Source organism: Oncorhynchus kisutch, linkage group LG3 (assembly GCF_002021735.2).
Source record: "Oncorhynchus kisutch isolate 150728-3 linkage group LG3, Okis_V2, whole genome shotgun sequence".
Taxonomy (NCBI): domain Eukaryota; kingdom Metazoa; phylum Chordata; class Actinopteri; order Salmoniformes; family Salmonidae; genus Oncorhynchus; species Oncorhynchus kisutch.
In genome coordinates, this window is record NC_034176.2 from 46655442 (window position 1) to 46862595 (window position 207154).

The 207154-nt window shown below is 41.9% G+C and overlaps 3 protein-coding genes across 3 annotated transcripts; all 3 read left to right on the forward strand.

The window, feature by feature from the left end:
* Positions 1 to 28973: 28973 nt before the first annotated feature.
* On the forward strand, positions 28974 to 37844 carry fam169aa (family with sequence similarity 169 member Aa). Its single transcript, XM_031815674.1, has 8 exons — positions 28974 to 29108; positions 30971 to 31070; positions 32353 to 32438; positions 32728 to 32899; positions 35880 to 36059; positions 37135 to 37257; positions 37426 to 37553; positions 37830 to 37844. Exons 1-8 carry the CDS (start codon positions 28974 to 28976, stop codon positions 37842 to 37844), a joined length of 939 nt encoding a protein of 312 aa, XP_031671534.1.
* A 14-nt stretch (positions 37845 to 37858) lies between these two features.
* On the forward strand, positions 37859 to 45154 carry LOC116360709 (trichohyalin-like). The gene is made up of 3 exons (XM_031815685.1): positions 37859 to 37977; positions 38096 to 38213; positions 38322 to 45154. Exons 1-3 carry the CDS (start codon positions 37859 to 37861, stop codon positions 43719 to 43721), a joined length of 5637 nt encoding a protein of 1878 aa, XP_031671545.1. The 3' UTR covers positions 43722 to 45154.
* Positions 45155 to 59854: 14700 nt separating this feature from the next.
* msh3 (mutS homolog 3 (E. coli)) lies at positions 59855 to 197831 on the forward strand. The gene is made up of 24 exons (XM_020475974.2): positions 59855 to 60154; positions 60406 to 60523; positions 61359 to 61690; positions 62161 to 62403; positions 62548 to 62664; positions 62884 to 63001; positions 63167 to 63306; positions 67144 to 67310; positions 79802 to 79911; positions 80216 to 80330; positions 80439 to 80523; positions 87760 to 87869; positions 89075 to 89207; positions 110454 to 110641; positions 117635 to 117803; positions 120004 to 120068; positions 120330 to 120446; positions 124877 to 124984; positions 125243 to 125357; positions 147269 to 147426; positions 165909 to 166095; positions 180634 to 180760; positions 184823 to 184991; positions 196327 to 197831. The coding sequence occupies exons 1-24, from the start codon at positions 59963 to 59965 to the stop codon at positions 196406 to 196408; spliced, it is 3465 nt and encodes a 1154-aa protein (XP_020331563.1). The 5' UTR covers positions 59855 to 59962; the 3' UTR covers positions 196409 to 197831.
* The last annotated feature ends 9323 nt before the right edge of the window (positions 197832 to 207154 follow it).

Below are 207154 nucleotides of genomic sequence, written 5' to 3' on the forward strand. Positions count from 1 at the left end.
CATTCAAATAATGTTGAACCAGGGACAGATATTGCCCTTGGTTCACTCCAGACCTGACTGCCCTTGACCAGAACGAAAACATCCTGTGGCGTACTGCATTAGCATCGAATAGCCCCCACGATATGCAACTTTCAGGGAAGTTAAGAACCAATATACACAGGCAGTTAGGAAAGCTAAGGCTAGCTTTTCAAACAGAAATTTGCAACCTGTAGCACTAACTCCAAAAAGTTCTGGGACACTGTAGTCCATGGAGTCCATGGAGGATAACAGCACCTCTCTTTCGTATCGTCTGAGATCCCCAAAGATTGAAAATCTGCCACGGTCATCCCCCTCTTCAAAGGGGGAGACACTCTAGACCCAAACTGCTACAGACCTATATCTATCCTACCCTGCCTTTCTAAGGTCTTCGATCCCACCGTACCTTCTCCGCTATGCAATCCGGTTTCCGAGCTGGTCATGGGTGCACCTAAGCCACGGTCAAGGTACTAAACGACATCATAACCGCCATCGATACTAGACAATACTGTGCTGCTGTATTCATCGACCTGGCCAAGGCTTTCGACTCTGTCAATCACCACATTCTTGTCGGCAGACTCAACAGCTTTGTTTTCTCAAATGACTGCCTCGCTTGGTTCACCAACTGGTTCTCAGACAGAGTTCAGTGTGTCAAATCGGAGGGCCTGTTGTCCGGACCTCTGGCAGTCTCTATGGGGGTGCCACAAGTCTCAATCCTCGGGCCGACTCTTTTCTCTGTATACATCAATAATGTCACTCTTGCTGCTGGTGATTCTCTGATCCACCTCTACGCAGACGACACCATTCTGTATACTTCTGGCCCTTCTTTGGACACTGTGTTAACTAACATCCAGACAAGCTTCAATGCCATACAACTCTCCTTCCGTAGCCTCCAACTGCTCTTAAATGCAAGCAAAACTAAATGCATGCTCTTCAACTGATCGCTGCCCGGCCGTCCAGCATCACTACTCTGGACGGTTCTGACTTAGAATATGTGGACAACTATAAATACCTAGGTGTCTGGTTAGACTGTAAACTCTCCTTCCAGACTCACATTAAGCATCTTCAATCCAAAATTAAATCTACAATCGGCTTCCTATTTCGTAACAAAGCATCCTTCAATCATGCTGCTAAACATACCCTTGTAAAACTGGCTATCCTACCGATCTTTGACTTCGGCGATTTCATTTACAAAATAGCCTCCAACACTCTACTCAGCAAATTGGATGCAGTCTATCACAGTGCCATCCATTTTGTCACCAATGCCCCATATACTACCCACCACTGCGACTTGTATGCTCTCATTGGCTGGCCCTCGCTTCATACTCGTCGCCAAACCCACTGGCTCCAGGTCATCTATAAGTCATTGCTAGGTAAAGCCCCGACTTATCTCAGCTCACTGGTCACCATAGCAGCACCCATCTGCAGCACGCGCTCCAGAAGGTATATTTCACTGGTCACCCCCAAAGCCAATTCCTCCTTCGGCCGCCTTTCCTTCCAGTTCTCTGCTGCCAATGACTGGAACGACCTGCTAAAATCACTGAAGCTGGAGACTCATATCTCCCTCACTAGTTTTAAGCACCAGCTGTCAGAGCAGATCACAGATCACTGCACCTGTACATAGCCAATCTGTAAATAGCCCATCCAACTTCCAATCACCATATTTTATTTATTTTATTTATTTTGCTCCTTTGAACCCCAGTACCACTACTTGCACACTCATCTTCTGCACATCTACCACCCCTGTGTCTAATTTGCCATACTGTAATAATTTCGCCACGATGACCTATTTATTGCCTCACCCCCCTTATCCTACCTCATTTGCACACACTGTATATAGACTTTCTCTATTGTATTATTGACTGAATGTTTGTTTATTCCATGTGTAACTCTGTGTTGTTGTTTTTGTCACACTGCTTTGCTTGATCTTGGCCAGGTCGCAGTTGTAACTGAAAACTTGTTCTCAACTAGCCTACCTGGTTAAATTTTTCAAATTTCAAATTTATTTATATAGCCCTTCGTACATCAGCTGATATCTCAAAGTGCTGTACAGAAACCCAGCCTAAAACGCCAAACAGCAAGCAATGCAGGTGTAGAAGCACGGTGGCTAGGAAAAACTAAATAAAGGTGAAATCTAAATAAATAAATCAAATTAGTAGTATTTTAGTATTTTGATAAAACAGGGAGAGAAAACAAGCGTTGCAGGCTGTGAATTCTGCAAACAACATTTCTAGGATGGGCTATTGGCAGGACAATCAACTTTTTCCTTTATTCAGATTACAACCGCTGACTTTAGGTTATTTGAAAACTAAATCTCCAAAATAGCGTTATTTTTTAAACAAGGACTTGAAAATGGGATAGTGAGCTCTGCGAACAACATTTCCCGTCCGAGAATGGTAAATGACTAATTAATACATTCATTCAATACATTGGAATACAACATTAACCATTCATCCACCCATTATTGAGCAGGAGCTGAGAGGATCACCAAAACTAAAGGTATTTTGGTTTCAGTGCATTTTCTTTAAAAAAGGTTTTATATAGCCTATCAATGTGCAGGCATACTGTGTAATAGAATTGCTAATTGTGTACTAAAAACGTGAATGTGTTTTTGCAGAGCATACAACCATGCCGACAACCATCCGTGGAGATCAGTGGACAACAACAGGCTGCAGAGAAAAAATGCATGGTTCCGTAGAGTACCAACTGGGATGGATCCCGAGTTAAATGTGGTTTCTTCATCAACATCTTTATGCTTTCTTTAATAAAATAAAGATACAAATACTCTCCAGCTTTGATCCATGCCTGGGCCTGCAGGACGCAAATGTCTTTGTTTGTCAGACGAATCATTGGGTCGAAACTGCAGTACAGTTAGCAGGACAATATACAGTATATTGTGGCGAGGCGGTCTAATGTACCGCATCTCAGTGTAAGAGACTATAGTCCCTGGTTCGAATCCAGGCTGTATCACATCCGACTGTGATTGGGAGTCCTATATGGCGGTGCACAATTGGCCCAGCATCATCTGGGTTTTGCCAGGGTAGGCCGTCATTGTAAATAAGAATTTCTTCTTAACTGACTTGCCTATTTAAATAAAAACAAAACAATTTTGTAATGTGTTTTGTTTGGTAAATTGTTTTGTAAATATGAATTCACATTTGTGGTGCCACTAAATAAACAATGGAAACATTTTTTTTAATTTTTTCTACTTGATCAGAACAAGCTGTAACTGGACTGTAGCATATTACTTACTAAAACTGTTGTTATACTAAGGTTGTTATTCTGAGAGAAACAAAAATGACCTGGACGCCATGTACAGTATTATAGACTCTAAAAGGAAACATTACCACTGTCTCTTGCGCATGTAATTTTCCTTTCATAATGCATCCTTATTTACAAAGTGATTATTATTATTAGATATTCTCACAGCGCACATTTGTAAATCCCAAATTCTAAAAGTAATTGGAACGGTAGATACAAATGATTTGTGACATTGTGGTTACAATAAAGAATGTAAACATGCTGTGTTTTTATTTACAGAAGTGATGGACAGCTGGAGGCATTTTGAAAACAGGTTTTCATAGGGGAGTGTAGCAGGTGTTGCCCATCATGCAAACAATGTTTCCTATTATCAGGACAATAGACTGTTCATAGCCAGGTGTGAAAATCCCCCAATTTGCAATTTATTCGATGCTTAAGTACTCTAAAGTGTTCCATTTCTAACTCAAGACCTCATACAACAAACATTGTGGTTAAACTCAAATATACAATTGATAGAAAAAACTTTAACAAGTGGAAGGGTGAAAAGTATTATTATTATTAACCCTGCATTATAATTATATAAAAGCCCCTTAGACATTCTGTGTTTTTATTTACAGTAGTGATGTACAGCTGGAGGCATTTTGTTAAATAAAGTTTATATTTACATTTTAAAAACCTCACCTAGCGAGGGTATCGTTTTCTTAGCATGGGAGGAGGATTCTCTACCTGGGCGTACTGTGAGAGGATCATGTACAACACAATGATATCTTTGGGCATGCTGTAGTCTTCAAACCTGGTGGGTAAGTTGTCCCTCAGCTGCTTGATGAAATCTTCCATCACCTCTGTGACAATGCCTGGTCCCTCTTTCTTCAGTGTGCTGAAGTACAGTAGCCTTTCAGATGACAAGTCCAAATTGAACAACTCAAGCTTCCTAGTAAAGGCCTCAAATTTCTCCACCTTGTCCGCGACTGTTTCCCTCCTTGTAACTGCAGATTTAACCCGTTTAAGTTAGAATATGTCTGCAAAAAAAGCTGTGTGTGCAGCTTGCAGTTAACGATGTAATGTTTCTGCGTCAGGCCTGTATATGGGGCAGGAAGGCCACTAAAAGTTCTACGCTAGATTCATAATTAGTCTGAGATTGAATTATTTGCTAACAGCAAATAATTGCAAATAATTGCAAATAAGACACTCTGGCTTGGCATTGGGAAAAGATGGAGAGATGAAAGCATATCTCTGTACATTCTTCTCTGAAATTTCGATTTTCATTATCCACCTTTCTTCTTGATACTTTTTGAGAGTGACATTTTATCTTGCTATCAAGTAAATTGTTATGAACAAATGTTGACGTTACAGAAAGTAGAGTAGCCTACATTAGGCTACATAGACCAACACACGCAAAGTGTGCTGCAGTATGATGCAACTTTTACAGGAAGAACCTGTACAGTTATGGAAGGACCCCTTATCTGCCAGTAGATGTGCTCTTCAGAAAAATCCTGAACGACCCAGCTGTGACCAGTTACCTGTGGAGGAGAGAGTGAATTCCATTCCTGAAAGAGGGAGAGATAATTCCTTACCTGATCCGGAGCCTGATGGAAGAACTTGAGAATAGATAACACAGCTACCAAGTGGAAGAGATGATTGGGAAGAACTCAGTGGGGCTTCAGCACCTCTGGTCTCTCAAGACTCAAAAGATACTCCGAAGAGATCCAGTGAACAGTTACAAAGGCTTGTCTGTTCACTGGATCTCTGACACTCACACTGAGCATTGTAGTGCAGTTACACAAGTCAGGACCCATATGTTGGTTGCATTGTCAGACCTGTTAACAGATTGATACACAGTATGTCTAGACAAGACATTCTCAGTGACACTAAGCTTAACGTTCAAGCAGTTTGCAAGTCAGAGTTCAAAGATTAGGCAAAGCAACAGTTTGTAGTTACAATCTTTCAGTAAAGATCCCAGTTTTCTTTTTACTTTTGCATTTTATTTTATTGATCAGGGTCAGTAGTACACAGTATGAATAGGTTGTGTGGGGTGTAGAAAGGCATCCTTCAACCAGTAGTTGGTTGGAGAGTTAGGCCAGCTATCTTTCCACTTCATCCTTCATCATGGATACGTCAGATGTTGTCAATTCAGTCTATGGAGACCTACGAGTTAACAAGTGATGTACCCTTTACCCTATGGTTGTAAACTGTTGCTGAAATTCAGTGTGGATGGGTGTAACAGGGTTAGAAATGTCCCTGTTGACTGACTTTCTCCATAATTATTTGTTTTTCATGCTATTCGTGTGTTAAGTGACATCTACTGGCGTAATGTGGTACTGCAGTTATGTGGTTACATCCTTTAGTTTAATTGACAATTTCTTGAGGTATGTAATTGTGCGCCAGGCTGTCCCTTGTATTTTGATATATTTTGGGAAAATAACTTGTTCTAAGCTGTAAAACCATGTTAACATGTATTGTGGGGGTTTATTTGGACTTCTGTCCAGTAAATGTAACTGTACGGACATTTTGGCAATTCGCCTCAACTATACTAGCTAGCTCCGTCCACTGTGTATTAATCAAATCAAATTTTATTGGTCACATACACCTGATTAGCAGATATTATTGTGGGTGTAGGGAAATGCCTGTGCTTCTAGCTCCGACAGTGCAGTAATATCTAACAAATTACAACGTATACCCAATACACACAAATCTAAATAGGAAATTGTATTTATTTATAAAACTAGGCAAGTCAGTTAAGAACAAATTCTTATTTACAAGGATGGCCTACCGGGGAACAGTGGGTTAACTGACTTGTTCATGGGCAGAACGACAGATTTTTACCTTGTCAGCTCTGGGATTCAATCTAGCAACCTTTCAATTACTGGCCCAACGCATAAACCACTAGGCTACCTGCCACCCCAGAAGGTGAGGTGAATTAAGACTATATACACATATAGATGAGCGATGTCAGAGCGGAATGGACTAAGATACAGTAGAATAGTATATAAAACAGTATATGCATATGAGATGAGTAATGCAAGATATGTAAGCATTATAGGTGAATGAGATACCATAGAATATTATAGAAAACAATATAAACACATGACCTCGCCTTCTGGATGATAACGGGGTGAACAGGCAGTGGCTCAGGTGGTTGATGTCCTTGATGATCTTTTTGGCCTTCCTGTGACATTTGGTACTGTAGGTGTCCTGGAGGCGGGTAGTTTGCCCCTGGTAATGCGTTGGGCAGACCGCACCACACTCTGGAGAGCCTAGCGGTCGTGGGCACCTATCGCTTTAAGGGTTGATTCGTGTGTTCTATACTAGCCAGCTATATCCAGACATCTTAAGAGAGAGAGAACAGCTCACTGAACAGAGCTGGGTAGGCTGTTATGTTATCCAGAGCGTTGGTGACTGCAACTGTGCTGTCAGATTGTCTGTAAATTCAGAGCGTTCTGCGTTCAGAACGCACACTGGACCCTCTGGCCAATAAGTAGGGTTGTTCCAAAAGCTCTGACCTCACAATGACAGTCAAGCACCGAAGCTAACATTGGCTAGCTACTTCCAGACACATAATGAGAGAACACCCGACTGACCATTTTACTCTCCCTGGCAGAGCTGGTTAAGCCGTTTTCATGTTATCCAGAGTGTTGATGACTTACAGTGGGGCAAAAAAGTGTTTAGTCAGCCACCAACTGTGCAAGTTCTCCCACTTAAAAATATGAGAGAGGCCTGTCATTTTCATCATAGGTACACTTCAACTATGACAGACAAAATGAGAAGAAAAAAATCCAGAAAATCACATTGTAGGACTTTTAATGAATTTATTATGGTGGAAAATAATTATTTGGTCACCTACAAACAAGCAAGATTTCTGGCTCTCACAGACCTGTAACTTCTTCTTTAAGAGGCTCCTCTGTCCTCCACTCGTTACCTGTATTAATGGCACCTGTATTAATGTTTGAACTTGTTATCAGTATAAAAGACACCTGTCCACAACCTCAAACAGTCACACTCCAAACTCCACTATGGCCAAGACCAAAGAGCTGTCAAAGGACACCAGAAACAAAATTGTAGACCTGCACCAGGCTGGGAAGACTGAATCTGCAATAGGTAAGCAGCTTGGTTTGAAGAAATCAACTGTGGGAGCAATTATTAGGAAATGGAAGACATACAAGACCACTGATAATCTCCCTCAATCTGGGGCTCCACGCAAGATCTCACCTCGTGGGGTCAAAATGATCACAAGAACGGTGAGCAAAAATCCCAGAACCACACGGGGGGACCTAGTGAATGACCTGCAGAGAGCTGGGACCAAAGTAACAAAGCCTACCATCAGTAACACACTACGCCGCCAGGGACTCAAATCCTGCTGAAGCCAGTACATGTCCAGGCCCGTCTGAAGTTTGCTAGAGAGCATTTGGATGATCCAGAAGAAGATTGGGAGAATGTCATATGGTCAGATGAAACCAAAATATAACTTTTTGGTAAAAACTCAACTCGTCGTGTTTGGAGGACAAAGAATGCTGAGTTGCATCCAAAGAACACCATACCTACTGTGAAGCTTGGGGGTGGAAACATCATGCTTTGGGGCTGTTTTTCTGCAAAGGTACCAGGACGACTGATCCGTGTAAAGGAAAGAATGAATGGGGCCAAGTATCGTGAGATTTTGAGTGAAAACCTCCTTCCATCAGCAAGGGCATTGAAGATGAAACGTGGCTGGGTCTTTCAGCATGACGATGATCCCAAACACACCACCCGGGCAACGAAGGAGTGGCTTCGTAAGAAGCATATCAAGGTCCCGGAGTGGCCTAGCCAGTCTCCAGATCTCAACCCAATAGAAAATCTTTTGAGGGAGTTGAAAGTCCGTGTTGCCCAGCAACAGCCCCAAAACATCACTGCTCTATAGGATATCTGCATGGAGGAATGGGCCAAAATACCAGCAACAGTGTGTGAAAACCTTGTGATAACTTACAGAAAACATTTGACCTCTGTCATTGCCAACAAAGGCTATATAACAAAGTATTGAGATAAACTTTTGTTATTGACCAAATACTTATTTTCCACCATCATTTGCAAATAAATTCATTAAAAATCCTACAATGTGATTTTCTGGATTTTTTAAATTTATTTTGTCTGTCATAGTTGAAGTGTACCTATAATGAAAATTACAGGCCTCTCTCATCTTTTTAAGTGGGAGAACTTGCACAATTGGTGGCTGACTAAATACTTGTTTGCCCCACTGTATGTGCATAGTGTTATTAGTATTGGATAGAAAACACTATAAAGTTTCTAAAACTGTTTGAATGATGTCTGAGAGTATAACAGAACTCATATGGCAGGCAAAATCTTGAGGAGAAATCAAAACAGGAAGTGAGAAATCTATGCTAGGCTATCGATAAACTTACACAAATGCTTGTCTAGCTTTGGCTGTAAAGCATATTTTGATAATCTGAGATGACAGGGTGATTAACAAAAGGCTAAGCTGTGTCTCAATATATTTCACCTGTGATTTTCATGAACTGGAATATTTTCTAGGAATATTTATGTCCGTTGCGTTATGCTAATTAGTGTCAGTCGATGATTACGCTCCCTCATGCGGGATGGGGAGTCACTTATCTAAGATGGTGAGGAAAGAACTTTTAAAGAATGACCGGGCATCCTCAACTGACGGGATGAGGTCAATATCTTTCCAGGATACCCGTCCAGGTCGATTAGAAAGGCCTGCTCGCAGAAGTGTTTTAGGGAGCGTGAGGGGTGGTCAGGATGATGTCTATGAGGGTGCCCATTTATGGTTGTTCCTTGATTTGTGTGAGATTGAGGGCATCTAGCTTAGATTGTAGGACTGCCGGGGTGTTAAGCATATCCCAGTATAGGTCACCTAACAGAACGAACTCTGAAGCTAGATGGGGGGCGATCAATTCACAAATGGTGTCCACGGCACAGCTGAGAGTGGAGGGGGGTCGATAGCAGGCGGCAACAGTGAGAGACTTGTTTCTGGAGAGATTTTTTTTTTAATTAGAAGTTTGAACTGTTTGTGTACAGACCTGGAAAGTATGACAGAACTTTGCAGGCTCTCTGCTGTAGATTGCAACTCCTCCCCCTTTGGCAGTTCTATCTTGACGGAAAATGTTGTAGTTGGGTATGGAAATCTCCGAATTTTTGGTGGCCTTCCAAAGCCAGGATTCAGACACGGCAAGGACATCAGGGTTTGCGGAGTGTGCTAACGCAGTGAGTAAACAAACTTAGGGAGGAGGCTTCTGATGTTAACATGCATGAAACAAAGGCTTTTTCGATCACAGAAGTCAACAAATGAGGGTGCCTGGGGACACGCAGGGCCTGTGTTTACCTCCACATCACCCGAGGAACAGAGGAGGAGTAGGATGAGGGTACGGCTAAAGGCTATCAAAACTGGTCGCCTAGAGCGTTGGGGACAAAGATTAAAAGGACCAGATTTCTGGCCGTGGTAGAATAGGTTGAGGGCTTAATGTGCAGACAGGGGTATGGTGGGGTGCGGGTACAGTGGAGGTAAGCCCAGGCACTGAGTAAGAGAGGTTGTATCTCTGGACATGCTGTTTATAATGGGTGAGGTCACTGCATGTGTGGGAGGTGGGACAAAGGAGGTATCAGAGGTATGATGAGTGGAACTAGGGGCTCCATTGTAAACTAAACCAATGATAACTAACCTAAACAACAGTATACAAGGCATATTGACATTTGAGAGAGACATACAGCGAGGCATAAAGTAATCACAGGTGTTGATTGGGAGAGCTAGCTAAGACAACAACGGGTAAGACAACAACAGCTAATCAGCTAAAACAACAACAGGTAAAATGGCGATGAATGGGTAGAGGGGGGTTCGTGGCTGGGGCAAAAAATAAACAGAATGGAGTACCGTGATTAATGGACAGTCCAGCAGGCATCAGCTATGTAGCCAAGTGATCATAGGGTCCAGGGGGCAGCAATAGATGGAGCAGGGAAGCCGCAGAGTAGCACGCGGGCGACACAGCGTTTAAAGTTAGTAGCTAGTAGAAGCGTCTGCTCCGACGTCTGACGGAGGCCGGTTGAAGGCACAGCTGATGGAGTATTCGTCGGCAGACCTGTCGTGGTGGTGCGGCGGGGCGCCGTGTCGACAAAGGATCCAAGCCAGGTGGCGAAAGAGGTATTGTAGTTGAAGTAATTTAGTTTGCTAGTCGGGAGATGCGCCTGGCTCACGGCTAACTGGTGCTAGCTTCTGGGCAGGGGTGTTAGCCACTATAGCCACTCGGTAGCAGCGGTGATCTGGTGCCAAGGTCCAGAGCTTACGGCAAGGATCCGGTGGAGTAGTGTGTTCTAGCCATGTTTGGGTGGAGTCCGGGTGATCAAAAACATACAAAAAGTACACGAGAGGACGAACAAAACATGTCTGCACTGCTACGCCATCTTGGAAATAGACTCCAATTAAGCCCTCTTGTTGTTTGTAAAGTCAAATTCAAAATTCAAAAGGCACTCACACATCTGAGCTATCTTTTTTTGCAGGTGCATGGCAACAGGAGGATAAGATGAGGAAAAAAGAGGAAGGAACCCGCACACTGCTCTTGATCGTATCACTGATCTTAAATAAGCTTTACTTATTGGCCTCACAGCCTTCGTCAGAGCTTTTGTGAGGTTTTTAAATTAGCACGCTTATGTAGACCTAGCCACACCCACATCCGTTCCACGTGAAGGAAAAACAAATGGGTGCTACCAAATATAACAATATGCATTTCATAAATATTCAAATAAACTGTGTCCATAATACGTAGCGGGTAGCGGCCCCCATTACCTCACTACTGAAGGGGGGGGAGGTTTGCCGAGGCTGACAGAGCCTTCAATAGGTTGAAGGTAATGTTCACAGACGCCCCCGTGTTGGCGCACCCGGACCCCTCTTTAGCATTCATAGTGGAGGTGGACCTGTCCGAGGCTGGGGTGGGTGCCGTGCTATCACAGCGCTCGGGTACGCCATCGAAACTCCGCCCCTGCGCTTTCTTTTCAAGGAAACTCAGTCCGGTGGAGCGTAACTATGATGTGGGGGAGGTGTTGTTAGTGGTGGTAAAGGCCCTGAGGGTGTGGAGACACTGGCTTGAGGGGGCTAGGCACCCTTTTCTCATCTGGACCGACCACCAGAATCTGGAGTATATCCGGGCAGCTAGGAGACTGAATCCGCGTCAGGCAAGGTGGGCCATGTTCTTCACCCGATTCAGGTTCACCCTGTCTTTATAGACCAGGCTCCCTGAACACGAAGGCTGACGCACTGTCTCGTCTCCATGACACGGAGGATCGGCCCACAGATCCTAATCCCATCCTTCCAGCCTCTAGGCTGATGGCACCAGTGGTATGGGAGGTGGACTCAGACATCGGGTGGGCGTTATGGGTGGAACCTGCGCCTCCTCAGTGTCCGACTGGTCGCAAGTACGTGCTGCTTGGTGTTCGTGATCAACTGATTCGGTGGGCTCACACCCTACCCTCTTCAGGTCATCCTGGTGTGGCGAGGACAGTGCGGGGTCTCAGGGGGAAGTATTGGTGGCCCACCTTGGCTAGGGACGTTAGGTTCTAAGTCTCTTCCTGTTCGGTGTGCGCCCAGAGTAAGGTTCCTAGGCACTTGGCTACCCCTACCTCGGTCAACTGCCCGGCACCCTCCACAGCAACCCTCCAAAGCCCCCACCATTTCTTCTTTACCCAAATTCAGATAGCTGATGTTCTGAAAGAGCTGCAAAATCTGGATCCCTACAAATCAGCCGGGCTAGACAATCTGGACCCTCTCTTTCTAAAATGATCTGCCAAAATTGTTGCAACCCCTATTACTAGCCTGTTCAACCTCTTTTTCATATCGTCTGAGATTCCCAAAGATTGGAAAGCTGCCGCGGTCATCCCCCTCTTCAAAGGGGGTGACACTCTAGACCCAAACTGCTAGAGACCTATATCTATCCTACCCTGTCTTTCTAAGGTCTTCGAAAGCCAAGTTAACAAACAGATTACTGACCATTTAGAATCCCACCATACCTTCTCCGCTATGCAATCTGGTTTCAGAGCTGGTCATGGGTGCACCTCAGCCACGCTCAAGGTTCTAAATGACATCATAACCGCCATCGATAAGAGACAATACTGTGCGGCCGTCTTCATCGACCTGGCCAAGGCTTTCGACTCTGTCAATCACAACATTCTTATTGGCAGACTCGACAGCCTTGGTTTCTCAAATGATTGCCTCGCCTGGTTTACCAACTACTTCTCTGATAGAGTTCAGTGTGTCAAATCGGAGGGACTGTTTCCGGACCTCTGACAGTCTCTATGGGTGTGCCACAGGGTTCAATTCTCAGGCCGACTCTCTTTTCTGTATACATCAATGATGTTGCTCTTGCTGCTGGTGATTCTCTGATCCACCTCTACGCAGACGACACCATTCTGTATACTTCTGGCCCCTCCTTGGACACTGTGTTATTAACTAACCTCCAGACGAGCTTCAATGCCATACAACTCTCTTTCCGTGGCCTCCAACTGCTCTTAAACACAAGTAAAACTAAATGCATGCTATTCAATCAATCACTGCCCGCACCTGCTCGCCCATCCAGCATCACTACTCTGGACGGCTCTGGACGACTCTGTCCAGAATACGTGGACAACTACAAATACCTGGGTGTCTGGTTAGACTGTAAACTCTCCTTCCAGACTCACATTAAGCATCTCCAATCCAAAATTAAATCTAGAATTGGCTTTCTATTTTGCAACAAAGCATCCTTCACTCATGCTGCCAAACATACCCTCGTAAAACTGACCATCCTACCGATCCTCGACTTCGGTGATGTCATCTATAAAATAGCCTCCAACACTCTACTCAACAAACTGGATGCAGTCTATCACAGTGCCATCCGTTTTGTCACCAAAGCCCCATACACTACCCACCATTGCGACCTGTACGCTCTCGTTGGTTGGCCCTCGCTTCATACTCGTCGCCAAATCCACTGGCTACAGGTTATCTACAAGTCTCTGCTAGGTAAAGCCCCGCCTTATCTCAGCTCACTGGTCACCATAGCAGCACCCACTCGTAGCACGCACTCCAGCAGGTATATCTCACTGGTCACCCCCAATTCCTCCTTTGGTCGTATTTCCTTCCAGTTCTCTGCTGCCCATGACTGGAACGAATTGCAAAAATCTCTGAAGCTGGAGACTCACATCTCCCTCACTAACTTTAAGCACCAGCTGTCAGAGCAGCTTACAGATCACTGCACCTGTACATAGCCCATCTGTAAACAGCCCATCTATCTACCTACCTCATCCCCATACTGGTATTTATTTATTTCTTTATTTTGCTCCTTTGCACCCCAGTATCTCTACCTGCACATTCATCTTCTGCCGATCGACCATTCCAGTGTTTAATTGCTATATTGTAATTACTTCGCCACCATTGACTATTTATTTCCTTAACTTACCTCATTTGCACTCACTGTATATAGACTTTTTGTTTTCTTTTGTTCTACTGTATTATTGACTGTATGTTTTGTTTATTCCATGTGTAACTCTGTGTTGTTGTATGTATCGAATTGCTATGCTTTATCTTGGTCATTTTCTTTTGCAAATGAGAACTTGTTCTCAACTAGCCTACCTGGTTAAATAAAGGTGAAATAGAAAACCTTCCTAGAGGGAAGTTACAGCCCCTCCCTGGGTCTAGCTCTCGACCCGAAACCTACCCCACCGCTTGCCCTGCTGGAAGCTGGGGCCGCAGTGTGTGGGGCCCTTCAAAGTCCTGAGGAGGATAAACGAGGTGTGTTATCGATTACAACTCCCTTCCTATTATCGTATTAACCCCTCGTTTCATGTGTCTCTCCTCAGGCTGGTGGTAGCTGGTCCCCTGCAGGAAGGTGAGGTGCCGGAGGTCCCTCCGCCTCCTCTGGACATCGAGGGGTCCCCGGCATACACGATACGTGCCATTCTGGACTCGATATGCCGGGTGAGGGGCCTGTAGTACCTCGTGGACTGGGAGGGGTACGGCCTGGAGGAGAGGTGCTGGGTCCCGGTGGGGGACATCTTGGACCCGTCACTGTTGAGGGATTTCCATCGCCTCCACCCGGATCGTCCTGCGCCTCGCCCTCCGGGTCACCCTCGAGGCCGGTGTCGGCGCGCTGAGAGAGCTGCGCGTCAGGGGGGGGGGGGGGGGGGGGTACTGTCACGGCTCCTACTGAAGGTGGCTCCCCTTCCTGTTCGGGTGGCGCTCAGCGGTTGTCGTCACTGGCCTACTAGCTGCCACTGATCCTTTTCCCCCTTCCTGTTGATTGGTTTCACCTGTGTTGTGTTTAGGCTGATTAGTCGGCTATAATTACCAGGAGTCCCACCTGCCCGATTGTTTTGTGTGACTTGTGTGCACGAATGAGGTTTACGTGTTTCCCATTTCGTGGGGTTTTGCTGGACTGTTTAACTTAAGTCCCCGTGTTTGGGGCATTTGGTTTGTGTGCGTCCTGCCCTGTGTTTCGTGGGGTGGCTTATGTTCGCCGTTAGTGCATTAAATAGCACTCCCCTGAACTCTCTGCTTCCTGCACCTGACTTCGCACCCACTACACCCAGATCGTTACAGACAGGTGCAGGAATACGTAATATATGGTTTTATTACTCCACCCAAAATACAACATGTCATGAAAAAAGGCAGGGAGACAAAGCCCAAAACAAACACATATATAAAATACACTGGGATGTAACCCAAACAAAAGAGTGAGGTTTAAACCTCTAAACATCAGCATCCTGGTGTCGCCTCTTCACTGTTGATGTTGAGACTGGTGTTTTGCGGGTGCTATTTCATGAAGCTGCCAGTTGAGGACTTGTGAGGCGTCTGTTTTTAAACTAGACACTCTAATGTATTTGTCCTCTTGCTCAGGTGTTCTCTGGGGCCTCCCACTCCTCTTTCTATTCTGGTTAGGGCCAGTTTGCTCTGTTCTGTGAAGGGAGTAGTACACAGCGTTGTACGAGATCTTCAGTTTCTTGACAATTTCTCGCATGGAATAGCCTTCATTTCTCAGAACAAGAATAGACTGACGAGTTTCAAAATAAAGTTATATGTTTCTGGCCATTTGGAGCCTGTAATCAAACCCACAAATGCTGATGCTCCAGATACTCAACTGGTCTAAAGAAGGCCAGTTTTATTGCCTCTTTAATCAGGACAACCATTTTCAGCTGCGCTAACATAATTGCAAAAGGGTTTTCTAATGATCAATTAGCCTTTTAAAATGATAAACTTGGATTAGTTTACACAACGTGCCATTGGAACACAGGAGTGATGGTTGCTGATAATGGGTCTCTGAACGCCTATGTAGATATTCCATTAATAAATCTGCCGTTTCCAGCTACAATAGTCATTTACAACATTAACAATGTCTACACTGTATTTCTGATCAATTTGATGCTATTTTAATGGACAAAAAAATAGATTTTCTTTAAAAAACAAGGACATTTCCAAGTGACCCCAAAGTTTTGAACGGTAGGGGATGTGTATTTGTACGTATCTATTTGTATGTGTATATGTATGCATATTTAAATATGTGGGTATGTGTATGTACAGTTGAAGTCAGAAGTTTACATACACCCTAGCCAAATACATTTAAACTCAGTTTTTCACAATTCCTGACATTTAATCCAAGTAAAAATGCTGTGTCTTAGGTCAGTTAGGATCACCACGATATTTTAAGAATGTGAAATGTCAGAATAATAGCAGAGAGAATACATTATTTCAGCTTTTATTTATTTCATCACATTCCCATTGGATCAGAGGTTTATATACATTCAATTAGTATTTGGTATCATTGCCTTTAAATTGTTTAACTTGGGTCAAACGTTTCGGGTAGCCTTCCACAAGCTTCCCACAATAAGTTGGGGGAATTTTGGCCCATTCCTCCTGACAGGGCTGGTGTAACTGAGTAAGGTTTGTAGGCCTCATAGCTCGCTCACGCTTTTTCAGTTCTGCCGACAAATGTTCTATAGGATTGAGGTCAGGGCTTTGTGATAGCCACTCTAATACCTTGACTTTGTTGTCCTTGAGCCATTTTGCCACAAATTTGGAAGTATGGTTGCGGTAATTGTCCATTTAGAAGACCCATTTTCGACCAAGCTTTAACTTTCTGACAGATGTCTTGAGATGTTGCTTCAATATATCGACATAATTTTCCTTCCTCGTGATGCTATCTATTTTGTGAAGTGCACCAGTCCCTCCTGCACAAAGCACCCCCACAACATGATGCTGCCACCCCTGTGCTTCACGGTTAGGATGGTGTTCTTTGGCTTGCAAGCCTCCACCTTTTTCCTCCAAACACAACGATGGTCATTATGGCCAAACAGTTCTATTTTTGTTTCATCAGACCAGAGGACATTTCTCCAAAAAGTACGATCTTTGTTCCCATGTGCAGTTGCAAACAGTAGTCTGTCTTTTTTATGGCGTTTTTTGAGCAGTGGCTTCTTCCTTGCTGAGCACCTTTCAGGTTATGTTGATATATGGCTCGTTTTACTGTGGATATAGATACATCTATAGCATAGCATAGCATCTTCACAAGGTCCTTTGCTGTTGTTCTGGGATTGATTTGCACTTTTCGCACCAAAGTACGTTGATCTCTAGGAGACAGAATGCGTCTCCTTCCTGACTGGTATGACTGCTGCGTGGTCCCATTGTAACGGTTCTCTTGTGGTGAAGGAGAGTCGGACCAAAATGCAGCGTTGTGATGATTCATGTTATTTTAATAAAGGAAAACCTATCCATGAAAAAACTACCAAAATAATGAAAATGTGAAAACCGAAACAGTCCTATCTGGTGCAAACACAGAGACAGGAACAATCACCCACAAACACACAGTGAAACCCAGGCTACCTAAATATGGTTCCCAATCAGAGACAATGACTAACACCTGCCACTGATTGAGAACCATATCAGGCCAGACATAGAAGTAGACAAACTAGACATGAAACATAGAATGCCCACTCAGCTCACACCCTGACCAACCAAAACATAGAAACATACAAAGCAAACTATGGTCAGGGTGTGACACCCATGGTGTTTATACTTGCATACTATTGTTTGTACAGATAAACGTGGTATCTTCAGGCATTTGGAAATTGCTCCCAAGAATGAACCAGTCTTGCGGAGGTCTACAATTTTTTTTCTGAGGTATTGGCTGATTTATTTTGATTTCCCCATGATGTCAAGCAAAAAGGCACTTAGTTTGAAGGTAGGCCTCTCCAATTGACTCTAATTATGTCAATTAACCTATCAGAAGCTTCTAAAGCCATGACATCATTTTCTGGAATTTTCCAAAACAGTAATTATAAGTGAAATAATCTGTCTGTAAAACAATTGTTGGAAAAATTACTAGTAGATGTTCCACCAAGTAGATGTCCTAACCGACTTGCCAAAACTGTAGTTTGCTAAAACGATATTTGTGGAGTGGTTGAAAAACTAGTTTTAATGACTCTCACCTAAGTGTATGCACACTTCTGACTTCAACTGTATATATAAATAAATATATATATATATATTTACCCCCCAAAATATAGGGGATTAGAAATGATGTTGCCAACTTCCATTGATGGAAGCGACAATCTATCTGCAACATTAAATCTGCAACATTAAAGGTGATCCACCCCCTACATGTTTTTTTCAAAAATGTAAATTCCATTATTTAAAAAGAATGTATAATAACATGAAAAAAAAGAAGTGTTATTTTCTTTCTATTTTCTTCCCATTATTTTTTGCTGTCATCTCATCCTTTTCTAAATATCTTTATTGAAGAGATTATTGTTTTCACTCAACTTTTTAATTGCGTTGTAATTACATAATCATAAATCATTATTTTGACACATCACCCCCACCTCAGACATTCTCCCTTCAGACATTCTCCCACAAACCCCCGATTTGCCTTATTGCTAATATAAACTGATTATCAAAGTAATTAGAGCAGTAAAAATACATGTTTTGTCATACCCATTTTATACCGTCTGATATACCACGGCTGTCAACTAATCAGCGTTCAGGGATCGAACCACCCAGTTTATAATACAAAACATTTCATGGAATAATAGTTTATCATCGATACATCTACTGTGAATTCAAATATTTTCTTATTCAATAATAATTATATTTGGCTATGTGATAATTTAGAAAAGACAGAAGAGATACAGTCTTTTGAGGTAATTTAAATGTTCAAACATGTATTTTGGCTGCAGGGTAAATCGATTATGTAACGAGATTGTATTCGCTTATCTTCAGTTGGCCGCTTGGGCACGGGGCATGTGGCGAGCATGCCCTCAAGCAAGCACAGCACATACGCACGGAATTTAAGTAAATAAAGATACTACTTATTCGTGGAGAAAATATTATTCAATAGAACGAAGGTGAGTTATATTGTAATCTTGGGCTTTATTACGCGCCGCGTTCGTTCTGTACCTTTTGGGTGAAGAATTCGGTATTTTTATTGCAAGTACTGAGCGAGTTGGAGCAGAGAATTAGGGCACAATGAGCGGCCTGAGCATCTCGGACGCACTGGTTGGATTAGGTATAGTTTGAACCCAATGACTCCTGAAAGCTTTATAGAACAAACAGCACACTACGTTGTATAACAAGCTGCATGTATCTCATAAAATCTTTTCACTTTCCCAGCGTAGTGATGCCCACAATATGTCGAGAACAAAATGTTCCAAAAACAGGACATAGACTTTGTTAAATGTCCAACAGACCGTGATTACATCCCCGAATCAAACCAGCGCCATGCACAATGATGAATATAAGGTATTTTCTAGAGTGGATTTTCTATGGATAGGGAAAATGATAATTACTCTCTCCTCCAATGGGGTTCCATAGGCTAAATGCAAGTTGCAGATTCTTATGTTTAAATGTATGCCTCTACAGTCTTAGAAAAATGGTTTCAAATAGTTATTCGGCTGGCCCCATAGGATAATCCATTTTGGTTCCAGGTAGAACCGTTTTTGGTTCCAGATAGAACACTTTTGGATTCCATGTAGAACCTTAATGGAACAAAAAAATTGTTCTCCTTTGGGGTTCTCCTATGGGGACAGCCAAATAACCCCTTTAGGTTGTACATAGCAGTGTGTTCTTCTAATATATTTGTTTAATAATGGAGCAATACGTTTCCATGTGAATTATTGAATAGATTGTCGTGCGAAATACAATAAAAATGCCTACAGTTCTCTCAATGTATACAAATGAGTTATGATTTCTGTGTATCCAGATCTCATGGGGAAATGTGCGGACTAAGTGGCTACTAGCTTCACAATGATCTTTACTTGACATTGTTTTGATAATTATTTCACAACTTATTTTCGAGTGATATCCATATCCAGTCTTGCAGCGTGGCTACTAGACAGTGTAGAGTAGGCTACACTCCCATTCCTCGTGTGCGCGACGATACACCTGCCTCTTTCTTTTTACTCACTCTCGGTTTCCCTATACTGTGTTGTCGAACTCTTCCTTCCAAACGTGGGGGATAGCCTAGCAATTCTTAGCTTTTGAGAACATTGTGAATAATCACCGCCTTGTTATGCCTTCCTGTTTTGAAATAAAATATTTTTGCGGCGCTTGTGCATTATAACTGCTCACTCGGTATTTTCTGCAGTTCTGAGTTTTGGCTTTGGATACATTCTGTTACATTGATTGTACTCTTTCTTCTGTTTACTTTTGCATGATGGATCATGGTTACTTTCCTGATTTAGTTCGATAGTATTTCAAACGTGTAGCCTATTTTGGGGAGGGGAGGGGGGGACTTTGTTATTTAGGGAAAGACAGGGACTTCAATGTTATTTGTATGTCACCTGAGGCGGATTTACCATTAGGCAGAATAGGCAATTGCCTCACATCATAAGGGCCTCTTGAATTGGGCATAATTACAAATAATATAAATAATAAAATAATAAAAGCTTGATGGTGCATAGATTATATACGTCTTTACTATAGCCTATATATTAGTCAAGAGAATTTAAAGTATTTATAAACAAAGTAAAGTATTTATAAACAAAAACATTTATCTCTAAAACTTTTCATTCATTTTGTTCTATTTATCTATACAATAGGCCATAATTGATTTTGGCCCAATAGGCCTGCCATATTCCCACATTGAAGGAGCTTTCGTTATTTTTTGCTTAATAACCTTTAGGCCTACCTATACAAACATTTTAAAAAACAACTCTGCATCTCTCCCCAGCCCCAGTGGCTCTGCAAGTGTGGAGAGGATATTATCCGCTGCTGGCTGGCTCTCCAGTCACCATCGCATGAACCTGATGCCACAGACTGGCCAAAGTCGTGTTTCTAAAAATGAATTCTAAAAATGAATTCAAAAGGCACCAATTTTTTGTTGAATTTGATTTCATTCTTAGTAAGCCACAGCCTACGTATATGAACAATTGATAGACTATAATGATTTGATACAACAAAATGTTGTTTAAATGCTGAGCGCTTTATGTACCGTCTCAGGGAAGCTCCTCTGCATTGCTCGTCATCCTCACCAGGGTTTTGACCTGCCTGCAGTTCGATGTCGTGACCGACTTCAGTGGGCAAATGCTTACCTTCGACGGCCACTGGAGAAGTATTCTCTTCACGGATGAATCCTGGTTTCAACTGTACCGAGCAGATGGCAGAGAGTATGTATGGTGTTGTGTGGGCAAGCAGTTTGCTGATGTCAATGTTGTGAGTCCCCAATGGTAGCGGGGAGGTTATGGTATGGGCAGGCATAAGCTACGGACACCAAACACAATTGCATTTTATCGATAGCAATTTGAATGCACACAGATACCGTGACGAGATCCTGAGGCCCATTGTCATGCCATTCATCCGCCGACATAACCTCATGTTTCACCATGATAATGCATGGCCCCAAGTTGCAAGGATCTGCACACAATTCCTGAAAGCTGACAATGTCCCAGTTCTTCCATGGCCTGCATACTCACCAGCCATGTCACCCTTTGAGTATGTTTGGGATGCTCTACATCGACGTGTATGACAGCATGTTCCACCAATATCCAGCAACTTCGCACAGCCATTGAAGAGGAGTGGGACAACATTCCACCGGCCACTATCAACAGCCTGATCAATGTATTGCTGCATGAGGCAAATGGTGGTCACACCAGAAACTGACTGGTTTTCTGATCCAGGCCCCTACCTTTTTATAAGGTATCTATATTCACAGTCATGTGAAATCCATAGATTAGGCCCCAATTCATTTATTTCAATTGACTGATTTCGTTATATGAACTGTAACTCAGTAAAATCTTTTAAATCTTTCAATGTTGTCTTTATATTTTTGTTCAGTGTAAGCATTGTCTTGGTGCGTTCACACTCTTAGGGTCGGCCCATGGGTCCCAAGCTCCTCGTCCACTAGGAAAAGGCATTGTCAGATTCGAAGAGTTTCTCCAGGGTCTTGCCTGTCTCATCTGCCCCCTCTCCTTTCTCATCTGCACCATTTATTTCCATTGTGCCTGAGGGTGCTTGTCAGAGGAGCCACCCCAATTCCATAGTTGTGTGTTGTTGTGAAAGTAATTGTGCTTGTAGTCGCTGGACCTGGGCCTCATCTGTGGGTGAGGGGGTCCTTTGTAGGCTGTGTCTGTCTTTGGGCCCATCCTAAGAAACAGAAAAGAAGCATTGAATGTAGCTAGGCCTACATATCCCCTCTCATATCAAAACAGCAGGATGTGATCTTCAAGTTAGATTGGATTGCTACATTTTATGTATATTTACCTGCTTATAATTAGTGTACTGATTTCTCAGAGAAGTCCATCTCGTAGTGACATCTGACACAAAGGGGAAAGGAGAAATATTAAACTATGTTTCTAGCAGCAGGGTAGTAGTGCAGGATCATCTGCAAATATTCAGGCTTTAGCTTTGTGAATTCGCCATCTCAAATTGTAGAGCAGACATTGTTTTCACCCAAAGAAAACAATCAACACGTTGGATGAGTCAGTTTGTTATCTGGCTAGCATCCACCACTCTTCATGGCCAACTAGTTAGCTAGAAAACAAACAAAGTAACAAAACAGACATAGCCAGCGTGCTTCATAACATAGTGTGGCATACAAAACAAACAAAGTCCAAACAAAGCTACCTAGCTACACATGGAATTCATAACAGGAAGCAATCAAGCTACAGTTGGTAGTGGTCATTTAGCTAGCAACCCAGTTATCCAACTAACATTAACTGTGGGACAGGCAAAGGTTTCTGACTCAGTCATAAGCCAACTTTTTTTATAGCAAGTTCAACAAGGACTAAATTATCTTACCCGAACTGAGGACACAGGATAGGTGTAGTATTCCAATGAGATACTTCATTTCAACCAGTGGAGAATGTGAAACACTTTAAAAAAATGTTATTATCCAGGTGTTATAAATACAAAATACATGATTATAAATATTATAATTGTAATATATTATAAATACAAGTTCAATATGTACTTCAATTCAAATAAGAGGAGGTGGGGAGAGAGGTGTAGAAGACAGAAAAGGAAATAGATAAAACATAGGAGGTAGGAAGACAGCATATGATAAAGATGTACAGTGCTACCCTAATATTCTCTCAGTTCATCACAATTACATAGTGTCTCTAGCGGTATCTCCTAACCAGTTTTGGGATCCCAGTCGACCAGGAGGTTATCTTAAGAGCGGGTGAGGTGGCGATGACGGGACTGGCTTCTTCTCTCACATCAAAACATACCTGCAGACGAGAGACAGATGGATAGAGAGAGAGCATGATTAAGCTTTGTTTTTTTTTCATTCTAACACGGTCAGTCATCATATCAGGAGGTGAAATGGAAAGCTGACCATGAATCATTAACTCTACTACTACATCTCTATCTGTATTTCAATGTAAAGCATCTCTTTAATAATACTTCCTGTATAATATAAGCATACTTTCCCTTATAACAAATCAGAAAAACACTGGATAGATAGATCCATGTGCATGTGTAGCATGTGACAATTGCAGGATCATATCAAGGATAGCATCACAAATTAATACATACAGTTGAAGTTGGAAGTTTACATACACCTTAACCAAATACATTTAAACTCAGTTTTTCACAATTCCTGACATTTAATCCTAATACAAATTCCCTGTCTTAGGTCAGTTAGGATCACCACTTTATTTTAAGAATGTGAAATGTCAGAATAATAGTAGAGAGAATGATTTATTTCAGCTTTTATTTCTTTCATCACATTTCCAGTGGGTCAGAAGTTTACATACATTTGGTAGCATTGCCTTTAAATTGTTTAACTTGGGTCAAACGTTTCATGTAGCCATCCACAAGCTTCCCACAATAAGTTAGGTGAATTTTGGCCCATTCCTCCTGACAAAGCAGGTGTAAAGGTTTGTAGGCACCCTTGCTCACACACGCTTTTTCATTTCTGCACACAAATGTTCTATAGGACTGAGGTCATCTTGAGATGTTGCTTCAATATATCAACATAATTTTCCAAACATAACGATGGTCATTATGGCCAAATAGTTATATTTTTGTTTCATCAGACCAGAGGACATTTCTCCCAAAATTACGATTTTTGTCCCCATGTGCAGTTGCAAACCGTAGTCTGGCTTTTTTGGTGGTTTTGTAGCAGTGGCTTCTTTCTTGCTGAGCGGCCTTTCAGGTTATGTCGATATAGGACTCGTTTTACTCCTTACGAACCACATAGCATATCATTACAGCAGTATGTATGTTAGCTGTCTACCCAACATTAGTACCTATACATCAAACTTACCAGTATATTAACTATAGGCTATTTAACTACCCAACATTTATTGCCTTGATTATTCCTGTCATTCTTAGGTTCCCTAAATGTTATAGTCGTCGTGCGTTCTCAATGGACATTCGGTGTGCTTTCGTAAATCCGCTCTTATCTACTCCGATTTCAGAGCACTCTCATCTGAGTGTACCAGACCGCAGAATAATGAATTGACGAGCGCTAAAAACCCGTTGAATTTGCCGGTGTCAGTAAACATCGGCAAAAGAACAGACTTAATTTGTTTCCAGCAGCACAGTTACAGTCACTAACGCTCTGGTTAACACGAAAACTGCCTAACCAGCTCTGCTAGGGCAAGTAAAATGGTCCGAGGGGTCTCACTTGTGTCTGGAAGTAGCTAGCAAGCTAGCCAATGTTAGCTTGCTAGTTACTTCCAGACACAAGTGAGACCTCTCGGACCATTTTACTGCTCAAATCAACCCTACTCCTCAGCCCAAACGTCCAGTGTGCGCTCCGATAGCGAAACGGTGGGAATATACCCAGAGGGTTTTTCATTTTCATTGAATAGAAACACTATAATATTAATCAAATGAATTAAGCAAGTACCAGTCAAAATGTTGCACACACCTACTCATTCCAGGATTTTTCTATATTTTTACTATTTTGTACATTGTAGAATAATAGTGAAGACATCACAACTATGAAATAACAGGTATGGAATCAGTTAAGAACAAATTCTTACTTACAAGGACAGCCTACTCCTTCCTCCCCGTCGGGGAATTGAACCCCAGTCTCCCACTTGCCTGCAATATGGAAGACTATCAAATGCTTCTCAAACTACCAATAACTTGCATTAACAGAATAAATGGCTGACAATTAGATAACGTGCCACAGAATGCTGCAGCAGCCCACAAGGTGTGCCACAGTATGACATAACTTTTAAAGGAGGAACCACTGTATCTATAGAGTACATTATGTACTCTATTGCTTTGGATGTGAAAGTGTCACAGACATATAGCTTGAACTTGATATTGATAACCCATTCACAAGTTGCATTGTAATGAGACAAGTACTAGTAAAGTGGGTGCTAGACATTGGTGGTGAATGAGGTCAGTTTTCCACTTACTATTTAAGCTCTTTGAGCATCTGGAAAAGCAATATATAAATGCAATCAAGTATTAGTATTATTATAAAATATGGTGGAGATTGAGGTAACCCGTCCTGCAAGTACAGGGAACTTTATGGTCTGCCCGCTGATCTTATTTTCTGAAGGGTTAGGAAGGGAAGAGGGAGGGGTATACTATGTGGGGTATGCACTGGAACAGACCACATGGAAAGTGTTTGTGTATACAGAATGTGTGTGCTTTCATATATCCATACCACATAGACTGTGGTCTATACATACTGTATGTGTTGATATTTATTCAGGTGTCCATACATGTGTGTGTGTGTGGGTTGTTTATGTTTCCATTCATAGTATGTGTGCGCGTTCATGCAGTGAGTGTTTTTTATATGGGTGTGTGTGCATATGTTTATTTAAGTATGTTTAATGGTGCATATAGCTACACGTGCTCTCATTTCAAGTACAATACCCTGATCTATCCACTGTCTATTGTTCCCTCGTCTTCTTGGGATGGGAAGGGGGTGGGAGGTGTCTGGGTAGGTGGGTAGGACTCTGGCACATAGACTACTACTTCTCAAGCTGCACTGAGATGGTGGTTGTTCAGAGAGTAAGGACTGAAGTGAAGTTAGGTTCAGATATTGTGTTCAGATATTTTGGTTATCTGACTTACACCCCTCCCCCCCACACCAAGTTTAGCCACAAAATGGTTCCCCATGGTAGGCACTGTGTACTTATAGTTACACTTCCAGCACTATGGGTACAGCCTTATGGATGGAACCAACCCCCCAATGGCAACAGGGCATGCTAGCTAAATGCCTGATTTGTTGACAAACTCAGTAAGTTGTTTAGTTGATTGTACTGAAGGTCACAAACAGAGATCCTACCTAACAGGTAATATCTATTGTTACTTCAAGTAGTGCCACACTTTGTGTCATATTTTAGTTGACTGTCTAAAACAGCTTACAGGTAGCTTTAGGCTGATCAAACGTCATTTACCAACTAACCTAACGTAGCAGGTGTAAAAGAAATGCCTGAAACTACATGCCCCACATTTGTATTTGTATTGATTATGGATCCCCACTAGCTGCTGCCAAAGCAGAAGATCATCAAAGGTAAGGCATTAATTATATCGCTATTTCTGACTTTCGTGGCGCACATGCCTGGTTGAAATATATTTTTCATGCTTTGTATGCGGGCGCTGTCCTCAGATAATCAGATAATGTGCATGGTGTGCTTTTGGCGTAAAGCCTTTTTGAAATCTGACACAGCGGCTGGATTAACAAGAAGTTAAGCTTTATTTTGATGTATTACACTTGTGATTTTATGAAAGTTAAATGTATTAATTCTGTAGTTTGAATTTCGCACCCTGCAATTACACCGGATGTTGGCCAGGTGGGACGCTACCATCCCACCTGCCCATAAGAAGTTAACAAGATTCAACAACTGAGACATAAACTGAACAAGTTCCACAGACATGTGACTAACATAAATGGAATAATGTGTCCCTGAACAAAGGGGGGTGGGGGGTCAAAATCAAAAGTAACAATCAGTATCTGGTGTGTCCACCAGCTGCATTAAGTACTACAGTGCATCTCCTCCTTGTGGACTGCACCAGATTTGCCAGTTCTTGCTGTGAGATGTGACCCGACTCTTCCACCAAGGCACCTGCAAGTTCCCAGACATTTCTGGGGGGAATGGCCCTAGCCCTCACCCTCCGATCCAACATATCCCAGACGTGCTCAATGGGATTGAGATCTGGGCTCTTCGCTGGCCATGGCAGAACTATGACATTCCTGTCTTGCAGGAAATCACGCACAGAACGAGCAGTATGGCTGGTGGCATTGTCATGCTGGAGGGTCATGTCACCCTGACCATCACCCTTGGTGAGACAAAACCAGTGAATCAGCGAAGAGCCCTTTTTGCCAGTCCTGTCGTGTCCAGCGACTGTGCCCATAGGCAATGTTGTTGCCGGTGATGTCTGGTGAGGACCTGCCTTACAACAGGCCTACAAGCCCTCAGTCCAGCCTCTCTCAGCCTATTTCGGACAGTCTGAGCACTGATGGAGGGATTGTGCGTTCCTGGTGTAACTCTGGCAGCTGTTGTTGCCATCCTTTACCTGTCCCGCAGGTGTGATGTTTGGATGTACCGATCCTGTGCAGGTGTTGTTACACATGGTCTGCCACTGCGTCACTGCATCTCTCTGTAGTGCTGTCTTAGGCATCTCACAGTACGGACATTGCAATTTATTGCCCTGCCACATCTGCTTTCCTCATGCCACCTTGCAGCATGCCCAAGGCACATTCACGCAGATGAGCAGGGACCCTGGGCATCTTTCTTTTGGTGTCAGTAGAAAGGCCTCTTTAGTGTCCTAAGTTTTCATAACTGTGACTTTAATTGCCTACAGTCTGTAAGCTTGTTAGTGTGTTAACGACCATTCTGCAGGTGCATTTTCATTAATTGTTTATGGGTCATTGAACAAGCATGGGAAACTGTGTTTAAACCCTTTACAATGAAGATCTGTGAAGTTATTTGGATTTTCACTAATTATCTTTGAAAGACAGGGTCCTGAATGCAGGACTTTTCTTTTTTTGCTGAGTTTAGAACTAAGTTCTATTTTAGCACCTGGCTATGCAGACGCTTGCAAGCAGTTTGGATGAAATGATTGAATAACATGTAGGGGTAAATTTATTTTGCAACATTCAGGCAGGCAAAGTGCGCAGTATGGTCAGCATGTCAGAACAGCCCTTGTTGGGAGTTACCACAGGATAATTCCAGGGTTCTCAGGCATTATTGCTTAATTAAGTACAAACATTTTAAAGACCATAGGGATTTTATAGAATTCGATTCTATAAAAAGTGACATCTTTCACATGCATCTGTTTCCAATTACATCTCATTGAATGTTGACTATTAAATAGAAAATAGCATCCACCATCTATTTCCTTTCTCTTCTGTTGTCCGAGTGAAGATAAAACAAGTTAGTTAGACACACAAGTGAGCATGAAAGATCGAAGCAGGATTATTGTTATTTGTTGTGACACGTGGATTAGATTAGATGACAATGACATCTCAGCAGATGTGTAATCTCCTCTTCTTCCCTGCACAGACGAGCCATGGTAGTCTAGACTATTGTTTGTTTTGTTGATCATGTTATGCACTCTGAATGATAGGGCTGAGAGATGTTTTCTTTGTTAGATGATATGACAAATGCATTAGATTAATATAATGAATTACGATAAACTACAACAGACTATAGTAATCAAATAAATAGATAACAAGACATCATTTAATTACAAAAGATAATGTTACAATACTAATGTTAGAAGACACACAGATCACTCTCTCACATAGGTTCTGTAGATCTGCAAAGTGCACAATCTGGTCTGCTGCTGGCTTTCCAACAAGTACTCATCCACCACTGATCTGTAGTCCTCCAGTGCAGTTTATGGCAGTAGGGATGGAGGCAAGTCACGTCAATGCTTTCCCTGTACTGTCTGGTACCATTACAGCCACATGTCAATATGCAATATGCAAAGGTCTTAGGGCTCAGTTCCAACCAACAGTTGAACTAGTGTTCTCCCAAAATAAGCGTCATGTCTATGTCATGCAACTGACTTTTTCAAAAGCTCCAGAAATGACAATGAGACATGCCTAGTTAAATAAATAATAAAATAAATGTAGAAATATAACCACTTCTTTTCTGACTGAGTGATCCGAGTGATTCCCTTCTAACACTGCTCCATTGCAAGATTAAAATATTTAAATGAGACTTCCCTAGTGAAATAACGATTTATTTAAATAAATAAATACAATGTGTCTTCACAGAGCTTATCTGTGATCTCTGGTGACTGACTGCTCTGTGTTCCTGTAGGAATGGAGTTCCCTGTGGACGGCCTGGCCAGCGTGACCCAAGAGGTCCTGGAGAGATCAGCCCAGGACTACATGAACAGCATCCTCCACAGCAATCCAGACTCACCTGCACATCTCACCCTCGCCAACAACACACAGGTAAACACCTCACCCTCAGCAATACACACAGGTAAAGGAGCTTTGACTGCATTTGTGACCGACTAGCTCGATTCAGTCTTATGTAGCAAATTTTGAAATTGTGTTTTTTACATTGGATCAAAGTACAGACTCAGAGCTAGAGAATTGTATATCATACCATACAGTTGAGGAACATCGGAAAATTGATGAATTTATAACCTCACTTATGAGAAAATGTCCCTTGAATGTTTTGGTACACCTACTGGAGAGCTCTTCTTTGTCTACACCTATTCAGCATCGTTCACACCCTCTTAAGCTTTAGCCCCACCCAGCTCTTTAAGAATTCATGTGAGGCCATGTACTAAACAACCAAAGATTTCAAGACTAACTGGTGTGTTCATAAATTCAATCTGGTGTACCAGAGTGTGTTTAGAGTGCGCTCTGGGCGTACCGTAAACGCAGAGTGTTGTCAGATTGTCCGTTGGTAAATTCAGAGCGTTTCACTCTCATAGCGTTCAAAGCGCACCTTAGACGATTTGGCCGAGGAGTCGGGTTGATCCAAGCGTTCTGACCTAACAACAGCAGTCAAGCACCCAAGCTTACTGGCTAAGGTTGGCTAGCTTGCTAAATACTTCCAGACAGAACAGCTCACTCTGACCATTTTACTCACCCTAGCAGAGCTGGTTAGGCAGTTTTTATGTTATGTTGGTGTCTGCAACTATGCTGCATTTTGAAAATGAAAATTTTTTTGCAAACGTTTTTATGTGTAAATGTGTCAGTTATTCTGACGAATTTACCAGCTACGTCCCAACTCATAATGTTACTACCCTGCATGAATCTGCAGGGAGCTAACCAACCAGGTTCAATGATAGCTAGCTAGCTAACATTAGGCTATAACTAGCAATGCAAATGGCTCTGAGATACGAATAATATTATTACACAGATCATGCATGTAACATTAGCTAGCAAGCCAGCCAGCTAACATTAACTAGCTAGCTAACAGTACGCTTTAACTTGAAATTAACCCAACTTTTTGACAAAATTAGAAACGTGTAATATCTGAAAATGTAGCTAGCTAGACAATCTCACCCGTATAAATGGATGGACGCTTCTCCCTCTCTGTCACGGATATCATGGTTGCCTTAGTTTGAAGATGTAATCCACAGACAGCTAACTGTCTGTTTTATACAACAGCCTTCTGTGTGTTCTCTTTTCGACTCCGTCTGCATATTTGCAATCAAACGCCAGAATTTTCTTCATCTCCTTAGCTATCATACTCCAATTCCACAGTGTTGATACCGATTTCAAAAAACTTGATCCTCCGGAAAGTGGAGAGCGACCCCTTTGCAGTTCTACTACGTGATATCTTTAAAAACATTTTTTTTTAAAGCTGCGTTAGAAAGGATTACAAACACATCAGCTCAGGTTTAGCCACAGAAAAAGAAAAGATCTTCCCTTTAGCCATGATTGGCTAACAATTGTATTTGTATTTACAGATGGCATACAAGTTTGTTATTAAGGCACATGGCAGTTGGCAAGTTCCAGAAGGCATTTCTACGTTCAAATGGCTCTCCTGTGAAGTAGTGACGCGTGTCATACTCCTACTTTGCTGAAATTAGTCAGATTTGACTGCCAAAAATCTGTCATTGAATCTGCCTTGGCTAGATTTACATACTTCCAGTGCTACAGTTATTCCAGGTCTGCTTCGCCACTTTAAAACGACAAAACAGTTATATTATGAAATCTGCCCCTTTTCATAGGAAGTAGCCTATTTGATGGAATTCAAATGTACAGCTTCCCTAGCATTGTTCTACTATATGCAAAATTATACCCCAATAGATTACATGGTTGAATTTTGATCTTGTGCTCCTGTCCTCACCCAGGTGCCCATTGGGCTTTCCAATGTGGGTTTCGTCCCTCTGTATGGAGCCGACCTGAGACAGAAAGTCCTCGCCCTGTTCTCCCCACAGGACCAGTTTACAGGTAAATGAGGTCTTATGAGGAAATTGTTGATGATGTTGACACAAAATGGAGACTGCTAATGGAGACCCCCCCCCCCCCCCCACCTAAGGCTAATGTAATGCCACTGTGTCTTTTGTGCCTTCAGGAACTGTAAAATGAATCATGAAAATGTTTACCAATTGTAACAGTTAACAATGTAATAATATGTATTTAAAAGCGGTACATATAGTATTTCTAAAAGTTTCTTGTATTCTTAGTCTATATATTGTGCATTCAGAAATTATTCAGACCCCTTCACTTTTTCCACATTTTGTTACATTACAGCCTTATTCAAAAATGTATTAAATGAAAAAAATATCTTATCAATCTACACACAATACCCCACAACTTCAAAGCTGATTTTTTTTATTCTATTGAAGATAGAAAACAGAAATACTTTAAGTATTCAGATCATTTGCTATGAGACACACGTAATTGAGCTCAGGTGGATCCTGTTTCCATTGATCAACCTTGAGATGTTTCTACAACTTGATTGGAGTCCACATGTGGTAAATTCAATTTATTGGACATGATTTGGAAAGGCACACACCTGTCTATATAAGGTCCTGCAGCTGACAGTTCATGTCAGAGCAAAATCCAAGCCATGAGGTTGAACGAATTGTCCATAGAGCTCCGAGACAGGATTGTGTCGAGGCACAGATCTTGGGATGGGTACCAAAAAATGTCTGCAGCATTGAAGGTCCCCAAGAACACAGTGGTCACCATCATTATTAAATGGAAGAAGTTTGCAACCACCAAGACCCTTCCTAGAGCTGGCTGCCCGGCCAAACCGAGCAATCGAGGGAGAAGGGCCTTGGTCAGGAAGGTGACCAAGAACATGATGGTCACTCTGACAGAGCTCCAGAGTTCCTCTGTGAAGATGGGAGAACCTTCCAGAAGACAACCATCTCTGCAGCACTTCACCAATCAGGCCTTTATGGTAGAGTGGCCAGATGGAAGCCACTCGTCCGTAAAAGGCACGACAGCCCGCTTGCAGTTTTCCTAGTCAGGATCAAGGAAAAGATGAACGGAGCAAAGTACAGAGAGATCCTTGATGAAAACCTGCTCCAGAGTGCTTAGGACCTCCCCAAATACCCAAGAAGAATCAAGGCTGTAATCACTGCCAAAGGTGTTTCAACAAAGTACTGAGTAAAGGGTCTGAATACTTATGTAAATGTGATATTTTCATTTTGTGAAGGGGTCTGAATACTTTTCAAATGTTTCAAATATTGTATGTAATTGTTGTGTGCGTTATCTCTATCAGCGGTGGGGCTGTACTTGTTGGATCGATGGTGGTCACTGGAGGACATCCTAAAAACAGCAGACCCTGCCAGAGATGGATGTGTGGAGGTACTATCTTTGAAAACTATTTTAGCTGTATGTGTACTAATACACCACCTGGTTGTTGAGAAATAGCATGTGTAAGAGTTCTCACTATTGTTGCAGAAATTATTATACAGCTGCAAAAGTAAATGTAAAATAAGACGCATCCAAGAGACAATAGGTATATATTTGTGGGTTTATTTTTTAAACGTTTTTTTAAAACAAGAATTAGATAGTATTGGGTCAGTGAATTGAATGAGACACACAGGGGTGCTGACTGATGTGGTTGTGTGTTTTGCTATGTGTTCCTCTATAGGTGGAGACTCTAGGGGAGAGGATAGTCCTGTACATTTTGAATCGTGTGGTGTACAGAGCCATGGAAATGAGTTCAGACGAACTACCTTTCCTCTGCCACGGGGAGAGCGACAACGCCAAGATCCTCTGGAAAGACGGACAGGCAGTCGGCTTCTACTCAGTCAAACCTTCAGGTAAGGAACCTGGCATTGACATTGAAGATAAAAGCATTGATGCTCAATTCTTGTCACACATCAGGTATTATGGAGTAGAGCTGAGTTCAAGTGTCTATGTGCTGTTTAGTAAACTATGGGTGACCTTTAATACTGACATTTTTAAATACAGAACAGCATATGTGTGCAAAACAAAGATAGTTCCTAACTCACAAAGCCAATGCGCATTTTCGCATAGACGTTTATACGTATTGTATTCTTTCCAATGTGTGTATATACAGTGGCTTGAGAAAGTATTCACCCCCTTGACATGTTTTCTATTTCGTTGCCTTACAACCTGGAAATAAAATAGATTTTAGGGGTGTTTGTATAATTTGATGTACACAACATGCCTACGACTTTGAAGATGCAAAATATGTTTTATTGTGAAATAAACCAGAAATAAGACAAAAAAACTGAACTTGAGCGTGCATAACTATTCACCCCCCCCCCCAAAAGTCAATACATTGTACAGCCACCTTTAGCATCAATTACAGCTGCAAGTTTCTTGGGTATGTCTCTATAAGCTTTGCACATCTAGCCACTGGGATTTTTGCCCATTCTTCAAGAAAAAACTCCAGCTCTTTCAAGTTGGATGGGTTCTGCTGGTGTACAGCAATCTTTAAGTCATACCACATATTCTCAATTGGATTGAGGTCAGGGCTTTGACTAGGCCATTCCAAGACATTACAGATGTTTCCTCTTAAACCACTTGACTGTTGCTTTAGCAGAATGCTTAGGGTCATTGTTGTGCTGGAAGGTGAACCTCCGTCCCAGTCTCAAATCTCTGGAAGACTGAAACAGGTTTCCCTCAAGAATTTCTCTCTAATTAGCACCATACAACATTCCTTCAATTCTGACTAGACTCCCAGTCCCTGCCGATGAAAAACATCCCCACAGCATCATGCTATACCCACCATGCTTCACTGTAGGGATGGAGTTCTCCGGGTGATGAGAGGTGGTGGGTTTGCGCCAGACATAGCATTTTCCTTGATGGCCAAAAAGTCTCATCTGAGCAGAGCACCTTTTTTCATATGTTTGGGGAGTCTCCCACACCCCTTTTGGCGAACACCAAATGTGTTTGCTTATTTTTTACTTTAAGCAATGGCTTTTTATCTGGCCACTTTTCCGTAAAGCCCAGCTCTGTGGAGTGTAAGGCTTAAAATAGTCCTATGGACAGATACTCCAATCTCCCCTGTGGAGCTTTGCAGCTCCTTCAGGGTTGTCTTTGGTCTCTTTGTTACTGCTCGGATTAATGCCCTCCTTGCCTGGTCCGTGAATTTTGGTGGGCGGCCCTCTCTTGGCACGTTTGTTGTGGTGCCATATTCTTTCCAATTTATAATAACGGATTTAATGGTACTCCGTGGGATGTTTCTGATTTTTTTTATTACCCAACCGTGATCTGTACTTCTCCAAAACGTTGTCCCTGACCTGTTTGGAGAGCTCCTTGGTCTTCATGGTGCCACTTGCTTGATGGTGCCTCTTGCTTAGTGGTGTTGCAGACTCTCAGGTCTTTCAGAACAGGTGTGTGTATACTGAGATCATGTGACAGATCATGTGACACTTAGATTGCACAAAGGTGGACTTCATTTAACTAATTATGTGACTTATGAAGGTGATTGGTTGCACCAGATCTTATTTAGGGGCTTCATTGCAAAGGGGGTAAATACATATGCAGGCACCACTTTTCGGGTTTTTATTATTTTAGAATTTTTTGAAACAACTTGTTTTTTTTATTTCACTTCACCAATTTGGACTATTTCTTGTATGTCCATAACATGAAATCCAAATAAAAATCCATTTAAATTACAGGTTGTAATGCAACAAAATAGAAAAATGCCAAGGGGGTGGATACTTTTGCAAGGCACTGTATACTGAATGAAAATTTAAATGCAAAATGCTACAATTTCAAAGAATTTACTGAGTTATAGTTCATATGAGGAAATCAGTCAATTGAAATAAATGTTATTAGGCCCTTATTTATGGATTTCACGTGACTGGGAATACAGATATGCATCTGTTGGTCACAGATACCTTTAAAACAATGGGTCTCAGGATTTCATCACTGTATTTCTGTGCATTCAAAAAGCCATCAATAAAATTCAATTGTGTTCGTTGTCTGTAGCTTATGCCTGACCATACCATAACCACACGGCCACAGTGGGGAGCTCAGTTCAAAACATTGACATCAGCAAACCACTTGCCCACACAACGCCATACACCCAGTCTGTGGTTGTGAGGCCAGTTGGATGTACTGCCAAATTCTCTAAAATGACATTGGAGGTGGCTTATGGTAGAGAAATAAACATTAAATTATCTGGAATCAGCTCTGGTGGACATTCCTGCAGTCAGCATGCCAATTGCACACTCCCTCAAAACTTGAAATATCTGTGGCATTGTGTTGTGTAACAAAACTGCACAGTTTAGAGTGGCCTTTTATTGTCCCCAGCACAAAGTACACCTGTGTACATTTTTTAAAACCTTTATTTAACTAGGCAAGTCAGTTAAGAACAAATTCTTATTTTCAATGACGGCCTAGGAACAGTGGGTTACCTGCCTGTTCAGGGGCAGAACGACAGATTTGTACTTTGTCAGCTCGGGGGTTTGAACTTGCAACCTTCCGGTTACTAGTCCAACGCTGTAACCACTAGGCTACCCTCCTACCCTAATCATGCTGTTTAATCATCTTATTGATATGCAACACTGTCAGGTGGATGGATTATCTTGGCAAAGGAGAAATGCTCAGTAACAGGGATGTAAACAAATTTGTGCACAGAATTTGAGAGAAATAAGATTTTTGTGCGTATGGAACATCTCTGGGGTATTTTATTTCAGCTCATGAAACATGGGACCAACACTTTACATGTTGCGATTATATATTTGTTCAGTGTACATCCTATATATGTTTCTGACTATCTACTGTAGTCATGAGTCTCCATATGTTTTCCTGTTTTCCATATAGGCAGCTTGTGCAGTACCTTCTTAACCCAGTGCTATCAGCTTCCTATCATGGACTCCATATTCGTCAGGAAGTGTCACCGTGACAACGGCCTGGGCCTTCAAATGCTGGAGAACTTTGTTGAATGTTTCAAAGAGGACTGCCTTGGGTTGAGATACCCCCTTTCAAAAGTTATGTACAAAGGTAATCATCAACCTTTTTTACTAGTTGTGAAATACAGGAAAAGGACCGAGCACGCCCCCATTCTCATCAACGGGGCTGCAGTGGAGCAGGTTTAGAACTTCAAGTTCCTTGGTGTCCACATCACCAACAAACTATCATGACAGCCGTGAAGAGGGCACGTCAAAGCCTATTCCCCCTCAGGAGACTGAAAAGATTTGGCCTGGGTCCTCAGATTCTCAAAAGTTTCTACAGCTGCACCATCGAGAGCATGGTTGCATCACTGCCTGGTATGGCAACTGTACGGCCTCCAACTGCAAGGCACTACAGAGGGTAGTGCGTTCGGCCCAGTACATCACTGGGGCCAAGCTTCCCGCCATCCAGGACCTCCATACCAGGAAGTGTCAGAGGAAGGCCATGAAAATGGTCAGACTCCAGCCACCCTAGTCATAGACTGTTCTCTCTGCTACCGCACGGCAAGCGGTACCGGTGCACAGTGGCAGTTCTAGCTTGTATGGCTCCCTGGATGAACCCCCCCCCCCTTCAACAACAAAAAGCACCATTCTGCACTAACTGTCATTTTTATTCAGACATTTGGAACAACACAAATAAATAATCATAACATTTAAGACTATATAAATATATACAAAAATAAGACTCATAAATCTCAGAAAGAAGTAACAACGACAAATAGAAACATATTGTAGTATATAAATACAAATAAAAAAAGAGAATTGAATTATTACACTATTACACTTCAAACAATAAACACACTAACTAAATTGCACAACTAATGGCATTACTAATTGCATTAGTACTGTACAAAGTTAGAGGTGCGCTATTTGATAGATTCCCCTGCTCCCCCTACCTTATTATTATTCATTTTTATTCTTAACTTCTTAAAGCATTGTCGGTTAAGTTCTTGTTGTATTCGACGCATGTGACAAATAACATTTGATTAGTTGTTGAAATACTTACAATGTTCACACAGAGAAATACAAGAATGGTTGAAAGATTTCAAAACATTCCCTATCCTCTCCTAACCTGCAGCCATCAGCCTACCAGTTCACTTCCTTAACAACTTCTTATCGTTTTCCAGTGTGTGGGAAGTACCTGAGCCTGTACCCGGCCGACAGAGACCTGCTGTGGGAGGTGGAGAGTGTTGGAAGACCCAGCCAGAGGACTAACATAGCCAACAAGATCCAGGCTATGGGTCTGAGCTGTATGTTTATCACAGGTTTAAAATGGCAGACGTGCACATCCCAGACGTGCACAATATAGCCTAGGTGTCTATATTGCTGTACTTAGGATGCTAGAATGACACGTCACTGTATGTCTTGAACAGAGACATTTCTCACTAAAATTATGGAATTGTAACTTCTTCCCTCAGCCTTATCCAAGTACCTCCCCTTTACGGAGCACTCTGTGGCGAACCGTGTGGGGGCTGAAAATGAGGGGGTAATGGAGAAAGTGACATCACGCATACAGGAAGCCATGGAGTACACTGTTGAAATTGTGGTACGTTTTTAAATATAACAATAGATTTAATGTAAAGAATATAAAACATGTTATGTGACAAATAATCTCTATTTTTCAATATTTATTTTAGTTTTGTGTTACTTTGACTTATAGCATTTGCAATGGAATGTTTATTGTTTTGCTTACATAATAACATACATTTACTTTGTTTATAGGAGGACGTTACACTGGTCAAAGTGACAAAAGGCAAGTATTGGTTGTTTCATGTACTGGATCTTTGTAATAAGTTCTAACATATGTTCTCTAAAACGACAGCGTTTCACCTCCTAACATCATTTTTTATGATGTTTCCAGAGAAGGAAGAAACGCCGGTTACAATCAGAGGCAGGAGCAGTGGCCAGAAATTCAAGAATATCTCGGAGGAAAGCAAATCAGAGGAAAGCAAATCAGAGAAAGTCATCAGGTAACAGAATGTGAATACTGCTTTGTTTCAAATGTTAATGTCCAGTAAAACACACAAACAGTTAAATAACTATTGCCTAAATGAAGGTCATTCACTTTGGAATATATGTGTGGTGTAGGATTGAGGATATTGAAGCAGAGGTGGATACCCCAAAAGAGAATCCAGTTTCAGAGCATCTGCAAGAGAATGAAAAAGTTGTTGCTGTAGCTGAATGCGACGAAGAGGAGATAGCTGAGGTATATATAAATGTAATATGATTCGTAAACAATTCATCTGTTTTTCAAGTGTCCAGGAGTAAGGAGGCTTAAGTGACACAGGCTCTTTAAAAAGTTTATATTTTACAGGATGTCGTTGACATAGCCACAGAGGACACAGCAATTGAGCTTGATAATGTGTCCTCGGAGATTGAGGAGGAGGAGGAGGAGGAGGAGGAGACGGAGGAGGTTCCAAAGGAGGTGGCAGGAACCAATGAAGACAAAGAAGAGAACAAAGAAGAAACAGCCGAAGAATCCTCGAAGGAGGGGAAAAAAAGAAGAGGCAGACCAAGATCCACTCGTCTCACGAAACCTGTTGAGGCTGAGGAGGAGAGAGTGGAAGAGGAGCAGCCAGTAGTTGAGGAACCTGCTGAGGAAGAGGAGAATATCTCACCAGCTGAGGAGGAAGAGGCAGCTCCAGTGGTAGAAACAAGAGTCTTGAGGAGAGGAAGAAAAAGCGTTCCACCTACCCTAACACCAAAATGCAAGTCCACAAGAAGAGGCAAACTGCCTGAGGAAGAGAAGGCGGAAGAGCCAGAGGAGAAAGAGGCAGCTGAGGAAGAAGAGGCACCAGTAGTGGAAGCAATAACTGAGGAAGAGGAAAATGTGGAGGAAAAGAAGAAAGAGGTGGAAGCAGAAGAAGAAACGGTAGAAAAACTAGCAGAGGTAGTTGAAGAGGCAGAAAAAGTGGAGGGGGAGGCAACAGCGGTGGATAATGTAGCAGATGAACCAGTAGAAAAACCAGTTGAGGAAGAAGAGAAGACCACACCACCTGAGGAGGAAGAGGAGGCTCCAGTTGTAGAAACAAGAGTCCTGAGAAGAGGAAGAAAAAGTGTTCTAGTTACTACACCAAAATGCAAGGCCACACGAAAAGGCAAACAACCTGCGAAAGTGGAGGCGCCAGATGAAGAGTCAGCTGAGGAAGAAGAGGCACCAGTAGTAGATGCCAGAGTTTTGAAGAAAGGAAGAAAATCTACCCCTGCCAAACCCAGATGCAAATCCAAACAACGCCACAAACAACCCGAGGAAGAGGTAGAGGAGGTGGCTGAACCTGTGTTGGATTCTGTGGATAAAATGGTAGAGAGAGAAAAAGAAGTGGAGGAAACAGCAGCAATAGAGAAGGGAGAAAAAGTGGAGCAAGATAAACCAGTGGAGAAGGAAATGGCAGAGGAGGAGGTAGCTGTAATAGTGGAAGAAGAAATGGTGGAGGAAGAAGAGGAAACTGAAACTGCACCAGTGGGAGAGGAGAGTGTTGCAGAAGAAAAGGTGGAGGAGGAAGCAACAACTGGGGAAGAGGAAAATGTGGAGGAAGAGAAGGAGAAAACCGAAGCTGAACCTGAATCAACGGAAGAGGAGAGTGCTGCAGAAGAAAAGGTGAAGGAGGTAGCAACAACTGAGGAAGAGGAAAATATGGAGGAAGAGAGGGAAGCGGAGATAGTGGAGGAAGAACAAATAGAGGAAGCTGAAACTGCAGTTTCAGCTGAAACTCTTACTGTGGAAGAAAAGGTGGAGGAGGAAGCAAAAACCATAGAGGAGGAAAAGGTGGAGGAAGCAACAACTGAGGAAGAGGTAAAAGTGGACGAAGATAAGAAAGAGGAAACAGTTATAGAAAAACTAGCAGAGGAAGTTGCTATGGTAGAAGAGGCAGAAAACGTGAAGGAGAAAGAAGAGGCTAGAGAAGTGGAATTTGTTGCAAATGAAGTGGTAGAAAATCCAGTTGAAGAAAAGAACACCTCACCATCTGAGGAAGAGGAGACCTCACCACCTGAAGAAGATGCTCCAGTTGTAGAAACAAGAGTCCTTGGGAGAGGAATAAAAAGGGTTCCTGCTGTTCTGACTCTGAAACGTAGGTCCACAAGAAAAGATAAACAGCCTGAGGAAGAGAAGGTGGAGGAGCCAGAAGTGGAAGAGGAAGCTGAGGAGGAGAAGACCCCATTAGAGGAAGCCAGAATCCTGAGGGTAGGAGGAAAATCAGCCCCTGCTACTGCCACACCCAGACGCAAATCCACACGAGCCCGCAAAGAACCTGAGGAAGAGGTGGTGGAGGCGGCTGATCCTGTGGCAGAAGCGGTGCAAGAAGAAAAAGCTGTGGAGGAGGAAAAAGGAGAGGAAGAAAAGGAAGAGGAAGCTGAAACTGCGCCAGTGGAAGAGGAGAGTGCTGCAGAAGAAAAGGTGGAAGCAGAAAAAGCAGAGGAAGAGGAAGGAACAGATCAGGAAGAGGAAAATGTGGAGGAAGAGAAGAAAGCACAAATAGTGGAGGAAAAGGAGAAAGAGGAAGCTGCTGCTGAAGCTACAACTGTGGAAGAAGAGAGTGTTGCAGAGGAAAGGGTGGAGTATGAAGCAGGTATAATAGAGGAAGAAGATATTGTGGAGGAAGAAAAGGAGTCAGCAGATGAAGAAAATATTGAGGAAGCTACAGCTGTCGAAGAAAGAGTGGAGGAGGAAGCAAAACACGCAGAGAAAGAAAATGTGGAAGAAGCAATAACTGAGGAAGAGGAAAAAGTGGAGGAAGAGAAGAAAGAGGCAGAAAAAGAAATGGGAGAAAAACTAGCAGAGGTAATTGAAGAGGCAGAAAAAATGGAGAGGGAGGCAACAGCAGTGGAGAATGTAGCAGGTGAAGCAGTAAAAAAGCTAGTTGAGGAAGAAGAGAGAACCACAGCACCTCAGGAGGAAGAGGAGACCCCAGTTGTAGAAACAAGAGTCCTGAGAAGAGGAAGAAAAAGTGTTCCAGTTACTCCACCAAAACGCCAGTCCACACGAAAAGGCAAACAACCTGAGGAAAATGAGAAAGTGGAGGCACCAGATGAGGAAGAGGCAGCTGAGGAAGAAGAGGCAACAGTAGTGGAAGCCAGAGTTTTGAGGAAAGGAAGAAAATCGGCCCCTGCCAATCCCAGATGCATATCCAAACAAGGCAGCAAACAACCTGAGGAAGAGGTGGAGGAGGAAAAGGTAGAGGAGGTTGCTGAACCTATGCTGGATTATGTAAAGAAAAGGGAGGAGAGAGAAAAAGCTGTGGAGGAAACAGCAACAATAGAGGAGGAAGAAAAAATGGAGCAAGAAAAACTAGTGGAGAAGGAAATGGCAGAGGAAGCAACAGAAATAATGGAAGACGAAATGGTGGATGAAGAGGAAGAGGAAACTGAATTTGCAGCTGAACCTGAATCAGTGAAAGAGGATAGTGTTGCAGAAGAAAGGGGGGAGGAGGTAGCAACAACCGAGGAAGAGGAAAAGATGAAGGAAGAGAAAGAAACGGAGATAGTGGAAGAGGAAAAAATTGAGGAAACTGAAGATGCAGTTGCAGCTGAAACTATTACTGTGGAAGAAAAGGTGGAAGAGGAAGCAAAAAACATAGAGGAAGAAAAGGTGGATGAAGCAACAACTGAAGAGGAAAAAGTGGATGAAGAGAAGAAAGAGGAAACAGTTTTTGAAATAGCTATAGAAAAACTAGCAGAGGAAGTTGCTATGATAGGAGAGGCAGAAAAAGCGGAGAAAGAAGAGGCACGAGTAGTGGAATGTGTTGCAGATGAAGTGGTAGAAAAGCCATTTGAGGAAGAGAAGAAGACGTCACCACCAGAGGAGAAGGAGGAAGCGGAGCCTCCAGTTGTAGAAACAAGAGTCCTGAGGAGAGGAAGAAAAAGTGTTCATGCTACTCCGACTCCAAAACGCAAGTCCACACGAAGAGGCAAACAACCCGATGAAGTAGAAAAGGAGGATGAGCCAGAAGAGGAAAATGGATATAAAAAAGAGCCACCAGTAGTGGAAGCCAGAGTTCAGAGTAGAGAAAGAAAATCTGCCCCGACACCCAGACACAAATCCAAACGAGCCCGCAAAGAACCTGGGGAGGAAGAAAAGGTAGAAGAGACAGCTGAACCTGTGCCTGAAGCTGTAGAGGAAAAGGTGGAGGAGGAAAAGGTAAATGAAGCTGCAGCTGAAACTGCTACTGTGGAAGAAAAGGTTGAGGAGGCAGAAGCGATAGAGGAAGAACATGTGGAGGAAGCAACAACTGAGGAAGAGGAAAAGGTAGAGGAGGAGAAGGAAGCAGAAGCTGCACCTGAAACTTCACCAGTGGAAGACGAGACAGTGGCAAAAGAAAAGATTGAGGAGGAAATTAAATCTGTAGAGGAAGAAAAGGTTGAAGCAACAGTTGAGGAAGAAGAAACAGTGGAAGAAGCAACAACTGAGGTGACTGTGGTAGAAGAGGCAGAAAAAGTGGAGGAGGCAACAGAGGTGGAAAGTGTAGCAGAGGAAGTAGTGGAAAAGCCGGTTGAGGATGAGGAGAAAGCCTTACCACCCGAGGAAGAAGAGGGTAAAGTTGTAGAAACAAGATTCCCGAGGAGAGGAAGAAAAAGCGTTTCTGTTACTCCTCCAAAACGCAAGTCCACGCGAAGAGGCAAAGAAGCAGAGGAAGAGGAGAAGGAGAAGACAGGAAAGGTTGAGGAGATGGATAAATTTGTGCAGGAAGCTGTGGAGGAAAACGTGGAGGAGGAGGAAGAAGAGGCACTGGTAGTAGGAGCCAACATTCTGAGGAGAGGAAGAAAATCTGCTCCTGCCACACCCAGATGCAACTCCAAACAAGCTTGCAAAGAACCTGAGGAAGAGGAAGTAAAGGGGGTTGAAAAGATGGAGGAGGCAGCTGAACCTGTGCCAGAAGCTGTGGAGGAAGGAAAAGCAGTGGAGGAGGAAATGGTGGAACAGAATAAGATGGAGGCAGATGTTGCGATGGTAGAGGACGAAGGAAACACTGAAGTACAAGTAGACAGTGGTGCTCCTGAGGCAAAAGAAGAAGCAATCACACATCAGCCAGAGGAGGTTATGGCAGAGCAAACCAAGGAGAAGGAAGAAGAGGAGAACACAGAGGAGAAAACTACAGAAACATCAAAAGAGGCAGCTGAAGTAGAAACAGCTGAAGCGGTAGATGAGGTGGAAGAAGAGGTTGATAAGGTAATGGCAGAAGAGGCAAGCGTAGTAGAAGAGGAGGAAGTGGCCTCAGTGGCTGAGGGTGGTGTCAAGCCTGAGGAAAATGGAACAGAGAAGGAGAAGAAGGAAGAAGAAACTATTGAGGAGAATGGTATGCAAAATGTAGAGAGCGGTGAGACAGAGGCAGAGGATGGAGTCGGGGTCAAGGTGGACAACCTTAATTTACAGTTGGCAGAAGACGATGAGGAGGAGGAGAAAGAGGAGGGGGAGAAGATGGAGGTAGCTCCAACTCAGAAGGAAGAGCTGAAGAGCTCTGCGGAAGAGGAGGCTCCAGTGGTTTTAACGAGAGTTCTGAGAGTGAGGTTAACTGCCACACCCACAACCACACCCAACTCCAAGGCCACGCCCCAGCGTAAATCCACAAGACACAGCAAAATAGTAACACCTGAGAAGTTCGATCCTGAGGTGGTCCTGCTTTCATCAGATCAAGAGCAGGAAGAAAGCCGTGTGGAAAAGAGACATCTACGTAAGAGAAAAAGCACAGGGCCAACACCTGTTCACAGCAGAACTTAGGCTGTGAAGACAGGTGTTTTTGTTCTCCTCTTTAAATATACAGCTATAGAGGAAAGATTTCACATGGGACCAGATCATTTCCTTTTATCTATTTGTCAGAAGAAGAAAAAAATTGAAAAAATGCTTCCTGTTTTTGTGTAATTTTATGTAATTTTCCGAGGCGATATGCTGCATATTTAATACCTTTTTATATTGTACGTAACATTTAGCATTTTAAGTACAAATCTGTTTACTATTTTTTCAAATTGCAGCTGTCATTTTGACCTTAGTGGCGGGTAACGCAATGTGTTTCAGTAGGCTGGAAGGCTTTGGTTTTCTGATAAATGTATAGTATTTTTAGGTCGAACAGTTTTTAACTGTTTCTGTTGCAGTTTCTAACCGCACAAATTTTTTTGTAATCACAATTTAAACATGATCTTCTAAGATAGCATTTATTCTCTCAAAATACTACAGGGTGTATTTCAGCATACCATAATTCCAAACGGTGTCCCCTCAAGTATAACTCAACAACTCTATAAATAAATACATATATTTTTTACGTATGAATTTAGTTACACTTATTGTCATTAAGAGACATCTGATTTTGTTAGTCAGTCTCACTCAGATATAATATTAAAACCTGCACACATTTCTCTCCACCCTATGGAAAAATGTGTATAATTGCAGGAAATTAGTTATAAAAATGCTCAATCTTTTATCTGTCGAATTGCAAAATCTGTAGAATTGCAGCAAACCTGTTTTAAAACTGCAATATTTTCTCTACACCCATGGCAAAATGTGTAGAATTGCTCTAAATTAACTGAATTACGCAGGCACAAATGGGTACGCAGACCCATGAGCAACTGCGGCACCTTATTAGTTCAGATTTTTTTGTGGCCCCCACCCTCATCAAAGTTACCCATCTCTGATATAAATGCTATTACATTAAATGTGTAATATGTTCTTAAATGTGTAATATGACACAAATATGATCATTTGTGTGTTACAAAAGTGTAAAATATGTCCTATTTTATTAAGGGAATAATGCATTAAGCAAAGTTTTATTTTTATTTTACTGCACATTTGAGTGACATTTCTCTTTGACATTTTTTAAGGTTTCATTTTTACCCAATTACAATTGTTTTCAGCGGAACTGTCACGCTCTGACCAAAGTAAACTGTTTTTCTCAGTGTTGGTTGGGGCGTGATAGTGACTAGGGTGGGTCATCTAGGTGTTTGTATGTCTATTTTGGCCTGATATGGTACCCAATAAGAGACAGCTGTTTATCGTTGTCTCTGATTGGGGATCATATTTAGGTAGCCATTTCCCCATTGTTAGTTGTGGGATCTTGACTATGTGTAGTTGCCTGTCAGCACTATTGTATAGCGTCACCTTTCGCTTGTTATTTTGTTTGTTTGTTCGTTCGGTGTTCATTCTTTTAATAAAGAGAATTCACGCTGCGCCTTGGTCTCCTTCATACGACGAATGTGACAGGAACTCAGGATCTAAAATCACATTTGATGTTGATTTTGTCTATTGTTAATTTCAACATAATTCTTGATTTGAATTGTCAACACTGTCATGGTGTTACACTTTGTGTGTATTGAAATATTTGGTACACCTTGAACATAATGATATTTAGTATTAAAAGATATAAAAATGAATACACACAAATATTTCCTCACTGAGCTGACGAGGCATAATATTTTAGTTCATTTGAAAAGGATGTTGTTCGCAATATTGATTTATATACCAATAAATGTATGTATATCCTCACATTTTGTTTATTGTTAATTAACATGTGTCATGAAGGTTTGATGTACAGGAAGTTTAAATTTAGTAACAGTATAGTTCAATCCACAGTAATACCATGGCCATACAGAACAGTTTGTAAAATAACATTTAACTGTTTAAAATAACACTTATAAAAGCTGTGATGTTAAACTGTAAATGTTTTATCTTGAGAGGTGAAAATATAGCTAGCTTAACTCTGAGTTTTCGTTTATGTGTTATCGTGTTTCAAACATTGAATGCTTTCTTATACATCTCAGTGTTCCACAAAAGCACAAGCCATGTAGCCTGTCTTGATCACAAACATTTCCATATGTTGTATTTTATGACACACCCCTCGTTTCATAATTTGTTTTAATTAGGCAAGTCAGTTAAGAACAAATACTTCTTTACAATGATGGCCTAGGAACAGCAGGTTAACTAACTGCCTTGTTCAGGGGCAGAATGACAGATTTTTTGACCTTGTCAGCTCAGGGATTCGATCCACCAATTTTTTGGTTACTAGCCCAACGCTTTAACCACTAAGCTACCTGCCGCCCCAAAAACAAAAGGGCAATAGGATTGCAGAATTGATGCTGGCTAGAGAAAGGGACCTTTCTGGTGTCTTTTTGGGGTTATTTTCTTATTAGGGGTTCGCAGCAAAGCTGTGAAACCTATTATTATTGTCTGAATTATAATATTTAAGTAACAACTTTAAGAATGATTACCGGCTGCATTCAACCTACAGCACTAGACTAAATTTCACTTGTGTCATCCTTGTGGTGCTTTCACTGATTTCACATAAAGGAAGAGTTCCTACATGATCAGTGGTGTAAAGTACTTAAGTAAAAATACTTTAAAGTACTACTTAAGTCATTTTTGGGGGGATTTATACCATACTTTACTATTTATATTTTTGACAACTTTTACTTCACTACATTCCTAAAGAAAAGAATGTACTTTTTACTCCATACATTGTCCCTGACAGCCAAAAGTACTCTTTACATTTTGACAGGAAAATATTCAAATTTACACTCTTATCAAGAGAACATCCCTGGTCATCCCTACTGCCTCTGACATGGCGGACTAACTAAACACAAATGCTTCATTTGTAAATTAACGTCTGAGTGTTGGCTAACCGTTAAAAAAAAAGTATAAAAATTGTGTTGTCTAATTTGCATAATATAAGGAATTTGAAATTATTAATACTTTTACTTTTGATACTTAAGTATATTTTAGCAATTCCATTTACTTTTTATACTTAAGTATATAAACTCAGCAAAAAAAGAAAGATCCCTTTTTCAGGACCCTGTCTTTCTAAGATAATTCGTAAAAATCCAAATAACTTCACAGATCTTCATTGTAAAGAGTTTAAACACTATTTCCCATGGTTGCTCAATGACCCATTAACAATTAATGAAAATGCATCTGTGGAACGGTCGTTAAGACACTAACAGCTTAGTAGGCAACTAAGGTCACAGTTATGAAATCTTAGGACACTAAAGAGGCCTTTCTACTGACTCCGAAAAAGACCAAAAGAAAGATGCCATGTTGTAAAGGCAGGTCCTCACCAGACATCACCGGCAACAACGTCGCCTATGGGAACAAACCCACCATCGCTGGATCAGACAGGACTGGCAAAAAGTGCTCTGCACTGAAAACTTACGGTTTTGTTTCACCAGAGGTGATGGTTGGATTTGCGTTTATCATCGAAGGAATGAGCATTACACGAGGCCTGTACTCTGGAGCGGGATCGATTTGGAGGTGGAGGGTCTGTCATGGTCTGGGGCGGTGTGTCACAGCATCATCGGACTGAGCTTTTTGTCATTGCAAGCAATCACAACGCTGTGCATTAGGGAAGACATCCTCATCCCTCATGTGGTACCCTTCCTGCAGGCTCATCCTGACATGACCCTCCAGCATGGCAATGCCACCAGCCATACTGCTTGTTCTGTGCATGATTTCCTGCAAGACGGGAATGTCAGTGTTCTGCCATGGCCAGCAAAGAGCCCGGATCTCAATCCCATTAAGCAGGTCTGGGACCTGTTGGATGGGAGGGTGAGGGCTAGGGCAATTCCCCTCAGAAATGTCTGGGAACTTGGTGGAAGATTGGGGGAACATCTCACAGCAAGAACTGGCATATCTGGTGCAGTCCATGAGGAGGCGACTCGCTGCAGTACTTAATGCAGCTGGTGGCCACACCAGATACTGACTGTTAATTTGGATTTTGACCCCACCTTTGTTCAGGGACACATTATTCCATTTATGTTAGTCACATGTCTGTGGAACTTGTTCAGTTTATGTCTCAGTTGTTGAATCTTGTTGTGTTCATACAAATATTTACACGTTAAGTTTGCTGAAAATAAACACAGTTGACAGTGAGAGGACATTTCTTTTTTTTGCTGTGTTTACTTTTAGACATTTACTCAAGTAGTATTTTACTGAGTGACTTTCACTTTTACTTGCATCATTTTCTATTAAGGTATCTTTACTTTTACTCAAGTATGGCAATTGGGTACTTTTCCCACCACTGTACATAATAGAGTGCTAGCTTAGTTATCCAACTGATCTTGCATCTTTTCTGTCATCCTGTGAACCCATTCATTGCTGCTCACAGCTATATTTGGAAATCTTCTTGTTCAAATCCTGCAGTGATCACATATACAAACTCTGTTACCACATCCAAAGGGAAGGGGGAGATACCTAGTCACTTGTTTAACTAAATGCATTCAACTGAAATGTGTCTTCCACATTGAACCCAACCCCTCTGAATCAGAGAGGTGCGGGGGGCTGCCATAAGCAAACAATGGGTTAACTGCCTTGCTCAGGGGCAGAACAACCAATTTTTACCTTGTCAGCTCTGGGATTTGAACCAGAAACTTTTTGGTTAATGGCCCAACACTCTAACCACCAGGCTACCTGCCGTACATGATGCAATGGTGGTAACCCTTTTCTGCAAATGACCAAATCACTCTTTAGTGGCTTCAGGGGTGAAATGTTAATTATATTTTTCATAATTACTCAACTTTTCTTTTTTTTATGTCGAAAGTCTGGTGTTTCCATGTCAAGCGGTTTTGTTATATTTCTGTCCTCTGTGATACATATAAAATGTTATATTGGGATGCAAACTCAAAATGTAATACATTTAATCTCTATATCGGACATGGTGCAGGTGTCTTATTTTTTTAAGCCCATAACCATTTGTGTGAAGTGTATACTTTAGTTTCAAAGTAGATTTGTTTAAGTTAAGACTACCAGGAAACACTTTGATTTAGCCCATTGCAGTAAAAGGTTGATGTATAACTACTAACGTTAGGTAGATAGCTAACATACTGGTACATATTGCTGTAATTATATGCTATGTGGTTCATAAGGACAGCGTCGCTAACAATTTGTCAGCCAACATGTGAGGTGTAAGGTAACTTATTTCAAAAGTCATTACTTTATTACATTGATTTAGCAAGCTACCGTGAGGGCGCGCTCTATCGACTCTGCGCTTTGAGCATGCTTTTGGCGCACAGTCGATAGTGCGCTGGACTTCTGGCAAGAAGGTTGAGGGTTCGAAACCTGCTCCCTGCTTGTTTAATTTGAAGTCATGCACAATTATCAGTTTATTATTTGGTTTTTATTGCCGATTCAGTTAGAGACACAGTAGTGCATTGGGACCCAAAAGCATAATCAGTACTCTAACTCCCCCTTGGTCGTTCGGGCAAATCTGGTCTGTGATAGGAATTGTTTTTCTTCACACCTAGCCTGGCTATTGGACTATTCTTTAGTAAAGGTTTTATAGTCTAATGTTCAGCTATTAGCCCCCCTCCCCAACTTGCAACAAATTGTTGTTACCATCTCATTCCATGCGTCCATGCTCGCTTATGGCGTGCTGGCAGGATATGGCAGCATTTCGGCTGTGCATCAAGAATTCTGCATAGCAAGTTTGTATGAAGGTCTGTTTATTCACAGGCAAATTGTTACATGCAATGGTACATTTGTGTATTTTTCTCGAGAGCAAAACTTTTTAAACATTTTCAATTAAAAATAATAGTTCTGAAAGCAAAAACGAGGCTTCAAAGTAAAACATTTTTTTGCAATCAAATATTTTGTAATGGAGTCCAAAACTTTATGCATTTCATTCCCCCAAAATATTTTGAGAACAAAAAATGTATTTGAAAACAAAACTACAATTTAATTTCGCTATCAACCCTCCACTTTGGCCATTTTTTGAGTGTTTGGCTACAACCAATACTGTTCAGCCTTTCTTTTCGATAAAAAGGAAGTCATAGCGGACACCTACGAAGGACTGTGTGGTGATGGCATCTCAGGTAAGCAGCACTGGGCGTTCTGCCGTCCAACTTTTACATAGCTAGTAGTTAGATCCTACGATTCAGTGTCGGTTCATTAATTCTACTATATTACATAGATACATACTGTACATACCGCTGAATGATAAATCATGCAATTATTATTCTCAAGATAACCAAAAACATTTAGCTACGAACGCCTGTTCTTGCCATTTTCAGTTTAATTCATCTAACTTTCTTTCATGGCAACTCTTAAGCAGGCCATGTCCTATTTGTTTCAAAGTCGATATATAATCATATTTCATGACAGTGTAACGGTTAGCTTTTTTTACAGAAGGATGAAAGAAAACTATTTGTCTGTCAGGGAATGCTATTCTGATACGTTAGATGAAGAGTTAGACCAGAAAGTCAGGGCCATTAAGGCAAGGATGCCCCACGCGGGCTTTAGAATGGTCAAAGGAAGTCTTCAAGAAATGAGCCATCGTGTTCAAAGAGTTAGGGAGTCTTTGCGGCGTGTAGATGGTGCAGATATCATTGCCAGAATGATCTAGTTTCGGTGCATCGCTCTGCAAAAATACTCTGTTCCTGCTCCCCTGGTTAATAGGTTAAACATTTAACTTTTAATTCCAATGCTTTTTTTCCAAGATACAACATTGTCATCTTTGGCGGTATAGATTTTTTATTTTATTTATTTTACCTTTATTTAACCAGGTAGGCAAGTTGAGAACAAGTTCTCATTTACAATTGCGACCTGGCCAAGATAAAGCAAAGCAGTTCGACAGATAAAACGACACAGAGTTACACATGGAGTAAAAACAAACATACAGTCAATAATGCAGTATAAACAAGTCTATATACAATGTGAGCAAATGAGGTGAGAAGGGAGGTAAAGGCAAAAAAGGCCATGATGGCAAAGTAAATACAATATAGCAAGTAAAATACTGGAATGGTAGTTTAGCAATGGAAGAATGAGCAAAGTAGAAATAAAAAATAATGGGGGTGCAAAGGAGCAAAATAAATAAATAAATAAAAATTAAATACAGTTGGGAAAGAGGTAGTTGTTTGGGCTAAATTATAGGTGGGCTATGTACAGGTGCAGTAATCTGTGAGCTGCTCTGACAGTTGGTGCTTAAAGCTAGTGAGGGAGATAAGTGTTTCCAGTTTCAGAGATTTTTGTAGTTCGTTCCAGTCATTGGCAGCAGAGAACTGGAAGGAGAGGCGGCCAAAGAAAGAATTGGTTTTGGGGGTGACTAGAGAGATATACCTGCTGGAGCGTGTGCTACAGGTGGGAGATGCTATGGTGACCAGCGAGCTGAGATAAGGGGGGACTTTACCTAGCAGGGTCTTGTAGATGACATGGAGCCAGTGGGTTTGGCGACGAGTATGAAGCGAGGGCCAGCCAACGAGAGCGTACAGGTCGCAATGGTGGGTAGTATATGGGGCTTTGGTGATAAAACGGATTGCACTGTGATAGACTGCATCCAATTTGTTGAGTAGGGTATTGGAGGCTATTTTGTAAATGACATCGCCAAAGTCGAGGATTGGTAGGATGGTCAGTTTTACAAGGGTATGTTTGGCAGCATGAGTGAAGGATGCTTTGTTGCGAAATAGGAAGCCAATTCTAGATTTAACTTTGGATTGGAGATGTTTGATATGGGTCTGGAAGGAGAGTTTACAATCTAACCAGACACCTAAGTATTTGTAGTTGTCCACGTATTCTAAGTCAGAGCCGTCCAGAGTAGTGATGTTGGACAGGCGGGTAGGTGCAGGTAGCGATCGGTTGAAGAGCATGCATTTAGTTTTACTTGTATTTAAGAGCAATTGGAGGCCACGGAAGGAGAGTTGTATGGCATTGAAGCTTGCCTGGAGGGTTGTTAACACAGTGTCCAAAGAAGGGCCGGAAGTATACAGAATGGTGTCGTCTGCGTAGAGGTGGATCAGGGACTCACCAGCAGCAAGAGCGACCTCATTGATGTATACAGAGAAGAGAGTCGGTCCAAGAATTGAACCCTGTGGCACCCCCATAGAGACTGCCAGAGGTCCGGACAGCAGACCCTCCGATTTGACACACTGAACTCTATCAGAGAAGTAGTTGGTGAACCAGGCGAGGCAATCATTTGAGAAACCAAGGCTGTCGAGTCTGCCGATGAGGATATGGTGATTGACAGAGTCGAAAGCCTTGGCCAGATCAATGAATACGGCTGCACAGTAATGTTTCTATGGATGGATTTTCAAGGAAGGTAAGTATATTATTTTGTATACATATTGCATATTTCCCATCAAATAATGAACAACCACAATACCAGCCTGGTGTTAAGCTTTCTTTATTGACATATCCGCGACATCTGCCGCTTTAGATTGAATGGACATATCTCAGTTATTGTTTTCATATCTACAAAAAAGAGTGCGAGCTGATCAAGGGGTCGAAAATGTAGATTTTGCCAGATGTTCACTGTCCGAGGAACAGGCCTTTATTGCTGGCAAAAGTGTCCATAACCAGAGGTAATTAAACTGTTCTGTGTTCTTTTTCTCCATCTCTGTCTGTCTTGTTGTATATGGAACCTGTCTCACAGGCATTAATAAAAAAAAACTTAAGATGTCAGCTGCTAATTTTCAGATTTACACCACATAAACACTCAGCCATTTTCACTGGACTATCAAGCCCCTGTTGCTGCCATGTCTTGAGTTCACTGGGGGTTAGCCTTGCAATAACCAAGTGGTGAGACACATAGCCCTCTATATTTAGATGTTTCAGGCACACTCTGATAGGTGTCTGCGTCAGTCAGTAACCACTCACAGAGGCACACACAACTTGCATTTCTATAACCTCGGACCCACCTCAGTGTTCACTATTCATGAAGGAAGACCACAGGACCAGAGATTAGGTTCCTCCCCCCACAAAACCTTTTATTTCTCTGTTATTGAGTGGAACGCTTATGGGGAGATTTTTGGAGTGCTGTGACATGTCAGTACTACAACTTGCTGCACAGTTTGGAGGAAGAAGGCTACCTTGACCTGTCGAATTCTATCCACCTCTTCTGTGTGGGATATGTGTTCCTACCTCATCTGCGGGCAGATCTGCAGCATTTCACAGAGTTCGTATAATCTCCCTTTAAGTACAGAGGCGAACCTGACACCTCACCAGCTGTTGCTGGTGTATTCAAATGATCAAGTCATCAAGGCAAGCTAACACAATTGTACATTCAATTTGCAGTAAATGCTTTAGCTAGCTACATTCTTTACATCCACTGTTTCACAAGACGACAGCCCGGTTTTCTGGTTCTCAGGAGGCTCTAAAACATTAAACAACACAAATGACAATTTCATACTCATAACACTAGCTAGCTAGTTGGCTAATGCTAGCTAGTCAGCTAACTTGCTAAATAGCGATTTTCGTAAATTAACTTTATGACAAAAGAATATGCACAATCGTTTGTCTCTACATTAACTAACATATTCCTCTCAATTGTACATTTTTTGCTTGACTCATTATGACATTATAATTACTTACATTTGCTTCACCCGTAATGTTTTGTCAGCCTCCTTTTGCTGAAGAAAGTCACCAGCGACGGATGGCTCGTGTCAAATTCGTCATTGGAACCACTCGGTTATATGAAAACCTTGGGACCCAAATGCAAAATGAGTGCTCTAACTCCCCCTTGTGGTGGTCTGGAGCAATGAAGCCGTGACGCTGGATGCCTCTAAGTCCCGCAACTTTTAAAGGAGGAACCACTGTACAAGACAATGGGTGCTCTTGCTCCCGCGCCACGCGATACAGTTCTACCGTGACAGAGCTAAGGCGAGCATACCATGTTGTTTCACTATTTAAGCAGATATTCAACTGATTAACAGGCCAGACACAGTAGGTTATAAACACACAATAATGCAAGTGACCCATGACTGTATCAATATTCTAAAGATATTATAGTCCACATATAATATTATTTAATAATATATAATACACACCATTAAGCTGACACTTTTAAGCGACTTAGTCACACGACTTAGTCATGTGTAGCTTAACCTCTTTCTAAATATGTTGGAAAACAAATTGCTTTATGTAATGAAACAAATCACTTTATAATTATTCTCCAAATAAATATTACGGAATAACCCACATTTTATTGGTGTGACATGCGTCAGCTAACTGTGATTGCGCCAAGGTGCATCTCATTATTGGTGGGTGGGGTTTTCCCTATACATTTCCAGTGTTTCCCGGTGGTCAGAAGTTTCCCATTATTTGTAAAGGTTGGCCTGCCTTGAGAGGACAAGAGAAGTGAAGGTGACTTACACCAAACTTCCAGTAATGGTAGTTGAATCATAAGTATGGCAAAAGTATGACCTCCAGCCGGGATCAGCTCTACTTCTCCCTGGGCATGCCTTCCTAAACCTTTGTGTGTATTGCTGTTTCTAATTTAAAGTAAAAGCTAGTAACTATATATTGGTGATTGGATCATTGTATGGGCTTTAGCGCTGAAGATTGTGATATTATTGCGGAGTGCTCCAATGGTGATTATAGAGATGTGACTCTGATGCTGAAAGATATTGGTGCTTCAGAAATCTCCAGGCTCCACCCCTCACTGTCACACTCCAGCGCCGAAACCCTCATCCATGCCTTGGTTACTTCCTGACTAGACTAGTGTAACACTCTCCTCACCAGATCCCCAACCTCATCAACAGACTTCCAACTGGTTCCGCAGCCAGAATCCACACCAGCACCAGATCAACTGAACAAATCAAACCAATCCTGGCTCCATGTGCAACACTGTATTAACTTTAAAATACTCCTTCTCACCTACAAAGCCCTCCACAACCTGGCACCCACCTACCTCTCTGATCTTCTCCCGATCTATGCTCCCTCCCGATCCTCCTCTGCTGGTCTCCTTGTCTCCCTCCATTCCACAATGTGTGCCGGGGTCCTCAGCTCTTATTCCCAACCCTACCACCTTAAACCAAACCCTTACCTGGGTTTGTATCCTCTTCCCAGATTTGTAATACATTTATTTGCAAATTATGGTGGAAAATAAGTATTTGGTCAATAACAAACAAGCAAGATTTCTGGATCTCACAGACCTGTAACTTCTTCTTTAAGAGGCTCCTCTGTCCTCCACTCGTTACCTGTATTAATGGCACCTGTTTGAACTTGTTATCAGTATAAAAGACACCTGTCCACAACCTCAAACAGTCACACTCCAAACTCCACTATGGCCAAGACCAAAGAGCTGTCAAAGGACACCAGAAACAAAATTGTAGACCTGCACGAGGCTGGGAAGACTGAATCTGCAACAGGTAAGCAGCTTGGTTTGAAGAAATCAACTGTGGGAGCAATTATTAGGAAATGGAAGACATACAAGACCACTGATAATCTCCCTCGATCTGGGGCTCCACGCACGATCTCACCCCGTGGGGTCAAAATGATGAGCAAAAATCCCAGAACCACCACCTAGTGAATGCCCTGCAGAGAGCTGGGACCAAAGTAACAAAGCCTACCATCAGTAACACACTCCGCCGCTAGGGACTCAAATCCTGCAGTACCAGACGTGTCCCCCTGCTTAAGCCAGTACATGTCCAGGCCCGTCTGAAGTTTGCTAGAGAGCATTTAGATGATCCAGAAGAAGATTGGGAGAATGTCATATGGTCAGATGAAACCAAAATATAACTTTTTGGTAAAAACTCAACTCGTCGTGTTTGGAGGACAAAGAATGCTGAGTTGCATCCAAAGAACACTATACCTACTGTGAAGCATGGGGGTGGAAACATCATGCTTTGGGGCTGTTTTTCTGCAAAGGGACCAGGACGACTGATCCGTGTAAAGGAAAGAATGAATGGGGCCATGTATCGTAAGATTTTGAGTGAAAACCTCCTTCCATCAGCAAGGGCATTGAAGATGAAACGTGGCTGGGTCTTTCAGCATGACAATGATCCCAAACACACCGCCCGGGCAACGAAGGAGTGGCTTCGTAAGAAGCATTTCAAGGTCCTAGAGTGGCCTAGCCAGTCTCCAGATCTCAACCCCATAGAAATTCTTTGGAGGGAGTTGAAAGTCCGTGTTGCCCAGCAACAGCTTTTTGTCCGTCATAGTTGAAGTGTACCTATGATGAAAATTACAGGCCTCTCTCATCTTTTTAAGTGGGAGAACTTGCACAATTGGTGGCTGACTAAATACTTTTTTGCCCCACTGTATATTCATGTATAATTTTATGTAGGCCTACTTTTAATATAAGATGTCCTTGAGTGTCCTAAAAGTCATCTGCCAAATTAAAATGAATTATTATTTTTAGTAGTAGTGAATCTGGATAAAAACACCAAAAAAGACGTAATTGGCCAGTTATCAAATAAAATGTTATTAGTCACATGCGCCGAATACAACAGGTATTACAGTGAAATGCTTACTTATGAGCCCCTAACCGACAGTGCAGTTTCAAACAATGTGGATAAGAATAAGAGATAAAAGTAACAAGTAAATAAAGAGCAGCAGTAAAAAAAATAACAATATATACAGGGCCAGTACAGAGTCAATATGCGGGGGGCACCGGTTAGTTGTGGTAGTATATACATGTAGGTAGAGTTAATTAAAGTTACTATGCATAGATGACAACAGAGAGAGGCAGTAGTGTGGAGAGGGGAGGGGGTTGTGGGCAATGCGAATAGTCTGGGTAGCCATTTGACTAGATGTTCAGGAGTCTTACGGCATGGGGGTAGAAGCTGTTTAGAAGCCTCTTGGACCTAGACTTGGCGCTCCGGTATCAAATCAAATCAAATGTATTTATATAGCCATTCGTACATCAGCTGATATCTCAAAGTGCTGTACAGAAACCCAGCCTAAAACCCCAAACAGCAAGCAATGCAGGTGTAGAAGCACGGTGGCTAGGAAAAACTCCCTAGAAAGGCCAAAACCTAGGAAGAAACCTAGAGAGGAACCAGGCTATGTGGGGTGGCCAGTCCTCTTCTGTCTGTGCCGGGTGGAGATTATAACAGAACATGGCCAAGATGTTCAAATGTTCATAAATGACCAGCATGGTCGAATAATAATAAGGCAGAACAGTTGAAACTGGAGCAGCAGCACAGTCAGGTGGAAGTTGAAACTGGAGCAGCAGCATGGCCAGGTGGACTGGGGACAGCAAGGAGTCATCATGTCAGGTAGTCCTGGGGCATGGTCCTAGGGCTCAGGTCAGTTGAAACTGGAACAGCAGCATGGCCAGGTGGACTGGGGACAGCAAGGAGTCATCATGTCAGGTAGTCCTGGGGCATGGTCCTAGGGCTCAGGTCCTCCGAGAGAGAGAAAGAAAGAGAGAAGGGGAGAATTAGAGAACGCACACTTAGATTCACACAGGACACCGAATAGGACAGGAGAAGTACTCCAGATATAACAAACTGACCCCAGCCCCCCGACACATAAACTACTGCAGCATAAATACTGGAGGCTGAGACAGGAGGGGTCAGGAGACACTGTGGCCCCATCCGAGGACACCCCCGGACAGGGCCAAACAGGAAGGATATAACCCCACCCACTTTGCCAAAGCACAGCCCCCACACCACTAGAGGGATATCTTCAACCACCAACTTACCATCCTGAGACAAGGCTGAGTATAGCCCACAAAGATCTCCGCCACGGCACAACCCAGACAGGATGACCACAACAGTGAGTCAACCCACTCAGGTGACGCACCCCCTCCAGGGACGGCATGAGAGAGCCCCAGCAAGCCAGTGACTCAGCCCCTGTAATAGGGTTAGAGGCAGAGAATCCCAGTGGAAAGAGGGGAACCGGCCAGGCAGAGACAGCTTGCCATGTGGTAGCAGGGAGAACAGTTTATGACTAGGGTTTATGGAGTCTATGACAATTTTTAGGGCCTTCCTCTGACACCGCTTGGTATAGAGGTCCTGAATGGCAGGTCGCTTGCCATGTGGTAGCAGGGAGAACAGTTTATGACTAGAGTTTCTGGAGTCTATGACAATTTTTAGGGCCTTCCTCTGACACCGCTTGGTATAGAGGTCCTGAATGGCAGGAAGCTTGGCTCCAGTGATGTACTGGGCCGTTTGCACTACCCTCTATAGTGCCTTGCGGTCGGAGGCCGAGCAGTTGACATACTAGGCAGTGATGCAACCAGTTAGGATGCTCTCGATGGTGCAGCTGTAGAACCTTTTGAGGATCTGAGGACCGATGCCAAATCTTTTCAGTCTCCTGAGGGTGGAATAGGTTTTGTTGTGCCCGCCTCCCTATAGGCTGTCTCGTTGTTGTCGGTGATCAGGCCCATCACTGTTGTGTATTTGGCAAATTGAATGATGGTGTTGGAGTTGTGCCTGGCCGTGCAGTTATGAGTGAACAGGGAGTACAGGAGGGGGCTGAGCACGCATCCCTGAAGGGCCCCTGTGTTGATGATCAGAGTGGCGGATTTGCTGTTATCTACCCTTACCACTTGGGGGCGGCCCGTCAGGAAGTCCAGGAACCAGTTTCTGGACTTGATGTGAGCTATGACCAGCCTTTCAAAGCACTTCATGGCTACAGACGTGAGTGTTAAGGGTTGGTAGTCATTTAGGCAGGTTACCTTAGTGTTCTTGGGCACAGGCACTATGGTGTTCTGCTTAAAACATGTTGGTATTATCAGTTAATATCATTATTTAAATAATACTCTTACTTTAAAAATAATCCAGTGGGAAACAGTCTTATTTGAAATTAGGAATATATCATATTCTTCTGACTATCTAATGATTCCTGTGGAAAGACGCATTATTGAATCGAGAGGTGAAAATGATAGAGCAATTATCAACATTTCACATCCGAATGTAGGACTACATTTTTTATGTTGGAATAAACATTAATCTGAGAATACATGTCTTTCCCCTCCACCATCTCTGCACAAAACAAGTTATAGGCAGACACGCTGCGCTTATAACCAGCAGCTTTGCGTCGCCTGGTGTTGCAGGAGGTATTAAGTGAACACTCATAGTTACCCACAGTTCTGTAATTTGAAAGGAACGCATTATCGTTAGATGTAACTCAACTAAAAACATTCAAGTATAACATTGTATAACTGTGTTGATAAAATGCAGTTTATAGTACTGTAATTAAACATGATTTTACACTGTTGCCTGATCCTGCCTAATAAGCAGTGTTTTAGGTGGTGGATTGTTTATTCTTTATTTCACAATATTCTAATAATACAGGGGGTTAGGAAAGAAAAAAACTTGGCCTGGGGTCGTTCAGTTGTCTTGTGCTGTGGTGGAATGTCTCCCCATTATGCTTGCACCAATCCAATGCTTTTAAAATGCATGAGTTGAAATGAAAGTGTGAACACTTATGGATGCAGGGTATCAGAACACCGGCTATTTATTTCCCCAAAAACAATTTGTTCCCCCAATCCCCCTTTCCACTAACCCCTCAAAATCCAACAACCCTATAGTCACATGCCCCTAATTCCATCTCCCTCTCGCCCCTTCCCTCCATTTCATACCTTAACTACAGACACAGGTAGTCCTGTAGCCGCAGCAGCCTCCGTCACCAGGGCTGAGGACCTCCTTTTCATACCCCGTTCATGATAAGACACAAGGGTACCCCTGATGTTAGCCGTTATGAGATTTCTTCCTACAACAACAAAGATATATGAAATATTAAATTGCAACATTTAAGTGTTTCCTTATCTTTGAACAAGAGCCTTCAGGCCTTTTGGTCTAACTGAAAGGTAGTTAGCCTTTGCCAGCAAGACCAAAAGCCCTTGGTCATTATTCTGTATACTTCTGGCCCTTCTTTGGACACTGTGTTAACAACCCTCCAGGCAAGCTTCAATGCCATACAACTCTCCTTCCGTGGCCTCCAATTGCTCTTAAATACAAGTAAAACTAAATGCATGCTTTTCAACTGATCGCTACCTGCACCTACCCGCCTGTCCAACATCACTACTCTGGATACCATATGAATTGTGTGATTGGTAAGATTTGTCCACCTTTTAAAGGGGTGATTGGTGGCTTATCAGGTGCACCCAGCAGCCTCTTGGGGCATTTTTTCTTCCCTTTTTCGTCTCACAAAGTGTACTGAATTCGCACTTCTTAACCATGGGCGATAGGTGGCGCTGTATACACTTTTCAGTTGGTTGCCATCCGCAATTACAAATTTAAAGAAGAAGAAGCGAGGAAGAGACCCGCGTATTCGCAAATATCAAAGCTGAAACCAAGCATGCAATTAATTGTTCGTTATGCATGAGACTTTATATTCGCAAATTATCTGTGAAAATGCCTAAATCAATCAAGAAGTCCTGCACTACCCAGACATCTATAAGTAGCTACTTCGGCGGGTTGAGCAGCAGTGCCCCTGACAGAAACGTTCAATCCGGTATTATCGGTAACTCTGTTGAGCTATGCGCTGGGCTGAAACCAGGACCTAAAGGAAAGGTAAGGACACAGACAGTGCGAATGTTATTGTGTAACTGTATACAAATAAAGCATTTAACTCCGACATAGCTCAACCAAAGTGCATGACAGAGTTGTGAGAAAGCAATGGCTTTATCTTTGCATGTAACTATTGTTGTTAGCTAACGTTACTTGTTCGCTCTCACACACATCTATATCAATGGTCTTGTGTTGCACACTATGAATTCAGTTGTATTTTATTTCCCTCTTCTGTGTTCTCTGTATTTGTGCAGCATAAGCATTCTCCGAATAATAATAATGGTGGGTCATTATTGAAACGAGCCAAATTGGCCCATAATGGACAGGAAAAGGAGGACATGAACTGTGAGGTCATATCCTGGCGTGTTGATGGTGAGCACCCCTAGCCAAATGCTGCGTTCAAGACAACTCGGAACCCGGAGACGCTGACATTTCTGACTTGGAAACTCGTTGAGAAAGATGAGCACTGAGTTTCCCCACTTGGAATGTATCAAAATCAACCAATAGGAAGCTTCACGCTTTTTTTTCTTTGCATACGTTTATCAGAGGTTCCGATTTCAGAGTTGTCTTGAAAGCACCATAATACATCAGACTTGATAGCAAGGTCTCAGTCTGAAACAAATGTTTTTATTTTTTAAAATTTTATTTAACCTTTACTTAACTAGGTAGTCCAGTTGAGAACAAGTTCTCATTTACAACTGCGACCTGGCCAAGATAAAGCAAAGCAGTGTGACAAAAACACAGCATTACACATGGAATAAACAAACATGCATTTAATAACACAATAGAAAAATAGTATATTTAGCGCCGCACCCCCGCAGCTATTTGCCCAAGCCTCCCCAGCTTCTCCTTCACTCAAAACCAGATAGCAGATGTTCTGAAAGAGCTGCAGAACCTGGACCTGTACAAATCAGCTGGGCTAGACAATCTGGACCCTCTTTCTAAAGTGCTGTGGGCAGCTGGGAGGAGGTGCTCTTATTCTCCATGGACTTTAGTGTCCCAAAACCTTTAGAGCTACAGGATGCAAATTTCTGTTTGAAAAAGCTAGTCTTTGCTTTCCTGACCGACTGTGTATTGGTTCCTGACTTCCCTGAAAAGTTGCATATCGCGGGGACTATTCGATGCTAGTGCAGTCTGGGTTTATTTACACAGCCACTACTACCAGTTTTCATTTTATCCTTATCCTCTTATCCATTTTTCCTATCAGAAATCAGGGCCCCCTCCTCTCGAGGGGCAGGCAGCCTCTCCTCTTCCACCCTGGAGAGACTGAAGGGCTTCGTCTGCCCTAGTGAGCCCCAAGGCAGAGGCCCTCCTGGGCCCGGGAATGCGGGTGGCGGGTCTGAGGATGCAGATGGTGGGCTTGAGGATGCAGGTGGTAGGCCTGGTGATGTAGGTGATGGGTGTGCTCATGGAGGTAATGGGCCTGGGGATGTAGGAGGTAGGGAGGCTGTGGCCCACAGAGAAATGGCTGGCGATAAAGAGAGACAGAAAAGCGAAGAAGAGGAGTGGCGGAGTCCAGAGCCATCATCCAAAAAACAGGTAGGAGATAATCATCACCTTTCTCTTTGATTTTCTCCTAATTAATTGTATTCTGTAAGTTTGAAACTGTATGTTAAAGTTGCACTATGTAAAAATCGCTCCGGCATTAACTAGTTGCTGAAATTAGAATAGTTTGCTTAATTTCAGTTTGTGACAAAAGAAGCAAGTATAGTGTAAAGAGTCATTGTACCATCTACACTGCTGTGAAGTATGTTCTCCATAACCAAAAATATTGTATTTTCAGCTGTTTGAAGCTGCTGTACAAAACCAAAAGTAAAAGATGCAAAAATTCAACTTAAGAACAGGAAGCATAGCAATAGTACACATATATAACAGATCTAACGCTTCTTACTTGCTTTCAATGAGAATGACACATCTATAACACATTTCTATGTGAATTTGGTCATGTCACCCAAAAAGTTACATATTGCAGCTTTAAATGGAAACTTTATTGTTGTGATCCTTCCTAGGCTCTCAGCCTCATTCAGTTTGCCAAGCCAGGAGAAGGAAGAAGAAGAAGAAGGGGGGGTGTAATGAAGACTCCTCCAGGAGTAGGGGGTGAAGTCTCTGTGACCAGTGCCCCCTGTGGGATCTCTAAGAGTGGGTACACTCCTCTGGAGCAGCAGTACCTGCAGATTAAAGAGCAACATAAAGATGCTCTATTGGCTGTGGAGTGTGGATACAAGTACAGGTTCTTTGGCGAGGACGCAGAGGTGAGAGGCGTGTGTGTAGAGCGGCGAAGAAGCTGAACATCTTCTGTCACCTGGACTATAACTTCCTGATGTGTGTTAATCAATGTGTGTATGTAGATCGCAGATGTTTAGCTCCCTTGCTGTCACTGGTTTGTGTGTGTGTAGAAAGCAGCGAAGCAGCTGAACATCTTCTGTCACCTGGACCATAACTTCATGACGTGTAGCATTCCCACACACCGCTTGTTCGTTCACGTACGACGCCTTGTCTCCCAGGGCTACAAGGTGTGGAACAGGCAGTCAGGCCTGTATTTTAAGTAATGCAATGTGAAATGTTTTAGGCATACAGTTAAATGTCACCATAGCCTTTGTTTATGTGTGATGTTATTGTCTGCCACAGATTAATTATTAATTTAGGAAGAAAAATAATTATTTGTCAGTGATGACAGATGTTAGTGTGTCTGATTTACGTTTGATTGACTGTGATTGGTTCTCTCACCTCAGGTGGGCGTGGTGAAGCAGACAGAGACGTCGGCCATTAAGGCCTCCGGAGCCAATAAGAACACTTTGTTCACCCGCCAACTCAGCGCTCTCTACACAAAGTCTACACTGGTGGGGGAGGGTATCCTTACATATGCTGGTGTGTGTGTTGTGTTATTCACCGTATCCATACAGGTGATGTATGGACCGGGCATAAGAGTAGTCAACTGCTCACAGCTGCAGTAGTTTCCTCCTGTGTGTGATGACTTCAGCCCACTATAGTGTGCTCCTTGACCCTGGGTATCAGACGTCAACCCAGTGCATAGTCTGGTTGATGTGGAGGAGGGGGAGTGTGATGATGTGGTGACAGATCCTCCAGAGAGCTACCTGCTCTGTCTCAGTGAGACCTGGGATAAACCCAGAAAACAACTAACCATTGGGCTGGTGGTGAGTACACACTCAATTGTACGCACATGGGCTCAATGTGGGGTAATTCAGACCCGAGTTATGTGCACGTAAATGGAACTTCATTCCCCATTTTACACACTTTTCTCTCTAAGCGTATTCTTTACACACGTGGAAACCATGAATAAAATCGCGCGAACCTGCCGGTTCCAAGTGGAAAAAGCAGTTACTTCATTTTTTTAAACGATAGAAATAACAGCATACTCCATGCACTGTAATTTTTAAATTGATAAGACCTAGGTAAATGCGTAATCAGTTTGGATAAGGTGATTGTGTATGTGTATAGGCCAAATAACAATTGTTTTAGATCTATTTTACCTTCTCACTGGATATTAATATCAAACCAGTCACGGTAGGAAATGGAAAAGCATATCAACATGTATTCTTTATGCTCGAAGATGGCGCTGGAGAGGATTGCTGCCGTTTCATGGGCTCTTAACCAACCGTGCTATTTTTATTTTTTATTTTTGTGCATAATGTTGCTAATACCGTCTCTTATGACCGAAAATAGCTTCTGGAAATCAGAACAGCGATTACTCACCTTGAACTGGACGAAGTATTTCTCTTTAATGAGTCGGACGAGAGGGATTTACTCCAGACACCCGAACAGGCCCTCATCCCGTCATTTGCAGGAGAAAGAAACAGAAAAGATAACAGGGAAAGAGATTGGAGTGCCTTGTGAGGATCTGCCGAAAAGTGGGTAATCTGCCCTTGCCCTCCGTACTACTGGCCAACGTACAATCGCTCAAAAATAAATTGGGACAAGCTCAAAGCAGGTATATCCTACCAACTGAACATCAATAACTGTCATATCTTATATTTCACCAAGTCATGGCTGAACGACGACATGATTAACATACAGCTGGCAGGTTACACACTGCACCGGCAAGATAGAACAGTTCTTTTGCCCATCTTAATTTTTATTGGTCAGTCTGAGATATGTTTTTTTTTTTTTTTTTTCAACTCTGCCTAGAAGGCCAGCAACCCGGAGTCGCCTCTTCACTGTTGACGTTGAGACTGGTGTTATGCGGGTACTATTTAATGAAGTTGCCAGTTGAGGACTTTTGAGGCGTCTGTTTCTCAAAATAGACACTAATGTACCTGTGCACTACTGAGCAAGTGGACCGGGGCATCCCACTCTTTCTATTCTGATTAGAGCCTGTTTGCGCTGTTCTGTGAAGGGAGTACTACACAGCATTGTACGAGATCTAAAGTTTCTTGGCCATTTCTCACATGGAATAGTCTTAATTTCTCAGAACAAGAATAGACTAACAGGTTTCAGAAGAAAGCACTTTGTTTCTGGCCATTTTGAGCCTTTAATCGAACCCACAAATGCTGATGCTCCAGATACTCAACTAGTTTAAAGAAGGCCAGTTTTATTGCTTCTTTAATCAGAACAACAGTTTTTAGCTGTGCTAACATAATTGCAAAAGGGTTTTCTAATGATCAATTAGCCTTTTGGCTAATTGGATTAGCTAACACAACATGCCATTGGAACACAGGAGTGATGGTTGCTGATAATGGGCCTATGTAGATATTCCATTAAAAATCAGATGTTTCGAGCTACAGTAGTCATTTACAACATGAACAATGTCTACAATGTATTTCTGATCAATTTGGTGTTATTTTATGGGACAAAAAAATTAGCTTTTCTTTCAAAAACAAGGACATTTCTAAGTGACCCTAAACTTTTGAACGGTAGTGTACATTTATTTGTCTTTTTTAAAGCCCTGTCATGTTCGTTTTTGACTATTGCTATCATTGACAGCAATTTTCGGTGCACGATATCTAAGGATGTTTCGAGTTTGTTTGCCTGAGGTAGAGTTTCTAATGATAAGCTGTAGACCACATGATCTACCAAGAGTTTTTCATCTGTATTTTTCATAGCTGTCTACCTACCACCAGCACCACTGATGCTGGCACTAAGACCACACTCGATGAGCTGTACACCGCCAAAAGCAAACAGGAAAATGCTCCATGAGGCGGCACTCCTAGTGGCCGGGGACTCTAATGCAGGGAAACTTAAATCTGTTTTACCTCATTTTTGTCAGCAAGTTAAATGTGCAACCAGATGGGGGAAAAAAAACTCTCGACCACCTTTATGCCACACACAGAGACATGTACAAAGCTATCCCTCTGCATCCATTTGGCAAAGCTGACCATAATTCTATCCTCCTGATTACCTACAAGAAAAAACTCAACCAGGAAGTACCAGTGACTCTCTCTCTCTCAGTAAGGAAGTGGTCACATAAGCACAAGCTACAGGTCTGTTTTGCTAGCACAGACTGGAATATGTTCCGGGATTCCTCCGATGGCGTTGAGTACACCACATCAGTCAATGGCTTCATCAGTAAGTACATTGAGGAAATCATCCCCACAGTGACTGTACGTACATACCCCAACCAGATACCATGGATTACAGGCAACCTCCGCACTGGGTAGAGCTGCCACTTTCAAGGAGCGTGACTCTAACCTGCCCTCCGACGAACCATCAAACAGGCAAAGCGTCAATATAGGATTAAGATCGAATCATACACACCGGCTCCAACGCTTGTTGGATGTGGCAGAGCCGAGAGCTGCCCAGTGGGACAAGCTAAATTACTTCTATGCTCGCTTCGAGGCAAGTAACACTGAAACATGCATGAGAGCACCAGCTGTTCTGGACAACTGTGCTATTCATTGACTACAGCTAAGCGTTCAACAACATAGTCCCTCAAAGCTCATCAATGAGCTAAGGACCCTTGGCCTAAACACCTCCCTCTGCAACTAAATCCTAAACTTTCTGACGGGCCGCCCCCAGGTGGTGAGGGTAGGTAACAACACATCCGCCACGCTGATCTTTAACATGGGGTCCCCTCCTGTACTCCCTGTTCACTCATAATTGCATGGCCAGGCACGACTCCAACACCATCATTAAGTTTGCCTAAGACAACAGTGGTAGGCCTGATCACCGACAACGACGAGACAGCATTTTGGAAGGAGGTCAGAGACCTGGCCTTGTGGTGCCAGGGCAACAACCACTCCCTCAATGTGATCAAGACAAAGGTGATGATTGTGGACTACAGGAGAAGGAGAACTGAGTATGCCCCCATTCTCATCTATGGGGCTGCAGTGGATCAGGTTGAGAGCTTCAAGTTCCTTGGTGTCCACATCACCAACAAATTAACATGGTCCAAGCACACCATGACAGTTGTGAAGAGGGCACGACAAATAATTTTCTCCCTCAGGATACTGGAAAATATTTGGCATGTGTCCTCAGATCCTCAAAAGGTTCTACAGCTGCAACCTGCCTGGTATGGCAAGTGCTCGGCCTCCGACCGCAAGGCACTACAGAGGGTAGTACGTACGGCCCAGTACATCACTGGGGCCAAGCTTCCTGCTATCCAGGACCTCTATACCAGGCGGTGTCAGTTAGGCCATAAAAATCGTCATATGGAGATATATATATAATCTCTTAACCCGTTCTCTCAATGTATTCTAGTTAGTCTGCCGCCAAAATTCAAAATAAAGAGGAACAGTATTTAAAGGGATGGCTTAGGATAAGTGTCCTGAAAACCCTGTTGAATGAAAACACCACAAAAATATGTTTGCCAGCAAGTGGGCAGATTTTCAGCGGTTTAATAAAATGTATTCATTGTGCGCCAGAGAGCCACACTTGCAGAGCGCATTACGCGCCTGCATAAGATACTGTAAGTCTGAATACCAACTACTAAGAAGTACGTAGGAAAGGTGTGCATAGGAAATATATATCTTTCCTAAGTCTGAATCGGGCCAATAGTGACTGGCAAAAATTGCTGTGTGTTTGTATGTGTGTGTTAGGCGGTGCAGCCCAGTACAGGTGACGTGCTGTTGGATTGTTTTGTGGACGGCTCAACGCGTTGTGAGCTGGAGGGGCGAGTCTTAAAGGTCAACCCTGTAGAGATCCTGGTGCCCTCTGACCTCTCAGACTCCTCCCACCGACTGCTGCAGAGCATCGTCACCGCCAGGTAACCTCTAACCCTGACGTCTCATTCTCCTCAGGCTGCTGAAGAGCACTAAAAGCGTTTGTTTTCTACAAAAGCAAAGGTGATGCATCTCCCAAATAGACTGGGACATCAACAACAGCCTAGTTTCTGGTTGGTTTGGAAAATAGACATGAATACATTTGACCTCTTACACAGCCTGATTCTGCTCTGACCTCTGCATATATTAAAGTATTTTCATTTTATAGCATGCAATGAGAGGGAGGGAGATTCAGAATAGTGATGGGGCTGGGATTCAAACCCACGTTGGGGTTGTGCATGTGTACTACAGGTGGTGGTGTTTCCCGCTAGACCAGCCTAGGGCACAACCTCTGCAGTTGTGCCGTCTCTGACTGGGTGGCAGTGCTAGGTGCTGAACACTAGGGGGAAGTAAACGTCTGTCAGAGAGAGAGAGAGAGAGAGAGAGAGAGAGAGGGAGCGCGAGTGAGAGAGATACGGTGCTCACCTATGATCTACCCTTTAACCCAGAGTTAATTTAAAGTCATTGTTCTGGTAAGCATGAGTTTCCACTACATTTTTTACACCAGTCAATTCCTTTTTAAATTCATGAGGGGATGTGGACAAGCAAACATTGTTGTACGTTCTCTAAGTGACTGTGAACACTAAGGCTCTCATCTCCATTTGTCTTAAAACATGGCTCCCCAACCCTGTTCCTGGGTTTCGCTCCAACCCTAATCTAGCACACCTGATTCTGATAGCTGGTTCATAAGCTAATCGGTTTACTTACAACTGGGGTTGGAGTGAAAACGTACCGGGGGTAGCACTCCAGGGACAAGATTGGGCAGCCCTGATGTAAAGATTTACTCCTCACTGCTGATGGTCTCTGGGTGATGTCATTTATGAGTGAGTGGCTGCAGGATGCAGGAATGTGTTCTGCACTCTTAACTTTCCTTCTCTCCCATCCCTTTCTATTCACACTCTTCTGACCAACTTCCCACCTGCTGTCATCTCTATTCTTTCTCTCATTCTGTCCCTTTCTCCCTCATCTTTCAATCATTTTTCATTAATACTCATTTTTTTTCCCTCTTCCATTTTCTTTGTTCTCATTTTCTGACTTCTCTCTTTCTTTCACAGCTTTCTCTCTTATTCCATTCTGCCATGTTTGTGAATCTCTTAACCTGATCTCCTCTGCCCTCTCTTCTGTTGAAGAGGGTGTGGTGTGTGTGTGTGTGTGTGTGTGTGTGTCAAAAAGCAGATGTCACTTTCTCCTGACCTTGTGAATTTCATGTGCATTGTCTGAAAGTTGTTTTTATATGGTTAGCCTGGTGTGTGTTTTATTTTATCTTTATTTAACTATGCAAGTCAGTTAAGAACAAATTCTTATTTACAATGACCGCCTAACCCGGATGATCCTGGGCCAATTGTGCGCCGCCCTATGCGACTCCCAATCACGGCTGGTTGCCTGGAATCGAGCCATGGTCTGTAGTGACGCCTCTAGCACTGAAATGCAGTGCCTTAGACCGCTGCGCCACTCGGGAGCCCTATATTGTGTGGATATCATCTTCTGCATGATGACATGTGTTTTAGCATCTCTGGGTGCTACTAACGTTAACTTGTCTCTGGGGTGGGCTAGCCAGAGAGGCCCCTTAGTAACGGTCTCTGTGTGGTTGTCACATGGCTGTCGAGTGCCCAGTTAATGAGATCCTGGGAGGGTTCCAATGTAGGTGCTGTGTGAAGTCTTTCACTCTGCTAAAATGTAAGACCCTTAACATTTTCACTGTAATATTCACATGCATAGGGTTGCAAAATTCCACCCGTGATTTCTGGAAAACTTTCCCCAATTCCCAGGTTAAAGGAATTTTGCAACCATACAAATGCACACACTGATGTCAGTGTTGGACTTGTGAGGTTTTCCAGAAATCACGGGTGGAATTTGGGGAATTTTGCAACCCTACCCATGTGAATGTTACGGTGAAAATAAGTATTCAACCCCTTTGTTATGGCAAGCCTAAATAAGTTCAGGAGAACATTTTTGCTTAACATGTTACAATTGTAGAATAGTGAGAATTCACTTTGTCTACAGATGACAGAGAATGAGTGTAGGGGTCTATGATCCTACTCTTGATATACCATCTAACTCCATTATCATGTGAACGCTATAAGGCCCGTAATCCTATCCAGTGGGTATGCCAAGGTTGCGAGCCTTGCGTCACCACTCGGAATCAAATCAAATGTATTTATATATCCCTTCTTACATCAGCTGATATATCAAAGTGCTGTACGGAAACCCAGCCTAAAACCCCAAACAACAAGCAATGCAGCTGTAGATGAACGGTGTATGTATTTTGTCCCCCCCACACCAAACGCGATCACGACACGCAGGTTAAAATATCAAAACAAACTCTGAACCAATTATATTAATTTGGGAACAAAAGCATTAAACATTTATGGACATTTAGCTAGCTAGCTAATTTGTCCTGGGATATAAACATTGAGTTGTTATTTTACCTGAAATGCGCAAGGTCCTCTACTCCACCAATTAATCCACACATAAAACTGTCATCCGAATCGTTTCTAGTCATCTCTCCTTTTTCTAGGCTTTTTCTTCTCTTGACTTTATATTGCGACTGGCAACTTTCATAAATTAGGTGCAGTATCGCCACTGACCTCATTCGTCTGACCCCACGTGGGTATAACCAATGAGGAGATGTCTCGTGGGTGACTTCTATTTTAGCCCTTGGCAACGCAGATGCTCGTTGGAGCGCGCAATAATTTAATAATATAGATTTCTAACAAGGAGCTAATATCTTGCAATCAATGGCCGAGCATTAAGTTATTGAGTTAACCTTAGCTCAGAGATGCACATTTGGAGACCAAGTATATATGCTATGTATGTTGTGAATAACATTTACCATTAGACATTTCACCAAATAATAATTCAAGAAATATTACTCAAATGTGAGAGCTACATTTAAAAGTAATCCGATGTATTACAGTTCCGCAATAAGAATACAATTAGCAAATGGTACATAACAGAAATCTTCACGATAAAAATAATACAAAATAGTCCAAGTCTTAACAGCATAGAAAATTCACCACTATGATATACAAACGTAGATCAGTTCACTGATCATGACTCCACGATCAGTGTTTAAACCATGACCAACATCTGCTCTTTAATTACTTGTTCTTTTTACTTTTACTTTTTTTTGTTTGTTATTTGTTTCTTAACTGCATTGTTGGTAAAGGGCTTGTAAGTAAGCATTTCATTGTAAGGTATACACCTGCTGTATTTCAAAATTAGATTTGGATTTAAACCCAGTTTTTATTCTTCCAAGAGCACTAAAATCCCAGTATCTCCCATAGTCTAATTAACATCACTTTGCATGTCCCAAAACATTCAAACAAAAGGCATGACAGCACACGCATTCTTGGATCTACTCATCAAAAACCTTATCTAAATTATATTGGCGCATTCCTGTGTCGCTTGTCTTTGAACTTTCCAACGAACAGTCGGAAATAAAATCCATAGAACTTACAGTACAATGAAACATATCAAAATTCATAGCTCTTCATGAACTCTTGAAACAATCCAAACATGACAATTTAATTCACACTAACATTAATTTAGTTGATTTCACGTTTCGTCAGTACTTACCACTCCTGGTGAGTGACCCCAGGACTTCCGTGAGAACATCGCCATGGCGAAGGTGTGACTCTCTCCTATGAGTTGTAAATATACAGCCATCCGTCTGGATAATGCCATATTGAATCAACACTCCAGGCTGGTGTGTCAACAAGTCGCTAGACGCGTCTTCGTCACTGGCCTTCATCGTTCACATTTGTTCACTCTGTCTTCGACTACATATTAAGTTGCATGGATTCACTGTGAGCAATAAGTGTTTAGCATAATTTTTGAATGACTACCTCATCTCCGTACCCCACACATACAATTATCTGTAAGGTCCCTCAGTCGAGCAGTGAATTTCAAACACAGATTCAACCACAGACCAGGGAGGTTTTCCAATGCCAAAGATGGGTAAAAATAAGAAAAGTAGACCATGAATATCCCTTTGAGCATGGTAATGTTATTTATTACACTTTGGATGGTGTATCAATACACCCAGTCACTACAAAGATACAGGCATCCTTCCTAACTCAGTTGATGGAGAGGAAGGAAACCGATCTGGGATTTCACCATGAGGCCAACGGTGACTTTATAGCAGTTAGAGTTGAATGGCTGCGATAGGAGAAAACGGAGGATGGATCAACAACATTGTAGTTACTCCACAATACTAACCTGAATTACAGTGAGCAGAAGGAAGCCTGTACAGAATACAACAAATCCAAACCTTGCATCCTGTTTGAAGTAGTACTTTAGTGTCTTATTGCAAAAACTTCTTGACCTGAATACAGTGTTCTGTTTGGGGCAAAAAAACTTTCTAAAGCATAGTGATGGCTGCATCATGTTTTGGGTAATGCTTGTCATTGCTAAGGACTAGGATGTTTTTTAGGATAGAAAGAAAAGGAATAGAGCTAAGCACAGGCAAAATCCTAGAGGAAGACCTGGTTGTCTGCTTTCCAACAGACACTGGGAGACATTCACCTTTCAGCAGGACAATAACCTGAAACATAAGGTCAAGTATACACTGGAGTTGTTTACCAAGACGATATTGAATGTTCCTGAGTGGCCTAGTTTCAGTTTTGAAAATCTATTGCAAGACTTGAAAATGGCTGTCAACGATAGTCAGCAATAGTCAACAACAAACTTGACATGTGTTTTTTACACTACCGTTCAAAAGTTTGGGGTCACTTAGAAATGTGCTTGTTTTTTAATGAAAAGTGCATTTTTTGTACATTAAAATAACACCAAATTCATCAGAAATAGTGTAGACATTGTTAATGTTGTAAATGACTATTTCCAGCTTTTTAATAAAAAAAGAAGGCGTAGAGGCCCATTATCAGCAATCATCACTCTTGTGATGGTGGCATGTTGTTAGCTAATCCAAGTCTATTATTTTCAAAAGGCTAACTGATCATTAGAAAACCCATTTTGTAATTATGTTAGCACAGCTGGAAACTGTTGTCCTGATTTAAGGAAGCAATCAAACTGGCCTTCTTTAGACTAGTCGAGTATCTGGAGCATCAGTATTTGTGGGTTTGAATGGCCAGAAACAAAGACTTTCTTCTGAAACTCGTCAGTCTGGCCAAAATTCACCCAACTATGTGTGGGAAGCTTGTGGAAAGCTACTCGAAATGTTTGACCCAAGTTAAACAATTTAAAGGCAATGCTACCAAATACTAATTGAGTGTATATGATCTTCTGACCCACTGGGAATGTGATGAAAGAAATAAAAGCTGAAATAAATCATTCTCTACTATTATTCTGACATTTCACATTCTTAAAATAAAGTGGTGATCCTAACTGGTTCCTATATGGAACCTATATGGAACCTATAAGAACCTATATGGTTCTTCGTTGCAATGGTTCAATTGGTTGTCTGTGTTTGTGGAGTGTGTTGCTGTTAAAGAGAATCCTCCATCTCTCGCTCTCTCTCTCTCTGCCACATGTTTGCTTTGGTTGTCTTGGAAACAGCAAGAGATGACAAAGCCACAGAGTCCTTGAAATCACAGGAGAGAGAGAGAGAGAGACACTTTCATAGGAATAAATACTTGTCAGGCACAAGCAAAATATGGGTACTGCATGATGTTGACAGACATTGAAGTTTCAGTAAAACAAATAACATTTTATTTGAAGGGTTATGTTATATTGCTCAACTTATAGATGCAGTTATAGAGCATTATGACACATTATAATGAAGCAATAAGGTCATTTCGAATGAGCACCAACATGTCAAGTTCATAGGAGCATGTCAAATGAAAGATGAAGGGCTTTACACTAGGGGTTTGAACTAACTTTTAAGTTAGGATCCTTAACAAAATTCCTTAGTGAAGAACATTTATTATTAAAAAAATTATTCCCCCCACAATTAAAATCACATTGCAGTTATCACAAAAAATATCATTTTCATGTTATAGGCTAACTTAACGGTAGCCTATAAAGTCCTGGGGAAAATTGTGTCATTTAAGTAAAACCAGAAAGGGAAAGGCGAGCTGTAGGCTACCTTGGTGAATTTGCGAGGCATGCAAAACAAGACATTGCGAAATACAGATTACTAAGACATTCTTTCTGCCTGCCCCCTCCCTCGCGCTGGCTCGCCTGCCCTTCGCTACTGATGCGAGTGGGTGTTCAGTCTTCAGCCTGTTGTGTGTAGAATATCCTAGCCTATTCATTGATGATGGGCCCTGCTGTACTGAAATTGCGAGACATTGTAAGCCAAGAAATTGCCAGATACAGCATTCTATTGCAAAATGCAGCTTTTGATTATCGATATTTAGGCCTAGTGCACAATTCTAACTCTGTCTGTCTGGTGGCCGACCTGCCTATACTGTTCTCCTCCCCTCTTTCCCAGTCCCTCGCTAGCTCGCTATGAAAGATGCAGGTGTTTGTGTTCTCGGAAGTACCAGTCTCCTCCGTTCCAAAAATACTGAATCTTCCATTGGCTCTGTTTGCGTAGACCGTGTTAGACCCCTTAACTCTTGATACTACCCATCCCGGATCCGGGATCGTGACTACAGGCTCAGCTCATTACCATAACGCGAAAAAATATTCTTAGAAATATTTAACCTCCACACCTATACAAGTCCAATAGCTCAAATGAAAGATAAACACCTTGTTCATCTACCCAGCAAGTCAGATTTCTAAAATGTTTTACAGCGAAAACACACCACACATATTATATTTTGTCCCAGAAAATATAAAATTATAAAAGCAGGATTAAAAAATCATTCACTAACCTTTTGAAAATCTTCATCAGATGACAGTAATAGGACATGTTACACAGTACTTTTTTTTTTTCAATAATATGCTATTTATATCCATAAATCTCTGTTTACAATGATGACATTTTTGAAAAATGCTACTCAAATGTCCGGAGAAATGATGATGGCTCCGACTGATAACGTCAGATAACAAGCAATACACATGACTAAATATACATGTTCTACATATAGTTACAAAGATACACTTCTTCTTAATGCAACCGCTGTGTTACATTTATTTTTAACGTTACAGAATTCGTTCACTAGGCTATAATATGAGGCGGAGCTCAGATATTAGCAGTATGTCTCCTCTACGTTTGGAGAGCACAGAAACCCAAAATTAACCACATAAATATTCCCTTTGATGTTCTTCGATCAGAAGACGTGGAAGGAGTTATACTTACCCAATACATCGTTTGGTTTCAAGTTGTGTGTCTCTGTATTAGCATATGCCAACAGCTTCAGCTGAAATGCACCCAAAATGACTTCTGGTCCCGCACTCTTGCGCATCAAAACTTCAAAATTACATATAGGTCGACTAAACTGGTCAAACTAAGTGCAGAATCGAGCTTTAGGATGTTTTAATCATGTAAAACAAAGATCAGCGCGAACAGACAAACCGACGTCAATTGGTGTTTCATGGAAAGAGACGCGCGCAATAGTGCATGTATTTTCGAGTGACCCGAATGTTTTAGCCCGCCAAAGGACGGGGGCGCGCGAGATTCTCACAAAGAACGCATAATTTGAAAGCAGACATCGCGCTGAACACATAGAAACTGTTCCTGGATCCGTAGCTGGTTGGGAAGGGTGGGGGCGATGACGTCAAAGTTGTCCCAACTTTTCTATTGCCAAGAGGGTGTTTGGAAGAAAGGCTGCCCTGGGAGTTCTGCTTTACATACAGACATAATTTAAACGGTTTTAGAAACTTTAGAGTGTTTTCTATTCAATAATTATTATTATTATATGCATATATTAGCAATTTTGGGAAAAAATATTTTCAGTTTACTATGGGCATGCACTTCCTCCAAAGGGGGCAGTATTCAGCCCTAGGCTTAACCAGTCTATATTAACATAAGTACAACTCAGAGTATGCTTTTTTGTTCTTCTGAAATAGACTACATTCTTCATGTTTCTTTAGACCTGTCCAAAGTAAATAAGGGATTTATTGTGATGGTGTAGGCTATATTAAATTGATTTATTAGACATTTTAAAATGTAGATGTTCCAAAGGTCTGCATCAGTGGCTTGTAGGTGTGTGGAAATCAGGAGATGCTAAATGTGTTTATGCTAATTAACGTTTTATGCAATTACCGTGAGACGGGCAGTTATTTGCTTGACAATCACCGGCTGACACAGCCCTAGGCATTTATTCATTTCTCAAAGTGTCCATCCCAAAAATGTGGAATAAGCAGGCTTTGATTTCTTGTCAAACAAGTGGAAAAGGGGCTCTTAGAAAACATCTACCAGAAAAAGTATTAAAATGTTTTGATGTACAACACTTATAACTAATATCAACACTTACAGTGAATTCAGACATTATGCACATCCCTTGTTTTTTCCCCCCCCTCCACATTTTGTTTTCTTACAGCCAGAATAAAAAAAGTTATAATGTCCATTTTGTTGTCACTGGCCTATACACCCCATAATGTCAAAGAGTAATTGTTTTTTTGAAGTTTTTGCAAATGAATGAAAAATGAAAAGCTTAAATGTCTTGAATCAATACATATTCAACCCCTTTTTATGACAAGTCTAAATTAGGTCAGGTGTAAAAAATGTGCTTAACAAGTGTTTGATAATAATAATAATAGTGTTTGACATGATTTTTGAATGACTACCTAATTTTTGTACTCCACACACACTTATCTGTAAGGTTGAGCAGTGAATTTCAAACACAGATTCAACCACAAAGACCAGGGAGGTTTTCCAATGCCTTGCAAAGAAGGGCCCCTACTGTTCGATGGGTAAAAAAACAGACAATGAATATCCCTTCGAGCATGGTGAAGTTAGTAATTACACTTTGGATGGTGTATCAATACACCCAGTCACTACAAAGATACAGCCGTCCTTCCTAACTCAGTTGCCGGAGAGGAAGGAAACAATTCAGGGATTTCACGTTCAGGCCAATGGTGACTTTAAAACAGAGTTTAATTAATGGCTGTGATAGGAGAAAACTGAGGATGGATCAATAACATTGTAGTTACTTCACAATACTAACCTAATTGACAGAGGGAAAAGAAGGAAGCCTGTACATAATAAAGATATTCCAAAACATGCATCTGATTTGCAGTATTACTTTAGTGCCGTATTGCAAAAAATGTGGCGAAGCAATTAACTTTTTGTCCTGAATAGGTGTTATGTTTAGGGCAAATCCAATACAACACATTACTGAGTACCACCGAAGACCTGGATGTCGATTTAAGGCAGCCCCCCGCACCTCTCCGATTCCCTTTCCCCCTCCATATTTTCAAGCATAGGTGGTGGCTGCATCATGTTATAGGTATGCTTGTAATCATTAAAGACTGTGGAGACACTGGGAGAGTAATTCACCTTTCAGCAGGACAATAACCTAAGACACAAAGCCAAATCTACACTGGAGTTTCTTATCAAGAAGACCGTGATGGTTCCTGAGTGGCCGAGTTACAGTTTTGACTTAATTCTACTTAAATCTATGGCAAGACCTAAAAATGGTTGTCTAGAACTGAACCACAACCACTTTGACAGAGCTGTAAGAATTTAGAGAATAATAATCGTCAAATGTTGCACAATCCAGGTGTGGAAAGCTCTTAGTCTTACCCAGAAAGACTCACAGCTGTAATCGCTGCCAAACGTGCTTCTGCAGAGTATTGACTCTGGTGTGAATAAGTTATGTAAATTAGATATTTCTGTATTTCATTTTCAATAAATGTGTAAACATTTCTAAAAACGTGTTTTCACTTCATTATTTTGGGGTATTGTGTGTAGATGGGTGAGACAAATATATATTTAATCTAAACTCAGCAAAAAAAGAAACGTCCCTTTTTCAGGACCCTGTCTTTCAAAGATAATTCGTAAACATCCAAATAACTTCACAGATCTTCATTGTAAAGGTTTTAAACACTGTTTCCCATGTTTGTTCAATGACCCATAAACAATTAATGAACATGCACCTGTGGAACGGTCGTTAAGACACTAACATGCTACAGACGGTAGGCAATTAAAACTTAGGATATTAAAGAGGCCTTTCTACTGACTCTGAAAAACACCAATAGAAAGATGCCCAGAGTCCCTGCTCATCTGCGTGAATGTGCCTTAGGCATGCTGCAAGGAGGTATGAGGACTGCAGATGTGGCCAGGGCAATAAATTGCAATGTCCGTACTGTGAGACGCCTAAGACAGCGCTACAGGGAGACAGGACGGACAGCTGATCGTCCTCGCAGTGGCAGACCACGTGTAACCTGCACAGGATCGGTACATCCGAACATCACACTTGCGGGACAGGTACAAGATGGCAACAACAACTGCCCGAGTTACACCAGGAACACACAATCCCTCCATCAGTGCTCAGACTGTCCGCAATAGGCTGATGGGCTTGTAGGCCTGTTGTAAAGCAGGTCCTCACCAGACATCATCGGCAACAAAGTCACCGTCGCTGGACCAGACAGGACTGGCAAAAAGTGCTCTTCCCTGACGAGTCGCGGTTTTGTCTCACCAGGGGTGATGGTCGGATTCGCGTTTATCGTCGAAAGAATGAGCATTACACCGAGGCCTGTACTCTGGAGCGGGATCGAGGTGGAGGGTCCGTCATAGTCTGGGGCGGTGTGTCACAGCATCATCGGACTGAGCTTGTTGTCATTGCAGGCTTTCTCAACACTGTGCATTACAGGGAAGACATCCTCCTCCCTCATGTGGTACCCTTCCTGCAGGATCTTCCTGACATGACAATGCCACCAGCCATACTGTTCGTTCTGTGTGTGATTTCCTTCACGACAGGAATGTTAGTGTTCTGCCATGGCCAGAGAAGAGCCCGGATCTCGATCTCATTGAGCACGTCTGGGACCTGTTCGATGGGAGGGTGAGGGCTAGGGCCATTCCCCCCAGAAATGTCCGGGAACTTGCAGGTGCCTTGGTGGAAGAGTGGGGTAACATCTCACAGCAGCAGTATAAGGAGGAGTTGCACTGCAGTACTTAATGCAGCTGTCTCAGTTTTTTAATCTTATGTTCATCCAAATATTTACACATGTTAAGTTTGCTGAAAATAAACAGATATACAGCCTGAATTCCAAAGCAAATCAGCAAGAATAGAAATGTCCTCTCACTGTCAACCGTTTCTTTTTTTGCTGAATTTATTTGGAATTCACGCTGTAACACAACAAAATGTGGAATAAGTCAAGGAGTAAAAATTCTTTCTGAAGGCACTGTATATTTAGTTTCGGTTATTTTTTCGGTAACATGGCTTTCTCTTACCAAAAATCAACATATCTTTAAGATATTTAAAAATGTCTATATTACAGCATTTGGAGGGAGGATTTTGAAAGTTCAAAGAAGTAATATGTAAAGGTAGACCAATCAATTAGTTATAGTGTTTGTACAGATATCAATTTACTTTATTAATTGATTTAAAACTAAAGTCTGTTACCAAATCTGTAACAGAATTTCAGAAAAGTCATTAACGTCAATTCAGCAATTGGCTACAGTGCGGAATCATAATAGTCACAAACCACAGTTAGGTCACCTGCTAATGTTCTCCCTTCCGCTGGAATACTGTTATGTTCAGTTAATAACTTTTCTTTCTGTTGTCTGGTGGTCAACCCCTTGCTCTCTTCTCTTTCTTCTCTCTCTCCAATTAATGTCACCGCTCCCAGCTCTTATTGACACCTACTCATGAGCCCCATCTCTTTCCATTTACTGTAACCAGCATCCTCACCCACTGACTGACACCAGACGTCCATGGATGTTGAAGTCGTTTACATACATTTTTCGGTTGGTCCGATAATTTTTTTTTTTTTTTTACTCAAGGTGTCATGTCATAGCTGACACCCCATTCTTTCTGCAGACATATTTTAATCGTATTTAACAGAATTTTGGGAGAATATGTTCACAAAAAAAAACTGCGAGATTTTATAGACATTCTGCTACCAAACTTTGCATCTGCACAGTTCTTTCAGTAAATGTGATTTTTGTACATGTTCAGTGTATGTTGTTAAATATAGTCCTTGTGCATACCCCACTGGGTAGAACAACAAGAGTGTGCAAAGCTGTCATCAAGGCAAAGGGTGGCTACTATGAATAATATAAAATATATTTGGACTTGTTTAACACTTTTTTGGTTACTACATGATTCCATATGTGTTATTTCATAGTTTTGATGTCTTCACTATTATTCTACAATGTAGAAAATAGTACAAATAAATAACTCTGGCATGAGTAGGTGTGTCTGAACTTTTGACTGGTACTGTATATTTTTTTGATATTTTTCTAAAACATTTTACTTGAGCTTAGATTTTTGTGCCTGAGTTGTTCAGACTAACAGGTTGATTCTTATAGGAGCTGGTGTAATAACCTCCCTCTACCTCCTATTTCCTCCTTCTGTCACTCTTCTCTCCCTGCCTTCTCCCTCTCTCCACTCCCTCTCTATTTGCCTCTCTCTTTCTGCAGTGTGCAGGCTGGTGATGGTGTACGTATAGAGAAGAGGGAAAGTGCCCAGTTTGACTTTGCCTCTGCAATGAACACTGTCACTGAGTTCTACTGTCACACGCAGGACTCAGGTGTGTCTGAGAGAGAGAGGGGTTAGAGAGAGAGAGAGACAGGGTAGAGAGAGAGAGAGAGAGTAGGTAGAGAGAGAGGGGTTAGAGAGAGAGAGAGAGAGACAGGGTAGAGAGAGAGAGGCTTCATGTCATGAATTTACAGGTCTGTGCTTCCATCTGTCCTTTAAGTGAAAAATATGTTCTGTTGGGACAGCGTGTGTGTGTATTTTGGGGACGCTGGCGGATGATCAACGAAACAAGTATTCTCTAACAAAATGAGGCACGAGTTTGTGACTCATTGCTGTATTCGTGTGACCATCCCCAGGTTCTAGACCTCTCTCTGGTATAGCCTCTTTGGAAAGTCCTGTGGTCTGCTGTCTGGGTCCTCTCATCCACTACCTCACAGAGTTTAACCTGCAGAGAGTACTACTGCACCACAGGTACTCACACACATACACACACACCGCCCTTGTGGTTGCCACAGACTGACTCCCTGTGACTCTTGTAATATTGTATGTGGTAAATCTCTGTGTGTGTGTGACTTCAAGTTCGTTCAGGCACCTCTCCTGTGAGTCAGACGGTATGGTCCTCAGTGCTCCCACTCTCAGAAACCTGGAGATACTCACCAACCAGGTACGTGTTAGTGAATGAGTGGTTGCTCCACTAAAAGTTTTGTGATTATGCTGCACGACTTGTGCAGAACATAATTATTACTTAATAAAACTGTTGTTACACTAAGGTTTTTATTCTAAGAGTAATTTAGACTACAGTTAGGGTGTGGAAATGTTTAGGATTATTTTGCTCTTACTGTAGTACTGTAGTCAACTCCCGACCGGTCACGTTGTACAGCGCCTGAGTGGCGCAAAGGTCTAAGACACTGCATCGCAGTGCAAGCTGTGTTGCTACAGATGCTGGTTCAATACTAGTGCCGGTCTTGACTGGGAGACCCATGAGATGACTGTAGGATTTGACGTTATTTGAAAACGAAATCATATCCAAAATATTGTTATTTTTTGAAACAAAACGATTATTATTATTAATTTAGAATAATATAAAAGGCCCTTGGATATTCACACACATATATTATTAACCCTGTTATTAGCAGGACAATATATATTGGTCATGGCACCCAAGTGGAGCACAATGGGATTGCCTTGCAGTTCTCTAGCTGTATCCACTGAAGTAGCGGTGGGCGCAAGAGGTTCAAGACACGAGTGCAAGGGGCACGGGAGGGGCCGCAAAGCCGTGCACAGAAGACGGACCTAGCCCATGAGGACGGGGGGGGGGACCCCTAACCTGCCCCACTGGGTAGCACAGAACAACACTTTAAGGGGCATTGCACTAATAATGGCGCTGACTGTTGTCATTCGTGCCAGTCTGCACGTTAAAACTAAAACAATGTAACATATAATGGCGTGCAAAATTCCCCTTAGATATGAAATCGGAGGGCAGATATTATTAAATATTAAAGCATTAGACCTCTCGCTAAAGGCGTCAGTCAAAAGTTCCACTTAAATCAGAACTGGATTTAGCGAAAAATGACATGAAAAGCACACATTTGTAAATCTAAAAGTAATTGGAACGGTAGATACAAATTATTTGTGACATTGCGGTTACAATAAAGAATGTAAACAAGATGTAAACAAGATGCTGTGTTTTTATTTACAGTAGTGATGGACAGCTGGTGGCATTTTCAAAACAGGTTTTCAAATACAGTGGGGCCAAAAAGTATTTAGTCAGCCACCAATTGTGCACATTCTCCCACTTAAAAAGATGAGAGAGGCCTGTAATTTTCATCATAGGTACACTTCAACTAAAATCCAGAAAATCACATTGTAGGATTTTTAATGAATTTATTTGCAAATTATGGTGGGAAATAAGTATTTGGTCAACAACAAAAGTTTATCTCAATACTTTGTTATATGCCCTTTGTTGGCAATGACAGAGGTCAAACGTTTTATGTAAGTCTTCACAAGGTTTTCACACACTGTTGCTGGTATTTTGGCCCATTCCTCCATGCAGATCTCCTCTAGAGCAGTGATGTTTTGGGGCTGTTGCTGGGCAACACGGACTTTCAACTCCCTCCAAAGATTTTCTATGGGGTTGAGATATGGAGACTGGCTAGGCCACTCCAGGACCTTGAAATGCTTCTTACGAAGTCACTCCTTCGTTGCCCGGGCGGTGTGTTTGGGATCATTGTCATGCTGAAAGACCCAGCCACGTTTCATCTTCAATGCCCTTGCTGATGGAAGGAGGTTTTCACTCATAATCTCACGATACATGGCCCCATTCATTCTTTCCTTTACACGGATCAGTCGTCCCAGCCCCAAAGCATGATGTTTCCACTCCCATGCTTCACAGTAGGTATGGTGTTCTTTGGATGCAACTCAGCATTCTTTGTCCTCCAAACACGACGAGTTGAGTTTTTACCAAAAAGTTATATTTTGGTTTCATCTGACCATATGACATTCTCCCAATCTTCTTCTGGATCATCCAAATGCTCTCTAGCAAACTTCAGACGGGCCTGGACATGTACTGGCTTAAGCAGGGGGACACGTCTGGCACTGCAGGATTTGAGTCCCTGGCGGCGTAGTGTGTTACTGATGGTAGCCTTTGTTACTTTGGTCCCAGCTCTCTGCAGGTCATTCACTAGGTCCCCCCGTGTGGTTCTTGTGATCATATTGACCCCACGGGGTGAGATCTTGCCTGGAGCCCCAGATCGAGGGAGATTATCAGTGGTCTTGTATGTCTTCCATTTCCTAATAATTGCTCCCACAGTTGATTTCTTCAAACCAAGCTGCTTACCTATTGCAGATTCAGTCTTCCCAGCCTGGTGCAGGTCTACAATTTTGTTTTTGGTGTCCTTTGACAGCTCTTTGGTCTTGGCCATAGTGGAGTTTGGAGTGTGACTGTTTGAGGTTGTGGACAGGTGTCTTTTAAATCAAATCAAATCAAATTTTATTTGTCACACATACACATGGTTAGCAGATGTTAATGCGAGTGTAGCGAAATGCTTGTGCTTCTAGTTCCGACAATGCAGTAATAACCAACAAGTAATCTAGCTAACAATTCCAAAACTACTACCTTATAGACACAGTGTAAGGGGATAAGAATATGTACATAAAGATATATGAGTGAGTGATGGTACAGAGCGGCATAGGCAAGATACAGTAGATGGTATTGAGTGCCGTATATACATATGAGATGAGTATGTAAACAAAGTGGCATAGTGAAAGTGGCTAGTGATACATGTATTACATAAAGATGCAGTAGATGATATAGAGTACAGTATATACATATACATATGAGATGAATAATGTAGGGTATGTAAACATTATATTAGGTAGCATTGTTTAAGTGGCTAGTGATATATTTTGATATATTTTACATCATTTCCCATCAATTCCCATTATTAAAGTGGCTGGAGTTGATGCACCTGTACTGACCTCGCCTTCTGGATGATAGCGGGGTGATCTTTATGGCCTTCCTGTGACATCGGGTGGTGTAGGTGTCCTGGAGGGCAGGTAGTTTGCCCCCGGTGATGCGTTGTGCAGACCTCACTACCCTCTGGAGAGCCTTACAGTTGTGGGCGGAGCAGTTGCCGTACCAGGCGGTGATACAGCCCGACAGGATGCTCTCGATTGTGCATCTGTAGAAGTTTGTGAGTGCTTTTGGTGACAAGCCGAATTTCTTCAGCCTCCTGAGGTTGAAGAGGCGCTGCTGCGCCTTCTTCACGATGCTGTCTGTGTGGGTGGACCAATTCAGTTTGTCTGTGATGTGTATGCCGAGGAACTTAAAACTTACTACCCTCTCCACTACTGTCCCATCAATGTGGATAGGGGGGTGTTCCGTCTGCTGTTTCCTGAAGTCCACAATCATCTCCTTAGTTTTGTTGACGTTGAGTGTGAGGTTATTTTTCTGACACCACACTCCGAGGGCCTTCACCTCCTCCCTGTAGGCCGTCTCGTCGTTGTTGGTAATCAAGCCTACTACTGTTGTGTCGTCCGCAAACTTGATGATTGAGTTGGAGGCGTGCGTGGCCACGCAGTCGTGGGTGAACAGGGAGTACAGGAGAGGGCTCAGAACGCACCCTTGTGGGGCCCCAGTGTTGAGGATCAGCGGGGTGGAAATGTTGTTGCCTACCTGCACCTCCTGGGGGCGGCCCGTCAGGATGTCCAGTACCCAGTTGCACAGGGCGGGGTCGAGACCCAGGGTCTCGAGCTTGATGACGAGCTTGGAGGGCACTATGGTGTTAAATGCCGAGCTGTAGTCGATGAACAGCATTCTCACATAGGTATTCTTCTTGTCCAGATGGGTTAGGGCAGTATGCAGTGTGGTTGAGATTCTATCGTCTGTGGACCTATTTGGGCGGTAAGCAAATTGGAGTGGGTCTAGGGTGTCAGGTAGGGTGGAGGTGATATGGTCCTTGACTAGTCTCTCAAAGCACTTCATGATGACGGAAGTGAGTGCTACGGGGCGGTAGTCGTTTAGCTCAGTTACCTTAGCTTTCTTGGGAACAGGAACAATGGTGGCCCTCTTGAAGCATGTGGGAACAACAGATAGGGATAGGGATTGATTGAATATGTCCGTAAACACACCAGCCAGCTGGTCTGCGCATGCTCTGAGGGCGCGGCTGGGGATGCCGTCTGGGCCTGCAGCCTTGCGAGGGTTGACACGTTTAAATGTTTTCCTCACGTCGGCTGCAGTGAAGGAGAGTCCGCATGTTTTAGTTGCGGGCCGTGTCAGTGGCACTGTATTGTCCTCAAAGCGGGCAAAAAAGTTATTTAGTCTGCCTGGGAGCAAGACATCCTGGTCCGTGACTGGGCTGGTTTTCTTTTTGTAATCCGTGATTGACTGTAGACCCTGCCACATACCTCTTGTGTCTGAGCCGTTGAATTGAGATTCTACTTTGTCTCTATACTGACGCTGACGACATTGGCGAGAAGAATGCTAGGGAGTGGTGCACGATGTGCCCGTCTCCGGAGTCTGACCAGAAGACCGCTCCGTTTCCCCCTTTTACGAAGTCGGTTTTTTTGGGTCGCCGGCTGGGATCCATTCCGTTGTCCTGGGTGAAAGGCAGTACACAGGATCCGCTTCACGAGAGTCATATTCTTGGTCGTACTGATGGTGAGTTGACGCTGCTCTTATGTTCAAGTAGTTCTTCTCGACTGTATGTAATGAAACCTAAGTTGACCTGGGGTACTAATGTAAGAAATAACACGTAAAAAAAAACTGCATAGTTTCCTAGGAACGCGAAGCGAGGCGGCCATCTCTGTCGGCCCGGAAGTACCTGATAACAAGTTCAAACAGGTGCCATTAATACAGGTAACGAGTGGAGGACAGAGGAGCCTCTTAGAAGTTACAGGTCTGTGAGAGCCAGAAATCTTGCTTGTTTGTAGGTGACCAAATACTTATTTTCCACCATAATTTGGAAATAAATTCATTAAAAATCCTACAATGTGATTTTCTGCATTTTTGTTTTGTTTTTGTCTGTCATAGTTGAAGTGTACCTATGATGAAAATTACAGGCCTCTCTCATCTTTTTAAGTGGGAGAACTTGCACATTTGGTGGCTGACTAAATACTTTTTTGCCCCACTATACTTGTGGCCCGATTAGCAGGACAATAGACTCTTTATAGCCCTGCTACTGTAGGTGTGAACATTCCCCTACTTACAATGTATTTGATGCTTAAGTACTCTAAAGTGTTACATTTGTGAATAGCACTGTCCGTGACCAAAATCCCCAAGTCTACCAGTATTTTTTAAATGTCTCCAGAAGACGTTCCACCTGAAAGCCCTAATCTGCTCACTTAAACGAATAGAGATCCTGGTCATGGTGCTACAGTATGTCGTTACAGCATAATCAAAGTGAGGATAATCGGCGATCTGCTGTTTACGGTCTATTGTAAGATGAAAGTCACACCTTTCCAGTACTCCTCACCCCGTCCCAACTCCACCCTTAACACAGTTACCATTCAAAAACAAGCTATTTATCTACCAAAAAATGACATTGCGACCAAAGAGAACAGACAAAATGGACATTGTTTTCATCAAGCCAGCTTCTTTCTATGGTGCTACTCGTTCCTGGGTTCGTCAGGTCGTCAGTTCACCCTGACATTTCTATTCCTCTTCTGACAACAGAACTTGACCAACTGCTCACCAGGCACAGCAGGGGCCGTCCGGTCCGTTATGCTGTTCTGCTATTCCAAGGATGTGTAACCAAAGAGATACCACGAGTGGGCTCAAACAGAATACCAACTGGGATGGATCCCGAGGAAAATGTGGCTTACCCGTGAACCTCCGGGTGTTCATACTTAAATTACTGTGTCTCAGAAGTTCCTGTCTTTAATAAAGAAATGTTTTAGTTATCCTGACCTGGACACAATGTACAGTATTATAATAGCCCTTCCGATTGGCGCAGCAGTTGAAGACAAGACCCCATGCTTGTCTCAGAGCAGCGCGAAACTGTGCTAAAATAGTGACCACAGCGGGTCATGTCGCCTACAGTAGGCCTACAGTATATTGAAAATATTTTGATATTCAGATTACAAATCGCTCACTTTTATTATTTTAACGAAATAACCTACAAATTATTGTTATATATTATCAAGTTGATGGCACAGTCATATAGCCATGCACCTACATAAAGCTGAGTGACTCACTCATTCAGGCTTTGGATCAAAGTAAACAAGTAGCAACATTCTTTCTGATAGTCTTTAAAAAATAAATGTTTTGGTTATCCTGACCTGGACCCCATGTACAAGATTATAATAGCCTTCCCGGTTGGCGCAGCGGTCTAAGACATTGCATCACAGTGTAAAATGCATTGCTACAGATGCAGGTTCGTGACAAACAGTAATTACATATGGGTCTCCCAGTGGCGGCCAGCACGGGTATCGAACCTTGCACCATGTGCAAAATGCATTGCTTCAGATGTAGGTTCGATACCCGTGCTGGCCGCCACTGGGAGACCCATATGTAATTTTTTTTCAGATTTGTAATCTGAATATCAAAATATTTTCAATATACTGTAGGCCTACTGTAGGCGACATGAGTCTCACTAGTGTTGAGTAATGTGCTGTTAAAAGTGGTGTATGTATTATTTAAAAAGCATATTGAAGTTAGAAACAATAGCATTTGATGCAATAAGCCTACCCGCTGTGGTCACTATTTTAGCACAGTTTTGCGCTGCTCTGAGACAAGCATGGGGTCTTGTCTTGGTAAATCAATGAGAGTTTTATTTTCACTGAATCTCTGTTTGTGTATTGGTTAGGCTAGAATTATACAATTAGGGTGTGGACATGTTATGCTCTTAGTACTGTAGCCTACTCCCGACCGTCACGTTGTACAGCTCCATATTTTCCGTTCCATCCTAACGGAAACCCAGGGGGTTTTAATTTTTCTTGGAATAGAAACACCATAATATTAAGAAAATTAATTAAGCAAAATTTCTTAAAATTAGTCCCATACACTATGTTCTTACAAAAAAGGTTTTAAATGCTCTTGTACAGCCACTATTGAAAGCTATCAAATGCTTCTCAAATATGCCCTCTGGTGGTCAAACTAGCACTAACTAGCTTTAATGGTTACAATGGCTGACACTTAAATAACGTGCCATAGAATTCTGCGGCACCATGCAAGCTGTGCTGCAGTACGCTGCAACTTTTACATGATGAACCACTGTACTTTTCCTGCAGTTTACTTGTATACAACTTACAACTGTATCTTATATAATGTCCTGTTTGGTGCTATTTTGTGGCCTAAATTAAGTTTGGGCAATTGTTATTGTGTAGCATTGGAACGGTACGATATTACTAGGCCAAGTGCAGTACTCTTTTTCACAGAAAGGTTTGTGTGCGTGTGTTACAGACAGATGGAGGTACGAAGGGCAGTTTGTTGTGGGTGTTAGACCACACCCACACCTCATTTGGTAGAAGACTGATGAGGAAGTGGGTAAGCCAGCCCCTCAAAGATGCACAGTAAGTACACACTGAATCCCAAACCAGTCCTTTGTCCCTACTAACTCGCTTGGAGGGCCCTCCGTGGTCATCTGTTGCTGACGAAACTCTGAGGGTGACTTCAAGAGTGATGAGTGGATCAAACAACGGCTCATAATAATGGCTGGAACTGAGTGGCATCAAACATAGAAACCATGTGTTTCTAGAATAGAAACCAGCCATACATACCATGAGCCTGTCCTCCCCAATTAAGGTGCCACCAACCTCCTGTGGGATCAAATTAACCCATCAATTTCAGGACACATTTGGGACTTGAATGATGCAATTTATGTTCCACGTTAAATAATAAAACGAGAATTAAATTAAAATGAACAAATTTCCCCTGTCATTTTACCAGATATAAACCTCCGTAACAGTTAAACATTTCATTTGTGAGGTATTTAATTTTTTACATGTGTCAAGCCTAGAAATCAGACACAAACAAATGTATTTTGCATATAATTAGGCTCACCTCTCCATTATTTTGTATGAAATTGTTAACACCAAACATATTGCGGTGCATGTTGGGATAGCACTTTGCTCTTGAGCTGGCAGCATTGCTGGCTCAGTTGAGGTGGCCCCTAAACCCATGATAATTTTAAATCCCTCAGATTTACATCACTTGTGCATATGGTGGAGGCGTGAGTGAATTCACAAATGGGGGGGCGAGGGGAAAGGAAAGGGACTGGTTTGGGCTTCAGCAATAGATTACGGTGAAGTTGCCATGAGAACCTGATCTTGTGTCAGTTTTGCATTTCCCCCGTTTAATGGTTAATTTAGGGGCGGGGAGGGGAGGGGAAGCTGAACCTAGGAATATGTACCTAGGGGAAACTTTACCCTGGAGCAAGTACACACACGGACCTATGCAATCCTTTCAGATCTGCAGAGTGTCTGAGGGATAGAGAAGGATTTGGGGTTGGGCTGAGACTGTAATCTCTCTTACTCGCTCAGATCTGCTGTTAGGATTATAAATCTTCTATTCTACCATCAGATAGGTTATGAGAGAACCCTGCTTCACGCTTACATGAATAAAACCCAGATTACACACACATGCACATGTCTCTCTGCACTCTGCAGTCACACTCGAATGCCTAATGCACATTGTGTTGCTGGGGAGGAAACTGAAAATAGCACTTGTGCTTCTGTATACAAAATGTCAACCCTGGAGGCACTTGTTCACCCCACAGGTCTATATGTGAGAGACAAGGTGCTGTATGTGAGATCCTGGAGTCTGATTCCGTCACCCTACCCTCCGTTAGAGCCCTGCTCTTCCGACTGCCAGACCTGGAGAGAGGAGTGTGCAGCATCTACCACAAGAAGGTACGCTCGTGCATACACGCACACACGGTCTAGAAGCAGTGGCCTCACTCAAAGATTAAACGAGTGACCACCCTAGCAATGGAAATGCATGTCATCGATGATTGAAGGCTGGCGAGATCAGGTAGAACCATTCTAGCCAATGATAGGGAAGATACACGGGGGAACAACAGGCACAAGTAAGTTGTTTATTTCAATGTTGTCGGAATGCCACGTGCATCCACTTACATCAGTACCTTTGTAAAAGCCTAAACATTACGAAACTTATATTCGATCAAACAAGTCTCACGTAATTCGATATTCTCTCATAAACCTCCATACAAAAAAGGGCTTATCACATCCGGACAGATTGTGAGCGAAGCAAATCCTCTCGCTTCACCTCTTTCTTTCTGCCTCACTGTCATATCTCCCACCCTCCCAGTATGACATTGTCTCCTTTCTTCCACAAGCTTCACTCAAATGTCAGGACAAAGAGCTTTCATCAGTGTGTGCATGTGCTTATTTGATGCTGAACCTTGCTCTTGTCCACAGTATCGTTTTCTCAGCTTGCACTCTTGCCTCAAAATCTGCTGAAAGTTTCATCCTCACAGTGATTGGTTAGAAGTTTTTTCTAATCTATTCCACCCACCCTCCCTACACACACACATACATATTAATTGTCATATTTGGATGAGTTGTGTGATGGTCTGCTTCTCTATTTAATGGAGAGAGGAAATGGAATGGTTATGGTAGCAAGCCTTCGTGTGCTCTCAAGCATAAAAACCACGTCACCTCCCAAAGCCAGAGAACCATTAAAGCTGTGACACTCATTAACCCTCTGACCTGTTTTAATGCCAATATGAATTCAATATTATCTGTAACGCCACATCTCTCCAATAACAGTAATAGACCACTGACATACAGGTCACTGAATCAATAAAACTGTATAATCTATAATGATTAACAATAGTATATTTTTATAACATCGTGCCTGCCTTCAGAAAGTATTTCCGCCCCTTGACTTTTTCCACATTTTAAAATGTATTAGATTTATATTTTTTGTGTGACTAGCCTACTACACACAATACCCCATAATGTCAAAGCTGAATAATACAATTAGTAAAAAATGAGTCAAGTATTCAACCTAAATACGTTCAGGAATAAAAATGTGCTTAACAAGTCACATACGTGTGTGCAATAGTAGTGTTTAACATGATTTTTGAATGACCTCATTGTCTGTACCCCACACACACAATTATCAGTCAAGCAATGAATTTCAAACACACAAACACCAGAGCGGTTTTCCAATGCTTTGCAAAAGAAGGGCACCTATTGGTATGTATAGACTCAGGGGATTTAATACTTATCTAATCAAGATATTATTGGTGTCTTATTTTTCATAAATGTTTTACAAATATTATAATTTTTCTTCCATTTTGACAGAGTATTTCTTGTAGATCGTTGACAAAAAATGACAATTAAATCCATTTGAATCCCACTTTGTAACACAACAGAATGTGGAAAAATTCAAGGGGTGTGAATACTTTCTAAAGGCACTGTATGTCATGTGGACAGATAATGGTGGTTATAGATTTAGATGTTGCTGCTCTTTGTTGAGTTTTATTGAAGAAGTAGATTGGCTTTTAACGTCTGTGTGATTGAACACAGGTTAGTGTGTGACCAACTCAGTGGCCTTGTGGTTAGAGTGGCTGCCCTGATATTGGAAGTTTGGGAATTCAATCCCCAGCCAAATCATAGTACCCGTTTGTGTGTCAGATGTTACCTATGCTGAAGTATTAACAGGTCAGATAAAACCTACCCAATTATGGTCTGCAAATCAAAGGACCGAGGCTGTCGTCTACCAAAAGCATCTTGTCCATCTGTAGAAGTAGCCAGAGTTGAGGCAGAGTTCATCAGTAGCACATGGAATGAAAAGGTGAAATCTGAAATAGAGTTGAAGTTGGAAGTTTACATACACCTTAGCCAAATACATTTAAACTCAGTTTTTTTTGTTATTCCCTTTTTTTTAGGTCAGTTTGGATCACCACTTTATTTTAAGAATGTGAAATGTCAGAATAATAATAGAGTGATTTATTTCAGCTTTTATTTATTTCATCACATTCCCATTGGGTCAGAAGTTTACATACACTCAATTAGTATTTGGTAACATTGCCTTTAAATTGTTTAACATGGTTAAAACGTTTCGGGTAGCCTTCCACAAGCTTCCCACAATAAGTTGGGTGAATTTTGGCCCATTCCTCCTGACAGAGCTGGTGTAACGGAGTCAGGTTTGTAGGCCTTCTTGCTCACACACGCTTTTTCACTTCTGCCCACAAATTTTCTATGGGATTTCCTCAGGGCTTTGTGATGGCCACTCCAATAACTTGACTCTGTTGTCCATAAGCCATTTTGCCACAACTTTGTAAGTATGCTTCGGATCATTGTCCATTTGGAAGACCCATTTGCGATCAAGCTTTAACTTTCTAACTGATGTCTTGAGATGTTGCTTCAATATATCTCATCATTTTCCACCCTCATGATGTCATCTATCTTGTGAAGTGCACCAGTCCCTTCTGCAGCAAAGCACCCCCACAACATGATGCTGCCACCCCGTGCTTCACGGTTGGGATGGTGTTCTTCGGCTTACAAGCCTCCCCCTTTTTCCTCCCAACATAACGATGGTCATTATGGCCAAACAGTTCTATTTTTGTTTGATCAGACCAGAGGACATTTAAAAAAAAAAAAAGATCTTTGTCCCCATGTGCATTTGCAAACCGTAGTCTGTTTTGTTATGGCGGTTTTGGAGCATTGGCTTCTTCCTTACTCAGTGGCCTTTCATGTCAATATAGGACACCTTCTACTGTGTATATAGATACTTTTGTACCTGTTTCATCCAGCATCTTCACAAGGTCCTTTGCTGTGGTTCTGGGATTGATTTACACTTTTTGCACCAAAATACGCGCATCTCTAGGAAACAGAACGTGTCTCCTTCCTGAGCGGTATGACGGCAGCGTGGTCCCATGGTGTTTATACTTGCCTACTATTGTTTGTACAGATGAACGTGGTACCTTCAGGCGTTTGGAAATTGCTCCCAAGGATGAACCAGACTTGTGGAGAACTACATTTGTTTTTCTGAGGTCTTGGCTGATTTCTTTTGATTTCCCCATGATGTCAAGCAAGGAGGCACTGAGTTTGAAGGTAGGCCTTGAAATACATCCACAGGTACACCTCCAATTGACTCAAATTATGTCATTTAGCCTATCAGAAGCTTGTAAAGCCATGACATAATTTTCTGGAATTTTCCAAGCTGTTTAAAGACACAGTCAACTTAGTGTATGTAAACTTCTGACCCACTGGAATTGTGGTACAGTGAAGTGAAATAATCTGTCTATAAACAATATGTCATGCACAAAGTAGGTGTCCTAACCGATTTGCCAAAACTATAGTTTGTTAACTAGAAATTTGGGGATGGTTGAAAAACAAGTTTTAATGACTCCAACCTAAGTGTTTGTAAACTTCCGACTTCAACTGTACAAACCTATACTCTGTCGAACAACAAACCTAATTATGTTCTCCCCAACGATGATTGGTGAGCAGGCTGGAGGTAATTTTTTATTTATTTTTTGTTCTTCAAAACATTTAAAAACAACAACTAATTATAACCCCCCCCATATCTTTTTGTTTTTTTACAGCTTTTTTGCTACATATCCATACACTACCGTTCAAAAGTTTGGGGTCACTTAGATTGTTTTTTTTTGTCCATTAAATAGAACTGGCCTAAATAAAACAATAAAACTGGCCTTCTAGAGACTAGTTGAGTATCTGGAGCATAGCATTTGTGGGTTCTATTACTGGCTCAAAATTGCCAGAAGGCCAGCATCCCGTAGTCGCCTCTTCACTGTTGACGTTGAGACTGGTGTTTTGCGGGTACTATTTAATGACGCTGCCAGTTGAGGACTTGTGGGGCGTTTGTTTCTCAAACTAGACACCCTAATGTACTTTCCCTCTTGCTCAGTTGTACACCGGGGCCTCCCACTCCTCTGGTTAAAGCCAGTTTGCGGCTGTTCAGTGAAGATCTCATACAACATAGGGTTGTATGAGATCTTCAGTTTCTTGGCAATTTCTCGCATGCAATAGACTTCATTTCTCAGAACAAGAATAGACTAACGAGTTTCAGAAGAAACTATAAGCTTGTCAGGTTCTGATTATTTTACGTTGCTGCTTCACCCAAGATTAGCCCCCAATTGCTAATGAATCCGTTCTTTATTCTCCAGGCTCCGCTTTGTCATCAACATGGACAACCTTGCAATGTATGTATATCACATGTATCCATCGTGATTTTCCCTGGACTTTTACTGCTGACCTCATTATGAGCAGAACTTGATAAGGACCATACCATTTTGGCCCTAATGTGTCTGTTACATCATGTCCCCCCTCTGGAGTTATTCCCCACGCCTCTTTTACTTGTCTGTCTGCTTCCCCTACTGCATTAGAGAGTTAAGCATTGTGTCACTCATAAAGTGGACGTCTGCTTTTCTCAAATCCAACGTGCCTGGTTGTGACATGTGACGACCTCAAACGGACTCTGTGGTTTTGTTATGTGTTGCCCATATACTACATAAAACCGTAGGCCAGGTATTTCCACACTGGGGCACACGCAATGCCGTCGTGGGTACGCCAAATAAAAATGTGATTCACAAATTTAAAAAAACAAATTTGTTAAAGAAAACGAACAATTCTTCACATTTTCAAACAGTACATTTATATTTCCCAACGGGGCTATACTTTTTTAAAAGTTTTTTTTCTCACCTGAGTAGCCTCGTTTCACTGCCAAAAATAAAATTAAACCTTCTAGTGTTCAGCGAAATAACAACACAATGTCAAATACAGGTAGCCTAGTCAAATAATGAACATCCGATCACATTAACCGCTGACATGTAGAAACAAAACATGACCATTTGAAAAATAAACCACGGGAGTTTTTTGAGTGAGAATATAGACAACTTTTGAGAAGTAAGACATGTATAAAAGCAACAGATACCATTAAGTGCCATCCCAGGTGGTGTACACATGAAATCGGATGGAATATATGTGAACATGATGGTTAACAACTGTGCAGTAGATGTCTTAGTAGATACAGGTGCTAAAGTCACAGTATTGACCATATCTTATCCAAACATATATGTCCCCAGTACACGGGCAAGAAGATGAGTATACTATGCAATAAAATGCAAATTAATTACTTAAAAATCATACAATGTGATTTTCTGGATTTTTGTTTTAGATTCCGTCTCTCACAGTTGAAGTGTACCTATGATAAAAAATTACAGACCTCTACATGCTTTGTAAGTTGGAAAACCTGCAAAATCGGCAGTGTATCAAATACTTGTTCTCCCCACTGTATATAAACAGCTACACAGACACAAGGTATGCTTTTGGTGTTACCTATGATTTTGGACAAATATGGAAAAACAGAGGATTCAGGACATCACTGGGAGTGAGAGTAAAGGTAATGATCTGTCTGACCGAGCTGCCAAGGCAGCTGCCAAGAGAACACATACCTCTATCACCTAAACTGATTAGGAGATACACCTTGGATACATTGCAACACATTAGAGAGATGCAAAGAAGTGCACCAAAAGATGAAGTGTGGGAATGGATGGCTGCAGGATGCAAACTCAATCAAGAAGGTGTGTGGAAATACAACCTGAGATGTGTAGTGCCAAATGCACACTTACCCTACTTGGTGACACAGATCCACTCTTTGGGACACATTGGTGTGGACAAGATATTTTATCATTTTGTGGGCAAATGGTGGAATCCTGGTGTGCGGAAAGAGGCTGAGGCTGTTGGGGTGAATTGCAACATTTGTAGGGAAAACAACACCAAGTGAAAGTACAGACACAATGAGTGCCTTCCCTTCAGACATCTACACCTTGATTACATAACGCTGGCCAAATCTAAAGGACACAAAGATGTGCTAGTCGTTGTTGATGGTTTCTCTCCCTATTAAGAAAGGAACTGCACAACATACAGCTAAAATTCTGATTAGAGAAATCATTCCCCGATGGGGATCTACCGAACAATAAGATTCTGACCAAGGCACCCATTTCACAGGAAAAGTGTCAGGAGGTAGCTTGTCTTCTGAACTGCCCTTATCATCCTCAATCGAGTGGACAGGTAGAACGCACAAATTGAGTTTTGAGAGACATTCAAAGATGCATCAAGAAGGGATAGCATGGCCGGATGCATTGCCTACGGCAGTGGTTCCCAAACTTTTTATAGTCCCGTACCCCTTCAAACATTCAACCTCCAGCTGCGTACCAGGGTCAGCGCACTCTCAAATATTGTTTTTTGCCATCATTTTAAGCCTGCCACACACACACTATTCGATACATTTATTAAACATAAGAATGAGTGTGAGTTTTTGTCACATCCCGGCTCGTGGAAAGTGACAAAGAGCTCTTATACAACCAGAGCACAAATAATAATATAATAATCAATAATTTTGCTCTTTAGTTAGCCATCTTACATATAAAACCTTGTTTGTTCACCAACAATTGTGAATAACTCACCACAGGTTAATAAGAAGGGTATGCTTGAAAGGATGCACAAAACTCTGCAATGTTGGGTTGTATTGGAGACAGTCTGTCTTAAATCATTTTCCACACACACACAGTCTGTCTGTATTTAGTTGTCATGCTAGTGAGGCCCGAGAATCCACTCTCACATAGGTACGTGGTTGCAAAAGGCATCAGTGTCTTAACAGCGTCATTTGCCAAGGCAAGAAACTCTGATTACATTTTCACAGAGGCTCTCTTGTTCAGATATCGGTAAGTGGACTGAAGGCAGGGCATGAAAGGGATAACGAATCCAATTGTTTGTGTCGCCTGTTTTGGCAAAGTACCTGCGTAATTGAGCACCCGTAATTGAGCAAGCGGTTAGACAACCGAAAATTATGGGCAGTAAAGAAAACTTTAACCTTGTCTCTCAATTTTAAAAAGTGTATCAATACTTTGCGCCTTGATAACCAGCGCACTTCTGTATGTTGTAAAAGTGTTACATGGTCACTGCCCATATCACTGCATAATTTCCCCAGCCAAATCCGCGGTAGCAGGAAGAATTAAGTCCTCCACAATAGTATGGGGCTTGCCTGTCCTAGCCACTCAGTAGCTCACCATATAAGACACTTCTAGCTCCTTCTTATTTACTTTTTTTGTGATAGGGGGCAGCATTTTCACTTTTGGTTGAATAGCGTGCCCAAACTGAACTGCCTCCTACTCAGTCCCAGATGCTAATATATGCATATTATTATGCATTGGATAGAAACCACTCTGAAGTTTCTAAAACAGTTTGAATGATGTCTGTGAGTATAACAGAACTCATATGGCAGACAGAAACCTGAGAAGAAATCCAAACAGAAAGTGAGAAATCGATTTTCAAAACAGTGCCTATTCAAATCCCTGTTAGTTATGGATGTGCTTGCACTTCCTAGGGCTTCCACTAGATATCACTATCTTTAGATACTGGTTTTAGGATTCTACTATAAAGGAGGGGCTCATAAGACCTCTTTTAGTGAGTGGTCTGGCAGAGAGTATGCTCTCGTTCCAATGCTTTTCTTCAGACAATGAAATTCTCCGGTTGGAACCTTATTTATGATTTAAGTTAAAAACATCCTAAAGATTGATTGCATACAATCATTTGACTTGTTTCTATGACCTGTAATGGAACTTTTTGAGTTTTTGTCTGGAGGAAGTGCTCGCTCCTCATGAAGATGGATTACTGGGCTGAACACACTAACAACAAGTGGCTAAATGATGGGCTTTGTGGAACTTTATGGAACAAATCAGTCATTGATTGCCGAACTGGGATTCCTTCTGATGCCTTCTGATGAATATTTATAGTGTTTTTTCGAACTAATGTTGACTCCATAATGGCATATTTTTCCTTTGGCTGAATTTGGTATTGAGCGCCGTTCTCTGGTTATGGTTTTTCCGTAAAGATTTTTTTCAATCTGACTCAGCGGTTGCATAGAAAAATCTTTAATTCTGTGAATAACACTGCATCTTTTATCAATGTTTATTATGCGTATTTCTGCAAAATCACTGGATGTTTTGGAATCAAAACATTACTGCAAGTAACGCACCAATGTAAACTGAGATTTTGGGATATAAATATGCACATTATCGAACAAAACATACATGTATTGTGTAACAGGATGTCCTATGAGTGTCATCTGATGAAGATCATCGAAGGTTACTGATTAATTTGATCTCTTTCTGCTTTTTGTGACTCTTCTCTTTGGTTGGAAATGGCTGAATGCTTTCTGTGACTAGTTGCTGCCGTATATGCTGACGTATCTATATTTCTGCCTTTTATGACTACCAACTTTGGCTGGGAAAATGGCTGTGTATGTTTTTTTGACTCTGCTATCACCTAACATATGTTGTGCTTTCGCTGTAAATCATTTTTTAAATCGGACACCATGGGTAGATTAACAAGATGTTTATCTTTCATTTGCTGTATTGGACCTGTTAATGTGTTAAAGTTACATATTTCCAAAACATATTTTTGAATTTCGCACGCTGCCTTTTCAGCGGAATGTTGTCGTGGGGTTCCGCTAGTGGAATGCCTTTCCTAGACAGGTTAAGAGGGGGTCTATTAGTTTCCCTCCACAGCATCCAGCAAACTCTGCTGCTGAGCCGGATGGAGCTAATAACATTTCTGCATCAGCATTGTGTCGTTGGGGCTGTTGTCCTGTTTCCATTTTCCCCTAGACGGACCCTGCTTCTCCTGGCCATTCCTCATAAGAACACATTTTCTTTTCTGACAGTCTCGTTGCCAGTGACCAGAAATCCCGCAACAATGACATACATCAGGTTTCTCTTCTGCTAAACGAATGATGTTTTTGGTTTCAATCAGAACCTGAACTGATAACAGCTGGTTTATTTTGTTGATTGATGTCTCTGTCCAGTTGTGACAACCTGTCGATGATGTTGCCGTGGTTTTGTCTCTCCGAATAAGTAGTTGTGGAAACAAAAGTTTTTCGCAAATCGTCATGTATGGATTGCATCAGCTGATGGGTGATTGCCCCTTTTTTGGAGGAATTGAGTGCATCTTCATCTTCCATGTTGGGTAACCCACTGTCTAACCACCTCTGTTCTAAACCTTTCTTCAAATTCAACAAACGGTTCTTTTGAACACATTTGGTTATCTCTCCCCAATTGGTGGTTGCATTGGTCAGACCCTAAAGGAAGACATGTATGGCTCTCCATCCATCGACCACATCTTGCTCTTCACCACCCACAGCTCTATAAACATTTTCTTCAAGTACACCATGTTCACGGTTGTTCAAAACAAAGGATAATAACTGTAACCTATCATAAGTATGTAGATTGTAGAGTTTCTTATTACGCTTCAAATGGTTCCGTGTCTTCATACCCACGTCTCGTGGATGTTTCAAAGTTTTTGACCATTCATCCAACTGTTTTGGAGATGCTGATTTATGTTTAATTACTGTCAATGGAGGTTTGTCTTTATTACCTTTTACAGCCTGTGTTCTGGTTGGCCTAAGACATTGTTCGTCACCGCTGTCAGTATCTATTGACTCAAAGCCAGGCAATGCTGACCAGATGCTTGAAACCCGATCATCCTTCCACAATTCAGTGTGAGGGTAGATTGAGAGAACAAAGGGTCCGCATGTTTTTACGACCCTTGCCTGTAATTGTTGAATTTCTTATTTTAAGGTTTTTATCTCTTCACCAAGAGTTCTCAAACTCTCTTTATCTCTCTGCAATGTCCTATCACTGTTATCAATAAATAATTTCTCATCCCTCTTCCTTCTTCCTAATACAGTTAAACTTTCTGGCGCAGGGGTCCCGCTAGCGACCCACCTCGACAACATCTGGTGAAATTGCAGAGCGCCAAATTCAGAATACAGAAAACGTAATATTAAACCTTCACGAGTGTCAACACAATGAATGGTCGTTTTGTTCGATAAATTCCTTCTTTATATCCCAAATAGTCCGTTTAGTAGGCATCATTGAGTTCAGTAATCCACCCGTTCAGAATGCAGACATAGGGGTGCCAAATGTTACCAGTAAAGTTTATCCAAACCAATCAAACGATGTTTCTAATTCAGTATTAGGTTCTCTAATATCTAAATAAACGATCATATTTCATACGGAGCTAACTATTTTCGATAGGAAAAGAAAATAACTTTCTCCCTCGGTCTTGCGCGCAATGAGACTAGTTTTGCCATGGGACTTCCTGAGGATTAACAACTGTTCCTTGTTGGTTTTTCAGAATACAAGCCTGAAACCATGTATAAAGACTAGACATCTAGTGGAAACCATAGGAACTGTAATTTGGGAGGCAGAAGTCTTTGGTTTCAAAAGCTTAAGCTTGGAATTGGCTGGAAGGTCAACAGAAAAAAAATTGGTTTTCGCCTGCCAAATCAGTTCTGTTATACTCACAGACATCATTTTAACTGTTTTAGAAACTTTAGAGTGTTTTATATCCAATACTACCATGCATATGCATATTCTAGCTTCTTGGCCTGAGTAACAGGCAGTTTACTTTGGACACCTCAGTCATCCAAAATTCAGAGTACTGCCCCCTATCTCTAAGAGTTTTAAATGCCGTCTTGTTTTTGTCATCAACTTAGACATTCTCTGTAATTTCCCCCAAGCTTTTTGTATATCAGACATATTCAATCTTTGTCAACAATGACATAATGGCTTTATTTCTTGCCAACACGTGTCTACTTTGAAATGGTTCTTTATATCACTACACAGTGAATATTTAAAAATCATGCTCACATTCCGAAGGAGCTGTTCTGCCCTTCTCCAGAGGGTTTTTCTCACTTAACAATGGCATTACATTAACTTCAAAAGTTGTAAAATATATGTTGATATTTATATTTATACAACCCCTTTTGAGGACTCAAACCTCTTATCTTCTAGAACATACATTGTTTCTGTAGGGCCTGGTTACCATAACACTTGTGTTAACTTCTTGCGACTAGGTGGCGCTATTCAAATTTTTGGATGAAAAACGTTCCCGTTTTAAACAAGATATTTTGTCACGAAAAGATGCTCGACTATGCATATAATTGGAAAGACAACACTGACGTTTCCTAAACTGCAAAGATATTGTCTGTGAGTGCAACAGAACTGATGTTACAGGCAAAACCCAGATAAAAATCCAAATCCTTATATGGCTGTGAATGAGCTACGAATGAGCTTACGTTTTCCACGCATTCTCCAAGGTGTCTACAGCATTGTGACGTCTTTTTAGGCATTCCCATTGAAGAATGGCTGTAAGGGACCATATATAGCATGTGGTCACATGGTGTCTCCCGGAGAAAATCTTGCGCAAAATACTGAGGTAGCCATTTTTCCAATCGCTTCTTATGAGAAACCAACTGCCTCGACGGATATATTATCGAATATATTTGTTAAAAACACCTTGAGGATGGATCCTAAACAACGTTTGCCGTGTTTCTGTCGATATTATGTAGCTAATTTTGAAAAAAGTTTGGCGTTGTAGTAGTATCATTTTTCGGTCGATTTCTCAGCCAAGCATGATGAAGAAACGGGAGCTTTTTCGCCTACAAAAATAATATTTTTGGAAAATATGAACATTTGCTATCTAACTGGGAGTCTCCTGAGTGAAATCATCCGAAGTTCTTCAAAGGTAAATTATTTAATTTGGTTGCTTTTCTTATTTTCGTGAAAATGTTGCCTGCTGTCAGCAGAGCCTAGCATAGCATTATGCCATGATAAACTTACACAAATGCTTGTCTAGCGTTGGCTGTAACGCATATTTTGAAAATCTGAGATGACAGTGTTGTTAACAAAAGGCTAAGCTTGTGTTTGAATATATTTTATTCATTTAATTTGCGATTTTCATGAATAGGAAAAGTTTCTAGTGGTATTTATGTCCGCTGCGTTATGCTAATTCATTTGAGGCTATGATTACGCTCTCGCATAGGGTTTGCTAGTCGCAAAAGGTTAACTTCAAAAGCTTGTTGAAGGCTTACATTACCCACACAGGTACAAATTGCTACTCAACTAGCAACTCACTTCTATGCAACAAGAAGGTTACACAAAAAGGACTCAAACCTTTTAATAAGAGGACTTGAACCCCTATAATAGATATTTAACAAATGTGTAACAGAGCAAACAAACGACTAAACCCTGTAACAGAACAAAGGACTCTAACCTTATACATCACAGATACGTATCACTCAATGCATGGACTAATTTTAACCTGATTTGGTTCTTTTAAATGACATCGGTCTAGACTCACCCAGCAATCAGGAGATTAAGAGCTCAGCCCTCTCTCTTTCTTTTCCCTGCATCAACACACAGTTGAGTTTTTCCCTTGTTGTTGGTCACAACCAATTAATCTATGTCACCGCACCAAGTGTTAGCAGTTGATGTTACTCTTCAATAACACAGACCCCAAAGTAAATCAGGGCGAGAAAAAAAGGTTAATTCAAAGAGGAAAAATCATAGATGTTATGCTGAGGTAGATGTTTACTTGTATTTATTATGGATCTCCATTAGCCGCTGCTAAGGCAGTAGTGTATAGTGTGTATGCTATTGTGTATGCATGTGTCTGTGCCTATGTTTGTGTTGCTTCACAGTCCCCGCTGTTCCATAAGGTGTTTTTTAAATCTATTTTTTTTAAATAAAATTTTACTGCTTGCTTGAGTTACTTGATGTGGAATAGAGTTCCATGTAGTCATGGCTCTATTTAGTACTGTGTGCCTTCCATAGTCTGTTCTGGACTTGGGGACTGTGAAGAGACCTCTTGTGGCATGTCTTGTGAGGTATGCATGGGTGTCCGTGTCTTTTTTTGTGGCACCTGACACATGACTGAACAGTCATCCAGGTGTGACAAAACTAGAGCCTGTAGGACCTGCCTTGTTGATAGTGTTAAGAAGGCAGAGCAGCGCTTTATTATGGACATACTTCTCCCCATTTGAGCTACTATTGTATCAATATGTTTTATGTTTTGACCATGACAAACCAGGGATACACCAAGCAATTTAGTCACCTCAACGTACTCTGACAGGTTACTATATTCATATATAATGTCCATTACTGCAGTGACAGAGATCTCTGGTTTAGACATGTATAGAAGCACCTCATCAGCAAATAATAAAATTTTATGCTCTTCATCACCCAAGTATTTTAAGCCTGTTTCAGTCAATTGGAATGGAGATATTGTTTCTAAGTTGATTTTAGAGGGGATATTCAAACGTAATGCTCATGTTATGACTAGACCTCATTGCCTCAGCCAGTGGTTCTATGACTAACGAGAACAGAGCAGGAGATAAAGGGCAGCCTTGACGACAGCCCCTACCGATATTAAATCTTTCCAATAATTTACCATTTGTGTTAACTGCCGCTGATGGTTAAAAAAAAAATACATTTTGCCAAATTAATAAAATGGTCGCCCAGATTAACTTTGTCTAATACAGCATACAATAATTTACACTCAACTCTATCAAAAAGCCTTTTCGGCATCGAGAGAGACAATGAGTGCAGGGTCTTTAATTCTGCCAAGGTGGTTTATGATATTCAGAGCACATCTCACATTGTCCGTTCCAAATCTGGCTTTGACAAAGCCAGTCTGATCAGGTTTAATGAGGTCTGGAAGTAGGACCTCCGACCTGCGAGCAAGTCTCTTGGCAACTATTTTAACATCATCTCAGAGCAAACTGATAGGTCTAAACTAAGCGCATTTTAATGGGTTTTGTCCTTTTTAGTATCAGGCTAATGGATGCAGTTTTCCAAGACTCTGGTATGATGTCTCTTTCGAACAGAATTTCTTGTAGAACCCTGCCGGGAAGCCATCTAGGCCAGGTGCCTTGCCAGAAGGATTGCCTTAATAGTTTCCCAAACCTTTTCAGGAGTAAAGGGAGCATTTAGTCTATTTCTGTGCTCATCTGATATAGTGGGCAAGGTTACCTTATTCAGATATTTTGTAATTTCGTTGTTCAATCTTGTACATTGTGAAGTATAAAGAGATTTATAGAAGTCGCAAAACTTATTGATAAGCAATGGATCATGAGAAGTGAAGCCATCTGCCGTTCTTATAGACTTAATAAATCTTTCATTTTGTTATTTTTTTAGTTGGTGTGCAAGTAGATGGCTCAGACGGTTACCAAACTCATCATATTTTTGCTTAGTAAAAAAACAACCGTTTTTTTGGATAATGAGAAGAAAAAACAACCGTTTTTTTACGTGTTTTTTATGCTCTAAATTGAGTTTGGCCTTAGCACAAGCTAGTGAATTCCTGTTCGCCTGGGTTGGTTGTTTATTAAAAAGTTCTAAATGCTTTACTTCAAACTCAAAATTTTCCCTATTTTCAATTCTAAGCTTCTTGATTAGGGAGGCTTGGGAAATTATATGACCATTATATGACCCCTTTTGGTTGCTTTAGCAGCATCCCAGATAGTTGCAGCTGAGACAGGAGAGAGTTAGTTGTTGAGCCAGTAATGTGATAATTTATATTTTATCACAGAGTAGAATCCTTCATTGTTAAGCAGAGATGTATTAAGTCTCCAATATCTAATTTTGGGACGATTAATAAGACGTTTGTGTAAGCCTAAACTAAAACAAAAAATACAAATAAAGTTTAGAAAAACCCCACTGCTGAGTCCCCAAATGAAATGGCAGACCCCCAAAACGGTACCTACCCTGTTTTCTGTCACTTTACTAACAGGAAGCTTTCACTGTGTCCTATGTTGAATAAAGGGGAATTAACATAAATCTATGGACATGTGGATGAACAAGGAATAAACTAAATCTTTTAAATTGTCCTAAGCGTTATCGCTATTGCACTCATGCACGTACCCGAACAGATACACCATACAATCACATGTAGCCTAGCCTATATAATTAAAATTTTAAAAATTGCGGGCCTAACGTAAATACACCCCTTTGCCTACATTGAGACCCTTGAGACTAAATGAGCAAATTAACAGGAACGTCATTGGGATTTGGCTTATTCATTCCGGGAACAAAAAGAAAAAGAACCTCATTAGTTCTATAAATGAAAAGCTTAGTTATATTACACCACAACGCTTATTAACGATTACTTTGAATACCATTGCATGGTAGATGGTTCCGACCTGAGGTATTCAGCCATCTGCATGTGGTGCATTATTTTGCTAGGGCAAATAAAAGTTACTCACGTTCATGTCTATACACTGACCATGTGTGCACCCTAATAACACAACTAGCAACCTTCACGGATCTGGGTTCTGTGCCGCTGTAGAGTGGATATTGTCCCGGTAGAAGGTGAGCGCAGACTGGGGATCTTCAAATGTGTGGCTAGCCCCCTGTAAAGTAATCCTCCGTTATCCCGGTGTATCAGGCCAAATCTGACCCCTGCCTTGTGAAGGTGGGCTTTCACATCTTTGTTTGCAGCTCTGCGTTTTGCCAGATCTGCAGAGTAATCTGGGAAGATATGGATCCGCTTGCCATTGTAGTTCAGTTGTCCTCTTTCGCGGGAGGTGCGAAGAATGTTCTCTTTGGTCTGGAAGTAATGTAGGTGGACCAGCATTGCTCTGGGAGGGTGACCGGGCTGTGGTTTTACCGCTAGAGTGCGATGTGCCCTGTCGATGACTGGGGGCCGGTCAAACGTCTTTCCACCGAGGACGTCAAGCAGGAAAGTGGCCATGAACTCGGTAGGATTGCGCCCTTCCGTCCCTTCTGTGATTCCGACCACACGTATGTTCTGTCTCCGGGAACGTGTTTACTGTTCATCTAGACTAACCTTCAACTTCACGTTCTCGGAGGTAAGCTCGTCGTTTTTGGTTTCCAATTCGGTAAGCCAATTATCTATGTCGGTCAATGGCGTTTCCATATCCGTTATTTTTTGGGTTTGTGTCGCGAAAGTTGTTTGTAGTGTTGCCATAGTTGACTGGACTTCTGTCATAATTTCAGCTCATAGACTTGACACAGAGGAGCGAAGTTCGGTCATGAAATCAGAGCGTAGTATACCCATTTCTGCACGGATGGTGACTAGCATGTCAATAGCGTTAGCATCCACTATCTTGTTGCTAGTCTTTGTCGTGTCTTCTTGTTTACCGTTTTCCCAGTTCCGGACATATCCAATAATGTCACCCGTATGTTGTTCGCAACAAAGCATCCTTCACTCATGCTGCCAAACATACCCTTGTAAAACTGACTATCCTACCGATCCTTGACTTCGGCGATGTCATTTATAAAATAGCCTCCAGCTCTACTCAGCAAATTGGATGCAGTTTATCACAGTGCCATCTGTTTTGTCACCAAAGCCCCATATACTACCCACCACTGTGACCTGTATGCTCTCGTTGGCTGGCCCTGGCTTTTCGTCGCCAAACCCACTGGCTCCAGGTCATCTATAAGTCTTTGCTAGGTAAAGCCCCGCCTTATCTCAGCTCACTGGTCACCATAGCAGCACCAGCATCCAAAAATCACTGAAGCTGGAGACTCATATCTCCCTCACTAACTTTAAGCACCAGCTGTTAGTGCAGCTCACAGATCACTGCACATGTACATAGCCCCATCTGTAAATAGCCCATCCAACTACCTCATCACCCATACTGTTATTTATTTTAATTTCATTTGCTCCTTTGCACCCCAGTATCTCTACTTGCACACTCATCTTCTGCACATCTATCACTCCAGTGTTTAATTGCTATATTGTAACTATTTTGCCACTATGGCCTATTTATTGCCTTACCTCCCTTATCCTAGCTCATTTGCACACACTGTATATAGACCTTTTCTATTGTATTATTGACTGCATGTTTGTTTATTCCATGTGTGAATCTTGGTTTTGTTGTTTTTTGTCGCACTGCTTTGCTTTATCTTGGCCCGGTTGCAGTTGTAAATGAGAACTTGTTCTCAACTAGCCTACCTGGTTAAATAAAGATGAAATAAAAAAAATATATAAAATATTAGGCCCAGCCTTTGGAACTTTGGTTTTCCTAGATATGGCTATTATATTGTGATCACTACATCCGATGGATCTGGGTGTTGCTTTCAAGCTAATTTCTGCATCATTAGTAGAGATGTGATCAATACATGTTGATGATCTCATTCCTGTGCTGTTTGTAAATACCCTGGTAGATTGACTGATAACCTGAACCAGGTTGCAGGCACTGGTTACAGTTTGAAGCTTTTTCTTGAGTGGGCAGCTTGATGAAAGCCAGTCAATATTTAAATCACCCATAAAATATACCTCTCTGTTGATATCACATACATTATCAAGGATTTCACACATGTTATCCATATGCTGACTGTTAGCACTTGGTGGTCTATAGCAGCTTCCCACCAGAACGCGCTTTAGGCAAGGCAGATGAACCTGTAGCCATATTACTTCAACAGTATTTAACATTAGATCCTCTCTAGTCTTTACATGAATGTGGTTCTGAATATAAACAGCAACACCTCCACCATTGGCATTTCTGTCTTTTCTATAAATGTTATAGTCTTGTATTGCTACCACTGTATCGTCAAAGGTATTATCTACGTGAGTTTCAGAGTCAGAATATGAATGTCATCTGTTACTAGCAAATTATTGATTTCATGAACCTTGTGTCACCTCTAGTGACACCCCATCCCGTGAACGGGACCGTTGTCATCATCTGACACTAATTAGCATAATGCAACGGACATAAATATTCCTAGAAAATATTCCTATTCATGAAAATAACAAATGAAATATATTGAGACACAGCTTAGCCTTTTGTTAATCACCCTGTCATCTCAGATTCTCAGATTCAAAATATGCTTTACAGCCAAAGCTAGACAAGCATTTGTGTAAGTTAATCGATAGCCTAGCATAGCATTTTGTCCAGCTAGCAGCAGGTAACTTGGTCACGGAAATCAGAAAAGCAATCAAATTAAATCGTTTACCTTTGATGAGCTTCGGATGTTTCCACTCATGAGACTCCCAGGTAGAGAGCAAATGTTCCTTTTTTCCAAAAATATTATTTTTGTAGGCCAAATAGCTCCGTTTGTTCTTCACGTTTGGCTGAGAATTCGCGCGGAAATTGCAGTCACGAAAACGGCGAAAAAATATTCCTAATTATTAGCTCCATAATATCGACAGAAACATGGCAAACGTTGTTTATAATCAAGCCTCAAGGTGTTTTTCAAATGTCTATTCGATAATATATCCAATTCGTTTTTCAGTAGGACCGATTGGAGTAATGGCTACCTCTGTATTTTACGCGAGAGTCACCCTGGGAGCCATCAGGTGACCACTTGCGCAATGTAGCCGCCTACGGGTATTCTTCAACATAAATGTGTAAAACTACGTCACAATGCTGTAGACACCTTTGGGAATACGGAGAAAGAGTAATCATTCACTGCTCAATAGGGACGCATTGGAACGCAGCTCTTTCAAAACATGAGGCACTTCCGGATTGGATTTTTCTCAGGCTTTCGCCTGCAACATCAGTTCTGTTATACTCACAGACAATATTTTTACAGTTTTGGAAACTTTAGAGTGTTTTCTATCCTAAACTGTCAATTATATGCATATTCTATCATCTTGTCCTGACAAACTATCCCGTTTACTACGGGAACGTTTTTTTTCTCCAAAAATGAAAATACTGCCCCCTAGTCACGAAAGGCTAAGCTACATATGCTTGTGATATTTTTTATAATTTTTCTTCAAGGATCCTTACTTGCTTTCATTGTTTTACTGGGAAGCTTAGCAGCAGTAGATGTGCTCATGTTATTTATGTTAGTGCAGGGTGAGCTGCTCATAGTGGACTTACTCCTAGGGCACACCAGCTTAGTGCTAACAGTATACATCTGGTTCATAGGCACATGATTACTGCATGAATGCCTCTACTGATCCAACAGTTATTATAACTGTTGGATCAGTAGAGGCATTCAGGGCAGATAAAGGGACATACAATAGGTTACTTATATTGTGTCTACTGATGCCCCTGGTGTAATGTACAATTGCTGAAGCATTATGACAACTCTGCGTCACAATGGTAGGGATTAGCTGAGCTGGGCTTGAGTCATTGATAAATCATTGTCTCAAAGTAGCCTTATAGTGCTGTGAAAGGATCCAGGATCCCAAATGATTTGGGTGGATCCCATCCTCCTGTTTTGTTTCCAAAGGTATCGAAATTGTCAACAAAAGTTACACCCATTGAGCTGCAACAATCACGTAGCCAGTTGTGAAGAGAAAGAATCCTGCTAAAGCGTACAATGCTGCGATTCAGAGATAGCGGATATGGTACGGATATGATGGGTCTTTTGTTAGTGTTTAGAGAATCAATCAACTCTTTAAAATCCAGTTTCAACTTTTAAGAACTGCCCTTCATAATGTCATTAAAACCCACATGGACTACGATATAATCGATTTCCTGGCATAGTGCATTCGAGAGCAGCTTAGTAATGTTATTTACTCGAGCTTTGTCATAAAACATTGTTTTTGCACCAGGAACGGTCACATTTCTTACCATGGAGCTGCCCGGAATCACTTTTGGCGAGAAGGACGAGGAAATCCTCGGCAGGTAAACAATTTCCGCAATGGAACTCCGAATGATCTGGTTTGTCCTGAAACAGTGCGTAATAGATACAGCTCCTACAGCGCTGGAAATGTTATTTCTCCAGACAAAACTCATCTGGTACCAACTTCGTTAGCTTGATGGCTAGCAGCTTAGCGTCTCTGTCAAGCAGGCTTAAACCGGTCTGTTAAGCAGGATTCCGGGACAAGAAATAGCGGTCCTTGTTCTGTATTCGTATTTAATGAATATCGGTTTTGTTTCAATCAAAAATAACAAACCAAGTGTTTTCCAGCATACACTGTTCAGCTGCGCACTCTGATGACGTGTGACGACATGAAGTGCAACAAGTACGGACACATCTGTCCGAGGTGATTCTCTCCACAGAACAAAGGGACATATTGTACTTTATAACCCAGCCCTAGCCTGTGGTTGACCAATTTACCTTGCAATGAAACTGGACCAATGGCCAAATAACAAGTATCCTATTTCAGGCTCAATGTGAAGACAAATTCCTTCCATGTCTCTGACCCATTGCTCAATATTACCCTATTACAGAAAAAACACTATTTCCATTGATCGTTAGTACTCTATTGACGTTTAGTCCTCTTGACCTTTAGGCTTCTTGACCTTTAGTCCTCTGTATTTATCTTGAAATATTCGTACACTTGTCAGCCCAACAGGACTGTTGTAAAGCCTCCCCTTTACAGACCATGCTGTTCCTTATATAGCTGATACCAAGAATGCTCAGTCATGGCTGGTTCAACCCCTCCCATATAGATTGGGGAGCACCATAAGCCACTTTGGATCATCCTTTGGTCATCTGCCTCTGGTGTGGTCTCCCAGATGCCAGGACAATTAGGAATACTGTGGACTTTTTTCTGTTCCTCCAGGCTATCTCGATCTCATTGACACCCACCACATCTCATCTATGGAATGCCAGCTGTAGGTTTTTAGGCTCTTCTCAGTTCACACAGACATTTAATAGAACAGAAATGTCTTACTGTTTAGTTAAGTATATAATTGTAAAATATCCAACAAATCAGGTAAATATGTAATTTTTCTATCACATATTGTAATCCAAACCCAACCTTAATTTACTCGTTGTGATGCACTGACGTTCCAAACTCTGTTTTAGACGAGGTTAACTTCATTACCAAAATGATCCTATTACACTTTTGTAGTGGATTTTGACACTAGAATAAATTATTCTGACTTATATTGATGCCACATAGGCTGTTTTCAAAGGGAGGGTTACTTCCTTACTTTACAGGTTAGTGTGTGTGTCCTAAGACCTACTTTCCACCTTCCACTTCAATTGAACATCTGCTCATGTCCGCACAGGGTTCCACGTCTGCACACCACCTAGGAAAAGTGTCCTGTGGACACAGATTTCGGAAGCCCGTGCGGACATGTGTGGAGGGTAGCGGACATTGCAGCGGACATTGCATAATTTCATTCGAGCCGACCTAATAGCGCGGAAGCATAAGATGTAAATTAGGCTTAACAGCTGTCATATCAGTATTAGATGAGAGTGAGGAATTTACATCTCATCTCTCTCCCCACACACACATACTCTTGTTTTATTCCATTATCTAATTTATACATTCTTAGTTATGTCAATGATATTACCTCACCACAGGGAAATATATGAAAGATGAATTGAGTTTTAATATCAAACGCACACATTACATTCTAATGACCCATGTGTTTGCATGTGTGTGTTCCAGTGTTCCACCCAGGAGTTCTACCTCATCAGCAGCAGTCTTTCTCGGCTGGGGGTGGAACTACAGGCTCTGCTCCCATCCATCCAATCACAGCTCAGCTCCTCTCTGCTCCGAGGGCTCCTATTGGACACACCTGAACTGCTGGCTCCCGCTCACAACTTTCTCAAAGTCCTCAACGAGAAGGCAGCCAAGTGAGTCACCACAGTGTGCGTGTGCGTGTGCGTGTGTGTGTTAGGCTTGAGTGGTATACCGTATACTGGGGTATTTGGAAATAGCCACGGGATGGTTTTTCAATACCGTTGAAACTATTTCTTAGAAGTTTTTCAATACATCTTAATGTTTGTAGCTACTTTTTTTGTAAATACAGTGCCTTGCGAAAGTATTCGGCCCCCTTGAACTTTGCGACCTTTTGCCACATTTCAGGCTTCAAACATAAAGATATAAAACTGTATTTTTTTGTGAAGAATCAACAACAAGTGGGACACAATCATGAAGTGGAACGACATTTATTGGATATTTGAAACTTTTTTAACAAATCAAAAACTGAAAAATTGGGCGTGCACAATTATTCAGCCCCCTTAAGTTAATACTTTGTAGCGCCACCTTTTGCTGCGATTACAGCTGTAAGTCGCTTGGGGTATGTCTCTATCAGTTTTGCACATCGAGAGACTGACATTTTTTCCCTTGCAAAACAGCTCGAGCTCAGTGAGGTTGGATGGAGAGCATTTGTGAACAGCAGTTTTCAGTTCTTTCCACAGATTCTCGATTGGATTCAGGTCTGGACTTTGACTTGGCCATTCTAACACCTGGATATGTTTATTTTTGAACCATTCCATTGTAGATTTTGCTTTATCTTTTGGATCATTGTCTTGTTGGAAGACAAATCTCCATCCCAGTCTCAGGTCTTTTGCAGACTCTATCAGGTTTTCTTCCAGAATGGTCCTGTATTTGGCTCCATCCATCTTCCCATCAATTTTAACCATCTTCCCTGTCCCTGCTGAAGAAAAGCAGGCCCAAACCATGATGCTGCCACCACCATGTTTGACAGTGGGTATGGTGTGTTCAGGGTGATGAGCTGTGTTGCTTTTACGCCAAACATAACGTTTTGCATTGTTGCCAAAAAGTTCAATTTTGGTTTCATCTGACCAGAGCACCTTCTTCCACATGTTTGGTGTGTCTCCCAGGTGGCTTGTGGCAAACTTTAAACAACACTTTTTATGGATATCTTTAAGAAATGGCTTTCTTCTTGCCACTCTTCCATAAAGGCCAGATTTGTGCAATATACGACTGATTGTTGTCCTATGGACAAGAGTCTCCCACCTCAGCTGTAGATCTCTGCAGTTCATCCAGAGTGATCATGGGCCTCTTGGCTGCATCTCTGATCAGTCTTCTCCTTGAATGAGCTGAAAGTTTAGAGGGATGGCAAGGTCTTGGTAGATTTGCAGTGGTCTGATACTCCTTCCATTTCAATATTATCGCTTGCACAGTGCTCCTTGGGATGTTTAAAGCTTGGGAAATCTTTTTGTATCCAAATCCGGCTTTAAACTTCTTCACAACAGTATCTCGGACCTGCCTGGTGTGTTCCTTGTTCTTCATGATGCTCTCTGCGCTTTTAACGGACCTCTGAGACTATCACAGTGCAGGTGCATTTATACGGAGACTTGATTACACATAGGTGGATTGTATTTATCATCATTAGTCATTTAGGTCAACATTGGATCATTCAGATATCCTCACTGAACTTCTGGAGAGATTTGCTGCACTGAAAGTAAAGGGGCTGAATAATTTTGCACGCCCAATTTTTCAGTTTAAATTTGTTAAAAAAGTTTGAAATATCCAATAAATGTCGTTCCACTTCATGATTGTGTCCCACTTGTTGTTGATTCATCCTCAAAAAAAATACAGTTTTATATCTTTATGTTTGAAGCCTGAAATGTGGCAAAAGGTCGCAAAGTTCAAGGGAGCCGAATACTTTCGCAAGGCACTGTACATGCAGTATGTTAGGAAATAAAGCAGATCGCATTGATCATTTCACCTGCATTACATTTACATTATGAAGCTTACCGTAGTTCCCCAGAATATTTGAGCCAGTTACGTCTTTGTTTGTAAATAGCACAACGAAAGAAAGCGGGAGCAGGTGCGTCCAGCTGTGTATTGACAGGGGTGCCGTTTTATATTGAAAGTGTTCTTTTGTTGCTTTAATAGAGTGATCAGGGGCGTGCAACTTTAGTTTTCCTTCACAGAAAATAAATTAGTACAACACATTTTGTAGAAAATGACAACAGAAGTGCAACGCTATTTGGCTGGCAGCCTCCCAAGTAAATGAGCTCACAATGAAAAGTATTTTTTGCAAAAATGTTACATGGCCAAAATAAGAATTTGTTCTTAATTGACATGCCTAGTTAAATAAAAGTATTCAGACCCCTTCTCTTTTTCCACATGTTACGGTACAGCCTTATTCCAAAATGGATTAAATAAAACATGTTCCGCAACAATCTACACACAATACCCCATAATGACAAAGCAAAACAGATTTTTAGAAATAAAAATAAATAAAATGAAATATCACATTCACGTTGCTATGAGACTCATAGGGTAGCCTAGTGGTTAGAGCGTTGGACTAGTAACCGAAAGGTTGTGAAAGGAGCTGACAAGGTACAAATCTGCCGTTCTGCCCCTGAACAGGCAGTTAACCCACTGTTCCTAGGCCGTCATTGAAAATAAGAATTTGTTCTTAACTGACTTGCCTAGTTAAATAAAGGAAAAAAGAAAAAAGTGCATCCTGTTTCCATCGATCATCCTTGAGATGTTTCTACAACTTAATTGGAGTCCACCTGTGGTACATTATATTGATTCGACATGATTTGGAAAGGCACACACCTGTCTATATAAGGTCCCGCAGTTGACAGTGCATGTCAGAGCAAAAACCAAGCCATGAGGTTGAAGGAATTGTCCGTAGAGCTCAGAGACGGGATTGTGTCGATGCACAAATCTGGGGAAGGGCACCAAAACATTTCTGCAGCATTGAAGGTCCCCAAGAACACAGTGGCCTCCATCATTCTTAAATGGAAGAATGAGAGCTGGCCACCGCACCAAGCTTTGCAATCGGAGGAGAAGGGTCTTGGGTAGGTATCTCCAGAGTTCCTCTGTGGAGATGGAAGAACCTTGTCTGGTTTCTCTGGTCTGATGAAACCTCTTTGGCCTGAATGCAAAGTGTAACTTCTGGAGGAAACCTGACACCATCCTTATGATGAAGCATGGTGGTGGCAGCATCATACTGTGGGGATGTTTCTCAGCGGCAGGGACTGGGAGACTAGTCAGGATCGAGGGAATGATGAATGGAGCAAAGTACAGAGAGATCCTTGATGAAAACCTGCTCCAGAGCGCTCAGGACCTTAGACACACACTCAAGACAATGCAAGAGTGGCTTCGGGAAAAGTCTCTGAATGTCCTTGAGTGGCCCAGACAGAGCCCGGACTTGAACCCGATCGAACATCTCTGGAGAGACCTGAAAATGGCTGTGCAGCAACACTCCACAACCAACCTGACAGAGCTTGAGGATATTGAGGATATGCAGAGAAGAATGGGAGAAAATCCCCAAACACAGGTGTGCCAAGCTTGTATCATCATACCCAAGAAAACTCGAGGCTGTAATCAATGCCAAAGGTTCTTCAACAGAGTACTTTGTAAAGGGTCTGAATACTTATGTAAATGTAACATTTCAGTTTTGTTTTTGTTATAATTTTGCAAATATTTATCAAAACCTGTTTTTGCCTTGTCATTATGGGGTATTGTGTGTAGATTGATGAGGGAAAAAAGCAATTTCAGCAATTTTAGAATAAGACTAACAAAAAGTGCATAAAGTCAAGGGGTCCGAATACTTTACTGAATTCTCTGTACCTCAGCCTTGTCTTGATTTAGCTGGTGGCTGTGAGCCATCCAAGTTTTTATATCACAAATACGGTCTCATTTTTCTGTGGAGCTAAAATCCTCTAGTGACAGAGAAATGTAAAGTGGTATCGCCTGTAGCAGTGAAAAGCATCTAGATTACTTTTCTTCAGAAGGGGTTTCACCATAGCAGTTTTTAGTGCAGTGGGAAAAGTACCTGTGAACAGGGAGTGATTAACAATAGCTTGCACTTTTTCAGATATGCAATTAAAAACTGTTTTGAATAAGGAGGGGATGGGATCGAGAAGGCAGGTAGAAGGCTTAAGTTGATATTTCACTTTCCTTAGCATGTCTGTATCAACCAGGGAAAATAAATTCATAGTGCCTTTTCGTGGTATGCTAGGGCATATGTCATCAAACTTCTCATCAAGATCTTATTATTAATCTTGCATTATTATTATGATGATTTTTAGTGATGAAGTTAGAAAAATGAGCCCATCTGGCATTTCTAAATGCCTTGATATATATCTCTCAGAATATCATAATGGCCCTGCAACTTTGACTTTCTCCACTTCTGCTCTGCCTTTCTGTACTTTCTCTTTAATTTATTAGTTTCCTCACTCATCCAAGGAACTTTCCGTTTGGACGTGGCCTTTTCCAACTTTACTAGAGCTTTGGCATCAATTGTTGCTCTTAATTTGCTATTAAAGTTATCAAAAAAATCATCACAAAAGGAAGGCAGAATATGTGATGGAGCATTGTTCATACATAGGGTTGCACATTTTGGAGAATATTCATAGGTGGAAACTTTCCTTGGGAATTAATGGGAATATATGGGAATTAACGGGAATATATGCACATTAACCTCTTAGAACTACCCATCCAGGATCCGGGAGAATTGTCATCAACTACACTAATTAGCATAGCGCAACGGCCAAATAATCTTACTAGAAAATATTAATATTCATGAAATCACAAGTGAAATATAGCGAAACACAGCTTAGCCTTTGTTAATCACCCTGTCGTCTCAGATTTTGAAATTATGCTTTACAGCCAAAGCAAGACAAGCGTTTGTGTAAGTTTATCGATAGCCTAGCATAGCATTATGTCCAGCTAGCAGCAGGAAGCTTGGTCACGAAAATCAGAAAAGCAATCAAATTAACCGTTTACCTTTGATGATCTTCGGATGTTTTCACTGACGAGACTCCCAGTTAGACAGCAAATGTTCCTTTTGTTCCACAAAGATAATTTTTATACCTAAAATACCTCCTTTTGTTGGTGACGTTATGTTGAGAAATCCACCGGAAATAGCGGTCACGACAACGCCGAAAAGAAATCCAAATGATATCCATAATATCGACAGAAACATGGCAAACGTTTTTTATAATCAATCCTCAAGGTGTTTTTCAAATATCTATTCGATAATATGTCAACCGGGACAATTGAGCTGGCCACTGACGCAATGTAGTCCTTTACGCTCATTCTTCAACATAAAGGCGTGAAACTACGTCTAAAGGCTGTAGACACCTTAGGGAATACGTAGAAAAAGGAATCTAGTTGATATCCCTTTCAATGGCCAATTGGGATGCATAGGAACACAACGGTTTCAAAATATGAGTCACTTCCTGATTGGATTTTTCTTAGGCTTTCGCCTGCAATATCAGTTCTGTTATACTCACAGACAATATTTTTACAGTTTTGGAAACTTTAGTGGTTTCTATCCTAAGCTGAATTTAAATGTTTCTGTCTCCATATAATATGGTAAATAAACTCAGCAAAGAAATGTACGTCCTCTCACTGTCAACTGTTTTGGGAGAGGGGTGGTCACTGCTCCTGCTAACTCCATTCAAGGGTGCGGGCTTCTGTTATGAATTCTATGAATGGTGAGTGGAGGAGTTAAGCGCAGAGAGCAGGTAATTCCGTACGTGGATCTTTTATTCCAAAGACAGCGGAGACACGGACATGCAAAACACAAGGGTGCATGAAACAACCCGTCCAAAATACACAGGACTAAAACTGTCCGGAAAAATAGAGATCACACTAATACACCAACACCAATAAACAGAAAAAAAGGAAAGGGAATCGATGGTAGCTAATAGGCCGGCGATGACGACCACCGAGCTCCGCCCGAACAGGAAGAGGCACCATCTTCGGCGGGATTCGTGACAGCCTGTAGGACTTGCCTTGTTGATAGTGTTGTTAAGAAGGCAGAGCATCGCTTTATTATAGACAGACTTCTCCCCATCTTAGCTACTACTGCATTAATATGTTTTGACCATGACAGTTAACAATCTAGTGTTTCTCCAAGAAGTTTGGTCACCTCAACTTGCTCAATTTCCACATGATTTATTACAAGATTTAGTTGCGGTTTAGGGTTTAGTGAGTGTTTTGTTCCAAATACAATGCTTTTAGTTTTAGAAATATTTAGGACTAACTCATCCCTTGCCACCCACTCTGAAATGAACTGCAGCTCTTTGTTGCGTGTTGCAGTCATTTCAGTTGCTGTAGAAGCTGATGTGTATGACGTTGAGTCATCCGCATACATAGACACTCTGGCTTTACTCAACGTCGGTGGCATGTCGTTAGTAAAAATGTAAAAAAGCAGGGGGCCTAAACAGCTACCCTGGGGAATTCCTGATTCTAACTCGGTTATAATTTAGAGGCTTATTATAGCAGGGGGTGTAAAAGCATAACATATACTTTTTCCAGCAGCAGACTATGATCAATAATGTTAACAATGAGGTAAGGTAAGGAAGTTTATGCAAAGGAGGCTTTATAGACAAAAAGAGCGCACTGCATCGATCCTCGACACTTCAAAGAGGGCCAGCCTACTTTCTAATATAACATGTAATTGATGTGTACTGAACATATCACCCGTAATAAAGCGCAATGCGCTATGATAAACTACATCCAATGGCTTCGATACATTCATATAGACGATATCGCTATAGTTAATAACCGGAATGAATGTTGACTTAATTATTTGTTTTCTGCTATTTAATGAAAGACAGGACCTGTTCCTATAGATGGGGTATATATTAACTAATTCATCAACTTGTTTTTTGAAAGATAGCTTTTCGTCAATCCAGATGCCCAGATATTAATAAGTGGGCTCCATCCAAATCAGACACATTTTTACGTAATTTGGTAAATAACATCAAAGGTTTTCAAAGGTTTTCTGTTGTGAAATAAAGGCAGATTGAAGCTCTGACTGAGCTTGGTCAGCTGTGGGGCAATGGCATACACCACAGTGTCATCTGCATACAGGTGAAAGTAAAAAATGTGTGTGTGTGTAGGTCAGGGGATAAGAGGGAGCTGTTCTGTGACCTATCGGGCTTCCCAGTGCTCCAGGAGAGGAGAGTCGAGATCCAATCGGTTCTGACTGAGATACAAGACCACCGGAGAGAGGTCCGATACACACTCAGGACCCCCACACTGGACTACGTCAGAGTCAGTGGACAAGAGGTAACAGAGAGAGAGAGACTGTGTGTTGTGTGTGACAGAAGCTGCGGGTGGACAGGGGAGTGTGTGTCTGTTTGTGTTAGGCGGAGACTAATATCATTTTAGCCCTATTCCCACTACAAGATATGAAGGAGAGTCTGAGGAGCGGGGTGGCGAAAGATAATTCTACATTACAGCCTTGCCTTTCGTTGTGGCTGGCAATGTGACATACTTGGTCCGCAGCTCAAAATGACAATTTTACTATTAAAAACAAAAAATTGTGTTTTAATTGAGAAACTGGCATTGGTCTGAAGCCAATAAAGATAGGAAATTCACTTGAGTACCACAATGCCTACTCCACCCATGCTCAGCCAAGGTTCTCCAGCACACAACTTTGACTTACTACAGTAGCTATGTTGGTCTATTGTAGACAAAAGCACAGTTGCTTTAACAGCATGTATTCATCAAGTAGCATTAAATTCACACTTTGGATGGCTAGGCTACCTAGGCCTTTTGAATCCAAAATTATTGACAGGAATTAATTAATCAATCATCACAATAGTGATGGCATACTGGATGAGTATCTTTTTAATTACAGCTGCAAAGGCCTACACAATGCAACCCTACATACAGCGAGCTCAACCCTGTTTTTGTCCAATCGCAGTTGTTGTCTGTTTTAAGGGTTTTACTTTTTTCCAGTATTTATTTTTTTATGTCCTGCGCTAAAACTAGGATCCGGAGTTGGTTAGGTTAGCATACTACCAGATCAGGAAAAACTCTGGGCCCCAGGAAAACAATTTCCCCACCACCACTCTGGGACCTGTGGTTCCACCTCTGAAATAACACAATATTACAAATGAAACAACATATCCTATTTGTATGCTCTATATTTTCCATGTTTTTGGTGGTGGGAATGGACTTCCATAGTTTTACGAGGCTCAGTGCAGCCGGCGGCTACTGCGACAATTTCAGAATGTAACAGGCACTTAAGTAAAAAATCTATAAAACAAATCTCAAATATTAGGAAAATGTCTATACATTTCAACTGTTTAAAAAAACATTGCACTGCTATTACCATTTATATTGTAGGAGTGTTAACTCAATGAGACAATTCTGTTTACACTGCCCTGCTTCAAGTGGTTGGGCGAGTGTCATGCGCTACTTCCAGAGATAGTGGTCGAGACGTAGCAAGTACGCAAGTTTGCATTTGAGTAATATGTGTAGCCTATGGTATTTTTTACAAAAAGTTTACTAAGTGTGAAGAGGCCTTTTGTGTAGGTGGCTGAGTCACAGTGGTGATCTAATTTAGACGTGCGTGTATGTTTGCGAGAAAAGCTGCGGGTGAATAGGTGAGTGTATGTGTTTGTGTTAGGCGGGCACTGATGGCCTCATTTTCTGTAGGTGGCTAAGGTCACAGTTGGGATCTGATTTTAGTTGTGTATGTGTGTCTGACTTTTTAACTGCTTAAATGTAACCTAATGTAATTCCCCAAAGTAATTATTTATCATAAGAGGGCCATAAACCAGGGTTTCCCAAACTTAACCCTTAACACTACACAGCTGATTCAAATAATCAAAGCTTGATGATGAGTTGTTTGTTTGAATCAGCTATGTAGTGCTACAGCAAAAACCAAAATGTGCACCCAGAGTAGGCTCCACGACCGAGTTTGGGAAAACCTGCCACAAACAAAAATTAGTAATGCTGCAGGAAAGGTTCAAATCTTACCTTACTGGTAAAAAATAGTTATACATTGCTGAGGTGTAGTCACTTTTGAAGACACAAGTACACAGTACAAATACGAAAATAGGGTTCAGCCAGGAGTTGATGGACAGTCAGAAGAGTGAATGAAATGGTAGGAGGGACATCCTAGCTTCAAATGGTGTCAGAATTCACATCCTGCGTCACACAGGCAGAAGAGACAAAATCCTTTCCGTAAGAATCAAGGCTACCTCTCAATGCAAGCCATTTCAATCTGTGGTGTCCACATATTGATTTATAAGCGCAAATTTCTGTCCTAACCGGTACCAGAACCACGCAGGTCCCCAAAACATCAGACTTTACATCTTTAAGGCTTGTTTGTGTGTTTTAATCAAATTGACGTTGTCTCTGTCTGCAGGCAAGTTATTTATCTCCCCTCCTGTTCTACCTCCTAAACTCTCTCCATCCTTCTCTCTCCCCCTACGTCCCTCTCTTCCTGCTTCCCTCTTTGCCTCCCCCATCCCAGTTCTTGATAGAGGTGAAGAACTCTATGGTGTCTGTGGTTCCGTCCGACTGGGTTAAGATCAGCAGGTGAGAACACAGAGAGGACAGAGACGGGAGTTTTACACATTTTGTCACATTTTATTTATCTGTTCTAATCAGTGTTGTCTCTTCCTGTTATGTCTACCTTTCCCCTCGGTCTCATTTCTCTGGCCACCGTCTTGTAAGATAGAGGTCCCGACAGGAAATTGTGATATTTTTTTAGCTGGGAAATGAAATTAAAGGCCATGATCTATGACTGAGGATGAATCGCTCTCTCTCCCCCTCCCTCCTTCCCCTACTCCCTTCAAGTACTAAGGCAGTGAGTAGGTACCAGTCTCCGTACCTGATAGGAAGATGTAGGAGTCTGTCCCAGCTCAGAGAACAGCTGCTCATCGACAGCCAGAAAGAATGGACCAACTTCCTACAGTATGTATCCTTTATTCATCACTTACAGTACATCAATTTCAGGTTGTTGACATCCATCCAAAGTGGGGAGAGGGTTGATGTGTAAAACAGCAGAAATTCCAATGGGAGGTATAAGACCTAGTTAAAAGGGGCTACATGTAACATTTCCACCGGCAACTAACACCAACTGTCAATTACATATCAGTAGTAGCAAAGTTCTAGAAATCCACAAGAGTAAAACATACTTTTTAGAACACCGCACAATGCAGCTAATTAGCATTTCACTTCTAATTAGCATTTTTACTGGGACTACAAGCCAGTCCAGCTGATAAGGTAAGAAGCAGTAATAAGCCATTTTAGGTGTTTTAAAGTGACCTTAAAAAAAAAACGAATGAAAAAAATCTAAAGACATCTTTCCCGCCAACCCGCCATGTCAGGTCTCCTGGCACCTCCACTCCTATGAGGGACAGCTCCCCAGATACCAGTCAAAGCTCTTCTCTGTCCTGGCACCACAATGGAGGAACAAGCTCCTTCCTAAAATCCAGACAGCAGAGTCCCTGCCCATCTTCCAAAAATGTCTCTTCAAAAGCCTCTTGGTTTAACCCCCAAGCACCCCCTTGCACTAACACTTGCACTTTATTTTCTTACTATCACTGATTGTGCTAATAGCTGTACTTGGAGGAAAGTTTTACTTGCAGCGACTGTGATATGTCTTACCTACCTTAATGTAACAGTATTTCTTCCGTCACTCTCCTCGCCACAATGTGGGATTGAACCAGGGACTCCCTGCACACATCAACAACATTCACCCTCGAAGCACTGTTACCTATCGCTCCACAACAACTACTTCAAGGTCTTGGAGTGAGTGACTAGGGCTGTTGCGGTGACTGTATTACCGCCACACCGGCAGTCATGAGTCATGACCGCAGTAAAATTCCATGTCACGGTAATCTCCTCTTATGCACTCTGGACAAGCTTTGGTAGTACCCAACTTGGTAATGACCATCAGGTCCTAATGGCCTGGTACACGGGGCTCTATTGTCCCTCTAACCATTGGTATCAATGCAAATGCAATCGAAAATCACATTAAACACTTATCATCAAAACAGTATCATGCTTTTAAAACTCACCTCACTGTGCTGATCAATTTGAGTGTAAAAAATGGTTGTTGTGGATGTTTTTTCAAAGTCCCAACAGAACGAAATGGACAGCGCTTTCTAAGGTGATGATTAATTTAAAACACCCATACGCAATATTAGAGTTTATGCATAGGCTTATGAACCTAAGCCCCCCCCGGCACAATATGGGGGATATTGTGCCGTTATACAATACATAGCCTACCACATAGTACCCATGCCAGACAAACAAAACTGATTTAAAACGGTACATAATAGGTCAAGCCCATTAGGGGGGGGCTTGCTTGTCTGCATTTATTTTGACATTAATACGTGTCAAAAATCTGTTTGCCAATTAAGCCGCATATACAAACATGGTCTCTTTGTTTTCTTGAGTAAGGCAGCTCCAAAATGCAGGTGTTTCAGCCTAGCTCAGTTCTTTCTGTGGTGGTGTGGCAAGCCAGCAGAAAATACAGAGCGTTGAGCTGTGATTGGCTCTGTTCTGTCACTCATGGGGACATTACATCACCGCCAAGTCTAAGGGTAGAGCTAGAAACTTGTAGCCCCTTGGATGCTGCCATAGACTTACATTAGAAGTGCCCATCCAAGAAGGCTCAAGGTCATTGGCCACAGATAACATTTCTTCAAATCACATTATATGTACTTTTTTTTAAAGGCAGTAAATGAGGCTGAATGAACTGTTTCGCTGCCAGACAAGGCTCCACTGATAGCCAGATGTAACAGTGGTAAGGTATTGGGACTGCTGTTGGGACAGCATTATGTAGGCCCTAATAGTTTGCGGGCACCGTTTGTCACTGTTATAGTGCACTTAATGTATTGTTTAGTGTTGTGTTGTCTAGTGGCTTTGCTGGCATGCATCCCACTTTTCTATATTTTTTTTGCCCCACCAAGATTTACATGCTAAAATCGCCTCTAGTCTAGCCTATTCTCCAAAATTAAACAAATTTGAATAATAATAATAATAAAGTGTGGGCTGTATTTTTATTCATACTGGATGGACTTAATGCTAGACTCCATCATTTCTATCCAGCAGTCTGGGAGAGAACGCATAGCCCTGGGCAATGCTGTTGGTTCATTGATTGTGCAGGGCAGCGTACAGAGTTAGCCTACAATTATAGTACATTTGTATTTGATTTTGAATAGCCTAGTAATAGGGCAGTTTTTACATTTTCAAAATTAATTTAATTTTAGCCATACAGAATATCTCACCACCGTGCATTTCCATCTCCTACTCTCTCTCCTTTATTCCTTTCTAGAGCGCTCAGAGGGGCTGTCAAAAGTTTAGTGAAATATGTTTTCGTACGAAAACATGTTACTATCGATATTCCCGAACAGATTTCCCTTGGTTTCCCAAATTAAGCACTGAGTAGCAGCAGGAACAGGGTTGGAGCAGCTCATATGAAGCACAACATGCTTCGCTCTAAAACTGAAGTAGCCTACTCGGCATCATTGACGATCCCTCAGACGATCCCGCAGGTGAAGAAGCTGCATGTGGAGGTCCTGGGCTGGCTTGGTTACATGTGGTGCCACACCTGTCAGGTGGACAGATTATTTTGGCAAAGGAGAAACGCTCACTGACGGGGATGTAAACAAATTTGTGCACAAAATTTGAATTAAATAATATTTTGGTGTATGGAACATTTCTGGGATCTTTTATTTCAGCTCATGAAACATGGGGACCCACATTTTACATGTTGTGTTTATCTTTTTGTTCAGTATATCGAAATACATTTTACATATTAGTAAAGACAATATTAAATTGAGCATAGTCTGATGGGTAAAAATATGATCACTTGATGAGTGAACAGATGTGCAGCTTGAGGCAAGGAACAGAGGGCAAGCTTTGTGACTTTCAAATCATTAATAGTCGCATCATGCAGCTGTCGTGGAATTATTCTAATCAAAATGAGACTTTTAGATTTCTTCAAAACAATCAAACTTTATTATTTAATTACTGCAGTAACGGAGCTTGTCATTGACCCACCTGTACAGTAAGTGATTTGTTGAGAGCCCAAACAGCAGAACTAAGCCACAACATTTTATAACAAAGTACCTCCTCCTGGATATTCTTGACAAATCACAGATGAGAGAATTTATACAAAGGTACATTTTGCTCTCATGCAACATACGTCAAGATTTACATGGCGCCAAATATCTGTCTATAGTTAATTTACTTCTTTCTTATACAGAAATACTAATGCAACATAGACACTAGGTCCTTTCCTTAAATAAACTGGAGATTGGGTCTCCCTGGCACCGACAGACAGGCACACAGACACTAATCATGGAAGGGATTGTTGTTTTATCACCAAGCCATCATAAATCTACTGTTAATGTTAAATCTCAGAGGCTTCTCTCTCCACACAGACACATAAGAGTTCTAAGAACTCTATTATGTTGCCTCTAAGAAAAACAGACAGTGTAAGTACTAATATAGGCTTACATTCTAATATAAAAGTAATGTGATTAACATAATGTTGTAATTCTACAACACAGACCATAATTTCTAATACACAAACAAAGGTTTGTGTCTCTCACAACTTAAGTTTCCAAATATCTCTAAATCTAGCATATATGACCTGTTTCAAATGATCACTTTTAAAACTTCATATGAGCACTCGCTCCGGAATGGGAAAAATATCCTTTCTATTTTATTCAACTAAGTTCAATTATATTCTTCTTACTATAAAATCATATCATATAAAATAATGGCATGGGACTTCTAAGCATATCTTGTCTGCTAAATGAACAAGCCTATAGCCTATGACATGGAGCAGAGCCAGAAAACATACAGTAGGCCAACTCATATTCTGTTCTTCTGAAATACATTTTCTCTTTATCATAATGTTTTTTTTTAGACCTGACCAAAATAAATAATGGATTTATTGTGATGGTGTATATTAAATAGGATTTTTTATTAGACTTTTTTAAGTGTGTATAGGTGTTCCAAATAGGTGCACACCGCTAACTAGCTAGCCATTTCACACTGGTCACACTCACCCCCTTTTGACCTTCTCCACAGCAACCAGTGATCCGGGTCAACAGCATCAATCTAACAGTATTGCTTATGTCCCTCTCCTCGCTCCATAAAAGCCTCGACCCTTGCAGAGCAAGGGAAACAACTACTTCAAGGTCTTGGTGCGAGTGAAGTCACCAATTGAAACGATACTAACGGGCACCACTAACTAGCTAGCTATTTCACACCGATTACATTAAGACAACTGCATATCACTTTTGGTAATAACTTTTGGTAGTTTTGTCTGTTCCCCTTCTGTACTCAAACTCTCTCTCTATCTCTCTCTCTCCTGCTCTCAGTCAGTTTGGGGAGTACTACCACACTATGAAGAAGGCTGTTGGTAACTTAGCAACAGTGGACTGCCTGTTCTCATTGGCTGAGGTCGCTAAGCAGAGGAACTACTGCAGGTAATCACTCTGATGACCTTTACCTTAGGTGTGTGTGTGTGTGTGTGTGTGTGTGTGTGTGTGTGTGTGTGTGTGTGTGTGTGTGTGTGTGACTGTGTGTGTGTGTGTGTGTGTGTGTTACAGTTTTAAACAGCCTGTGAGGAGGAGTGGACTGGGTCCAGAAGGCTTAGCTCTACTGCCAACTGCACCCTAAACCCTCTCTCGCCAACTACACCCCCTACTTCTCACTTCAGAGTATATAACTGTGTTCTCTCCCAGGCCGGTGTTGTGTGAAGGAGACCGTCAGATCGTGATCAGGGACGGCAGACATCCTGTGATAGACCTACTGATGGGAGAGCACACACAATACGTCCCCAACAACACAGAATTACAGGTATACAGACAAACACACACACAAGCTGGTGTAGATTAATCCTTCTCTCTGTGAAATGCAAAAGGCGCCAATAGGAATCGAGCCAAGCTCTCATACTGCCCACCCAATCACTGTACAGATCAGCAATGTAATATCGACCTTTCAATCTCTCTCCATAAATCGTTCTCTCTCTTTCTCTCAAATTTTATTGGTCACATGCTTCTTAAACAACAGGTTAAATGCTTACATTGAAAGTGAAATGTTTACTTATGGGTCCTTTTCCAACAATGTATAGTTGAAGATAAAAAATATAAATAGTGACACGAGGAATGAATAACAATAACAAGTAAAAAATAACATGGTACCAGTACCAAGTCGATGTGCGCGGGTGCAAGGTAATTGAGGTAGTTATATACATATAAGTAGGAGTAAAATGACTAGGCAATAGGATAGGTAATAGACTGTAGCGGCAACGTATGTCGAGCAACAGCCTATGTGTGTGGCGTCGGTATGCATGTGTGTGTTGGGGTGTAAGTATGTGTGAGTGTGTGGGTAGAGTCCAGTGTGTGTGCGTAGTCAGTGCAAGAGAGAGAGTTCAAAAAAGGGTCAATGCAGGTAGCCATTTGATTAACTACTGTATTTAGCAGCCTTGTTTAGCAGTCTCATGGCTTGTGGGTAGAAGCTGTTCAGGGTTCCTGTTGGTTCCAGACTTCGGACAGTGGGACCGCTTGCCGTGCGTTAGCAGAGAGAACAATCATTGGCTTGGGTGGCTGGAGTTTTTAAAAATGATTGGGCCTTACTCTGACACCGCCTGGTATAGAGGTCCTGGATGGCAGGGAGTCGGCCCAAGTGATGTACTGGGAGGTGATGGAGTCACCTCCTCTTCACAACTCGGTGAAGTGGACACCAAGGAATTTGAAGCTCTTGACCTGTTCCACTACAGCCCGATCTATGTAGATGGGGGCGTGCTCGCCCCTCCTTTTCCTGTAGTCAACGAACAGCTCCGTTGTATTGCTGACGTTGAGCAATATTTTGTTGTCCCTAGCACCACAACTGCCAGGTCTCTGACCTCCTCTCTATAGCCTGCCTCATCGTCGTCGGTGATCAGTCCATCCACCGTTGCATCGTCAGCAAACTTGATGACGACGATGAGGCAGATTTTTTATGGAATATCTACATAGGCGTACAGAGGCCCATTATCAGCAACCATCACTCCTGTGTTCCAATGGTACATTGTGTTAGCTAGTCCAAGTTTATAATTTTGGGGAAGTCTCAGCCAGCTCATCAGGAGGCAACCGGTCCGCTCCAGATCCCCGGGATTGTCCCTGCGGTTGGCGTCCTGCGGCTAGAGCCGAACACGCCGGGGAGGGGGAACTTCCACGTATGCTCTCTCTCCGATGCTCTAGGTTGTCATGTTCCCCCGCGCCTTAGCCGGATCGACAGGTTCCCGCACCTTAGCAGAGGTGACCGCTCCGCTCCTGATCCCCGGGATCGTCATCTTGGTCGGCGCCCTGCGGCTGGAGCCATGCGTCGGGGGTACTGTCACGTGTGCTCCCTCTCTGGCCTATAGGTCACCAGGCTGCTCGTTAGGGCGCACACCTGTCACCAGCGTTATGCACATAATGACACTCACCTGGACTCCATCACCTCCTTGATTACCTACCCTTTATATGTCACTCCCGTTGGTTTCTTCCCCAGTCGTCATTGTTCCTGTTTCATGTCGGTGCACTGTTTGTGTTTCTTGTTTTGTTCATTTATTTATTCTATGTATTCACTCCCTGAACTTGCTTCCGTACTCTCAGCGTACATTGTTAGAAGGGCAGCATCCCGGAGTCGCCTCTTCGCTGTTGACGTTGAGACTGTTATTTTGCGGGTACTATTATTGAAGCTGCCAGTTGAGGACTTGTGAGGTATCTGTTTCTCAAACTAGACACTCTAATGTACTTGTCCTTTTGCTCAGTTGTGCACTGGGGCCTCCCACTCCTCTTTCTATTCTGGTTAGGGCCAGTTTGCACTGTTCTGTGAAGGGAGTAGTACACAGCGTTGTACGAGATCTTCAGTTTCTTGGCAATTTCTCACGTGGAATAGACTTCATTTCTCAGAACAAGAATAAGACTGACACGTTTCGGAAGAAAGGTCTTTGTTTATGGCCAGTCATCTGTGGATCTGTTGGGGCGGTATGGGAATTAGAGTGGGTTCAGGGTATCTGGGATGATGGTGTTGATGTCAGTTATGACCAGCCTTTCAAAGCATTTCATTGCTATACTGTAGATGTGAGTGCTACGCAGCGATAGTCATTTAGGCAGGTTATCTTGGCGGATGTTACCTGTGCTGTTACCATTGCTTCTGGTTGGTGAAAGTACAGTATGTACAGTCACTGTGGGGAAGACGTAATCAATGCACTTATTAATGAAGCCGTTGACTGATGTGGGTGAATTCCAGAAAATATTCCGGTCTGTGTCAGCGAAACAGTCCTTTAGTTTAGCATCTGCTCCATCGGACCACTTCCATATTGAGCGCATCACTGGTACTTCTTGCTTGAGTTTTTGCTCATAAGCAGGAAGCAGGAGGATATAGTTATGGTCTCATTTGCCAGAGGAAGGGCCTTGTGTCCATTTCAGTGTGTAGAATAAAGGTGATTTTGAGTTTTGTCATCTCAAGTTGTACAGATGACATGCTGTTTAAAAATGAAGTAAAACAGATTTCAGTTTCCCTCTTATTCTCTTTTATTCTCTCCCTCCAGATTGAGCGAAAGAAGAAATGCATCGATCTCTTTGTGCTCATATGGTCATTACTCTCTATGGACTGTTTATTCATGTTCATATCATGTCCATAAGTCATAACATTCAATGAGAGGGTGGATAGAAAGATCGTAGGACAGGGACCTCACGATACGTTGCATGATACATACACTATTCGCTACATATTGCGATTCGTTATGCATTAAGATTGAATATGTATTGACATTTGATTCTGCAATAGGGTGGAACTGAGGATTGAACCACTATGCTGCTAAGGTTTTAAATCTTTCCAGGCAGAAACAATTTTGCCTGATTAATCTGCTTAGAACTGCTCAAAGTCAGAATATCAATTGATATAGAGTCAGGTCAAAAAATATTGGTACCTTTTTGATAAAGATGAGCAAAAAAAGACTGTATACAGTAATATTAATCAGAAATACTGAGCTATATTTGGTAAATTATATTATTTTATACTAATACAAGTTTGAGGAGGCTCAAACTTGGCCACAAGTGGCTCTTCCAGCAAGACAATAACCCCAAGCACACGTACACATCCACAAAGAAATGGTTAATTAACCACAAGATCAACATTTTGCAATGGCTATCTGTCTCAGGACTTGAACCCTATTGAAGACCTGTGGTTTGAATTGAAGAGGGCTGTCCATAAGTGCAGATGAAGGATATCAAGGATTTGGAAGGTTTCTGTATGGAGGAATGGTCTAAGATCCCTCCCAATGTGTTCCCCAATCTCATAAAACATTTTATTTCCAAAAATAAAAATAGTGCCCCCTAGTTTCAAGAGGTTGAAGTGCATAATTTCAAATCCAACGTGCTGAAGTACAGAGGCAAAACAAAAACAAAAAATGTTACTGTCCCAATTCTTTTGGAGCTCACTGTAGCTGTATTTATGCTGTTGTTCAAATGCCCAGTTTGCTTAAAATATATTCTCAAACAAGATGGTATGTTAGATAACCTATGGCAGCAACAAGTTTGCGAGTCAGTTTGGCTACTCTCTCTCTCTCTCCCTCCGTGCCACACACTGTCAAAGAGCAGCGCACCGGCTCTCTCGCAAGTCATGTGAGCAAGTCTCCATTTAAAACAAAAAACATGTATTTAAACTGTCCAGAGAGAGATTAAAGTAGACGGCACGCGTCAAAGTGATTGTTTGATGACCCTGCGTCATGATGACGTGTGCATGTCTAAATATGGGCCTCCGGCCCGTCCCCCCTGTTCCTGTGGTCACGTGTTAGAGGGTGTGTGTTATTTTATATCTATATGGCATCCTTTGAAGTAGTCATGGTGATTGATGTCTAGGGGCCTGGTTGAACCGGGGGGGGGGTTGAGTGTTTGAACTTTTGGAACGTGTATGTACCCCACCCCCAGTTTTATCGCCCTTATGTTTGTTATCTGATGAAGCAGGAATGTCCTGGGGTATTGGGCTGTGGCATATGCATTATAAATGTCCCGAACAAGGCGTGCGAAACCAGAACAGTAAACACTATTTTTAAACATGGATTTTGCGATCAGTGGCAAAGCTGTGATGACTGTAGCAACTGAAGCAGGACCGCGGCTGAAACATAGAGAAAGGGCAAAGTATACAGCCGCAATATACGATGCTCCAAAAAAGCGGTTTCTAAATGTGTATAGAACCCAGATACCGCCCGCAACTGCGCTGAAAGATGAAGTGCCGATGTCTAACGGACAGCAATGGGGGTATCTGTTTGATTACTTGGCCTGTAGAGTGAAACTCTATACGGTAGCCGAAGGAGAAGAATATACCGACCAGACATTAGGAGTGGCCTATGGGGTTGAAGACTGGACAGTTTTTCGCCAGGTTTTGTGTCCCGAACTGAGACGTATCACCAAGGGTTACAGCTTGTTCACAGGCTACGAGACCCTTTGGGAAGGTACCCCTGACACCTCCGGAAGAGTATTTCACCGGGTGAAAATACAGAGAAAGAATGGACTTCCCTGTGGCTGCGTGGAGTTCTATATCAGCACCGAGGAAATCCGCAACCAAAACATCCGGGATGGCGGTTTGGTCTGTGATTTTAGGCTTCGCATGCTTTAAAAGTTGGCCTTTAATGGAATTGAAAATGTTGGAGTTGTTGGACGCTCTGTTTGTACAGAGCCAACAGCGCCAGTGCATTGTTCAGCTAAAGAAGTGCATAATATATACGAATCTGGAGGATTACGACTCAAAGCAGCCCCATGAAGGTACATCGTCAGAAGGGGAAGCCCCCGAAGAAAACTAGGTAAGCTGCGGCGTTAACCACGCCCAGATACCCCGAGGGCTGGTTCAACAATAAAAGGAGGGTCCTTAAAACCTACAGTTCTTAACCTACGCATTAACCATGGATATTCCTAACGCATACCAGAACTCCGAAACGTCATGGGGGCCCGACACTAAGGACTGTATGCCGCGCAGCCCTACATTCTACTCCCCCCTGGCAAGACCCTCGACACCCCCTACATGTACACAGCCTGAGGACGTGTTTGATGGGGTGGTCAGTACTATTTTTGTGGACACCATCAAGGCCTCTGTAGCCACGCTTTTAGACGTGGTGATTGGAGAATATATACGAGAAAAATGCATCGGTTGTGAGATTAATCACCCCAGCCAGCGCAGGCATCCATGCCTTTACGACCCCCCAAGATTCTACTTCTTCAACAATTTTGAGGCGCTGGTGAAAAGACTTTGGTCCTGCAGGTTTATACCATCGCTGGTCAGAGCCCTGGAGGCTATGGGCCTTGTGCCGTCTATCCCCAGAGTTTATGGGGTAACAGAGGCATTCCTACATGAACTGAAGGAGGCGATCCACATCCACGAGAAACTCAAAGAAATCCGACACACCCTGGTGGACGATAACAAATACCGGGAGGCTGTGGTGGCTGATTTGATGACTTTCTGGCTCAATAAACCCCAAGAGACCGAGTGACATTTTTGTTATTTAGATGTAGAGCAATGGGTAACTATGTGTATACGATGTTAGAGAGAATAAATACATTTTTTCTTTTGAGAGAACTTACAAGTGTTATGCATCAAATTATTGAAAATAAAGTGAACAATGTAGAGCGTGTGTTGAAAATGGAACAAATCATGAATCATGTACGACATGCGGGCGAGTGTCTACAATGGACACAAATGGTAACCCGGCTTGGTGGTGATTCTGAAGAACTAGAAACAACCTTGTCTAACTTTATTTGTTTGAAACACCATTTAATTGTAACATGTATCATATTTGTTGTTTATATACTTTTATAGCGGATGTGTGTGTTGTAAAAATTCAGCGAAACAAACCTGTTAATCTAAACCAAATATACAAGGTTTTGCATGATTCGATCATTGAGAAAGCGGGGACATGTATCCTGCAACGAATTCTGAATTGTCTGTATACGTAATATATAATGTTTTCTTGAAAATAAAAATCCCAAAAATGAAATTTAAATGTTGTCGTTATTTGAAAGTGGCTCATTAACGTTATTGTACCTCAGAGAGGCAAGAAGGATGGCAGAGCAGATGTTGAAAAACATTTATTATAATCCCTCTAACCCAGGGTCTTATGGGGGTAAGGAACGTTTACAGAGAGCTATAGCCGAAGAAACAGGTAGCCGGTTAAGCGATGCTAAAGTGAATGAGTGGCTATCAGAGCAGGATGCGCACACTCTGCATAAGCCCGTAAGAAAACATTTTCCCAGAAATAGAGTTTTTTCTACCCAGCCATTGTCGCAATTTCAGGCTGATCTATGTGACATGCAGGCCCTTGCAGATAAAAATGATGGAAATCGCTACATGCTAACGGTTATAGATATTTTCTCTAAAATAGCTTTTGTCCGGGTCTTAAAAAATAAGAGTGGTGCAGAGATGACCCGGGCCTTTGACTCTATCTTGAAGGAAGGCGGCGCCACCAAGAAAGTGCAGACTGATGGCGGAAAATAATTTTTTAATAAGACTTTTCAGAAACTCATGAAGAAGCACAATATAGTACATTTTTCTACTGGCTCAGCTTTGAAAGCTTCAGTTGTTGAACGCTTTAACAGAACTCTGAAGGAGCGGATGTGGCGCTATTTTACAGCTCACAACACGCATAGATATATCGATATAGTTCAAGATTTAGTAATTGGGTATAACAATAGTTATCATAAGAGTATACGGATGAAACCCTCCGAGGTCTCTTTGGAAAACTCTTTTCAAGTCTTTAAAAATCTGTATGGTTTTCTCCCCCTTCACCGTAAGAAAAAAATACATTTTAAATTCATTGTGGGGGACTTGGTTCGTATATCCAAGTTGAGGGGTGTTTTCGACCAAAAATATGTGCAAGGATACAGTGATGAGCTATTCACGGTTACAGAATGTCTGCCGCGCATACCCCCGGTCTACATATTAAAAGATTATGACGGGGAACTTATAGAGAGATCTTTTTATGAGAAGGAATTACAGAAGGTACAGGTGGGTAAAGACAAAGTGTTTCACGTAGAGGAGATTCTAGATCAAAAGAGAGAAAAGGGTCAAAAATGGGTGCTGGTCCGCTGGAAAAACTGGCCCCAAAAGTTCAACAGTTGGGTATTAGAGCAGGATGTGGTGGAGGCATCGGGGGTTAATTTAAACCCCCAGGCATGATAAAATACATCCTCATTCGTGTGTACACCGGAGTGCATAATGGAACACAGCGGCTTCTACCTGACTCTCCCCAGTAATGCGTCCGCACATATATATCGTAATAATCAGAGTTCGAATTATACAACCAATTTTCCAAAGCTTATAGAGTTATCAGAGGCCTGGGAAGTAGGTCTCAGCGAGATTACATACCCCCATAGCTGGTATAATATCAAAGATAAGGACCGTGATTTTTATTTCAAAAAGTTATCGGAACCTGCGAAACTTATTAAGGTTAAAAAAGGGTTCTATAGAACCGTCGACAGGATCGTCTCCGAGTTGAATGAACGCCTATCGCAGAACAGTATGGAAATATTCCTGATGTACAACCCTATACATAAATGTGTACAAATCTCAGGAGATGCTTCCGGGGGGATAAAGACCGGCGGTAATTTAGCATACATGTTGGGGATGGGTCCCAATAAATGGACGTATGTGAAAGATAAATTATTCCCATTCCCCGCGGATATACATGCAGGATTTTACAACATATTTTTTGTATACCGACATCATATCCTATCAAAGGGTCGGAGACCGCTGTGTGCCACTCCTGAGAACGGTTCATATAGACGGAAAGGATGGGGACATAGTCACTGTCACCTACGACAAGCCACACTACGTACCTGTAAGCAAGAAATATATTGAAAACATTCTTGTTGAGCTTAAAACGGATCAGAACGAAAACATTGAATTTACTTATGGTAAAACGATTGTAAAAATCCACTTTAGACCCACCAAAACCTCTACATATATAATATTAGTATTATATATTTTATATACATAATACATCTAAATTAAAATTATGGAACACCGACATCTCGACCCTAACCGGTATGTCTCATACTATGTTGATCAAGTGGGTAATGGGTTACCCGGCTATTATGGTTCCCCCACCATGTATGGTTCGGGGATAGGAGGTATATTTCGTAACCTCTTTAGGATGGTTTTACCCTTTATGAAGAGAGGCCTCAGCATAGCCAAACCGCATTTAAAATCAGCAGCAAAAAATATAGTAAGTGAGGTTGTAGCCAATGCTATGACCAGAAGGGCGTCACCAGATGTCGAGAGTCAAGAAGGCTCAGGGTTGATGATGTTCTCTCGAAGACCAAAAAAGAGACCTCCGGGTATAAGGCACAGGCTTGCGCCTAAAAAACAGAGGATAACGGTTAAAAGAAAATCAGTTAGTCAAAGACGGGGTAAAGTGAGGAGGTCTGGACCAAAAACGGTAAAAAGAATACTTTGAAGTATTTTCTAAAAGAACAAGCACCATGGCTCTTTTACACCGCATGTCCTCTGAAGCTATAAAGACAGAGCTCAATCTTTTCACGGCCCCCTTAACCCAACATTCAGTAGAGAGGTCCAGTTATGTGGAGATAGCCCCACTCTCTGCCATTACAGACAACGGCCCCATAGAGTTTTTCATACCAGGCCACGGTGACAACTATCTGGACCTCAACAACACCTTGGTGCATTTGCGTCTAAAAGTGACCAAAAGAGATGGTACTGATATTGCAAACGATGCCAAAGTGAGTCTCATTAATTACCCAGTGGCCACCATCTTCTCCCAAGTGGATGTGACTTTGGGGGAACGTCTAATCAGTCAAAGCAGTGCCACATACCCATACCGGGCCATCATGGAATGCTTACTCAACTACTCTGAAGACACTCTCAAGACCCAATTCAGCGCAGGGCTGTTTAGCAAGGATACTGCAGGAGGCTCTATGGAATCGACAGACCCATCCACCGGTGCAAATAAAGGACTGGAGGCACGGGCTCGCTACTGTGCAGAATCTCGAGAGTTTCATCTGCTAGGCCCTATACACTCTGACATTTTCTTTCAAGAACGTTTACTCTTAAATGCAGTTGATTTAAGACTAAAATTAACCAGGGCCAAGGATGAGTTTTGCCTAATGTCTGCAACGGACGGGGACTTTAGCTTAAAAGTGTTGGGGGCCACGCTTTCTATTAAAAAAGTGTCTATCTCCGGCAGTTCGTCTGGGTCACTCACAGGCTTTGATGAAAGGAAATTCCCTTTACCCTCTCCAAAGAATTACCATGAAAACCTTTAGCATACCTGTGGGCAGCAGAATCTGCAATCAAGAAAACCTATTTCTAGGCCCTTTACCGCGATACGTGGTTATAGGTTGGGTTGATCACTCCTCCAATACGGGCAGCTTAAATAAAAACCCATTTAATTTTCAACACTTCAATGCAGAGTATGTAGCTCTGTGTCAGGATGGACGTCAGGTCCCTGCTAAGGCTTTCCCACCGCAATTTAATAACAACATATCTGTGCGAGAATTTTACAATCTATTCCTGGCTACCGGGAGGCATCTAAAAGATCTCTCTTTACCTATTGACAGAAATGATTTTGCAGAGGGTTACACAATGTATGCTTTCAATTTATCCCCTGATGATGACACCTCAGGAAATCTTTTGGTGGTGTCCCAAGGTAACCTCAGGCTGGAAATGCGTTTCCGTACACCTTTAGCCTGTACCGTTAGCATGATTGTTTATGCCTGCTCTGATTCAAACTTGGAGGTGAATAGCCCGAAGACAGGTTTTAGTAGATTATTATTAAGGATCGTTGAGCAAAGACATGAATACCAAAGAGTTGGAAGGGCTCATGAGCCGACTGATTGGAAAACAATTTTGCGGAGTGTTGGCTTGTGATGAATTACCTATGGAGAAATGGATGGTGCGGTCTGCCATGTTTATTGTCAGTACCCATCCTAAACACATGCCGGGTGAATATTGGCTAGCTGTGACATTAGAAGAGGAAGGAGGAAGAAAAATCTCAACTTTTTTTGATTCCTATGGCATTCCATAGGTTTTTCACATTTCCCCAAATCTATTAAAGAATTTCTGACCAAAAACTGCTCAAAGATATACTACAACATCAAACAGGTGCAAGATAACCTTTCTACTACATGCGGTCAACACTGTGTATTCTACCTATGCCAAAGAGCCCGAGTTTCTTTTGAAGATGTTATGTCTCTTTATAAGGATGATTTAAGAAGTAATGATAACGTTGTAGCTTGTTTTGTTAGAAAATATCAAAAGTGTTCAAATGTGTATCCTTTAAGAACGTGTAATCAAGGCGTATGCTCACGCCAAATGTTTCAAGAATGACACAAATGTTAAATTGCTTATTTTTTTAAATAAAATTTATTGAATTTAATCATAGTCATTCAAAAGTCATTCAAAAGTCTAACCACCCAGAGAGATCGGGATTAGGGAAAGGTCCGGAGGCGTTCAGGGGGGTAAATGGGTTATCGTCATTCATTTCATAAGGATGCGAGGGTTTTGGGGCATCTTTAGGGGTGCTGTATCTCGTTGAAGGTTTGTGTTTTAAAGAGTGAATCTGTTGACAAATCTTATAGTTGGGTACACCTGAGAGGGGAATGTTGAGGATGGCCAGGGCCTTAAGAACCTGAAGCCACCCTGGAGGTCTTCTGTCATCAGCAACCTTGTGGGCAGATGTGGTACTTTTAAGCAAGTCAAGCATATGTGAACCCTTGACAACCGAACCCTGACGGATAAACTCTCCTTTGTCGTTCCAAGTAGCTGCCCCATTTGAGTCTTTTATCTTGTTCATAATGTAGCTAACATTTTTCCTGTTACGTGCCGGAACATGGGTTAACAAGTCATGCATAACTTTATCTTCAACAGGCATTTGATCTTCAGACGGTAAGCTCGCAGGTACAGGCATTACAGGGGCTCGTCATCTTTTAAAGGGTCCTGTAGGGAAATAGTTAAATGGCCTGTCTCTCGCTCCCCTTGTTTCACCAAGGACAAATACCTTTGCAAGAGGTTTGTGTATTTTAGGACCTTATCATAGGGGTTCAATCCTTTTTGATTCAAAACATCCTTCATGGCCGTATCCAAATCATTTTCCGCTGTTTGTCTGATATTTTCGGGACCCTGCACTTGTTTTTTAAGTCTATCCAACTCTTGTTGTGGCACCAGATACATTTTATTATTATTGGTTTCTGTACAGCACTTTGAGATATCAGCTGATGTACGAAGGGCTATATAAATAAATTTGATTTGATTTGATCACCCTATGTGTTCAACCACCACGTCGGGCTGCAATAAGGCTGGTGATGAAGGGCACGGCTATACTTAGTAAAGGTAGAATAAAACCGCCAGACTGTTGTATGCTATGTCGTTTCTTTTGAAGACTGGCCCTTTTATTGGCAAAGAGCTTGATCGCGGTCTTTTGTCTCTTTAATTTTTTCAATTGTGTCAGGGTGAGTGGAATGCGTCCTTTGAGAAGATTCAAAGCAATCTCACATAGGGATAATATGAGATCTAAAGAACAGTGACCCAAGATGGCCTTCCGTTCATTAGATGTAGCCCCAACTAGGCTTCTCAAGAGGGGCAAGTTTCTTTTTAAACGCAGAGACAGCAGTTACTTTTTAGGAACGTACGCAGCCGGCCACTCCCACGGGAACAGACCTGTTCGTAGCCTCAGGTGTTCTGGAGTATTTGCTTTTAAATCCACGATTAAATAAGAAAATGGCGCTTTGGTAGCGTCCTCGTAGCTCTCCATAAAGTAGGATTTCCTTCCCGGGTACATCTGCTGAGCTAGAGTGTTAATTTGTAGTTTGTCTCTAGGATTTTTGAACAAAACCATGTAATTGGCGTTCAAACTGATGGTGCGGCTATTTTGATCTTGGTGAAACACATTCTGCACCAAGTAAAGCACGGACAGGTTTCTATGATGAGCATATTGGGTAAACGCTCGGGCAATTTCGGGATGTTCGCTACCTGCAAATAGCATATCGTCCAAAACCAGCAGATTGTTTTTATGAGGAAGTAAAAGTTCATCATCAGACAGGGAATCAGGTATTCCTTCAACAAACTTGATTTTTATTCTCTTCAACAATTCATCATACAGAGGTTGATAACAAGAATAACACCACACAACATTATCAGGCTTTTGAGATAACACATGTTCAGAATTCTCTAAAATACTTTTTACAAAACAAGTTTTACCACTATTCGAAGGCCCTGGTTTAAGGCCGAAAATGGCAGTTGCAACCGGGGGTCAAAACCTTCTACAGCAGTCATTATATCTTAAGCTTTAAGACACCCTGTAGCTTGTAGCATAAGTCAGTAGCCAAAGGGACAATGTGGTCCAGTCAGGCAAAAGCAGTCTCTTGTCATAGACAACCCTGAATATTTTAGTAAGTGGGGCCTTCCTCAGATGGAAGCCCTTTTTTATACCTAACAATCTTTTTGTAGGAGCTCAAAATCTCCAAGTCACTATTCCTGTCATTTAGGAACCCCTCGACCAAGCGTGTGATTGATTCCAAGTTTTACACGCGGGGCATTTTCATAGTTTTGAGTCACGCCTGACACACTGCGGCATGTAGCATAAGTCAGTAGCCATAGGGCAATGTGGTCCCGTCCTGCAAAAGCAGTCTCTTGTCATAGACAACCCTGAATCTTTTAGTAAGTGGGGCCTTCCTCAGATGGAAGCCCTTTTTTATACCTAACAATCTTTTTGTAGGAGCTCAAAATCTCCAAGTCACTATTCCTGTCATTTAGGAACCCCTCGACCAAGCGTGTGATTGATTCCAAGTTTACACGCTGGGCATTTTCATAGTTTTGAGTCACGCCTTTGGCTTTCAACACCACGTGATTCTTTTGAGTCCTAAAAGCATAGCTTTTGGGACCACAGGAGGACCATTCTGTGATATGGTCACCCTCTGCGAGTTCACTCGTTAAGCCACCCAGATAGTTGCTGAGTGGTTTGCTTACATAGACCACAGAGTCTGTGTCGTGGTAAAGAACCCGCCTCTAAAGCTGCTCCATGAGCTTGTACAGTTCAAGTCGGCCATAGGCCGTGGTAAATGCTGCAAGAAACACATTTACATTACCCGGGGGTTGAACCCACTTCTTGTTACGTTGCCATTGCACCAAGGCAATGTCTTGACTCAAGAATGAAAAATGGTAAATTTTGTATTGGTCCGAAAAAAAGAAATTCCAAAAATTATTCCAGGTCTTTAATAATCGACGTTGTTAGCATATTACACCTCTGCGATAATTTGCCCCAAAGCGAATTTAAGTACAATTTCGACACATTTTGTTTGGTTTTGTTGACCTCTATTCTGTCAGGGTCAAGAAGGATGCCTTCTCTGTCGTGATAGTCTTGAATGTACCTGTCTTTGCTCTCTTGATCTGTGACCGATGCAGGATAGCCTGAAGCCATTTGCTTACATCTCAAGAAGGTCTTGAGAAAAGTTCCATACTTCAAAGATTTTGGCCACACGATACCCCATCTCTAAAGCCTTAGAGAATTCAACTGTGACCTACACCCCGGTCAGGGCCCTTTCTTGATCGGAGTGATCACATGGGGTTTGTTGTTTGTTTTCACTGCAGGTGCGACAAAGGGGAAAGAAAAGTTTTCCTTGAGGGCCCCTGTAAGCCAACACTGGTATAAACAAACCCCTAGGAGGGTAGACTGTTGCTTTGATCAGACCAAAATAGTTTTGAGGTAAGTCAAAATCACGATGAATAATTTCCGGATGCCCTATAGGATAGCATGAGGAACTCATTACATGACGATAAAGGGATGTAAAATCTACATAGCCTATTGTCTCGTCGGGTTGCGCTACATACGCAATGTCAAAGCATTGGTACGGCCGCCATACAAGGCCTGTCGGGGTTCCAGGGGTTCTGGGGTGTCATAACTGGAAAGGAAGGCTTGAACATGAGGATCAGACTTTTTGAGGGCGGTCCATTCGTGCTCCCACAAAACAACCACTTTTAGACCGTAAGTAGCCTGCAAAGAATCCCTTTTGTCTTGAAACTCTTGGTACATTTCCCCAAAACTCTTTTGGGTTAGGACACACATGGTCTGGGGCACAAAGCAAGATTTGCAACCATGGAAGAAACAACCGTTGTACTCATACACGGTCTCAACCCCGTCAATCTGGGTGTAGCCATCTACATGGTAAGAGCCAAATGCCTTCTCCCCTCGATTCAAAGCATGTTGAATAAAAATGTATTTATCCTGGGCCATATACTCTAACCATTGAATGGACCCACTAGAGTATGACTTGAATTGGCGTCGGTAGTTGTCAGGCGAGGGGATAGCTATAGAGGCTGTAGGCAGATAGTGTGTACGGTAGGTTTTCATGCATGCCGATGCAATAGTTGTACAACTCCAGGGGTCTATGCCTGCATCTTTGATTACCTCTTCTCTGAATCTGAGGCATCCTTCACGAAGTATAACCACATCATTGTCACAGTATGATTCCATCTCTTTATGGAAATCAAAGGTACCATGTCTTACTGTCTCGTACCACGTCATGAATCTCTCACGCTCTTTGGGAGACATTTGATCACACTCGTACATTTCAGGGCTGGGATATGATCCGACATAATGTAGATTCTCATCAGATGTGAAGAAGTGGGGGGAACCAGCCTATCACAGAGTTTTCAAAACCCAAGGCCTCTGGCATTTGAGCCAAGCGCATGGGTAAGAAGCTTAAACTGTCCTGTTCACACCACCACGTACCTCTAGGGGTACCATCCCCCCCTGCTCAACTGACACAGTGGCGCACAGAACGCAAAAATATTCTTAGAAATATTTAACCTCCACACATTAACAAGTCCAATAGCTCAAATGAAAGATAAACACCTTGTTCATCTAGCCAGCAAGTCAGATTTCTAAAACGTTTTACGGCGAAACACAGCACATATTTATGTCAAACCACCACCAAAAGATAGGCTAATTTACATAGCCATATTTGTAGAACAATAGATGCAATCACAAAAGCAGGATTAAAAGAAACATAATTCACTAACCTTTTGAAAATCTTCATCAGATGACAGGAATAGGACATGTTATACAGTACATTTATGTTTTTTTCAATAATATGCAATTTATATCCATAAATCACTGTTTACATTGAACGTCATGTTCAAAAAATGCTACTAGAATGTCCGGAGAAATTATCTGGCAGAAACTCTGCCAGATAACAGAAATACACATCATAAACGTTGACTAAATATACATGTTCTACATATAGTTAGAAAGATACACTTCTTCTTAATAAAACAGCTGTGTTACATTTATTTTTAACGTTACAGAATTCGTTCACTTGTCAATAATATGAGACGGCGCTCATAGATTAGCAATATGGCTCCGCTATTTCGGAGTCCACAGAAACACATAATAACCACATAAATATTCCCTTACCTTTGCCGTTGTTCGATCAGAAGTCGTAGAAGAAGTCATACTTACCAAAACCAGCGTTTGCCTTTCAAATGTGTGTCTTTGGGTTCTATGGGTTCTATGGGTCTTTGGGTTCCAAAATTCTATGGGTTGCGCATCAAAACTTCAAAATTACATATTATATGTCGACTAAACTGGTCAAACTAAGTTCAGAATCGAGCTAAAACATGTTATAAACATACATAAAAATCCTTAGCCCGAAAGGACAAGCCTATATCGTTTGGTGGATCTTGGAACGAAGAGAGCCAAACACCGAGGCGCGCGCGTATTATTGCGTGACCCGAGGGTTTCTTCCCACCAAAGGGTGAGGGAGCGCGCGATCTTCACAATGAAGTGCCCCATTGAAAGAGGACATCGCGCTGAAGAGATAGGAACTGTTCCCAGATCTGTAGCTGGTTGGGAAGGGTGGGGACGATGACGTCAAAGTTGGGCCAACTTTTCTGCTGACAGAAAGAGTTTGGAAGAATGGCTGCCCTGTGAGTTCTGCTTTACATAGAGACATAATTTGAACGGTTTTAGAAGCTTTAGAGTGTTTTCTATTCAATAATATTTATTATATGCATATATTAGCAATTTTGGACAGATTTTTTGTCAGTTTACTATGGGCACGCATTCCTCCAAAGGGGGCAGTATTCTGCCCTAGCCTTAACAGGTTTTAAACTGTCAATGTGGAGGTTGAAGGCTGGGTCTACAAAACACAAGATTTTACTACCTTGAGCTATGACCCTGGGTGCTACGCCTTGCTGTATCAATGGATTCAGAAGCAGGTAAGAATCGTAGGCTCTAGCATTGTGGGCTATAAACGTGAAGTTTCAGTACTGTGGCTTTCTAAAATGTTTTAGAAAGAGTAGTGCACAATTGGATCCTTCTGCAGACCACTTTTCCCCCTTGAATGTCGTGGTAGATACAAAAATAGGCAAATGAGCCCCCGATTGCTGATTTGTCTCAAAATCATAGAACACATATTTCTCTGAATGTTCATCTTCAGCCAAGGGTTGAATATAACACTCGTGTGGCACTTCTTGAACCACTTCAGCGTCTCTGCTTTTCAAAGGCCCTTTACAGATTGGACAATGTATGTTTCCACACACATGCGGTTTAGGGCTATCTATTTTAAGGTTGTAATTGCAATGACATTTTGGGCATTTCTTGTTAATGGCACAAATGCTTACAGATTTACATGCCTTAGGGTGCCATGTTTAAATTTTGTGTTTATCGTAACAGTAGGTCAAACGACATGTGCGGTGGCAATCCACACAGGGTGTCAAGTTTAAGGGTTGCATTGGGCACTCTGCATCCTGACATACCGAACAGTTATAACGGCACGAGTGTCCCCCCTTTCGGGTGTAGCCGGTATGGCAGAATGGACACACATATGGTGCGCCTAAAAATGCCGTGATGTTGGTAACGGCGTAGTAATGTTCGTTTTGCACATAAAAGTACAGAATCTGAGGGTGCGGTTGGGGGGTGTTTTGGAACTTCAAGAGAGCTGCATTAGCTCTACTGTGGTACAAAACCACAATCTTGATATTCAGAAAGTTTTCAAATTTGACTATGTCCGAGAAAGCCACCCCATCCTGTATACCGAGACCCACACCCGTTTGGATCTCTCTAGCCTTTTGCAATGCCGTCAGATCAGTACATCCAGGGTTAAGTAAATGTGCTAGGCCTATTGCAAAACATAGCTTATTATCGGGATTGTGAACGTTTATGAGGTAGGCCCTTTTATTGCTTATGATTTCTGACTGCATTAGGCTATCAAGCTTCCTTCTCTGCCCACCACCACCCTGGGGTTGACGTATTATTTGCACTACAAGCTCGAGGGTCCTATCGCCATTGGGTAAAATAAGAGATACTGTGTTATGCAGGCTATCTCCACAAATTTCCAACTGTAAGACATCACGTGGTTCGCCATAATCTCTTGCCGTCTCTAACAGATCGTTTAGAGTGTCCATTATCATCATGTAAAATACCGCATAGTCAAGATTCTGATTCACCCGTTGGAAATTGAAAAACTGTCGAATCTCTGTATTGTTGAATTTATTCCGGTACACAACCCGGACACGTCTATCAAGACCTTCTCCCGCCAGGTTTATTAGACAATTTTCCAATTCCCCAAAAACATGTTGTGGCGTTTCAGACTCTACGGACCTGGGCGTTACTGGTTGGTCTATCGCTGTTGGGGTGGCAGGGGCCGAAAATGTCTGACTCTCATTCATCCGATTAATTAAGGTTATGAGGGCTTCGGGAATCTGGGATAACATGTTTTCATCGGGCGTCCCTGACTCGTTCATGCGATTAATCATTTCTAGGAGTTCTGGCGGTATCTGTGCTAATATGCTTTCATCGGACGTCCCTGACTCGTTCATACGTTTAATAACTTCTAGGAGTTCTGGCGGTATCTGTGCTAAGAGGGTTTCAACTGTCTCCCCTTGTTGCTGTAGTTCTGCCATTTGGATAATTAAGGATGTGCATTTTTGGGTCTTTCTGGAATGATTGGTGTTACATGTATGATTTTAGCATCTGTATTTGCGTTTTTTAATGGGTTTGCTGTTTAACATGCGTGGAATTGTTCTATGCCAGAATAACATATCGTCTTGGTACTGTCTCTCAATTAAAACCCCCAGCCGTTTGTATAGCAAAACATTCCTCGATTTCAAAGCCCTGGAAAATAATGTGAAAAACCATTCTTGTTCTACTGCAGGTACTGATGCCATAGAATTGACGGGGTCGATAAGGTTGGCCGCATCACAGAATAGCTGGTCGTCAACATCTGAAATGTCATTAAAAACAGGTCTATCGGTTGCTTCATCGGGAATGTTCGGTGTGCCGGAATCCCCCAGCTCTAGATGTATGTGTCCGTCTGTGCCGTTTTTCGCCGGGCGGAGTCTGAATGAAAATAATACATACAAAATTACGTTATTAAATATAAAAATGTTAGATACATAAAATGTCAAATACATTTCAGGTATAATAATATAAATTAACTATACATAGTTAAAATACCTCAGCTTTTTTGGTGCTGGCTGTTCTGACGAATTGCGGATACGGAGGGCTCTGGGCTTTTTTCATCTAGCATTCCCGATTCTGCAGGGCCTGTCTCCTGGCAGTCTGAAAAAACATTATTTGTCCTTGTTTTAACATATTCTATCATAAGAGGTATAACTCATCCTGGCAGTCTGAAAAAACATTATTTGTCCTTGTTTTAACATTCTATCATAAGAGGTATAACTAATAAAAAGACGTATAACTAATAACATAAACGTATAATGGTCTCATACCGTGTCCTTGGAGCGCCTGCTCGTGAAGCCGCAAGTTCCCGGCCCAGCAGTACTTTTCGGGCGGGTTGGATTCGGACCAATGTACTTGGGCCTCCGTTGTGCATTTGTTGTTGGGGTCTGGAATATGTCGTGAGGGGGTGGAGGTTCCCGGTATTCACGGTGAGTTTGAAAAAACGCTCGTACAGAACGGGAGAATTGCATCCAAGTCACCCGATGTGTCCGATGTCCATAACGAATCCTTTATCATTCTTGGCTGTATGTTGGCTGTAAATACATAAAATAGTTTTTAAAATAGTACACACAATTTTTTTTATATATAAATATTCTTGGGTATGTGTTTAATTATAAGGACTTACAATGAAAAAATGCTGATGGCGACTGACTGCCGGGTTTTTGAGACTGTGAACCCCCCCTCATGTTGTTCCAGATCCGGTAAACCGCGTAAAAGCTGCGTAAATGTTTGGGATCCTAACCAACGTTAGACAATATTACCAGTTATACGATATATATACACTTTTTTAACGTATATTGGCCTTTGGCCTGAAATACACAAATAACTCGGGTTTAATATTACAATAATATTCAAACAAATCTTAAAATATATTTTTCATTTACTCACCTCCAGAAATATCCATTAGGAGAGATTCACTTATTCAGAATATATTTTTTTAATCTGTCCGGGCAGCTAAATATTCTGGCCTGTGGGTTTGCGCTAAAGCGGTGCTAACAGGGTTAAAATAGATGCTACCCGTTCTGGCCCTAACTTGTTAAAGTATGGAATGAGTTTCGGGAGATATCCTGTATGCAACTCCCCCTGTATGTTTGGTTTAGAGAACAAAAGGCTGTGAATTCAAAGAGCCATTCTGTCTACAAACGGTTTGGTGGGTTCCCGGTGCGTTGATTAGATATCAGTGTTTAACCCCGGGCGGTCGGCCGATATCTGGACATGCCGTATGCCTGATAGTGCAAACCTTGGTTTCAAACGATTCTCTACAGATAGAGCGCTGGGACCCCTTGTTGAACCCACATCCTTTGGTTTTCTGTAACGCACACACACACACTCCTGCTGCTCCGTCACACGCCCACTCACGCACGCCCCCCTAATTCTCCGGGTCTTTTTTCCTTCGCGACAGAGCTGGATGATGATGTGAAATACCTTTTCCCATAGTTAATGGTGAGATACAGTTTTTTAAATTCCTTTTATTGAATTCCAAAATATTTCGTACAACCTTTAAGACATGTTTGAATTAAGTAACACATTTGAATAATATTTAAACATGCATCACGCGTGTTTTATGTAAAAACATTGGAGGCCTGCAGTTGTACATTATTACAAACTTTAATAACCCAATAATGTTCATAACATACCATTGTAGGAAAAGACTATAAAATAATACATGTTTTTTCAGATATTACAGTTGTCTGCGCCAGACCCTAGCGTGAGAGAAAAAACCAATGATTTAATTCTAAATATTTAACACCTACATTTTAACACACGTTACAATTCAATTTTTTTTACTTTTTCTTACAGATATAGGGTCCTGTTAGCCCTGACCATTATCCGTTTCCAATTCCCCATCGCAAAGTCTTTTGCCCGCTCCATCGAAGCTCTGGCCGTTTTCACTCCAGGGAAAGATCCGCCTTCGGCCTTGGGGGTCCTGGGTCTGTCTCAACGATAACCTCGGCCATCGCCGTAATTGTTCACGATTTTCGAAAAGACTGTCCAGCTTCTTCATCAGTGTTCGGAAAATATGGTAATCGCGCCATTTAAAACTGAACATTATTTGAAAAAAATGTACATCCTTGCATGCTTTGGATGATACATATGAACTGACCGTTTTCGAAGCATTTGCACTATCAAATTGTTCACATGCTAAAATTGTCACTCGGGAGTCCGGGGTATACGCCATTGAAGCGACTCTTAGGGCCATTAGATCATTTCGTCCACAGACCTGTTCTTCCAACGCATATCCGGGCAGCCTATCCGGGCGCGTCTTATTTTAAGCCATTCTCTCATCCTTAGCGCTGGAGAAAAACTCTCGGGTTCTGCCCGATAAAAGGGTTGGGACACGCTGTCTGTGAATATCTTAACCGTAGATTCCTCAGGGTGGAATATGTAAGACGTATGTCCCTCACTTGTACACAAAAATCCTTTAAAACATTCTGGAGCCTCACGCAAAACATCCTCCAGGCTTTTGTCCTTGGATTCATGACATGAGCTGCAAAGCACCCCTAGAATTGGCCTTGGAGACATATTTTAGATGTTTAATATTCAGGTCTTTATTTAAAAAATCACTTGTTCTTGACATTTATAATGCATATGCCACAGCCCAATACCCCAGGACATTCCTGCTTCATCAGATAACAAACATAAGGGCGATAAAACTGGAGGTGGGGGACATACACGTTCCAAAAGTTCAAACATTCAACTTTTATATTCACCAGATATAAAATAACACACACCCTCTAACAAGTGACCAGTTCAACCAGGCCCCTAGACATCAATCACCATGACTACATCAAAGGATGCCATATAGATATAAAATAACACACACCCTCTAACAAGTGACCACAGGAACAGGGGGACGGGCCGGAGGCCCATATTAAGACATGCACACGTCATCATGACGCAGGGTCATCAATCAATCACTTTGACGCGTGCCGTCTACTTTAATCTCTCTGTCCAGATATCCCCCCAAAATATTGATATTATTAAATTATTTAAATTGCCCTTCCATAGACTGTATGTCATTTAGTTGAGTGCATTTAAATACATATCACGATTCACAAGCATTTGGAATCTATTCAGTTTTGGAAGAAGAAGTATCATGATTGACACATGATTTTAAAGAGAAAGAAAATGAAAATGAAGTATTAGAGTTATTTTCTCAGCTGCTATGTGTCGGAGGTGGTGGCTTTTAGCTTAGGGGTCAATAATAAAAAATAACACCACTTAGTTACTTAGCTATTTACACTTTGTCCCCCCTTCTCTGTTTGTTCAGGGTGACGGGAGGAGGACTCTGATAATAACAGGCCCTAACATGGGGGGTAAGAGCTCCTACATCCGCCAGGTGGCGCTAGTCAGCATCATGGCCCAGGTGGGATCATATGTACCAGCTACAGAGGCAAGACTGGGCATCCTGGATGGCATATACACCAGGTACACACACACACACATATATATATATATATATATATATATATATATATATATATATCAGTAAATGTGATTACTGATTGACACATTGTCAGCCCCTTGTTGCCCATTATCAACACATTAGCAACTTAGTTCTGCAATCAACTGTGAGTGGTTCTGGTGGCATTTTTAGCTCCTCAATGGTTGCCAGGTAATATGAGAGAGAACAGAGACTATTCTCCCTCTCACACACGCGCGCGCGTGCACACACATACACGAGCGTGCGCGTTTCTGTTCGCCGCTTATGCTACCATGTGAGCAGAGAGAGACTAAAGGAGGACTCTCTCACCTTTTCTCTCTGCTGTTTGGCAAAAGCAGAAAGAATAGTGGCCATGACAACATTAGAGGCACAGCGTTGGGATCCATAATAAATGCAGCAGACTTTATTTTTCTCCATCGCTCTTTGTTTTTCTTTGCTTTCTCTTTGTCTTTCTGTCCCTTTCTCTAGTGAAATTAGACTTACGACAATATTGAGTACTGCATGGCCAACATTGCCCCTATCGGAAAGGTACATTAAAATCGTGTTGGATATATGTATATACACATTGCACAATAACACACCTCTACGGATAGTATTGTCCACATAAATTATTACTTTTGTTTTGGTATTGTTAACTTGAGTGCGTGGCAGCCAAACAAACACACATCAGCGTTAGAAGAAGACTTTCCCTAATTCGTACCGTACTAATGAACAATCTACGCAAAATGACAATCTTGCGTACTTGCATCAAGTTATAAATTGCGGGGTGCACACATCTACATATTTTTGTTATGCGTAGAGTATAAATTAGGCTTTATTTATTTATTAGGCGGTGTCTCTGTTTGCTTGTAATTTGAGTGCACAACATTGTCATTTTTAGCCGTGTATATAGCCCTGATGACTGCCCACTGTTTTTTGTGTGTTTGTGCATGGCGTACAGGCGCGTGTGTGTGGTTGTAAAGATGTGATGTTATTTTTATTGTGACAGCCACAATCTCCTGTAATCCTTTTGTGTTCCTCTGCAAGCTGAGTGTGTGTTGGTGTCTACCACAGGTAATGTGTGTGTGTTTCCCGATTTGAACAGTGTGAACGCTATGGTATAGGGAAATACCCCTAATCACCTGCAGATGTTTGTGTGTTTTGCATCTTTAAGCATGTTTCTGTGTGTTAACACACAGAGGGGACAATGACCGTCAGCATACCACGGTAAACGACAGGGTGTGTGTGTGTGTGTTTGTGGGTGTGTGTGTTTGTTGGTTTGGGCATGTGTGTTTGTAGGTGTGCCTGGGCGTGTGTCGATTCCTACGCGTGTGTATGTCTGAGAGATGAGAGCTGAAGGTTGATTCCTGAGGTTGATTCCTACATCCACCTCTGCCAGTCTCATACCTCTCTTTATCTCACACTTTATCTATCAGTTCCTCCATTCGCAAAGACAGTGATATGTGTATATATTTGTATTTATCTATAACACAAAATCCATGTTAAAAAATCCATGTTATTGTTTCTTTGTATTTGTGTCTATGTTTGTGTTGCTTCACAGTCCCTGCTGTTCCATAAGGTGTATTTTTATCTGTTTTTTTATATCAATTTCTACTGCTGGCATGAGTTACTTGACGTGGAATAGAGTTCCATGTAGTCATAGTTCTATGTAGTACTGTGCGCCTCCCATAGTCTGTTCTGGACTTGGGTACTGTGAAGAGACCTCTTGTGGCATGTCTTGTGGGGTATGGATGGGTGTCCGAGTTGTGTGCCAGTAGTTCAAACAGACAGCTCGATGGATTCAACATGTCAATACCTCTCATAAATACAAGTAGTGATGAAGTCAATCTCTCCTCCACTTTGAGCCAGGAGAGATTGACATGCTTATTATTAATATTAGCTCTCTGTGTACGTTCAAGGGCCAGCCGTGCTGCCCTGATCTGAGTCAATTGCAATTTTCAGGTGCGATAAAACTAAGGGCCTGTAGGACCTGCCCTGTTAATAGTGCCGTTAAGAAGGCTGAGCAGCGCTTTATTATAGACAAACTTCGCCCCATCCTAGCTACTATTGTATCAATATGTTTTGACCATGGCAGTTTAGTCTCCTCAATTTCCACATTATTCATTACAAGATTTAGTTGAGGTTTAGGGTTTAGTGAATGATTTGTCCCAAATGCAATGCTTTTAGTTTGTGTAATATTTAGGACTGACGTATACCTTGCCATCCATTCTTAAACTAACTGCAGCTCTTTGTTAAGTGTTGCTGTCATTTCAATCGCTGTGATAGCTGATGTGTATAGTGTTCAGTCATCCGCATACATGGACACACTGGCTTTCTATGATCGATAATGTCAAAAGCTGCACTGAAGTCTAACAAAACTATCATGTTTTAAGGTATGACCCAGGTGCAAACAGTGTTGAAGAAACTGAAGGTTATTCATTAAACAGGGGCAGGCAAATGACAGGTCAAGGCAGGCAGGAGTCAATAATCCAGAGAAGGTGTAAGGCACTGGAACAGCAGGCGGGCTCAGGGTCAGATCAGGCAGATGTTGGTAATCCAGAATAGTGGGGCAAAGGTACAGGATGGCAGGCAGGCTCAGGGCAGGAAGAAAGTAAGGGGGAAAACGCTGATAGGTATGTAAACTGTAAACAGGAGACAAAGGGCTGTGAAACATGGTTTTAATTCTAGACACAGGAAAGGTAGGAAGTATACAGAGGGTACGGGGCAACAGAGGACGGACAGCTGAGGGGTCTTGGAGCGGGGGGACGAACAGCTGAGGGATCTTGGAGCGGGGGGAAAAGGTCTCGGCTTCCGGGAGCCGAGAAAGACAGTACAGACAACTCTGGGTGTTAAGTCTGTGTACACGTTCGGCTGGAGACAGCCTAGCCCTGGCAAGCTGTATCGGCTCGGGAAGAGGTAAATCGGCAGTCTTCGGTAACTCTTGGAGGAATTCGGGTAAGCCCGGATACTCTCAGGGATGTAAACGCCGGGGACATCCGGAGTTTATCAGATACAAGGTCGGATCCTTGAGTGAGCGATTGGGACCACAAGCAGACCTCTTCTCCCTCCTACGTCCCTGTAGCCGACCATCGATCTGAATGGTTAAAGCGATGAGTGAGTCGAGATCCGTCGGTAGTTTCTGGGCTGCAAGCTCGTCCTTTACTTCCTCCGATAATCCGTGCAGGAATGTGTTGACCAGCGCTTCAGGGTTCCAGGCATGCCCCGCTGCTAGCGTGCGGAAATCCTGCCGAGGTTGGTGTAGCTTCCGGGCAGCCTCTCTCCCGGACACCCAAGCCTCAAACTTTTTTCACCTCCGCCACAAATCCCTCCAAACTGAGGCATACGGCTGACTGTTGTTCCCAAATGGCCTTAGCCCAGGCGAGGGCCCTCCCGGACATTAGCGCTATCATAGAGTGGTTCAAGGGGAAGGAGGAAGGCTGCAGCTCCATGACGAGGGAACGCTGAGCGAGAAACGCCTGACAGGTGCCGACTCTCCATTGAAGCGCTCTGGGGGAGGTAAGCAGGGTTCCCGGGAAACCGGGGTGACGGCGCTGCTACCAGCCGGGTTACTGAGGGGCTTGGAGGTTATCGTCGTGATATGGCTGCCTAGTAGACAACCCACGGAATTGCTCCCACAATGTGTCCAATGCTAGGTCGTGACGTTCAGCCACGGCCTGGAACCCTTCCATCAGACCGCAAAGCAACTCCTCGTGCCTACCAATGGTGGCTCCTTGGGAGGAGATGGCGTTGCGGAGATGGTCCAAGTCTGCTGGGTCAGTCATTGCCAGTTCGTAAGTTCAAGTTTTAAGGTATGACCCAGGTGCAGTGTTGAATAAACAAAAGTGTATTCTTTAAACAGGGGCAGGCAAATGACAGGTCAAGGCAGGCAGGGGTCAATAATCCAGATTAGGTGTAATTCACCGGAACAGCAGGCGCGCTCAGGGTCAGGTCAGGCAGAGGTTGGTAATCCAGAGTAGTGGGGCAAAGGTACAGGACGGCAGGCAGGGTCAGGGCAGTCAGAAAGGTCAACACTGGGAAAACTAAAAACAGGAACAAGGAACAGGAACAAGACAGGAGCAAAGGGAAAAACGCTGGTAGGTATGAAGAACAAAACAAACTGGCAACAGACAAACAGAGAACACAAGTATAAATACACAGGGGATAATGGGGAAGTTGGGTGACACCTGGAGGGGGTGGAGACAATCGCAAAGACAGGTGAAACGGATCAGGGCATGACAATACATTTTGCTTCCCTCCAGGACTGAGGGCACACGCTTTCTAGTGAGCTTAAATTGAAGAATCGCAAATAGGAGTGGAAATATCATCCACTATTATCCTCAGAAATGTTCCATCCAAGTTGTCAGACCCCGGTGGCTTGTCATTGCTGATAGACAATAATATTTTTTCACCTTTTACTTTACATAATTCAAAATTACAATGCTTGTCTTTTATAATTTGATCAGATATACTTGGATGTGTAGTGTCAGCGTTTATTGCTGGCATGTCATGCCTAAATTTTCTAATCTTGCCAATTAAAAAAATCATTAAAGTAGTATCAGTGGTATCAATGGATTATCAATATCAGTGGATTTTGTCATGACTGAGCTATGATTCAATGAATGAGTTTGTCTTTTATCCCAACATTTCATTTAAGGTGCGCCAAAGCTTTTTACTATCATTCTTTATCATTTAGCTTTGTTTCATAGTGTGGTTTCTTCTTCTTTTTATTCAGTTTAGTCACATAATTTCTCAATTTGCGTTACGCTTGCCAATCGGTTTTACAGCCAGACCTATTGGCCATCTCTTTTGCCTCATCCCTCTCAACCATACAGTTTTTCAATTCCTCATCAATCCATGTGATTTAAGTTTTTACAATCATTTTTTTAATGGGTGCGTGCTTATTAGTAACTGGGATAAGAAATAAATGTGTCAAGTGTTGCTCGCCATTACACACCATGGACCAACAAATATTCTTCACATCAACAACATAGGAATCACTACAAAACCTCTTATACACTACATTAGGCCCAGCCTTTGGAACTTTGGTTTTCCTAGATATGGCTATTATATTGTGATCACTACATCCGATGGATTTGTATACTGCTTTCAAACCAATTTCTGCAGTATTAGTAAAGATATGATCAATACATGTTGATGATTTCATTCATGCTGTTTGTCACTACCCTGGTAGATTGATTGAGAACCTGAACCAGGTTGCAGGCACTAGTTACAGTTTGAAGCTCTCTCTTGAGTGGGCAGCCTGATGAAAGCCAGTCAATATTTAAATCACCCAGAAAGTATACCTCCGCTGGGCCGTGCTCTCTGGATCAGAGCTTCTCAGGTGAGTTCTGTGGCTCTGGCCTCGCAATCTTCTTCGAGGCCATGATCATTCCGGTGATTTTGATAGGGAGTTCGACGGTGAGGCATGTATCTGTACCTGGGGCAAAGACTTTCTGTTTTCCTGGGGCAAAAGTTTAGGATATCACCAGGTTGCTTCCCGTGGCTGTGAGTCAGTCACTACTTGACAGTCTCTACTTGACACCAACAAACGACCCATAATATTTGGCCCTCTGCCCTCCCTAAATCATGACATTGAACGGTTCAGCAGACTTTTAGCCCTCCGTAACTGGCTACGAGACTATTGCAGCTCTGTGGTTTTAACATTTATTGACAATTCTGATACCTTCTGGAAACAAAGCTCGTATTATAAGGAGGATAGGATCCACCAAAATCATTTGGGTTGCTGGATCCTTTCTCAGCCTTATAAGGCTGCGTTGAGACAATGACTTATCAATGTCCAGCTCATTTAATCCCTACCATTGTGTCGCTGAGATGTCATAAGGCAACTGTCACGTCCTGACCTTAGTTCCTTTTTTATGTCTTTATTTTAGTTGGTCAGGGTGTAAGTTGGGGTGGGCATTCTATGTTGTTTTTTTATGTTTTGTTCTGTTGTTATATTTCTATGTGTTTGGCCTAGTATGGTTCTCAATCAGAGGCAGGTGTCAGTCGTTGTCTCTGATTGGGTGCCATATTTATTTCTATTGTGTTTTGTGGGTGGTTGTATCCTGTGTTAGCGTTTTCACCATACAGGACTGTTTTGGTTGTTTGTTTGTACTTCTGTTATTTTTGTTCAGTGTTCTGTTGATTTATAAAATATATCATTATGGACACTTACTACGCTGCACATTGGTCTGATCCTTGCTACTCCTCCTCTGAAGAAGAGGAATTCCGTTACAGCTACAGCAAATGTACATTATCCTAGGGGCATTGGAAGACACAATGTAAATAACCTAATCTAACATGTAATATGTAATATGTAGCTTAAGAAACAAGGTTCATGAAATCAATAATTTGCTAGTAACAGATGACATTCATATTCTGACAATCTCTGAAACTCACTTAGATAATACCTTTGATGATACATAGGAAGCTATACATGGTTATAACAACTTCTGAAAAGACAGAAATGCCAACGGTGTTGTGGTCTATTCAGAACCACATTCCTTTAACCTGTTGCGACGAGCAATCCCGTATCCGGGATCGTAATTATAGCCTCAAGCTCATTACCATAACTTAACTATTCATGAAAATCGCTAATGAAATTAAATAAATATATTGTCTCTCAAGCTTAGCCTTTTGTTAACAACACTGTCATCTCAGATGTTCAAAATATGTTTTTCAACCATAGCAAAACAAGCATTTGTGTAAGAGTATTGATAGCTAGCATAGCATTAAGCCTAGCATTCAGCAGGCAACATTTTCACAAAAACAAGAAAAGCATTCAAATAAAATAATTTACCTTTGAAGAACTTCGGATGTTTTCAATGAGGAGCCTCTCAGTTAGATAGCAAATGTTCAGTTTTTCCAAAAAGATTATTTGTGTAGGAGAAATCGCTCCGTTTTGTTCATCACGTTTGGCTGAGAAAAACCATCAAAACGCCAAACTTTTTTTCCAAATTAACTCCATAATATCGACAGAAACATGGCAAATGTTGTTTAGAATCAATCCTCAAGGTGTTTTTCACATATCTATTCGATGATAAGTCATTCGTGGCAGTTTTGTTTCTCCTCTGAATCACATGGGAAAATACATGCAGCTGGAGATTATGCACCAATTTCGACGAAGGACACCAGGCGGACACCTGGTAAATGTAGTCTCTTATGGTCAATCTTCCAATGATATGCCTACAAATACGTCACAATGCTGCAGACACCTTGGGGAAACGACAGAAAGTGTAGGCTCGTTCCTGGCGCATTCACAGCCATATAAGGAGACATTGGAACACAGCGCCTCAAAAATCTGGCTCACTTCCTGTTTGAAGTTTCATCTTGGTTTCGCCTGTAGCATTAGTTCTGTGGCACACAGACAATATCTTTGCAGTTTTGGAAACGTCAGAGTGTTTTCTTTCCAAAGCTGTCAATTAAATGCATAGTCGAGCATCTTTTCGTGACAAAATATCTTGTTTAAAATGGGAACGTTTTTTTATCCATAAATTAAAAGAGCGCCCCCTATATCCAAGAAGTTAAAGCTTAGAGACGATCGAATGTTCAATTATATTGAAGTAATATGGCTACAGGTTCATCTGCCTCACCTAAAGCCCATTCTTGTGGGAAGCTGCTATACACCACCAAGTGCTAACATCAGTATCTGGATAATATGTGTGAAATGCTTGATAATGTATGTGATATCAACAGAGAAGTATATTTTCTGGGTGATTTTAAAAATTGACTGGATATCATCAAGCTGCCCACTCAGGAAATAACTTCAAACTGTGACAAGTGCCTGCAACCTGGATCAGGTTGTCAGTCAATCTACCAGGGTAGTTACAAACAGCACAGGAAATAAATCCTCAACATGCATTGATCACATCTTTACTAACTCTGCAGATATTTGCTTTAAAGCAGTATCCAAATCCATAGGATATAGTGAACACAATATAATAGCATATAAATGAAAACCAAAGTTCCAAAGGCTGGGCCTAATATAGTGTACAATAAGTTTAGTTGTGATTCATATATTGGTGATATAAATACTATTTTGTGGTCTGTGGTGTGTAATGAGGAGCAACCAGACACTGCACTCAACGCATTTATGAAACTACTTATTCCAGTTACTAATAAGCATGCACCCATTAAGAAAATTACTGTAAAAACTGTTATATCCCCTTGGATTGATGAGACATTGAAAAATTGTATGGTTGAGAGGGATGAGGCAAAAGGTATGGCAACTAAGTCTGGCAGCCCAACTAATTGGCAAACGTACTGCAAATTAAGAAATCATGTGACTAAACTAAATAAAAAATAAACCACACTATGAAGCAAAAATACATTCTATAAAGAATGATAATAAAAATCTTTGGGGCACCTTAAACGAATTTTTTTTGGGAAAAGCCAACTCGGCTCCTTTTATTTATTGAATCAGATGGCTCATTCATCACAATGCCCACTGATATTGCAAACTCCTTTAATTACTTTTTCATTGCACAATTAAGCAAATGTAGGGATGACATGCCAGCACCAAACGCTGGCACAACACATCCAAGTATATCGGACCAAATTATGAAAGACAGGAATTGTACTTTTGAATTCCGTAAAGTCAGTATGGAAGAGGTGAACAAATTATTATTGCCTATCAACAATGACAAGCCACCGGGGTCTGACAATCTAGATGGAAAATGACTGAGGATAATAGCAGACAATATCGCCACTCCTATTTGCCACATCTTCAATTTAAGCCTACTAGAGAGCGTGTGCCCTCAGGCCTGGGGGGAAGCTAAGGAATAATAAAGCCCCTTTTACTGACTAAAATAGCAGATACATGCTGTTTCACAGTAAACAAATCGACAGAACAGAATTTCAGCATGCTTATAGTGAAGGACACTCAACAAGCACAGCACTTACACAAATGACTGATGATTGACTAAGAGAAATTGATGATAAAATGATTGTGGGGGCTGTCTTGTTAGACTTCATTGCAGCTTTTGACATTATCGATCATAGTCTGCTGCTGGAAAAAGTATGTGTTATGGCTTTACACCCCCTGCTATAATGTAGATAAAGAGTTACTTGTCTAACAGAACACAGAGGGTGTTATTTGATGGAAGCCTCTCAAATATAATCCAGTTAGTATCAGGAATTCCCCAGGGTAGCTGTTTAAGCCCCTTGCTTTTTAAAATGTTTATTAACGACATGCCATTGAGTAAAGCCAGAATGTCTATGTATTTGGATGACTCAACACTATACACGTCAGCTTCTACAGCGACTGGAATGACTGCAACACTCAACAAAGAGCTGCAGTTAGTTTCAGCGTGGGTGGCAAGGAACAAGTTATCCCTAAATATTTCTAAAACTTAAAGCATTGTATTTGGAACAGAACACTCACTAAACTCTAAACTTAAACTAAATCTTGTAATAAATAATGTGGAAATTGAGCAAGTTGAGATGACTAAACTGCTTGGAGTAACCCTAGATTGTGAACTGTCATGGTCAAAACATATTGATGCATTAGTAGCTAAGATGGGGAGAAGTCTGTCTATAATATAGCAATGCTCTGCCTTCTTAACAACACTATCAACAAGGCAGGTCCTACAGGCCCTAGTTTTGTCGCACCTGGACTACTGTTCAGTCATGTGGTCAGGTGCCACAAAAGGGACTTAGGAAAATTGCAATTGGCTCAGAACAGGGCTGCACGGCTGTCCCTTGAATGTACACAGAGAGCTAATATTAATAATATGCATGTCAATCTCTCCTGGCTGAAAGTGGAGAGATTGACTTCATCACAACTTTTATTTATGAGAGGTAGAATGCACCGAGCTTTCTGTCTAAACTACTGGCACAAAGCTAAACTACTGGCATACGGACACGCATGCATACCCCACAAGACATACCACGAGGTCTCTTCACAGTACCCAAGTCCAGAACAGACTATGGGAGGCACACAGTACTACATAGAGCCATGACTACATGGAACTCTATTCCACATCAAGTAACTGACGCAAGCAGTAAAATCTGATTTGAAAAAACAGATTAAAAAAACAAAGGATAAGGATAAGCTTACTCCAGGGACTGTGAAGCAACACAAACATTGGCACAGACGCATGCATACACACACACACACACACACACACACACACCATAACATACGCACTATTACATACACATTTAGTACTGTAGATATGTGTTAGTGGTGGAGTAGGGGCCTGAGGGCACACAGTGTGTTGTGAAATCTGTGAATGTATTGTAATGTTTTTAAAATTGTATAAACTACCTTAATTTTGCTGGACCCCAGGGCTACACTGGGGCGGCAGTGTAGCCTAGTGGTTAGAGCATTGGACTAGTAACCGAAAGGTTGCAAGTTCAAATCCCCGATCTGACAAGGTACAAAACCTGTCGTTCTGCCCTTGAACAGGCAGTTAACCCACTGTTCCTAGGCCGTCATTGAAAATAAGAATTTGTTCTTAACTGACTTGCCTAGTAAAATAAAGGTAAAAAAAAAAAATAGTAGCTGCTGCTTTGGCATGTGGAACGCTCCTCTGAGCGCCAACTTTGGCTAATTTACAGGGTGTGTGTGTGTGTGTGTGTGTGTGTGTGTGTGTGTGTGTGTGTGTGTGTGTGTGTGTGTGTGTGTGTGTGTGTGTGTGTGTGTGTGTGTGTGTGTGTGTGTGTGTGTGTGTGTGTGTGAGAGAAACCTCTGTCCCTCTCTCTCTCTTCGATCTCTGTCAAACCAGGTCAGCAAACTTCAGTTGTTGTGGGTGTAAAGAACAATACAGTTTTCGTAGGGTATAAAAGGCTATCTAAGTACTACAGCCGTAGATCAGAGCTCTGACAGTCTTTAAAGCACAGCAATGCTTGAAGTATGAGGGTCTCTCTGATGCTTTTTCTCTTCACGCTCTTTTTCTCCCCATTTCTCTCCCCCTCTGTTCAAAAGTACTGCCCTGTAGAAGTAGCTGATGTTCCCGCTAGTACCAACACTCACATGTTTCCAGTTTTCTTCTTCTTGTTCTCTCTCCTACACCCCTTTCTCATTCTCTCTTCTCTCTCCTAGACTATAAATTAGAGGCCGACCGATTAATCGGAATTGCCGATTAATTAGGGCCGATTTCAAGTTTTCATAACAATCGTAAATCGGTATTTCTGGACACCGATTTGGGCTTTTTTTTTTTTTTTTTACAACTTTATTTAATCTTTATTTAACTAGGCAAGTCAGTTAAGAACGCATTCTTATTTTCAATGACGACCTAGGAACGGTGGGTTAACTGCCTCGTTCAGGGGCAGAACAACAGATTTTCACCTTGTCAGCTCGGGATCCAATCTTGCAACATTACAGTTAACTAGTCCAACGCTCTAACCCCCTGCCTCTCGTTGCACTCCACAAGGGGACTGCATGTTACGCGAATGCAGTAAGCCAAGGTAAGTTGCTAGCTAGCATTAAACTTATAAAAAACAATCAACCAATCAATCAATCAATCAATCATAATCACTAGTTATAACTACACATGGTTGATGATATTACTAGTTTATCTAGCGTGTCCTGCGTTGCATATAATCTGACTGAGCATACAAGTATCTGACTGAGCGGTGGTAGGCAGCAGCAGGCTCGTAAGCATTCATTCAAACAGCACTTTTGTGCGTTTTGCCAGCAGCTCTTCGACTTCAAGCCTATCAACTCCCGAGATTAGGCTAGTGTAACCGATGTGAAATGGCTAGCTAGTTAGCGGGGTGCGCGCTAATAGCGTTTCAAATGTCACTCACTCTGAGACTTGGACTAGTTGTTCCCCTTGCTCTGCATGGGTAACGCTGCTTCGAGGGTGGCTGTTGTCGTTGTGTTCCTGGTTCGAGCCCAGGGAGGAGCGAGGAGAGGGACGGAAGCTATACTGTTACACTGGCAATACTAAAGTGCCTATAAGAACATCCAATAGTCAAAGGTTAATGAAATATAAATGGTATAGAGGGAAATAGTCCCATAATTCCTATAATAACTGCAACCTAAAACTTCCTACCTGGGAATATTGAAGACTCATGTTAAAAGGAACCACCAGCTTTCATATGTTCTCATGTTCTGAGCAAGGAATTTAAACGTTAGCTTTCTTACATTGCACATATTGCACTTTTACTTTCCTCTCCAACACTTTGTTTTTGCATTATTTAAACCAAATTGAACATGTTTCATTATTTATTTGATGTATTATATTATGTTAAAATAAGTGTTAATTCAGTATTGTTGTAATTGTCATTATTACAAATAAATTGAAAAACTCGGCCGATTATTCGGTATCTATTTTTTGGGTCCTCCAATAATCGGTATCGGCGCTGAAAAATCATAATCGGTCGACCTCTACTATAAATAAGATATGGTGTATGGCCATTTATAATGAAGTGTTTTGGAGAAAGGGAGAAAGATTATGCTTTATCGGGATAATAAACTCATTATGAATATACACTCCTCTGAGATGACAAAGAGAAAAGGTAGATACCTCCATCCTCCTCTGCCAGTCTCATCCCTCTCTTTATCTCACACTTTGTGTGTGTTATAAAGGACAGAGAGAATGCTATTTTAGTTCGGGAGATGAGATGACATAATCTGTTTCCTCCTCAACAGAGTTCACCAGAGTGTTCCCTTGGTTGGAAAGTGTGTATGTGTCTCGTTGTTTGTGCGTTCATGGCTGATGGTATTTGAGTGCTGATGGACGAGTGCATGTGTGTGTGTGTTTCTGATGGTATTTTACCTCTGATGGCCATATTGAATCTGAAGGTTATGGAGCACATTTTCTCTTTTCCTCACTGTTGTTATGGAAACCGCAGAGGAAATGAAATGTAGAAAGCTGTTTGAAAAGGACCTTACATCGACCGTACATTCAAACCAGCCATTACTCTTTGTTCTCTGATGTCTCCTATCTCCTCTTCTCTGTTTTCATGTCATATATTATGTCAAAATGGTTTTCATGTCTTGATTCTGCAGTCTGTATTGTAGCATCTCTCTGACGCAGTGCTTTAGATGCAGCCTGCATGGACTTTGCGCTTCAGAAGATCCACACGTAGTCAATCCCTTAGCAGCAGAAACACGATAGGCGAGTCTATCCAGGATTTTGTGATCAATTAAATAAATCAACAATTTCCCGCATTTTATGCAGATTTGAAAGTGATTTGAAAGTGTTTTTTAGTCCACAAGTAGGCTCATCATGGTCCATTCACCCAGACCCAGCCCTGAATGTTTCATAGCTGGATTGAAGGGCATGGTTGTTGTGTAAAGGGCAAGTCTTCCAATGTTCCACTGGCATCTGTTCTGTTGGAAGTGTGGACAGAGGTGGCATGGAATGGCTTTCGGGTGGTTGGGTGGGTGGGTGGCAGAGCATGGCACGGAGGGTCCTTACAACCCATCTGGCTTCGCTTAGACTGAATTTTTGCTGGCAAACTGCCTCTAGTCTGGAGGCCTAATCAAGAGAATAAATAATGGAGGAAGTGAAACAGAATAAATAAAGGAATGAATGCGTACAGCGAATCAGCAGAAAATCACTCCCTAAAGAGGGGAAACTCCAAGACAGCCATGATGTCCACAGATGCTTATGGTCTTGTGAAACGCAGATAACAGCTCCTTATTTTGTGAGTGAGTGCCAGTCCTTACAGCCACAGAATATTGAAGTATCCAAAATAATAGTTTTATTTAGAAATAAAAGACCACACAGTTTGCTCTGGCATGTTATCTACATGGCATCACTGAGCCAGCTGAATAGCCTCATGGTCTTATACTCGTCTATCCACTGCAAGGCTACGTTATATATTTGACTGATAAAACTTTCCTGGAGTATGACACACATGCACGCAACGTGCGCACCCTAATTGTTTGAGGAGATGCAGAGGTATGCTGGCCACACCCCTCCCCTCTCTCTGGCATGTGCCATAACCATGGTTTTAAAATTATTATTATTTTATTTTATTTAACCTTTATTTATCTAGGCAAGTTATTTAAGAACACATTCTTATTTACAATGACGGCCTACACCGGCCAAACCCGGGCAACGCTGGGCCATTTGTGCTCCACCCTATGGGACTCCCAATCACAGCTGGTTGTGATACAGCCTGGATTCGGGTTCAGTGACACCTCTAGCACTGAGATGCAGTGCCTTAGACCGCTGCGCCACCTGGGAGCCCCAAGTTACATCTGTTGTTACAGACGTTAGCAGTTTATCTGATTGGTCAAATGACAATAAGCATGTTGAGAGGTGCGGAAACCATATTGAAAATGAAATTAATGTTGCTTGTATTGGTAAGAGTCGAGTGTTCCTGCAATGCACTAACTGGCTGTAGTCATACTACTGCGACAATTGGGCTGTATTGTTGACTGTATATTTGGATTGTTTGATTTGTATATTGAATATTGAAATGTATATTGAAATGTTTAGAGGTGAACAATTCATTATTAGTCAATGGTTATCAGTGAGAGTCCAGAGCTGGCTAGGGAGAGACTAATCTAGTTCATGTGAGTTGCGATTTTTCTCTCTCCCTGTCTCCCTGTCTGTCTGGTTTCATTCATCTCTTATTCTGTGATCTGACAGCATTCAATAGAATTCTCATCTGCATCCTAATCTTAGGCTCTGCTCACACACACACACGCATGGACACACAACAGGATTTCCGTTAGCCGCTAATAGCCTGCTTTTGTCTGATTTATTTTTACATTTTATTTTCTAAAAGTCAATAAATTAAATTGCCAATTTGCCGGGAGAATTAGGAAAAAAATTCCAATATGAAATAATGCTTTTTAGCCTATTTAATGATGGAAATATTTTTGACTGGTCATGCTTATAGGTTAATTTGCATAATTTTTTGGAATTAAATTAGTGCGTGTACAAATTAAATTGGCGCGTGTGTATAGTATTTTCATTGCCTATCTTATTACATGCGCACAGCATACAGATACAGAGCCTTTGAGTGGAACATCTGTCAGACAGGGCAAGAGATTGGTGCTTTCAAGACAACTGGAAACTCTGAAATATACGAGGTCAAATCATGATGTCAGTGATCTTCAGGTCGGAAAGTCGGAACTCTAGAAAGCGGCCCAAGTTCCCGAGTTGGAATTCCAAGTTGGATCCCAGTCAGAGATATTTTTTTCCCCTGTTGTCTTGAACGCACTGAAGTCGGAGATTTCCGAGTTCCCAGTTGTTTTGAATGCGGCATTAAACGGCAACGGAAGGCAGGCTTCATCAGTGCGTCACACACCACTTTGCAATGAGCTGGAGGCAGTATGCATTTTCAAAACATACTTAATTGTTTGAAACCTGAATATTTTAATATACGCTGAACAACAATATAAACCGAACATGTAAAGTGTTTGTCCCATGTTTCATGAGCTGAAATAAAAGATCCCAAATGTACCATACACACAAAAAGCTTATTTCTCTCAAATGTTGTGCACAAATTTGTTTACATACCTGTTAGTGACCATTTCTCCTTTGCGACGATAATCCATCCACCTGGCAAGTGTGGCATATCAGGAAGCTGATTAAACAGCGTGATCATAACAGGTGCACATTGTGCTGGGGAAATTAAAAGGCAACTCTAAAATGTACAGTTTTGTCACATAACAAAAGGGCACAGGTGTCTCGAGTTTTGAAGGAGCGTGCAATTGGCATGCTGACTGCAGGAAAGTCCACCAGAACTGTTGCCAGAGAATGTCATGTTCATTTCTCTACTATAAGCCGCCTCCTGGTAAAACAACCGCAGACAGCGTGTAACTACGCCAGCCCCGGACCTCCTTCGGAATCGTCTGAGACCAGCCACCCGGACAGCAGATGAAACTGTGGGTTTGCACAACTGAAGAAATTCTGCACAAACTGTCAGAAACGTCTCAGGGAAGCTCATCGCATGCTCGTTGTCCTCACCAGGGTCATGACCTGACTGTAGTTAGGCGTCGTAACCAACTTCAGTGGGCAAATACTCGCCTTCGATGGCCACTGGCACGCTGGAGAAGTGTGCTCTTCACGGATTAATCCCGGTTTCAACTGTACCGGGGAGATGGCAGACAGCGTGTATGGCATATTGTGGAAGAGCGGTTTGCTGATGTCAACATTGTGAACAGAGTGCCCCATTGTGGGGTTATGGTATGGGCAGGCATAAGCTATGGACACAATTGCATTTAATCAATGTCAATGCACAGAGATACCATGACAAGATCCTGAGGCCCATTGTTATGCCATTCATCCTCCGTCATCACCTCCTTTTTCAGAATGATAATGCATGGTCCCATGTCGCAAGCGTCTGTACACAATTCCTGAATGCTGAAAATGTCCCAGTTCTACCATGGCCTGCATACTCACCAGACATGTCACCCATTGAGCATGTTTGGGATGCTTTGGATCGACGTGTACTACAGCGTGTTCTAGTTCCCGCAACTTCGCACAGCCATTGAAGGAGTGAAGGAGTGAGACAACGTTCCACAATCAACAACCTGATCAACTCTATGCGAAGGAGTGTCTCGTTCCACGAGGCAAATGGTTGTCACACCAGATACTGACTGGTTCTGATTGGTTCTGATCCACGCCCCTACCCTACCCCTTCCAATTTCTAAAGACTGTTGACATCCAGTGGAAGCGATAGGAACTGAAAGAATGTCCCTTAGAAATCTGGATTCCCAATGAAAATACATTGAAAAGAGAGTGACCTCAAAACAAAACAAAATCTGAATGGTTTGTCCTCGGGGTTTCGCCTGCTAAATAAGTTATGTTATACTCACAGACATGATTCAAACAGTTTTAGAAACTTCAGAGTGTTTTCTATCCAAATCCACTAATAATATTAGTATGCATATATATGCATATCTTATCTTCTGGGGATGAGTAGCAGGCAGTTGAATTTGGGCATGCATTTCATCCGGACTTGAAAATATTGACCCCTGTCACCAAGAAGTTAATATGTATAAATGTGATTTATGTCATTCTGAGCACTGTGGATGGATGTCCTAATCAGGTTGCGCTCCTGATGCATTTGGAAATGGTGTCGGGTAAATTAAAATCTTTCCAGTCAATTGTCCAGTAAACACATGTCCCTAACAGAAACCCTGACACACACGCACACACACAGTAATGTACACCTAACCTTGTGGGGACACAATTCAGTCCATTTCAAAATCCTATTTTCCCTAACTCCTACCTAACCTTTACTCTTACCCTAACCTTAACCCAAAAACCTAACCCTAAACCAAACACTATCTCCTAACCCTAAAATGAACCCTAGCTCCTAACCCTGACCCTAACCCTTGACTTAATTCTATCACTAATTCTTACCTTAACCCTAAACCCCCTAGAAATAGCATTTGACCTCGTTGGGACTAACAAAATGTTCCCAGTTGGTAAATTTTTTGTTTGTTTACTATTCTTGTGGGGACTGGAAGTCCCCACAAGAATAGTTAAACACGGCCAAACACACACACACACACACACACACACACACACACACACACACACACACATACACACACACACACACACACACACACAAACACACACAGCCTCTAAAATTACTTGAAATAGTATGTGGACACTCGTTCAAATTTGTGGATTTGTTTGGAGGATGCCAAGAGAACGCTACCTGCCCCAATGCATGGTGCAAACTGTAAAGTTTGGTGCAGGAGGAACAATGGTCTGGGGCTGTTTTTCAGCCCCACTCTAGGCCCCTTAGTTCCAGTGAAGCAAAATCTTAACGCTACAGCATACAATGACATTTTAGACGATTCTGTGCTTCCAACTTTCTGCCAACAGTTTGGGAAAGGCCCTTTCCTGCACAAAAGCGAGGTCCATACAGAAATGGTTTATCGAGATTGGCATTGAAGAACTTGATTGGCCTGCACAGAGTACTTACCTCAACCCCATCTAACACCTTTGGGATGAATTGGAAAGCCGACTACGAACCAGGCCTAATCGCCCAACATCCGTGCCCGACCTCACTCATGCTTATTTGGCTGAATGGACGCAAGTCCCTACAGCAATGTTCCAACATCTAGTGGAATTCCTTCCCAAGAAGAGTGGGGGGCTGTTATAGCAGCAAAGGGGAGACCGACTCCATATTAATGCCCATAATTTTGGAATCAGATGTTCGAAGAGCAGGTGTCCACGTACTTTTGGTCACGTAATGTACCTGTGTGTGTGTGTGTGTCCCTCTCAATCCCTCTCTTTTTTTGTTGAGTTGAGTCGCAGTCCGTAGGAGGGGGTTCAAGGTTGTGCAAGGAGATTGTGTGTTGTTATTAATGGACGGTAGGCTATGGGTGTCACACAGGTCCAACACGTGTAGGTATTAGTACAAATACAAACTGTTCCTTCTTTTCACTGCTTTGTGGAACACACACACAAACACCCTAAAGCTGTGTTCCTCCTCTCTGCCTGTAAAATGTAGAAATAAAATGAGTAGAATGAAGTAGACACATTTCATTCTAAAATTCTTCTCTCCTGTGTGTTATTGGTCTGAAAACATAATTAATGTGTGTGTGTTTTGGTAGAATGGGAGCGTCTGACAGCATCTATAAGGGCCGAAGCACATTCATGGAGGAGCTGACGGAAGCCTCGGAAATTGTCACCCGGGCAACCGAGAGGTCATTGGTCATCCTGGACGAGTTGGGGCGGGGCACCAGCACCCACGACGGGATAGCTATCGCCTATGCTACTCTGGAGTACTTCATCAGAGATGTGAGTGTGTGTGCATGGATGCATCTAAAGTGCATCCCTTCACTTTAGATGCAATTACGACGTAATATTGTGGCACCCTTGCACATTTTTTCTTCTTAAATTAGTAGAAATAGAGTGGGGTGAGTGGGTTAACTGCCTTGTTCAGGGGCAGAACGACAGATTTTTACCTTGTCAGCTTGGGGATTCAATCTTGCAACCTTTCGGTAACTGGCCTAACTCTCTAACCACCTCGCTACCTGTAATTGGATTTTCAACATTGCAGAACCAATTGTTTTTTTTACAGAATTTACTATTTAAATGTTTTAAGTAAAAACAAATGGCATTGGCATAATTATTGGCACCCCTGAGCTAGTACTCGGTTACATAGCCCTTGGCCAAGAACTGCCAACACATGCTTTTTGTAGCCATCAATGAGCTTGCAGCTCCTTTCTGTTGGCAATTTGGCCCGCTCTTCAACTTCAAACTGTTCCAATTCTTCAATGTTTTTGGGTTGCCTTCGACCAACTGCTGTTTTCAGATATCTCCATAGGTTTTTGATGGGATTCAGATCTGGACTCATCACTCGCCATTCCAGAAGAGTCCGCCATATCTTCTTGAACCAACACTGGGTGATTTTTATTTGTGTTTGTTGTTGTCCTGCTGAAAGACCCACGAAGTTCAAAGGAGACCCAGTTTTTGGACAATGGGTTGAACATTGCAATCCAAAACACCTTGATAATCTGTTGGTTTCATGTCTTGCACATGTTCAAGGCCCCCAGTACCAGAGGCAGCAAAGTAACCCCACGGCATTATCAAACCTCCCCAATGTTTGATTGTAAGGAGGGTGTTATTTTCTTCACTATAGTTACTTCACTTGACTGTAAGTGTAAAGGCCAAAACACACCGTGCTGATGAACGGGAAGAAGCAGCGGGTGGCCATCCTATCTTCTTAGATAGAACGTCGGCGGTCATTTTCTGTTCAATCTTGACGAATCTAGATGTTATATCACCACACACATGGTGATTGTGAACACTCTGCAGCGACCCACTGCTTTTAGACTTTCGTCGGCACAGTGTGTTCTGGCCTTCCTGACATATGTCTCCCTGGCTTCACTGGTAACATAGTGCTATACACTTTTCAATACACACACACCTCCCTCCCTCTGTACCCCATAGAGCTGAGTCAACACCTCCAGTGGGGTTTGATGTCAGACGCCATCCAAATCACTAAGTTATGGCCTCCAATAAAGCTTATTGGTGATGTGTGTGGGTGTTTTGTGTGTGTGTGTGTGTGTGTGTGTGTGTGTGTGTGTGTGTGTGTGTGTGTGTGTGTGTGTGTGTGTGTGTGTGTGTGTGTGTGTGTGTGTGTGTGTGTGTGTGAGTGTGAGAGCGCTGTGATAGTTTGTTTTCCATACGTAGAGTAGGCCCTAGAGAGAGACTGGGAGCTGAACAGAGCTAGAAGAGGGAGTATAATTGGGGGAGGTAGAATTGATCTATAATGCTAATATAATGGAGTTGCTTGTTAGTGTTTGTGTGTGTGTGGGTGCGTGTGTGTGGGAGAGGATCTTACATCACCTCTGCTTCAGGAACTGCAATTTTTTATTTGTTTTAAAAGGAGGAGGGGAGAATTGATCCAAATAGGAGGTAGAGAGAAGAAGAAGGCAGATGCATAAAGAGCAGGAGAGGAGACATTACGAGGCAGAGATAGAGGTGTGGAGAGTAGAGAAGTTACCTGATGTCCCTCAGGACTCCTCTGGATATTGCAAATTGTTCCTGGTTTGACTCTTTAAGTGACAGAACAGTGGCTTGTTACCTGATCTGTGTGTGCGCTCGTATGTGGGTGCGTGCGACTCCATGCTACTGGTCTCTCTGCCTTTCAGGTCTCATTTAGTTCCATCTGGACTCCACCGCTCCAGGGGGGATATATATTTATCAGCGCACATTCAGGTCTTGGGGGAATGAGCTTATTGGTGCACATGGGGGATCTTGTTTAGCAGAATCTACAGTGGTGAGGAATTATCCACCATATGTTTACTAGCTAGAAAGCTGATGGAGCTGGAGAGAAATGGGCCCCTGTGTGCAGCTCCATGATAAGGCTGGCTGTAAAAGCTGTGTTGTTGTCGACCTCTGCGCACTCATCCAATCAAGGTTTTACTATGTGGTTGTTGTTTCACCTTCCTCATTTGAATGTGCTTCTTGTCCCTCTGGATTGGAGCGTCTGCTAAATGTCTCAAATATATTCATCTAAATGCAATCAAGCTTAGTTGGTCAATTAGCTTTTATGTTTATTTCTATTTCATCTCATTCATATCACAGAAAACGCTGGGCTCGTTTTAGATTTGGTTAATTAATTAACACTAGCGGCCATGACTGAATTCAAATGTGGGTTAGTTTCTGTGTGTGGTTTGATGTCGGTGTCTCAGGTGTGTTTTTTGCAAGTAGGAATCAGTTAGACAAGTTATTCTGACAATTAGCTCCACTGGTGTGCGACCAAGGCAAAGTTGGTTTGACATTGGATAGCCTATCTCTGCGGGTAGTTAGGGACTGTCAATAAATTACACAATGTAATTGAGACAATATTTTTATGTTCACATAAAAGTTTATTGCTTGCGTACACAGTTTAGCAGATGTTATACCAGGTGCAGCAAGATACTTATGTTACTAGCTCCTAACAATGCAGCAAAATTGTCAAACAAGTACACAAAAAAATCCAAATGTAAAAGAAATCAAGAAATGTTGGAACAAATCCAATTGACAACCCAAAAAGCATTATAACAGTAATGCAATCTATTCGTATATACACCGGATAGATTTACTCAAGATGTACTAAGAATGATACAGTGTGTACAGCAGTAAATATATTAGAGTGAGCTATCTACAGTGGGGCAAAAAAGTATTTAGTCAGCCACCAATTGTGCAAGTTCTCCCACTTAAAAAGATGAGAGATGTAATTTTCATCATAGGTACACTTCAACTATGACAGACCAAATTAGAAAAAAATAATCCAGAAAATCACATTGTAGGATTTTTAATGAATTTATTTGCAAATTATGGTGGAAAATAAGTATTTGGTCAATAACAAAAGTTTATCTCAATACCTTGTTATATACCCTTTGTTGGCAATGACAGAGGTCAAACATTTTCTGTAAGTCTTCACAAGGTTTTCACACACTGTTGCTGGTATTTTGGCCCATTCCTCCATGCAGATCTCCTCTAGAGCAGTGATGTTTTGGGGCTGTTGCTGGGCAACATGGACTTTCAACTCACTCCAAAGAATTTCTATGGGGTTGAGATCTGGAGACTGGCTAGGCCACTCCAGGACCTTGAAATGCTTCTTACGAAGCCACTCCTTCGTTGCCCGGGCGGTGTGTTTGGGATCATTGTCATGCTGAAAGACCCAGCCACGTTTCATCTTCAATGCCCTTGCTGATGGAAGGAGGTTTTCACTCAAAATCTCACGATACTTGGCCCCATTCATTCTTTCCTTTACACGGATCAGTCGTCCTGGTCCCTTTGCAGAAAAACAGCCCCAAAGCATGATGTTTCCACCCCCATGCGTCACAGTAGGTATGGTGTTCTTTGGATGCAACTCAGCATTCTTTGTCCTCCAAACACGACAAGTTGAGTTTTTACCAAAAAGTTATATTTTGTTTTCATCTGACCATATGACATTCTCCCAATCTTCTTCTGGATCATCCAAATGCTCTCTAGCAAACTTCAGACGGGCCTGGACATGTACTGGCTTAAGCAGGGGGACACGTCTGGCACTGCAGGATTTGAGTCCCTGGCGGCATAGTGTGTTACTGATGGTAGGCTTTGTTACTTTGGTCCCAGCTCTCTGCAGGTCATTCACTAGGTCCCCCCGTGTGGTTCTGGGATTTTTGCTCACTGTTCTTGTGATAATTTTGACCCCACAGGGTGAGATCTTGCGTGGCGCCCCAGATCGAGGGAGATTATCAGTGGTCTTGTATGTCTTCCATTTCCTAATAATTGCTCCAGAGGAGCAATTAAAGAAGAAGTTACAGGTTTGTGAGAGCCAGAAATCTTGCTTGTTTGTAGTTGACCAAATACTTATTTTCCACCATATTTCGCAAATAAATTCATTAAAAATCCTACAACGTGATTTTCTGGATTTTTTTTCTCGTTTTGTCTGTCATAGTTGAAGTGTACCTATGATGAAAATTACAGGCCTCTCTCATCTTTTTAAGTAGGAGAACTTGCACAATTGGTGGCTGACTAAATACTTTTTTCCCTCACTATATGTCAAGATACCAGTATATAAATAGATATGTGGTGTGTATAAACAGTGTAACTAAAAGTCAATGAACAGTAGTTGAAATATTAGAATGAGCTATGTTGAGAATACATTATTTAAATATACAGTATAACACCCCATGGTACAGTATATAATAGACACAAACGATAATTTTCTTGCAGGAAAGATGGATAGAAATGTTGCATTCTTCTATAGGGACATGTCGTGTAAAGTTTAAAACAGTGACACTTCAATGACAGCGAAAGATTACATATCAGAAGTGCCTTCCGGTTGAATATCAGAGAATGAAGAACAATCTTTTCTCTGCTATATTTTACAGAAAATCATGAAGGAAAGCTAAATCATTACATAGGGGTAACAGGCTAATATTAAATTTTTGTTGAAGTAGAAACAGAAAATGATGGACAGAATTAGGATTACAGATCATAAGCTGTGTTCAAATACCCATACTAACATACTGTATAATATATACTTAATGAGTATATACTACATACTATATACTATTTGTTCATTTTTAGTATACTGTCAATGAACGGTAAACTTTCAGTTGAGAGTACTAGCGCTTCGCCTGTCTACCGGAAGTTGATGCTGTTGCTACTCAACTTCTTGCTAGCTTGTTAGCATAACAAATGACTAGCTAGACATCTTACGACTTCATTAACAATGTCTATTAAGAACACACAACGACTATACCACGTAGCTATGCTAAGAATCACTTGAATAATGAAGTCAATAGGTTGCGTTCGTAAATTCACTCTGGCTATTCTCTCTGGTTTCAGTGTATTCCCGTCGGAGTGTGCCAGAATACAGAATAACTGAAGAATTTACGAACACTCAACACCCATTGAATAGGTGTCAGTAAACGTCGGCAAAAAAAAACATAATTAAATTGTCACCAACGCTCAGCATAACATGAAAGCAGCCTAATCAGCTCTGCTAGGGCATGTAAAATGGTCAGAGTGAGGTGTTCTCTTATTTGTGTCTGGAAGTAGCTAGCATGCTAGCCAATGTTAGCCAGTTAGCCAGTTAGCTCGGGTGCTTGACTGCCGTTGTGAGGTCAGAACACTCTGATCAACCCTACTCCTCGGCGAGAGCAAGGCATCTAGTGTAGTGTGCGCTCTGAACACTCCATGACCGAACCGCTCTGAATTTACGAACACACCTTTAGTAGCCAACTAACGTTTGGTAGCTAGCTAACATACCAGTACATACTGCTGTAATGATATGCTATGCGGTTCGTAAGGATAGTGTAGCTAGCCAACATAACATGTAACTTATCTCATTTGAAAAGGCATTACTTTATTACATTGCAAAAAAATAAAATGTTTTTGTTAAAGCAAAGAATTTGTATCCACTCTCATCGGATTTTCTTCAAATCTGAAAATGTTGTGACACCACGCCCTTTTTATGAAGAATTGCATTATGGGCCCTAAAAGCACGGAAATAGTGTCCACTGCTGATATTCTTCGTATTTTGGTGAATTTAGTACTACATCCGGAAACTTTTGGCATACTAACTATACCTATGCTATGACCAATAAGCATACTACATACTCAATGTATGTCACAAATAGTGCGGTTAGTATGAGTATTCAAACACAGCTATACTATCTCATTCAAAGTGAAATATGTAGCATGTCCTCATTGGAAATCTACCTGTTATATGTACAAAGCTGTTACGCAAACCTGAAACCTAGCCACTCTCTTGTACCTTAGCAGCAGTTGCTAGATGGCTACACACATTTTTAGCTAGCTAGCTAATGCTATATCCCGATAATATTGATGCTCAATATATTTTGTTCTCAGCCATATCTAAGCCATATTTAAAATGTAATTCAGGTTAGATAGCCTACATTTATTGAAATTGTATCTATTTATTTAGTTAATTGCTAGCTAGCCAGGCTCCCGGGACCCTCAGCATAATTATTTTGTTCAATTATCTCAGCCATATTCACAATTAAATTCAAGGCAGGCATGGACTCAGATTGGCTACAAACATTCATTTTGTCGCATTAAATCGCCCCAAAAATGTGGCAAAGCAATAAACTTTATGTCCTGAATACAAAGCCTTATGTTTGTGGCAAATCCAACACAAAGCATCACTGAGTACCACTCTTCATATTTTCAAGCAGGGTAGTGGCTGCATGTTAAGGTATGCTTGTCATCGGCAAGGACCTGGGAGTTTTTGGGGGGATGAAGAGAAATGGAATAGATCTAAGAACAGGCTAAATCCATTTTTTTTAAAACCTGGGTCAGTGCTTACAAATCAAATCATTTGTCACATGCGCCCGAATACAACAGGTGAACTGCTTACTTTACAAGCCTTTAACCAACAATGCAGTTCAATAAATAAATATTTACTAAATAAACTAAAGTAAAAAAATGAATATATTAATAATAATAATAAAAAATTAACAAAAGAAAATTACATAACAATAACGAGGCTATATACAGGGGGTACCAGTACCGAGTCAATGTGTGGGATACAAGTAAAGTAATTTGTAAAACGACTATGCATAGTTAATAAACAGCGAGTAGCAGCAGTGTAAAAACAAAGGGGGGGATCTCATCATTGTTGGTGATCAGGCCTACTGCTTTTGTGTTATCATCAAACGTAATGATGGTTTTGGAGTCGTCCATAGCCATGCAGTCATGGGTGAACAGGGAGTACAGGATGGGACTAAGCACGCGTTGCTGAGAATCAGCATGGAAGATGTGTTGTTGCCTACCCTTACCACCTGGGGGTGGTCGGTCAAAAACTCCAGGATCCAGTTGCAAGGGGAGGTGTTTAGTCCCAGGTCCTTAGCATAGTGATGAACTTTGTGGGCACTATGAGCTGTAGTCAATAAACAGCATTCTCACATAGGCTTTTGTCCAGGTGGGAAAGGGTAGTGTGGAGAGCGATTGAGATTGCATCATCTGTGGATCTGTTAGGGCGGTATGCGAATTGGAGTGTGTCTAGGGTTTCAGGGATGGTGTTGTGAGCCATGACCAGCCTTTCGAAAGAACTTAATGGCTACTGACGTGAGTGTTACAGGGAGTTAATAATTTAGGCAGGTTACCTTTGCTTTCTTGGGAACAGGGACTATGGTGGTCTATTTGAAACATGTAGGTATTACAGACTCAGTCAGCGAGAGGTTGAAAATGTCAGTGAAGACACTTGCCAGTTTGTCTGCGCATGCTTTGAGTACAAGTCCTGGGTGGTAATCCATCTGGACCCGCAGCTTTGTGAATGTTGACCTGTTTAACTTCTTATGTCCCACCTGGCCAACATCTGGTGAAATTGCAGTGCGTGAAATTCAAACTACAGAATTAAAATATTGAACTTTCATAAAATTACAAGTGTAATACATCAAAAATAAAGCTTAACTTCTTGTTAATCCAGCAGCTGTGTCAGATTTCAAAAAGGCTTTACGGCGAAAGCACACCATGCGATTATCTGAGGACAGCGCCCCGCTTACAAAAGCATGAAAAACAGATTTCAACCAGGCAGGTGCGCCACGAAAGTCAGAAATAGCAATATTATAAATGCCTTGCCTTTGATGATCTTCTTCTGTTGGTATTCCAAAAGGTCCTTTTGTTCGATAATGTTTTTCTTTATATCCATAAAAACTCAGTTTAGCTGGCGCGCTTCAGTCAATAATCCACCCATTCCCTCCATCAAAATACATACAAAATGAATCCCAAACGTTACTAATAAACTTATCCAAACAAGTCAAACAACGTTTATGATCAAACCTTAGTAGGTACCCTAATACGTAAATAAACGATCAAATTTAAGATGGAGAATCGATACTGTCTTTACCGGAGAAAAATACCAAAGAATGTGCTCTCTTCCATGTGCTTGGAAACACTACAGCCAAAATGGGAGCCACCTAGAAAAACTTGAATTTCTGGCTCATTTTTCCAAAAACCAGCATGAAACTCTTCCTAAGGACTGTTGACATCTAGTGGAAGCCCTAGGAACTGCAATCTGGGAGGATTTCGCCTTGGGGGGGTTGGGTGGTTTGTCCTCTGGGTTTCGCCTGCCATATCAGTTCTGTTACACTCACAGACATTATTTTGACAGTTTTAGAAACTTCGAGTGTTTTCTATCCAAATCTACCAATTATATGCATACCCTTGCTTCTGGGCCTGAGTAACAGGCAGTTTACTTTGGGCACGCTTTTCATCCGGACGTGAAAATACTGCCCCCTACCCAAGAGAGGTTAAAGGTCTTGCTCACATCGGCTACGGAGAGAGTAATCAGCTGGTGCTCTCATGCATGCTTCAGTGTTACTTGCCTTGAAGCGAGCATGAAAGGCATTAAGCTCATCTGGTTGGCTCACGTCACTAGTACTTCCTGCTTAATTTTTGCTTGTAAGCAGGTATCAGGATAGAATTATGGTCAGATTTGCCAAACGACGAGGGAGATCTTTGTATGCGTTTCTGTGTGTGGATTAAAGGTGGTCTATAGGTTTTTTCCCTTTAGTTGCAGATGTGAAATGCTGGTAGAAATGAGGTAAAACGTATTTAAATTTGCCTGCATTAAAGTCCCTGGCAACTAGGAGCGCCGCTTGTAGATGAGCATTTTCTTGTTTCTTTATGGCCTTATACAGCTCGTTGAGTGCGGACTTAGTGCCAGCATCGGTTTGTGGTGGTAAATAGACGACTACGAATAATACAGATGAGAACTCTCTTAGTAGATAGTGTGGTCTACAGCTTATCATGAGGTATTCTACCTCGAGACATTCTGCACAAGCAGTTATTGACAAATAGAACCACCCCCCCTCATCTTACAAGACGTAGCTCCTCTGTTCTGCCGATGCACGGAGAAGCCAGCCAGCTCTATATTATCCGTGTCGTCATTCAGCCACGTCTCGGTGAAACATAAGATATTACCGTTTTTTAATGTGCCGTTGGTAGGATAGTCTTAATCGTAGATTGTCCTGTTTATTTTCCAATGATTGCACGTTGGCCAATAATATGGAGGGTAGTGGTGGTTTACCTACTCTTCTGTGAATTCTTACAAGGAACCCCGCCCTTCTCCCCTTTTCCTCAGTCTTTGCGTCCTTTCCTCAGTCCTTTGCGTCAGACTCAAGAAAAAATCTTCGTCCAGTTCAAGGTGAGTAATCTCTGTTCTGATGTCCAGAAGCTCTTTTCGGTCATAAGAGACGGTAGCAGCAACATTACATACAAAATGAGTTACAAACAATGCTAAAAAACGAAAAAATATTAGTTGATTAGGAGCCCATTAATTATGACACTGGGAGAATTCACCTTTCACTTTGTTGAGCATGAGAAAAAACAACAGTGTTGCAGTTCTTGACATATTCAAACCGGTGTGCCTGGCACCTACTTCAAAGTCACTTCTTTTGTCTTGCCCATTCACCCTCTGAACGGCACACATACACAATCTCAATTTGCTCAAGGCTTAAAAATCCTTCTTTAACCTGTTTTTAACCTGATTGAATGGATTTGACAAGTGACATCAATAAGGGATCATAGCTTTCACCTGGAGTCACCTGGTCAGTCTATGTCATGGACAGCCTCCTCCCTAAGTTTGTTTTATTCACTGCTTTAGCACACTCTGCCAACCGGAAGTCCTAGCCGTGTCTGAATCCTGGCTTAGGAAGACCATCAAAAACCCTGAAATTTCCATCCCTAACTATAACATTTTCTGACAAGATAGAACTGCCAAAGGGGGCGGAGTTGCAATCTACTGCAGAAATAGCATGCAGAGTTCTGTCTTACTATCCAGATCTGTGCCCAAACAATTTGAGATTCTACTTTTAAAAATCCACCTTTCCAGAAACAAGTCTCTCACCGTTGCTGCTTGCTATAGACCACCTTCTGCTCCAGCTGTGCCCTGGACACCATATGTGAATTGATTGCCCCTCATCTATCTTCAGAGCTCATGCTGTTAAGCTGGGCATGCTTAACTAACCTCCAGACGAGTTTCAATGCCATACAACTCTCCTTCCGTGGCCTCCAAGTAAAAATTAAATGCATGCTCTTCAACCGATCACTGCCCACACCTGCCCGCATGTCCAGCATCACTACTCTGGAAGGTTCTGACTTAGAATATGTGGACAACTACAAATACCTAGGTGTCTGGTTAGACTGTAAACTCTCCTTCCAGACTCACATTAAGCATCTCTAATTCAAAATTAAATCTAGAATTGGCTTCCTATTTCGCCACAAAGAATACTTCACTCATGCTGCCAAACATACCCTTGTAAAACTGACTATCCTACCAATCCTTGACTTCGGCGATGTCCTTTACAAAATAGCCTCCAACACTCTTGTAATGGTCCTGTCTGTAGCTGGTGTAGAGAGACAGGCGCAGGACAGCAAATATGAGTAATCAACGGACTTTACTCAAAATATCCAAAATACAAAGCAATATAGCGAGCCCACAATAACAGATCGATGTACAATGAACAATGACTCACAAACAAACATGGGGAACAGAGGGTTAGATAATAAACAAGTAATTGGGTGATTGAAACCAGGTGTGTAAGACAAAAACAAAACAAATGGAAAATGAAAAGTGGATCGGCGGTGGCTAGAAGGCCGGTGACGCCGAACGCCGCCCAAACAAGGAGAGGGACCGACTTCGGCGGAAGTCGTGACAACTCTACTCAGCAAATTGGATGCAGTCTATCACAGTGCCATCAGTTTTGTCACCAAAGCCCCATATACTACCCACCACTGCCCCGTATACTACCCACCACTGCGACCTGTACAGTGCCTTGCGAAAGTATTCGGCCCCCTTGAACTTTGCGACCTTTTGCCACATTTCAGGCTTCAAACATAAAGATATAAAACTGTATTTTTTTGTGAAGAATCAACAACAAGTGGGACACAATCATGAAGTGGAACGACATTTATTGGATATTTCAAACTTTTTTAACAAATCAAAAACTGAAAAATTGGGCATGCAAAATTATTCAGCCCCTTTACTTTCAGTGCAGCAAACTCTCTCCAGAAGTTCAGTGAGGATCTCTGAATGATCCAATGTTGACCTAAATGACTAATGATGATAAATACAATCCACCTGTGTGTAATCAAGTCTCCGTATAAATGCACGTGCACTTGCATATCTTTATGTTTGAAGACTGAAATGTGGCAAAAGGTCGCAAAGTTCAAGGGGGCCGAATACTTTCGCAAGGCACTGTATGCTCTCGTTGGCTGGCTCTCATTGGCTCGCCCTCGCTTCATATTCGTCGCCAAACCCACTGGCTCCAGGTCATCTATAAGTCTTTGCTAGGTAAAGCCCCGCCTTATCACAGCTCACTGGTCACCATAGCATCACCCACCCGTAGCACGTGCTCCTGCAGGTATATCTCACTGGTCACCCCAGTATCTTTTATTCCATGTGTAACTCTGTGTTGTTGTTTTGTGTCGCACTGCTTTGCTTTATCTTGGCCATGTCGCAGTTGTAAATGAGAACTTGTTCCCAACTAGCCTACCTGGTTAAATAAAGGTTAAATAAATAAATAAAATTTAAGTGCAGGGGTTCCTAATGTTTTGTACACTCGGTGTACATGTAGAGTGGGTATAACATCATGTAAACATTATTAAAGTCAGAGACCAGTGGGCAGCAGTCTCTAAGGTGCAGGGTAGAGTACTGGGTGGTAGCCGGCTAGTGACAGTCTCTATGGTTCAGGGCAGGGTACTGGGCTGAAGGTGGATAATGATGACTGTTTAACAGTCTGATGGCCTGGAGATAGAAGCTGTTTATCAGTCTCTCGGTCCCAGCTTTGATGCACCTATATTGTCTCAGCCTTCTAAATGCTAGAGGGGTGAACAGGCTGTGCTTGGATGGCAGAGGTCCTTGATGATCTTCTTGCCCTGCCTGTGACACCGGGTGTTATAGATGTCCTGGTGTCTGTGTGTGTGTGTGTGTTGCTCACCTTTTAGTTTTCTCATTAAATGCTTTCAATATTCCTATATGAATTTCGACAATTTATAATTGGTCTGAGGTTTTTAAGTCATTGAAAGTTATTGGAATTTTAACATATTGTCACATTTACATTGTGTAATTTACTGATGGTCCCTAATTAGCCCCAAAGGGATATCCTATGTCAAACCATATTTACCACAGGTATTACGATTGGGTCACGTGCAGCTGCACTTCGAATTGAAAATTACTTGTGTGCTGCTAGTGTGGGCATGAGGGCATAATTGAAATGAACCCAACATTAATTTCTGTTGTTTTGGACGAGACTGACTTTATGACCAAAATTATCCTATTTACACTTTGTAGTCAGTTTTGACAGATTAAATGTTTGATGCCACATAGGCTGTTTTCTAAATGAGAAGTTTAGGGGCATTTGCTCTTTTAAACGATCCACGTTTGTAAAACAGAAACTGTTCTCTAAGAGAGCTCTGAAGGTTTCATGTTTTACAAAATAAATAGATGAATGTTCTTGTTATGTAAATTGGGGAAATGCAAATGTTTAAGTAGAAGCTAAGCCTTTCTGGAATGTTTTTGGAGGTGGTTTGGCTAGAAAAGCACAGGCTAACGACCTGTTGTGTAATAGCATTGCTTTCTTTGAACAACTTCAAAGAAAGGAGTTTATAAAAAGACAAACATGGCACTGTTTCATGGCTTTTACTTCTCCTTCATTTTGTAAGCAATACTAGGTAGATACAGTAAATACCCCTGATGCATTTCTGTGATTTCCAGTCCATATACACACTATCACCATCACCACCTACCCCTATTCCTTCTCCTCCTTCTTTTCCACACCATCATCATCACCCTCATCACCATCCGACATGAGTCTGCATCAGAACAGGAGTCCTGGTTGTCATAGTAACCAGTCTCGGTCTCCTATGCTCACCTGTGAGGTAGATTGTAGTTATGTATGTGTCTTGTTACCTAACACTCTGATTGGAGCATTGTGAACAGACAGCCTTGAAGTTCAACATTCTCTCTCTCTGGGGATGTGGAGAGGGAGGGAGAAGAGAGAGAGACTCTGGTTGCCATAGCAAAGCTCTCCCAGAGACTCTGAGAAAGAGAGAGCTCAGAGGAGTTCTGTTGGCAGTCACAAAACCAGCACTTGGTCTGGTGAGATACATGGTGTGCAGGCTTTAGTTCCAGCCTAGCACTAATCTCCTTTGGCAGCCTTTTAACATAATAATGTTACATATCTAGCACATGTATTTATTTATTTAAACAAACCTTTATTTAACTAGGCAAGTCAGTTAAGAACAAATTCTTATTTTCAATGACGGCCTAGGAACAGTGGGTTAACTGCCTTGTTCAGGGGCAGAATGAGAGTTTTTTACCTTGTCTGCTCGGCGATTCAATTTTGCAAGCTTTCCGTTACTAGTCCAACGCTCTAACCACTAGGCTACCTGCCGCCCCAGTCGTGTATCCTAAGGTCAACAACAGATTGCCAGGACAACCCCACTTTCCCTTCTGATGACCCTCAGAGGTTAGAGGTCAGGGTTGGTCTAACGGGTTGGTATTGTGGTGTTAATTGTAATTAACCATTTCAAGCCATTTCCAGGGCCAAATTCCAAAACCAGTTCTCACATGATATGGGTGTAACAGTGCAGACTGTGAATGTAAATGGCGTCATTTGAAATATTAATTTGTTCTTAACTTACTTACCTAGTTAAATAAAGGGACAAAATGAATAAAAATAGGCCCGGTTACCCGGACACAGATTGAGCCTAGTTTAGTGCTGAAAAACCTGACAAATGGAGATTCTCAGTTGAAATAGCTTTTTAGTCCAAGACTAGGCATAGCCTGTGTCTGGGTAACCAGCCCATAGTGCTATAATGGCCTTTTACCTTGAACACCAGACAGCAGGTTAACCAAGGTACACAAATTGGCACACACATACACATATTTATAGTGCTGGCTATGATACAGGTAGTAAGTTCCCCAGTACAATGCTCCTCTCCTCTTCAGGTCAGGAAAAGTTGCCACCAGGTGACTACTCATCTCTATTTATCCTCCTCTTTCCTCCCTTCCTCTTGCCTCCCTGCCTCTCCTCTCTCTGTGTCTGAGACCTCTGTGTCTATGTGTCTCAGAATAGGTTTCACAATAAGTGTAAAGCAATAGCATGAAGATAAATTATTACCTGGGTTGATTGAATAGGGTCATATACACTTTTCTTTTTATTTATACAGGTGATCTCAATGAAATTGAAAATATGATTGTTCACTTACTGTTGAATGTTTGACCTCCATCTCTTGCTCTCCCTTGGTCTCTATCACCCTCTCTCCCTTTCTCTCCCCATCCTCTCTCTCCCCATCCATTTTCCTCCCCCTTACCCCTCTCAGGTGAAGTCTCTAACTCTGTTTGTGACCCACTACCCACCTCTGTGTGAGCTGGAGAAGGTGTATCCTCTGCATGTAGGCAACTTCCACATGGCCTTCCTCCTCAATGAACCAGACATCGCCACAGACGGTATGCTGGTGGTGTGTGTGTGTTTATGTGTGTACATGCTTGTGGGTCTTTCTATAAACAAGGGCACCCGTGAGGATTTCCTACACTTGACAACTTGTTACAGCTGTTATAAGTCATTGATAATAATCTGCCCAAAAAAATGTTGTTTAGTCCTTTCTCATGGTTGGTGTCTTGACGGATTTGTCTAGAATCGTGTGACATAAAACATACATTGTCTGTCCTTGCATTTATGGCAAGTTGTCATTATATTGTATATATATATATATATATATATTTTTTTTTTTACCTTTTATTTAACCAGGCAAGTCAGTTAAGAATATATTCTTATTTTCAATGACGGCCTGGGAACAGTGGGTTAACTGCCATAATAAATAAATTAGACATTGAACTTGAACCCTGTAAGAATCCTGGATCTAGCTGTCGGACAGTTGTTTTTGTATAAAGATCTCAGAAATGCAGTGTAACTACGTAACATTTTGTGAGAACGTGAAGACAGTTGTGCCTGGATCCACGTTGGCTCTAATATCCCTAGCGAATTGATGTTGATCATCTTGTTGTCTGCTTGATTTGGGCTCCCAGGTGGCACACTGGTCTAAGACACTGCATCTCAGTGCAAGAGGTATCACTGCAGTATCTGGTTCAAATCCAGGCTACATCACATCCGGCCTTGATTGGGAGTCCCATAGGGTGGCGCTCGATTGGCCCAGAGTCGTCTGGGTTTGCTCGGGATAGGCCGTCATTGTAAATAAGAATTTGTTCTTAACTGACTTGCCTAGTTAAATAAAATAAAAATGTCTCATTATGGGTAAGGTGTCTCATTAGATGTAACAGAAAGTATCAAGGTAATGATTTCATCTATTCATATGTTTTTGTGCCTTGGATTGAACACAGTCTACTGTGCGCAAAAACTATTGTGCAACACCCAAAGAGATTCTTATGAACTGATCTGTATAAGTATAACAAATTACATAGGGCTTATTCACAATATGATCTGGTATTGAAATAACATGACAAATACATTTTGGTTTACATGTTACACCTGCAATTTTAAACAATACAAGATACCTCTTGCACTGTAACCTACTTGAATATGGGGCTCAGAAATGTAAGTACTGGAATGAGCCTACCTTTAAAATCAGACATTTCCTCAATTTGTTGCTTGAAAAGCCCTTGTAATTATTGTTGCCAATTTATAAGTTTTCCTGCTCCCTTATAATTATCTGTGACTTTTTGTGAGAGCCAACTGGGCACAGACTTCAATTCAATGTCTATTCCACCTTGGTTCAATGTAGTTTCATTGAAATTATGTGGAAACAACGTGGATTCAGCCAGTGGGAGATGTGTCCACTTTCGTCATTTTCCCTCTGCTTCAATTGAAGGGTGTTGCTCTACTCTGTTACAGTGCGGTTATTATGTGGACGACAACATCTAATGTTGGCTTCAACTTGGCTTTCCATACAAATCCTTCCATTACAAAAGGAACCAGTTTTTTAAATTTATTTCTCATTATAAAAACATTAATTGTGACATTTAATGTTACCGCTATTCATGAACATAGTGTCACGCCCTGATCTGTTTCACCTGTCCTTGTGCTTGTCTCCACCCCTCTCCAGGGGTCGCCCATCTTCCCTATCATCTCCTGTGTATTTATACATGTTTTCTCTGTCTGTTTGTTGCCAGTTCATCTTGTTCATTCAAACTAACCAGCGTTTTTCCTGTCAGCTCCTATCATTTCCTAGCCTCTCTTTCCTCATCCTCCTGGTTCTTGACTTTGCATGTTCTGACCCTGTACCCGCCCGTCTGACCTCTCTGTCTGACCCTGAGCCTGCCTGCCATCCTGTACCTTTGCTCCACCTCTGGATAACTGAACTCTGCCTGTCCCTGACCCGGAGTCTGCCTGCCGTCCTGTACCTTTGCCTTACCCTGGATCTTTGACCCCCTGCCTGCCTTGACCTGTCTTGCCTGCCCCTGTTGCTACAATAAATATTGTTACTTCGACAGTCTGCATCTGGGTCTTACCTTGATTCCTGATAGTACGAACTGCCCATGACTGACCCAGCAGACTTGCACCAGCTCCGCTACGCCATCTCCTCCCAAGGAGCCACCATTGGTAGGCATAAGGAGTTGCTTCGCGGTATGACAGAGGGGTTCCAGGCCACGGCCGAGCGTCTTAACCTAGCATTGGACATTGTGCGGGAGCAAGTCCGTGGGTTGCCTAATAAGCAGCCAACCACAACGGTAACCTCCCAGCCCTTCTGTAACCCAGCTGGTAGCAACGCCATCACCCCGGTTTCCCGGGAACCCCGCTTACCCCGGAGCGCTATGATGGAGATTCCAGAACCTGCCAGGCCTTTCTCCCAGTGCTCCCTCCTTTTCGAGCTGCAGCCTTCTTCGTTCCCCTCAGACTGCTCAAATATTATTACGCTAATGTCCGGGAGGGCACTTGCCTGGTTCATGGCGGTGTGGGAGCAACAATACGCTATCTGCCTCAGTCTGGAGGTATTTGTGGAGGAGGTGAGAAAGGTGTTTGAGGCTTCGGGGTCCGGGAGAGAGGCTGGATGAGCTGGCAGCCCGAGAACTACCAACAGATCTCGACTCACTCATCGCTTTAACCATCCAGATCGATGGTCGGCTACGGGAACGTAGGAGGGAGAAGAGGTTTGATTGCGGTCCCAATCGCTCACTCAGGGATCCCACCTTGCAGCTAATAAACTCCGGAAGTCCCCGAAAGCATCCGTGCTTACCCGAGACCCTCCAAGAGCCTCCAGAGACTGCAGTTTCACCTTTTCCCGAGCCGAGGCAGCTCGGCAGGGCTAGGCTGCCTCCAGCCGAACGAATACGGAGACTTGAGACCCAGAGTTGTCTGTGTTGCGGTACTGCCGGTCATTTTGTGTCTACTTATCCCTTCAAGAGAGCTAGCTCATTCGTTGGAGTGAGTACACTGGTGGGTCTGAAAGATAATTGTTCTTCTCCCCTTACTCGCCCCACCCTGCTTGTGGGGCGACCAGTCCAATTCTCTCCAGGTACTCATCGACTCAGGGGCAGATGTGAGTCTCATGGACTTTAGTTACCCTAACGTCCAAGCTGGGCATCCCCACTCAACCCTTCTCCATTATAGAAACTGCTGCAAGAACTGTCAGCAAGGAGTAAACCGAATTTTACTGATATTCATTGCATGACTTCGAATTTCCAAACTAAGGCATTTATGACAAAAATAATTATCCTTTACAATTATGGAAATTATTGCATGAGTCAATGAGCACTGTTTCCACCCAGGATGAAACTGGGGAACTTTCGCGTACATGATAACCACTGTACTACAGAAACTGCTCCATTCTTGATACACAATGGAAACTGTTGAGCGTGAAAAAAACACCAGCGTTGCAGTTGTTTACACAAATTGGTGCACCTGGCACTTACTGCCATACCTTGTTCAAAGGCACTTGAACATTTTGTCTTGCTCATTCACCCTCTGAATGGCACACAAACACAATCCATTTCTCAATTGTCTCAAGGCTTAAAAAGTATTCTTTAACCTGTCTCCTCCCCTCATGTACACTGATTGAAGCGGATTTAACAAGTGACATCAATAAGGGATCAAAGCTTTCACCTGGTCAGTCTGTCATGGAATACTCAGCGTATGTACAGTTATGTAAATTGTACAATTGTATAACATTGAGGTCCTTACACATTTCAAATAAGTACTTGAAAAAGTCCCTGAAAGTCCTTGAATTTGACTTGCCAATGTCTGTATGAACCCTGCTTGAAGGATGTGTAGTCCTAGCCATATGTTATAGTATAGGTGGAATTATGGGCCAATTTGCATATATTCACTATTATTCCTCTAACTACACATAGAACTGCATACAACTCCTTTTTATTTTTGTTTCAAAACAATTAAACAATGTCACACATTGGCCCCATTATTTATAGAAATAACCTTGTGTAGAGTTTAACCAAGGCTGTGGGTTTATGAAGGTTTGGTTAGGACGGTTGACTTAAGTCCAGTAAGGCTAACCATAGCGAAGTTGTGTTTATACCTTTGTGTGTGCGTGTGTGTAGAAGTTGAGGTGCAGCCAGAGTTCATCACCTTCCTGTACCAGCTGACTGAGGGGGCGGCTGGGCAGAGCTATGGGCTAAATGTTGCCCGATTGGCTGAGATTCCAGAAGCTGTACTCCACATCGCCGCACGCAAAGCACAGGAGCTAAAGAACATCGTCGACGCCCGGAGGTACACATACAAAGACACCCACTGTCCCAAACAGTGGGAAACACTTTCGGCTGAGCAGTCCAATGACTGAGTATGAGAACACTTCTGCAAAACTTTTTAAATCAATCTTGACTAACGACATGCCACTGGCTTTGTCTATGTATGTAGATAACTCAACACTATACACATCAGCTACTACAGCGACTGAAATGACTGAAACACTTAACAAATTGCTGCAGTTAGTTTCAGAATGGGTGGCAAGGTATAAGGTCCTAAATATTTGAAAAACTAAAAGCATTGTATTTGGGACAAGTCATTCACTGTACCCTTAACCTCAACTAAATCTTGTAATAAATCATGTGAAAATTGAGCAAGTTGAGGTGACTAAACTGCTTGGAGTAACCCTGGATTGTAAACGGTCATGGTCAAAACATATTGATACAACAGTAGCTAAGATGGGGAGAAGTCTGTCCATAATAAAGTGTTGCTCTACCTTCTTAAACTTCTTGTGACTCTCAAACCCGGATCCGGGAGCGTAATCATCGCCTCAAACTAATTAGCATAACGCAGAGGACATAAATCTTCCTATTCATGAAAATCACAAATGAAATATGTTGAGACACAGTTTATCCTTTTGTTAATCACACTGTCATCTCAGATTTTCAAAATATGCTTTTCAGCCAACGCTAGACAAGCATTTGTATAAGTTTATCATGGCATAATGCTATGCTCTGCTAGCGGTAGGCAACATTTTCACGAAAATTTGAAAAGCAATCAAATTAAACCATTTACCTTTGAAGAACTTCGGATGTTTTCACTCAGGAGACTCCCAGTTAGATAGCAAATGTTCCTTTTTTCCAAAAATATTATTTTTGTAGGCGAAATAGCTCCCGTTTGTTCTTCATGTTTGGCTGAGAAATCGACCGGAAAATGCGGTCACTACAAATTAGCTCCATAATATAATATATATAATATAGACAGAAACATGGCAAACGTTGTTTAGAATCAATCCTCAAGGTGTTGTTCAACAAGTAGGTGTCTTACTTTTGGTCATGTAGTGTACATATCGGCAGTACCAAAACCAGTGATCTAATGATTGTCTTTTCGCAGCTAAATCTGCAGTCTGCAGTTAGGATGGTTGTATTCCCCATATACTGAATATGACAATATGACGTTGCAAGAATTTGTATAATAATTTAAATGGAAAAACTCAAAGTTTTGATATCCGGCGTCGTTTTGTGTATCAGGTCATAAACCATGTGCCATGGAATCGGTGTATCGAAAATCTCCCAACTATTTTGCAACCTGTGTGGCGCAGCTGTCCATTTTTTTGTTCCTTAAATCAAACTGGTATACTGTTTTATTCATAATTTATTAAAATCATTTATTCATAGCCAATTTTTGTCTTTAATGCAGGGCCGACAGACATGTTCCTTACCTTCTCCCCTTTCCATTTGCCTCGTCCATTTTTGTAGTAATGCTGCAATCAGTTGTAATCAGTTGTAATTTTGGATAGAGCAGGCATTTCCATATATATTTGTTAACTGCATGTGTGACGTAACTCGACCAGTCTTATTTATGATATAATTTACAAAGATTATTAAAGTGAAATTGCACCCAGCTCATTTTTTTATTTTTTATTTATTTAACTAGGCAAGTCAGTTAAGAACAAATTCTTATTTTCAATGACGTCCTAGGAACAGTGGGTTAACTGCCTTGTTCAGGGGCAGAACGACAGATTTTTACCTTGTCAGCTTGGGGATTCAATCTTGCAACCTTTCGGTTACTAGTCCAACGCTCTAACCACTAGGCTACCTGCCGCCCTTTTCTATGGCTTCTTTTAAAAATAGCTATATTTTGGAGATTATTTAATTTTTAAATAATCGAAAGTGAAAGGTTATAATCTGAATGATGGGAAGAAGTCCATTCTTGAACACGAGGTGAACTATTGTTACCAATCTGCTAGAGAACCAGTTCGGATTTAAGTATAGTTTTTGTATGATTTAAGCCTTTATTAAGTGTTCCAATATGCCGACAGAGATGGCCACCTCGCTTCGCGTTCCTAGGAAACTATGCAGTTTTTTGTTTTTTTACGTTTTATTTCTTACTTTAGGTCATTTCTTACTTTAGGTCATCTTACCCAGGTCATCTTAGGTTTCATTACATACAGTCGAGAAGAACTACTGAATATGAGATCAGCGTCAACTCACCATCAGTACGACCAAGAATATGATTTTCACGAAGCGGATCCTGTGTTCTGCCTTTCAACCAGGACAACGGAGTGGATCCTATCATCACACCATGTCTCGTTAGCCATAAGGCATACGCCCCCGCCCCTCTTCTTACCAGAAAGATGTTTGTTTCTGTCACCCCGAAAAAAAACGACTCCGTAAAAGAGGGAAACGAGGCGGTCTCCTGGTCAGACTTCGGAGACGGGCACATCGTGCACCACTCCCTAGCATTCTTTTCGCCAATGTCCAGTCTCTTGACAACAAGGTTGATGAAATCCGAGCAAGGGTAGCATTCCAGAGGGACATCAGAGACTGTAACATTCTTTGCTTCACGGAAACATGGCTCACTGGAGAGACGCTATCGGAGGCGGTGCAGCCAGCGGGTTTCTCCACGCATCGCGCTGACAGAAACAAACATCTTTCTGGTAAGAAGAGGGGTGGGGGCGTATGCCTTATGGCTAACGAGACATGGTGTGATGAAAGAAACATACAGGAACTCAAATCCTTCTGTTCACCTGATTTAGAATTCCTCACAATCAAATGTCGACCACATTATCTACCAAGAGAATTCTCTTCGATTATAATCACAGCCGTATATATCCCCCCCCCAAGCAGACACATCTATGGCTCTGAACGAACTTTATTTGACTCTTTGCAAACTGGAATCCATTTATCCGGAGGCTGCGCTGCATTCATTGTAGCTGGGGATTTTAATAAGGCTAATCTGAAAACAAGACTCCCTAAATTTTATCAGCATATCGATTGCGCAACCAGGGGTGGAAAAACCTTGGATCATTGTTACTCTAACTTCCGCGACGCATATAAGGCCCTGCCCCGCCCTCCTTTCGGAAAAGCTGACCACGACTCCATTTTGTTGATCCCTGCCTACAGACAGAAACTGAAAAAAAGAAGCTCCCACGCTGAGGTCTGTTCAACGCTGGTCTGACCAAGCTGATTCCACACTCCAAGACTGCTTCCATCACGTGGACTGGGAGATGTTTCGTATTGCGTCAGATAACAACATTGACGAATACGCTGATTCGGTGTGCGAGTTCATTAGAACGTGCGTTGAAGATGTCGTTCCCATAGCAACGATTAAAACATTCCCTAACCAGAAACCGTGGATTGATGGCAGCATTCGCGTGAAACTGGAAGCGCGAACCACTGCTTTTAATCAGGGCAAGGTGACTGGTAACATGACCGAATACAAACAGTGCAGCTATTCCCTCCGCAAGGCTATCAAACAAGCTAAGCGCCAGTACAGAGACAAAGTAGAATCTCAATTCAACGGCTCAGACACAAGAGGTATGTGGCAGGGTCTACAGTCAATCACGGACTACAAGAAGGAAACCAGCCCAGTCACGGACCAGGATGTCTTGCTCCCAGGCAGACTAAATAACTTTTTTGCCCGCTTTGAGGACAATACAGTGCCACTGACACGGCCTGCAACGAAAACATGCGGACTCTCCTTCACTGCAGCCGAGGTGAGTAAGACATTTAAACGTGTTAACCCTCGCAAGGCTGCAGGCCCAGAGGGCATCCCCAGCCGCGCCCTTAGAGCATGCGCAGACCAGCTGGCCGGTGTGCTTACGGACATATTCAATCGATCCCTATACCAGTCTGCTGTTCCCACATGCTTCAAGAGGGCCACCATTGTTCCTGTTCCCAAGAAAGCTAAGGTAACTGAGCTAAACGACTACCGCCCCGTAGCACTCACTTCCGTCATCATGAAGTGCTTTGAGAGACTAGTCAAGGACCATATCACCTCCACCCTACCTGACACCCTAGACCCACTCCAATTTGCTTACCGCCCAAATAGGTCCACAGACGATGCAATCTCAACCCCACTGCACACTGCCCTAACCCATCTGGACAAGAGGAATACCTATGTGAGAATGCTGTTCATCGACTACAGCTCGGCATTCAACACCATAGTACCCTCCAAGCTCGTCATCAAGCTCGAGACCCTGGGTCTCGACCCCGCCCTGTGCAACTGGGTACTGGACTTCCTGACGGGCCGCCCCCAGGTGGTGAGGGTAGGCAACAACATCTCCACCCCGCTGATCCTCAACACTGGGGCCCCACAAGGGTGCGTTCTGAGCCCTCTCCTGTACTCCCTGTTCACCCACGACTGCGTGGCCACGCACGCCTCCAACTCAATCATCAAGTTTGCGGACGACACAACAGTGGTAGGCTTGATTACCAACAACGACGAGACGGCCTACAGGAAGGAGGTGAGGGCCCTCGGAGTGTGGTGTCAGGAAAATAACCTCACACTCAACGTCAACAAAACTAAGGAGATGATTGTGGACTTCAGGAAACAGCAGAGGGAACACCCCCCTATCCACATCAATGGAACAGTAGTGGAGAGGGTAGCAAGTTTTAAGTTCCTCGGCATACACATCACAGACAAACTGAATTGGTCCACTCACACAGACAGCATCGTGAAGAAGGCGCAGCAGCGCCTCTTCAACCTCAGGAGGCTGAAGAAATTCGGCTTGTCACCAAAAGCACTCACAAACTTCTACAGATGCACAATCGAGAGCATCCTGGCGGGCTGCATCACCGCCTGGTACGGCAACTGCTCCGCCCACAACCGTAAGGCTCTCCAGAGGGTAGTGAGGTCTGCACAACGCATCACCGGGGGAAAACTACCTGCCCTCCAGGACACCTACACCACCCGATGTTACAGGAAGGCCATAAAGATCATCAAGGACAACAACCACCCGAGCCACTGCCTGTTCACCCCGCTATCATCCAGAAGGCGAGGTCAGTACAGGTGCATCAAAGCTGGGACCGAGAGACTGAAAAACAGCTTCTATCTCAAGGCCATCAGACTGTTAAACAGCCACCACTAACATTGAGTGGCTGCTGCCAACACACTGACACTAACACTGACTCAACTCCAGCCACTTTAATAATGGGAATTGATGGGAAATGATGTAAAATATATCACTAGCCACTTTAAACAATGCTACCTAATATAATGTTACATACCCTACATTATTCATCTCATATGCATACGTATATACTGTACTCTATATCATCTACTGCATCCTTATGTAATACATGTATCACTAGCCACTTTAACTATGCCACTTTGTTTACATACTCATCTATGTATATACTGTACTCGATACCATCTACTGTATCTTGCCTATGCTGCTCTGTACCATCACTCATTCATATATCTTTATGTACATATTCTTTATCCCCTTACACTGTGTATAAGACAGTAGTTTTGAAATTGTTATAGTTAGAATACTTGTTGGTTATTACTGCATTGTCGGAACTAGAAGCACAAGCATTTCGCTACACTCGCATTAACATCTGCTAACCATGTGTATGTGACAAATAAGATTTGATTTGATTTGATTAGTAATTGATCATTTCTTCCCCTCGAACTCATATTCATTATATAAATACGCCCGTTTAACTTTTATAATTTAAAAAACAAGTCATTAGGTGTAGGCGGGGCCATAAGCAAATAGGTCAACTGGGATATGACTAAATAATTAATCAGGGGGATTTTTCCACAAATAGACAGGTTGTCCTTTCCATAGTAACAAGATTTTATCTAATTTGGCTAACTTTCTATTAAAATGTATTGTAGCGAGATCATTTCTTTCTTTCGGGATATGAATAATGTATGTCCACTTCACCGTCTGACCATTTTATTGGTAAACAACACGATAATGGCAAACTTTTATTTTTAGCAATCCAATATAAAATATGGTGCATTTATCATAATTCGGTTATAATCCAGAGAGGTTAGAAATGTTATATAGATCCTCTGTGAGGCTGTGCAGGGATCCAAATAGCGGATTTAAAAGAAAACATGAATCATCAGCATACATTGACACCTTTGTTTTTAAGCCCTGGATTTCTAGCCCTTTGATATTTTTGTTGGATCTGATTTTAATAGCTAACTTTTCGATGGCCGTAATAAATAGAAATGTCTATCATGGACATCCTTGTTTTACTCTTCTTTACAATTGAATACTTTCTGATAAGTAGACATGATTTACTATTTTACACCTGGCGTTACTATATATAACTTTAACCCATTGTATAAGAGATTCTTCAAAATTCTAATGGTCCAGGCATTTAATTATATGCTCTATGCATTTTGCTAGGATTTTGGCATCACAACACTGTGTAAGGGGTCTCCAGTTTTTTAGGTGGACTGGATCTTTATACTGTATTTACCACCTGGGTCCTATTTCAGTAATAGTGAATTCAGACCTTCTTGCTGAGTATCAGATAGTCTACTGCTTTTATAGGATTGGTTAAAACAGAACTTTGAGTACATTGAAAAAATATTTGATATAACTCAACTGGTGTGCCACCCAGCCCTGAAGTTTTCATGACCTCGAAGGCTTTAATTGCATCTACAAGTTATTCCTCTGTAATTAGGCCTTCACATGAGTCTTTCTGTATAGCTGTTAATTTTACACTATTAAGAGAAAAAAAAGCCTTTACAATTAACTTTAGTTCATGGAGATGGAGGAGACTGAAATTAAAACATGAATCATGGATGACTCTGTCATTTATAGCAAGTTTCAGTAAATTATTTTTGGTCGCATTTCTATGTTGAAGATTTCTTTTTTAAATAGTGTATTTTTCAGTTTTTCGGCTTATTTTTATAATATATTACACTTGATCTTTCTTCAATAAGTTCCTCCATTTCTTTTTGTTTTTCCTCTAACTTATTCTGTGCCTCTATGGCACAGTTTTTATTACCATCTATCTATTTGATGGTCCGACCCCATTCTGTCACCAATCAACACTCTTTAAACATTTGCTGGCAACGAAAATTACATAAGGAATTAGTCAAGACGACTTGCTTGATTGAGCCTCCTCCATGTATATCTCACTAGGTCAGGATATTTAAGCCTCCATATACCCGCTAGTTCCAATATATCCATAATATTCGTAATTTCCTTAAGCGCTACCGTTCAAAAGTTTGGGGTCACTTAGAAATGTCCTTGTTTTTTAAAGAAAGCTCATTTTTTATCCATTAAAATAACATCAAATTGAAATACAGTGTAGACATTGTTAATGTTGTAAATGACTATTCTTTCAAGGACATTTCTAAGTGACCCCAAACTTTTGAACGGTAGTGTATATATTATTGAAGAAGCGTGGATCATCGTTATTTGAACCATGTAGATCAATGAGCCAGATCTGTGTATGGGTCCAGTAGCATATTTAAAAGGATCCACCTTCCTTGCTGATCTGTTTGAACAGTTTGCATATTCGGATCAAAATTATTGTTCATTAATATCATCACCCCTTTTGAGTTTCTTTGCCCATGGGAGAAATATATTTCGCCCCCAGTCATTTTTCCATACAACTTCTTCTAAAGGTGTAGAATGAGTTTCCTGTAAACAATATATATTATATTCCTTCTTAGGGGAAGGAAGCCAGGTAAAGACTGATCGTCTTTTATTATTATCTGCTAAACCATTACAATTATAACCAGCTATACTTATTTCACCACTTGCCATAATGAGATACAAGTTTAGATTATACATACCATAATATGTTTGTAAACTTACCATTAAGAAATACCATGGTAACTGAGTGTTCATATAGCTGTAGCATGATATTTTCACTGTTAAGCATAATGTGGGTGGGACAGTGAGGGTGCCGGAGGGTAGGGCTAATGTTATGTACATAATGTTGCTGCTACCGTCTCGTATGACCGAAAAGAGCTTCTGAACATCAGAACTTGGATTATTCACCTCAAATTGGACGAGGAATTCTTCGGACAACAGCATTTTGAACGCATTCACCTCTGTTTTACTGCATCTAGTTATTTAAAAATGTATATATAAAAAAACATTGCATATCTTAATATCATTTGCATAATAATATCAGCACTTCTACGAAGGATTGTCACCTGTAACAAGGGCTGGCAGTATGAATTCTACATTTTGTCAACAGATGTGGGATGCATAGACACACTCAACCCACCCCATCCAAACAAACACCTCTGCCCCTCTCCCCTTCCATCCATAGATCGACCTTTTGCACACACAAACACAAGCTAACATTTTCAACAGTTGTTCCATCCCGGGCCCCAACTCAAGGGAAGACTTGATGTGTGAATGTGTAAAACAGTTTGGCTATTTACAAATTGAGCAGGAATGGGAAGATTTAATTAACCAATCTAGTCCTAGCTTATAGAGCTCTCCCCCCCCCCAACACCCACACACGCTGGTCCACCGTTATGACCAATCTTCTCAAGAACCTCTGTGCAGTTAGACCATTTTGATTATTCTGTGCCACCATGGCCACAATAAAATGCCCTCTCTCTGATTGTCCGAGTGTGACTCCCTCCCCATGGGTTACTGCAGCCAGTGTAGCCAGCAATGCCAGTACCTGCGGGTACTCCACTCTCATTAGCAGCTTTGAGAAAATCCTAGTATATTATGCTCACCCGTTCGGGGGCTTAGACTTTTGGGCCTACGCTACCAGGCAGGCTCAGACTCTTGATGGGGTGGTGCTGCATCAGTGAGTCTCTGACTGCGTTCAACTTTCTGTCATGGCTGCATAGCCTACTTGCAGTAGGAAACCATGTGTTTGGTGTATTTGATACCATTCCACAAATTCCGCTCCCGCCTTCACCACGAGCCCATACTCCCCAATGAAGGTACCACCAACATCCTGTGCTGCATACTGTGCCTTTTTTATGTCCTCTTGTTTATAGTGTTTTTATTTCTACCTTGTTGATTACTGCCTACTTTTTGGCTTGGGGTACTTTGTGTACCAGTTCCTTGTAATTGGGGATTTATTATTTCATGAATTATCCTATCTTTTATCTATTTATAAATACTATACATAAAAAATATAATACCAATTATTTTACAACATTCCCTAACTTGAATAGTATAGTGTATTTATAGTTAAAGTATTAATTGTTGTATTTTATTATTTCTGTGAAAAATATATATAAAATAATTAACTCCAGAGCACCAAATTTTCGCGCTTTGATATTGTCTGTATATCAAATAAGGCATTCTCTTATCTTGTTCTCTATTTTAAGTTCAATAACATTGACAGTTTAGTTTCAGCTTTTTCGTTTATTTTTCTCATTTGAAAGGCTCGCCTTCCATCTTTTTACGGACATGACCAAGCACGCCTAATTTATCATTTATAGATTTTAGCAGTTTGGTTTCCACGCTTAGCGTACAAGGTGGTGAAAAAGGTCATCCGTGTCAGTCAAAGAGTCTCTTCCTTTTCCTTTAGAGTTTGGTTTTCTATTGTTTCTGTGTTTACTCTCTGCTATGTTTTGGTGTTGACTGTGTTGGTTGTCTTTGTCTATACAATTCTCTAGCCTTACAAGCTGTTTTGAGTTATCCAGTGTGGATGTTGTTGCACACGAGTGAGCAGATCAGCATAGAAGTACTATTATTTAGTCAGTTTTAGGGACATTAATTTATATGCTTTTTCACGAGGCATTCTGAACCGCCATGCTACCTTCTTATTGAGTCATTGTTAGTTTTACACTTAAGACATGCCGTTGTGCTGTAGAATTTGTGAATGTTGTCTCTTGATTTAAAAAAAATAATACTCAGCAATCTACACACAATACTCCATAATGACAAAGCGAAAACAGGTTTTTAGAAAAAAATAAAAAAAGTATTACAAATTTAAAAAACATACCTTATGTACCTTCAAGGGCTTTTCTACATTGTAGACATCAAAACTCTGAAATAACACATGCAATTATGTAGTAACCAAAAAAGTGTTAAACTAACTAGAAAATCATATAATATAAAATAATGGAATGGGACTTCTACGCATATCTTGTCAGCTATATGAACACACCTACAGACTATGGCATTGCCCATTGCCAGATAACATACAGTAGTCCAACTCATATTCTGTTCTTCTGAAATACATTTTGTAATTAACGCATTTGTATCTTTATCTTTTTTAAATTAAACTGATTTGGTGAGGGCTGCAAGATGTTTACCAGGTTTATTTGCCATTAAGTACTAGGCTTTATTTGAGATGAACCTGTATTTGTTGGCTCACTTCAAAATTGTATTTTTTTCTTTACCAAATAAAGATTTTGTGCTTTTTCTAAAATAGTGATTTATTTTTCTTTAATTTTAATTTCTAACTCAGATTTAACTATTGCGGAATATGAAATTATCATTCCCCTAATTAGATCAAGTTATTTTGCAGGGTGTGCGTGTGTCAGGCAACCCGCAGGCCAGGGCGTACAGAGCTAGTTTAGTCAGTCTCCCATAGGAATTACCTGTTAGCATAGGCACATACACACACACACCATGTAATCCCTTCCATATGAAATGTGTGTCTCGTGCCAGACAGTCAGAGCCCGTGGGGTGCAGTAGAGTACTGGCTTGCCACTCATTCCTCTACCATCAAGGCTCAGTTCACCCCTGGGGACCGGTGTCTTATTTCTCAAAGATTCAGATTGGTTTTTGCATGTTCCACCATCCTGACATCAGCCCATTCCTTTAAAGGATCTAGTAACATTTCCACCTGCAACTTTCGCCAAATGTCAATTGCATACCAGTAGTAGCAAAGGAATATATATCCATGAGTGTAAAACATACTTTTCAGAACGTAGCATTTTATATGTGACTATCTGGTCCGGCTGCACTCTGATTCTACCATATTGCGGACACTTATCAGTCCTTTCAGATCTACATGAATGGCGGGGGGGCTTGATATTGGGCAAAATTTCAGAACACACTGAATGGATTTACTTCAAGACTGAAACATTTGTACTAGAATAATTCCATATAATTCTCTGTTGGCCTCCAATTATATTGGATCGAATTAAAACCACTTTTCTATTGTGTTCCCCCTACCTCTAACCCACTTCTTTCACTCTCTCGTTCTCTCTCTCTCTCTCTTTCTTTCCCTGTGATCTCTCTCGTTCTCTCTCTCTCTTTCCCTCTCTGATCTCTCTCTTTCCCTCTCTGATCTCTCTCTCTCTCTCTTTCCCTCTGATCTCTCTCTCTCTCTCTTTCCCTCTCTGATCTCTCTCTCTCTCTTTCCCTCTCTGATCTCTCTCTCTCTCTTTGCCTCTCTGATCTCTCTCGTTCTCTCTCTCTCTCTCTGATCTCTCTCTGTCTCTCTAGAAAGAGCAAGAGGTTATTTGCTGAACTGTGGAGCATCGACGACAGAAAGGCTCTTTTGGACTGGGTGCAGCTAAACTCCTGATCACACACACTCAGAAATCCCTGGCCATTGTGACTCTAAGCCTGGTTTGTCCTCTTGTGTTCTCCATAAAGTCTCTCTAGCCCTGACTCAGGAAGGACTAAAGCCCTGAGGGAACAGGAGGAACAGCATTAATCTCTGTATCTATAGAAAATGGACACACACACCATTAAATGCCAAAGCACATGCAAGTGCGCGGCGGATTAGCGGGGCCAGTGATGCGAGACCTATCTCTAAACCCAGTAATTTTTTTAATTGAACCTTTATTAAACTAGGCAAGTCAGTTAAGAACACATTCTTATTTGCAATGACGGCCTACACAGGCCAAACCCGGGTGACGCTGAGCCAATTGTGCGCCGCCCTATGGGACTCCCAATCACGGCCGGTTATGACACAGCCTGGATTTGAACCAGAGTGTCTGTAGTTTTTCTTTGGTACCAGGTAGTTTAATTGTATTAAAGTAAGTAAATACCTAAAGCTACCCAGTTACCATTGTTGGTCAATACCAGCTGAAACAGCAAGTTTATCTATGGTTAGGGAAACTCATAGCGTTAATGGCATGGCTGCACGCTTGCTGTGAATCCAGTATGAGACCGCGCAGAGAAGCAGGGGATAGCGTTATTTTGACAAGCATAGGCGAGAGACGTGTTTTGATAATGCAACCTATGGTTTACAGAATGAAGTCAGGAATTTGCATTTGAGACAGGATTTTGGATTTTGGTTTCAGTGTGATTGGGACTGGATAGGAAAATAGCCTAGGCTCTAGGACAGGAGAAGATAGTTTTCCCTCATGCCTCTCTGAATTGTTCAGACTTCATGTCTGTGATAGAGAGGCCTATGTAGTGAATTTTGCATAGGCCTAGCAAATTTGAGACTGTCTGAAGAGACACAATGACAGCCCAAAGAGGCACATGTTATTTTCTAGGTTACTGTAGGGGTTTCCTGTAGGGTTTATTAACTGCATTCAAGTCCCGTGTGCAGTTCAGCAGTGTGCTTTGAATTCATGGCGACTTTGTGTGAAGTAAATGCGCTAGGCTAAAGGCAACCTGTTTGGATAATGTGCTATTTTATTTTATGCTAATCTGATGCTGCGTATGTTGTGTATTTTGTGGAAATGCATTAGTGCCAACATTGGGTAATATTTTTGTAATTTCCCAGGTCTTGTCATTTACATTTTTTGGTTGAAATGTGAATAGCGTCCCCGGGACAGTCCCAGGCTCCTGGTTACCCATGTTAATCCCTAATTCAGATTTAGTCTGGCTACCAGTCTGTTTAGCTATCATTCCACTCCTTGCCACTCCTGTCATTTGGCAAGTGACAGGAGTGGAATGTTATCTAAAATGACTGTTACCTAGCCTAATTCAGGCTGTGTGGGTAGAAGGAATTCAGGCTTGTACAATTCAATAAAAAAACAACTTTATTCAGACTGTTGAATCTTTGTGTTCATTTCTCTAGTGTGAAACTCACTCTCTAATGAAATACTTATCTTCCATTTTTAATGTCTGATTTAGTTTCAGTGATACCATTTGGGTAACGCTTTACTTGACACCTAGTGTCATAACAGCAGACATAATATGGTCATAACACTGTTATGACCCATATTTACGCCTGTTGTGACATTGTGTTATTTTATGGCTGGTTATGACACCTAAATTAGTTTCAAAACCCACATTTTATTTCAAGTCATGTTTTTTCATAATATTTTAAATAACAAGAAGCATTATGACCATCGTGTTACTTTACTTAGACTAAGAAAATAAACTTTATGAAACTGTCAAAAAGCGTTATGACCATCATAACCATATAAACCAGAAAGGCCTATCAAATCAAATTTTATTTGTCACATGCACCGAATACAACCTTACAGTGAAATACTTACTTACAAGCCCTTAACCAACAATGTAGTTTTAAGAAAATACCTTTAAAAAAATTAAGAAATAAAAGTAACAAATAATTCAAGTGCAGCAGTAAAATAACAAAAGGCGGCTATATACAGGGGGTACCGCTACAGAGTCAATGTGTGGGTCACTGGTGTCAAGGTAATATGTACATGTAGATATAGTTATTAAAGTAACCATGTATAGATATTAACTGAGAGTAGCAGCAGCATAGAGGAGGGCAGGGGGGGGCAATCCAAATAGTCTGGGTAACCATTTAATTAGATGTTCAGTAGTCTTATTACTTGGGGGTAGAAGCTGTTTAGAAGCCTCTTGGACCTAGACTTGGCACTCAGGTATTGCTTCCCGTGCGGTAGCAGAGTGGCTGGAGTCTTTGACAATTTTTAGGGCCTTCCTCTGACACCGCCTGGTATAGAGGTCCTGGATGGCAGGAAGCTTGGCCCCGGTGATGTACTGGGCCGTACGGACCTTGCTGTCTGAAGCCAAGCAGTTGCCATACCAGGCAGTGATGCAACCCGTCAGGATGCTCTCGATGGTGCAGCTGTAAAACCTTTGGCATGGGCTCTGAGGACCCATGCCAAATATTTTCAGTCTCCTGAGGGGGAATAGGTTTTGTTGTGCCCTCTAAACGACTGTCTTGGTATGCTTGGACCATGTTAGTTTGTTGGTAAATTTGAAGCTCTCAACCTGCTCTACTACAGCCCCGTAGATGAGAATGGGGGCGTGCTCGGTTCTCCTTTTCCTGTAGTCCACAATCAACTCCTTTGTCTTGATCACATTGAGGGAGGGGTTGGTGTCCTTGCACCAAACGGTCAGGTCTCTGACCTCCCTATCGTCTCATTGTTGTCGGAGATCAGGCCTACCACTGTTGTGTCATCTGCAAACTTAATGATGGTGTTGGAGTCGTGCCTGGCCTTGCAGTCATGAGTGAACAGGGAGTACAGGAGGGGACTGTGAACGCACCCCTGAGGGGCCCCCATGTGGGGGATGTGTTGTTACCATCTGGGGGCGTCCCGTCAGGAAGTCCAGGATCCAGTTGCAGAGGGAGGTGTTTAGTCCCAGGGTCCTAATGATGAGCTTTGAGGGCACTATGGTGTTGAATGCTGAGCTGTAGTCAGTGAATAGCATTCTCATGTAGGTGTTCCTTTTGTCCAGTTGTGAAAGGGCAATGTGGAGTGCAATAGAGATTGCATAATCTGTGGATCTGTTGGGGCGGTATGCACATTGGAGTGGGTTTCTGGGATAATGGTGTTGATGTGAGCCATGACCAGCCTTTCAAAGCACCTCATGGCTACAGACGTGAGTGCTATGGGTTGGTAGTCATTTAGGCAGGTTACCTTAGTGTTCTTGGGCACAGGGACTATGGTGGTCTGCTTGAAACATGTGTATATTACAGACTCGGACCGGGAGAGGTTGAAAATGTCAGTGAAGACACTTGCCAGTTGGTCAGCGCATGATCGGAGTACACGTCCTGGTAATCTGTCTGGCCCCGCATCCTTGTGAATGTTGACCTGTTTAAAGGTCTTACTCAAATCGACTGCGGAGAGCGTGATCACACAGTCGTCCGGAACAGCTGATGCTCTCATGCATATTTCAGTGTTACTTGCCTCGAAGCGAGCATAGAAGTAATTTAGCTCATCTTTTAGGCTTGTGTCACTGAGCAGCTCTCGGCTGTGCTTCCCTTTGTAGTCTGTAATAGTTTGCAAGCCCTGCCACATCTGACGAGCGTCGGAGCCGGTGTAATACGATTCAATCTTAGTCCTGTATTGATGCTTTGCCTGTTTGATGGTTCGTCGGATGGCATAGCGGGATTTCTTATAATCTTCCGGGTTAGAGTCCCGCTCCTTGAAAGCGGCAGCTCTACCCTTTAGCTCAGTGCGAATGTTGCCTGTAATCCATGGTTTCTGGTTGGGGTATGTACGTACAGTCACTGTGGGGATGATGTCATCGATGCACTTATTGATGAAGCCAGTGACTGATGTTGTGACTTCCAATGCCATCGGAAATCTGTGCTAGCAAAACAGTCCTGTAGTTTAGCATCTACTTCATCTGACCACTTTTTTATTGACCGAGTCACTGGTCCTTCCTGCTTTAATTTTAGCTTGTAAGCAGGAATCAGGAGGATAGAATTATGGTCAGATTTGCCAAATGGAGGCCGAGGGACAGCTGTGTACACGTCTCTGTGTGTGTGGAGTAAAGGCGGTCTAGAGTTTTTTTCCACCTCTGGTTGCACATTTAACATGCTGATAGAAGTTCAGTAAAACAGATTTAAGTTTCCCTGCATTAACGTCCCCCGGCCACTAGGAGCGGTGCCTCTGGAAGAACATTTTCCTGTTTGCTTATGGCGGTGTACAGCTCATTGAGTGCGGTCTCAGTGCCAGCATTGGTCTGTGGTGTTATGTAGACAGCTACGAAAAATACAGATAAACTGTCTAGGTAGATAGTGTGGTCTACAGCTTTTCATAAAGATACTCTACCTAAGGCGAGCAAAATCTCGAGGCTTCCTTAGATATCGTTTACCAGCTGTTGTTTACAAATATACATAGGCCACCACCCCGTCTTACCAAAGTCTGTTCTCATATCCTGCCTTTAGAGTGTATATGTTGTTAATGTCGTCGTTCAGCCACGACTCAGTGAAACATACTTTTTGTCCTGTTGGTAGAATATACGTGCTCTTAGTTCGTCCCAATTATTTTCCAGCTATTGAAAGTTGGCTAACAGTACGGATGGCAAAGGCAGATTAGCCACTCGTCGCCTGATCCTCACAAGGCTCCCTGATCTCCTTCCGTGAAATCTCAGTTTCTTTCTCCTGTGAATGACGGGGATGAGGGCCTGTTCGAGTGTTTGGAGTATATCCTTCCCGTCTGACTCATTATAGAGAAATTCTTCGTACAGTTCAAGTTGAGTAATCGCTGAGACGGTAGCAGCAACATTATGTACAAAATAAGTTACAAACAAAATAGTACGGTTGGTTAAGGGACAATAAAACCGCAGCCATCTCTCATCAAAAAGCGGTTGTCTTGTCCCGTTTGTGAATCTGCTCCTGCGTTCATCCCAGTCACCAGAAACCGAGAATTGGGTTAGGTGCATGTCTGACATCAATGTGTGCACAATTACAATGATAATTTAATATGGGTAATTTCATTGTTTTTTATATAACATAAACATAAGTTAAACATAAGTTATGACCTACTACATGAGTGTAAAAACCCACAAAACCTACCACGGGAGTTATTTTATGGCTGGTTATGACTCATTAATTGTGCACACATAAAAAGTCATTAAATAATGCAATATATGTGACAACAGGTCTAAATATGTTATGACGCCTGGCATCAAGTAAAGTGTTACCAAAGTTGACAGCAAATATGAAATGCAGCATGTGTGGTAGGTGTGGTAGGACTATGATATCATGCGATTGACAATTTTTTACTGAACTAGAGAATTCATGTAAGCCATGCAACGTTAGGCCTAGGAGAGAGAGGTGATGAGTCATCAGTCAAAAAGCGGTTGTCTCACACACTCCGCCTTTCATTCCATCAACTCGACCGCCTAAACTGCGGTGCACCAGTGCCCAACAAGCTGAGAGCATCAACATTACATACACACTCTAGCCGACTACATTCCAAAAAATGCTGGGTTGTTTGGATGACCCAACTGTTGGTTTGCAGGTATTGGGTAACTTGCGTTGTTTTCTTTAAACGGAGGAAGGTTGGGTTGTTGATGCTGGGTTATTGAGATATGACCCAGTGGGTCAGATCAGAAGACTGGAGGTGTGGTTTAGTAGGGGCGTGGCTTTCAGAAAATAATTTTTGGACACCTGTAAGAGTAAATGTCATGCCGGTTCATCTGTTCTGTTGTATTATCACGTTAAGGTTCAACACTGATACTTTTGTAGCTTTACACAAGTGTATGTGTCCCTTAAGAGCATATGCATATCCCAATGTTGGGATAGTTTCCACTTTTTTTGCAATATGTAAAAAATTATAATTTTATAGTACAATATGTAATGTGTAAAAACTATTCAAGGAAAATGTATGTGTACAAACTTAACCATGATGAACATGAAATTACATTTACTCTCACGGTTGGCCAAAATAACTATCTGAAAGCCACGCCCCTAATATGCCAAGCCTCCTGAAAATAGCCTGTAGATGGGTTGGTTGTTTAGCCACAAAACCGACGAGTGCGCAACTATGGGGCAAAACAGAAGGGGTTGGCTTAGATTGTTGATAACATGTAAACTATATTAAGCCTCAAATGTTTATTAAAAATATAAACATATTTTCACAATGAGCACTTGTCTCTCAAATACATAGTACAGTTGTTTGTTAGCTAGCTAGTTAGCGAATTTATATTAGCATAGACGTGATATTAGTCAAAACACACACACAAAAAACATGGTATCAAGAACAAGATAAAAAATGTAGCTGCAAGCAGCAATGCCAGGGTTCAAGCTGTGGGTTCACTTTGCCACCATTAGGACAAATTGGAAACATTTCCCTATTTATGCTTTCTGTACTCTTTACCATGCTTGCCAAATATCAATATTCAAAATCAAACAGATGATTTTACTGTATTTTGGATTTTTTTTATAATGGTGATTAATTTCAAACGTATTCTTCTCCAGAATCGCTGGACCGATAGGCACTAAATTTGGTACGGTATGTAGCATCTATGGACGCACGTCTTTCAACGCAACATTTTCCAATAGTCTAGCAAAAACAACATGACCGCTATAAGCCAATGAGCCATCATTCAAGTTTTTTCCTCTCCAACAGCACCACCATGTGGCCAAATGTGGCTCTACAGGTTAGATTTGTCACTCATCTCCCTGAGCGTGTGTGCCATTACTCTGAGTCAAACCGATCAAGTGATATAAGATGTGCCTTTATAGCGCCACCATGTGGTCGATCTGCATGTGCTTGCATATGTTGTCTTGACAGCGTTTGGAACACACATTTTTTTCCAATACTAATATCTGAGTCTGATTTATATGCATTTATGTGCCAGGTCATGCCCATCTGAATATTTATTGTTGGTTTAGGTACTAGTCTGGAAAATGTTGCATTGAGTAACATTGGTCCATAGATGCTACATATCAAGTTTCGTGCAGATCGGTCATTCGATGCCAGAGGAGTAGCTCTTTTTCTCTTTTTTTTTTATTTCTTACTAAATTCAGAATGGTGGAAAATCTATATTGGAAGACACTATGGGTTCTTGAGGCAAATCAAATTTTATTTGTCACATACACATGGATAGCAGATGTTAATGCGAGTGTAACGAAAGGCTTGTGCGTCTAGTTCCAACAGTGCAGTAATATCTAACAAATAATCAAACAATTCCCCAACAACTACCTAATACACACAAATCTAAAGGGATGAATGAGAATATGTAAGTATATGGATGAGCGATGACCGAGCGGCATAGGAAAAGTGCAATAAATGGTATAAAATACAGTATATACATGTGATATGAGTAATGTAAGACATGTAAACATTAAGTGGCATTTTTTAGAGTGCATAGTATAAAGTGTCTAGTGATCCATTTATTAAAGTGGCCAGTGATTGGGGTCTCAATGTAAGGCAGCAGCCTCTCTGAGTTAGTGATTGCTGTAGCAGTCTGATGGCCCTGAGATAGAAGCTGTTTTTCAGTCTCTCGGTCCCAGCTTTGATGCAACTGTACTGACCTTGCCTTCTGGATGGTAGTGGTGTGAACAGGTAGTGGCTCGGGTGATTGAATTCCTTGATGATCTTTTTGGCCTTCCTATGACATCGGGTGCTATAAGGTGTCATGGAGGGCAGGCAGTTTGCCCTCGGTGATGCGTTGTGCAGACCACACCACCCTCTGGAGAGCCTTGGCCGTTTCTGTACCAGGCTGTGATACAGCCCGACAGGATGCTCTTGATTGTGCATCTATAAAAGTTTGTCAGGGTTTTGGGTGAGAAACCAAATTTCTTCAGCCTCCTGAGATTGAAGTGGCACTGCTGTTCTTTCTTCACCACATTGTCTGTGTGAGTGGACCATTTCAGTTTGTGTGTGATGTGTACACCGAGGAACTTAAAACTTTCCACCTTCTCCACAAATATGTTTTGTGTGAAGAGAGGGACCTATGTACCAATCTTTTGGATGCTAGCTAACATGGGGTGAGAGGCGTGACCATTGCATGTTAACCTCTCTGCGCACCGAACACGGTAGAGGGATGAAATTCGACAACATATGGTGATCGCTACATAAATAGTCATATTAAACATTCATGAAAATACAAGTGTCTCACATGTTTCGAAAGCCGAGAATCTTGCTAATCCAACTGCGTTGTCAGATTTAAAAAAGGATTTACTGCGAAAGAATACGATGCGATTATCTGAGGATAGAGCCCCATAAAAAACAACTATTTCAACCATCACAGGCGTAACAAAATCACAAACTGCAATAAAATAAATAGTTTACCTTTGACGATCTTCCTCTGTTTGCAATCCCGATGCTCACTGTTACACAATGAATGGTCTTTTGTTTGATAAAATCAATTTTTGACACGAAACATTTTGTGAACCGCTTGTGTCGTGAATTCCGTCTCATTCCATTTTCGACGACACATTCGAGGTAAATACACACACAAAACGTGACTTTTCCAGTCATGTTTGGTTTCATTGCAATCAACTGGTTTGTTTGTAACACAACCAAACCAATGGGTCATTTCGTATTGACTGAAAGAAACCGATTTGAAGACAAGTAATGACATCATTGTGCACCAATGATATGACCCCTGTTTCGTTGATAGACTATTTTAACCCAATGACCACTGATCGTCTTGAAATCTAGCTGGGTAGATAGCCAATGAGCTGAGGTAAACTGCAATATGTAATGTTTATGTGTTGGAAGACCAACCCATGTAGTAAACTCCGGAGTAAAGAGGTTAATTCGCCATTGACAATTCATACCGGAAGGAGCCACGCATGTTGCACACAGCATTCTTTTGGTAAAGAGCATATTCAGCTGTATCAATCAGTATGGCAACTAAGGAATATTTTTTGAACGGAGAGAACATAGTTTTGGACTGGTAAGTTATTTTCATGCTAATGCCGTTGTTTGAAATTAATAATATAAAATGTTGTTTGTGAAATGAAATAGCCTATTTGAGGCTGTTGAGGGGAGGGCAGGCCCACAACAATGGCCAAAGTGAAATGGAGACAGTAGATACAGCTGGTCTGTTGTAATATAATAAAGACAGTAGATCTAGCTGGTCTGTCATAATACACTGCTAAAAAAATAAATAAAGGGAACACTAAAATAACACATCCTAGATCTGAATGAATGAAATATTTTTATTAAATATATTTCATTCATTCATTCAATGTGCTGACAACAAAATCACACAAAAATTATCAATGGAAATCAAATGTATCAACCCATGGAGGTCTGGATTTGGAGTCACACTCAAAATTAAAGTGGAAAACCCCACTACAGGCTGATCCAACTTTGATGTAATGTCCTTAAAACAAGTCAAAATGAGGCTCAGTAGTGTGTGTGGCCTCCATGTGCCTGTATGGCCTCCCTACAACGCCTGGACATGCTCCTGATGAGGCTCCTGGACAGTCTGTGGTGCAACGTTGGTGGATGGAGCGAGACATGATGTCCCAGATGTGCTCAATTGGATTCAGGTCTGGGGAACGGGCGGGCCAGTCCATAGCATCAATGCCTTCCTCTTGCATGAACTGCTGACACACTCCAGCCAGATGAGGTCTAGCATTGTCTTGCATTAGGAGGAACTCAGGGCCAACCGCACCAGCATATGGTCTCACAAGGGGTCTGAGGATCTCATCTCGGTACCTAATGGCAGTCAGGCTACCTCTGGCGAGCACATGGAGGACTGTGCGGCCCCCCAAAGAAATGCCACCCCACACCATGACTGACCCACCGCCAAACCGGTGGGAGACATGGTTAAGAAAGAGTGTTCTGAACACTGATGTTAACCTTACTTGTTATAACCTTTTTAGACGAGACAGATTCCAAAGGTGGTGGAGTGGCAATCTTTACCAAGGACCACCTTCAGTGCTCGGTTGTCTCCACGAAGTCTGTCCCCAAACAATTTGACTTTCTGGTTTTCAGCATTAAGCTTTCAAATAGTTATTTGTTGACTGTTGCTGGGTGTTACCGTCCACCATCAGCATTGGCCTGTAACCTGGCCCAAAGCTTTCTCCTGGCCCAAGCTCATTTAATAACTACCATTGTGTCGCTGAGTTGTCATAATGTTTCAGCAAATGTACATTATCCCAAGGGCATTGAAAGACACAATGTAAGTAACCTAATGTCCCTCTTTACTGCCCTGAATGCCACTGCTGATCCTACAGCTATTGTATGCAGTGATCATATGCTTATGAACCAGAGTAATACTGTTAGCACTGAGGCGGTGTGCCCTAGCAGGAAGTCCAATGTGGCAGCTCACCCTGCACTAACATAAATAACCCGAGTATGTCTACCTTTGCTAAGCTTCTTAGTAAAGCAAGAAAAACAATCAAGCATCCCAGAAAAGTGTTAAAATAGCTCATGTTAACATATGCAGCTTAAGAAAAGGGTTAATGAAATCAATAATTTGCTAGTAACAGATGACATTCATATTCTGACAATCTCTGAAAATCACTTCAATAATACCTTTGATGATACAGTGGTAGCAATACATGGTTATAAGATTTACAGAAAATACAGAAATGCCAAAGGTGGAGTTGTGGCTGTTTATATTCACAACCACATTCCTGTAAAGCTTATAGACTATCTCATGTTAAATACTGTTGAAGTAATATGGATACAGGTTCATCTGCCTCACCTAAAGCCCATTTTTGTAGGAAGCTGCT

Bases quoted from the DNA above. Each gene is read 5' to 3' on its own strand.
- LOC116360709 (XM_031815685.1), top strand. From the start codon at position 37,859: ATGTTTCCAGAGAAGGAAGAAACGCCGGTTACAATCAGAGGCAGGAGC. The intron at 37,978-38,095 runs GTAACAGAATGT...TGTGTGGTGTAG, and splicing joins AAATCAGAGAAAGTCATCAG to GATTGAGGATATTGAAGCAG. The intron at 38,214-38,321 runs GTATATATAAAT...TATATTTTACAG, and splicing joins ACGAAGAGGAGATAGCTGAG to GATGTCGTTGACATAGCCAC.
- msh3 (XM_020475974.2), top strand. From the start codon at position 59,963: ATGAGACTTTATATTCGCAAATTATCTGTGAAAATGCCTAAATCAATC. The intron at 60,524-61,358 runs GTGAGCACCCCT...TTTTCCTATCAG, and splicing joins CATATCCTGGCGTGTTGATG to AAATCAGGGCCCCCTCCTCT. The intron at 120,069-120,329 runs GTGAGAACACAG...ACTCCCTTCAAG, and splicing joins GACTGGGTTAAGATCAGCAG to TACTAAGGCAGTGAGTAGGT.
- fam169aa (XM_031815674.1), top strand. From the start codon at position 28,974: ATGGAGTTCCCTGTGGACGGCCTGGCCAGCGTGACCCAAGAGGTCCTG. The intron at 32,439-32,727 runs GTACTATCTTTG...GTTCCTCTATAG, and splicing joins CCAGAGATGGATGTGTGGAG to GTGGAGACTCTAGGGGAGAG. The intron at 37,258-37,425 runs GTATGTTTATCA...TTCTTCCCTCAG, and splicing joins CCAGGCTATGGGTCTGAGCT to CCTTATCCAAGTACCTCCCC.